At 46.5% G+C, this 271,976-nt stretch overlaps 2 protein-coding genes across 11 annotated transcripts in view; both read right to left on the reverse strand.

Moving 5' to 3' along the window:
- The window catches only part of LOC137435342 (serine/threonine-protein kinase PAK 1), a 107,076-nt gene extending 29,468 nt beyond the window's left edge, over positions 1-77,608 (reverse strand). For 2 of the 10 annotated variants that reach the window (XM_078784428.1, XM_078784430.1), the window contains exon 1: positions 77,331-77,605. Coding sequence is in view for 3 of the 10 variants with exons in the window: in XM_068129042.2 (XP_067985143.1) it covers positions 29,718-29,721 (4 nt within the window). In the remaining 7 variants the exon portion in view is untranslated. Of the gene's footprint in view, positions 1-13,041; positions 13,189-29,717; positions 30,080-45,279; positions 45,438-77,330 lie in introns of those variants that run through there. The other 8 variants (XM_078784429.1, XM_068129040.2, XM_068129042.2 and 5 more) reach the window with 6 other exon arrangements.
- A 13,818-nt stretch (positions 77,609-91,426) lies between these two features.
- Positions 91,427-243,182, reverse strand: MYO7A (myosin VIIA). The gene is made up of 50 exons (XM_078784432.1): positions 243,165-243,182; positions 238,427-238,540; positions 235,771-235,923; positions 235,131-235,148; positions 234,412-234,596; positions 232,292-232,413; positions 231,994-232,136; positions 231,640-231,753; positions 231,210-231,363; positions 231,028-231,104; positions 230,437-230,556; positions 229,526-229,668; positions 228,489-228,699; positions 227,937-228,072; positions 223,828-223,934; positions 223,453-223,512; positions 221,823-221,960; positions 221,541-221,699; positions 216,753-216,845; positions 216,485-216,579; positions 216,257-216,341; positions 215,798-216,016; positions 215,565-215,672; positions 203,885-204,094; positions 190,828-191,034; positions 190,037-190,210; positions 189,850-189,945; positions 188,690-188,817; positions 183,714-183,840; positions 183,296-183,415; positions 180,727-180,900; positions 180,192-180,419; positions 178,443-178,613; positions 178,092-178,209; positions 174,275-174,401; positions 171,937-172,106; positions 171,463-171,710; positions 170,515-170,600; positions 170,100-170,257; positions 169,285-169,438; positions 166,901-167,056; positions 162,144-162,249; positions 159,518-159,631; positions 117,581-117,668; positions 117,220-117,326; positions 116,950-117,135; positions 105,888-106,004; positions 105,421-105,504; positions 95,246-95,365; positions 91,427-91,622 (listed from the first exon to the last, which is right to left on the reverse strand). The coding sequence occupies exons 1-50, from the start codon at positions 243,180-243,182 to the stop codon at positions 91,515-91,517; spliced, it is 6,654 nt and encodes a 2,217-aa protein (XP_078640558.1). The 3' UTR covers positions 91,427-91,514.
- Between the last annotated feature and the right edge of the window lie 28,794 nt (positions 243,183-271,976).

Consider the following 271,976-nt stretch of genomic DNA (forward strand, 5'->3'; position numbering starts at 1 on the left):
TAGGCATCGCAAGAGCGTGACCAAGGGTTGGCGTCAGGAAGGGCATCCGGCCATAAAAACCATTGCCTCAAAAAGGGAACCATGATTGTCATGGGGCCCGCAAGGCTAACCCCCGCTCTAGCGGGGAAAATGGCCTTAAAACGATCATTCATTCATTTCATTCTGAGTAGACCAGAAAATCACAATACAGAATCACGTTTAATCAAAATCATCCGTCCACAACCTTTTGAGATATCCTGCTATGTATCGTTTTTGGCCCCATCTCCCATTGGTGAAGAATCACTTTAAAATTCTGGATCTTCACCAAAATCTAATCATTTCGTCCTTGTCACATACACTAGCTCACTGCCAAATTTCGTCCGAATCCATCCACAACCTTTGGAGATATCTTGTTCACAAACAAACGGACAAACAGACAGAGGGGTGAAAACATAACCTCCATCCACCTTTGGTGGCGGAGGTAATTAGTCGATCTTGCCATTTTAAACTTTTTGAAATAGTTTTTGTTAATCTTAAGAAGTTGTGAGGTCAAGTGGTGGGATGGCTTTTTCAGGAAGCTACCAGGCTCCAAAATATAGGTGTCGTTTTTAACTTCTCTGTCCCATTACTTTTCACCTGTCGAATAATTTTCCAATACACTGTAATTAAATTAATATTTATTTATTTTATTAATTTTTTTAACATTTCTTCTTAACTTTCTTTTCTTAACAAGATTTAAATTAATTTCTTTTTTAAGTTTATCAAAAAAAAAATTCTTAATTATCAGAGTAATTTTCCAATACAAGTTTTCCAAATACATTTTGGCAGTCATCCTTTTTCTATCAATCTTACTCTGCAACTTTGGTTATAAACACAAAGATAAAGGATTGTTGTCATTGTGCTCATTAAAGAGTATGAACATCGGTGTGCCCAAACCACCAGGATTATGGGACAGATTTTTAATGCTTCATAATGGCTCCTGAGCAACTATGAGGAGTAGGAATGCTGACATAGCCATGCAGTACAGTGTGAGATTGCTATTGGAGACACAGTCCAATGCTCATCCATCACATAAAGCTGCAGTGGAAATAAACATGCATAAATGTGTCTTCACATACTCCCACATCTTCCCTAACATAATGACAAAAAGTAGTTCTGCCAGCGAATTTTAAAAAAGCAGAAATAGTCAAATATGTCTGTGCAAATACACAAAAATAACAAGTGCAGATACATTCAAAGTACACCGCCCCCCATGCCAAATAAATAAATATCCTCCACTGCGGCATTGCCGGAGCACCTTTGGCACCGGCGATACCGCCGTGCAGCTCATAGAGACTGTATTGGGAGGGAGAGGTGTCCAATAATCGATTGATTAATTGCATAATTAAAATCAAGAAGTAATGATCGTAAAATATTTTCTTAATCAATTGGCTAATAGCATACCGAAACCACCAGTGCTTCATCCGAAGCTGTAACTTTTTGAAAATTAATTAATTAGGTCATTAATCAAAAAATTTTAATAATTAATTGATTAATCAATGAATAAATTAATGGTTTATTAATATATATAATTTTTTTTGATTGATTAATTAATCAAATATAAATCAATAATTAATAATTATTGATTAATTAATATATAAAAAATATCCTTTATAGCCACATCACTTTGTCACTGTCTTGTCCAAATATCAGCTTCCTAGCTCAAAAGGTGCCTGAGATATTGCCCGGATGAGAAATAAATAAATAAATGATTAATTAATTATGAAAGTAAATAAATACTAATCATAAAATAATTAAATAATTAATCAATTGGCTAATATAAAACCTAACCACCACCGTTTCATCTGCATCATTTCACGTGTGGCCCTGAATGGGTTTCTCTCATCTCCTCTTCCTGTTCAGGCTGGAGTTCCCCAAGGTAGTGTTCTGGGCCCTGTGCTTTTTCTGGTCTTCATCAATGATCTCTCTGACTCTCTTGAAAATCCTCTCTATCTCTTTGCTGACGACTCTACTCTCTGTCGCTCCATTCCTCATCCCTCAGATCGGCAGTCTGCAGCCTCCTCACTCTCTGCAGACCTGGACAAAATCACAGACTGGTCAAACAAGTGGAACATGTCTTTCAATCCTGACAAATCTCACACTCTTACAATGTCTCTCCGAAAGGACCGACTGGACAACCCTCCCATCTACTTTCTCAACAATCCTCTCCAAGAAGTTCTGTCGCTCAAGCTTTTGGGTCTCACTATCTGCCATGATCTTTCTTGGGAAAACCACATTTCCAAGCTGGCCTCCAAAGCCAGTCGCCGACTGGGCATCCTCCGTCGTGCGAAGTCCTTCCTTGGCACACCTGAGCTCCTCACCACATACAAGGCTTTCATCCGCAGCTCAATGGAATACTGTTCCCCCCTCTGGGCTGGTGCTCCTGCCTCACACCTTGCTCGGCTTCACGCTGTTGAGGCCAAAGCTTTCAGAATCATTGGAATCTCCTGCGATGTAGTCAACGCCGAGGGCCTTTCACTCACTCACCGCAGGCAGGTTGGCGGTCTTTCTGTCTTCTACCGACTCCTCTCCGGCCTTGCTCCCCCAGCTCTCTCTGTGCTCTGTCCCCCCAATATTCCTTCAGGTCGCACAAGATCTGCCTGCAACCCTCTTCTGGTTAAACTGCCAAAGTCTAGGCTCTCTGCTCACCTTCACTCTTTCATTCCCCTTTTCTCCCGCCTCTGGAACAAACTCCCCCACTCCCTTCAATCCCACTCCTCCCTCCAGGTCTTTAAAACAGCTGTTCACCACCATCTCTTATCTTCCCCCATCGAAAACCTTGATCTTTTCTACCCCCGGTAATTCACCCCAGAGTCCTTGCAGTGTTCATATGTTTTAATCCTCTCCCACCTCCCCCCAAGTCCTCCCGATGTCCCTGCTCTCAAATGTTGTGTTTGTGTCCTTCCCCCTCTCTTTTGTGTCCTTCCCCCTCTCTCCCCATCTTGTCTACCGCTCCCCTTGTTTTTTGTGTTTTGTGTGTCGGTTTGTCTTTTTGTGTGATTAATGTTAGCTCTTTCACGAGCCTCGATCTTGTATACAAAAAAAAAAAAAAAAAAAAAATCTGTAACTTTAAAATAATTAATTAATTAAGTCATTAATATAATTAAATAATTAATCGATTCATTGATTAATCAATAAATAAAAAATACCTTTTGCAGCCAAATCACTTGGTCATTGTCGTGCCCAAATATCAGCTTCCTAACTCAAAAGGTGCCTGAGGTAATGCCCAGATGAGAAAGGAAATAAATAAGTAATTAATTAATCGATAATAATTAAGTAACTTATCAATTAATTGATTAATCAAAAGACAAAAAATACAGTTTTTGCTAAAGCACTTGCTCACTATTGTGCCCAAATTTCAGCTTCCTAGCTCAAAGGATGGCTGAGATATCGCCCGGACAATCAAACAAACAAGCAAGAAAACAAATAAACAACCAGAGTTAAAACTGAGTGCTCCCTTTCAGAGCGCGTTATCACTGGGCCCCCATCGATGCCCGGCTATGACGTCATGCAGCACCTGGAAATGGCTTAGGAAAGGAGCGGTGTGCAATAATCAAAAAACAAAACTGCCTTTTCCAAAGAAATCATTTCAATTGTGTCAGCAGCGGAGAAAATCTTGATTATTCAGGATCGAGCAAATGTCCTTTGGAACCACTAGCTCAGGACGAGTAGTCTGATAATTTCACCAATTCTCTACTTTCTGTCGGATGATCTGAGGTTATATGCGTTGACCATGTGGTTCTGCCTTTGGGCTGAAGCACATGTGTGTACTAGTTGGACAAGCTTTGTTGGACTGTGTACTTTGGGCGCGAGGCCAAGGTGCACTTCCCTAGCTTTGTTATAATGTTTTTTTTTCAACCTTTTTAGGTCATCTCATCCCGATATTCAGAGATGAACTTGTAAAATGGGTTGCGATGTCCGGATGTCTGTCCGTCCATCCATCCTTTCGCTAACTTTTTGCTATTTTTGCTACTTCTCCCTTATCACCTGGCTGATTGCTCTAAAACTTGACAGATGAATACAAAACAGTAGCCTGCACCATCTCTCAGGCTTCGATTTTTCGATTTTGGATCTCCCAGGGAGAGAGGGAGTTACTCTCAAAACTTTCAATTCCTACTCATCTCTTATTTACCAATCAATTGCTCTGATACCCGATGCAGCCCTTCTACTCGATGGCCCACACAATTGCTCATGCTTTGCTTTTTTATTTCGGATCATGGGGGCTCTCAGAGAGAGTTAACCCCTGAAACTTCAGATACCAACTCGTCTCTTATTTACTAACCGATTGCTCTGAAATCCGATACAGTCCTTCTACCCACTCGTCTTCAGGAAAGCCTGGTCTTAGATTTTTCGATTTTGGATCAGGAGGCCTCCCAAGGGGGTTCCCCCAAATCAGTAGAGATCTGAAGTACAACCTTAAGAGATGACCGTCAGCACACTCAGGGCTATATTCTATTCAAAGAAAAGGTACTGTCTCAAGATGAGTGGTTCCCAGTAGTGCTGGGCGATAATCGCGATAATCGCGATAATCGCGATAATCGATATTTACTATCGCGATAACGATAATGGAAATTCATTATCACAATAGGTGCTGCGCATGCGCATCGGTAAAACGCACCTTGAACCCGGATATTGACAGCATATTGACTGCTTTGAGCGGTTTGTGTGTTTAGTTTCTCTCAAAAGATATTCCCGTATTAAATGTAGCTCTATAAAATAAAGCAGGTGATATAATATGGAATGTATATTCTCCAAGATGTAATTTAAATGGTGTATCATTAAACAATAAACATTAAAACAAGCAACCAATTAATCAATGCGCCAAAACTGCTGGCGGTGTCGAAATCGCCGATCCGTTTGTTGTATCGTAAAGTACTCCAAGAATGAGGAATTTAATAATCTCCAACGGTTTTATTCAACCCAACATCGGAAGGCACATGAATTTCGTAAAGTTCCGTAAAAACCTTTCCACCCTCCATCTTCCTACCCATAACTACTCCTCCTGGCCACGCCCCCCTCCAGCGTCCAGTCTTTGCACAACACCACATGTCCCCCTTTCATTAACAACATGCATACCATAACTCATTGAACAACAATATATAGCAGTTAACTAGAAGATGAAATTTAGTAATGCCACAGCATGGATTAACCATAAAACAAGAAATAATAGACATGGCAACAGTTTATCATAGCTTCCTTTTCTTACTCTCTAAGAACTTTAGATTACATCATCACATAATATTGTGTCCAGACTGGAGGTCTGCGAACTCTGGCATCCCGGCCGACCGGCACAGATTTTGATGTGCGGTGATGTCAGGAAGGAGTGGTTGCTCGGTATCGTCTCTTGCATTTCCTTGTCAGGCAGATGCTAAATGAGAAGCGTTCCAGATCCATCCATCGGACAGTTTGTACGTGTGAGATCCTCTTCGCTCCATAACTTGGAGAGGCGCTGAAAAATTGGATTGTCCCTTTCGGAGGATGCCAGGTTTCCTCACTCAGACGAAGAAGCTACATTCAAAACTCATCTCCTTTGCCCCCCGCCGTTTGTCGGTATACGCCTTTTGCTTGTTCTGTTTCTCTTGTACTGTGAGTGCTGTGTCTTTGCATGACTGTGTGTTGGGCTTTGGCATCTGCAAACCAGATACATGCAGCTTGGTGTGCATCTCTCTCCCATGAAGCATTCAGCAGGTGAACGCTGTGTTGTGGCATGTTGGGTTGCCTGGTATGTTTGAAGAAAGTCAGTTGTAAATGTTTTCCAGTCTTTCCCCTCGATGTTAGCAGTGAGCAAGCTTTCTTTTAAGTTTCGATTGAATCGTTCTATTTCTCCATTCGCTTGTCAGTAGTAGACTGCTGATTTTCTGTGTGTAATGTCTCTGTCTTTCAGAAAGGTTTCAAATTCTCGAGAGGTGAATTGTGAACCATTGTTGGATATCGACTCTTTTGGGATACCTTCTCTGCTGAAGACAGATGACAGGAACTTGATCACTGTAGTGGAAGTGACCTGGGAGGTGAAGGCCATTTCTGGCCATTTGCTAAAGTAATCGATGAGTGTGATAGTGAAACGACAGTCCAGTGGTGCAGAATCGAAGGGCCCCACTATGTCGATTGCCAGTTTCTCCCAGGTTGTGTCGGGATAAGGAACCGGTTACAGTGGTGATGCGTGTGTCACAACTGTCTTGTCGTGCTGTTGACAAGTAATGCAAGCCTTGATTGCAGACTAGACGTGCGCGTCCATTCCCGGCCACCAGTACAGATCCCTTAACCGCTGCTTTGTCCTCACTATACCCTGGTGAGTGCCATGTGCTAATTTGATGAAATGTGGTTGTAGTGCATCTGGGACAAGAAGGTGGTGAGTACTTCCCATCACGCAGTCCTCTTGTAATGACAGTTCACTTTGCAATCTAAATTAAGGAAGAAGATCAGGATCCAGGCCTTTTGAAGTTTTCGGCCAGCGCTTTGTAAGCATTTCATGCAACTTTGCTTGAACAGGGCAGGAAATACAGGCAGCTTTGAATTCTTCAGCTGTCACAGCAATGAGGGTCGATGTGAGCACGACAACCTCAACATCATCCTCCAGGCTTGGCTCTGAAGTAGGCAGTGGCAGATGAGACGAGCAATCAGCTGTTACGTTTTCAGAGCTAGGCTTGTACTGAATGTCACTTGCATCAAATGAACAATACATATGATGGTACCATCATTCCCCAATGCTCTCAAAGCAATAAACTCACGATACGCCAAACGTGAGTGGAATGTAACATTCCCCAAAGTCCATGCACAAATCCCCATGCGGGGTGAAGTCAAAGTCATGCAGAACGGCCAGAACAGGCAGGTATGGCGCGGCGGCGAACGTGGAGTTACGAGGTGAAAGGTCGGGCAGCTGGCGGCACGGGGTAACGATCCACCAAAACGTGAGCGCAATCCACGCCTCACGTCCACCAACAATGAAGCCGATATGGAAACCAACGGCGATCCACACAATGATGTCGATATGGGAATCCCAATGACAAAGCACGAAGCACCAGGCGGACAGCCTCCTCGAGGGAAAATGGCAGATCGGCCTGTAATGGAGGTGCTGGCCTTCCCTCCAACAATAGCTCACACTGGGTAATAAAACCTGAGAGGCAGGTTTAATTGCAATCGCAATATAGGACGATGTCGCGGGCAATCCCTTTTTTTCTTTTTTTATTTGTATACAGAATCGAGGCTCGTGAAAGAGCTAACATTTATCACACAAACAAATCAAACAGACAAACAAACAAAGTATATAAAAAGGGGAGCGGTAGACAAGATGGGGAGAGAAGGGGAAGCACATAAACTCAACATTTGAGAGCAGGGACATCGGGAATGTGTGAGAGGGAGAGAGCTTGGGGGGAGGCAGCATGGGAAGAGGTGGGGGGTGGGAGAAGTATAAACACAAGGATACCAAGGACTTCCAGGAAAGAAGTTGGTATTTCAAAAAAGTGGATTTGGGGTGAAATTAGCGGGGGTAGAAAAGATCAAGGTTTTGGATGGGGGAAGATAAGAGATGGTGGTGAACAGCTGTTTTAAAGACCTGGAGGGTGGAGTGGGATTGAAGAGAGTGAGGGAGTTTGTTCCAGAGGTGGGAGAAAAGAGGAATGAAGGAGTGAAGGTGAGCAGAGAGTCTTGATTTTGGCAGTTTAACCATCAGAGGGTTGCAGGCAGATCTTGTGCGACCTGTAGGAATATTTGGGGGACAGAGCCCAGAGAGAGCTGGAGGAGCAAGGCCGGAGAGGAGTCGGTAGAAGACAGAAAGACCACCAACCTGCCTGCCGTGAGTAAGTGAAAGGCCCTCGGAGGTAGCTTCATCGCGGGAGATTCCAATGATCTGAACGCTTTGGTTTCAACAGCGTGAAGACGAGCTAAGTGTGAGGCAGGAGCACCAGCCCAGAGGGCGGAACAGTATTCCATTGAGCTGCGGATGAAAACCTTATATGTGGTGAGGAGCTCAGGTGTGCCAAGGAAGGACTTCGCACGACGGAGGATGCCCAGTCGGCGACTGGCTTTGGAGACCAGATTTGAAATGTGGTTTTCCCAGGAAAGATCATTGCAGATAGTGAGACCCAAAAGCTTGAGTGACAGAACTTCTTGGAGAGGATTATTCAGAAAGTGGATGGGAGGGTTGGCCAGTCGGTCTTTTCGGAGAGACATCGTAAGAGCGTGAGATTTGTCAGGATTGAAAGACATGTTCCACTTGTTTGCCCAGTCTGTGATTTTGTCCAGGTCTGCAGAGAGTGAGGAGGCTGCAGACTGCCGATCTGAGGGATGAGGGATGAAGAATGGAGTGGCAGAGAGTGGAGTCATCAGCAAAGAGATAGAGAGGATTTTCAAGAGAGTCGGAGAGATCATTGATGAAGACCAGAAAAATCACAGGGCCCAGAACACTGTCTTGGGGAACTCCAGCCTGAACAGGAAGAGGAGATGAGAGAAACCCATTCAGAGCCACACGTTGACGACGACTAGAGAGGAAGTCCACCAGCCATGTGTGGAGATTTCCATGGATACCAAAGGAGGAGAGTTTGGTGAGCAGAGCGGTGTGCCAGACCGCATCGAAGGCACGTGATATAATAATAATAATAATACATTTATTTTATATAGCGCTTTTCAAGAAGCCCAAAGACGCTTTGACAGAGTACAAAAAAAACAAGTGCAAAAAGACAAAAATCAACAGGTAAATAATCAAAGCAAAAGGAAGGAGAAGGAGAAGAGAGTCAGGGGTTAAATGCTGTGGGTTAAATGTTGAATGCAGTGTTGAACAGGTGGGTCTTGAGTGATGTTTTGTATGTGGTGAGTGAGGAGGAGTCTCTGATGGTGTGAGGTGGTGAGTTACAGAGGGTGGGAGCAGCGATGGAGAAGGCCCTGTCCCCCTAGGATCTGAATTTGGTCCGCATGGGGGGGGTGGGGTCAGGAGGTTGGTATCAGCAGAGCGGAGGTTGCGGGTGGGAGTGTGTCTGGAGAGGAGGTCAGTCAGGTTGGATGGGGCCAGGTTATGGAGGGCTTTGTAGGTCAAGAGGAGGATTTTGTACTGGATTCTCTGGGGGATGGGGAGCCAGTGGAGCTTGTAAAGGACGGGGGTGATGTGGTCACGGGTCCGGGAATGGGTGAGTAGATGGGCAGCGGAGTTCTGAATGTATTGGAGTTTATTGATGATTATTGAGGGTGAACCAAAGAGGAGGCTGTTGCAGTAGTCTCGACGGGAGGTGATGAAGGCGTGGATGAGGGTTTCTGCAGCCGTGAAGGAGAGGGATGGACGGAGACGGGCGATGTTTTTCAGGTGAAAGAAGGCTGTCTTTGTGATCTGTTTAGTGTATTTGTCTAAGGAGAGGGTTTGGTCAAAGATGATGCCAAGATTCCGGATGTGAGGGGAGGTGGATACTGGGAAACCGTCGATGTTGAGGGCAAAGTTATGGGTGGATTTGGTGAGCGTTTTTGGGCCAATGATGATTATTTCAGATTTATCATAGTTAAGTTTGAGGAAGTTGATTTGAAGCCAGGATTTTATTTCAGTGATGCAGTTTGTCAGGATAGAGTGGGTGGCGGTGGAGATGGACTTGGTGGAGATGAAAAGCTGGACGTCATCGGCGAAGCAGTGGAATTGGAGACCATGACGGCGGATTAAGTGACCAAGGGGGTACAGGTACAGGATGAAGAGGAGGGGGCCAAGAACTGAACCTTGGGGGACACCTTGGGAGAGGGGAGCAGTGGGGGCTTTGCAGTTATTGATGGAGATGAACTGGCGTCTGTCGGAGAGGTATGATTTGATGCAAGAGAGGGCAGTGCCAGTAATGTTAAAGGTGGTTTCAAGTCGGGTGAGGAGGATGGTGTGATTGATGGTGTCAAAAGCGGCGCTGAGCTCGAGGAGGATGAGAATGTTGAGGTTGCCAGCGTCAAAGGAGAGGAGAAGGTCGTTGGTGATTTTGAGGAAAGCAGTTTCAGTACTGTGGTTGGAGCGGAATCCGGATTGGAATGTTTCATACAGGTTATTGGCAGAGAGGTGATGTTTAAGTTGAGTGGCTACAGTGCGTTCCAAAACTTTTGACAGAAAGGGTAGGTTGGAGATGGGTCTGGAGTTATTTAGGGTGTCAGGGTTGAGTCCAGGTTTTTTCAGAATGGGGGTAACAGCAGCAATTTTGAGGGATGTTGGGACGATGCCTCTAGACAGGGAGGAGTTTATTGTTGCAGTGATAAGTGGAGAGAGAGCCGGAAGGGAGGCCTTGACAAAGCTGGAGGGGATGGGGTCAAGAGTGCAGGTGGCAGTTTTCATTCCTATGAGGAGTTCAGAGAGGTCAGTAGGGGAGACTGGGGAGAATTGAGACAGGGGTTGGCAGGATAAGGGGGGGGCAGGTGGTTTGAGGGGGAGCAGGTGCGGTGGTGGTTAAGCTGCTGTAGATGTTGTCAATTTTGCTTTGGAAGAATGAAAGGAAGGAGATGCAGTTGTCTACTGTGAATGACTGGGTGGTGGTGCCCAGGGGGCTGAGGAGTTTGTTTATTGTAGAGAAGAGTGCTTTTGGGTTTCCAGAGCCAGAGTGGATAATTTGAGAGTAGTAGGCGGAGCGGGCGTGGGAGAGGGCATCTTTGTAGTGTTGTAGGTGGTCCTTGTAGGCTTGGGAGTGAATTGTGAGACCTGTTTTATTGTGGAGTCTTTCAAGTTGGCGAGCATGAGTTTTCATCATGCGGAGTTCAGGGGTAAACCAGGGAGCAGAATGGGTGAAAGAAACTGTTTTGGTTTTTATAGGTGCAAGCTGGTCGAGGCAGGAGGAGAGAGTGTGGTTGTAGTAGTCAGTGAGGTCAGAATGGGTGTGGAGGTCAACGAAGGGAGAAGTGGACATTTTTTCAGAGAGGGTGGATGAGAATGAGGTAGGTGAAAGAGCGTTTAGCTTACGGAAGTTGATAGTGCGATAATGCCTTGGTGCTGGGGTGGGGATGTTGATGGTCATAGTGATGGCTAAGTGGTCAGAGAGGGTGAGGTCGGAGCCAGAGAGATGGTGCAAAATTAATCCAGTAGAGCAGACAAGGTCCAGAATGTGCCCACGGTTGTGGGTAGGAAAGTTGACATGTTGAGTGAGGTTAAAGCAGGTGAGTAAATCAGTGAAGTCAGTGGTTATTGTGGAGTCAGTGGAGTCCATGTGGATATTGAAATCACCGAGGAGGAGGATTTAGGGAGAGAGGGAACAGAGCTGGGTCAGAAAGTAGGAGAAGTCAGATAGGAATGATGGGTGTGGTTTGGGAGGGCGGTAGACGATAGCCATGACTGACTGTGTGTGACCAGAGAGTTTAAAAGCCAGGCGTTGTTGGAAATGAGGCTGGTCTTGATGTCCTGTCGGTGAATTACGGCAATTCCACCACCTCGGCCCTCCGAGCGTGGTTTATTGATGTAAGAATATCCATTGGGTGTAGTGAGGATATGTCAAGGGAGACAGCTCTAATTTCCTGTTTGGCATTGAGGACCTCCATCCACTGTTCAGACAGCAGAAGCAGCATGTCCTGAGTAGAGTGACCTGGTCTGAAACCAAATTGATGATCAGAGATCAAGCCATTGGAGAAGAGGAAAGATTTCGTATCCGAAACAATGATGGATTCCATGACTTTGCTGATAATTGGGAGAAGGCTGATTGGTCTTTAGTTGTTAGGATCTGTTTTTGCACCTTTTTGTGTAAAGCGGTGATATTGGCTGATTTCCAAGCAGGTGCAGATGACCTTGAGCAAAAGAGAGGGTGAAGAGAACAGAGAGAGGGAGTGAAAGAGCAGAAGAACAGGATTTTAGGACCCGTGGGCTGATTCCGTCAGGTCCAGTTGCAGAATCAGAGTCGAGGGTTGACAGAAACTTTTCCACCTTGTCAGGAGGAAAGGACACAGAGTCCAGGAGCAGCTGGGTACGGCTGGGTGCGGTGGGTACAGAGAGGGATGGGTTGGGGACACAAGATTTAGAGGCAAACACAGAGTTGAGGCATTCAGCTTTTTCACGTGCTGAGTCAGCTGTGTAGCCGTTTGAGGTAAGGGAGGGGATGGAGGGGGAACAAACACCAGAAACAGATTTGACCAGACGCCACCAGGATTTGGAAGTGGGAGACAGATAAGAGAGTTCAGTCTTGAGAACGGAGAGATATTGTTTCCTGGCTCTCCTGAGGGTGGAGACACACTTGTTTCGGGCTTTGTGAAAGGAAATGAGATTTCCTTCCGTTGGATTTGCTTTCCAGGAGACGAAGGCAAGTTGTTTCTGGGCAACAGCCTCACCACAAGATTCCGTGTACCATGGATGGGAGGAAGGGTATGACAACTGAAGACGAGATGGGATAAATCTGTACATGAGAGAGAGAGAGCAATTTACTTTGGAAGAATTCCCAGGATGAGTTGATGTCAGAGGTGGTCGAGATGGGAGACCAGCCCAGATGATTGATGGCTGCTTGAAGACCGTGCCAGTTGGCCTGAGTGAAATGCCAGACTCGCCGATGCTGAGGAGGCTCCCTGAGAATGGTCAGAGAGATGTCCACTTTAACAAGCACATGATCAGAAGAGCCGATTGGAGCAGAAGAAGAGCAGCAGACATTTTCAGGGAAGTTAGTCATAACCAAGTCCAGAAGAGAAGATGCTCCGTTGACTGAGATCCGGGTCGGGAAATTGTCAGATTGTGTCAGTCCCAGTGAGTCGCAGAAGTCCTTTGCTGAGGAGCCATGGCTGTTGAAAGAGGTACCCACACCCAGCCAACTGGCATGGTGACAATTGAAATCACCACATATGAGGAAGAGAGAGTTGGGATGGGTAGATAGAAGTTGGTCCATATTATCAGACAGCGAGATGTCGATGGAGTCATCACTGTTTGGTGGACGGTACAACACACATATGAACAAGAGGTGGGAGCGAAGGGGAAGCCGTAGCCAGAGGTATTCCTGGGGGTGAGGTGGAGAGAGGGCAGTGCAGGGCGAGTGAGGAAGAGAGTTTTTGATAAAGATAGCAACCCCACCTCCAAGACGAGGCACAGGTCTATCATACCATTGTCTATCATACCTTCCTTTCCCAGGAAGCCTCAACTCATTCACGGCCAATATGAAAAAGGTCCGCTCGCAGCCTCGATGCGACTCACGGCTGTCTCCCTCCTCTCCCTGCAGCTCTCCTCTCTCCTCTTCTGGTTGCTTTCCCACGTTTTCCTTTTTCCTTCACAAACATTTATTTTTTATCTTTTACTGAAGTCATCTCCATTTCACACAAAAATCTTAACAACAATATTACCTGAAACTAAAAATCCTATAAGTACATAATAACAACAAAGGAGGAAGTGATGAATCCGTAACAATATATATATATGTAGAATTTTCACCTTTTGTTGCCTTGTAGTCTGGAATTAAACTGCATCAAATCAGACTTTCTCCACCTTTATTTGCACTTCGTAATCCACAACTTCCAAGTGATAAACAAATTCGACAAATTACAGAAAATTATTTAAAGATACAAAACTAGAATATCGTGGTTGGATAAGCGTCTTCAGCCCAAAGGCAAGTGCTGGTGTGGCACATTTCTTCTCTCCTCACAGCCATGAGGGGCTATTGGAGATGTAAGTATAATGAACTAATATTTGACCAAATTAGTTTTCCTTCATCGCGGTGATTTGGCGGTACCATGGATCAGAACCTGGAAACGGCGACTTTTTACGGATTAGTATTTAACAGGAAGTGTCAGTTGCATAACTTGTGACATGGAGAATGGGAACCATAGAGAGTGCAAATGAAAAACAGGGAAGACAGCTCATTGATTTAGCTTGAGTTGACTGATTATGTGGCGCACTGCTTGTCCAGATGGAAATGGGGGCGAAGGCCCAATCGCCTCTTACCCCACTGCTACCCTCACATTTCTTGCCATGCTAAACACACACACACACACACACACACACACACACACACACACACACACAGACACACACACACACACACACCTTGTACAACCACGAAACAAGGTTCTCAGTTTGGGTCATCAGTCTGAGTGGGCAAAAGGCCACATTCCATTGCCTCTACACTAAAACTGGGGTGATGCGAGCTGGCTTGGCCATCCCAGCTGACGAATGCTTGTATTTTCTGACTCCGCAAGGCAAATCCAAAACAAACACAAGTCTGCTAAGCAGAGTCAGCAAGTATGGCCATTTTAAAAACAGCCAAGTCAAGTTCAGCTCATTCACTTTACAATACTGTCGCGGTAGTGAAGGAGAAGCAGGTACGTGCAGGCCATGACATCCTGCATGAAACCTCAAAATCCTTACTGAAAAAAAGACAAAAAGGAGCAAAGGAAAAATCAAATTAGAGAGACAAATGAGGAGAGATAAAAACAAGTGAAGCCAAAGTAGGAAAGGGGTGAAGAAGAAAAACCAGCATGGATAAATGCATCTTGGACTTCCTGGATAAAATTTGCACAATCAGTGGGTTAGCCGATCCTATAAGGATACTTAATACCTCCACTAGATTTATTTTGTTTCTGCATAAACGATGGTAAAAGTTTTCAAGGACAGTCATATTTGGTCATGGTCTTGTTAATCCAATAAAAGTCAGGGACAGGTTGGGGAAATTAAAAGTGGGAGCTGGAAAAATCAGAGTGAGAGGGGAAGGGGGGGGGGGGGGGGAAAGCAAAAGCAAAGCAAAATAAATAATGTCTCTATTTTTATGTAATTGTTTTGTCAAGGAGCTCGTGTCTGGCTGAGTGATTAAAGACTTGTTTCTTTCTCAACTGGCTGGTGTGCATTTTATTCCCATGATTGCTCATTGTCACCAGCCCGCACTTGGCAAGCGTGGCGAGTGCACCAAAAACCTCTCAGCTTCAGTTGAGGGAGGCCTTTGTCCTGCAGTGGATGGACTGAAATCAGATGAAGTGCGGGTTAAGAGGAGGTGGAGGTATTTTGTCAAGGATTCAAAAACAAGGTGAGTCATCAGCAGAGAAGCTTTTTGTGATTGGATCCAAAATCCGAGCACCGAGGCATAAAACATGCATGGAGGACTTGGTATAGAGCAGAAGATATCAACAATAAAGGATTACTGCACGCGGCCATCTTACCCAGCGAAGCCGCAATTGCCAACCCCATGGGCGGAAATGCTGTGGCAACAAACGTGCTTTCCTAACCGACTGCTTATCTTCAGCGCGCATGGTGCTCTGCGAGTCCGAGATGAGCCTGTCTCACCCACTGCATCTGAGTTCTGCGCAAACTGTATCGCCAAAAGGACAGAATGCATTTTGGATCAACTGTTATTTCTTCACAGACTACTGTGCTTATTGCTTAAAATTTCCATGCAAGTTTTCAAAGCACCACCTTTGTTTTTATTCATCTTGTAGGAAAAATGAAGAAATAATTTGATGAAAAGAATAGTGTTTATGGACACTTTGTGGGCCTCGAATAGTCTGACTTTCAGCTCAATTTCCGCTTCAAGTTGTTACCTTGGACTTTTGAGTGATGAACACATCAAACACCGTTTACAAATGTCGTGCTGACGTTGGCCTGTTGGTATTCCTGTCTGAACCCACGGCTCATGATTCAGGAACCCAGGTTAAAATCCCATACACCAGGTGTGTGTGGCTCGCCATCAACCGTTATCCTTGAAATCCATGTAGGGGTACACCGATGTCTACCAATGTCTTTATCTTGCATGCGATTGGTGTACAAACTCCAACGTAAGCCTGTGATCACATTTAAAAATTATATATATATATATATATATATATATATATATATATTCTACTGCTACTGTTACTCCTTTGAAAGAAAAGGTTGTGTGTTCAGATAAGGTTTTTGACCCAAATTTTTCAGAAACTGGCTGGCTAGGCGTGACGTCAGACTGAAGGTGGCAGGAATTTGGAATTTGTTCACTGGGCAGGAAATAACTCACCTACTCCTAACTAAAGACATCATGGGATCCTTAACTGCCACCAATGCTGTCACACAAGACACCAGTCTTAACATCCATTTGAGGGATGGCACAGTTTGCGGTGCAATACCCTGCCTGTGACGCGTCAACCTGAAAGTTTATAGTCGGGTTGGGAATGGAACCCAGATGAGACAGCTTCAAGGTAAGTGCACTCAGTACCTCTGCACCATTCTTTCAGACAAAAAAAAGAATCGTAAAATATGTACAAATAAAAACGAAAATGCTGTGCAACTGCAAGACTATGAGCAAGGCCTTTTCAAACACAACCGACAACCGTTATATCATAGTAAAATACACAATTTGGTGTCTGTCTGTCTGTCTGTCTGACCGAGATACATTCAGTCGTTACTTATCCAATCTCAACCAAACTTGCCAGGGGGACTAAGCGACGATACGATGAAGGTTGTAGTGACTTCATTTTCCCCCTTCCGCATAGGGGTTTTCAGCCTTCGATGAACTCGGTGTTAAGGTGTATAAATAGTTTATCCTGACATTTCGTGGGGCACAGCTACAGGAAGTAAAAATAGGGGCAATACCCCTGAGTGCGCACCTGGTAGAATAAAGCAGTATACTGCACTGACTAAAGGTATTTTGATCAGTATCTCGGTATTTTAAACCAATATCAATGGTTGCTCGAATACAGGGCAGCATGTGGAATCATAATAACATAATCATAAGATTTTAAACAAACAAAAAAAATACCTATTTTAGGGGGCAACCCCATTCCCCCTCCATAAATTCCCTAGACCTCAATTTTTCTAATGCCTTGAACAACATTGGCTCATCATGGGTGATGAAAGTTGTGATCAAGTTTCATCAAAATTGTGTGCGCAGTTTTGGAGAAGACAGCAAATACCTGTTTCAGGGGGTCAAACCCACTACACATCCCCTTGAACCCTGATTCCCCGTAAAGCCTGATTTTTTTTATGCTATGAACAAATGTTGATACATCGGGGGTGATGAAGGTTGTGGTCAAGTTTCATCGAAGTCGTGTGTTTAGATTCAGAGAAAAGAACAAATACCTAATTTGGGGGGAGGGGCGAACCCCCTCCTCCCTTCCCCATAGACCTCCTCAAGGCCCAATATTTTTAAATACCGTGATCAAATATTGGTACATCACGGGCGATTAAGGTTGTGGGAAAGTTTCATCAGAATTGCGTGTGTAGTTTCTGAGAACAAAGCAAATACCTATTTTGGGGGACAACCCTCCAGTAGAGCCCTCAGGGCCAGATTTATTTTAATGCCGTAGAACAAACTTTAGTACATCACAGGTGGTGAAGATTGTAGTCAAGTCTCATCGAAGTCGTGTGTTTAGCTTCAGATGTGGGGGGGTGGGGGGGGGGGGGTGGGGGGTCAAAACTGGACCCACTTTGACCCCCAGTAGATCCCCTTAAACCCCATTCTTTTTTTAATGCCGTGAACAAACTTGAGTGGCAACATATCAAATATCATTTGTACCAAGTTTGGTCACAATCCCATCAGTGGTTTCGGAGAAGAAGTTGCAAGTGTTTACAGACTGATGGACTGACGACACGCCATCACATACAGTCGTGGCCAAAAATATTGGCACCCTTGCACTTTTTTCAAATAACTCACAATTTTCTCCAAAAATAAGTTGAAATTGACAAAAGTATTTGGTTTCCACAATTCTTTATTTCACTGTTAATATTACAGAACCTTTGTTTTTGATTCAGAACTTAATATATCCTTTTAAATCAGAAAATAAAAAGAAATGGCATTGACAAAATTATTGACACCCAAGACTTAATATTTGGCAGCATGGATTGTGGGAAAAATAACTGCAGCCAAGCGCTTCCTATAGCTATGAATGAGCTTCCTACACCTCTCAACTGGTAGTTTGGCCCACTCTTCTTGTGCAAACTGCTCCAGTTCTCCCAGATTTGAAGGGTGCCTTCTCCCAACTGCTGTTTTCAGATCTCCCCACAGGTGTTCAATGGAATTTAGATCTGAACTCATTGCTGGCCACTTCAGAACAGTCCAGCGTTTTGTCTTGAACCATTCCTGAGTGATTTTTGAAGTGTGTTTGGGGTCATTGTCCTGCTGCAAGACCCATGACCTTCGACGGAGACCCCACTTTCTGACACTGGGTTGAACATTGCGCTCCAAAATGCGTCGGTAATCTCATGATTTCTTGATGCCATGCACACGTTCAAGGCACCCAGTGCCAGAGGCAGCATAGCAACCACAAAACATCACTGAACCTCCTCAATGTTTGACTGTAGGAAAAGAAGGTGTTCTTTTCTTTTAAGATTTCATTTTGTCTTCTGTAAACATAGAGATGATGTGCTTTACCAAAAAGCTCTAATTTAGTCTCATCTGTCCACAGGACATTCTCCCAGAAGGATTTTGGCTTGTTCTGGTATGTTTTGGGAAACTCCAGTCGGGTCTCTCTCTCTGCAGTAGGGTCTTCCTGGGTCTCCTACGATAGAACCCCCCTTTTATTGAGTTGGTGACGGATGGTGTGAGTTGAAACTGTTGTACCTTGTGTCTGAAGGTCAGCTTGAATCTGTTTGGCAGTTGATCGAGGTGCTTACTCCACCATTCGAAAAATCCTTCGCTGCAATATTCGATCAAGTTTTCTCTTGTGGCCACGTCCAGGGAGGTTGGCTACAGTGCCATGGGCCTTAAACTTCCTGATACCATTGCGTATGGTGGACACAGGAACATCAAGGTCTCTGGAGATGGACTTGTAGCCTTGAGATTGTCCATGCTTGGCTACAATCCTGTGTCTGACCTCCTCAGACAATTCTCTGGTTTTCTTTCTTTTCTCCATGCTCATTGTGGTACACACAGTGACACAAAATAGCAGAATGACTCCTTTTCTCTATTCAAACTGGTTGAATGAGTGGTTTTTATGTTGCAGGCACCTGCAACTCACCAGAGATGAGTTCATTTCCATAGTAAAGGAGAATCACCTGCTTGAAATATAATTATTTCTCACAACTTCTAAAAGGTGCCAATAATATTGTCTGGGATATTTTAGGATTTCTGTGTTGAATAAGCTAAGATTTAGTAATTTTTTTTTCAGCTTTCTTTGTTTTGTTCCACTGCAAACCAAAGAAATACATCTGTTCATACCAAAAGATTTTTTAATTTCAACAATTTTCTGGAAGAAATGGTGCATTATTTGAAAAAAGTGCAAGGGTGCCAATATTTTTGGCCACGACTGTAAACTCCCTGGAACTACATTCCAGGTGAGGTAAAAATTATTATAAGCACAAACTATTCAGTCAATTCTGTTATACACATGATTACTTTTTTAAACATTCGCGACCGCTACTGTTGTTTGACACTATTGCAGGAAACCCGACATCCTTGTGTCTGACTTTCAATGCTTATTGAATACTTGCTTGGCCTCTATGTTGGCCACTAGTTCAGTCAAAATGATCTTGGGCGAATAACGGTGCTTAAATGATTCTTTATGCTTGAATGAGGTATCCGATTGTTTGGCCGATTCGAGTTTCTGGTCTCAATAAATTATTGCTTCCAAAATGGATCTGTAAAAATTCTGCCAACCAATTCCACTCTTCCATCAAATACTCCAATCCAAGGATGGCACCTTATGAATGAATGAATGAATGATCGTTTTAAGGCCATTTTCCCCGCTAGAGTGGGGGTTAGCCTTGCGGGCCCCATGACAATCATGGTTCCCTGTTTGAGGCAATGTTTTTATGGCCGAATGCCCTTCCTGACGCCAACCCTTGGTCGCCTTCTACGATGCCCAGGGATACGGTGTACCTATTCTAAATCGGGGTACACACCGTGATCATTCATCCCAGCAAGCTGGTACTCAATTTGCCGACCTCGGAAGGATGACAGGCTGAGTCAACCCCCCTGGCGTTAATTCAGCGATCGACCGGGATTCGAACCCAGGACCCTAGGATCCCAAGCCGGCACCCTAACTGCTAAGCCAACACCAGGGATTGGCACCTTAGAAGCCCTATAATCTCCTCCCAATCTCCATGCATATCTGCACACAATGCCCTTAGCAAGTCAATTTACCTGTGGCCTTGTCTATCTGCTCCATGCTCTTCCATTTGTGCAATGCGGCCACAGGTGGGTAAAAATTATTTTGAAATGCCTTTACTGGGATGGGTTAAATTACAATTGCTACTCAAAGTGAGACTTCCAGGGAAAACATCACCCGGCCAACTGTTATATGAAATGGTGACCCAGTCCGACATACCGCACTCTACGAGCCACTAAAACCAAAACTCATGGGACATAGGATTTCCTTTTGATAAATGATGATGGTGATGATTCTGTAGCTTAAGCATACTGCACAAGGCCAAATAAGGAACTTGGACACAGGAGGAGGCCATTTGAGCTATCATCTCGTACTCTATAAACACCAAATTAATTAAATTCATCAGTTTATCTACTTTATTCCACTGGGGGGAGGCGGCAGGGGGTGGGGGGAGGGACAATGGTGTAGGCATAGGGATATCACAAGGATATTGATTAGGGTACACTGCTCCTTTCCTATTCCATCTCCAGATGCTGCATGATGTCATCCTCGGGCACCAAAGGGGGCCCGACGATGACACGCGCTGAAAGGGAGTACTCAGTTTTCACTCTGTTTTCTTTCTTGTTTGTTTGTTTGCTTTTCCAGGCGATATCTCAGCCATCCTTTGAGCTAGGAAGCTGAAATTTTGGCACAATAGTGAACATGTGGTTTTGCAAAAATAGTATTTTTTATTTTTTGATTAATTATTTAATTCTTATCAATTTATTAAGTACTTATTTATTTTCTTTCTCAACTGGGCAATATCTCGGACACCATTTGAGCTTGGAAGCTGATATTTGGACACGACAATGACCAAGTGATTTGGCTGTAAATTGTATTTTTGATTTATCGATTTATTGATTGATCAATTAATTATTTAATTATTCGATTAATTATTTAATTATTTCTTTAAAGTTACAGATTTGGATGAACTGGTGGTGGTTTAGTTATTCTATTGGCCAATTGATTAATAGTTTAATTATTTTACAATTACTATTGATTTATTTTCGTTATTAATCACTTATTTATTTTCTTTCTGATCTGGGCAATATATTTTGGACACGATGATATTTAAACACGACAGTGACCAAGTAATTTGGCTATAAAGGATATTTTTGATTTATTAATTGATCAATTAATCGATGAATTATTTATTGATTAATCAAGTACTGAAATAATTATTAAATTTTACAATTAATCAATTCTTTCATTAATTTTCAAAAAGTTACAGCTTCGGATGAAACTGGTGGTTTAGGTATGCTATTAGCCAATTGATTGAGAAATTAATCATCCTAGGATTATTGTTTATTTCTTTTAATTATGCAATGAACCAATCAATTATTGTACACCTCTTCCTCCCAATACCATCTCAAAGTGCTGCACGGCAGCATTGCCGGGTGCCGAAAGATGCGTTATTTTCTGGAGGATGTTATTTCTTTATTTGGCATGGGGGCGGTGCACTTTGAATGTATCTGGACTTGTTTTAAATTGTATTTGCTTTGGCAGGGAAGGGTGTTGGGGGTGGAAGGAGTTGCAGGTGAGTGGATGCAGTTGTGGGTCACTTTATGATGAGAACCTCTCACAGACATCACAATCACCACACATGTATACAATCACCCAACCATATACCTGAGCTACCTAACAATCCTGCTAATTTCCATGTACCCACCCTTAATCCCCAATGCTTCCAAGTACCCATATGATTCCTTTTTTTGTATACAGAGTCAAGGCTCGTGCAGAACCCTGCCCCAGTTTAAACCTATCTGCTGTTCCGCTGCAACAAACATTTCAGGGTGACCAGCACTCTCTAAGTTAGCTCAAGTATCACAGAGTGCATTAACAACTTTCTGAGTGACCTAGAATATCTTTAACTACTCTCAAGTGTAATAAATATTACTGTGTGGTTCTGCATGACAGATGCGCCAACATCATTTCCAAAATGCGAGTACTGTACCATTCGTGCCAACTACGTGCTCCACAATGAATCGTGGCTGTCTGGGCTGGAACGAGATTTTAAAAAAACACCTTTAGAGGCCATTTTTCCCCGCAAGCGGGGGTTGGCCTTTTTCGGGAACCGTGGTTGTTGTTGTTTTTCGGTCCCCTTTTTGAAGCAATGTTTTACGGCCGGATGCCCTTCCTGACGCCAACCCTTTTTGCCGCCTTTAACGACAACCAGGGAATTACCAGTGAACTGGTCCTCAATGAACTGGGCTGGAACGAGATAATGGATGAATATACGTGCACCATGCAATGAGAAGAGAACTCCTGTGCCAGTCAATGGCATAATTGATGGGCATACAGTGAAACATGGCAGCCTGATTATTCTGCCATTTGAGGTGAATTTGCCAATTTCAGAAGACCAATGCCCCCACCCATTTGGTTCAAACATCATGCAAATGTTTTTGCACCAACATCTGTCATGATCATGCATTTTCCTGAAGTTTTGTCAGAATATGTGCATGTCATGCTTTGAAGATATTTTGTCAAATGTCCTCAAACTTGCAAATTGAAAAAAAAGTTGAAGTTGTTTCGGTGGATATCACACAGACATATTCCATGTGTGATATCCCATCATCAGGACTGCAAAGCGTGGTGTAAAACATATTGAAGGCGTTCTATGACTCTGTGGACATTAGGGACCACTTGTTAGCACCACATATACAGAAATATAACATAAAAAGACCTTTCTCAACTTCCTTCCCAATAATTTCCAATGTGTATACCCCCTTCTTCGAAGTCTTATTCTTTCATATGACAAATCACGGCTCACAGATCTAAGTCGAAGTTAGACAGCCAAGTCACAGCGCTGTCTGTTAGGTGGATTGCCCTAAATCCTTCATCAAATTGCCACAGGTGACACTCATTCACAATGTGACGAATAGTCTGAAATGGGTGACCAGTCACATGCTGCGCTGTCTTTTGAAATTCCATTTGTGGAGGTGGTGTGATGTCCTTGCATGTAGAGTGCGGACGCTGCTGAGTGCAAACCTCTGTTTCTAGGGGAGGTTGAAACCTAGAGTTCTTCACTCACCAGTTTTGTTCACAATGTTGTTTTCTGTCCAGAGATTGTTCCACTTTAGCTTTGAGTTAAACCTCGCATCACTCAGAATATTTGCAGAGGCTCCAGAAAGGTTTGTGTGACTCGAGTCACATATTTGGTAGATTCTGCATGTTTTCACGGATTGGAAGCTCAGGGTGGGTTTTGATGCAGTCAAACTTTCTCAGCATTCTTGCCTTCCGATGCACATCAGAGGGTGGGATGTTCGACAGTACCTGGGAGATGTTCGACAGGACCTACATGGGTGTTGATTTCAATGTACCGCTGATTACCCGCATCAGTGTTTTCAAGACAGTACCCAAGTGTTTTGTGTGGCTGCTCTCTGCCCAAACTGGAAAACAGTATTCCGCTGCAGAGTACACAAGAGCAAGGGTAGCAGTGTGTAGAGTGCGTGCATTTGATCCCCAGCTGGCGCCCGCTAGTTTCCGGAAGATGTTTACCTCAGTCTTAATATTTTCGTGGAATGTGAGGCTGCATTCAAGGGTGGCTCTAAGGTACTTAGGGAATGGTTGGTTCTTGACGGGTTTGACACAAAATAAAACCTGAAGTGGCTCCTTGAGAAGTTTGGGCTCTACCAGTGGAGAGGGCCTCGCCAGAAGGACACACTCAAACAACTTGAATTTTGTACATAGCAGAGATGTGGGCCAATAGCTAGATGAGTCCGCAGCAGGTTTCCCCTGGCTCAAGGATGGCAATGATTTTAGCCTCTCTCTGTCCAGTTGCTTGGATGTTAGTGAAAAGAGAAGCCAACCAATCACGTCCGTGAGGTCCCAAGTTCTTCAACAATTCAGGACAGATGCCATCAATTCCTGCCGCTTTCCTTGCTCTGGTGGAGGAAAGGCCAGTTTCAATGTCAGCCCTGGTGCAGGGGGAAGAAAGCAGGGATGTAGGAGGTGATGATGAAATGCTCTTGGAGAATTCCTTATGGACTTCAAGGTGAGCCTCCTTATTTGAGGCAAGTTTAGTGTTGAGGAGCAGCGTCGAAGCAATGGCATCAGCCGATACTCTGGGAGGTTGATGTTGAGCAGGTGACACGCATATAGCACTGATATGACGTCGCTTTAGACATGAACTGTTTCCATACAGATTGTTCCTGATTAGCAGTTGCTGCCCTCCCCCACATTCCCAAAACTCTCCACATTATTGTATTTATATGCACAGCACACGGTGAAATGTGTTCCATTCCAACAGGTCCGAGGTAAATCACGGAGGTGGTCTTGTTGGTTGGGTGTATCGTGCTGCAGCTGTAATTAAACATGGATGATGGCTTAGATGTCCAACGAAATCGAGCTGGGAATCATATATAATGGCAACAAGCTCAGATTATCCAGATATCTATTGAATACTCATTGGATACACAATGTTGCCAGCAAAGGGGAGTATTCGGCAGATGGCACAAGTGTAAAATCCAATTTTGATTGCATTAACAGTGGAAGTGAAGGTGAAGATCAGTGCCGTAGGTGAATACAGGTGTACCCATCAGAAGAGATTCTGGAGTCGATGTCGACTAAAATTCATCAACAGGCCCATATTCCACTGGGAATTATTATCTCCATTAACTATTGATTGGAGCCTATCATCTGAAAGTGACTGGATCTTGTTTTTTGACTAGGCAGAATGAAGGTCAGGTGTAGAAACATGGACATCAAAAACCCCTATGGCTCCAATGAGTGCATCTACCTTCTATGGTGTGTGCAAGTACAGCGATATCATCAGTATTGCCCACTTCTGCAAAAGTGCAAATTCGTCTAAGGTTTACTCCACAGATCTAAAGCATACAATTCATAATGTAGTTTGGGGCTTATGGACTGCAGCACTGGAGTGGCATTGAGGATAAGCTCTCACTCTATAAAATACCCCAATGGCATAGTGGCTTGAAAAGCATCCGACAGGCTACCTGCTCACTCACTGGCCTTCACATGGCGAGGCTTTTGTCACCAACAAGTGTAGAGGTGAAAGGTGGGTCATTGGCGCTTTAAAACCAGTTGTCTTCAGGCCAATGGGGCCCGACACCCTAGGTAGGCATCTGATATAGGAGAAGAAAACTCCAATTTCCCACCCTCCACTGCCTTATGGGTTAGTCTTTAGATGGATAAATGCTAGGGGGCCTAAACAAACCAGAAACAAATCATAGTTGCTGACATAGTAGGGCAGGTATCACTACTACTGGTGTGGTGGTTAGGTCAGATGCTACAGGAAGTCACTGCCACTGCCATTTTGGCTCCTTCCATGCCACATCATCAAGCAGAATGCTCGTCAAGCTGGAGTGTGGATTTCGTCCAACGACTCTCCTCATTGCACAAGCAGTTTTTGTCGATAGTCTGGGGGAGTGAAATTGTATTTTTAAGCCCATTTGTGAGGAAGCCTCAGTTTGTGGAGGCAGGCAGGGTTCATCACCTGGAACCTTCTAGCACTGATTTTGCATGTGTGACAACTATGGGCGGCGGAAGGTGGGGGAGATCTGCTATGTACAAGCCTGGCTGGGTCCACACAGGCCCGGATGCGTGATGTTCTTCAAATGCATCAACTAATTTATTATGTGTAAATCAATTTTAACCTTCCCCAAATAAATTGTTTTCTCTTAAATCAATACCGTGCTGGTGGGCAGTATTTAATAAAAGAGACTGATACATTCGTGGAGTAAGCACGTATTGCATGGTGGGCATGTGCTGAAAAAATATCACATGTGAATGAGAGCTGATACGGATAGACATTTCTAGTGAATTTTACGGAATTTTTCCCATAAGAATTCATGTAATTAGGGGAGGGGGGGGGGGGTGCGTCCTATATACAACATCACTAAACAAGCCTCGCAATCAAAACATATGTATGAAACACACAAAACATAGGAAACAAGAAAGAGCAATCAGAGATTGCAGACCCTGACTAGGACGTGTTTTTAGTGGTTTTTAAGGCTTTTGTGTTAAAGCAAATAGGGCGGCCGAACCACGTGACCGATGACGTCAGCATTTGTTTCCTCTCCACCAATTTATCCATAGATGACGCTCAATAAATTTCAGCTTGATCGGATAAAGATTTGTACTTGTCGAATTATGACGTCATAATGGAGGAAGCGATGGCATAATCATTAACATATTTTACTCCCCATGGAGAGTTCTTTACAATGAGCCATGTCTCAATTTTTTTTCTATTCAACGCTTTCGGAGATATAGAGGTGCAAAGTTTTTCCGTTTTTCCAAGATGGCGCCCATACCACGTGACCTAATACGTCATAATTATCATTAAAAAAAATTCGACAGGAGGTGCACCCATGGTGAAAATTGCCTGTCAATCGGACCATTGGTTGCAGAGAAAATAATATTTATTCTGTGCGGACAAACAAACAGAAACAAATGGACTCCAATACAATACCCTCTACTCTGGCAAGGGTAAAAACACAATAAATAAAACAAATTTTAAAACCCAAACACCTTTTTATACTTCTTACCATAACTTAACTACATTAGGCCATCTCATCTCTAGGAGATGACGTTATAAAATGGGTCGTGATGTCCAGATGTCTGTCGTCCATCTGTCCGGTCATCAGTTAATATTTTGATATTTTGCTACTCCTCCCTTATCACCCAGATGATTGTTCTGAAACTTGACACATGGATATAGAACACTAGCCCGCACAATCACTCTGGCTTCGATTTTTAGATTTTGGATCATAATGCGGCTCCCAGGGAAGGGGCTGGGGGTGTGGGGAGGGTGGGGGGTTACCCCAAAACATCATATCCCTACTCATCCCTTACCATCCAACTTCTGAAACTTGATCCAGCCCTTCTACTTGATGGTACGAGTCTATGGCATTTCCCAGATTTTGGATTCAGCAGAGGTCTGAACTACAACCTCAGGAAATGACAGTCAGCCCACTTGGTGCTATTTTATATAATGACAATTTAGTGGCCTTACACCTTGAAAAGTTGGCTGATTGGGCATGAGTTACTCAATACTGCATCTAGCTGTAGAATTATGCAATGTGCAAGTCATCATGGGCAACGAGAGTACCACATTAGGGTTCACATTGGCATATGAGGTGGATGAATTTCTGTTAGTCCTTGATGATTGGGGAGGGGCTTTGTGAGTCACCTCCTGAGTGGAGGTCAGAGCAAGAGTAGCCAGACAGAGAGTTAGAGGTTGAGATCCTACAGGAATCCCTAGAGGAGGTTACTGAAGGTAATGCGACCCTCATGGGAGAGGTGAGTGTATTGAAACAGAAGACACTGAATGATAAAGGCTGTTTCATGGATATATGGCACACTAATTGTGAATGCCTGGATGAGTATGGCAACATTATGGAGTAGAAAGATGCCCAAATCTAAGTGCTTCTGTGCCAGTTGCATACAGCCCCACCCATTCAGCTCTCCAGGTCAGCATGACCCTGAAGGGCATTACAGGATTCTTAGGCATCACAGTACTGCTGGACAGCAAGCTGCGTGAAAAGCACAGCACTGGAAGGCCCTACCTGTAGACCCATTTTTGGTGGAGATTCCGTTAGATAGCAAACTTCCCTCTCTGTTAAGTCTCCACAACATGGAACGAGTAGACTGGAGAAAAGCTTCCGTTTCAGCTTGCAGGTCACATTAGAGGATGGGCTCAACATGAATGTAGTCTGATTGACAGTGGGAGCAAGACACGTACCCTATTGCCACCGGTTCACTCCACATAAGGCTTGATTCAGGTAGTGAGACTTTATTATTACATTCAACGCTTTCGGAGATATAGAGGTGCAAAGTTTTTCCGTTTTTCCAAGATGGCGCCCGTACCACGTGACCTAATACGTCATAATTATCATTAAAAAAAATTACCTCTCCCATGAGAGTGTGTAGCACATTATATATTACGACTTAAGCATACGTTCAATATTGTTTATCGTAGAGATGAAATTTCAAGTGAAACACGCGATACTCTCTTCTATGGCCAACTTTAAGATGAGTTGAGACAACAGATCATGAGACGACTGGCAGTTTCGCAGTGCAGACATAACCTGAGTTGTGTATAGCTGTGCTTATTGAGCAGAAGCATCTAGTGGAGTTGTTCAAACATCAGAGGAAGAACATCTGACTCCAGAAAATGCTACAAATACAGTGGGCCTGGTCATTTGTCTGGTCAATTCAAGCAGACTTAAAGCTCCAGCACGCACTTGAAACATAAGGAAGGGGAATCAAGCAAGTGACTAGTGACTAGTGACTCTCAACACAAGACGTCAGGTCTTCATGATCTCCTGTACTCCTCCTCTGAGGATGAGCTAGGTGTGGGGGAAAACCTGGTACATATGAAAGATCAAGAGAGTCAACCCAAGTCAAAATGAAAGGGTGGGTTCAAGGGGTTCCCACCTGTGGCATTGAGACTTGCTAGTGGTGCAAATACAACTATTATACAGTAGTCCATGAGCCAGGGCTGAAAATTTTGGATTTGATTACCAAATTTCAGGACGAAAATCCACTATTGTTTGCAGTTAGCCAGATATCATGTGATGGACAAGCCAGATTTCCAGCAAAATGCCAGTTTGGGGTCCATCTTCAAAGTTTGATCAGTTTATCTTTTGAAACATTTTTGAGATTTATAAAGTGTCTTTGAGCAAATCGCAATAACTATAGTAACTAGAATGGTATTTGGTAAAGAGCGGGTACCTCCACCAGGATGAACAGTTTACGTTTTGTATCCACTGATAGGTCGGATTTGGATTCGGACCTGAACAATTTAATAGAGAGCATTTTAGAACAAAGGACTATACATATGTTAAGGTCCAGATGATGTGCTCTAAATAGTCCATTACTGTCATTTTTGACATTTTCTGGCAGATCATCATCAATTGGCAGCACAACCAGGAGAGAGAGAGAGAGAGAGTACAGATGGAATACATTTCTGTTTATATATTTGGTAGAATGATGGTTCGAGTCGTCGTTGATGAATCTCTTCCCTTCGTTGACGTGTTCACTAAGCATTGTGTGTTGTGTGATGGCTGCATATAGTCCAATGCTGGAGCCACAGCGTCTACCACAATCATCGCAGGTATAGACTGGTCCTTGCGGAGATGAACGTTGGCAGGTGGTTTTCCTTTCTTGCCTCTGCAGTCTCTCGATAGCAAGACTTCCAGATTCAAAATGGTCCAGGCCTTTGCCGCAAATGTTACGCCAAGCTGACCTGTTCGTAATGTGATGTTCCCAGGTGAAAACTGGGATGGCACAAGACTTGAGTGTAGACTTAAGGACGTCTTTATAGTGCTTTCTTACTCCACCACGTAAACATTTACCAAATTTAAGTTGTCCATAGAAAGGCGCTCTTGGGATTATATGGTCTTCCATGGATGTGAGGTGTTCCTGAACAGCAAACCTGGGCTTGCATCAGGAAATACTCAATTCCTTAGATGCAACAGCGGTCTAGGATTGAGATGTTTGGTATTCTGTCTCGCCAGGTGATGCCAAGAATCTTCCAAAGGCATCAAATAAGGAATCGATCAAGGCATTTGATATGGCGTTGAAATTTGATATGGTGCAGATCAGAATTTACTCATAAGAAGTCGCCGACCAGGCCGGAGAAACACGAACGTTCTGCAACTGAATAAACAATACAGATAAACATAATATATTGTATTATATTGATAAATACATAATACAGTATATATAATATATTGATAAATAAACATTGGAATCTCCCGCGATGAAGCTATCTCCGAGGGCCTTTCACTTACTCATCACAGGCAGGTTGGTGGTCTTTCTGTCTTCTACCGACTCCTCTCTTGTCTTGCTCCTCCAGCTCTCTCTGCGCTCTGTCCCCCAAATATTCCTATAAGTCGCACAAGATCTGCCTGCAACCCTCTTATGGTTAAACTGCCAAAATCAAGACTCTCTGCTCACCTTCACTCCTTCATTCCTCTTTTCTCCCACCTCTGGAACAAACTCCCCCACTCCCTTCAATCCCACTCCTCCCTCCAGGTCTTTAAAACAGCTGTTCACCACCATCTCTTATCTTCCCCAATCCAAAACCTTGATCTTTTCTACCCCCGCTAATTTCACCCCAAATCCACTTTTTTGAAATATCAACTTCTTTCCTGGAGGTCCTTGGTGTCCTTGCGTTTTATACTTCTCCCACCCCCCCCCCTCCCCTTCCCACGCCGCCTCCCCCCAAGCCCTCTCCCTCCCACACATTCCCGATGTCCCTGCTCTCAAATGTTGTGTTTGTGCTTCCCTTTCTCTCCCCCTCTTGGCTCCCGCTCCCTTTATTAGGTTTTATGTTTTTTGTGTTTAATGTGTTAGCTCTTACACGAACCTCGATCTTATATACAATATATATATATATATATATACAGTCACGTGAAAAAGTAAGTACACCCCATGTAAAGTTTTGACTTTTTCAAGTCAAACCCCATGTCCCTGCTCTCAAATGTTGTGTTTATGTGCTTCCCTTTCTCTCCCCATCTTGTCTACTGCTCCCCTTTTTATATACTTTGTTTGTTTGACTGTTTGATTTGTTTGTGTGATAAATGTTAGCTCTTTCACGAGCCTCGATTCTGTATTCCAAAAAAGAAAAAAAAGAAAAAAGAAGAGGACTCAAGGGTGCTCTTCAAGACAAGGGCCTACTCACACACAGTTTTGTCAGTGTATGTGAAACATGCATCTTTTGTCAGTGAAAGACAAAGTGTATCAAAGGAACAAACAGCCGTGAACCCTTGAAGGCAGCAGGAAAACTACTCAGAGTTGACATCGCAACTCAGCGCTTCGATGAAAGAATCATCTCTGTAAATTCAAGAGATGTCGTCACAGAAGAAGCACACTATCACAGAACGTGTTACTATGGCAAAGGAAGCAGGGGGAATGGGGGCAGGAGGGCCGGTTTCATTTCATTTCATTTCATACATTCAAAAGTGGGGAGACCAAAGACCATGTTGGCCCTCACTTATCAACTGTCCATGATCATGTAAACATCCAGTCTCTTAGAAAGACAAATAGACAATTATTGATAGTAAAGAAAGTATATTGTGAAAACAGTTTGCATTAAGAATACAGAGTGACGCCCCTTGTGTTGGAGACGTGACTATAGCTGGGTCAGGATTCGAACCCAGGCTAGACAATTCACAGATGCGTGTGCATACCCCGAGGATTGAACTAATCAACAATGTACCGTTTCGGGTGCTCCTGTCCATACTCAAGATTGGAGAAAGATTCTCGGCACTGCATGGAAAAGCTGGAAAATGTCAACACTGACAGCATCCCTCTTCCTTCAAGCATACATCCATCCCTACTGTGCTCGCTTTTGACAACAGTGAGAGACAAGTGGAGGTACTCAGTGAAGCTGGAACTTCACATCGTGTCAATGGCATCATTGTTCAACCAACATCAACGTCTAGCTTCTTTTGTTTTGGTTTTTGTTTGTTTTTTTGTATACAAGATTGAGGCTCATGTACAGTCACGTGAAAAAGTAAGTACACCCCATGTAAAGTTTTGACTTTTTCAACATATTTCAACATACAGCTATTTGATCTTCATTTCAACAATATTGATAGATAAAGGTGATATAATATAACAAATATCATGAAACATTTACATTTTGTAGTCCATTGTATAATTTAAATAAACATAAATGCAAATTTCGCATGTGGAAAAAGTAAGTACACCCCTACATTTATCACTTCTTCAAATACCTAAAATTAGAATCAGGTGCACCAGCTCAGGTGCAAATGATTAGAACATCGTTAGAGAGGATCTTGGAGGAACCTGTCTTATTTAAACCTCAGACATTCAGTTTGGTTTACTCTTTGTTGTTGAAGTGTGCGGCGTCACCATGCCTAGATCAAAAGAGCTCTCTGAGGCCTTCAGAAAGAAGGTTATGGATGCCAACGAGTCTGGGAAGGGATTTAAAAAGATCTCCAAACAATTTGAAATCAATCATTCGACTGTCCGGAAGATCATCTACAAGTGGAGAATATTCCAAACAACTGCCAACTTGTTCAGGCCAGGCCACCCCGGCAAGTTCAGCCCAAGAGCAGACCGCAAGATGCTAAAAGAAGTCTCTAAGAACCCCAGAATGTCATGACGGGACCTACAAGTAGCTGTTGCCACTGTTGATGTCAAAGTGCACGAGTCCACCATTAGAAAGAGGCTGCACAAATTTGATCTACATGGGAGGTGTGCCAGGAGGAAACCTTTGCTGTCCAGAAAGAACATCAGGGCAAGACTAAAGTTTGCCAATGAACACCGAGGCAAAGACCAGCACTTCTGGAACAATGTGCTCTGGACAGATGAGTCAAAGGTAGAGCTATTTGGCCACAGTACCAGAAGACGTGTTTGGCAAAAACCAAAGACAGCATTTTACCACAAGAACCTGATACCAACTGTAAAGCATGGTGGTGGAAATATTATGGTTTGGGGCAGCTTTGCTCCATCAGGGCCTGGGCAGCTCACCATCACAGAATCCACTATGAATTCTTCATTTTACCAGAGGGTGCTTGAGGATAATGTGAGGCCATCTGTCGGAAAGTTGAAGCTCAACCGAAGGTGGACCTTGCAACATGACAATGACCCGAAACATACCAGTAAATCCACCAAGGAATGGCTGAAAAGAAAGAGATGGAGGGTTCTGGAATGGCCAAGACAAAGCCCGGATCTAAATCCCATCGAGATGTTGTGGGGGGATTTGAAACGAGCTGTGCATGCAAGAAACCCCTCCTACATCGCACAGCTGAAATAATTCTGCATGGAGGAGTGGGCAAAAATTTATACCAGTCGATGTCAGAGACTGGTAGACAGTTATAAGAAACGCCTACTTGAGGTTGTTTCTGCCAAAGGGGGCAATACCACCTATTAGAGCCAAGGGTGTACTTACTTTTTCCACAGAAGGAAATGGCATCTCTGTTAATTTTTTGTTGAATAAATTATTGCAAAGTCAATTTCTCATTGTTTTTTGTTCAATTAGATCACCTTTATCTATAGATACTGTTTAAATTAAGATCAAATATTGATATGTCCACAAATGTTAAAAAGATTTTAAAAACATTTCATTGGGTGTACTTACTTTTTCCAAAGGGAAATTTGCATTTATGTTTATTTAAATTATACAATGGACTGCAAAATGTAAATACTTCATGATATTTGTTATATTGTGGCGGACACGAAAGCACTGACGTGGTGACATCACCCCGCACACCGAGTGGGGGTGGGCCACACCCGGGAGAGAGGCGTGGCCTCACGATAAACACGGGGCGCACAGCCCTGAGAGTTCAGTGTTACAGTGAGCTCTTGAATAAAGACTCTTACAAATTACCGCATTGTCCGCTTCCTCCTTGTTTACAAACAGCGCGCGTAACACCGCGCTTTACTGGTGACCCTCGACGTTGGATCTGCCGTAGCGATCCTTCCAAACACGACGCCATTGCCATGGCCAACAACGCGATGTCGATTAAACTTCCCGAATTTTGGGAGGCCCAGGCCGAAGTTTGGTTCGTCCAAGCCAAAGCCCAGTTTCAGCTTCGGCGCCTCACCCACGACGACACGCGCTACTGCCACGTCGTCGCCTCCCTCGGGCCCGGCACGGCCGCTCGAGTTGTGTCCGTCCTTCGCCACCCACCAGACGGCCACAAGTACGAGGCACTCAAGCGGCTACTCCTAGCCACGTTCGGCCTCACGAAGGACGCACGGGCCGACCGCCTCCTGGATCTCCCCGAGCTCGGCGACACGCGCCCGTCGGTCCGAATGGACCATATGCTGTCACTGTTGGGCGATGAAGCCCCTGGTTCTCTATTCCGGGCGCTTTTCCGTCGCCAACTTCCAGCACAGGTACGCCTCGCGTTGGCCGGGACCGTGCTAACGGAACCCCGAGCATTGGCCGACGCGGCGGACAGGTACTTCGCGGCTTCGGACACACGGGCGAGAGTCGGTGCGGCCGTCACGGACCTCGAGGCTGATGCTGCTGATGATGCTGATCCACAGCATCAGCTTACACAGCATAGGCAGCATGCTGATACGCACCTCGTGGCCGCCGCCATGCCCCACCCACCGCCGCGGTGAAAACCGCCACCGCGGGGAACACCGCCAACTCCACCGGCCTGGCGGAGCCAGCCGCACTCCTCCAGCTCCACCACCTGGTGCTGGTTCCACGCCAAGTTCGGCCACGAGGCTCGACAATGTCATCCGCCATGCTCCTTCAACAGGTCGGGAAACGCCCGGGCCGGCGCTCGATAGTGGCAATGAGCGCCGGCCGTTTGAACAGCCTGCTGTTCATCACGGACACCTTATCCGGGCGCCATTACCTGTGCGACACAGGAGCGCAGGTGAGTGTCGTTCCTGCTGGTACGTCGGACAAGCACGCCGCGGGCGGGGGCCCCGCGCTGCTTGCCGCAAACGGGACGCCCATCCGTACGTACAGAAAACGCTGCCTCTCTCTGCGGTTCGGAGGGCAGGTTTTCCGATGGTCGTTCGTCACCGCCGACGTGCCCATGGCATTGCTTGGCGCGGACTTCCTGTGCGCAAATGGGCTCCTGGTCGACGTAAAGCACAGACGTCTTGTCCAGGCCGAGACGTTCAGCTCGCTCGCTTGTGCGCTGCCCAGCTCGTCGAGCAGCCCACTGAGCGGCTCACCGAGCGGCTTGCCAAGCGGCTTGCTGAACGGTTCGGTTCCGGCCACGTTGATCTGTACGCTTCCGGCAGCGGACGAATTCACCCGCCTTCTCGCCGGCTTCCCGACCCTCACGCGGCCCACCTTCTCGGCGGGGGCCGTCAAGCATGGGGTGGCCCATCACATCCCCACCGTCGGGCCACCGGTCTACGCCCGGGCACGCCACCTCGAGCCGACGAAGCTGGCGGTAGCAAAAGCGGTTTTCGCTACCCTGGAGCAACTCGGCATCGTTTGGCGCTCGGAGAGTGCTTGGGCGTCGCCGCTGCACATCGTGCCGAAGCCCGGCGGGGGATGGCGACCGTGCGGGGACTATCGCAATCTCAATGACGCCACCACCCCCGACCGCTACCCCATCCCCCACATTCAGGACTTTTCCGCCCGTTTGGCGGGCATGTCCTTCTTCTCGAAGGTGGACATCATACGCGGTTACCATCAGGGCCCCGTCAGGCCGGGGGACGTCCCGAAGACGGCGGTCATCACGCCGTTCGGACTCTTCGAATTCCTGCGGATGCCCTTCGGTCTGAAGAATGCGGCTCAGGCATTCCAGCGGCTGATGGACAGCGTCCTGCGCGACTTGGATTTTGTATACGTCGACCTGGACGATATCCTCATCGCCAGCGCATCCCGCGAAGAGCACCTACACCACCTCCGCACGCTCTTCGAACGCCTGGGCCAGCATGGCCTGATTGTGAACCCCGCAAAGTGCCGGTTCGGCGTCGCTGAACTCGATTTTCTGGGGCACCGCGTCACCAGGCACGGAGCCGTCCCCCTGCCGGCCAAGGTGGAGGCGGTGAAGGGGTTTCCGCGCCCCCGCACGATCAGGGGGCTGCAGGAGTTCCTGGGCATGGTGAACTTTTACCATCGGTTCCTGCCCCATATCGCCCAGCTCCTGCGCCCCCTGCACGAAGCTCTCCGAGGTAAGCCGGGCAAAGGCGACGTCACCTGGACCAAGCAGATGGATGCGGCGTTCACGGGCGCGAAGCTCGCCTTGGCTAACGCCACCATGCTCGCGCACCCGGCGCCCGATGCGCCGATCGCCCTCACCACCGACGCCTCAGACTACGCGGTGGGCGCGGTGCACGAGCAATGGGTGCGTGGAGCTTGGCAACCGCTGGCGTTCTTTAGCCGGTAGCTTCGCCCGCCCGAACGCCGTTACAGTACCTTCGACCGCGAGTTGCTCGGGCTTCACTTGGCGGTCAGGCACTTCCGCCATCTGCTCGAGGGCCGTGCATTCACGGCCTTCGTCGACCACAAGCTGCTGGTCTTCGCGATGGGCAAGGTCACCGAGGCGTGGTCGGCCCGGCAGCAGCGTCACCTCTCGGCCATGTCCGAGTACACGACGGACATCCGGCACATCTCGGGGAAGGACAACCCGGTGGCGGATTGCCTTTCCCGGGCCGTCGCCCACGCAGTCCACCTCGGCATCGACTATGCCCGGATGGCAGCGGACCAGGCCGCTGACCCCGACGTCCAGGCCTTGCGGACCGCCATCACGGGCCTCCGCGTCACCGAGGTGCCGTTCGACGGCGCGGGCGCGGCCCTCTTGTGCGACGTCTCCCTCGGGCGGCCTCGCCCCATCGTGCCCACGGGCTGGCAGCGCCAGGTGTTTGACGCCATCCACGGCCTGTCCCACCCGGGCGCGAGGGCCTCCCAAAGGTTGATCGCCGACAAATTCGTCTGGCATGGCCTCCGGAAGGCCGTCCGCAGCTGGGCCAGGACGTGCCTCGCGTGCCAGCGCGCCAAGGTGCACCGGCACACCCAGGCCCCGTTGGCCCCGTTTACGGTGCCGGAACGCCGGTTTGACCATGTCCACGTGGACCTGGTGGGACCTCTGCCCCCCTCGCGGGTTTCACCCATGTCCTCACCATGGTGGACCGCACCACCCGGTGGCCGGAGGCCGTGCCCTTGGCATCGATGACGGCGGCGGACGTCGCGCAGGCTTTCATCGCCACCTGGGTCGCCCGGTTCGGCGCCCCCTCAGACATCTCGTCCGACCGCGGCCCCCAGTTCACCTCGGAGCTCTGGGGGGCAGTCGCGCAGGGGCTCGGGGTCCGGCTGCACCGAACCACGGCCTACCACCCCCAGGCTAACGGCCTGTGTGAGCGATTTCACCGCTCATTGAAGGCCGCGCTCCGGGCCACCCTCCACGACGGCGGCTGGGTCGACAGGCTCCCCTGGGTCCTGCTGGGCCTCCGGACAGCGCCCAAGGAGGACCTGCGCGCATCCGCGGCGGAGTTGGTCTTCGGGCAACCGCTGCAGGTGCCAGGCGAGTTCCTCCCCGACTCCACGGCACCATGGTCCGCGGCACAGCAGCGCTCCGCTCTGCAGGAGACCGCCCAGAGGTTCGCCCCGGTGCCAACGGCACGCCACGGGCACCCACCAACGCACGTCGCCCCGGAGCTTCGCACGGCGGAGTACGTCTTCGTCCGCCACGATGCCCACCGGACACCACTGCGGCCACCGTACGACGGGCCTTTCCGTGTGCTGGAGACCGGGGTGAAGCACTTCACCCTGGACATCGGCGGTACTCCTGACCGCGTTTCTGTGGACCGCCTCAAGCCGGCCCACCTCGACGTGGACCATCCACCGCCAGTGGCCTGACCCCCGCGTCGGGGCCGCCCCCCTGCGGGCGGACACCCGGCACCGCCCAGCCCCGCCGCCATGCCACCCCCCTGTCCTGCACCCATCCCAGGGGCAGCCGGAGGCATCCCAGATGGCATCCCTGCATCCCAGACGCCGCCAGTCGCCAGGGGGCTCTTCGGCCGGGTCATCCGTTTGCCCCGCAAACTGGCCCTTCAGGTGCGCGGGGATTCTGGGGGGGCGCGTGTGGCGGACACGAAAGCACTGACGTGGTGACATCACCCCGCACACCGAGTGGGGGTGGGCCACGCCCGGGAGAGAGGCGTGGCCTCACGATATACACGGGGCGCGCAGCCCTGAAAGTTCAGTGTTACAGTGAGCTCTTGAATAAAGACTCTTACAAATTAACGCGTTGTCCGCTTCCTCCTTGTTTACAAACAGCGCGCGTAACACCGCGCTTTAATATTATATTGAAGGAGCTGGGGCTCCCACGTCGATCGGAAGAATGGACGCGACAAAAAGCTGGAAATCATCCGAGTTGCTTTAATCAAACCAAACACTCAGGCACTCTGAAAAGCCCGTTTATCGGGCAGCAATATATATACATATTATCCCGGAGCGTTTGCCCAGGAAAGGTGAGAGGGGGCGTGGCCCAGCGTCCTGGCTGCGGCCTGGCAAGTTGAGGGCGAGCCTACCCGGGCATGCCCGGGCATGCCCGGGCGTCCCTACCGAGGCCTGGCAAGTTGAGCGCGGGCCTGCCCGGGCGTCCTGGACGAGCCCGGCATGGTGATCGCTCCGCGTCCTTGATAGGTGCAAGGCGATTGTGAAAACCCAGCGGTAGCCGCTACACACGTCCCCCCAGAATCGACTTGCACTGGCAGGGTCAATTTGAGGGGGGTCCTGATGACCCGGCCGAAGCGACCCCTGGCGGGTCGTGGGAGGGGGTCCGGTGTGGTGGTGGGCGGTCGAGTGGGGGGCACCGTGGACGGGGGGCGGCCTCGCCACGGCGGAAGGGCCACCCGTGGTGGGTGGTCGACGTCCACGTGCGCCGGCTTGAGGCGGTCCACCGCAATCCGGTCCGACCTGCCGCCGATGTCGATGACGAACGACTTGTCGTCCCGTCGCAGCACCCGGAAGGGCCCGTCGTACGGCGGCCGGAGTGGCCCCCGATGTGCGTCGTGACGCACAAAAACATACTCCGCTGTGCGAAGTGCTGGGGGGACGTAGGACTGGGGGTCACCGTGGTGGGATGTTGGCACGGGGGCAAACCGTCGGGTGGCCTCCTGGAGGTCCGAGCGCTGGTGAGCTGCGGACCAGGGACTGGTAGCGTCGGGCACGAATTCGCCCGGGACGCGTAGCGCCTGGCTATAGACCAGCTCGGCGGTGGATGCCTGGAGGTCCTCCTTGGGGGCCGTGCGGAGGCCCAAAAGGACCCACGGCAGCCGGTCGGCCCAACCGCCGTCTTGAAGGCTGGCCATGAGCGCGGCCTTCATGGAGCGGTGGAATCGCTCGCACAACCCGTTTGCTTGGGGGTGGTAGGCCGTAGTACGGTGGAGCTTGACCCCCAGGTTGCGGGCGACCGCGCCCCACAGCTCGGAGGTGAACTGTGGTCCGCGGTCTGACGAGATGTCCGCCGGTGCGCCGAAGCGGGCGACCCAGGTGGCGATGAAAGCCTGCGCCACGTCGGCGGTGGTGGTGGAGACGAGGGGAACGGCCTCCGGCCACCTGGTGGTCCTGTCTACCATGGTGAGCAGGTGTGTGAACCCCCGTGACGGGGGGAGGGGGCCCACCAGATCCACGTTGACGTGGTCGAAACGTCGTTCGGGCATGGTGAAAGGTGCCAGCGGGGCCTGGGTGTGTCGGTGGACCTTGGCCCGTTGGCAGGCCGTGCAGGTGCTGGTCCAATCGCGGACGTCCCGACGAAGGCCGTGCCAGACGAATCGCGCCGACACCAGCTTCTGGGAAGCTTTCCGGCCCGGGTGGGAAAGGCCGTGGAGGGAGGCGAAGATGTGGCGTTGCCAGGTGATGGGCACGATGGGGCGAGGCTGGCCTTGGGAGACGTCGCAGAGCAGGACAGTGTCCGCGAAGGGGATGTCGGCCAGGCGGAGGCCCGTGTCTGCCGCCCGGAGGGCTTGCACCGTGGTGTCGGTGGTTTGGTCCGCCGCCATAAGCGCAAAGTCCAAGCCCAGGTGGACCGCGTTCGCCCTGGCCCGGGAAAGACAGTCGGCCACGGCGTTGTTTTTGCCGGCGATGTGCCGGATGTCCGTGGTAAACTCCGACACGGCGGAGAGGTGGCGCTGTTGGCGGGCCGACCACGGCTCCATGACCTTGGCCATGGCGTAAACCAACGGCTTGTGGTCGACGAACGCCGTGAAAGGTCGGCCCTCCAGGAGGTGGCGGAAATGGCGGACGGCCAGGTGTAGACCGAGGAGCTCCCGGTCAAACGTGCTGTATTTGAGCTCGTTCGGCCGGAGCTGCCGGCTGAAAAAAGCGAGTGGCTGCCAAACCCCGTTCACCCATTGCTCATGTACGGCGCCCTCCGCATAGTCGGAGGCATCCGTGGTGAGGGCGATGGGAGCGTTGAGCACCGGGTGAGCGAGCAGTGTTGCGTCGGCGAGGGCCCGCTTTGAGCTTTGGAAGGCCGCATCCATTGCTGCGGCCCAGGCGATGTCGTGCTTGGCCGGCTTGCCCCGGAGGGCTTCGTAGAGGGGCCGCATGAGTTGAGCAGCGCGGGGCACGAAACGGTGATAAAAATTCACCATTCCCAGGAATTCCTGCAGGGCCTTTATGGTGCGGGGACGCGGGAACGTGGTGATGGCCTCGACCTTGGTTGGCAGCGGCACGGCCCCGTTCTTGGTGATGTGGTGGCCCAAAAAATCAACGGCCGTCGTGCCGAAGTGGCATTTGGCCGGGTTGACGATGAGGCCGTGCTCGCTGAGGCGCCCGAACAGTGTTCGGAGGTGGAGGAGGTGCTCGGCCCGGGACGTGCTGGCGACGAGGATGTCGTCCAGGTAAACGAAAAGGAACGGCAGGTCACGCAGCACGCCGTCCATCAAGCGCTGGAACGCCTGAGCCGCGTTCTTGAGACCAAACGGCATCCGCAAGAATTCGAATAAGCCGAACGGCGTGATGACTGCCGTTTTAGGGACGTCGGCCACCCTGACAGGTACCTGGTGATATCCCCGTATGAGATCAATTTTCGAAAAAATGACCCGTCCCGCCAGACGGGCGGAGAAGTCTTGGATATGCGGGATCGGGTACCTGTCGGGGGTGGTAGCGTCATTGAGACGGCGGTAGTCGCCACACGGGCGCCATCCACCCCCCGGCTTTGGCACGATGTGCAGTGGCGAGGCCCACGCGCTATCGGAGCGCCGCACGATGCCGTGGTGCTCCAACGCGTCGAAATCGGCCTTCGCCACGGCGAGCTTGGCTGGGTCGAGGCGGCGGGCCCTGGTGTAGACCGGCGGGCCCGTGGTTGGTATGTGGTGCTCGATCCCATGCCGTACTGCGACGGCCGAAAACGTCGGCCGCGTGAGGGCCGGGAACTCCATGAGCAGGCGAGCAAACTCGTTCGCCGCCGGGACGGCGCATGCCAGCTCGGTCGGCGCGGAGCTGCTCAATGTGCATACCAGGGAGCTGAAGGTTTCGGCGTTGATTAAACGACGCCGTTGGACGTCCACCAGCAGTCCGTGTGCGCAGAGGAAGTCGGCGCCTAGCAGAGCCATGGGCACGTTTGCGGTTACAAACGTCCAAGCAAAGCGTTGGCCGCCGAAGCAGAGGGTGACGTTGCGCGGGCCGAAGGTGCGGATGGTCGATCCGTTGGCCGCAACCAAGGAGGGGCCGCAAACCACGGACTGCCTGTCCTGGTCAGAGGCGGGTATGACGCTCAGTTGGGCGCCGGTGTGGCACAGGAAGCGCCGTCCGGACGCTTTATCCGTGATGAACAGTAAGTTGCCCGTGTGGCCGGCGCTCATGGCTGGTAATGAACGCTGGCCCGGCCGTTTCCCAGCCTGCCGAAGGTGCACGGGGGTCGGCATGTCCGGGCCTTCTGTCCGAACCTGGCATGATAGTAACACCACGCTTGGTCAGGTGGAGGCCCCGGTCGTCGTGCTGGAGGTGGTCGGCTCGGTGTAGCGGCCGCCAATTGCGTCGGCAGTTCGGTCGTCGACCGTGCCGGGTGCTCGGGTGCCATGGGTGTTGCGTCGGACGGCGGTGGGTCCCATGTCGCCGCTGCGATGCGCTGACCTGCGGCGGAGATCTTGTCGGCTTCTCTGGCAAGGGCCCGGGGATCTGTGATCGTCGTGCTTGCCAGGGCGAGGCGTACTGGGTTAGGCAGCTAACGGAGGAACAGCTCCCGGAACAGGAATGCCGGAGAGTGCTCGCCGAGCAGTGAAAGCATGTAGTCTATTCGCTCGAAAGGGCGCGTGTCGCCGAGCTCGGGCAGGTCGAGCAGGTGCCGTGCGCGTTCCGCCGATGGGAGGGCGAAAGCGTCGAGGAGAAGCTTCTTAATCGCGCCGTATTTGTCAGCGGCTGGCGGGCTCTCGAGGAGGCTCAGGGCGCGGGCCGCGGTGGCCAAACCGAGCGCTGCTACCACATGGTGGAAGCGGGTGTCGTCGGCCGTGATGCCTCGCAGGGCGAACAGGGAATCCGCCTGTGCGAACCAAACCGCCGCGTGAGCCTCCCAGAAGGTAGGCAGTTTAAGGGCGACTGCCGTGTCCATGTCGGTAGGTCACCAATGAAGGAGCTGGGGCTCCCACGTCGATCGGAAGAATGGACGTGACAAAAACTGGAATTCATCCGAGTTGCTTTAATCAAACCAAACACTCAGGCACTCTGAAAAGCCCGTTTATCGGGCAGCAATATATATACATATTATCCCGGAGCGTTTGCCCAGGAAAGGCGAGAGGGGGCGTGGCCCAGCGTCCTGGCTGCGGCCTGGCAAGTTGAGGGCAAGCCTGCCCGGGCATGCCCGGGCATGCCCGGGCGTCCCGACCGAGGCCTGGCAAGTTGAGCGCGGGCCTGCCCGGGCGTCCTGGACGAGCCCGGCATGGTGATCGCTCCGCGTCCTTGATAGGTGCAAGGCGATTGTGAAAACCCAGCGGTAGCCGCTACAATATCACCTTTATCTATCAATATTGTTGAAATGAAGATCAAATAGCTGTATGTTGAAATATGTTGAAAAGGTCAAAACTTTACTTGGGGTGTACTTACTTTTTCACGTGACTGTAAGAGCTAACATTGATCACAAAACGACAACTGACACATAAAACATAACACATATGATAAAGGGAGCAGGAGACAAGATGGAGAGGAGGGAAATCGAGAGATCTGTGGAAAGGAGAGGGCTTGGGAGGAGGAGGAATGGGACGTGGGGGGGGGGGGGGGGGGGAGAGGTTAAAAAAAAAACACATGGACACTGCTACGACTTCCAGGAAAGAAGTCGGTATTTCAAAAAAGTGGCTCTGGGGTGAATTAACGGGGGTAGAAAAGATCAAGGTTTTGGATGGGGGAAGAAAAGAGAGCTTGTGCACCGGCAAAACCAACAGCAACCATTAGCAATAACGACAAAAAGCGAACAATCCAGCCATCTGATCAAGTGTACAATTGGGAAAAGAAAAGGCCTGCAACCAATCACAGCAGGTGGCATGTCGACCACTCTGACAAACGCAGCTTTGAGTGCACATCAATGGTATCTACCCTGGGTAATGGTTCGTGACCATGATTCAGCTAACTCATCTTTACAAGAGATGACATTGAAGTATCAGAAGACACAGTTGGCTACCTGTCAGCAATCCATGCTTCAACAACACAAATGTCAACAGTGCAGGAAATTTTTATGTCAATCTATCATTTCATTTTATGGTTTATTTCAAACATTCAACACTTGAATGAAGTTAACATAAGAATAAGAACAAGATGTATCTGCCAATAAAGTATATAGTAGCATAACACAACATCCATTACATCCATAAATTGCATCCATTTTTACAAACATTGGCCCAAGATAAAAACCACCAAACATTTTACATCGACTCGGGCAGAACTCGATCGGTTCCATTAAAATCCCAACAAAATAAGGAATTGCGCTATTCTTATTCCACAGAAGATCTGGGAGATTTTGAGTGGATTTCTAAGAACATCATGCGTTTCATCATATCTACAATTGGGCAACAACTGTCTGAACTCGTTTTTTTACCATTTGTTCAGGAAACTTCTGGCACATTTCCAGTCTACGTTGCTTCAGAGTTTGTACCCTACAGACAGGCTGGGCCTGATCACAATGTGGATAAGATGGACCCAAGATTATTCTTTGGGCTCTTTTCTAAATTCTCTCCAACTCGTTTATCTGAGATTCAGTCAGGCTAACATTCCAGACTAGTTCAGCATACTCTAGCAGAGATCTCACATCACCTTTATACTTGATCACCAAATATTCACAAGACAGATTGAACTTTTTAAACGGTTTCATGACATGAACGGTTCATCATTTGCTCGAGACAATTATTACCTCCGCCACCGAAGGTGGAGGGAGGTTATGTTTTCACCCCTGTTTGTCCGTTTGTGAACGAAATATCTCAAAACGTTGTGGACGGATTAGGGCAAAATTTGGCAGAGATGTAGCGTATGTGACAAGGACGAAATGATTCGATGTTGGTGAAGATCCGGATTCGAATCCGGCTAGCATAATTTTTAAGTGATTCTTCACCATTGGGAGACAGGGCCAAAAACGATACATAGCAGGTTATCTCAATACGTTGTGGACGTATTTGGACGAAACTTGGTGGACCGGTTGGGTGTCTGACAAGGACAAATAGATTCGATTTTGGTGAAGATCTGAATATGGATTCCGATATGAGAATTATTTAATTTTTAAAGTGATTCTTCACCATTGGGAGATAGGGCCAAAAACAACATATAGCAGAATATCTCAAAAAGTTATTGATGGAATTGGACGAAACTTGGTGGACAGGTTGTGTGTGTGACAAGGAAAAATCCATTCAATTTCGGTGAAGATCCGGTCCGGATCCAGCTCGTATAATTTTTAAAGTGATTCTTCACCATTGCGTGATATGGCCAAAAACGAGGGATAGATCAGGGAATGAAAGACTGGACCTACTATGGTGATTCCTGTGATTGATTTGGATTAAATGTGATTCTGTATTGTGATTTTCTGGGCTACTCTGCGACACACAACGTAAACTGTTCACCTGGCAGAGGTATGCTCTCTACTGAGTGCCGTTCTAGTTCTGAATGTGTAAGTTCCACTTCAAATCCATTGAAAAAGTAACTCCTAGGATTTTAAGATGTTGAACTTCCGCAAGTGGTACTTCTTGTAAAGTCAACAGTGGCATTTTTTCCCCATAAAACAAACTTGCATATGGGAACATTTTTTCCTACATCCAATCTCATATGTTATTATTGTTTGACCAATTTTGAAACTTATCGAGGACATAATGTATATCCATTACTGATTGCCTGCCCCTTGTGTTTTCAACTATTGACAAATCATCGACCTACTTAAGAACCGAACATCAGCTCTCTTTCTTTCTTTCTTTCTCTTTTTTTTTCTCTCCTCTCTCCTCTCTCATCTCCCCTCTAAGTTCCCCGGACCATTTCCGTTGCGTTTTACTCTTTCGTTTTTATTTCTAACTTGCTGATCGTGTTTGTCATCAATTTTTCGGTCCCAAACCATATACTGCTGTGTTGAATCATTTCATTCATTTCCTGAGTTAAGTCGGACCTATTTGTGACAGTCGAGTGTGCTTCCCCCCCTCCAGTTTTTCTTTTTGCCTCATTTTCGCTCCTTTTATTCCAGTTATTGTTACTTCTGATCCCTCAGCTCAATCCATTTCCACCCTTCCCTGAAAATTATCAAACAAAATATCTCCCCTTCATTCAGAAAAAACACTTGGTAAAAACCCAACAACCAACAACAACATCAGAAATAAAAATTCAAACTCCAATCTCAGTGCCATTTTCCTATCCCTTTTTCACAATATCCCCAAACTGAATAAAACATTTCTGTTCCTTAAAACCTCTTCACAACAAAAAGAAAAACCCACCTTAAAATGCCTTACTTTTCTTTTTACTCCATCAGGAACAACACGTTCATTCTTCTTCTTCTTCATCAAAATCTTTTTCTCTTTGACAAGGCTTATTTCCAAAAACCTCCTCATACCTAAACGCTTACTTCATCCAGCCTTCTCTTTCACTTACAGCCGAATTTTCCTCCATGCCTTCAACCACAAATACTCCCCCATCACTCCACCCATGAAGTCTGTCACAGGTTATCCAGTTTGGCAATCCTGAGGCATCATCAATTTTGCAGAGGCACACGACATAAAATTCCCCTTCACGTCATGGTGTCAAACCCCTCAACGTCCATACCCTTCTCCCCATTTGCTCCCCACTCATCCTGACCCTCTCAACTTTCACCTGGTCCTGCGCCCCCTCCCAGCTTCAACACTACCCATCCCGGCTTCATCTTTCATCAGCACTTCTGCAAAGGACTTGTCTCCTGTATCTACCACCCATGATATTAACTCAGTCTGGGAATTCTTCCATGGAAATCTGCTTTCTCTTATGCACAGATTCATCCCATCTCTTCTTCAGTTATCTTACTGATCGCTCTTCGTACTCTGAATCCTGTGATGAGGCAGTTGCTTTAAAATAACGTGCATTCTCCTCCTGGAAGGCACATCCAACCGAAGATCATTCCACAAACCCTGCAACAAGTGTGTCTACTCTCAGGAGAGCCAGAAAACAGCATCTGTCAAATCTCAAGAATGAGCTTTCAAACTTGTCTCCCTCCTCGAAAACCTGGTGGCACTTCACCTTGTCAAGTCTATCTCTGGAGTAAGCTCCCGTTCCTTCCCTTCCCTCACTTCAAATGGCACCACAGCTGACTCCAATTGTGAGAACGCCGAATGCTTCAATTCTGTGTTGGCTTCAAAATATTGTGTTCTTAACCCCTCTCTCTGAACCCACCCTTCCCAGGTGTACCTAACTGCTCCTGTATTCTGTCTTTACACCTGTGAAAGTGGAGGTTATTTCAACCCTCGATTTTGGCTTTGCAACTGGACCGGACAGCACCAGCTCACGTGTCCTAAAAACCTGCTCTGCAGCTCTTGCCCTTCCTCACTCTGACCTATTCACCCTGTCATTTATCCGAGGACATCTTCCATCCACTGGAAAATCATCCAACATCAGTGCATTACATAAAAAGACATAGAAACTGATCCCCTTTTACTACAGCCCGATTAGCTAACTTTCAATCATCAGCATGGTTATGGAATCCATCAACACAGTTGACATAAATCATTCCTTTTTTCCAACAGCCTCATATCAGATCATCAATTTGGATTCAGACCAAGTCACTCTACCTTGGACATGCTGCTTCTACTTTCCCAACAATGGATGGAGGCCCTCAATGTCAGTCATGAGATCAGAGCTGTCTCTCTGGACATATCTTGAGCTTTTGATACAGTCTGGCATCCTGCCTTACTCTCCAAACTCTCTGCCTATGGCATCCAAGGTCAACTCCACTGTTGTATTACAGTGGAGTTGGATTACATCCATGGTCAACTTCCCCTTCTGGTTCTGCCGGTGAGGTAGTTTCTTCCAAGCTCTCCATGTCATCAAAGTTAAGTATTTTTCCCGTTTGTATTTTTGTCAAAACTGTGCTGTTTATTTTACTGTGTATGTGTCTACTGTGTGTTTATAGTAAGATCTCGGTTGTAAATCGTGTGAACCTGTGTGTAATTGTCGATTTGTTCGTGCCGCGTTTTCGGGCCTGGTCCCTTGAGGCTTCCCTGTCTCATCAGCGGTCGTTTGTTGTCTATTTACTTTCGTTCTCTCACTGCATTGCTTTTTTGTCTGTCTTTCTTTTCACCCCATACTTTCCTCGATCATCTTACCCTTTGTTTAAAGTCTTCAAAAAACAACTAAAAAACAAAAAAAATCTTAATAATAATTTCCTTCTCTACTCGTGGCTTCCCCTCCCCCGACCGCATGTTTCGCCCCACCAGTTTTCTCTCCTTCCTTCATATCTCAATCCTCTCCAGCCATCATATCCTTCATATCTCTCTGCCCTCTAGTTTTCAGGTTTTCTTTTTTAAACATTTAAACTTTCCCCTGCAGTGTTTTATTCTGTTGTATATTATAACACACTTTTCTTCTTCTTCTTTAAGAGGTTGGCTTCGATTTGCTCATCAAATCACTCCATTTCAAATCAAAATTCAATCTCTTATAGTTCTTCCTTTCTACATTCCCAAAATCACCTGCATTCCACCCCTCCTTCAACGTTTTCAAACTGATCTCTGACTTGAAAATCACAAGAAACCCATTTTGCAATAAATGTTCGTTTTCCATTAATCGTCCAACACTTTCTAAAATCCCAATTCACCCCTCCCCTCCTAAACTCCCCCTCACACCTCCCCTCCTAAACTCTCCCCTCACACCTCTCCTCCCAAAATACCCCCTTGCCCCGCCCCTGCTAAATTACCCCCTCACCCCTCCCCTTCAAAACTCCCCCCTTCCCTTCAAATCTCCCCCCTCCCCTTCAGATCTCCCTACCCTACATTTTTCTCCAATTCTCCCCTCTCACCCCTCCTCCTCAAAGCTGCCTCCTCCCTGCTTCCTCTCCCTTCCAACTCATACCTCCATCTCCTCCAACCGTCTTCCTCGCTCTGCTCCCCCCCCCCCCCCTCAAACAACACTTCATTGTCCCTCATCCAATCACCATAAAACCTTTTGTCCTCCTCATCCTTCACTGTCTCCTAGCTCTTCTGAAATATCCGAAACACTATCAACAGCTCTCCCTACCTCCTCCTCCTCTTCCTCATCTTACCCCCCCCCCCCCCTCTTCTGTCTGTATCCGATGCTCCCCCTTCCTCTTCCTTAATGGTATGGACCTCAAACATCCGGGGCCTTCGCTCAAACCTGACTGATCTCTCCATACAGGTTGCTTCTGACAAACCAGACTTAATCTGCTTAACAGAAACTTTCCTCCTTCAAGATGTCTCTGATTCCTTAGTTTCTCTCCCTGGTTACTCCCTCCTCCGGTATGATAGACCTGAGCCTCGTCCTGGAGGTGGGGTTGCTATCTTTATAAAAAAACTCTTTTCCTCACTCTCCCTGCACTGCCCTCTCTCCACCACACTCTCCCTGCACTGCCCTCCCTACCACACCTCCAGGAGTACCTCTGGCTATGGCTCCCGCTGCCCTCCCTACCACTCGGCTCCCACCTTTTGTTCATATGTGTTCTGTACCATCCTCCAAACAGTGATGACTCCATTTACATGTCGCTGTCTGACAACATGGACCAACTTCTATCAACTCATCCAAACTCTCTCTTCCTCACATGTGGCGACTTTAACTGTCATCATGCCAGCTGGCTGGGTGTGGGTTCCTCTCTCACCAGCCATGTTACCTCAGCAAAGGACTTCTGTGACTCATTGGGACTGACACCATCAGTCAATTTCCCGACCTGGATCTCAGTCAATGGAGTATCTTCTCTTCTGGATTTGGTTATGACAAACTTCCCTGAAAATGTCTGCCGCTCTTCTTCTGCTCCAATCGGTTCTTCTGGTCATTTGCTTGTGAAAGTGGACATCTCTCTGGTCATTCTCAGAGAGCCTCTTCAGCGTCGACGAGTCTGGCATTTCACTCAGGTCGACTGGCACTGTCTTCAAGCAGCCATCAATCATCTGGACTGGTCTCCCATCTCCACTGCCTCTGACACAAACCCTTCCTGGGAATTCTTCCAAAGTAAACTGCTCTCTTTCATGCACAGATTTATCCCATCTTGTCTTCAGTTGTCACACCATTCCTCCCGTCCATGGTACACTGAAGCTTGTGGTGAAACAGTTGCCCTGAAACAACTTGCCTTCACCTCATGGAAGGCAAATCCAAATGAAGGCAATCTCATTTCCTTTCACAAACTCGGAACAAGTGCTCTCCCTCAGGAGAGCCAGGAAACACTCTCTCTCTACTCTCAAGACTGAACTCTCAAACCTGTCTCCCTCCTCCAAATCCTGGTGGCGTCTGGTCAAATTTGTTTCTGGTGTTTATTCCTCCTCCATCCCCTCCCTTGACATATCATGTGCCTTCGATACGGTCTGGCACCCAGCTCTGCTCACCAAACTCTCCTCCTATGGTATCCATGGAAATCTCCACGCATGGCTTGCGGACTTCCTCTCTGGTCGTAGTCAACGTGTGGCCCTGAATGGATTTCTCTCATCTCCCCTTCCTGTTCAGGCTGGAGTTCCCCAAGGCAGTGTTCTGGGCCCTGTGCTTTTTCTGGTCTTCATCAATGATCTCTCCAACTCTCTGGAAAATCCTCTCTATCTCATTGCTGATGACTCCATCTCTGCCACTCCATACCTCAGCCGTCAGATCGGCAGGCAGCAGCCTCCTCACTCTCTGCAGAATGGACAAAATCACAGACTGTCAAACAAGTGGAACATGTCTTTCAATCTTCACAAATCTCACACTCACTTTGTTTCTCCGAAAAGACCATTTGGACAACCCTCGCATCTACTTTCTCAACAATCCTCTCCAAGAAGTCACTTAAGCTTTTGGGTCTCACTATCTACCATGATCTTTCCTGGGAAACCCACATTTCAAAGCTGGCCTTCATAGCCAGTCGCCGACTGGGCATCCTCCGTCGTGCGACGTCCTTCCTGAGCTCCTCACCGCATTCAAGGCTTTCATCCGCAGCTCGTTGGAATACTGCTCTCCTCTCTTGGCTGGTACTCCTGCCTCACACCTAGCTCGGCTTCACGCTGTTGAAACCAAAGCTTTCATAAAACATTGGAATCTCCCGCAATGAAGCTAACTCCGAGGGCCTTTCACTTGTCAACAGCAGGCAGGTTGGTGGGCTTTCTGTCTTCCACGAACTCCTCTCCGGCCTTGCTCCCCAAGCTCTGTCTGTGCTCTGTCCCCCAAAAATTCCTGCAGGTCGCACAAGATCTGCCAGCAGCCCTCTTATGGTTAAACTGCCAAAATCTAGGCTCTCTGCTCACCTTCATTCTTTCATGCCTCTTTTCTCCTGCCTCTGGAACAAACTCCCACACTGTCTTCAACCCCACTCCACCCTCCAGGTCCCACTCCATTCCCACTCCATTCCCACTCCAATCCCACTCCATCCAAAACCTTCATCTTTTCTACCCCCGTTAATTCATCCCAGATCCACTTTTTTGAAATACCGATTTCTTTACTGGAAGTCCTAGCAGTGTCCATGTGTTTTGTACCTCCCCTGCACCCGCCCCCCTCCCCTTCCTATGCCACACCCCTCAAGCTCTCCATCCCCTCTCCCCCCCTAGATCTCCCAATGTCCCTGTTCTCTACTGTTATACTTGTGTGCTTCCCTCTCTCTACCCATCTTGTCTCCCGCTTCCTTTATTATATGTTTTATATGCCTGTTTATGTTTTTTTTGTCCTCAATGTTCGCTGTTACACGAGCCTCGATCTTGTAAAAAAAAAAGAAAAAAAAAAAGACTTTCCTCCACCCTCGTAATGCTTCAGTCACATTTGGCTCGGCGACCGTAGTGTTACATATTTATGTGAATTACTATTCCGGGCTTTGCTTATCAATGTGTAGTCGATTAAAGGTTGTTGTGATTAAAGGGTCAGGAGCCCTTCTGAGAAAAAGGAGACCGGAAACGGAGGAAGAAAAGACACGAGGTCCTGGAGACGTGACGATTCTTCTTCTTCCTCGCCAAGCTCGGACGCGAGCGGGATCGATTGAGCAACGTAAGAGAATCGGCGTTTCAAAGCCCGTCTGGCGAGAGGAGTTACCGGGACGTGTAACTACCCTTTGACACGTCAAGTCACTGTGGGTTCGTGCACGGAACCAAGCAGCTGGCACAGTTCGCCTCGCCGTCTACAAGGCCGCGTACGGGTCGCACCTGGGGCCGCGCGCGCTGGGCAAGCCGCGTGTTGCTTTGCCTGCTTTACATTACCCGCTTTGCTTGGCCAGGAGGTGCGCGCTGCAGCCGTTGTTCCCGGTACGGGACGTGCCCGGTGAAAGCACGTCAGGAAGGGTCCGTTCAACCGCCCACGTGCGGAGATCGAACTACAGGAGTACGGAGACATTGGGAGAGACATTGACCACGGAGGGAGTCGGGAGTGGGGCTCACGTGAGGAATGTATAAGATGGCCATCTTAGAGTTAATGTAGATGAGTTTACATCTTTGCACTATTGATTGCTGATTGTTGATGGTTGATTGCTCGGGGAATATATCATTGATTATTCCGGATCCTTGGTGTGGGGTTTTTTCTTGGTTGGAATTCATATTGATTGCGTTACGAAAGCGCATACATAATAAATCTTTCTGGCGGAGTTCCTCTCACGGTCCGGGGGTCACCGAGACCAGGTAGTCACCGGGAGGACCACGTAACAGAATTGGGGGCTCGTCCAAATTACGATTTGCGGATTCGCAATTGGGTCTACGTCCGGGATGTAAAATTGTATAAAATAATAAAATAATATTTTTATTAATTAAAATTTATTAATTAAGTATTAATTGGTAAATTTTTGGGGAAATTGGGGTAAAGTCTTGGGTGAAGGTTAACAGGTGTTAACGATAGTCACCATGGCGTTTGTGGCACAGAACTTTGCGGTAACACCGAGTGAGGCACAGTTCCGAGCGTTACTAAAGTCGGACCTCTTGAAATTGGCCAAACATTTTAACTTGGAGGTCCAAACTAATGTGAGGAAGGCAGAGTTGCAGACCACGGTGATACAATCTATGGTGGGATTAGGAACATGGGACGAGTTAGCCTGGCAGTGGCTACCCGAAGAACCAGAAGACGTTGAGCTCCGGAAACTGGAGTTGCAATTACGGAGCCAGGAACGGATCAAAGAAGAAGAAAGGAAAGCAGAAAAGGAAAGAGCAGAAGAAGAAAGGAAAGCAGAAAAGGAAAGAGCAGAAGAAGAAAGGAAAGCAGAAAAGGAAAGAGCAGAAGAAGAAAGGAAAGCAGAAAAGGAAAGAGCAGAAGAAGAAAGGAAAGCAGAAGAGAGGAGAGAAGAGAAACAAGCAGAGGAAAGGAGAGTGGTACGAGAACTCCAGGAAGGGTTAGCAGAAGAAGAAAGGAAAGCAGAAAAGGAAAGAGCAGAAGAAGAAAGGAAAGCAGAAGAGAGGAGAGAAGAGAAACAAGCAGAGGAAAGGAGAGTGGAACGAGAACTCCAGGAAAGGTTAGAAGGGAGAAAAGCAGAGGAGAGGAGAGCTGCAAGGGACCTCGAAGCAGAGGAGAGAAAAGCGGAAAGGGAATTCAAGGAACGTGACATGGAGCTTCAGCAAGAAATTAAATTCAAGGAGCTGGAGTTAATGAGAGAACGGGGAGAGGTACCACCCTTGCTGACAGGGTCGACACCTCGCCAGAACACCTGGGATGTGGGCAGACATGTGAGGCTGGTTCCACCCTTCAGTGAAAAGGAAGTCGCTAAATTTTTTCCACACTTTGAGAAAGTGGCTCGACAGTTAAACTGGCCGGAGGAGGCCTGGACCATACTAGTGCAAAGTGTGCTTGTGGGAAAAGCTCAAGAGATTTATTCGGCGCTACCAATGGACCAATGTGCAGATTATGAGGTATTGAAGAAGCACATCCTCAAAGCCTATGAGTTGGTTCCGGAAGCTTACCGGCAAAAATTCAGGAATGCCAGGAAGAGGGAGAGTGAGACCCATGTGGAGTTTGCCAGAGTGAAAGAAAACATGTTTGATCGGTGGTGTGAGTCAAAAGGAGTTGGGAAAGACTTCGAAACATTGCGTGACTTGATCCTGGTGGAGGAATTTCAACAGTGTGTCCACGAGGACATCAAAGTGTACCTGCAGGAAAAGAAAGTACCGAAGTTGTGGGACGCAGCCACCATGGCAGATGATTATGCCTTAACACACCGGATAGGGGTCCACGAACCTAACTCCTCGCCTAGATCTCCGCAGGGTAGGTGGGGAACAGCAGGTGCGGAGAACGACAATACATGGCGGCGGCCTCGAGAGGATTATGGGGACAACGCGGATACCCCACCTGTTCGAATTCAGAGGGCGGCGGGCCCAAGACAAACGTATTTTTCAGGGGGCCCGAGGCAGACCACGAGTTTTTCCTCCGGGCCTACTTGCGCTTTTTGCAAGAAAGCTGGACACTTGATGTCCAGTTGTTACCTCATGAAAAGGGAAGACCCAGAGCGGAGTCTGACTAGTAATAATAATAATAATAATTCATTTATTTTGTATAGCGCTTTTCCAGAAGCCCAAAGGCGCTTTGACAGAGTGGAAAACATAATGCATAACAATACATGAAAACAACAATTGCAAAAAGACAAGAATCAAGAAAACAAACAGCAGCGATATACGGCATATATATAAGACAAGAATCAAAAAGACAAGACAAGAATCAATAGGGAAATATTTAAAGCAAAAGGAGGGAGAAGGAGAAGAGATAGTCAGGGGTTAAATGCTGTGGGTTGAATGTTGAATGCAGCGTTGAACAGGTGGGTCTTTAGTGATGTTTTGAATGTGGTGAGTGAGGAGGAGTCTCTGATGGTGTGAGGTAGTGAGTTCCAGAGGGTGGGAGCAGCGATGGAGAAGGCCCTGTCCCCCCAGGATCTGAATTTGGTCCGGATGGAGGGGGTCAGGAGGTTGGTACCAGCAGAGCGGAGGTTGCGGGTGGGAGTGTGTCTGGAGAGGAGGTCAGCCAGGTAGGATGGGGCCAGGTTATGGAGGGCTTTGTATGTCAAGAGGAGGATTTTGTACTGGATTCTCTGGGGGATGGGGAGCCAGTGAAGCTTGTAAAGGACGGGGGTGATGTGGTCACGGGTCCGGGAATGAGTGAGTAGACGGGATTTGACGGGACACTAGTACAACTCCGAATGCGATGGCAAACGTAAGAAATCGCCCACAGAAGAGTTACCAACCATTTATTTATGAGGGGTTGGTCTCACTCAAGGGAGACTTGACTAACCCAAGACCGGTTAGGGTTTTGAGGGACACAGGAGCCCATCAATCCTTAATGCTTGAAGGCATTTTGCCATTGTCAAAGAGTACCGCAACTGGTGATAGTGTTCGGTTACAAGGGATCGGTGGCTGTGTTAGTGCCCCACTTCATGTCATCCATTTGGAATCCGATTTGGTGTCAGGACCGGTCACCGTCGGTTTACAAGCCACGCTTCCTGTAGAGGGAGTATCTGTGATTATCGGGAATGATTTGGCCGGGGGGCAAATTTATGGTAACCCGAGGGTTGGTAAAGAGCACAGCAGGGAAAATAACACCCCACCAGCTCGGGATGGCGACAAAAGTTCCAAGTTATTTGTAGGGGGACTGAACTTCAACACAGAGGAAGAAGTTCTGACCTCTGTCTTCAACAGATATGGGCCGCTGGTGGAAGTGCGGGTGGTAAAAGACAGGGAAACGCAACGGTCAAGAGGGTTCGGCTTTGTCACGTTTGCAAGCACAAGAGACGCCAGGGAGGCAGAGAAGAATTGGAATGGTAAGGATTTGGAGGGTCGGACCATAACAGTAGGGAAGGCCTTTCGTAGGCGTCGAGAGGTCTACAGAAGAGGACAACTTGGCAGTAGTTTTGGGGTTGGCAGCAGCCGATATTACTATGGAGGCTCCCAGAGTTACGGCATCTCCCGAAAGAATGAATGTCAGAGCACTGGCCGAGAAAGAGACCGCCAGTCAGGTAACGGCTGGGACAAGGGGTCCCACCGTAACGGTTAGGAGTCTGGAGAAGTTGAAGCACTATATACGGGGGAGCCACCGAGCCGGGGCTCCTACACGGACTAACCGTGAACGCCACGTTCTTAAAGGCGTCCAGGTAGTGAACTTTCCTGCACGGACTAACCGTGAACTCCACGTTCTTAAAGCCGTCCATGTAATGAACCTTCCTCCCCGGACTAACCGTGAACTCCACATTCCTTAAGGCGTCCATGCAGGGATTATTCCGCTGGGCCTCCCGAAAAAGTGCTATAGAGAGGTTTAAATTTGGGGGCTTTGGTCACCACCTCTTAACCGTCATTCAAGAGAAACTAGAAGTGGTTGACGCTTGGTCCAGAGGGAATTAATCTCGGGGATCGTGTGAAATTTTGTTGCTTTATTTTTAAGTGATGACTGTGCCCGGGGGGAACTGATGAGTTGGGGGGGGGGGGGGTGAGTTATCTGGTTTGTTTATCCAAGTTGGCCGGCAAAGAAAGTTTTCGCTGGGTTCAAACTTTCTTTCTTGAAGGGGGGGAGTGTTACATATTTATGTGAATTACTATTCCGGGCTTTGCTTATCAATGTGTAGTCGATTAAAGGTTGTTGTGATTAAAGGGTCAGGAGCCCTTCTGAGAAAAAGGAGACCGGAAACGGAGGAAGAAAAGACACGAGGTCCTGGAGACGCGACGATTCTTCTTCTTCCTCGCCAAGCTCGGACGCGAGTGGGATCGATTGAGCAACGTAAGAGAATCGGCGTTTCAAAGCCCGTCTGGCGAGAGGAGTTACCGGGACGTGTAACTACCCTTTGACACGTCATGTCACTGTGGGTTCGTGCACGGAACCAAGCAGCTGGCACAGTTCGCCTCGCCGTCTACAAGGCCGCGTACGGGTCGCACCTGGGGCCGCGCACGCTGGGCAAGCCGCGTGTTGCTTTGCCTGCTTTACATTACCCGCTTTGCTTGGCCAGGAGGTGCGCGCTGCAGCCGTTGTTCCCGGTACGGGACGTGCCCGGTGAAAGCACGTCAGGAAGGGTCCGTTCAACCGCCCACGTGCGGAGATCGAACTACAGGAGTACCGAGACATTGGGAGAGACATTGACCACGGAGGGAGTCGGGAGTGGGGCTCACGTGAGGAATGTATAATATGGCCATCTTAGAGTTAATGTAGATGAGTTTACATCTTTGCACTATTGATTGCTGATTGTTGATGGTTGATTGCTCGGGGAATATATCATTGATTATTCCGGATCCTTGGTGTGGGGTTTTTTCTTGGTTGGAATTCATATTGATTGCGTTACGAAAGCGCATACATAATAAATCTTTCTGGCGGAGTTCCTCTCATGGTCCGGGGGTCACCGAGACCAGGTAGTCACCGGGAGGACCACGTAACAGTAGGGTCTAAAAAATCTACGGCCACTAGCAATTATAGGGCGGCCGCAGTATTTCCACGGTCACACAATGTAGCAGTCACATATGTTTTTATTTTTCGGGTAGCCGCACGGGGTATTTAGAAATTGTGGAGACCGAAAACGTGGGGGTGCCGTACGGTCTTTGATTTGATGTCGCACGGTGACCTTAGGGCGTCCCTGCGGCGGCCATAGAATTTTCAAGGCAGACGCAAGGTAGCCTCAAGGTGCCCGCAAGGCGACCGCAGGGGGGCCCTAAGGCGAACGTGCGGCCAGACGGACGGTAACGAGTGGGTATATATACCAGTTCTTTTTCATATGTATAACTGCACTTACAGTTGTCATGGCTATGGCTTGTCGAATTGCTACGGCCACCCTAGAAATGAAAAAAGTTATAACTCCGCGCTATAATTCCACGGCGACCCCTACGGCCTGTAAAAGATAGCCATACGCCCTAGGGCCACCCTGAGGCCACCTCAGAAACTCTGCGGCCGCCGCACGTTTCTGTCAATTTAGGGGGGGTACGGCCGCCGTATCTTAGCCGTAGAGCAAATGTGACTGAGGAGTAACCAATGTGTGGCTCTCAACAGAACCCTTTATTCTCCTCTCCCGCTTCACCATTGAGTGATAGAGCTCAAACCAATAGATAACACAATATCTCAAAAAGTTATGGACGGACTTGGACTAAACTTGGTGGATGAGGTGAGTGTGTGACAAGGAAGAATTGATTAGACTTTGGTGAAGGTCCGAATACGGATTCGGATACGAGATGAAAAAAATTTTTGAAGTGATTCTTCACCATTGGGAAATGAGGCCAAAGTGATATACTGTATAGTATGAAATCTCAAAAAGTTGTGGACGAGTTATGACAAAACTTGGTGGATGAGTTGGTTAGGTGACAAGAACAAGCTGATCAGATTTTGGTTCAGGTCCGAATCCAGACCTGGCCCATCAGTGGGATACAAAATGTAAACTAATCATAAGAATAATAAAATAAGAGCCATTACTTTCATTCTGACCCTCATACAAATGCGAGGCATGGCCAAGTTATTGGTATATATTTGGAGTTGGCTCAGAACGAAAACACAGCTCGATCTGGAAGTGACAGTTTTTTGTATACTGAATCGAGGCTCGTGAAAGAGCTAACATTTATTTCACAAACAAATCAACCAGACAAACAAAATATACAAAAAGAGGGAGCGGAAGACAAGATGGGGAGAGAAGGGGAAGCACACAACCACAACATTTGAGAGCAGGGAGAAGTGTGATAGTATGTGATGTTATTATATGAAAGAAGCACAAAAATAAATTTGATGTTGGCCTGTTAATTAAATCAATGAGCAGATCACAACTTCAGGAACTGCAACTGAAGCCACAGCTCAGGTAAAAGTTATAAAGTAAAAGGGCACACGGGTCTGTTTGCAAGGAATCAAAATGGCTACCACACCGCTGAAAGAGTGCTGCCATTCCTGTCATTAGCCACCTGTATGTAAGACACTAACATTTACATATATGACCATCTCGGTGGTTGCCATTACTGCAGGACTAGGCCAAAACCCAAAAGAAGCAACAATTAGATCCAAGTTGCTACTGAGACTATAGCTGATGTTTGTCCACCATTTGTTGTAATTTCATTCACCCATTGAGTTTCCAGGGTGAAACCAAACACTTCCTCCCAAAAACAATATCCTCACAGTTTGGTTTTATTTTAACCAATCATGGAAAGGTCTCAGCAGACATGTAGCATTCCATTTGTGGATTTCTAACAAAACCAATTTGGTTATCGTCATCCATTAGAGAAGATCACATCAGATTTTTGAGGTCATTCAGATCCATGATAGTGTGGTGTCACTTGTTGACAAGGGAGGTCAATTTTGGCCCAGGCCTGCCTCGGACCATTAAATAATATAGCAAGGTGCACACATTGGCCTATCCTTTATGAAGATAAGAAAGGGTATCAGACATATCTGTTGTGGGGGGGGGAAAAAGTCAACGAGCTGTGGCCTTAAAGGCCTCCGAATCTATCATGGTTTTGAATTAAATCTTACTTGAAACATCTTCAGAATATCATGATCGTGGGCTAACAGGCCAGCGCATCATAGCCTCGTGTCAGTAAGGACACCAAGGCTGGTGTTGGCTTACCAGTTAAGGTGGCTGGCTTAAGATCTTAGGATCTTGGGTTTGAGCCACTGTCGTGCCGTTAAATAACATCAGGTGGGTTGACTGAGCCTGTCATCCTTCTGAGGTTGGCAAAATGAGTACCAGATGAATGGTAAGAGGGGGCACTGCATCAGCGGCACAGCTGCGCTCCCAGCAATGATGTACCCAGCAGCCCCAGGCTGCATATGAAATAATAATAATGATAATGATACCTCCAATAGACCAAATTTATAATGAAATCACAGTAAAATATACATTTACTAGATGATTCTGCATTTGTTAACCATTCATTGATTTGTCTTTTTTCTCTCTTTACAAGATCGAGGCTCATGGCAGAGCGAGGTGACAGAGGGTATAAACTGACAGTGGACAATAGTTGGAGAGACAGACAGAGACAGAGACAGAGACAGAGACAGAGACGAGAGAGAGATAGAGATAGAGATAGAGATAGAGATAGAGATAGAGATAGAGATAGAGATAGAGATAGAGATAGAGATATATAGAGAGAGAGACTTTTGACTTTTGTGTCCTTTTATTATAAAAGTATAAAACCAAAGTATTCCAACTCCACTTCACATACAAATCACAACCTCATTTCCTCATTTGCACAAAACACCCCCCATGCCCCATAACTCTTCAAACACAAGAAGGTTCCCCATGTTTACATGATAAGCATGTTCGAGCTTTATACGTGCTGACACCATCCCGATGAAACAAAAAAGTGCATTTTCATTTTTTCCACTACCTAATCTGGCTTTTCTGGTTTTATAAATTGCAAGCTTAGCAATTCCAAGCAAAAAATTCAAAAGAAAAATCACAGAGTTTTTCCTAGTATTACATGCAAGTCCATAAACAAAGATTGTAACAGAAAAAACAATTTTGAATTTACAAAAGATTCGGCTCAGATACAGAAACAGAGATGACAATCTCTTGCACTCAATAAACGCATGATACAAATGTTCAACATTACCACAAAAAGGACATAAATTAGACACAGCAGGGTTAAACTTCTGAACTAACACCTGTGTGGCCAGGGCGTGATGGACCAGTCTCCAATTTAGGTCTCCTGTACGTCCAACAGTAGGACTCCTGTACATTTCATCCCAATTTGGAGTGAGAAATGCTCCTGCAGGTAAAGACTCTTTCCACTTGTTCCTTAAGGGTGCTGCACAGCCCGGTAAGCACACCTCTAGACAAATTCTATACATTGCCCTTTTTCCCATGATGTGGAACACACTGGATTCTTCGCTGTGAGAGGAAAACACACCATGTTGTTCCTGGGCAGTGACTGAGAGTTCAGGGAAGGTTAAACGAAAGTCTACTTCTTCATTTACCCCATTCCACCCAATGTTTAAATCTAAAAAAGTCTGGGATACAATCTTTATGACCCTGCTCACTATTCTAATTGAACGCAAGCCAATTTTTCCAGAAACAGTGCTGGCAGACAACCATCGCTTTAAGGATAGCTCCATAAGATCTCACACTTTATTAATCCCATTGTTCGTAAAATGTTCCATAAAAGCTCGGCTGGTAGATACTTCAGCGAATAGTGAGTTTTGGAACAATGGCTCATGCACAAACCTCCTGGGATCATAAGAGATCTCCAACCGCTGCACTCCTAGAGCTTGCCAGGCGTTCAGGAGAGACCAATGAAATGCAGGGAGCCGAGCTCTGTCGACCTGTTTCAAGTCCATAAGGAAAAGTTCCCGGTCATAGTCCATTCCACCTACTTGCCTGAGCAACGTATTCGTGAGAGGACGCCAGGGCACAACCTCGCTGTACAGCAGACGTTTAATTGTCATTAGCCGAAAAGCCATTATTCGACTAGGGATGTGCACCAGGTTTTGACCACCTGAATTACGTGGTCTACACAGCACATCTGGCTTAAGCCAGTGGTGGCCTCCCCAGAAGAAGTCAACTAGACCCCTCTGAATGTTGGTGATCAGAGCTTGAGGAGGCTGGAGTGCTATGATCTTATGCCATACGATTGGAAGCACCAGGTTGTTTATTATCGTTACCCGTGCCTTAAGTGACAAGATATGGAGCATCCCTTTCCACTTTGATAGTTTCTGCTTAATGTTATCTAAGAAACCATCCCAGTTTTTCTTCATATAGCTTGCAGTTCCCAAATGGATGCCTAAGTATTTAAACCCATCCGTTTTCCATAACATTCCTCCTGGAAGAGTTGGGGGAACCATATGTGAAGCCTGTGACCCCGATAGGGTATCTGGGTACAGAGAAAGAGCTACACTTTTGTTCCAATTTACTCTTGCTGATGAAGCAAGTTCAAATTTGGCAAAACACCGGGATAGCTCAAAAACATCTTCCTGGTTTATAACCACAACACACAGGTCATCTGCATATGCTGATGTAACAATTTTGGAATTGTTTGACAAGGACAAACCAGATAAAGTGGTACGAAGGAGAGCCAGTAAGGGTTCGATGGACAGTGTGTACAACATGCCTGACAGTGGACAGCCCTGACGGATGCCACGCTGAAAGGGGAAAGGACGACACAGACTATTATTTACTTTTAGCAGGCATGATACATTGTTGTATAAAAGTTTTATGCAAGAAATGAATTTTTCTCCAAATCCTGCTTTCGTAAGAACTGCAAACAGAAAAGAGTGATCCACACTGTCAAAAGCTTTCTCCTGGTCAAGGAGTAATAACCCAAAAGCATGCGACGCAGTTTGACCGATAGTAATCAAGTCTCGAACCAAGAAAATACTGTCATACATGGATCGTTCAGGTATGCAATACGTTTGGTCATTCCCAACTAAGAACGAGATGACCTTTTTAAGACGCATTGCAAGCATTTTTGACACAATCTTGTAATCAGTATTTAACAATGACACAGGCCGCCAGTTTGTAATCTGCTGCAAATCCCCTTTCTTGGGAAGAAGACATAAGACAGCTCTTCTGCAGCTCAAGGGCAATTCCCCCTGATTTAGGCTCTCGTGAAAAATCTCAATTAAAGCAGGACCCAGAACATTCCAAAAAACTTTGTAAAATTCAGCAGGAAGTCCGTCAATTCCGGGGGCCTTGCCGTCTTCGAGTTGTTTCACTGCTGTTGTGAGCTCCTCCAGAGAAATGTCACATTCCAGTTGGAGTTGCTGCTCTTCAGAAAGAGATGGGAGAAGTTCAATTATCTCATTTGCCATCGTTTTATCCACCGTTCTTGGAGTAAACAAGTTTGAGTAAAACTCTTGCAGTGAATGTTTAATGTCACTTTGGCGAGTCAGAACACCGTCGGGAGAGCGTAGACTCTGAATCTGCCGAGAAGTGTTGGCAGCCTTCTGCATTTTGAAGAAATCTTTGTTTGGAGTCTCGAGGTGTATTATGCTCATCCGCAGGTGAATCATTGCTCCCGCCGCACGCTCTTTGACCAGTTCGGCCAGCAGGGTCTTTTTTTCTATCAGCTGCTGATATTGGTCACTTCCCAAAGATGTTCCAGCTTCTTGTTCATATTGAAGTACATCTGCTTTTAGAGCACTTATCAACCCAGACGTATTACTAGTATAGTGGCATACGAGCAATATTGTTGGCAGAAAATCCGAATTTGTGACTTGGTACAGTCCCACCACTGTCGCATATTGACATAGGAACACTTTTTCTTTTCTAATCCTTCCCATACCAGTCTGAAGGCATTTTTAAAATGTTCATCTTGTAACAATTTCACATTGAAATTCCAGTGTGCACTCTTACAGCAATGACCAGGTAACATACAATCCATTGCAATCATATGGTGATCAGAAAAGCCAGATGGCGTTATACATGTTCTCTTAACCAGATTCACCATTCCTTGGTTCACGTACAATCTGTCCAGTCGACCCATGGTTAACTGGTTTTTTGCACAGCACACCCATGTATATTGACGGGTGTTTGGATTTTGTAATCGCCATACATCTCTAAGTTTGTATTTTTTCACAAGTTGTGCCAAGGACTTTGCACTGGGTGGATGTGGCTCAGGGGTGTTCCTGTCCAGTCGAGGGTTGAGTGTGCAATTATAGTCTCCCCCCATACAAATTAAACAAGTCAAATCAACAGTGCTTAAACAATCCGCTAATTTTGGAAGAAATAGAGCCCTTTCAGCGCTGTCACTGGGGCAATACACATTAATAATGCTAACCTTTTGATTGCTGCTAATAAAATCCACCACCATCAAGAAACCCTTACAAATCTCTCTATAGTGAATCTCGGATGGTTGAAGGCGAGGATGCAAGATTATTGCCACCCCCGCTTTAGCTTCTTCAACCGCACTGGAGAAAACATGGCACCCTTTAAACATTCTGCGCCACTCGACTTCACAAGATTCGTTAATGTGTGTCTCTTGTAACATGAAAATATCAATCTTTTCTTTCTCAAATAGTTGTAACACCTCCAGACGCCGCATACAGCTGCGGCCTCCGTTTATGTTGAGAGACGTTACCTTCATTTATTCTTTATTAATTTTCCTCCTCTTGGAGTTCTTTTCCTGCCTTAGTGGCACACTTTCTCAACCGCTGAAATTGAGGTTCTGATATCCCAACTTGCAGGGGTTCACGAATCATGTTTCTAGTAATTTTTAGAAAAGCATGTAGGTTTGGGAAATAATCCTGAATTCTGACATTCCTTTTCCTGAAGGATTCATCGAGGAATTTTTTAATTTCATCTTCTGTAACTACAGTGTCCCCATCCCCATCCTCTTGGGCACAAAACCCACTACCTGACGAGGTAGAGTAGGGTTCATCAAAATCAAACGCATCATCTTTGTCATTCTCTTCCTGATGCAAACTTATTTCTGAGGCACAAATCTCCCCAGGATCAGAAACATGGATATCGTTTTCATTCATGTTTAGCTGCTCATCGTCATATGCAGCTTCCTTCTTATCATCCCTTTTATTTTGTTCGAAACGTGTAGGCTTACAGGTTTCCTCTGAGGGGCTGTCCAACTTATCTGTTTTATCATTACACCTGGCCATCCCTGCGCCCACCTCTGTGACCATTACATTAATGTCATGTAAGACATCAGGGTTATCAATATCCCCACTTGTGTCCTCCTGAGATGCGCGAGGATTCTCGATGTCTATATCACACTCAGAACCCTCAAACAGTTCGGCAAGTGGTGCAAACGAATTGCTTAGATTTAAACCCGGTGCCGGTTCAGTTTGCAATCCCACACAGGTATTCTCTACACAAGCTCCATCCTGCAAGCTCGGCGACACGTTTGACACAACAAGTACCTTACTTTGCACTGTGCTTGCATCCTTCACGACGGGACATGAACGTTTATGTCCTTTTTTACGAACCACTGTTACGAACCCTTCCATATTGTCATCCGTACAGTCCTGTACAGTAGGAGAGGGATCAACCACGTTTGTCACACCAGCAGGTAGGGAGGAGTGGTCTACTGTTTCCTGTTCACCCATTGGTTGTGGGGAGGGGTCTACCATTCCACGTATCTCAGTAGGTGAGGGGGAGGAGTCAACTGTTTCCCGATCACCATTAGGTCGTGGGGAGGAGTCTACCATATCATCCGCCCCATTAGGTGGGGAGGGAGGAGAATCTGCAATCACCTGGTCTCGATTTTCTAATGGTCTCACCAAACCGGGACAGGAACTCTTTACGTGTCCGTAAGCTCCACACCCATAGCACGTCATGACGTCCGTGGAGGCATACATTCTATAAGTATGGCCATTAATCTTTGCATGCAAAACTACATTGAGCTTTTGCACATTTTCGGGCAATATCATGTAAACGACCCTTTTAAAAGTCATCACGTGTCGAAATTCACCCCTTGCCGAGTGTATCGGCACCATTGTCACTTTTGATACGATCGTACCGAACTTGCTCAATTGAGCACACAAGTCCTCACCTTTAACAAAGGGAGGGGCATTAGACACATTGACCCTCACCGCAGGTGTATCTAATGGGGAAACCACTAGAAACATGTCGGGTTCTATGAGAAGGCCTTGCTCCACAACGGAGTTCACCATGTGCACCTCCGATACAAACACAACAACTTTCTTGTTCATTCGAGAGGCTGCACGGATATTATGTGAGCCGACGCATTTTCCAATTGCTAGAAGCACTTGCTCCATCTTTACCTCACTCGGAGGGTCGCACACCAGCCCATGCTTGCGAGTGAGCGACTCGTACATGCTATTCCTCAAACAATCGTTTGCCATAGCGAACGTAAATTTAATAAATAAAGGGTGAGAAATCAAAAAAAAAGATACCAACCACAAGCAACACCGGCAAGTGGAGGTAAAACCAAAAACTAATGGACTAGGTCCAAGAACCGTTTAGAGCAGCGAAACACCGCTGCCTGGACTAGGAAAAACACGGCAAAATGGAGGCCAGGCCTCAAACCCGGAGGTTCGAAAAGAGGCAACCGAACACCACCTACCGTGTGCGCTCTCTCCCTCTCTCTTGTCTCAACAATGAAAGGACACACAGGGGAAACTTTACAAGTATAAACAAGGACACAAGGGAGCGAAATGGGGGATAGGAAAACCAACCAACACGACAGAGAACTCACAGCTCAACATGCACAGCCACCATGCTGCCACACCCACGCATGACTCACCGACGAGAGAGAGAGAGAGAGAGAGAGAGAGAGAGAGAGAGAGAGAGAGAGAGAGACAGAGACAGAGACAGAGACAGAGAGAGAGAGAGAGAGACAGAGACAGAGACAGAGAGAGAGAGAGAGAGAGAGAGAGAGAGAGAGAGAATCGAAAGATCAATCTGCAACTATGAGGGTTGCACTAGGCAAGGTCAATAGGGGCAAAGCAAGGCCATGGTTGATGGTGAGGCCTAGAAGTTCAAGAGACTTAACTAACCTCTTGTCTTGGCTGACCATGTAAATAATTGTTATGTGCAAGACAGACCATAAAGTTGTTTTGACACCATGAAAATTGTGGATATGATTAGGGAAGAAGAAAGCACACCAAGAAGTTACAAGGAATAACATTGAACTTTGAGGCAGGAGCCATTCGGCCGATCATGGTTGCGCTGCACCAACACCAGATTCAATAATTTCGTCAAGCCATCGACTTCCATTTCATTGGGGGATTGTGGGAGTGGGAGGGGGAGAGAGGGAAGAGGAGTGCGGATGAGAAAAGTGTGGCAGTCTCAGGATTGTCAGCAGGGTGCGTTTTTGTGGTTTTATTATTTATTTATTTTAGGTGAGCGAAGGTGGGGTTCGGGCGAAGAACATACAACACCGACCACACACTTGACGAGACCCTCTCACAGACATCACACTCAGCACAGATCCATATTCAAGCTACTTTCAAGTCGTACTTCAACAGCCGAGGCTACAGGTTGTTCAACAAGCACAAAAGCCAAGCATATGCACAGACTCGGGGGTGGAGGGGTCACACTCTGTCACAATAAGCAAGCCATCCTAATATGACTTTCAGGTGCTGCACTAGTATCCATGGACCGCCAGTAGGCGCCCGCGGAACTACGTAACTTCCGGTTAGGGCACCCTTCGCGACAACAGTCACGTGATTGGATACGTTGAAAACAAACCACAAAAGGGCACGTGTTACAGCTTACTTCCGGTAGTCTCGCCCTCACCTATTCTCTTAACAAGCTGCACCACATGTGTGAAACATCACCACAAGGAACTGCACCACGTGCGGAAATGATGCATTCCATTATTAATGCTTGAATAAATGCATTTCAAGCAATGATATATCCAGGTTGAACAAAGCTGCTACTCTGAGATATATATATATATATATATTATTCCTTCATTATCATAATTATGCATGGTTATAATATGACATTATAATGTAACGCAGGATTCAGACCTCAGCACAACATGACAGTGTGGTCCTGTCGTCCTTTATTCCGGATTGAAACACAAACAAACCCCAGCCGTCGAGTCTATGAGCAAGGCTCGTCAAGCTTCACGAACTGGGTGTGGTCAAGTACTTTGCAAAGCGCCGCCCTCGTAAAGGTCCACGAACTGGGTGTGGTTAAGTACTTTGCAAAGCCCCGCCCTCGTAAAGCTCCACGAACTGGGTGTGGTCAAGTACTTTGCAAAGCGCCGCCCTCGTAAAGCTTCACGAACTGGGTGTGGTCAAGTACTTTGCAAAGCGCCGCCCTCGTAAAGGTCCATGAACTGGGTATGGTCAAGTACTTTGCAAAGTGCCGCCCCCGTAAAGGTCCACGAACTGGGTGTGGTCAAGTACTTTGCAAAGCCCCGCCCTCGTAAAGCTCCACGAACTGGGTGTGGTCAAGTACTTTGCAAAGCGCCGCCCGCGTAAAGCTTCACGAACTGGGTGTGGTCAAGTACTTTGCAAAGCGCCGCCCTTGTAAAGGTCCACGAACTGGGTGTGGTCAAATACTTTGCAAAGCGCCGCCCGCGTAAAGCTTCACGAACTGGGTGTGGTCAAGTACTTTGCAAAGCCCCGCCCTCGTAAAGCTCCACGAACTGGGTGTGGTTAAGTACTTTGCAAAGCGCCGCCCGCGTAAAGCTTCACGAACTGTGGTTAAGTACTTTGCAAAGCGCCGCCCTCGTAAAGCTTCACGAACTGGGTGTGGTTAAGTACTTTGCAAAGCCCCGCCCTCGTAAAGCTCCACGAACTGGGTGTGGTGAAGTACTTTGCAAAGCGACGCCCTCGTAAAGCTCCACGAACTGGGTGTGGTTAAGTACTTTGCAAAGCCCCGCCCTCGTAAAGCTCCACGAACTGGGTGTGTGGGATCAAGTACTTTGCAAAGCGCCGCCCTCATAAAGCTTCACAAACTGGGTGTGGTTAAGTACTTTGCAAAGCCCCGCCCTCGTAATGCTCCACGAACTGGGTGTGGTTAAGTACTTTGCAAAGCCCCGCCCTCGTAAAGCTCCACGAACTGGGTGTGGTCAAGTACTTTGCAAAGCGCCGCCCTCGTAAAGCTTCATGAACTGGGTGTGGTTAAGTACTTTGCAAAGCCCCGCCCTCGTAAAGCTCCACGAACTGGGCGTGGTTAAGTACTTTGCAAAGACCCGCCCTCGTAAAGCTCCACGAACTGGGTGTGGTTAAGTACTTTGCAAAGCGCCGCCCTCGTAAAGCTTCACGAACTGGGTGTGGTTAAGTACTTAGCAAAGACCCGCCCTCGTAAAGCTCCACGAACTGGGTGTGGTTAAGTACTTTGCAAAGCGACGCCCTCGTAAAGCTCCACGAACTGGGTGTGGTTAAGTACTTTGCAAAGCCCCGCCCTCGTAAAGCTCCACGAACTGGGTGTGGTCAAGTACTTTGCAAAGCGCCGCCCTCGTAAAGCTTCACGAACTGAGTGTGGTTAAGTACTTTGCAAAGCCCCGCCCTCGTAATGCTCCACGAACTGGGTGTGGTTAAGTACTTTGCAAAGCCCCGCCCTCGTAAAGCTCCACGAAATGGGTGTGGTCAAGTACTTTGCAAAGCGCCGCCCTCGTAAAGCTTCACGAACTGGGTGTGGTTAAGTACTTTGCAAAGCCCCGCCCTCGTAAAGCTCCACGAACTGGGCGTGGTCAAGTACTTTGCAAAGCGCCGCCCTCGTAAAGCTCCACGAACTGGGCGTGGTCAAGTACTTTGCAAAGCGCCGCCCTCGTAAAGCTTCACGAACTGGGCGTGGTCAAGTACTTTTCAAAGCGCCGCCCTCGTAAAGCTTCACGAACTGGACGTGGTCAAGTACTTTGCAAAGCGCAGCCACATGTCCCAAAACTCGTGTTACAAGTTGTACACGTTCTGCTCTGCAAAACCTCGCCCCTGTGTTCTCTAAAGAGAATCGGTGCACAACCGGTTTTTGTAGCAGTAAGTATAATAATTATACTTTGGTATTGTAGTACAATAATATTATAATGTAGTAAGTATAATATTGTAGTACAATTTATTTGGGGGGTGGGTGCGGGGGAGGTATAAAACACATGGACACTGCGAGGACTTCCAGCAAAGAAATAGGTATTTCAAAAACGTGGATCTGGGGTGAATTAACGGGGGTAGAAAAGATGAAGGTTTTTGTAGTATAATTGACTAAATGTAGCAGTAAAAACTGCACTGCCACAATGATATAATATCAATTATGTATGAAAATATGGTGGGAATAACCCCTTCCACCCCCACCCACAACCCCTCAGCATATTACATAACCCTCCATACATGCCCTTTCCTTATTCGTTCTCCCAAACTTCTTTCCCTCCCCTCTAACTTCCATTTCTCTCATCTCTTATTAGTCCCTTACCGGTGTACACCGGAGGGGACTATAGATTTGCACTCCGTCCGTCAGTCCGTCAGTCCGTCAGTCCGTCCGTCCGTCCGTCAGTCCGTCACGCAAAGAACACCCAGTTCGTGAAGCTTTCCGGACTTTTTTTCCTAAACACTTAATGCTAATGATTTCAAACTTGGTACATGGTTTCGTCATGATAAGTTACAGATCAAGTTCGAACTTCACGACGTTTCGATCATTTTTGACAAAGTTATGGCACTTTGAACTTCGGTAATTTCCCCAACAGTTTTCCGGACGACAGACTGCCGGTAAGGGACAAGTATTGCAGCGCAATACTCAGAATGCTTGTTTTTTTTATGGCGTAGCCCATAGGGCAAAGCCGTCAAGAACAGTGTTTGTCCGTCCGTATGTCCCCTCAAACGTATACCAATGAGAGCTGAGGATCTGGTCACATGACAGGGTGATGTGATTACGTCTGATGTCATTACGGCGGTACGGCAGCTGACTCCGCACACCACCATTTTAATTCCAATTTCGTTCAGGCCGAACATATTGTCGAACCTGTCATATATCGCAATCGCCATGCTCTACCTTTACATTTTTCATTCAGTGTGAAACACAAACAAACCGATGGTTAAAAAGACAATGAACAAGCGTTACGCCTAGGTCCCACGTCGGTGAAGTGATGTGAGTTGACAAAGTGGAAGACGCAAGGCGGCCATCTTGGATTTTGACGTGGCGACCCAATTTTCAATAGCGTTCTCCCTTATGCGTAGATACACCCACACACCAGATTAGAAGTTAGTAGTTCGTTTATTAGTCCCCTATCGGTGTACACCGGAGGGGACTATAGGTTTGCACGTCGTCCCTCCGTCCGTCAGTCCGTCCGTCCGTCAGTCCGTCAGTCCGTCAGTCCGTCAGTCCGTCAGTCCGTCACACAAAGAACAGTTTTCCGGACTTTGTTTCTAAACGCTTAATGCTAATGATTTCAAACTTGGCACATGGTTTCCTCATGATAAGTTACAGATCAAGTTCGAAATTCACGACGTTTCGATCATTTTTGACAAAGTTTTGGCACTTTGAACTTTGGTAATTCTGATAATTCTGATGATCCTTAACTCAGTGCCATTTTAAGTTTTAATTTCCTTTAAAAACCAATTTCTCTGCAATAATAGGACCGATTGAGATCAAATTGTCACCCTAGGGGGGACTCGGTCTGTAGAATATTTTAATGGTAATTATGACGTCACAGGTCACGTGGTTCGGTCGCCATATTGTTTTTTTTGTGAAAACACGAAAACCCCGTTTTGTCTGCAACGGCTGAACAGATCGAGGCCAAACTTTGCAGGCAGAATCACATACCCATGATTAACAAAAAAGTCAACGAGCATGACGTCATGCGTCACATGGTTTCAGAGTTATGACGTTTTTAAGCATGGACCTTTAAAACCGAGCTCCTCCCTCATTTTTGATCCAATCGAGGGGAAACTTCACAGATCTGTTCAGCATGTCAATCTACTAAAATGTCTTTATGGAATTTGCGATAGGGCATGTAGTTTGGCAGATATCGTTAATTAAACGAAAGTATTTTTAAAAATGGATATCTCTTGTTATTCTAGATTTCTCCTCAAGCCGCACCGCGCGCCCTCAGCCTCGTCTCGCGAACGTCAAAAGCGCGACACAGCACGCGCTTTCGGGAGGGGCGGAGCCAAGCCGAGCAACATATACATACACATCGATAAATTGATCAAGAACCGGAAAATATAATATATTACTGATATTTAGCGACTCGAAAAGGTTCTTTATCAACAACTTATTTTCTCGTGCTTCTGCTGACCTGTCCGCAAGGTGTATAAATTGAAGTCCCGAGTGCGAATCACAGGTGAGCCCGTCCTGAGGTAATTAGCGATTCGGAACGATTCAAAACCTGTGGGTAAATAACCCTTGGTAATTTCCCTCACAGTTTTCCGGATGACAGACTGCCGGTAGGGGACATGTATTGCAGTGCAATACTCAGAATGCTTGTTTTTCAAGATATTCCGCTCACAAGGTTCAGACATACATGACTGCGGCCATCTTGGATTTTGACGTGGCGACCCAATTTTCAATAGCGTTCTTCCTTATGCGTAGATACACCCACACACCAGATTAGAAGTTAGTAGTTCCTTTATTTTTCAAGATATTTCACTCACAAGGTTCAGACATATTTATGGTGGCGGCCATCTTGGATTTTGACGTGGCGACCCAATTTTCAATAGCGTTCTTCCTTATGCCTAGATACACCCACATGCCAGATTATAAGTTGGTACTTACTTATTTTTCAAGATATTCCGCTCACAAGGTTCAGACATTCATGGCGGTGGCCATCTTGGATTTTGACGTGGGTTGCACCCACACACCAAATTAGAATTCGGTCCTTCGCTTACGCACGCACGCACACATGGGAAAACCATAGTCCACCTTTCGCTCCGCTGTGCAACGGGGGCAAATATCGAATGCATCGGGGTTACGGCTCTTCCAACAATACGGTATGTATAGGCCTTAGGCTTCATGCCTCACCTTTGGACAAATTAAGCCCAGGTTTCTTAATGCAGCAGTGTATCGTTTCAGGAGTATGGTTTTCGTAATAATAATAATAATAATATAGTAAATATAACCATAACACTTTAATCCCAACGTCGTGAATGGAAAGTTAATGGTTTGAAGCGGTGTATAGTTCATGTATCGATGATAAGAGGTGTAACCGCGGAAGTAAAGAATTAGCCTTGTTTTTTTTTATCGTTATATCATTATTGTAACAACTAGGGCATGCCCGTACTATATATATATCTAAAATTATATCCCCCCCCTCTATTTACATGAAATGGTTTGGTCCAAAGCGAACGGCTTGCGAGTACGGTGACAACCCCCCCCCCCCCCCTCTATTTACATGAAATGGTTTGGTCCAAAGCGAACGGCTTGCGAGTACGGTGACAATCCCCCCCCCCCCCCTCTATTTACATGAAATGGTTTGGTCCAAAGCGAACGGCTTGCGGAGTTTGGTAAAGAAATCGCCATAGCGTGCACAAACGCGCAGGAAAGCGAAAGAATCGCAAATTAGTTTTAATTAGTTTTAAAACATAGTTTAACGCCAACATAGTTTGCCAACGTGAAATAAATGAATACGCTCTCAAATGTGCCGTCCGAGGCAGAGTCTGTTCGGCACGTTCGGCACACGTGATAGCTCGCTGCTCTCTGATTGGTTGAATCGTTTTTTGGACATAGCTCGGTAACTACTTGTCCGATTAATATGAAACCTTGAAAAGGCACATCCTCGGGTCCCCAGCAATATACCTGGCAAGTTTAAAGTATATCGGACCCGTGGTTGTCGAGAAACAGCGGTCACAGACAAACACACAGACATACACACATACACACACACACACACACACACACACACACACACACACACACACACACACACACACACACACACACACACACACACACACACAGAGATTACTGGAATTATAGATAGACTAGGGCATGCCCGTACTATATATATATCTAAAATTATATCCCCCCCCTCTATTTACATGAAATGGTTTGGTCCAAAGCGAACGGCCTGCGAGTACGGTGACAATCCCCCCCCTCTATTTACATGAAATGGTTTGGTCCAAAGCGAACGGCTTGCGAGTACGGTGACAATCCCCCCCCCCCTCTATTTACATGAAATGGTTTGGTCCAAAGCGAACGGCTTGCGAGTACGGTGACAATCCCCCCCCTCTATTTACATGCAATGGTTTGGTCCAAAGCGAACGGCTTGCGGAGTTTGGTAAAGAAATCGCCATAGCTCGGTAACTACTTGTCCGATTAATATGAAACCTTGAAAAGGCACATCCTCGGGTCCCCAGCAATATACCTGGCAAGTTTCAAGTATATCGGACCCGTGGTTGTCGAGAAACAGCGGTCACAGACAAACACACAGACACACACACAGACACACAGAGATTACTGGAATTATAGATAGACTAGGACGTGCCCGTACGTGGCGTACCCGTAACCGTACCGTACCCGGTACCGTACCCGTACCGTACCCGTACCCGTGACGTGCCCGTAATGAATATGTACAAAATATAAATATGTATGTACTACAATCGATCGTACCTTACAACAATCAACACAGATTGCAACGTCAAATAAATGAATACGCTCTCAAATGTGCCGTCCAAGGCAGTGTCTGCTCGCCACGTTCAGCATCAGTTCAGCGTCACTATGACTATCCGTAAGTCCGGAAGTGACGTCCTCATTTGACTGTCCGGAAGGTCGCATATCGCAGGAAAGCGAAAGAATCGCAAATTAGTTTTAATTAGTTTTAAAACATCGTTTAACGCCAACATAGCGCCAACATAGTTTGCCGACGGGAAATAAATGAATACGCTCTCAAATGTGCCATCCGAGGCAGAGTCTGTTCGCCACGTTCGGCACACGTGATAGCTCGCTGCTCTCTGATTGGTTGAATCGTTTTTTGGACATAGCTCGGTAACTACTTCTGCGATTAATTTAAAACCTTGAAAAGGCACATCCTCGGGTCCCCAGCAATATACCTGGCAAGTTTAAAGTATATCGGACCCGTGGTTGTCGAGAAACAGCGGTCACAGACAAACAAACACACACACACACACACACACACACACACACACACACACACACACACACACACACACACACACACACACACACACACACACACACACACACACACACACACACACACACACACACACACACACACACAGAGATTGCTGGAATTATAGATAGATGATAACGTAACGTTAATATTATAATAAATGTAATCCCTTCGTAGTGACTGCAAAGTTACTAGAGGTTAAAATATATCATCTTCTATATACACACAAAGAATTAAGTTAAGCACCCCCCCCCCCCCCCCCCCGTTTTTTTACAACCTCGCACATTACAAGTTTGTTGTCGTCAAAACAGTGTAATATACCCATGATATTGCTATATTTTCTGGAGAAGTGATATTATGGTCACATAAAAACATAACAATCATGCCGTTTTCAATATTTTATTCTGAATAATTTAAGGTGAAATTTTTTGGGAATTTTAGGCATATTTTCACCTCAATTTAAGTATGGAGCTATAGGTCCATCACGGACAGTGTGGATGACGTTTATGTTTTCTAACGTACAGTCATTGTTCTGAGAAGACCTCTAGCGATCTTTGCGTCAATAACGTGTGTAGGACCCACGTGATCGGATCACTGACTCAACCCTACGTCTCATAGACCCTGTAAGCCGTCGTATGCGTTGCTGTGGCAGGTTGTTCCATTCCCGATGTAATGCACGTTCCAATTCATCCAGATTGGCTATTGGAGGGACCATCTTCGCAATTTGTCGTCCCAACATGTCCCAAACATGTCCCAAAAGAATATATATTAGGGGGTGCTTAACTTAATTCTTTGTGTAGGGGTGCTTAACTTAATTCTTTGTGTATATATTAAAGTAGTGGCAGTTTTGTGTCACGCTACATCATTACGTTTATCTTTAACTAAAGTATCACACAAGCCCAACTTAGCCGCTGTTAGACTTTCGGTCTTGTTCAACTTAAAACCCCACCCATAAAACGATAAAAACCCCACCCATAAAACGATATAAATGCAGCCAGAAACACAAAACTTAGTAGATATTTTGAAACTTACTCACATTTTCATTAGTTAACCCAAAATATATGGGGCCGACATACTCCAAAAGACGTTCAGCAAGCGTCTTGCTAACACTCGACTAACCCTTAAAACGCTGACAAAAACATCTTTGTATGCACACAGCTAATTACCCGTTTAAATAATAATTTACAAAGGGGGATTAAAATACTCTCGCACTCTTAAACATGGCCTCGCACTCTTAAGCATGGCCTCGCACTCTTAAGCATGGCCTCGCACTCTCAAGCATGGCCTCGCACTCTCAAGCATGGCCTCGCACTCTCAAGCATGGCCTCGCACTCTCAAGCATGGCCTCGCACTCTCAAGCATGGCCTCGCACTCTCAAGCATGGCCTCGCACTCTCAAGCATGGCCTCGCACTCTCAAGCATGGCCTCGCACTCTCAAGCATGGCCTCGCACTCTCAAGCATGGCCTCGCACTCTCAAGCATGGCCTCGCACTCTCAAGCATGGCCTCGCACTCTCAAGCATGGCCTCGCACTCTCAAGCATGGCCTCGCACTCTCAAACATGGCCTCGCACTCTCAAGCATGGCCTCGCACTCTCAAGCATGGCCTCGCACTCTCAAGCATGGCCTCGCACTCTCAAGCATGGCCTCGCACTCTCAAGCATGGCCTCGCACTCTCAAGCATTAAACATACCCTCGCACAGTCGAGCTCTTAAACATACCCTCGCACAGTCACACTCTAAAACATACCATTGCACAGTCACACTCTTAAACATACCCTCGCAGTCACACTCTAAAACATACCCTCGCACAGTCACACTCTTAAACATACCCTCGCACAGTCACACTCTTAAACATACCCTCGCAGTCACACTCTAAAACATACCCTCGCACAGTCACACTCTTAAACATACCCTCGCACAGTCACACTCTAAAACATACCCTCGCACAGTCACACTCTTAAACATACCCTCGCACAGTCACACTCTAAAACATACCATTGCACAGTCACACTCTTAAACATACCCTCGCACAGTCACACTCTAAAACATACCCTCGCACAGTCACACTCTTAAACATACCCTCGCTCAGTCACACTCTAAAACATACCCTCGCACAGTCACACTCTAAAACATACCCTCGCACAGTCACACTCTAAAACATACCCGCGCTCAGTCACACTCTTAAACATACCCTCGCTCAGTCACACTCTTAAACATACCCTCGCTCAGTCACACTCTAAAACATACCCTCGCACAGCCACACTCTTAAACATACCCTCGCTCAGTCACACTCTAAAACATACCCTCGCACAGTCACACTCTTAAACATACCCTCGCACAGTCACACTCTAAAACATACCCTCGCACAGTCACACTCTAAAACATACCCTCGCACAGTCACACTCTAAAACATACCCTCGCTCAGTCACACTCTAAAACATACCCTCGCACAGTCGCACTCTAAAACATACCCGCGCTCAGTCACACTCTTAAACATACCCTCGCTCAGTCACACTCCAAAACATACCCTCGCACAGTCACACTCTAAAACATACCCTCGCACAGTCACACTCTTAAACATACCCTCGCACAGTCACACTCTTAAACATACCCTCGCACAGTCACACTCTAAAACATACCCTCGCACAGTCACACTCTAAAACATACCCTCGCACAGTCACACTCTAAAACATACCCTCGCACAGTCACACTCTTAAACATACCCTCGCTCAGTCACACTCTAAAACATACCCTCGCTCAGTCACACTCTTAAACATACCCTCGCTCAGTCACACTCTAAAACATACCCTCGCTCAGTCACACTCTTAAACATACCCTCGCTCAGTCACACTCTTAAACATACCCTCGCTCAGTCACACTCTAAAACATACCCTCGCTCAGTCACACTCTTAAACATACCCTCGCTCAGTCACACTCTAAAACATACCCTCGCACAGTCACACTCTAAAACATACCCTCGCACAGTCACACTCTTAAACATACCCTCGCTCAGTCGCACTCTAAAACATACCCTCGCACAGTCACACTCTAAAACATACCCTCGCACAGTCACACTCTTAAACATACCCTCGCACAGTCACACTCTTAAACATACCCTCGCACAGTCACACTCTTAAACATACCCTCGCACTCTTAAACATACCTCGCTGACATGTAAAAGTTTCTTTGTTATTTAAACGTTTGTAATTCGGTTTTGATCGAGCATTAGATAAACACTCTTCGTCGATAGGCGATTGACTGTGACCGGTTGATCGTCACATGATTAGCGATTCTACACGCATCTAACCCCTAAACACCTTTCTTTAATTCGGACCGTATTGTTTGTTATATGGCACCTGGCTCAGATGTTCGTTCATTGTGGCATCTCCACCTGTCTCACCTGCCTCCGATTTCAGGAGAAATACGTACATGCCGCCCTAATGGATTTGTTCAGTACCATGGATGCTTACTTCCAGGTTTAGTCCCTTAAACCCCTTCAAGTTAACCCTGAATGCCCTTTATTTAATGAGAATTTCTCAGAAAACCCGATTCGATGACTACTATGGTAGTATTGATGCCATCACGTGACTCACGATCAAAGTGTAGTTCCTTTACCTCGTCGGCCATTCTATTCAGGTGCCAATAACATTGAATCAAAAGGACGTTCATGGCTCTAATGAAGACCGAATCAAACAGTCTCCACCTGGACGGCTCACGAGCACACCTTTGTGACGTGCACAGGTATAGATGAACCATAGGTCTCAGCCCAGCATTTAGGGACTAAATATACCTCTGACTGTCCACTCAATGAAGTATGATAATAATGACATTTTGAAAAGCCATCTTGTCTCATGTGCAACATGAACTGTTCGAATCACGTAATGATCCTAAAACGGTCACGAGGACCATAAAGCAGCTCGCCAATGTGAAGAGCGCACGTGCCGCCGATATTTGGCGGGAGCGGGGGTGGCGGGGGAGGGAGGGGCCGAGGGGGTACTGAAGATACTTACGGCAAGCCTGTCCAGGTTATATATCCGAGTCGTGCGCAGTTTCCCAAGCTGCAGCGTACGCTCAACCACCACTTCCCTCTTCGGAGCCTCGGTGCCGACTACCCCGCGAAGCTCCACAAATAGACCCGGACCATGCGCGCGCGGGGAAACGGGATTTAGAAACACACCGAGAGATTGGCGGGTCCAGGTGAGCAGGCTCAGGTGAGCCAGATGGACGGTGTACGTAGGGCCCGGACTGGACTCGCTCCCGGACTGGTCACTGCAAAGGAGCGCGTGGTGGAGTGGGCGGGGTCTATAGAGAGGAAACAGGTGCGGTCTCTGGGTCTCGAGATCAGTACTCCCTGCGTTTCCTGAAAAAATGTGGAAGTGTTTTATATACAAGTCAGAGCTTATGGAGCGCTGCATTGGAAGTATCCCGCAGTTATTCTGGGATTCAGATGACCTTGGACTGTGAACCTTCGGTGGTATCCATCCATGCACAGTGGGTATCCAACCATGCACAGTGGGTATCCAACCATGCACAGTGGGTATCCATCCATGCAGTCGGTATCTATCCATGCACAGTCGGTATATATCCATGCACAGTGGGTATCCATCCATGCACAGTGGGTATCCATCCATGCAGTCGGTATCTATCCATGCACAGTCAGTATATATCCATGCACAGTGGGTATCCATCCATGCACAGTGGGTATCCATCCATGCAGTCGGTATCTATCCATGCACAGTCGGTATCTATCCATGCACAGTGGGTATCCATCCATGCACAGTGGGTATCCAACCATGCACAGTGGGTATCCAACCATGCACAGTGGGTATCCATCCATGCAGTCGGTATCTATCCATGCACAGTCGGTATCTATCCATGCACAGTCGGTATCTATCCATGCACAGTGGGTATCCATCCATGCACAGTGGGTATCCATCCATGCAGTCGGTATCTATCCATGCACAGTCGGTATCTATCCATGCACAGTGGGTATCCATCCATGCACAGTGGGTATCCATCCATGCACAGTGGGTATCCAACCATGCACAGTGGGTATCCAACCATGCACAGTGGGTATCCATCCATGCAGTCGGTATCTATCCATGCACAGTGGGTATCCATCCATGCACAGTGGGTATCCATCCATGCACAGTGGGTATCCATCCATGCAGTCGGTATCTATCCATGCACAGTCGGTATCCATCCATGCACAGTGGGTATCCATCCATGCACAGTGGGTATCCATCCATGCACAGTGGGTATCCAACCATGCACAGTGGGTATCCATCCATGCACAGTGGGTATCCAACCATGCACAGTGGGTATCCAACCATGCACAGTGGGTATTCCTCCATGCAGTCGGTATCTATCCATGCACAGTCGGTATCTATCCATGCACAGTGGGTATCCATCCATGCACAGTGGGTATCCATCCATGCACAGTGGGTATCCATCCATGCACAGTGGGTATCCATCCATGCACAGTGGGTATCCATCCATGCACAGTGGGTATCCATCCATGCACAGTGGGTATCCGACCATACACAGTGGGTATCCATCCATGCACAGTGGGTATCCATCCATGCACAGTGGGTATCCGACCATGCACAGTGGGTATCCATCCATGCACAGTGGGTATCCATCCATGCACAGTGGGTATCCATCCATGCACAGTGGGTATCCGACCATGCACAGTGGGTATCCATCCATGCACAGTGGGTATCCATCCATGCACAGTGGATATCCATCCATGCACAGTGGGTATCCATCCATGCACAGTGGGTATCCATCCATGCACAGTGGGTATTCCTCCATGAACTGTGGATATCCATCCATGCACAGTGGGTATCCATCCATGCACAGTGGGTATCCGACCATGCACAGTGGGTATCCATCCATGCACAGTGGGTATCCATCCATGCACAGTGGGTATCCGACCATGCACAGTGGGTATCCGACCATGCACAGTGGGTATCCATCCATGCACAGTGGGTATCCATCCATGCACAGTGGGTATCCGACCATGCACAGTGGGTATCCATCCATGCACAGTGGGTATCCATCCATGCACAGTGGATATCCATCCATGCACAGTGGGTATCCATCCATGCACAGTGGGTATCCATCCATGCACAGTGGGTATTCCTCCATGAACTGTGGATATCCATCCATGCACAGTGGGTATCCATCCATGCACAGTGGGTATCCATCCATGCACAGTGGGTATCCATCCAGGCACAGTGGGTATTCCTCCATGCACAGTGGGTATCCATCCATGCACAGTGGGTATTCCTCCATGCACAGTGGGTATCCATCCATGCACAGTGGGTATCCATCCATGCACAGTGGGTATCCATCCATGCACAGTGGGTATCCATCCATGCACAGTGGGTATCCATCCATGCAGTGGGTATTCCTCCATGCACAGTGGGTATCCATCCATGCACAGTGGGTATCCATCCAAGCACAGTGGGTATTCCTCCATGCACAGTGGGTATCCATCCATGCACAGTGGGTATCCATCCATGCACAGTGGGTATCCATCCATGCACAGTGGGTATTCCTCCATGCACAGTGGGTAGCCATCCATGCACAGTGGGGATCCATCCATGCACAGTGGGTAGCCATCCATGCACAGTGGGGATCCATCCATGCACAGTGGGTATTCCTCCATGCACAGTGGGTATCCATCCATGCACAGTGGGGATCCATCCATGCACAGTGGGTATTCCTCCATGAGTGGGTAGCCATCCATGCACAGTGGGGATCCATCCATGCACAGTGGGGATCCATCCATGCACAGTGGGTATTCCTCCATGCACAGTGGGTAGCCATCCATGCACAGTGGGGATCCATCCATGCACAGTGGGTATTCCTCCATGCACAGTGGGTATCCATCCATGCACAGTGGGGATCCATCCATGCACAGTGGGTATCCATCCATGCACAGTGGGTATCCATCCATGCACAGTGGGTATCCATCCATGCACAGTGGGTATCCAACCATGCACAGTGGGTATTCCTCCATGCACAGTGGGTATCCATCCATGCACAGTGGGTATCCGACCATGCACAGTGGGTATCCATCCATGCACAGTGGGTACCCATCCATGCACAGTGGGTACCCATCCATGCACAGTGGGTATCCATCCATGCACAGTGGGTATCCATCCATGCACAGTGGGTACCCATCCATGCACAGTGGGTACCCATCCATGCACAGTGGGTATCCATCCATGCACAGTGGGTATCCATCCATGCACAGTGGGTATCCATCCATGCACAGTGGGTATCCATCCATGCACAGTGTTTAGTTGGAAGGGAACACAAGGGGTATATCTATCCAACGAAACGTTTTATTTATTTGAAATTGCATCACGTGTGCTAACTTTTTTGCTATTACATTTTAAGGCGTTTTGTACCTGCACGTGATGCCATGCTCGCTCCGGTGGTTATTTTACGGATAGTAAAAAATAAGAATTTATTTGATTATATATATATTTTTTTTTTTCTTACAGATAGTAAAAAATATCTATTTTAAAGATAGTAAAATTTTACAGATAGATTCCACCCTCCGGTGGATCTTTTACATCAGCCGTCTTTTCACACCATGGAGGTTTTCAAGTTTCGGTTGATATTAAATCATCGTTCAATGCCCATCATTCTTATACAAATGCAAAATCATTTTAGTGGGGTGGTTCACCTTCCAGGTATAATGCACACTCCAGGGTGTTTCAAAAAGATTGATACAACTTTGACTTCCTGCCATTTCTTTGTTTTTTGACCGATACCGTTTTCCTTTTCAGGGTTTGGTGGTGTTATCGTGGTGTTTGCTCACTGGGATTTATAGCTCCGAAGCTCAACGATGCCATTGACAGTGGAGCAGAAGACAAAGGTGGTGGCTCTGTGGTATGAGACTAAATCAACCACAACATTTTCTGGATGGCAGAACCACCCGAGGAGATCACTGAGAGGTACCTGAAAGGGCCTAAGGTCACATGCTTCTGCGCCTTCAATGCCAGATGGGGAATGCCAGGGCCTTACTGGTTTGAGAATGACAGCAGCAGGACGGTAACGATCAACGGTGAGCGCTACCGGGCCGTGCTCCAGAAGTTCCATAATGATCTCGACCAAAAGGTCACCCAAAACCAGCTCAGCATGACCTGGTTTATGCAGGATGGTGCACCCCCGCGTATAGCTGGTGACAACATCACTTTCCTTCAGCAGCTCTTCAGAAACCGCCTCATTGCCCTGGGTACCGCTCTGTCTACGTCAACCGCCCTGCCACACCCTGATCTGAAGCAGGAAGTGTCAGACTACCTCGAGGCAGTGCCACGTGAGACCTACAGGAAAGCTGGACAGAACTTTGGAGTCAGGATCAATGCCTGTCTGAACATTGTACCTAGAAGCATCTAGGAGCAACAACAGTGACAAAGGAGGGGCACACATTGAGAATGTCAATTACAAGGATTTTGCGTAAATGCCAATTTCAGACCTTGGCCTCTCACTACCTCCAGCAGTGATTTACTGCAATAGCGATCGGTGCTATAAAATACCACGTCATAAGCTTTCAAGAAATGTTTGGTTCACATTCCTGAGGTTTCTGTTTCTTTGTAAATAAACCTTTAAAGTTGTATCACTCTTTTTGAAACACCTTGTACACTGTAAGAGTTTCCAATAAAATCAATTATGTTACAAACTTACTGTAAAGTTTGGGAAGGTGTGTTGAGGGATGACATTATGACGTCCACCGACAAGACAAAAGGACGTCCACCTGTATTAATAACGACCCTCTTCATGTTTAAATCAGACTTATGGTGAACAAAATACAAATTGCACCATGGTAAAAACAACTCAAACTCATATTGAGCATTATATCAGCACCATGTCTAGATTTCCTGTCATCAAAGATAACAAGAACTAACAATTATAATATCAACTAATGGAGATGCCACTTTATAACTGCGGGCAGTTATGGCCGGTTCCCAAGTCCCGCAGATTTTATACAACCCCATACGTGACCCATTATGTCCTCTTTATAAAACCTAATTCAGAATTGGATTAAAATTTTCAATTAAAACAAACAATCGGATTCAAAATAATTTAGAAAATGGCTGCCAGACCATGTGACCTATGAGTTTTAAATTTACACCATATATTCATCAAGGCTAGGCTAGCAGACCATGTGTGTGGAGTTTCGCATCGATCCAATAAGCCATTCTGGAGAAGGAGGTTTTTCAAGGTTTTATTTTCAATCCGATATGGCTGCCAAACTACACGACGGTTGACGTCATAAATTTAATGTTTCAATACAATTTGGTCATAGATGGGATATATGAAGTTTCAGATTTTTAGGATAAGGATTTAGATTAACACAATTATGGCTGACATACCACTTCAACGATGACATCATCGTTATCAAGCCACATTCCCCATGACAGATGCCAAGTTTCAATTTTTTCCATGGAGCGGTTTCGGAGAAGATGAGGTCCAAAGTTTTCCTTTTTTTCAACATGGCACCTATGACGTCATCATTATTAAAATATTCTACACGAGTAGTCACTCCTATGGTAAAATTGTCATGTTAATTGGACAAGCAGTTGCAGAGAAAATAGATTTAAAAGAAAATAAACAGCCAAAACTTAGCAGAAGTATAATCTTATACATAAAGATAAATCCATGTCTGTGCCACAAGCTCCGCCCATTCTACAGGCCACGCCTTCCCCAGCACTGCCCATGTATATCTATATACAATCAGTATATACAAACAAAAAACACGGTCAGTCAGTGAAGCCAACCGAAAGTACGTAAAGCCATGTGACTATATGTCTATTAATTACGTACTGTTTAATTACCACAAAGTCCTCTAAAATACAAAAGATCCAGAGGACTACAAAGACCCAGAGGACCCAGAGGACCCAGAGAACCAAAAAAGCCCCAAGGACCCAGAATACACTAAGGACTCAAAAGACCCAGATTATCCAAAAGACCTCGAAGATAATTAAGGACCTTAAAGACCCCTTTCATCTTTAAGACCCTTGACACCCCTTTTACCTTTAATTCCCTTTCAACACTTTTAGATCCTTAACCCTTTAGACCTTTACACCCCTTAAGTCCCTTTAGACCCCTTAGACCTTAACATCGTTTAGACCCCTTACACCCTTACAGACCGATTAGACAGCTTGGACCCTTCCTTGGATCATTTAGAGCTTTAGACAACTTCAACCTTTTCAGAAACTTTTTACATGTTTGAGAGATTAGACCTTACCGACCCCTTAGACGACAACTACTATGGAAACGTACCCTTCAGACCTTTAAGAAGCTTTTAAGCACACACTGCACAAACATCTGTAGTCTTCTTGCAAAACACAGACTATACTTTTGCAACACTTGACCCACTCAGGGGGTGGGTACTCTGCTAGTATGGAGTAAACAGATGAAAATCAACAGGCTTGGTACCCTAATATATTAATTATAGTGATGATGATATCTCAGACAAAAGTGAATATTTACCTTGAATTTCTATTCAAGATTTTCTTTTGAACCACAGAAAGCCGAGCGTACAATATTTTTAAACCATTCCAACAATGTGTCGTTGAGTGCAAGTAAACATCAGGTGGTTGTACCTCTCTGGTAGAAACATCACGGATTTCAAGGTTAATTAAAACTTCGTCATTGGCAATGGCAGACCGGGTCCGATATGCAAAATTTGAACTGAATCGATCAAAATATGAAGATGATGCATTTTAGAAGTTTTTCATTAAATCCAATATGGCTGCCATGTCACGTGACTTATGACACCATCCTTAGGATAAACATCAATTCAAGTGGCATACAGGCCACCACATACTATAAGTGGTCCAAGTGTCAACTCAAAAAGAAAGACCTTGATCTTTTCTACCCCCGCTAATTTCACCCCAATTCCACTTTTTTGAAATACCAACTTCTTTCCTGGAAGTCCTTGGTGTCCTTGTGTTTATACTTCTCCCAATCCCCCCCCGCCCCCCTTCCCACGCCACCTCCCCCCAAGCCCTCTCCCTCCCCACACATTCCCGATGTCCCTGCTCTCAAATGTTGTGTTTATATGCTTCCCCTTCTCTCCCCATCTTGTCTACCACTCCCTTTTTTATATACTTTGTTTGTTTGTCTGTTTGATTTGTTTGTGTGATAAATGTTTGTTTTAATGCTTGTTTTGCTTGTTTTGCTTGTTTTAAAATCTCAAAAAAAAAAACCAAACAAAATATTTTCCTTCTCTGTTCTTATCCGTTTGTTCGTTCTTATTTGTTCGTTCGTTCTTCGACCACGTTGTTCGTGATCACGTGGTTAAAAAATGTTTCATCTGTCCCCTGAAGAACTTTATTTTGTCATATTCTATAACACCTTTTTCTTCTTCTTCTATAAAAGGATGCTTTCGACTTGCTCACCAAATCTATTCATTCCAAAAAAAAATTCCATCTCTTACAGTTCATCTTTCATTCATTCCCTAAACTCTCCAGAACTCCACCCATCCTTCAGCGTCCTCAAATGTATTTTTGACTCGAATGTCTCAAGAAACTCATTTTGCAATAAATGTTCGTTTCCCATTAATCGTACACTTTTCAAAATCCAATCTCACCCCTTCCCTCCAAATCTTCATCACCCATCTCTTTCAAATCTTCCCCCTTGCCCCTCCCCCCCAAATCTTCCCCATCACCCATCCCTTTCAAATCTCCCCCCCTGCCCCTTCCCTCCTAAACTCCCCCCACACCCCTCACCTCCGAGACTCTCCCTCACTCCTCCCCTCCTAGACTCCCCTCTCACCCCTCCTCCTCAAAGCGTCCTCCCCGCTTCTTCCCCCTTCCAACTTTCACCTTCTTCTCCCTCAACCTTCTGCCTCACTCTTCCCCCTCCTCAAATAACACCTCACTGCGCCTCACCCAATCACCATCAAACCTTTTGTCTGCCCCATTCTTCCCTTTCTCCAAGCTATTCTGTAATCTCTGACACACCTTCAACAGCTCTCCCTACCTCTTCCTCCTCTTCCACATCTTACCCTACCGCTCCCCCCCCCCCCCCTGTTCTGTATCCGATGCTCCCCCTTCCTCTTCCTTAACAGTATGGACCTCAAACATCCGGGGCCTTCGCTCAAACTTAACTGATCTCTCCATACAGGTTGCTTCTGACAAACCAGACGTGATCTGCTTAACAGAAACTTTCCTCCTTCATGATGTCTCTGATTCCTTGGTATCTTTCCCAGGTTACTCCCTCCTCAGGTATGATAGACCTGAGCCTCGTCCTGGAGGTGGGGTTGCTATCTTTATAAAAAACTCTCTTCCTCACTCGCCCTGCACTGCCCTCTCTCCACCTCACCCCCAGGAATACCTTTGGCTACGGCTTCCCCTTCGCTCCGACCTTTTGTTCATATGTGTGTTGTACCGTCCACCAAACAGTGATGACTCCATCTACATTTCGCTGTCTGATAATATGGACCAACTTCTATCGACCCATCCCAACTCTCTCTTCCTCATATGTGGTGATTTCAACTGTCACCATGCCAGTTGGCTGGGGGTGGGTACCTCTCTCACCAGCCATGGCTCTTCAGCAAAGGACTTCTGTGACTCACTGGGACTGACACAATCTGTCAATTTCCCAACCCGGATCTCAGTCAACGGAGCATCTTCTCTTCTGGACTTGGTTATGACTAACTTCCCTGAAAATGTCTGCTGCTCTTCTTCTGCTCCAATCGGCTCTTCTGATCTGGGGCTTGTTAAAGCTCTCTGACCATCTCTCTGACCATTCTCAGAGAGCCTCCTCAGCGTCGACGAGTCTGGCATTTCACTCAGGCCAACTGGCACGGTCTCCAAGCAGCCATCAATCATCTGGACTGGTCTCCCATCACTACTGCCTCTGACATCAACTCATCCTGGGAATTCTTCCAAAGTAAATTGCTCTCTCTCATGCACAGATTTATCCCATCTCGTCTTCAGTTGTCATACCCTTCCTCCCATCCATGATACACGGAATCTTGTGGTGAGGCTATTGCCCAGAAACAACTTGCTTTCGTCTCCTGGAAAGCAAATCCAACGGAAGGAAATCTCATTTCCTTTCACAAAGCCCGAAACAAGTGTGTGTCCACCCTCAGGAGAGCCAGGAAACAATATCTCTCCATCCTCAGGACCGAACTCTCATATCTGTCTCCCTCTTCCAAATCCTGGTGGCGTCTGGTCAAATCTGTTTTTGGTGTTTGTTCCCCCTCCATCCCCTCCCTCACCTCAAATGGCCACACTGCTGACTCCGCACGTGAAAAAGCTGAATGCCTCAACTCTGTTTGCCTCTAAATCTTGTGTCCCAAACCCATCCCTCTCTGTACCCACCGTACCCAGTCATACCCAGCTGCTCCTGGACTCTGTGTCCTTTCCTCCTGACAAGGTGGAAAAGTTTCTGTCAACCCTCGACTCTGATTCTGCAACTGGACCTGACGGCATCAGCCCACGGGTCCTAAAATCCTTTTCTTCCGCTCTTTCACTCCCTCTCTCTGTTCTCTTCACCCTCTCTTTTGCTCAAGGTCATCTTCCATCTGCTTGGAAATCTGCCAACATCACCGCTTTGCACAAAAAGGTGCAAAAACAGATCCCAGCAACTACAGACCAATCAGCCTTCTCCCAATTATCAGCAAAGTCATGGAATCCATCATTGCTTCTTTCCTCTTCTCCAATGGCTTGATCTCTGATCATCAATTTGGTTTCAGACCTGGACACTCTACTCTGGACATGCTGCTTCTGCTTTCTCAACAATGGATGGAGGTCCTCAATGCCAAACAGGAAATTAGAGCAGTCTCCCTTGACATATCACGTGCCTTCGATACGGTCTGGCACCCCGCTCTGCTCACCAAACTCTCCTCTTTTGGTATCAATGGAAATCTCCACGCATGGCTGGCAGACTTCCTCTCTCGTCGTAGTCAACGTGTGGCCCTGAATGGGTTTCTCTCATCTCCTCTTCCTGTTCAGGCTGGAGTTCCACAAGGCAGTGTTCTGGGCCCTGTGCTTTTTCTGGTCTTCATCAATGATCTCTCTGACTCTCTTGAAAATCCTCTCTATCGCTTTGCTGACGACTCTACTCTCTGTCGCTACATTCCTCATCCCTCAGATCGGCAGTCTGCAGCCTCCTCACTCTCTGCAGACCTTGACAAAATCACAGACTGGGCAAACAAGTGGAACATGTCTTTCAATCCTGACAAATCTCACACTCTTACGATGTCTCTCCAAAAAGACCGACTGGACAACCCTCCCATCCACTTTCTGAATAATCCTCTCCAAGAAGTTCTGTCACTCAAGCTTTTGGGTCTCACTATCTGCCATGATCTTTCCTGGGAAAACCACATTTCAAATCTGGCCTCCAAAGCCAGTCGCCGACTGGGCATCCTCCGTCGTGCAAAGTCCTTCCTTGGCACACCTGAGCTCCTCACCACATACAAGGCTTTCATCCGCAGCTCAATGGAATACTGTTCTCCCCTCTGGGCTGGTGCTCCTGCCTCACACCTAGCTCGTCTTCACGCCGTTGAAACCAAAGCATTCAGAATCATTGGAATCTCCCGCGATTAAGCTAACTCCAAGGGCCTCTCACTCACTCACCGCAGGCAGGTTGGTGGTCTTTCCGTCTTCTACCGACTCCTCTTTGGCCTTGCCCCCCCCCCCCCCCCCCAGCTCTCTCTGGGCTCTGTCCCGCAAATATTCCTGCAGGTCGCACAAGATCTGCCTGCAACCCTCTTATGGTTAAACTGCCAAAATCAAGACTCTCTGCTCACCTTCACTCCTTCATTCCTCTTTTCTCCTGCCTCTGGAACAAACTCCCTCACTCTCTTCAATCCCACTCCACCCTCCAAGTCTTTAAAACAGCTGTTCACCACCATCTCTTATCTTCCCCCATCCAAAACCTTGATCTTTTCTACCCCCGCTAATTTCACCCCAATTCCACTTTTTTGAAATACCAACTTCTGTCCAGGAAGTCCTTGGTGTCCTTGTGTTTTATACTTCTCCCTCCCCTCCCCCCCACCTTCCCATGCCTCCTCCCCCCAAGCCCTCTCCCTTCCACACATCTCCCTGCTCTCGGATGTTGTGTTTGTGTGCTTCCCCTTCTCTCCCCATCTTGTCTTCCGCTCCCTCTTTTTGGGTATTTTGTTTGTCTGGTTGATTTGTTTGTGAAGTAAATGTTAGCTCTTTCACGAGCCTCGATTATGTATACAAAGAAAAAAAAAATCGAAAAATGAAGATGAGATGTTTCAAGGGTTTTCATAAATCCAATATGGCTGTCTTGTCATGTGACCTATGACATCATCAAGTTTGTTTTATTTTTCATTGCCAGACCATGTGACCGATCAAAAAAAATCATATTCAAGTTCTTACTGATGCGTAGATGACACAACAATTGTTTCGTGTTAATCAGAGAAATTTTTTGTTTTACCACAATGTTGCTGCCAAACCGCTTCGGCGATGACGTCATATTGAACAACTTTTTGCACCATGGGTAGTCAATCATAACTTGACAAGAATCAAATCGATAGCATTTGCGGTTTTGGAGAAGAATATATATTAAAGTTTTTGCTTAAATCCAAGCTGGTTGCCATGGTGATTGCAAAATCAAAATTTGGAAAAAGATGGCATCAATTACCATTGGCCATAACATTCCTGGAAAGTTTCAACTTAATCGGAGCAACAGTGCCGACGCTACAGCTTCCACAAAATTCGGTGGAAAGAATAATAATAATAAGTAGATAGGAGACCCAGCCTCCTAATAGTCCAATAACAATATTTTGTTATTAGATGCAATCAAATAACAATAGGAGACCCAGTCTTTTATAGACTTGGTCCCCTAATTGAGGTTGACCTTAAAGTCCACTGGTCAGCCTCTCCGCGACGTTTGTTTGACATCGCATATACCACCAACATATATATATATATATTGCCAAACACATCTAAGTAAGACAGAAACAAACGATAACGGCAATCAGTAGAGAGCATACCTCCGCTTGGTTGGCCATATCACTCAATAGTGAAGAATCACTTTAAAATTATAATAGCTGGATCCGGATCCGGATCTTCACCAAAATTGAATCTATTCTTCCTTGTCAGACACCCAACCGGTCCACCAAGTTTCGTCCAAATCCGTCCACAACTTTTTGAGATATCCTGCTATGTATCGTTTTTGACCCTATCTCCCAATGGTGAAGAATCACTTAAAAATTAAAATAATTCTCATATCCGAATCCATATTCAGATCTCCACCAAAATCGAATCGAATCGTCCTTGTCAGACACACAACCTGTCCACCAAGTTTCGTCCAAATCCATCCATAACTTTGAGATATCCTGCTATGTATAGTTTTTGGCCCTATCTCCCAATGGTGAAGAATGACTTAAAGAATTAAATAATTCTCATATCCGAATCCATATTCAAATCTCCACCAAAATCGAATTGAATCGTCCTTGTCAGACACCCAACCTGTCCACCAAGTTTCGTCCAAATCCGTCCACAACCTTTTGAGATATCCTGCTATGTATCGTTTTTGGCCCAATCTCCCAATGGTGAAGAATCACTTTAAAATTTAAATAACCCCCATATCCGAATCCATATTCAGATCTTCACCAAAATCGAATCGAATCGTCCTCATCAGACACACAACCTGTCCACCAAGTTTCGTCCAAATCCATCTATAACTTTGAGATATCCTGCTATGTATAGTTTTTGGCCCCATCTCCCAATGGTGAAGAATGACTTAAAGAATTAAATAATTCTCATATCCGAATCCATATTCAAATCTCCACCAAAATCGAATCGAATCGTCCTTGTCAGACACCCAACCGGTCCACCAAGTTTCGTCCAAATCCGTCCACAACCTTTTGAGATATCCTGCTATGTATCGTTTTTGGCCCAATGAAGGGCCAATGGTGAAGAATCACTTAAAAAATTGTAGTAGCCGGATCCGAATCCGGATCTTCACCAAAATGTAATAATTTCCTCCTTGTCACATACGCTACATCTTTGCCAAATTTCGTACGAATCCGTCCACAACTTTTTGAGATATTTTGTTCACAAACGGACAGACAAACGGATAGACAGGGGTGAAAACATAACCTCTATCCACCTTTGGTGGCGGAGGTAATCAACTACAGAGCTGTTACCTTTTGCTTCTTAACAAGTTCACAGCCACCAAGAGCTTGGTTAGGTAGAATAGCAGAATTATCTTGGAAACCCAAGTCAGATATGGAGTTACCACTGAGCATCCGCAATGGAAAAGTCAAAAAGTTGCTCCTCCGATGGAATACATAGCTCTATTTTAACATTTGACCCTGTGAATGTGTTTCAAGCGTCCTCTCTCGTTGACTTATTCAGCTGAAGTCAAGGTCAATATCTCAAGAAATCTTGTTAAAGTCGCTCATCCAAGCTGGAGTTAAAGTATTTGGACATGTTTTGTGTGAGCGTTGTGTCTTGGTGCTGTCCCATGGCAGGGCGGTCTATCCACTGCTGGTGTTGCTGTGTTTGCCCCTTGATCCTGGCACTCTCTCCTGCTCGGTAACTGCTCTTTGAGGCTGTTGGTGTAGGAACCTCAAACATCAGCCCGGATGTTTTCTCAGTCTCAGTTGGCGTTAAATCCATGCCTGTTCTAATACCTCCCTCTTTATGTATGTCCCATGTTCCTGCAACACATTGCTGGCCCCCTTCTTTGACATCGTCCACCATATTTTTTGTCTCCTTCACCATCGATACACTTGGCAACCCTCGTGAAATTGCAAATCTATTTCTTCTGTTGACTCTTGACTTTACCGTGCCGGTCATTTTAGGCCTTGACGATTGTGTAATTCTTGATGATCTTTTCAGTGTTAAACTCCCTTTGACATGTGCTACTCTTTTGACGTCAATTTCGTTCAACCCTCTTACAACCTTGCCCTCAAACTCTGTGGTGTCTTTTGCTGTGGGAACCTCAAGTCCCTGTGCACCTTCCGCTATTTCTCTTACCTCCAATAGCTTTTTATCCTGTGGCTGTACCATAAGCCCGAAGGTTGATTCATCTAAATCTTCTTCGACCTTTGACTCTTCTTCACTGCCTCGAACAGTTATCTGATGCCCTTTCAACCAGGTATTCGGCCAATAGTGTCGCTGCCAGGAGCAGGGGTAGCCAATTCGGCACAGCAGGCGGAAGAGCCCCACCCACTCCATCAATCACTGAGTAGGTCCTTGGTCAGGCGCCACCCCTTCAGCACGCCTTCGGTCCATGGCAGCCATAAGCTGGTTTATGTAAGAGGTGAGAAGATCATCCATCTTGTATCCCTGTGAGCAGACAAGAGATAAATTGTGAAAAAAAACATTTAATCAGAAAATAAAGCACTAAAGCATTTATCTAACAGCAACGGTCAAAGATGAGCCATGTGCCTTGTTCTCTATATAGACCAATGATCTGCTGAGATATGGGGCTTCAATCGCCATAGCACTGGACCTGAGCAGCCTGAATTATGAACTTACTCGTCCTTGAGTTGTGTAGTCTGGATTCGATCCTTAGAAAATCCTAAAGAGAGCACACTGACATATGGATGGAACATAAAGCAGGTCGTCCCATCTGCATATTGTGGACATTAAATATCCCACAGGAATTTTTGACAAATAGTAGACAATGGTATTACAGTCATAATGAGCTAACTTTCCATTGGCAAATCTAAGTACTATCGTGTTCCTTGGGTTAAGACCCCTGGGTAACAGATGACCGAAACGAGGTTTAACTCTGAGGCGCATGCCCAAACTTGGCGGGATTATTTCTGTCGTGCGCGGGGCAGGGACGGAGGGCCTTGCCTGATCAGACAACCGACACTGGGTTAATCCGAACACACAAACAAAGAAACAAAACAAGACAATAAAAGTAAAATTCAACAAATAATGATTTAATGAAAATAATGCAAGCAATTAAAATGAATGTGAGGTTAAAAAAAACTATTTCCTAATTTGAGACGTCTCCCCTCAGACTCGTATACAAACAAGGGGGAAAATAAAGTAAAAATAAAAGATGTTTCGTTTCAAGCCAGTCGGCACTTAACTTTGCATCCCCAAATAGCTGGTAAGGCTTGCTGGTCATCGCCTCGTACAACCATGCGGGAAACGCACAAGATGGCACGGAATCCTGCCCATAGCCAGCTGCCTGCGTGAGACAAGCAGGCAGGATCCTTCTTTGCTAACACGGCTCCGATGATCTCTCTGGCGCACACATACGAGCGCCCGTCGTCCTCCCACGCAAAACAACCAAGCGACCACCGCGATCAAGACCAGGACCGGAAGGGAAGAATGCGACCGCCTCCAACGAATTCCAGGACCAGAAGAAGAGCGAATGCAACTGCCTCCAACAAACGCCAGGACCAAAAGACCAAGGTAGCGAAACGGCGAATTTTTCCCTTCAACTCTCGAATGTTCGTCCGCTGACGTCACACTCTGTCCAATCACCGAGCGCTACTCAATCATCCCATCATGCCTCCACCAATCACGAAGGCCATGGCGTGGCCTCTCGTTATGAGTCGTCAGGGGGCGGAGTCTAATCTCTGTTCGGGAATGTTCAGAAGACGTCGGGGTTTACCTGCCGATTGGCAAATGTGCTGGGTTTCTGTTGGGCTTTTATGGTTGTTGTAATGGCGGCCCTGGCAGCGTTGTGAGCGAATGAGTCCATTGTTTGGCTGTCTGAGTTTTATAAGAACATTAGGGAAAATCACAGGGAGGCAAGCACATACAGGGGAATTTAACCTTACAGACCCTACCTAGATAGCACAACTCCACTCCTCCATGTGGAGACACCTAACACTTAACCGGACATTCAACCCTAATTAGATACATCGAGATGGTTTCTTCTTCTTCGCGACACTCGGAGAATGCTAATTTATATGATTCTGACTTTCTGAAGGTATTGCATCTCCTGCCCCTCCCCCCCCCCCCCCCACCCCCACAAACATAATGGTACCTTTCTCTGAGGAGGAAAAGTGCTGTCACAGTGGCTTCCTTGGTAAGGAATATGCTTGATGACTTCCCAATCAATGTCTGGTGTAAAACATAGAATTTTGCCTTGAAAGTTCATGATGAAAATTTGAAATGATGAAAAAAAATTAGAAATTTGTACAAGTACGCAATGGCCTCCGCGTCTTGAAACACACCAATGGATTTTTAATACTCATGAGAGAATGCCTTCAATTGTAACTGCCAGGATTTTGAGTTATTTTGTTGAAGCGCCACGTAAAATGCCATTTCTTCCTTTAGTCCAGGTTTGTATTTATATGTCGAGTTTCAGAACAATCAGCAGGATAATAAGGGATGAGTAGCAAAAATAGCAAAAAGGTAATGGCCAGACGACTGGATGGATGGACTGGCAGACATCCGTTCATCACGACGCGTTTTAATAATTTAATCCCTTCGTGAATCGGGATGAAATGACCTAAAAAGATGCAAAATCCGAGCCCCTTTACTACAGACATATGAACATCAGCAAAGTCATAGAATCCATCATCACAGTTGATATGAGATCCTTTCTTTTCTCCAACAGCCTCACCTCAGATCACCAATTCAGATTCAGACCAGGCCACATGCTGCTTCTACTCACCCAACAAAGGATGGAGGCCCTCAATGTCAGACATCTGTTCAGGGCCATCTCTCTGGATACGTCTCAAGCTTTCAATACATTCTGGCTTCCCACTTTACTCTCCAAACTCTCTGCCTATAGCATCCAAGACCAACTCCACTATTGGGTTACTGACTTCCTCCACTCTCATAGCCAACATATGGCTCTCAATGGAATCTTTTCATTTCCTCTCCCTGTCAAGGCTGAAGTGCCCCGAGGCAGTGTTCTGGGTCCAGTCCTGGTCCTATTCTTCATCACCGATCTCTCTAGCTCTCTAGAAAATCCTCTTCATCTATTTGCTGAAGACTCCACTCTCTGATCTCATCCTACAGGCAGGAAACAGCCTCTTCCCTCTCGTAATACCTTGACAAAATCACAAGCTGGACAAACACTTGGAATATGTCTTTCAATCTAAAGAAAACTTAAACTCACTCTCACTCTCACTCTCACTCTCATTCTCACTCACTCTCTCTCTCTCTCTCTCTCTCTCTCTCTCTCTCTGAAAGGACCATCTGGCAAACCCTCCCATATATACTTTCTTAACTATTCTCTCTTGAGGAAGCTCAGTCACTCAATATCCTGGGCTTCACTGTCAGCTATAATCACTCTTGGACAAACCACATTTCAAAGGTGGCCACCAAAGCCAGCAGCCGACTGGGCATCCTCCGTCGTGCAAAGTCCTTCCTCGGCACACCTGAACTTCTATACACCTACAAAGCCTTCATTCGCAGCTTGAAATACTGCTCTCCCATCTAGGCTGGCTCTGGTGCCTCACATCTTGCTCATATTGATGCTGTGGAAACCAAGGCCTTCAGGATTATTGGAATCTCTTCAGATGGGTGAAAATTTGCTTTTGTATCCACCTTGTCCATCCTGTGGGTTCCACTCTACCCCTCATACTTCAACACATCCCTTATTTGTCTAACTCTCCCTCTATGTTGTCCCTTAATCCTGCTGTTGGTGTGTTTCCCCTCTTTCTTTCTGCTGTTTCTTTTGTTCTGTTGCATCTTGATCCGTTCTGCGTTCTTCCACAATTACACAAGTCATGGCCTTGTATACAAATAAAAGTTGAGGGCTGTGATGTGACACAGACACAATGGGCCAAAATGGCTTCCTATTTAGCCCCAATTACCTTGTGATTTGCATTTTGATGAAATACCACATCAAAGGTGACATGATGCTTGTGATGAACAACTTTCCATTAAATTCTAGTTGTGATACATCATTTGTTAAACTTGTTCGTTTTTTTGCACTGACTAGTACATCTCTCCTGTAATTTGTATGATATAGAAGTTTCCATTCTCACCAATGAAGTCTCACAGAGCAGCTTAGTACCTCGCACCAGGCTCCCAATGGTCATGTGGAAATACGTGTTGCCACTGCTCCAATTTGAGATTTTGGTGAACGGGTGAGTAGCAAGGATGTCCTGCAATGATGAGCAAAATATATGTGTGCCAGAGAATATTTAGAAAGCCAATGCAAATGAAGATTCAAATGTCAACTTACTATGATAATCATTACAGAGCAATAAAGTCCCAAAAACATTTTTTATATAATACTATTACGTTAGGGGGTAAACAATTGAATACCTTAGTCGAGATAGAATCGTGTAGATTAGAATGCTCCGAGTGTCGCGTAGAGGAATCTCGATGTATCTAAGTAGGCCGTCTGTCCGGGTAAGAGCATTTGCATGTCTCCATAAGGGGTGTGGCTTTGTGTTAAGTAATTATAAGGCTTAAATATTAATTCCCCAGTGTGTAATTTGCCCGTGATCTTCCCTCCGTCTTTATTATAATTAAAAAGCCCGCCAAACAACAACGATAACAAATGAACTCATGTGCTCCCAGCGCTGTAAGGGCCGACAGGGACATCATTTGCCCAAACGGCAAGGGAACGACGTCATCTGAACATTCCTGAACAACGACTAGACTCCACCCCCTGATGACTCGTAAAGGGGAGGCCATGCCCCGGCCTTCATGATTGAGTAGTGCTCGATGATTGGACAGAGTGTGACATCAGCGGTCGAACATTCGAGAGCTGGAGGAAAAAAAGACGTCTCTTGCCATTTTTGCTCTCTTGGTGCTGGCGGTTGTTGGAGGCAGTCGCATTTTGTTCTCTCGGTCCTGGCGTTCGTTGGAGGCAGTCGCTTGGTTGTTTTGCGTGGGAGGATGACGAGCGCTTGTCTCTGCGCGTCGGAGAGATCAGCGGAGCTGTGTTAGCAAAGAAGGATCCTGCCATCCAGCACCTGGGACAAAACAGCCCCCAACGCCGTGGCCAAAGCATCACAGGTGACCAATGTGGCACTGTTGATGTCAAAATGAGCTAGAAGAGGGGCTGTAGTGAGCTGAGTTTTCAACCTGTGTATGGCTGCTTGACAGGCTGGGGTCCAATTCCAGGAGGCTTCCTTTCTAAGAAGCTGACGTAATGGTGCAGTGATGGCTAAGTATTGTGGCAAGAACCAGATGTAGTAGGCCACCATGCCCAGGAAGGAGGCCAGCTGAGAAGCAGACTGAGGCTTGGGGATGCGGTGAATCGCTTCCACATTGGACTGGAGAGGGGAAGTCCCGTGAGGTGATGGCTTAAATCCCACAAACTCTATTTCGGGTACCGCAAAAACACATTTGTCACCATTCAGTGTTAAGTTGTGCTGAGCAAGTTTCTGGAGCACTTGGACCAAGTGTTCATCATGTACTGAGGTGTTGGGACCATGCACCACTATGTCATCTAAGTACAGGAGCATGCCCAGGATGCTGGTGAAGATGGATGACATAATCTTTTGAAAACAGCTGGGTGCGGAGCATAAGCCAAACGGCATACGGGTGTAACAGAAAACTCCGGTATGAGTCACGAAAGCCATAAGGTCCTGCTCTCAAAGCGAGGGGAACTTGGAGATAACCTTGGTGTAGGTCCAATTTACTATAGACCGTAGAGCCGTAGAAACAGGTAGTAAGCTCTTCAGCTGTTGCAAGCGGATATTTGTCGGGAATAATTGCTTTGTTCACCGCACACAAGTCTACACAAACTCTAAGTCCCCCGGACTTTTTCTTTGCTATAACAAGGTTGGAAATCCAGGGGGATGCATTGATATGCTCTATTATGCCAGTCTCCAAGAGTACATTCAATTCAGTCGCTACCTGGTCCCACAAGGCAAGGGGAATGCGGCGTAGTGGCTGAATAACCGGAGCCACAGCAGGATTTACTTTGGGTTGGTGAACAAATGCAGAGAAGACGCCCAAACCATCAAAACGTGCAGGCCATTGTTGCCGCCAGGGGGAGGACACTTGCAATATGGCCATGCCACTATAATCCGTCAAGGAAAACCCAAGGGAAGTAAACAGGTCGATGCCCATTAAATTAGCACCGTTTGTTGTAATGTAGAATGTAAACTTAGAAAGAGACTGCGCACCATAACGTACCGACAGCTGTAATGTGCCCATTACGTCAATTTTGGCATGTCTGTAACCAGGGAGGGAGGTAGAGGAGCGTTGCAGGGTCATGTCGGAAAAAATATCGTCTGTATGTTTCAAAATTCAGGTGTCTAGGAGCAGAGGTATGCACATGTCATTGAGACAGATAACACATGTTTTAAAATTTGATGAAGTTGATAGGACAGTATGGATTTTGGTCGGTGCTGTATAAGAGGCCTGTGGTTGAACGGTTGCTTGTGTTGAGGTGGAGCGACACCACCTGGCAAAGTGGTTAAATTTTCCACAATTTCTGCACCGTTGGCCTCGGGCAGGGCAATTAGCAAGCCTGGACTCATGTCTGGTGGACCCACAGTTTCAGCAATGCAGTGTAGAACGTGTGGGATGCTGCTGCGTATGTTGTACTGTGAGCTCCGTAGCATCTGGTGTGAGAGTTTGCCGAGTTCCCTGAACTGCGCAGTCTGTAGCTGTAGCAGGTGAGAGTGTTCCGGTAAGTTTTTGTGCACCGTGGTAAGCTGCTTCCACTTGACTGACTATCTTTATGGCTTGAGTCAAGGTTAGGTCGTCAGATTCGAGTAAAAGTCTCTCCCTCACTTGTACACTCGATGTTTTCTCGATCAGTTGATCTCTAATCATCTCGTCGTGAAGTGCACCAAATTTACAAGGAAGTGCTAATTCTCTCAATGTAGAAATGTATTGTAGAATTGACTCACCGGGCCTCTGGCCTTGTTGTCGGAATTAATTAGAACTGTCGAATAAGGGCGCTCTGAGTGGCTCTGAAATGCGTGGCAAGCATGGCAGTGGCGGCAGCAAAGGTGGGTGCAGGACCCAGCGTCAAAAAAATGCGTCGACCCTCCGTGCCCAGGCAGTGTATAAGCAAAGTACGTCTCCGTGAATCCTCTGCGTCGTGCAGATTCATTGCAAGCAGGTAGGTATGAAAGGAAGACAACCACCTAGGCCATGGAATGGGCGGTTTGCCCGGTAAAGCCAAAAATGGCGCCGGAGAGGTAATCGAAAATTCCGCCATCCTCGTCGCCAATGTTGTGTCGCTCAATAAATGCTAAACAATGGCACTGACCGTTATGTACAAGACCGTTTATTCGAAGCACGGATCCACCAACATATCTCCGACACCGTCAAGATGGCGTCCCTCCCATCTCTCCCACAATGCCCTTCCGCTTACATCATCATCCCTTCCCAGCAATCCCTAAGCATCCGTAAATTCACCACCACTAACAACAACAACAACAACAGCAAACTTGAAAATAATCAAGCATGTAAGAAAGAATACAACACATGCTGCTGAAATTTTGCATTTTCTTTTTGGTATCATGAAGGCCTCTGCTTGCCTAGTTAAGAACAACAGTCCTTACATTCTGCTTTGTGACAGGGCCGCTCCAGGTCCCGACAGACTGGCATCCACCTCCAACACAAATGACAAGCTTGACTTCATTTCAGCTCTTGTGATGACCTCTTACCATGGTTGGAGTTCTCCATCTTTACCATGGTTGGAGTTCTTCAACCACAGCATGGAGTGGTCCTGCTATTCTTGCATAATTTCGGACAAATTGGTGGAAATAACTGGTCAATCCAAGAAATCCCTGTAATTTTGCTTCACTCTAGGGAGTCTTCCACTCTTGAACAGCATGTGTCTTTATGGCGTCTGGCAAGATCCAGATAATTCCAGATAACGTTCCCCAAGTGGCGAAGTTTGTCCTTGAATATGTACTATTTTCTTGGATTTCGTTTCAGATTGTCAGACCCAAGGCATGTGAGGACCGTGCGTTGAAAATTAGAGAGCCTCTTTGAATATTCAGCCGAACACAAGGATATAATCTATGTTGGTCAAAATAGACTGGAAATTTTGATTGCCAAAAACATTATCGATGAGGCATCACTGGCACATTTCAGAGTCCAAAAGCATACGTAGTTAGTTATTCACAGTTCCCCAGTTCTGGCATGAAATTCTCTTTTCAACACTGCCATGGCACCTGGTTGAAGTTGTGAGCTAAGACTACAGAAATACCAAGCTTCATTTAAAGCTTGTATGGCTTCCTTGATTCTCAGTAGCGGATAGGCATCCTTATGGGTCTTCGTATACAAGGCCCTGTCATTGAGGCATAGCCTCAGGCTGCCATCGTGTTTATGGACGAGAACTATTGGGGAAACAAGGAGGCTGTCAGACTCTCTGATGATTCCGTGGCTGAGTGTTGCCTTCAAGTAATCCCTCACCTCACTTCATTGATGCAGAGGCACCAGCATATTATGAGGCACTTTAACCGGATGTTATCTTTTGTAATTATAAGATGTTCAACCTGGTCGCAGAATCCAATGTCGTTTTTCCATTTTGCAAAATCTCTACTGGTGTTTCAAAAGCATTTCATGGAATTTGTCTTGCTGTTTCGTCCATTTTTTTTATTTTTTATTTTTGTATACAACATCGAGGCTGGTGTAAGAGCTAACATTAATCACAAAAAGACAAACTGACACATAAAACATAAGATAAAGGGAGCGGGAGACAAGATGGGGAGAGAGAGGGAAGCACACAAGTACAACATTTGAGAGCAGGGACATCGGGAGATCTGTGGGATGGAGAGGGCTTGGGGTGAGGAGGCAAGGGAAGAGGGGGGGGGGGGGGGGGGGAGAGGTATAAAGCACATGGACACCGCTAGGACTTCGAGGAAAGAAGTTGGTATTTCAAAAAAGTGGATCTGGGGTGAATTATCAGGGGGTAAAAAAGATCAAGGTTTTGGATGGGGAAAGATAAGAGATGGTGGTGAACAGCTGTTTTAAAGACCTGGAGGGAGGAGTGGGATTGACGAGATTGTGCGAGTTTGTTCCAGAGGCAAGAGAAAAGAGGAATGAAAGAGTGAAGGTGAGCAGAGAGTCTTGATTTTGGCAGTTTAACCATAAGCGGGTTGCAGGCAGATCTTGTGTGACCTGTAGGAATATTTGGGGGACAGAGAACAGAGAGAGCTGGGGGAGCAAGGCCGGAGAGGAGTCGGTATGTATACTTCATGCTGTATGTCCATCTCGGATATAACATGGTCAGCAATAGGGCTGGCTGGGCTGTGTAGTTCTGCCATAACCTCACAACTACAAACATGTAGTTCCACACAACTACAAGTTCCATGTAGCATGACAGAGTTCCACAACAAAGTTGGGTGTGGTTAATCAATCACAGGACACCAATTCTTGGTTCCTGGTCATATGTAATCAAGCCAATCACTGTTCTCATTCATATGTGATCACACCAATGTTCTTAGTTATTTAGTTATTTAGTATAGTTATTTCGTTCTCACTGTTCTTAGTCATTGGTCGTTCTTGGTCAAATGTACCAAGGCTATGGGTTTGGCATATATACCATATGGAAAACAACAACAACAGCACAAAAATAGCAATACACTGGAGGACGGTTGAAAAACCTAGAGAGATATGTTAGTGTACGGTGGAAAAGGAGATGAGGGAGCTACAGCTACTCTTTTCTACCCCGTTAATTCACCCCAGATCCACTTTTATGAAATACCGACTTCGTTCCTGGAAGTTCTAGCAGTGTCCATGTGTTTTTTTTTTTTTACCTCTCGCCCCCCCCCCCCCCCCCTTCCCATGCTTCCTCCCCCCAAGCCCTCTCCCTCCCACAGATTTCTCGATGTTCCTGCTCTCCATCTTGTTCTCCCGCTCCCGTTATCATATGTTTTATGTGTCAGTTTGTCTTCTTGTGATCAATGTCAGCTCTTACACGAGCCTCGATGTTGTATACAAAAAAATAATAATATTTTAAAAAATACAAAAAAACAAACAAACAGTAGAAACCACCTGAACAGTGAGCGGTCAGTGGGCCCAAGAAAGACTAAAGTGGTGCAGGTTCCTCAAGAAGCTCTATATGCTGTCAGGCATGACAGGATCTCAGTAACTAAGTCTGATGTCTGACAATGCAATTTATTAAAGCAGCTGCACCAAGTGTACACTGCATTGCAGACATGCTTGCTCAACTTTTGCCAAACAAGGTTACACAATGCCTCCTTGTATCAAAGCGTGCCATCACCACACTGCACGATGTTGCATTTGCCAACATCATGCTTTTTAATACCCCTTAAACGGAGTGGTGGTGGAGGTCCCTGTATAACCTTGTGAAGGTGGTTGGGGCACCATAGTGGCGTTTCTATGGGCAAAAAGACCCGGGGATGCCCCCATCTCCTCTCTGGACTAGGTTTCTGAGCAGCCATGGGAATCAAACCCACACCAGTGAGGGCAATGCAACAAAGCTTCACCCACTTCACCACACAGACAGTAAAGCATATAGTACAGTCCACCAAACAATATGGTTCAGTATCACTTATGGCGCTATTCCATTGCACAGAACGGTACGGTACGGTAATCCCTGTGTCGTTTTTTCCATTGCACAACAGAACCGTGAAAATAGGCTGAGTTATCTGAAGTTACAGGGAAAAAACTCTACCGCTGTGGTGACATAATTACCTCCGTCACCAAAGGTGGATGGAGGTTATGTTTTCACCCCTGTCTGTTTGTCTGTCTGTGAACAAAATATCTCAAAAAGTTGTGGACGGATTCGGACGAAATTTGGCAGAGAGGTAGTGTATGTGACAAGGACGAAATGATTAGATTTTGGTGAAGATCCGGATTCTGATCCAGCTACTAGAATTTTTAAAGTGATTCTTCACCATTGGGAGATAGGGCCAAAAACGATACATAGCAGGATATTTCAAAATGTTATGGATATCAAAAAGTTATGGATATCTCAGGTTATGGATATCAAAAAGTTATGGATATCTCAGGTTATGGATATCAAGGTTATGGATAACAAAAAGTTATGGATATCTCAGGTTATGGATATCAAAGTTATGGATATCTCAGGTTATGGATATCAAAGTTATGGATATCAAAGTTATGGATATCAAAAAGTTATGGATATCTCAGGTTATGGATATCAAAAAGTTATGGATATCCAAAAGTTATGGATATCAAAGTTATAGATATCAAAAAGTTATGGATATCCAAAAGTTATGGATATCTCAGGTTATGGATATCTCAGGTTATGGATATCCAAAAGTTATGGATATCTCAGGTTATGGATATCTCAGGTTATGGATATCAAAAAGTTATGGATATCTCAGGTTATGGATATCAAAGTTATGAATATCAAAAAGTTATGGATATCTCAGGTTATGGATATCAAAGTTATGGACATCAAAAAGTTATGGATATCTCAGGTTATGGATATCTCAGGTTATGGATATCAAAAAGTTATGGATATCAAAAAGTTATGGATATCTCAGGTTATGGATATCAAAAAGTTATGGATATCTCAGGTTATGGATATCTCAGGTTATGGATAACAAAAAGTTATGGATATCTCAGGTTATGGATATCTCAGGTTATGGATATCAAAAAGTTATGGATATCTCAGGTTATGGATATCCAAAAGTTATGGATATCTCAGGTTATGGATATCTAAAAGTTATGGATATCTCAGGTTATGGATAACAAAAAGTTATGGATATCTCAGGTTATGGATATCAAAGTTATGAACATCAAAAAGTTATGGATATCTCAAGTTATGGATATCAAAGTTATGGACATCAAAAAGTTATGGATATCTCAGGTTATGGATATCTCAGGTTATGGATATCAAAAAGTTATGGATATCTCAGGTTATGGATATGAAAAAGTTATGGAAATCAAAGTTATGGATATCAAAAAGTTATGGATATCAAAGTTATAGATATCAAAAAGTTATGGATATCAAAGTTATAGATATCAAAAAGTTATGGATATCAAAAAGTTATGGATATCTCAGGTTATGGATATCTCAGGTTATGGATATCAAAAAGTTATGGATATCTCAGGTTATGGATATCAAAGTTATGGACAACAAAAAGTTATGGATATCTCAGGTTATGGATATCAAAGTTATGGACAACAAAAAGTTATGGATATCTCAGGTTATGGATATCAAAAAGTTATGGATATCTCAGGTTATGGATATCAAAGTTATGGATATCAAAAAGTTATGGATATCTCAGGTTATGGATATCAAAAAGTTATGGATATCTCAGGTTATGGATATCAAAGTTATGGATATCAAAGTTATGGATATCAAAAAGTTATGGATATCTCAGGTTATGGATATCTCAGGTTATGGATATCAAAAAGTTATGGATATCAAAAAGTTATGGATATCTCAGGTTATGGATATCAAAGTTATGGATATCTCAGGTTATGGATATCAAAGTTATGGATATCAAAAAGTTATGGATATCTCAGGTTATGGATATCAAAAAGTTATGGATATCTCAGGTTATGGATATCAAAGTTATGGATATCAAAAAGTTATGGATATCTCAGGTTATAGATATCTCAGGTTATGGATATCTCAGGTTATGGATATCTCAGGTTATGGATATCTCAGGTTATGGATATCTCAGGTTATGGATAACAAAAATTTATGGATATCTCAGGTTATGGATATCAAAGTTATGGATATCAAAGTTATGGATATCAAAAAGTTATGGATATCTCAGGTTATGGATATCTCAGGTTATGGATATCAAAAAGTTATGGATATCAAAAAGTTATGGATATCTCAGGTTATGGATATCAAAGTTATGGATATCAAAAAGTTATGGATATCTCAGGTTATGGATATCAAAGTTATGGATATCAAAAAGTTATGGATATCTCAGGTTATGGATATCAAAAAGTTATGGATATCTCAGGTTATGGATATCAAAGTTATGGATATCAAAAAGTTATGGATATCTCAGGTTATAGATATCTCAGGTTATGGATATCTCAGGTTATGGATATCTCAGGTTATGGATATCTCAGGTTATGGATATCAAAGTTATGGATATCAAAAAGTTATGGATATCAAAAAGTTATGGATATCAAAAAGTTATGGATATCAAAATGTTATGGATATCAAAAAGTTATGGATATCAAAATTTTATGGATATCAAAGTTATGGATATCAAAAAGTTATGGATATCAAAAAGTTATGGATATCAAAATGTTATGGATATCAAAAAGTTATGGATATCAAAATTTTATGGATATGAAAGTTATGGATATCAAAAAGTTATGGATATCAAAAAGTTATGGATATCAAAATGTTATGGATATCAAAAAGTTATGGATATCAAAATTTTATGGATATCAAAGTTATGGATATCAAAAAGTTATGGATATCAAAAAGTTATGGATATCTCAGGTTATAGATATCAAAAAGTTATGGATATCTCAGGTTATGGATATCAAAGTTATGGATATCAAAAAGTTATGGATATCAAAAAGTTATGAAAGCAGGATATTTCAAAAAGTTGTGGATGGATGATTTTGATTAAATGTGATTCTGTATTGTGATTTTCTGTTCTACTCTGGGATACAAAACGTAAACTCTTCACCTGGCGGAGGTATTCTCTCTATTGAGTGCCGTTCTAGTTTCTCATGCGACACTAAACTGTAAACAGCCCCGCAACTATGGAGGAACCTGAAGCTGTGTTTTACTTCTTCGTCGGGTTTTGGTTTTATCTGAACATGAGTTTTTTTTTTTAGCGAAATGCAAAAAGAGAGAGGACGTGTTTTAGAAGGAAATGTTTGAGAAGAAGCTGAAAGACACCAGAAAGAGGACAGATAAAAAGAGAAAGAAACCTTTGCAGACAATTATAAAGACCGACAACGAAGATTTGGGCCTTGTTCGTTGGCGCAAACAAAGAATACAGGTACAGTATGTTACGTTAGCCTTCATATATAGCTGGTAACATTACGACTACCTTTCACTTTCTTCCTGGATTGCCGATTGTGATTGACCAATCAACGGTCTGCAGTATTGCTAGCTCCACCCATAGGTCCGGGTTCGGCTCGCTTGGTACCTATCCATAGCAGGAACCAAATTTAGCACGAGTACTTAGGTACGGTACGGTTCGCTTTGCAATGGAAAAACGAAAAACCCGATTTTGGTTACAGTATGGTACGGTACGGTACGGTACCGCGGTGGAAAAGCGCCATTATTGTTGCACATTTTAACAAACCGTACCTTGCTTTTTGGGTCAATGAGGCTGACTCCATTGCGGTTGATAGCAATAGTGAGCATCTCGGGAAAGCTTGCCTCCGTGGTTTGCTGTAAAAAGGGTGAATATTTAAGATGGAGCCAAGGGGGAGTATTGAACATGACATACCTTACCACGTATTATGCAACGAATAAAAAAGAAGATTCAAAACATTAATTGCACAATAGTTACATAAAAAGTACTTGTATACCATTGGACCTCAACAAACAGTGGATGGTTATCCCGATAAGACTGATACAAATCGATAAAAAGGTATTTTCATAAACAAGACAAAGGTACTTTTCTGACTACCAGGGTGTTTTCAGTTGCTTCTTTTCAAATATGAGACCATTTTATTACTGGCTAAAATATTTTGTTGCCACTGAAAAATCACAAGATAACTCCCCTTAATATATTAATAATTAATCAGCAGGCCAGTAATGTAGGAGCAAACCTTGACTTCGAAAAACGCAGAGCCAAAGGTTGGCCATCGGTATATAAGCTTGAGGAAGGAAAGCTTGGCCTGATCCTGGTTCTTCCCAGCATGTCTATTGTAAGCAGCAATTATAGCCTGGTGTGGGAGGTAAACATCCAGTGACATAACATAGACTGACTTCCAAAGTAAATTTTCAATGCTAGACCACATTCGGTCTCTGTCATTGTTTCTGCGTCCATTTCAGTTCATTATCAACATACATTATTGTGCAGATTGGGCCAAAAGAGCAAGTAAAGCAATTTAAGTTGGTCAGAAGACCAAAGAGCAAATTAGTCTTTTTTTTTTCTTTTTTTTTTTTTGGTACACAAGATCGAGGCTCGTGGAAGAGCTAACATTAATTTCAAAAAAAAAAAAACTGTCACATAAAACACACAATAAAGGGAGCGGGAGACAAGATGGGGGGAGAGAGAGGGAAGCACACAAGTACAACAACAGGAGAGAACAGGGACATCGGCAGATCTGTGGGAGGGAGAGGGCTTGGGGGGGGGGGGTGTAGGCATGGGAAGAGGGGGGTGGTGGGAGAGGTATAAAACACATGAACACTGCTGGAACTTCAAGGAAAGAAGTTGGAATTTCAAAAAGGTGGATCTGGGGTGAATTAGCGGGGGTAGAAAAGATCAAGGTTTTGGATGGGGGAAGATAAGAGATGGTGGTGAACAGCTGTTTTGAAGACCTGGAGGGAGGAGTGGGATTGAAGAGAGTGAGGGAGTTTGTTCCAGAGGCGGGAGAAAAGAGGAATGAAAGAGTGAAGGTGAATGGAGAGTCTTGATTTTGGCAGTTTAAACATAAGAGGGTTGCAGGCAGATCTTGTGCGACCTGTAGGAGTATTTGGGGGTGCAGAGCACAGACAGAGCTGAGGGAGCAAGGCCGGAGAGGAGTCGGTAGAAGACAGAAAGACCACCAACCTGCCTGCGGTGAGTGCGTGAAAGGCCCTCGGAGTTAGCTTCATCGCGGGAGATTCCAATGATTCTGAAAGCTTTGGTTTCAACAGCGTGAAGCCGAGCTAGGTGTGAGGCAGGAGCACCGGCCCAGAGGGGGGAACAGTATTTACTTGAGCTGCGGATGAAAGCCTTGTATGTGGTGAGGAGCTCAGGTGTGCCAAGGAAGGACTTCGCACGATGGAGGATGCCCAGTCGGCGACTGGCTTTGGAGTTCAGCTTGGAAATGTGGTTTTCCCAAGAAAGATCATGGCAGATAGTGAGACCCAAAAGCTTGAGCGACAACTTCTTGGAGAGGATTGTTGAGAAAGTAGATGGGAGGGTTTTCCAGTCGGTCTTTTCGGAGAGACATAGTAAGAGTGTGAGATTTGTCAGGATTGAAAGACATGTTCCACTTGTTTGACCAGTCTGTGATTTTGTCCAGGTCTGCAGAGAGTGAGGACTGAGGAGGCTGCAGACTGCCGATCTGACGGATGAGGAATGGAGCGGCAGAGAGTGGAGTCATCAGCAGAGAGACAGAGAGGATTTTCCGGAGAGTCGAAGAGATCATCAATGAAGACCAGAAAAAGCACAGGGCAAGAATAACGTCCATATGTAAGCCAACATTCTTATCGGTATGCCAAGTGTTACGTGGTCCTCCCGGTAACTACCTGGTCTTGGTGACTCCCGGACCGTGGGAGGACCCCGCCAGAAAGATCTCTGATTTATACGCTTTCGTAGCGCAATCAATATGAAAGACACAATAATTCAAGTCAATAAGAAACCCCACACCAAGGATCCGGATTACTCAATAATATATTCCCCAATCAATCAACAACCATCAACAAATCAATCACCAATATTACCAAGATGGCCATCTCATATATTTCCCCCCTTTCCCCACTCACGACCCCTCAATGGTCACTGCCCCTCACAATGTCTCTGGGCCCCTCCAGACCAAGGTGAAGGTCGACTTCTCCGCACACGGGCGGTTGAACGAACCCCTGGCTGACGTGTTCCAAACGTGCACGTCGCGTACCGGGAACAGCTGCTGCAGCGCACACCTCCTTGCAAAGCAAAGCGGGCAAAGCAAAGCGCGGCTCGCAAAGCGCGCGAGGCCCAAGGTGCGACCCGTACGCGTCCTTGTAGACGTTGAGGCGAACAGTGCCGGATGCTTGGTTCCGTGCACGAACCCACGGCAACTTGACGTGTAATCGGTAATTACCCCGCGCAGGTAACTCCTTTCGCCAGACGGGCCTTCAAACGCAGCGTCCCCCACGCTGCTCAATATCGACACCGCTCGCGTCGGAGCTGGGCGATCACAAGAAGATGGCCGCTTCTCCCGGACCTTGTCTTTTTCTTTTTCTTCCGGTTCACCATCCCGTTTCCGGTCTCCTGTTACCCAGAGCGCCTCTAACCATTTAACCACAACAACCTTTAATAGAATAAACATGAATAAGCAATGACCTGAATAGTAATTCACATAAATCCGTAACACTCCCCCCCTTCAAGAAAGAAAGTTTGAACCCAGCGAAAACTTTCTTTGCCGGCCAACTTTGATAAACAAACCCGATAACTTACACCCCCAAATCCTCAGTTCCCCCCGGGCACAATTATCACTTTAAAATAAAGCAACAAAATTTCACCAAAACCCCCAGATTAATTCACTCTGGACAAAGCGTCAACAACTTATAGTTGCTCTTGGATGGAGGCCCAGCTGAGTACTCACTACATGGACGCCTTAAGGAATGTGGGGTTCACGGTTAGTCCGGGGAGGAAAGTTCATTACATGGACGCCTTTAAGAACGTGGAGTTCACGGTTAGTCCGTGTTGGAACGTTCCCTACCGGGACGCCTTTTAAGAATGTGGCGTTCACGGTTAGCCCGTGTAGGAGCCCCGGCTCGGCGGCTCCACCGTATATAGAGTGCTTCAACTTCTCCGGACTCCTAACAGTTACGGTGGGACCCCTTGTCCCAGCAGTCCCCTGACTGGCGGTCTCCTTCTCGGCCAGTCCTCTGCCAATCATTCTTTCGGGAGATGCCGTAACTCTGGGAGCCTCCATAGTAATATCGGCTGCTGCCCACACCAAAACTACCGCCAAGTGGTCCTCTTCTGTAGACCTCTCAACGCCTACGAAATGCCTTCCCTACTGTTATGGTCCGACCCTCCAAATCCTTACCATTCCAATTCTTCTCTGCCTCCCTGGCGTCTCTTGTGCTTGCAAAAGTGACAAAGCCGAACCCTCTTGACCGTTGCGTTTCCCTGTCTTTTACCACCCGCACTTCCACCAGCGGCCCATATCTGTTGAAGACAGAGGTCAGAACTTCTTCCTCTGTGTTGAAGTTCAGTCCCCCTACGAATAACTTCGAACTTTTGTCGCCATCCCGAGCTGGGGTGGTGTTATTTCCCCTGCGGGGCTCTTTACCCACCCTCGGGTTACCATAAATTTGCCCCCCGGCCAAATCATTCCCGATAATCACAGATACCCCCTCTACAGGAAGCGTGGCTTGTAAACCGACGGTGACCGGTCCTGACACCAAATCGGATTCCAAATGGATGACATGAAGTGGGGCACTAACACAGCCACCGATCCCTTGTAACCGAACACTATCACCAGTTGCGGTACTCTTTGACAATGGCAAAATGCCTTCAAGCATTAAGGATTGATGGGCTCCTGTGTCCCTCAATACCCTAACAGGTCTTGGGTTAGTCAAGTCTCCCTCGAGTGAGACAAACCCCTCATAAATAAATGGTTGGTAACTCTTCTGTGGGCGATTTCTTACGCTAGCCATCACATTCGGAGGGGTAATAGTCGGACTCCGCTCTGGGTTGTCCCTTTTCATGAGGTAACAACTGGACATCAAGTGTCCAGGTTTTTTGCAAAAGGCGCAAGTAGGCCCGGAGGAAAAACTCGTGGTCTGCCTCGGGCCCCCCGGGAAATAAGTTTGTCTTGGGCCTGTAGCCCTCTGATTTCGAACAGTTGGGGTATCCGCGTTGTCCCCATAATCCTCTCGAGGCCGCCGCCATGTATTGTCGTTCTCCGCACCGGGTGTTCCATAACTCCCCTGCTGAAGTCTAGGCGAGGAGCTAGGTGTGTGGACCCCTATCCGGTGTGTTAAGGCATAATCATCTGCCATGGTGGCTGCGTCCCACAACTTTGGTACTTTCTTTTCCTGCAGGTACACTTTGATGTCCTCATGGACACACTGTTGAAATTCCTCCACCAGCATCAGGTCACGCAATGCTTCGAAGTCGTTCCCGACTCCTTTTCGACTCACACCACCAATCAAACATGTTTTCTTTCACTCTGGCAAACTCCACATGGGTCTCACTCTCCCTCTTCCTGGCATTCCTGAATTTTTGCCGGTAAGCTTCAGGAACCAACTCATAGGCTTTGAGGATGTGCTTCTTCAATACCTCATAATCTGCACATTGGTCCATTGGTAGCGCCGAATAAATCTCTTGAGCTTTACCCACCAGCACACTTTGCACTAGTATGGTCCAGGCCTCCTCCGGCCAGTTTAACTGTCGAGCCACTTTCTCAAAGTGTGGAAAAAATTGAGTGACTTCCTTTTCACTGAAGGGTGGAACCAGCCTCACATGTCTGCCCACCTCCCAAGTGTTCTGGCTAGGTGTCGACCCCGTCAGCAAGGGTGGTACCTCTCCCCGTTCTCTCATTAAATCCAGCTCCTTGAATTTAATTTCTTGCTGAAGCGCCAGATCACGTTCCTTCAATTCCCTTTCGGCTTTTCTCTCCTCTGCTTCGAGTTCCCTTGCAGCTCTCCTCTCCTCTGCTTTTCTCCCTTCTAACCTTTCCTGGAGTTCTCGTTCCACTCTCCTTTCCTCTGCTTGTTTGTCTTCTCTCCTCTCTTCTGCTTTCCTTTCTTCTTCTGCTCTTTCCTTTTCTGCTTTCCTTTCTTCTTCTGCTAACCTTTCCTGGAGTTCTCGTTCCACTCTCCTTTCCTCTGCTTGTTTCTCTTCTCTCCTCTCTTCTGCTTTCCTTTCCTCTTCTGCTCTTTCCTTTTCTGCTTTCCTTTCTTCTTCTGCTCTTTCCTTTTCTGCTTTCCTTTCTTCTTCTTTTAACCTTTCCTGGAGTTCTCGTTCCACTCTCCTTTCCTCTGCTTGTTTCTCTTCTCTCCTCTCTTCTGCTTTCCTTTCCTCTTCTTTGATCCGTTCCTGGCTCCGTAATTGCAACTCCAGTTTCCGGAGCTCAACGTCTTCTGGTTCTTCGGGTAGCCACTGCCAGGCTAACTCGTCCCATGTTCCTAATCCCACCATAGATTGTATCACCGTGGTCTGCAACTCTGCCTTCCTCAAATTAGTTCGGACCTCCAAGTTAAAATGCTTGGCCAATTTCAAGAGGTCCGACTTTAGTAACGCTCGGAACTGTGCCTCACTTGGGGTTACCGCAAAGTTCTGTGCCACAAACGCCATGGTGCCTATCGTTAACCCGTTAACCTTCACCCAAAACTTTACCACAATTTCCCAAAAATTTACCAATTAATACTTAATTAATAAATTTTAATTAATAAAAATATTATTTTATTATTTTATACAATTTTATATCCCGGAATTCAATTGGACGAGCCCCCAATTTCTGTTACGTGGTCCTCCCAGTAACTACCTGGTCTTGGTGACCCCCGGACCGTGGGAGGACCCCGCCAGAAAGATCTCTGATTTATACGCTTTCGTAGCGCAATCAATATGAAAGACACAATAATTCAAGTCAATAAGAAACCCCACACCAAGGATCCGGATTACTCAATAATATATTCCCCAATCAATCAACAACCATCAACAATCAATCACCAATATTACTAAGATGGCCATCTCATATATTTCCCCCCTTTCCCCACTCACGACCCCTCAATGATCACTGTCCCTCACAATGTCTCTGGGCCCCTCCAGACCAAGGTGAAGGTCGACTTCTCCGCACACGGGCGGTTGAACGAACCCCTGGCTGACGTGTTCCAAATGTGCACGTCGGGTACCGAGAACAGCTGCTGCAGCGCACACCTCCTTGCAAAGCAAAGCGGGCAAAGCAAAGCGCGCGAGGCCCAAGGTGCGACCCGTACGCGTCCTTGTAGACGTTGAGGCGAACTGTGCCGGACGCTTGGTTCCGTGCACGAACCCACGGCAACTTGACGTGTAATCGGTAATTACCCCGCGCAGGTAACTCCTTTCGCCAGACGGGCTTTCAAACGCAGCGTCCCCCACGCTGCTCAATATCGACACCGCTCGCGTCGGAGCTGGGCGATCACAAGAAGATGGCCGCTTCTCCCGGACCTTGTCTTTTTCTTTTTCTTCCGGTTCACCATCCCGTTTCCGGTCTCCTGTTACCCAGAGCGCCTCTAACCATTTAACCACAACAACCTTTAATAGAATAAACATTAATAAGCAATGACCTGAATAGTAATTCACATAAATTCACATAAATCCTTAACACAAGTTTGAACAGATCGGAAAATGCACATCTGAGAAATGGTTGAGGACATTTCAACATCGAGTTTTTACAACTTAAATGGCCGCCAGTCGGCCATCTTGGATCTGATCTCGAAAGAAAATGATGTGCATATATGTACACCATCATGTATTGTATTTGTGCCAAGTATGAACAAAATCGGTCCGTACACGTCCAAGTCCGACATATAGCCGCAGACGGACACACGCACGGACGGACGAGACGCAATCCATAAACCCCCGTTTCGGACTAAGTCCAACGGGGGCTAATTATATATGTTTTAATAAAGCTCATTTTTGAAACCAATTAATAAAGATGTTTAATCAGTTGCCAGAATAATATTCTTGCCATTTGTTGCTTGACAGTATGATGTTCTTCTTCTTCTTCTTCTTCTTCTTCTTCACCGTGGCATCTTTAAAATCCACCAACTGATGCTGGCATATGGGACACCCAGTATAATTGCCCGTCTGAGGGACGGTGCCCACAATGATGCCTCGCCCTGCCTGTGAAACACCAGGATGACCGTTTATAGCTGGGTCGGGATTCAAACGATCACTAAAGATTCAGGATTCCATCTCGGCTGCTCAGAGGCGAGTGTGTGTACTTCTGGACTGTCCTGCCAATCCCAGTATGATCCTTGAATTGGTGTCACTTTGACATTTAAACATCATGGAGCTTCTGCTGGTGATGGCACCACCAATGCCCATCTCTTCTCGTGGGAGAGATTTGGAATTACATCAGGTACATAGATACCTTTGCCTGCCTGGTCTGACAGGTCGGTGCAGTGGTCGCGCATTTAATTTTAACCTGTCTAGTCCAGGTTCAATTCGCAAGCAGATTAGGAACTGTCGGATTGGTGTTTCGCAGGTCGGGGATCGCATCACAAAGTGTGCTGTCCCTCGGATGCTCCTTGAGCTGGGCGCCAAATCTGCAAGCATGAGCATGTGGATATCATAGATCCCATGATTTATTTTGTGAAGTGTAGTCTCCTCTGAAATGATTGTGTCCTCTGATGCAATGTTCTACCTGCAAAGGATTAATGGAATTGTTTTCCATCATCTTCAATCTATCATCCTTTTTTTTTCTCCTCACAGAGGGTCGGTCCTGCTGAAGGAGTCTCTTGGCAAGGGCTGTATTCCTGGACGGGTCATTACTATGACACAGGGACCATATATAGTCATTTATATTCAATCTGTTGGAATCAAACCGAGACGAGACAGCTGAAATAGCAAGGAGATAAACTTTTAGCTATTGGGTAAGTTCAAAATAAAGGAAGAAGGAAGTAAGGCACAAATGCACTCATTGCTGTTTTTAGGGATGTCATAAAGGACACAAACAACAGGTACGAATAACTAATTTAACTTATTAAATAAGGTGGTGTAAAAGAGGGTGCATCATTGGCGGTAAAGTTCAGATTAAAGTTGGTTTTTGTTTTTCTTCTACAGCCTTTAAAATCTTAATTTTATTTCAATTTAATTATATACTTAAACACTGTACAACACAAATCGCCTTTTTCGCACTTTCAAAAACCTTCAGTTTAACATTACCTGTTAAAATATTCATGCTGACGCATGCCCTGAGGGCAGATTAACTGTGACATCAAGCATTCAGATAATTATGGTGTTGCCGAGCACTGTTTGTTGAGTGCAAAACATACAGCAAGATTTTTTTTAAAGGCCCGTACGCAGGTTTTTTGATGAGTGGAGGGGCGGTGGTGTAATCGGGGAAGCGGCGCTTCAAAATATTGCCCCCTGAGAGCATGATGGCGCCACACCATCATGCCCATTGTGGGATAGGATGCACTCCGCACCATCATGCCCATTGTGGGATAGGATGCACGCCGCACCATCATGCCCATTGTGGGATAGGATGCACTCCGCACCATCATGCCCATTGTGGGATAGGATGCACGCCGCACCATCATGCCCATTGTGGGATAGGATGCACGCCGCACTATCATGCCCATTGTGGGATAGGATGCACGCCGCACTATCATGCCCATTGTGGGATAGGATGCACGCCGCACCATCATGCCCATTGTGGGATAGGATGCACGCCGCACTATCATGCCCATTGTGGGATAGGATGCACGCCGCACCATCATGCCCATTGTGGGATAGGATGCACGCCGCACCACCATGCCCATTGTGGGATAGGATGCACGCCGCACTATCATGCCCATTGTGGGATAGGATGCACGCCGCACCATCATGCCCATTGTGGGATAGGATGCACGCCGCACCATCATGCCCATTGTGGGATAGGATGCTCGCCGCACCACCATGCCCGTTGTGGGATGGGATGCACGCCGCACCATCATGATCATGCCCATTGTGGGATAGGAAGCAACGCCGCACCATCATGCCCATTGTGGGATAGGATGCACGCCGCACCATCATGCCCATTGTGGGATCGGATGCATGCCGCACCATCATGCCCATTGTGGGATAGGAAGCAACGCCGCACCATCATGCCCATTGTGCGATAGGATGCACGCCGTACCATCATGCACATTGTGGGATAGGATGCACGCTGCACCATCATGCCCATTGTGGGATAGGATGCACGCCGCACCATCATGATCATGCCCATTGTGGGATTGCTTGCACGCTGCACCATCATGCCCATTGTGGGATTGCTTGCACGCCGCACCATCATGCCCATTGTGCGATAGGATGCACGCCGCACCATCATGTCCATTGTGGGATAGGATGCACGCCGCACCATCATGCCCATTGTGGGATAGGATGCACGCCGCACCATCATGCCCATTGTGGGATAGGATGCACGCCGCACCATCATGCCCATTGTGGGATAGGATGCACGCCGCACCATCATGCCCATTGTGCGATAGGATGCACGCCGCACCATCATGCCCATTGTGGGATAGGATGCACGCCGCACCATCATGCCCATTGTGGGATTGCTTGCACGCCGCACCATCATGCCCATTGTGGGATTGCTTGCACGCCGCACCATCATGCCCATTGTGGGATTGCTTGCACGCCGCACCATCATGCCCATTGTGGGATTGCTTGCACGCCGCACCATCATGCCCATTGTGGGATTGCTTGCACGCCGCACCATCATGCCCATTGTGGGATTGCTTGCACGCCGCACCATCATGCCCATTGTGGGATTGCTTGCACGCCGCACCATCATGCCCATTGTGGGATTGCTTGCACGCCGCACCATCATGCCCATTGTGGGATTGCTTGCACGCCGCACCATCATGCCCATTGTGGGATTGCTTGCACGCCGCACCATCATGCCCATTGTGGGATGGGTGCACGCCCGACGGGTGTGGCCAGGGTTCCGCCAGGTATTTTGGGCCCCATGAAAATATATCACAATGGGCCCCTATGAAGCACGTGCGCACATTTTTACCTTATGTTCTCATAATTTTTAGGGCCCCCGTCAGTGCAGGGCCCTTGGAATCATCCGAACTTGTCCCCCCTTACGGCGTCCCTGGGTATGGCCATCAATTCAATCAGTATTATTTTGTCATCACCAAGATCATTATTGGCACTGTATGTCTAATATAGCTCCCATCTCGCCAGAGAGCTCTGGAGCACTGACCAAGCAGCTTAAGCATTCCAGCAAGCACTCCAATCAAAACTGTTGATACGGAACGGCTGGCTTTGCAAGCGCAAGCTAGCTGCTTGGTAACTGAAAACACCACAGTCGTGCAACTTTGCTCATTCCATTCTTACACATATGGACTAATTGAAAGATATATTGACCAATCAAAATTCAATGAAAATGCAGACTCGGGAATACCAGCAAAAATAACATCTGTCTCCGTGCCGCGGGCCTGTTCGTGCAAGACAGGTCTGGGACAAAAAACAAACAAACTTGAATGGGTTTGGCTTTTACATTAACACGAGCGTTCAATGAAACACAGTAATCAAGAAGGAGAAGGTGCGTACACACCAAACGCACCACCCACCTCACCCCCCCGTGCACGGGCCTGCATTACATGTTCAAACGTAGCTGCACAAGTTTTTTTGTTTTTTTAAGGACATGGGAAAGGTCCTTTAAAATGTTGCTTTGTGTTTTGCACTAACCAAACAATGCTGGGCATCACCATATTTAACTGAATGCTGAATCTCACAGTCACTCTGCCCTCAGGGCATGAGCCGGCATAAATATTTTACATCACCTTATTTAACATGTTAAATTAATTATTCGTGCCTGTTGTTTGTGCCCTTTATGACATGCCTGAAAACAGGAAGTTTCCTGTTTGGAATGATTTTCAATCTTGTTGGATTGCCAGACAAGCAGACAGACAAAAACGATTACCCTACCCCTCTCTGCGCATGCGCAATCGGGACGATATTTCGTACATTTTGTCAATTTCAGAGCAATAAGTACTGCTAAACTGCAGGTTCAATGTGTTCAAATGAATGGTCCGATTTGTGTTCTACAGTATTCAAAATGTATCATTCAATTGAAATTAAGTATAGTTCATCGACCATACACTGACGTCTGTAGACAGACAGACAGACAGACAGACAGAGTGAATCATTTGCTTAACCCCACTTTTTGCTTCGTGCGCGTGGGGGTAATAAATTATTTATAGCACAATGATGGTGGAAAAACAGTGTAATGGATAATAGAGCAAGTTATGGCAGAGAATTACCCTCTTCCAATCATCAGGAGGGAGTTGACAGATCAGGTCTTTGGGGAGCAAGTCACGCAGGGAGCGAACGATGGACAGGAAGTGGGACTTGTCTTCATGGTGGTGTACACGATAGATGAGTGCAGCTAACTGTGCTGCATCTTCTTTGGTACACTTGTGGTACCCACGCAAGTACTTGGGAAACTCCTTCAAGTGCATAAAGTCATTCTGAATTCACTCATCAAGTGGAGCGACTCCCGAGCAACTTTCATTTCAAAGAATCAAATATACCTGATGGTAGTGAAATATGGAATCTGCCACCAGGTCCTTTCCAGGTACCATATTTGTCCATAATTTTTTCATGAAGAAGATCTGGTAGGTGAGCGATGGCATTGGTGCTGTAATGCACACACAATTGCCATGTCCATTATTTAAATCTTTTAATGACATCACTGTTCACTTTTTTCACCATGGAAATGTTTCAGTGAAATTTGTGAATGGCTAAGTTTATGATTAAATCATTGATTACAAGAAGATTTACCCTGATATTTTACCGATGCTCTTTTAATGCCAGGTTGTTTGCAAGATTATTTCTAGATTTTCTGGATTCTCCACTACCTAGTTCCGGTGACGTTTGCAAAAGTTCACTTACCCTCCCTGGATGGACATATCTTGCGGATCCAGTCAGTAAGATGACGCACAAAGTCAAAAAAGAAATCTCCTTCCGGCACACTGATCACCTGTATAGGCAAATACAATTAGAATCAGTATAACATACAATATACACTGAGGGCCTTTCTCTTTCTCTTTCTCTTTCTCTTTCTCTTTCTCTTTCTCTTTCTCTTTCTCTTTCTCTTTCTCTTTCTCTTTCTCTTTCTCTTTCTCTCTCTCTCTCTCTCTCTCTCTCTCTCTCTCTCTCTCTCTCTCTCTCTCTCTCTCTCTCTTTCTCTCTCTCACCGCAGGCAGGTTGGTGGGCTTTCTGTCTTCTACCGACTCCTCTCTGGTCTAACTCCCCCTGCTCTGTCTGTGCTGTGTCCCCCAAATAGTTCTGTAGGAGGCACAAGATATTCCTGCAACCCTCTTCTGGTTAAACTGCCAAAATCAAGACTCTCTATTCACCTTCACTCTTTCATTCCTCTTTTCTCCCACCTCTGCAACAAACTCCCTCACTCTCTTCAATCCCACTCCTCCCTCCGGGCCTTTAAAACAGCTGTTCACCACCATCTCTCATCTTCCCCCATCCAAAACCTTGATCTTTTCTACCTCCATTAAAACACCCCAAATCCACCTCTTTCAATCTCCAACTTCTTTCCTGAAATTCCTAGTAGTGTTCATTTACTTCATACCGTGTACCCCTCCCCCCTGCCCCCTCCACCACTCCCCTGCCCCAGCCCTCTCCCTTTCACAGATCTCTCAAAGTCCTTGTTCTCTACTGTTGTTGTGCTTGTGTGCTTCCCTCTCTCTCCCCCTCTTGGCTCCCGCTCCCTTTATTAGGTTATATATATTTTGTGTTTAATGTGTTAGCTCTTACACGAACCTTGATCTTGTATACAATATATATAGTATATACAATCACATGAAAAAGTAAGTACACCCCATGTAAAGTTTTGACTTTTTCAACATATTTCAACATACAGCTATTTGATCTTCATTTCAACAATATTGATAGATAAAGGTGATATAATATAACAAATATTATGAAACATTTACATTTTGTAGTCCATTGTATAATTTAAATAAATATAAATGCAAATTTCGCATGTGGAAAAAGTAAGTACACCCTTGGCTCTAATAGGTGGTATTGCCCCCTTTGGCAGAAACAACCTCAAGTAGGCGTTTCTTATAACTGTCTACCAGTCTCTGACGTTGACTGGGAGAAATTTTTGCCCACTCCTCCATGCAGAATTCTTTCAGCTGTGCGATGTTTGAGGGGTTTCTTGCATGCACAGCTCGTTTCAAATCCCCCCACAACATCTCGATGGGATTTAGATCTGGGCTTTGACTTGGCCATTCCAGAACCCTCCATTTCTTTCTTTTCAGCCATTCCTTGGTGGATTTACTGGTATTTTTAGGGTCATTGTCATGTTGCAAGGTCCACCTTCGGTTGAGCTTCAACTTTCCGACAGATGGCCTCACATTATCCTCAAGCACCCTCTGGTACAATTAATAATTCATAGTGGATTCTATGATGGTGAGCTGCCTAGGCCCTGATGCAGCAAAGCTGCCCCCAAATCATAATACAGACTTGGCATTTAATATGGAATATATTTTTTTTTCTTGACTTGTGTTTACTTACTTCCTTAACTCAGTATATCAATCTGGTGAGTTTCCTTTACACTTTGGTGATTTATTTGTTAAAAGAACCATGTCACTGATTGTCTGTCGCAGCAAGAAGTCAACAACAGGATTATATTACAACAACAGACAACAACCCTCCGCTTCCGGTCCGGTCTGGAGAGGACGCTGGCGTTACTTGTTCGCCGCTTCTCCGACTGGGCCATTGTACATAGTTTGCTTTTCTGGTGGTCGTGGCGGATTTGTGACAGTTGGGTCTGCCCTCTGCTCGGTCCCGGCTCTGCTCCTGGCTTAGCCTGCCCGGCTCCTCCACTGTTTCCTCAGGCCCGCTCCCGTTGTTTGTGGCCGTTGTTTGCGGCGATGGCTGTTTGCCGCTGTGGTCTTGATTAGCGGCTGCGGTCGTTTGCCGCTGCGTTTGCCGCTTTGCCTCCTCGACCTTGGCCTCGTACTCGTCCCTTCGCTCCTGCCTGGCATGGCTCTGAGGTACTCCGCCGCAAGGCTTCTTCTGCTCAATACTCACTCCACCCCATCATGCATCTCTACAATCAAGTACCACGGACTCCTGCGACGACCCAGATACATTCATAGAGGCTCCGGTCGTAAGTTTGTTTACTTACAAACAGGTCACTCCATTCCCGTACTCTGGTCGGCTCAGCGCACTCCCACTCATCGTCCCAGCACACCTGGTCACAGCAACGCACACGATCGCACCTCCTGTCTGCAAACCCTGGCTAAATCACCTGAGTTCATCCCCACCGTACAAAACAACATCAAGCTCACCCTGTTCAATACCCGGTCCCTCAACAACAAAAGCCTCATCCTGAACGACTACATTCTGGAAAATAAACTGGACTTTCTCTGTCTCACTGAAACCTGGCAACAACCTCTGGACTACTTCTCACTCAACCTCACTACACCCAATGGATATTCTTACATCAATAAACCACGCTCGGAGGGCCAAGGTGGTGGAATTGCCGTAATTCACCGACAAGACATCAAGACCAGCCTCATCTCCATCTCATCTGCTCCATCATTTGAACGCCTGGCTTTTAAACTCTCTGGTCACACACAGTCAGTCATGGCTGTCGTCTACCGCCCTCCCAAACCACACCCATAATTCCTGTCTGACTTCTCCTACTTTCTGACCCAGCTCTGTTCCCTCTCCCCCTCAATCCTCCTCCTCGGTGATTTCAATTTCCACATGGACTCCACTGACTCCACAATAACCACTGACTTCACTGATTTACTCACCTGCTTTAACCTCACTCAACATGTCAACTTTCTTACCCATAACCGTGGTCACATTCTGGACCTTGTCTGCTCAACTGGATTAATTTTGCACCATCTCTCTGGCTCCGACCTCACCCTCTCTGACCACTTAGCCATCACTATGACCATCAACAGCACCAAGGCATTATCGCACTATCAACTTCCGTAAGCTAAACGCTCTTTCACCTACCTCATTCTCATCCACCCTCTCTGATAAAATGTCCACTTCTCCCTTCGTTGACCTCCACACCCCTTCTGACCTCACTGACTACTACAACCACCCTTTCTCCTCCTGCCTTGACCAGCTTGCGCCTATAAAAACCAAAACAGTTTCTTTCACCCATTCTGCTCCCTGGTTTACCCCTGAACTCCGCCTGATGAAAACTCGTGCTCGCCAACTTGAAAGACTCCACAATAAAACAGGTCTCACAATTCACTTCTACAACAGCTTAACCACCACCGCACGCGCTCCCCCTCAAACCACCTGCCCCCCCCCCCTTATCCTGCCAACCCCTGTCTCAATTCTCCCCAGTCTCCCCTACTGACCTCTCTGAACTCCTCATAGGAATGAAAACTGCCACCTGCACTCTTGACCCCATCCCCTCCAGCTTTGTCAAGGCCTCCCTTCCTGCTCTCTCTCCACTTATCACTGCAAAAATAAACTCCTCCCTGTCTACAGGCATCGTCCCACCATCCCTCAAAATTGCTGCTGTTACCCCCATTCTGAAAAAACCTGGACTCAACCCTGACACCCTAAATAACTTCAGACCCATCTCCAACCTACCCTTTCTGTCAAAAGTTTTGGAACGGTCTGTAGCCACTCAACTCAAACATCACCTCTCTGCCAATAACCTGTATGAAACATTCCAATCCGGATTCCGCTCCAACCACAGTACTGAAACTGCTCTCCTCAAAATCACCAACGACCTTCTCCTCTCCTCTGACGCTGGCAACCTCAACATTCTCATCCTCCTCGACCTCAGCGCCGCCTTTGACACCATCAATCACACCATCCTCCTCACCCGACTTGAAACCACCTTTAACATTACCGGCACTGCCCTCTCTTGGATCAAATCATACCTCTCTGACAGACGCCAGTTCATCTCCATCAATAGCTGAAAATCCCCCACTGCTCCCCTCCCCCAAGGTGTCCCCCAAGGTTCAGTTCTTGGCCCCTCCTCTTCATCCTGTACCTGTCCCCCCTTGGTCACTTAATCCACCGTCATGGTCTCCAATTCCACTGCTTCGCCGATGACATCCAGGTTTTCATCTCCACCAAATCCATCTCCACCGCCACCCACTCTATCCTGACAAACTGCATCACTGAAATAAAATCCTGGCTTCAAATCAACTTCCTCAAACTTAACTATGATAAATCTGAAATAATCATCATTGGCCTAAAAACGCTCACCAAATCCACCCATAACTTTGCCCTCAACATCGACGGTTTCCCAGTATCCACCTCCCCTCACATCCGGAATCTTGGCATCATCTTTGACCAAACCCTCTCCTTCGACAAATACACTAAACACATCACAAAGACAGCCTTCTTTCACCTGAAAAACATCGCCCGACTCCGTCCATCCCTCTCCTCCACGGCTGCAGAAACCCTCATCCACGCCTTCATCACCTCCCGTCTGGACTACTGCAACAGCCTCCTCTATGGTTCACCCTCAATAATCACCAATAAACTCCAATACATTCAGAACTCCGCTGCCCGTCTACTCACCCATTCCCGGACCCGTGACCACATCACCCCCATCCTTTACAAGCTTCACTGGCTCCCCATCCCCCAGAGAATCCAGTACAAAATCCTCCTCTTGACCTACAAAGCCCTCCATAACCTGGCCCCATCCTACCTGGCTGACCTCCTCTCCAGACACACTCCCACCCGCAACCTCCGCTCTGCTGGTACCAACCTCCTGACCCCCCCCCCCCCCCCCCATCTGGACCAAATTCAGATCCTGGAGGGACAGGGCCTTCTCCATCGCTGCTCCCACCCTCTGGAACTCACTACCTCACACCATCAAAGACTCCTCCTCACTCACCACATTCAAAACATCACTCAAGACCCACCTGTTCAACACTGCATTCAACATTTAACCCACAGCATTTAACCCCTGACTATCTCTTCTCCTGCTCCTTCCTTTTGCTTTGATTATTTACCTATTGATTTTTGTCTTTTTGTACTTGTTTTTTGTACTCTGTCAAAGCGTCTTTGGGCTTCTTGAAAAGCGCTATATAAAATAAATGTATTATTATTATTATTATTACTAGGGCATGCCCGTACTATATCTATATCTAAAATTATATCCCCCCCCTCTATTTACATGAAATGGTTTGGTCCAAAGCGAACGGCTTGCGAGTACGGTGACAATCCCCCCCCTCTATTTACATGAAATGGTTTGGTCCAAAGCGAACGGCTTGCGGAGTTTGGTAAAGAAATCGCCATAGCGTGCACGTAATTAGTTTTAAAACATAGTTTAACGGCAACATAGTTTGCCAACGTGAAATAAATGAATACGCTCTCAAATGTGCCGTCCGAGGCAGAGTCTGTTCGCCACGTTCGGCACACGTGATAGCTCGCTGCTCTCTGATTGGTTGAATCGTTTTTTGGACATAGCTCGGTAACTACTTGTCCGATTAATATGAAACCTTGAAAAGGCACATCCTCGGGTCCCCAGCAATATACCTGGCAAGTTTAAAGTATATCGGACCGGTAGTTGTCGAGAAACAGCGGTCACAGACAAACATACATACATACATACATACAAACATACAAACATACAAACATACAAACATACACACAGAGATTACTGGAATTATAGATAGATTATTATATCACAGGTGGCGTGGCAAAATGTACGGACAGGTGCATTTGATGATTGGCTTCACAGTCGGGTATACAAGGGTTGTTGCGTTCTGTATTAGTGGAAAACAACTGCTGCACATCTCCTAAAGTTATTGCCGCTTCCTCTGGAGATGGTCCATCAACTCGACAATGCTGTTTGTCATGGAGTGGTGGCTTTACGAAATTACGGCATGAAACAGCGTGCTATTGCTCGGCTGTATGGCATCACTCAAGGTCAGGTGTCAAAGATCCTGAAACGAAATGCTCAGAGGGGTGTCCCTACTCCAATACCGAGGCCAGGACGTCCCCGCAGAACCACAAGGAGGGATGATCGCCAGCTGCACCGGTTAGTCCGCAATGGCCGTACCAAGTCAGCGAATCGGCTTAGGGCTGAGTGGCAGCAACTGACAAATGTGCCTGTATCCAGAAGGCTAGTCAACCAACGACTGGTTCAAGCAGGCTATCGTGCCAGGCGTCCCCTGAGAAAGCCACGCCTGACCAGACAACACCGCCAGCGCCGATTGCAGTGGGCCAGAGAGCACCATCAATGGCAGCCAGGACACTGGAATCACGTGATCTTCAGTGACGAGTCTAGATTTCTGGTCTGTCGTCAAGATGGCTGCGTCCGAGTGCGCAGACAAGTGCATGAAGCCTACAACAAAGATTGTATAGTGCCAAGAGTCTAAGCTGGAGGTGGTGGGGTGACCGTTTGGGCTGCTTTTCATGCAGGGGGCAAAACTTACCTGGTTGTTCTGAATGGAAACCTGAACCAGTTCAAGTACAGGGCCATTCTGGAAGAAACATTGCTTCCATTTGCTCGTGCAGCCTTTCGAGGAAACTTTGTCTTCCAAGATGACAATGCACGGCCTCATCGTGCTCGCATGATCCAACACTTTCTTGCTGACCGTGGTGTAGAGCATATGGAGTGGCCTGCCATGTCCCCGGATATGAATCCGATAGAGAACTTGTGGGCAGAATTAACGCGTCAAATCGACCACTTGGACCAGCAGCCGACCTCTGTGCGTGAATTGCAGCAGGCTATTGTCACTGCATGGCAAGCGATTCCTGTCCAAACCTTGGCAAATCTCGTGAAAAGCATGCCTCAACGTGTACGTGCTCTCCTGAATGCTCGTGGGGGTTACACGAAGTACTGAACTGTAATTTTACTGTCCGTAATCACAGTCGTAATTTAACTTTTGTTTTTGTTAAAAAAAATTTGGGCTAATGTGCAAAATAAAGAGATACTTCTGGAAAACGTACAGAAGTTTAACACAGTACTGTCCATGAATTGAGCTCGATATCAGTTTACATCACTTTCAAGGATCAATTTATTTGTTTCGAAATGTCAAATGTGGTTTTTGTTTCTTTTAAAGGTCACATTAACAAAATCTAGAATAATTTCAACATAATTCCAATGAACTTTTGGTTCTAAGACATCTTGAAAAGTAAGTTCACCCCCACAAAAAAAATATTCCATATTAAATGCCAAGTCTGTATTTCCACCACCATGCTTTACAGTTGGTATCAGGTTATTGTGGTCAAATGCTGTCTTTGGTTTTCGCCAAACATGTCTTCTGGTACTGTGGCCAAATAGCTCGACCTTTGACTCATCTGTCCAGAGCACATTGTTCCAGAAGTGCTGGTCTTTGCCGAGGTGTTCATTGGCAAACTTTAATCTTGCCCTGATGTTCTTTCTCGACAGCAAAGGTTTCCTCCTGGCACACCTCACATGTAGATCAAATTTGTGCAGCCTCTTTCTAATGGTAGACTCGTGCACTTTGACATCAACAGTGGCAAGAGCTACCTGTAGGTCCCGTGATGACATTCTGGGGTTCTTAGAGACTTCTTTCAGCATCTTGCGGTCTTCTCTCGGGCTGAACTTGCTGGGGCGGCCTGGCCTGAACAATTTGGCAGTTGTTTGGAATCTTCTCCACTTGTAGATGATATTCTGGACAGTCGAATGATTGATTTCAAATTGTTTGGAGATCTTTTTAAATCCCTTCCCAGACTCATAGGCATCTATAACCTTCTTTCTGAAGTCCTCAGAGAGCTCTTTTGTTCTAGGGATGGTGACGCCACACACTTCAACAACAAAGAGCAAACCAAACTAAATGTCTGAGGTTTAAATAAGACAGGTTCCTCCAAGATCCTCTCTAATGATGTTCTAATCATTTGCACCTGAGCCACTGCACCTGATTCTAATTTTAGGTATTTGAAGTAGTGATAAATGTAGGGGTGTACTTACTTTTTCCACATGCGAAATTTGCATTTATGTTTATTTAAATTATACAATGGACTACAAAATGTAAATGTTTAATGATATTTGTTATATTACATCACCTTTATCTATCAATGTTGTTGAAATGAAGATCAAATAGCTGTATGTTGAAATATGTTGAAAAAGTCAAAACTTTACATGGGGTGTACTTACTTCTTCACGTGACTGTGTGTATATGTATATATACTAGGGCATGCCCGTACTATATATATATCTAAAATTATATCCCCCCCCCCCCCTCTATTTACATGAAATGGTTTGGTCCATTCGCAAAGCCAAAGCGAACGGCTTGCGAGTACGGTGACAATCCCCCCCCTCTATTTACATGAAATGGTTTGGTCCAAAGCGAACGGTTTGCGAGTACGGTGACAATCCCCCCCCTCTATTTACATGAAATGGTTTGGTCCAAAGCGAACGGCTTGCGAGTACGGTGACAATCCCCCCCCTCTATTTACATGAAATGGTTTGGTCCAAAGCGAACGGCTTGCGGAGTTTGGTAAAGAAATCGCCATAGCGTGCACAAACGCGCAGGAAAGCGAAAGAATCGCAAATTAGTTTTAATTAGTTTTAAAACATAGTTTAACGGCAACATAGTTTGCCAACGTGAAATAAATGAATACGCTCTCAAATGTGCCGTCCGAGGCAGAGTCTGTTCGCCACGTTCGGCACACGTGATAGCTCGCTGCTCTCTGATTGGTTGAATCGTTTTTTGGACATAGCTCGGTAACTACTTCTCCGATTAATATGAAACCTTGAAAAGGCACATCCTCGGGTCCCCAGCAATATACCTGGCAAGTTTAAAGTATATCGGACCCGTGGTTGTCGAGAAACAGCGGTCACAGACATACAGACATACAGAGATTACTGGAATTATAGATACTAGGGCATGCCCGTACGTGGGTGCCCGTTCCTTGCCAAAAAAAAAAAAAAACGCTACCCGTACGCTCTACCCCGCCCGTACGCCCGTACGCCCGTAAACAAAAAAAACAACGCTCTTCGCTTCCGCCCTTCGCTCTGGGAGAAATAATGCGCATAAGAAATCGAGAAATTATTATTTTCTCCGGAAGAAATCGAATTACGAACCGTAATGGCGCACGCGCTCGGCTCGGCTCGCAACAACGCGTTCTGTGATTGGCTGCCGGAAGTGAAGTCTTCACTGTCCGGAAGGTCGCAAATCGCAGTTACGATGAATCGCAAATTAGTTTTATTTAGTTTTAAAACATAGTTTAACGGCAACATAGTTTTCCAACGTGAAATAAATGAATACGCTCTCAAATGTGCCGTCCGAGGCAGAGTCTGTTCGCCACGTTCGGCACACGTGATAGCTCGCTGCTCTCTGATTGGTTGAATCGTTTTTTGGACATAGCTCGGTAACTACTTGTCCGATTAATATGAAACCTTGAAAAGGCACATCCTCGGGTCCCCAGCAATATACCTGGCAAGTTTAAAGTATATCGGACCCGTGGTTGTCGAGAAACAGCGGTCACAGACATACATACATACATACATACTGTTGCGAATATGGAATTTGACCTCCATATCCGCTTGTAAATATTCCCCTATCTTCTCCGATACTCCCCAACTCTCCCCTTACCCCATTCCCTAGTCCCATTGTCTGTAAACAACACCCATTAGAGCCGATCTTCCCCTTCATCCCCCCCATTAAATGTCGTGCCCAGGTCCCCCGCACCACACGTAGACAATTATAGGACATCTTGCTAGTTATTCTTAATCTATGTCAGTTAAGGACTTGTTTCCATTAATTATGACTCTTCGTTGCACCAGAATGTGATGATATGGCACCAGTAGGAGTTTAGGACCTTCCCATACCTCCCCGCATCTCTTCCCATCATCTCAAGCTCCAACAACAACCACAACAACAGCGGCTTTGCGTCCTCACTCCGGCTCGGTTGGCCGCCATTGAACATGTGCTCGACGGGGTTACCCAGAAGGGGGCTCCCTGTCGGCCCCTCGTCAAGGGCGGAGCCGGTAACCCCCGCACCCAATGAGAAGCCATGGGCCGATGCCATATGGGGCGGAGCTAACGAGCGAGGGCGTGACTCCCCGCCGGATATACGCGGCCCCGCGCCGGACGTGACGTGAGATGCGCCCCGAGCTTGGAAGGACAAGACGCCACCCTCCCGAGCGCTGAGCGACCTCCCCGGCATCTCCACCAAAGTCGCGACCCACGAGCGCTGAGCGACCTCCCCGCATCTGCTGGACACCACCGTACGTGATTCTGTCCCTGAGCCAGGTGCACCTGAGCCATCGACTGCCGCTTTCCTTGCCATCAAATCCCGTGTGAGTCAGCGTTGTCCCGTTTATCTGTGGTCTGTCTAGGGTTAATATAAGGTTGTGTCTAAGTGCCCACCTTCCTATGTTTCCCTCTTGTCCCTGTAATCTAACCTTTTTCCGTACGAATATACTTGAGAACTGAACCCCTGGTGTCGTATTGTGTCATTATAACCCAGCCGGGTGTCTTCTCTTTCTTATTGAGCCAGCATAGCGCGGCTTCGTCGACGTTCGAGTACAATCGGGTAACTTGTACGGATACGGCGGCCATCCCGCTCGGCCCACCATACCATCAAAGTCGTATCTGTAACAATTGGTGTCGGGAGTGAGATTCGAGGCCCGACCAAATTTTGAAGAAAAAAAAAAAAAAACGAATAGAGGAAAAAAAAAAATTTGGTCAAAATTTGGAGCGGCCGAAATTTGTTTTGTTTTACGAAACTCGAATTTTGCAAGTCGCGCTATGGCGGATCAAGACGACTGGGGTCCGGTAGGGGAGAGTGAGGTAGGGTCGATCCAGGACCAAAATGAGGGACGTGAGGAGAGCGAAGCAGCGAGGGTAGCAGACGCGCAAAATGGCGCCTCGCTGGTCACCGCGCCCGTGACCGTGGCAGCGCCCCTGGTGGATCCGAACCTTTTTATGTTGCAAATGAGGGCCCTTATGGAACGAATAGAGGGCCAAATGGGGGTAATGGGGAACCGGATGGATGCTCAGGGTGAGCGATTGGAGGGCCAAATGAGGGGTACCGGTGAGGGATTAGAAAAGAAATTTGAGGGGTTAGACAACGGGATAAAAGAAGTAAAGAATGGGTTAACGGGGGTAGAAAACAGAATGGCCGCTCAAGAGAATCAGATAGAGGGAGTGAAACATGGGTTAACGGGGGTAGAAAACAGAATGGCCGCTCAAGAGAATCAGATAGAGGGAGTGAAACATGGGTTAACGGGGGTAGAAAACAGAATGGCCGCTCAAGAGAATCAAATAGAGGGAGTGAAAAATGGGTTAGAGGGGTTAGAAAACAGTATGGAAGGCAAATTGAGGGACATGAGGGACCAAGCGGAAAGGGAAGTTAAACAAATGGAGCAGCAGATAGAGGGGGTCAGAATGGGGGTAGAAACCAAACTGGATGCTCACAGGGAGGAAATGGAGCAGATGAGGGTGGCATCTGGGCAGGAGATGCAAGTGATGGGAGAGGAGATCAGAAGAGGAGTGAGTGAGGAGGTCGGAGGAGTGCGCGAGGAGGTGAGGCACTGTAAGGAGCGCATGGAGAAAGAGGTGAGAAAGGGGACTGTAAAATTGCAAGGTGGTATAGAGGAGTTGACGCTGGGAGTAGAACAACTGACAGTGGGACAAAAGGAGTTGGGGGACCAGGTAAAGAAGAACACAGCGGTAATAGAGGGTTTAAAATCGACACAGAAAGAGATGAAAAAGGACGTAGGGGTAATTAAAAAAGAGTGCCAGACGGTACATGAGGACCTGACGAGGAAAATGGACAAGGTGGTAGAGGTAATGGAGGTTAAAGAGCGGGAGGTGCGGGAGCACATAGAAAAAAATAAAGTGGAGTTAGAGGAAGAACTTAAAGGGGCGCACGAAGAGATGAAGGAGATGAAGCAAAAATTAGAAGAAGTGGAAGAAGGGGTGAGCGAAATTAAGAAGCGACGGAGAGAGGATAAGAAAGAGATAAAGGAGGAAGTAAAAGAATTGGTCCAAAGTCTGTGTTCGGATCGTGATGATGTGCTCATTAACCGGATGAGGGATTCGCAGGTGATGGAGGAGAAGCGAAGAGAAAGAGGACCCGGTGTAAGTGGTGACCAATATGGTCGTGCGTATGATGCGCCAGGGGATTTAAGGAGCTTGGGGGTCGAGATGGACCCGGGTGTTCGTGAGAGGCCGTGGGTGAAGTGTGCGACAGGTCTGGTGTGCGAAAGAGGAGGTGTGCAAGAAAGTCCGACTCTGGGGTGTGTGAGGAAAAAGTGCGTGCCAAGGAGTGAGTGTGCTGGCGAGAATGAGTCGGTCGTAGCGCGTGTGCGAGGGAGCACATGGAAGCGCGGGGTGGTGAGTGTTACAGAGGGTGTGACGGGAGAGTGTGCGCAGGAGTGTGCGCGAGAAAGGTGTGTGACGGACAGGTGCATGAGGAAAGAGTGCGCTGTCAGAAGTAAGGAAGAGTGTCCACCTGTGGTGAGTGTTACAGAGGGTGTAACGGGAGAGTGTGCGCGAGAAAGGTGTGTGACCGACAGGTGCATGAGGAAAGAGTGCGCTGTCAGAAGTAAGGAAGAGTGTCCACCTGTGGTGAGTGTTACAGAGGGTGTAACGGGAGAGTGTGCGCGAGAAAGGTGTGTGACGGACAGGTGCATGGAGAAAGAGTGTGCTGTCAAGAGTAAGGGTGAGTGCGTTGTCACGAGTGGAGGTGAGAGTAGTGAGAGTAGTGAGAGTGACAAGGAGCGTGAGTTGGTTGTGACAGGTGAGCGAGGATGTACACCTGGGATGGAAGGATGCACACCTGGAATGGTAGAGCGTGAGTGGGAATGCACGCTGGAGTTGGTGGTGAGGCACGTGGATGGGTGTGCGAATGAGGGCACACCTGTGATTGTCACAGAGGAGGGGGCGCGAAGAGGTGTTTTGGTGAGGTGTGCGACCAACGAATGTGTGCCAAAGTGTTCGGTGGTCAGGTGTGTGACCAAGGCTGTGAGTGGAATGGGTGTACCTGGGTGTGTAAGGAAGGGTACGAGGAGCATGGGCACAGCTGGATGTGTGAGCAAGGAACGGGCTGCGGGGTGTAAGCGTCCAGGTGAAGCATCGACGTTACACGGGTTAGAGGTTAGAGCGACTTTTAGCCGAAGCAGGCCCTCGGTGCGTGCCGGGCCTCGCTTTGAACGGTCGCGTCCAGGCTCCACTAGGCGGAGCTGGCAGCCCGATAGAAAGGGTCGTTATGGCGACCACGTTTTGTTGAGACGTGCCGGCAGGTCGAGATCGGGACATTGGATGGCTCCACGCCGAGGTGATGCGTGGGATCTCGGCCCGGGTAAGCCCCCGTCCCTGCACCGAGTGCCGGACGCATCCAGCCGCTGGCACAAAACAACCAGCATCCATTGCTTGGCTTTACGAAGCCGGGTTTTGGACAGGGATTGGCGCACCGAGAGGTATTAGTGAGTCGACTGGGTGATGAGGTTAGTGTTTTGGACCCAAAATTAGAGAAAAACAAAATTTGATGATTGGCAAGGGATTGGCAGTAGTGATTGGCAGATGATGGGCAGTGATTGGCAAATTTTTAATTTGTTGAAATTTGATGTGCAAAATTGGTAGTGAGAGACCCCCGATGTGGTGGGATGGCAAATCCACCATCCTTCCCATATGTGGGGCAAAGGAGCAATAGCTTATGGGGTGTATGGCAGTGAAAACTAGCCCGGGTGGGTTAGGTTATATTGATAGGGCCCTAGAAGATGACATTAGGTAACGTTAAGTTTAGTTAGTGACTGATACCTGTAGTGGGGACGCAGGTAGATTAGTATGGATGATAATGACGTGGGAGCGCAATAGTTTAAAGGGACGACTGGGAAGCGCAAGTTTCAGAAGGGAGTAGTTAGCTGAGATGATGCCGTGTGTGTGAGGATTGAACAGGTGAAAATTGGACAGGTGTGTGGAGCAGTGTATGAGTAGTGAGTGTGTGGATCAGCGCGAATGCGCTTGGGGAGAGAAGGGTGCAGGTGGCACCAGGTGTGAGAGCACAGGTGTGCAGGTACAGGTGTGTGGAGAGAGTTGGAGTGAGTGGTACGGAGTGGTGTGCATGGTGCGAAGGTGTGGATGGGGGAAGAGTGGACCCCTTTCACGAGTACCCGGGGCGGGTAGTGTAAGTGTTAGGTAGAGGGTGCAGGTAAATTGTGGTTGGATATTGGCATTTGTGGTGCGGTTGCAGAATGGTGTTGTGAATGGGTGCATTAGTGTTGTGGAAATGGCTGGGCGTGTAGCCTGTTAGTGTGTGTAGTTGGTTGGGCACTCCACCACTGTGAGGATGTCGGCCAGGTGAGGCCGCAGGTGGGCTCTGGGAGCCGGTAGTTGTGAGTGGGTGCCTGAGGATCCCGGGTGTGGATCGGGCAGCCCAGTGCCAGAGAGGGCACGGAGTGGGGAGAGAGCCAGAGGGCCTTCCCCTGGTAGTTAGGTTAGGGTAAGGAGCAGGTAAGCTCGGAGGCAACTGCAGTGGTGGAGGTGTGCAGGTGGGTAGACCCACTGGGAGAGGTACACGTCGCAGCCCAGAAATTGTACGAGGGCACCGGGAGATGAATCGGGGGAGTGAGACCCCAAATTGAAGAGCACCACAGTTTGGCCAATGGGAATTGGTTTTTAGAACCCATAGCGTAAGAGGGCCAATGGTTTGGCCGGAGAAAGACCCCGGGTAGTGTAAAGTTGTTAAAGTCATTTAGGAAATAGTTAGGATTGATGAACCTGTCGCACCATACGCAGCCACTTACCTGTGGTGATGATGATGACTCCACACCTGTGTTTTCTTTGTTTTGTGCAGGAAATGAGAATTGCTGTTGGATTTGTGAGACGCATCACGACGTGGATGAGACATTGGGGTGATTCCATCTCTCCCTCCCTAGGAGGGACTGATGATGAATTGGTGATGGCAAATTTTGATGTTGAGTTGGAGATGGCAAATTTTGATGAGAGTTGAAAATGGCAAATTTGATTGGTTAGGAGGGAGAGAAGACGAATTTGGTATATGGGAGGAACGGGGAAGACAGTAGGGATGTTTGTTGATTTGTAAAGTAGATGTTTATGGGTAGTGTTGTGTTGTGTGGATACAGTAAGGGGTAAGGGAGGGGCCATGTAGGTTACCTGGTGGGGGGGGGGCGTACGATAGGAACGTACCTGTCTCACCTGGTTCCCATGTGCCCCCAGTGTGCATTACCTTACATTGCGTGCACTTTTGCGCCCTTACCACCTTACTCACTTGTTTCTTCTTTTGTCTCCCACCTCCGAGGATCTGGCTTTGGGGTAGAGAGAGAGGAGAGAGAGGTGCTGGCTACGCAGTTGTGGGCCTGCACTTTCGCTGCTTGTTGCCTGGATCGATACACCATATGGACCGCAATGTTGGTGGCCACCCACAATGGACCGTAGTTCTTTTGCGGCCAAGCACCACCCGGGGATGGACCTATGGGTCAACGGGGCACCTATGCCATACAGGTGAACCACTAATAATTAACACCAAGTGCACCACAAGAAGAGCAAGAGACACCTGCAGGGTTAGGGGTTGTCGAATTTATTTTTATTTCATTGAACAATGGTGACTGCACCGATTGGTGGTGGGGTGGTGCTTTTGATGCGCGGGAAGGGTGCTCTGCACGTTATTAAAGGCCGTCGGCCACAGAGCACTCGTGGGTTGGTGTATCGATGTTGGCAAGCGCGCTCTCTCTATGCATAACATCTGCATGTGTTCCTCCAAAAACAGGTCCTGGATCGTAGTGTAAATAGCAGCGTAGTCTTGTAAATAATGCTCCCTACCGGCTGTATGTTTAGTTTGAGAATTCTTTCCGGATTCGGTTATCCTGTGGGTGTGTTTCTGAGAGGAGAAGGGTGCAACGTCGCAGGGGGACATATTTACTCATTTGTGAATATCTATAAAACTGTCGCACTCAGGGTAGAGTTAATAGTAGAGGGAACTACATTGCGTGCCACACTAAAGTAGGTAAAAATTTATCGGGTCGGGACGCCCCGAGGGTAGAGAAGGGTGCAATGTTGCGAATATGGAATTTGACCTCCATATCCGCTTGTAAATATTCCCCTATCTTCTCCGATACTCCCCAACTCTCCCCTTACCCCATTCCCTAGTCCCATTGTCTGTAAACAACACCCATTAGAGCCGATCTTCCCCTTCATCCCCCCCATTAAATGTCGTGCCCAGGTCCCCCGCACCACACGTAGACAATTATAGGACATCTTGCTAGTTATTCTTAATCTATGTCAGTTAAGGACTTGTTTCCATTAATTATGACTCTTCGTTGCACCAGAATGTGATGATATGGCACCAGTAGGAGTTTAGGACCTTCCCATACCTCCCCGCATCTCTTCCCATCATCTCAAGCTCCAACAACAACCACAACAACAGCGGCTTTGCGTCCTCACTCCGGCTCGGTTGGCCGCCATTGAACATGTGCTCGACGGGGTTACCCAGAAGGGGGCTCCCTGTCGGCCCCTCGTCAAGGGCGGAGCCGGTAACCCCCGCACCCAATGAGAAGCCATGGGCCGATGCCATATGGGGCGGAGCTAACGAGCGAGGGCGTGACTCCCCGCCGGATATACGCGGCCCCGCGCCGGACGTGACGTGAGATGCGCCCCGAGCTTGGAAGGACAAGACGCCACCCTCCCGAGCGCTGAGCGACCTCCCCGGCATCTCCACCAAAGTCGCGACCCACGAGCGCTGAGCGACCTCCCCGCATCTGCTGGACACCACCGTACGTGATTCTGTCCCTGAGCCAGGTGCACCTGAGCCATCGACTGCCGCTTTCCTTGCCATCAAATCCCGTGTGAGTCAGCGTTGTCCCGTTTATCTGTGGTCTGTCTAGGGTTAATATAAGGTTGTGTCTAAGTGCCCACCTTCCTATGTTTCCCTCTTGTCCCTGTAATCTAACCTTTTTCCGTACGAATATACTTGAGAACTGAACCCCTGGTGTCGTATTGTGTCATTATAACCCAGCCGGGTGTCTTCTCTTTCTTATTGAGCCAGCATAGCGCGGCTTCGTCGACGTTCGAGTACAATCGGGTAACTTGTACGGATACGGCGGCCATCCCGCTCGGCCCACCATACCATCAAAGTCGTATCTGTAACATAGCTCGGTTGGTTGAATCGTTTTTTGGACATAGCTCGGTAACTACTTGTCCGATTAATATGAAACCTTGAAAAGGCACATCCTCGGGTCCCCAGCAATATACCTGGCAAGTTTAAAGTATATCGGACCCGTGGTTGTCGAGAAACAGCGGTCACAGACATACATACATACATACATACATACATACATACATACATACATACACACAGAGATTACTGGAATTATAGATAGATTATATCACAGGTGGCGTGGCAAAATGTACGGACAGGTGCATTTGATGATTGGCTTCACAGTCGGGTATACAAGGGTTGTTGCGTTCTGTATTAGTGGAAAACAACTGCTGCACATCTCCTAAAGTTATTGCCGCTTCCTCTGGAGATGGTCCATCAACTCGACAATGCTGTTTGTCATGGAGTGGTGGCTTTACGAAATTACGGCATGAAACAGCGTGCTATTGCTCGGCTGTATGGCATCACTCAAGGTCAGGTGTCAAAGATCCTGAAACGAAATGCTCAGAGGGGTGTCCCTACTCCAATACCGAGGCCAGGACGTCCCCGCAGAACCACAAGGAGGGATGATCGCCAGCTGCACCGGTTAGTCCGCAATGGCCGTACCAAGTCAGCGAATCGGCTTAGGGCTGAGTGGCAGCAACTGACAAATGTGCCTGTATCCAGAAGGCTAGTCAACCAACGACTGGTTCAAGCAGGCTATCGTGCCAGGCGTCCCCTGAGAAAGCCACGCCTGACCAGACAACACCGCCAGCGCCGATTGCAGTGGGCCAGAGAGCACCATCAATGGCAGCCAGGACACTGGAATCACGTGATCTTCAGTGACGAGTCTAGATTTCTGGTCTGTCGTCAAGATGGCTGCGTCCGAGTGCGCAGACAAGTGCATGAAGCCTACAACAAAGATTGTATAGTGCCAAGAGTCTAAGCTGGAGGTGGTGGGGTGACCGTTTGGGCTGCTTTTCATGCAGGGGGCAAAACTTACCTGGTTGTTCTGAATGGAAACCTGAACCAGTTCAAGTACAAGGCCATTCTGGAAGAAACATTGCTTCCATTTGCTCGTGCAGCCTTTCGAGGAAACTTTGTCTTCCAAGATGACAATGCACGGCCTCATCGTGCTCGCATGATCCAACACTTTCTTGCTGACCGTGGTGTAGAGCATATGGAGTGGCCTGCCATGTCCCCGGATATGAATCCGATAGAAAACTTGTGGGCAGAATTAACGCGTCAAATCGACCACTTGGACCAGCAGCCGACCTCTGTGCGTGAATTGCAGCAGGCTATTGTCACTGCATGGCAAGCGATTCCTGTCCAAACCTTGGCAAATCTCGTGAAAAGCATGCCTCAACGTGTACGTGCTCTCCTGAATGCTCGTGGGGGTTACACGAAGTACTGAACTGTAATTTTACTGTCCGTAATCACAGTCGTAATTACCTTCGCAAACGCGGCAGGTTATGTTTTGATCGCTGTGTATTTATTTGTATGTCTGTGTGTGTGTGTGTGTGTATGTTATTCGCATAACTCAAAAAGTATTCAACCGAATTGCATGAAATTTGGTGGGATGATTGGTTATTATACGGGACACATTTGATTAGATTTTGGGAGCAATCGGGTCAAAGGCCAGGTCAAGGTCACGAAAAGGTCAAAATCGTATTTTTACCATAGCGCGGTCAATTTTTATCCAATTGGCATGCAACTAATGCCAAAATGTTCAGAATTCAATGCCCGATCTTGTGATATACGACATGACCCAGTGAAGACATTACCCTTGTCAGCGGTTGGGGGTCAAAGGTCAGGGGGGTCACGACCTTGCAAAATGTGCGTTTTTTGTCATAACTCGGTCAATTCTTATCCGATTTGCATGAAATCAGCACCAAACTGTTCACTGTTCTGTTCCCTACACTCCCATGCCAAGTACAGAACAGTAGCTGCGGCGAAGGTATGCGCTCTACCGAGTGCCCGTTCTAGTTACCTTCGCAAAAGCGGCAGGTTATGTTTTGATCGCTGTGTATTTATTTGTATGTCTGTGTGTGTGTGTGTGTGTATGTTATTCGCATAACTCAAAAAGTATTCAACCGAATTGCATGAAATTTGGTGGGATGATTGGTTATTATACGGGACACATTTGATTAGATTTTGGAATCGATCGGGTCAAAGGTCAAGGTCAAGGTCACGAAAAGGTCAAAATCGTATTTTTACCATAGCGCGGTCAATTTTTATCCAATTGGCATGCAACTAATGCCAAAATGTTCAGAATTCAATGCCCGATCTTGTGATATACGACATGACCCAGTGAAGACATTACCCTTGTTAGCGGTTGGGGGTCAAAGGTCAGGGGGGTCACGACCTTGCAAAATGTGCGTTTTTTGTCATAACTCGGTCAATTCTTATCCGATTTGCATGAAATCAGCACCAAACTGTTCACTGTTCTGTTCCCTACACTCCCATGCCAAGTACAGAACAGTAGCTGCGGCGAAGGTATGCGCTCTACCGAGTGCCCGTTCTAGTTTAACTTTTGTTTTTGTTAAAAAAAATTTGGGCTAATGTGCAAAATAAAGAGATACTTCTGGAAAACGTACAGAAGTTTAACACAGTACTGTCCATGAATTGAGCTCGATATCAGTTTACATCACTTTCAAGGATCAATTTATTTGTTTCGAAATGTCAAATGTGGTTTTTGTTTCTTTTAAAGGTCACATTAACAAAATCTAGAATAATTTCAACATAATTCCAATGAACTTTTGGTTCTAAGACATCTTGAAAAGTAAGTTCACCCCCACAAAAAAAATATTCCATATTAAATGCCAAGTCTGTATTTCCACCACCATGCTTTACAGTTGGTATCAGGTTATTGTGGTCAAATGCTGTCTTTGGTTTTCGCCAAACATGTCTTCTGGTACTGTGGCCAAATAGCTCGACCTTTGACTCATCTGTCCAGAGCACATTGTTCCAGAAGTGCTGGTCTTTGCCGAGGTGTTCATTGGCAAACTTTAATCTTGCCCTGATGTTCTTTCTTGACAGCAAAGGTTTCCTCCTGGCACACCTCACATGTAGATCAAATTTGTGCAGCCTCTTTCTAATGGTAGACTCGTGCACTTTGACATCAACAGTGGCAAGAGCTACCTGTAGGTCCCGTGATGACATTCTGGGGTTCTTAGAGACTTCTTTCAGCATCTTGCGGTCTTCTCTCGGGCTGAACTTGCTGGGGCGGCCTGGCCTGAACAATTTGGCAGTTGTTTGGAATCTTCTCCACTTGTAGATGATATTCTGGACAGTCGAATGATTGATTTCAAATTGTTTGGAGATCTTTTTAAATCCCTTCCCAGACTCATAGGCATCCATAACCTTCTTTCTGAAGTCCTCAGAGAGCTCTTTTGTTCTAGGGATGGTGACGCCATACACTTCAACAACAAAGAGCAAACCAAACTAAATGTCTGAGGTTTAAATAAGACAGGTTCCTCCAAGATCCTCTCTAATGATGTTCTAATCATTTGCACCTGAGCCACTGCACCTGATTCTAATTTTAGGTATTTGAAGTAGTGATAAATGTAGGGGTGTACTTACTTTTTCCACATGCGAAATTTGCATTTATGTTTATTTAAATTATACAATGGACTACAAAATGTAAATGTTTAATGATATTTGTTATATTATATCACCTTTATCTATCAATGTTGTTGAAATGAAGATCAAATAGCTGTATGTTGAAATATGTTGAAAAAGTCAAAACTTTACATGGGGTGTACTTACTTCTTCACGTGACTGTGTGTATATGTATATATACTAGGGCATGCCCGTACTATATATATATCTAAAATTATATCCCCCCCCCCCCCTCTATTTACATGAAATGGTTTGGTCCATTCGCAAAGCCAAAGCGAACGGCTTGCGAGTACGGTGACAATCCCCCCCCCTCTATTTACATGAAATGGTTTGGTCCAAAGCGAACGGCTTGCGAGTACGGTGACAATCCCCCCCCCCTCTATTTACATGAAATGGTTTGGTCCAAAGCGAACGGCTTGCGAGTACGGTGACAATCCCCCCCCCCCCCCCCTCTATTTACATGAAATGGTTTGGTCCAAAGCGAACGGCTTGCGGAGTTTGGTAAAGAAATCGCCATAGCGTGCACAAACGCGCAGGAAAGCGAAAGAATCGCAAATTAGTTTTAATTAGTTTTAAAACATAGTTTAACGGCAACATAGTTTGCCAACGTGAAATAAATGAATACGCTCTCAAATGTGCCGTCCGAGGCAGAGTCTGTTCGCCACGTTCGGCACACGTGATAGCTCGCTGCTCTCTGATTGGTTGAATCGTTTTTTGGACATAGCTCGGTAACTACTTCTCCGATTAATATGAAACCTTGAAAAGGCACATCCTCGGGTCCCCAGCAATATACCTGGCAAGTTTAAAGTATATCGGACCCGTGGTTGTCGAGAAACAGCGGTCACAGACATACAGACATACAGAGATTACTGGAATTATAGATACTAGGGCATGCCCGTACGTGGGTGCCCGTTCCTTGCCAAAAAAAAAAAAAAACGCTACCCGTACGCTCTACCCCGCCCGTACGCCCGTAAACAAAAAAACAACGCTCTTCGCTTCCGCCCTTCGCTCTGGGAGAAATAATGCGCATAAGAAATCGAGAAATTATTATTTTCTCCGGAAGAAATCCAATTACGAACCGTAATGGCGCACGCGCTCGGCTCGGCTCGCAACAACGCGTTCTGTGATTGGCTGCCGGAAGTGAAGTCTTCACTGTCCGGAAGGTCGCAAATCGCAGTTACGATGAATCGCAAATTAGTTTTATTTAGTTTTAAAACATAGTTTAACGGCAACATAGTTTTCCAACGTGAAATAAATGAATACGCTCTCAAATGTGCCGTCCGAGGCAGAGTCTGTTCGCCACGTTCGGCACACGTGATAGCTCGCTGCTCTCTGATTGGTTGAATCGTTTTTTGGACATAGCTCGGTAACTACTTGTCCGATTAATATGAAACCTTGAAAAGGCACATCCTCGGGTCCCCAGCAATATACCTGGCAAGTTTAAAGTATATCGGACCCGTGGTTGTCGAGAAACAGCGGTCACAGACATACATACATACATACATACATACATACATACATACACACAGAGATTACTGGAATTATATATACTAGGGCATGCCCGTACTATATATATATCTAAAATTATATCCCCCCCCCTATTTACATGAAATGGTTTGGTCCAAAGCGAACGGCTTGCGAGTGGTGACAATCCCCCCCCTCTATTTACATGCAATGGTTCGGTCCAAAGCGAACGGCTTCCGGAGTTTGGTAAAGAAATCGCCATCGCGTACACAAACGCGCAGGAAAGCGAATGAATCGCAAATTCGTTTTTATTAGTTGTAAAACATAATGCCCAATTATTCAATTATCGCCAACGTATTTTGGCTTTTTGCAATTTAATCGCAAGGAAAAGTAGAAAGAGAAGAGGGAAAAAAAGAAAAGCCTTGCCTTGCTGCAAACAGCTGCTGCAAACAACAACAACATGGAAGGCTGCACTGTCCGGAAGTTGGCATATCGCAGTTACGATTATTTTAGTGTTAATGGCCAATTATTCAATTAGCGCCAACGTATTTTGGCTGTTTGCAATTTAATCGCAAGGAAAAGTAGAAAGAGAAGAGGGAAAAAAAGAAAAGCCTTGCATTAACGCATTAACGCTTGCATTGCATTAACGGTTCGGCACACGTGATAGCTCGCTGCTCTCTGATTGGTTGAAGCGTTTTTTGGACATAGCTCGGTAGGTACTTGTCCGATTAATTACAAACCTTGAAAAGGCACATCCTCGGGTCCCCAGCAATATACCTGGCAAGTTTCAAGTATATCGGACCCGTGGTTGTCGAGAAACAGCGGTCACAGACAAACACACAGACACACAGACACACAGACACACAGACACACAGACATACACACAGAGATTGCTGGAATTATAGATAGATATATATATATATATATATATATATATATATATATATATATATATATATATATATATATATATATATACATATATATATATACATATATATATATATATTGTTGTGGATATGAGGATTGTGTTTTTTATTGTGTTTTTTTTTATTATTGCTTTATTCTGGACCCTCCTGCCTCCAGTCTGTGTATAAAGGTCAAAGGGCGTTCCCGTAGTTAGTTCCATAAAACATACACGAAGGACACCATATATCCCTGTTCAGTAGTTATATCCTTATTATGTGTATTAATGTAAGGCTGTGTCTTCCATTAATTGACACTCCATTGCACTGCATTAAATAAAGTAGATCCCTCCGACATGGCATCTTCCAAGTGCCAGGTTTAGCCACTTTGCTTCATTTCATCTGCCGTCCACTTTGCTGCATTTCATCTGCCGTCCACTTTGCTGCAATTGCCAACTGCATTTGGGCAGTTTTCTTCATTCGCCATTGCTGCCCTTTGGCTGGGGCTAGCTCGAATCGCCCCAAAACCACCATTGGCCACGAGGCAAGGTCGGGGAAGAAAGGCGTGTCTCCACCTCGTCATGGAGGGGAGGAGTGAACCAGCCCTTGCCGACCAACCCAGAATGAGGGGTTGGCTTTAGAGGGCGGAGAAAGAACGTTTGGGGGAGGTTCGCAAAAGGGTCAAGGGTGGGGCTTATATAACCCGAGGAAGACACCCCCAGAGAGAGTGGAGGAGGGAGGAGATCAGAACACAGACAAGCCTGAAGAGAGTCCTGGAGTTTGTGACAGAGGGAGCGAGAACCCGTCACGCCAGACCCCCCACCAGCAGCGTTGGCTCCACCAGGCAGCTCCGACCCGTTACCCCGCGCACACCACAGGATCGGTGGCATCGGCGGCCGTTGAGGTCCAGCCCGACGTCCCGTGCGGGATCAAGCTCCAGCCAGCTCCGTGCCTTCCTCCCCCTCCAGCCACCCACCTCCTGTCATTCCTGCCTGCAATTTCCCCATTCGTGTACGTGAGTTTGTTCTGTTTGTCTTGTCCCTGGGTTAAGTTAAGCCTGTTTAGATAAGCTAGCGATTTTCACTGTGTCTCTCATTTCTTCTGTAAATTATTTTATTATCCTTCCTTCTCCTTGGTTTCTTTGATTGTGTAAATAGTAGGAATAAATTTAGTAGCATTTCAAACCTTTTTGTCTCCTTCTTCTTCTTCTTCTTCACATCCGTGTCGCCTTTGTGTTTTCCCTATTGAATATCTGTGGCGCGATTTTGGCCAACGTTCAGGAATCGGGTTAGTCGGGGTAACTGTTCGGGCGCGGCGGCCATCCGCTCGGCAAATCCAGTAACATCTTATCCGCGTCCGTAACAATATATATATATATTGTTACAGACGCGGTGGTGGATGTTAGTTTACCGAGCGGTTTGGTATGACCACGTCTGCACAGTTTACCCGATTATGCTCGAACGTTGACTAGTCGCGCTACGCTAGATCAATGAAGGAAAAGACACACGGCTGGGATTAAAATGACACGACACCAGGGATACGGTTCTCAAGACCTCCGGAGGAGATTATATTAAGGCGGAAGGTTAGATTACAACTACAAGAGGGACATCATAGAAAGACAGGCACTTAGACACACTTATATTAACCCCAACAGACAACAGATAAACGGGACAAGGCTGACTCACACGGGGATTGATGGCAAGGAAAGCGGGTATCGATGGCTCAAGGTGCACTCTTGGCTCAAGGACAGGGTACTGTACGGTCCAGTAGATGCAGGGAGGTCACAGCGCTCGGAGGTCACGACTGGTTCTTCCTCTTCAAGCTCGGGGCGCATCTCACGTCACGTCCGGTAAGTGGCCGCGTATATCCGGCGGGGAGTGACACGCCCTCGGCTCGTTAGCTCCGCCCCAGATGGAATCGGCTCGTTGCTTCTCATTGGGTGCGTGCGGGGGGGTTACCGGCTCCACCCTTGACGAGGGGCTGACAGGGAGCCCCTTCGTGGTAACCCCGTGGAGCGCATGGTCATGGCGGCTAACCGAGCCGGTGTGAGGACGCACACTCCCCCTGCGCGCCGTTGTTGTAGTTGTTGTTGTAGCTGTAGTTGTTGTTGTTGCTGTAGTTGTTGTTGTTGTTGTTGTTTGGGGAAGAAGATGGGAGGAGGTAAGGGAAGGTCCTAAACTCACTACTGGTGCCATATAATCACATTCTGGTGCAACGAAGAGTCAGAATTAATGGAAACGAGTCCTTAACTGACATAGACTAAGAATAACTAGCAAGATGTCCGAAAGTTGTCTACGTGAGATGCGGTGGACCTGGGCACGACATTTAATGGGGGAAAAAGGGGAAGGTCGGTTCTACAGAGTGTTGTTTACAGACAATGGGACTAGGGAATGGGGGATTGGGGATAGTTGGGGAGTATTGGGGAAATAGGGGAATATTTACAAGCGGATATGGAGGCCAAATTCCATATTCGCAACAATATATATATATATATATATATATATATATATATATATATACACACACACATATACATATTGTTGCGGATATGAGGACTGTATTTTTTTTTGATTGTGTGCTTTATTATTATTATTATTGTTATTCTGTGCCTCCTGCCTCCGGAGCTGTGTAAAGGTCAAAAGGGCGTCCCATAATTAGTCCACAAGCATACACGTCAGCCAATCATAGAATACCCCTGTTCGATAGTTATATCTTATTCTGTGTTTTAGGGTAAGGCTGTGTCTCCCATTAATAGAAATACTCCATTGCACCAGTGAAAGAGATAGATTCCCTTCATTCCCACTCCCAAAACTTCCATTTCCCCTTTCGTCTTTGCCAAGCCTCGAGTGCCATTGCCAATTACCTCCCTTCCAATTGCCAACTGCATTTTGGGCGGTTTTCCCTTCATCCGCCATTGACCACGAGGCAGGGTTGGGGAAGAAAGGCGGGTCCCCACCTCGTCATAGAGGGGAGGAGTGAACCAGCCCTTGCCGACCAACCCAGAACGAGGGGTTGGCTTTAGAGGGCGGAGAGAGAACGTTTTGGGGAGGTTCGCATAGGGTCAAGGGTGGGGCTTATATAACCCGAGGCAGAGGCCCCCGGAAAGAGTCGAGGAGGGAGGAGATCAGAAGACAGGAAGGCCTTGAGTTGGACGAAGCAAGAGAGGAAGTTGTTGGACTGGGTGGGACTAAGAAAGAAAGAGAAAGAGTCCTGAAGCTTATGAGGGAAGGAGAGAGAACCCGTCACACCAACCCCCCACCAGCCGCGTTGGCTCCACCAAGCGTTCACCTCCACCAAGGCTCCACCAAGCTCCGCATTGGCTCCACCAAGCATTCACCTCCACCAAGGCTCCACCAAGCTCCGCGTTGGCTCCACCAAGCGTTCACCTCCACCAAGGCTCCACCAAGCTCTGCGTTGGCTCCACCAAGCGTTCACCTCCACCAAGCGTTCACCTCCACCAAAGCTCCACCAAGAGACGCGTTGGCTCCACCAAGCGTTCACCTCCACCAAGGCTCCACCAAGCTCCGCGTTGGCTCCACCAAGCGTTCACCTCCACCAAGGCTCCACCAAGCTCCACGTTGGCTCCACCAAGCGTTCACCTCCACCAAGCGTTCACCTCCACCAAGCTCCGCGTTGGCTCCACCAAGCGTTCACCTCCAGCCATCCACCTCCTGCGATTCCTGTCAGCATTCCCCGCGTGAGTCTGTCTTTTGTTTGTTCTGTCCCTGGGTTAATTAAGACTGTAGGTAAGCTAGCGTTGCACTGTGTATCTAATCTCGTCTGTAAATAAACGTGACTGCTTTCTTCTTGATTATATGTGTAAATAATAAATCCAATTACTCTTCTGTACGTTTTCTCGTCTTATTCCTTTTTTCCTCTTTGTATTCGGTCGCTTTAGAGTTTTCCCGATTGAATAGCGGTGGCGCGATCCAGCCAAAGTTTGGGGTAAATCGGGTGTTAGAGTCGGGGAATAACTGTTCGGTCGCGGTAATATACCACCACTCGGTCAAAATAACATCTTAACCGCGTCCGTAACAATTGGTGTCAGGAGTGGGATACGGACCCGAAGCGTGCTTAACGCGCTCAAAATTACAAGCTGCTGGAAATTTGTGTTGTTTTACAAAAAAACCCGAATTTTGAAATCGCGCCATGGCTGGTCAAGGCGATCGAATGCCGGTGGGTGAGCTAGAGGAGGAGTTGGGAGTGGCCCAGGATCAGAGGGACGAAGTAGAGGAGAACATGGGCAATGTGGTTGAGGGAGTATCAGACGCACAAAATGGCGTCCTCGCGCACGTGGGTGTAGCGGCACCAAATTTTGCCGCGCCCGCGACCGTAGCAGCGCCACCGGTGGATTTGAATCTTTTTATGATACAAATGAAGGCCCTTATGGACAAGAATAGTGAGCGATTGGAAGGCCAAATGGGACAAATGGGGAACCGGATGGACGCTCAAAATGAGCAAATGAAGGCAATGAGGGACGAAGCAAGGGCTGATAGTGAGCGATTGGGGGGCGAAATGGGGGGCAAAATGGGAGAAATGGGGGGCAAAATGGGAGAAATGGGGGAACAGCTTGAAGCTAAATTTGAGGGGTTAGACAACGGGATAAAAGAGGTAAAGAATGGGTTAACGGGGGTGGAAAATAGAATGGCTGCCCAGGAGAATCAGTTAGAGGGGGTGAAAAATGGGTTAATGGGGTTAGAAAATAGGTATTAAGACAAATTGCGGGAAATAGGGGAGCAATCCGCCCGGGAAATCGAACAGATGGGAAACCAGATGGAGGAGATGAAGGAGGAGATACGACGAGGTGTAAGTGAGGAGGTCTCGGGGGTACGCGAGGAGGTAAAGCGAGGCGAAAAGCGTATAGAGAAAGAGGTGAGGAATAATACGGCTAGGTTACAGGGGGGAATAGAGGGTCTGACGAAGGGAGTAGAACAGCTGACAGTGGGACAAAAGGAACTAGTGGACCAAGTGGAAAAGAACACGGCAATAATCGGGGGGTTAAAAGCGACACAAAAAGACATTAAGAACGAATTAATAGCGACACAAAAGGAATGTCAGATGGTACATGAGGGGTTGACGAAGAAGTTGGAAGAGGTGACAGAAGTAATGGAGACGAAGGACCGAGAGGTGAGGACGCACATAGAAACGGTTAAAGTGGCGTTAGAGGAAGAGATAGAGGGGGCGCACCGGGAGATGAAGGAAGTAAAGGAAAAATTAGAGGAGGTGGAAGAAGGGGTGAGTGAAATTAAGAAGAGACGAAGGGAAACTAAAAAGGAAATAAAGGAGGAGGTGATGGAATTGGTACAAGGTCTGTGCTCGAATCGTGGCGAGGTGCTCACTAACTAAATAAAGAGTTTGCAGGTGGCGAAGGAGGTGCGGAGACGAGGTGTCAAGGTGAGTGGCGATATATTCGGAAATGTATATGATGTGAGGGGAGCTTCAGTCGGCTTGGGGGTTGATTTAGACCCGGGTGTTCGTGAGGGACCAATGGTGAGGTGTATGACTGGTCCGGAGTGTGTGGAAAGAGGAGGTGTACAAGGAGGTCTGGCTATGGGGAGTGAGGGGGGTGCTGGTGAGCAAGAATGTGCGGGTATGGAGTGGGTAGCGGGTTGCGGCAGGGCGACCCAGGCATCGACACCACGGGGGGTAGTGTTTGGAGGGACGGGGGACGCGCGGGAGCCCCCCGGGAATAGCGTACTGTGGGAGCCCGAGCGGTTTGGTCCCGCGTTGATCCCGCAGGGAGTGACGTGCGGGGTCCGACCTTCGGGCGCCCACAAGGTCCCACTCGCGCCGTATGACGGCAAGAGTGATTTGAGGGCGTACCTGGCACAGTTTGAGTACGTGTGTAAAGGCAACGGTTGGAATCCGGACGAAGGTGGAGTACACCTGGTAGGGGCACTGCGCGGTGCGGCGGCGGAGGTGCTGACAGCTTTACCACCGGGTGCTCTCACCCTGCCAGCTCTCCGTGCGGCTTTAATTAACCGTTTCGGTATTGAGCAGCAAAACGAGCTTGTTAAAGCTCAACTTGCGCAGCGAAAACGCAAGCCCCAGGAGACCATCGGGGAACTTGCTCACGATATTCGCCGCGCAGTAGGGATTGCACACGCGGACATGGCAGCGAGTTCCCAGGAAAGCCTGGCGCTGGATCACTTTATTCAGGCCCTTCCGGATCTGGAGCTCCGACAACAGCTCGCCATGTGGCGCCCGCAGACCATGAGTCAGGCGGCCGACGCTGCAGCCCGTTGGGAAGCAGCGAGGCCCCTGGCCCGGGGAGGCGAGCGCCATGCAGTGGCGGTGCGTCAGGTGGGGCCCGAGATGGGGGGCGGCCCCCTAAGGGGGCCCGCCCCCGACGGGGGCCCTGACCTGGAGAGCATGGTTCGGAGGCTGGTGGATCGGCGTCTAGCGGGACCTGGACCATGGCAGGCGGCCCCAGTGCTGGCCCCCGGTAGTCCCCGACAGAGTACCCCAATTCGGACATACAGGGGGGGGGAATTTGGAATACCGGAGGCAAGCACCTTACCAGGTGAGGTGCTATAATTGTGCTCGGATGGGTCACCGTGCGTGGGAGTGTCGAGCTCCGCGCCGGGACGTTCCCCGCCAACCGATGCCCTCAACTCCGCCCCGTATCGATCGGCCTAGCCGACCTCAGACACCCCCCCCCCCCCCCCCCCACCAGGGCCCGGGAAACTAGGACGTGCCGGGCATGCAGGGCGGTGTTCGGCAGTAGGGGATGGGGAGAAGCCCTCGTTGACGCGACAGGTCATTCATTGTGGCCAAATTGGAACGGGTAGTTTGACAATTCGGTGCAAAATTGCCGGCGTGGGGGTAGACGCTGTGGTGGACACGGGAGCCAGCGCCACGATCATCAGCCCCGTGGTCCTTAATTCGAGTGCAGACGGCTGGGGTAAAATCCAGCGTCTGGAAAATCATAGCTTGCAGCTGGCTACCGGGGCAAAGGCTCCGATCATAGGGCGTGGTTTTGTGACCCTCAAGTTGGGATCGGTAAAGCAAGAGATAGAGGTTTGGGTGGCGGAGGTGTGCGACCCGTGCTTAATAGGGTTGTATTTGTTGACTGCCGGCGGTTGTAAAATCGACTTGGGCCGGGGGATCCTGCAATGGGGGGTGGAAGAGCTACCATTGGAGGGGGTGAGCACGGCCGAGAGGGTGGAGCTGGAGGCTCCTGAGGCCGTGACCATCCCGATGGTCAGCCCGCCCGACATGGCAGGAATCCTGCGGCCTGGTCGAACCGGTGGCAGCGCGATCCATACCTGGTTTAATCGTGGGCCGCACCCTTGTAAAAACGGACGGGCCGGTAGTGGCCGTCCGAGTAATTAATATTAGCACAGAACCACGCACTATAGCGAGGGGCACGAAGGTAGCTGGCTGCACCCCAGTTAGAGAAGTCGCGTCAGTGAGGGGCGAGAACATCCAGCCGAGCCGGCCCCAGGGGGAGCCTTCAATAAGTTCTAGGAATTGGCCCGATCCCATTTGCGAGATGGTAAATCGGAGTAGCATAGAGTTGGGAGGTACCCAGAGGGAGGCCTTACACAAACTGGTTGGGTCCCATTTGGACCTCTTCTCCTTGTCCACCGAGGATATTGGACGTACGGGCCTGGTGAAACATCAGATCCACACCGGTGAGGCCCGGCCTATTCGTCAGGCCGCCCGACGACTCCCTTGGAGCAAGAGGGCGGAAGCTGACGAGCAGGTTGAAAAAATGCTCGACGCAGGTGTGATCGAGCCCTCGGGAAGTCCTTGGATGTCACCTGTTGTGCTGGTCAAAAAGAAGGATGGGACCACGCGGTTCTGCGTGGACTATCGCCAGCTAAACAACGTGACACTCAAGGACTCATATCCCCTGCCAAGGATTGATGACACCCTCGATGCCGTTGCGGGCTCAAATTGGTTCTCAACTTTGGACCTCAAGAGTGGGTATTGGCAGGTGGAGATGGATAGGGCAGGGAAGGAGAAAACGGCATTTTCCACAGGTAAGGGACTGTATCAGTTTACTGTGATGCCGTTTGGTTTGTGTAACGCCCCCGCCACCTTTGAAAGATTGATGGAACATGTACTAGGCGGCATGCCATGGCAATCATGCCTGGTGTACCTGGATGACGTCCTAGTACATGCCAAAACGTTCCCCCAGGCAGTAGCTAATTTGGACCAGGTGTTCGGGTGCCTCAGACAGGCAGGGTTAAAGCTGAACCCGAGTAAGTGCACTTTGTTTGCAAGAGAGGTGGCCTATCTAGGTCACGTGATCGGCCGCGAGGGGGTAAAAACGGACCCAGACAAAATTAAAGCGGTAGAGGAGTGGCCCGCACCACGTACCATCAAAGAGGTGCGGGGATTTTTAGGACTCTGCTCCTACTACCGGCGCTTTGTGGCAAAATTTGCGGAGTTGGCCCATCCCCTCCACCGGCTTACGGAGAAGGGGACGCGATTTAATTGGACACGGGAGTGCCACGAGGCCTTCCAAAAATTGAAGGGGTGTCTAACATCCGCACCCCTTCTAGCTTACCCCACTAGCAACGGGGCATTTACCCTGGACACGGATGCGAGCCAGGAAGGATTGGGCGCAGTTTTGTCTCAGACACAGGAGGGCGTGGAGAGAGTGATTGGTTACTATAGTCGGGCCTTAAGTAGGCCCGAGCGAAATTATTGTGTCACTCGCAAAGAGTTATTGGCTATGCTGGCTGCCATGAACCATTTCCACCCGTACCTGTACGGGCGGAAATTTTTGGTTAGAACTGACCATTCCTCCTTGCAATGGCTCCTTCGGTTCAAGGAACCGGAGGGCCAAATTGCAAGGTGGTTGGAAAAGTTGCAGCAGTACGATTTTGATGTGGCCCATAGGGCCGGGAAGGCCCATGGTAATGCGGACGCACTCTCTCGGCGTCCTTGTCTGGGGGAAAACTGCAAATTTTGTGCGAGACACGAGGAGAGGGAGCAATTGGGCGATTCTGCCCCGATTCTCGTCGTCCGGGCAACCCGGGTGAGAGGGCCAATTTTGCCACTAACCACGGACGAGGAATTTGGAGATTTGGCATGGAGCATGGCCCAGCAGGAGGATCCTGTCCTGGGGCCGGTGTTCAATTGGGTCAAATTGGGGCAAAGACCAAAGGGGGAAGAGGTCACCCCCCTCGGGGCGCAAACAAAGGCGTATTGAGCTCAGTGGCAGACCCTGGAGTTGAAAGGCAACATCTTATATCGCAAGTGGGTGGAGGTTCCCTCTGATAGAACTTCCTGGCTGGTGATAGTCCCAGACAAATTCAAGAACGTCATCTTACAACAGGTGCATGGTACCCGCTCCGGCAGCCATTTGGGCAGGACAAAGACAATATCTCGGGTCCGCCGGAGGTTCTATTGGGTGAATATGGGGCGCGACATACAGGACTGGTGTCGGAGATGCGACGCCTGTTCTGCCAAAAAGGGACCAGCACGGAGGATGAGGGCCCCCCTCCAATTACATCAGGTGGGGGCCCCCCTTGAGCGGGTGGCTATGGATATTCTAGGACCGCTGCCCCGCACCCGCCAAGGTAATAAGTATATCCTCGTTGTAATGGACTATTTCACCAAGTGGCCGGAGGCCTATGCCCTCCCCAACCAAGAAGCAGGGGTGGTAGCACAGGCCTTCGTAGAAGGATTTGTATGTCGGCACGGGATTCCACAGGAGCTGCACACCGATCAGGGTCGAAATTTTGAAAGTCAATTGTTAAAAGATGTGTGCAGACTCCTGTCAATTCGGAAAACCAGGACCACGTCCTTGCGGCCACAATCTGACGGGATGGTGGAAAGGTTCAATCGAACATTGATCCAACAACTGGCATTGTTCACCACCACCCATCAGGATGACTGGGACGAACATCTCCCGTACCTGTTGATGGCCTACCGAACTAGCCAGCACGGGGCCACCGCATGCAGTCCAGCGTTGCTTATGTATGGGCGGGAGTTACGGGCTCCCGCCGACTTGCTATGCGGTCCCGTGCCAGACACCACGGATACACCGCCGAGGGAGGGTTAAGCACGTCACCTGGAGGAAGGCATGGAGCGGGTCCATGCCTTCGCCCGCCGCCAGCTCCATCTGGCGGGGGCCAAGATGAAGCATAGGTACGACGACCGGAGCCAGGGGAGTCAATACGCTCCGGGGATGAAGATTTGGTTCTTTAATCCCCGGAGGCGGAAGGGCAGGTGCCCAAAACTCACCTCCCCCTGGCAAGGCCCGGGAGTCGTCCTGTCGCAAATCTGTGACGTGGTCATTAAAATCAAAATGGGGCCACGGGCCCCCCCTCGGATCGTCCATGCCGACCGGATAAGACCTTAATGCCGGCGAGCAGGCGCCCTCATGGATCGCCTCGGCTCTAGATGCCGAGGCAGGACCCAGTACCTCTTGCGACGGGGGCTCGTAGCGTCAGAGGACTGGGGGGGATGATAGTGGGAACGTCCCCCATGTGGTGGGATGGCAACTCTGTCATCCCTCACAGAGGGGGGCAAAGGAGCACTAGGTTTATGGGGTGTATGGCAGTGAAAACTAGCCCGGGTGGGTTAGGATATCGTGTGTAGGGACCTAGAAGATGACATTAGGTAACGTTAAGTTTAGTTAGTGACAAGGATACCTGTAGTGGGGACGCAGGTAGATTAGTGTGGATGATAATGACGTGGGAGCGCAATAGTTTAAAGGGACGACTGGGAAGCGCAAGTTTCAGAGGGGAGTAGTTAGATGAAATGATGCCGTGTGTTTGAGGATTGAACAGGGGAGGTTGAACAGGTGTGATTGCACAGGTGTGCAACTGAACAGGTGTGTGGAGCAGTGTTTGAGTGATGGTGATGGTGATGTGTATTGACTATGGTGATGACCAAATGTTCCAGGAAGAGGAGGAGGGTGCAGGTGGCACCAGGTGTGATTGCACAGGTGTGCAACAACAGGTGAATGGAGAATGGTTGTGTGGAATACATGGAGTGTGGAATAAATGGTAGTGTGGAATATCTGGAGTATTGGAATGGATGGTCGTGGAGTGAGTATGGTGGAAACAATGGAGTGGAGTGGATGGTGCGAAGGTGTGAATGGGGGAAGAGTGGACCCCCATCACGGATACCCGGGGCGGGTAGTGTAAGTGTTAGGTAGAGGGTATAGGTAAATTGTGGTTGGATATTGGCATCTGTGGTGCGAGTGGAAGAATGATGTTTGGATGGGTGCATTAGTGTTGTGGAAATGGCTGGGCGTGTAGCCTGTTAGTGTGTGTAGTTGGTTTGGGCACTCCACCACTGTGAGGATGTCGGCCAGGTGAGGCCGCAGGTGGGCTCTGGGAGCCGGTAGTTGTGGATGGGGCCCGAGGATCCGGAGGACGGACCCGGGTAGCCCAGTGCCAGAGGGCACCAAGGGGTGACAGAGCCAGGAGGGGCCTTCCCCAGTTAGATAGGTTAGGGTGAGGAGCAGGTAAGCTCGGGAGGCAACTGCAGTGGTGGAGGTGTGCAGGTGGGTAGACCTGCTGGGAGAGCTACACGTCACAGCCCAGAAATTGTGCGAGGGCACCGGGAGATGAATCGGGGGAGTGAGACCCCAAATTGAGAAGCACCACAGTTTGGTCAATGGGAATTGGTTTTTAGAACCCATAGTGTAAGTGGACAATGGATTGGAAGGGAAAGACCCCGGGTAGTGTAAAGTGTGTTAAAGTCATTTAGAGGATAGTTAGGAAGAAGGATCTCCTCGCACCATCTGCATCCACTCACCTGAGGTGACAGGTACTCCACACCATGCCATGTTTTGATTATTACCTTCGCAAAAGCGGCAGGTTATGTTTTGATCGCTGTGTATTTATTTGTATGTCTGTGTGTGTGTGTGTGTATGTTATTCGCATAACTCAAAAAGTATTCAACCGATTCGCATGAAATTTGGTGGGATGATAGGTTATTATCCGGGAACCATTTGATTAGATTTTGGAATCGATCGGGTCAAAGGTCAAGGTCAAGGTCATGAAAAGGTCAAAATCGTCTTTTTACCATAGCGCGGTCAATTTGTGTCCAATTTGTATGAAACTAATGCCAAAATGTTCAGAATTCAATGCCCAATCTTGTGATATGCGACATGACACTCTGACGTCATAACCCTTGTTAGCGGTTGGGGGCCAAAGGTCAGGGGGGTCACGCCCTTGCAAAATGTGCGGTTTTTTAAAAATCATAACGCGGTCAATTCGGATCCAAATTGGATGAAAGTAGATGTGTCATTCTTATGTGTCATGATGTTTTCGACTGTTGGTGCAATTTGAAGAGATGAAAAACAGAACATATATATATATATGCATATTTTACAGTTGTAAGGATGCATGTAATAAACTTGGATTAGCAGCCGTAAACATGGTTCTTTCCGTGCAAATCAACGGGACTATGGCACAGTGACAACGAATCAGCGCCGAGATCTTGTAGTCATCGAGTGTCATTCCCTCGAATCTTGCGACACAGATCTTGTAGTCTTTTATTTTGGCAACAAAAGTAGCTGCGGCGAAGGTATGCGCTCTACCGAGTGCCCGTTCTAGTTTTGTACTGTGCAAATGTTTGGAATGTGAGACGCATCATGACGTGGGTGTGACATTGTGCTTGATGTTCCATCTCTTCCTCCTTATGAGGATTGATGATGAATTGGGTGATGGCAAATTTTGGTTAGAGGGATTGTGGTGACGAATTTGGTATAGAGGAAATATGGGGAGACGTGACAGTAGCGACGGATTGGTAATGTGTAGATTTTGTACATATGGGGTAAGGGCAAGGGTAGTGTAGGTGACAGGGGGGTGACGTACGGTAGGGACGAGCTTTCTCACTTCGCTCTCCGTACGCATTTCGCCTTGCATTGCCTTATTGATGTGTACCCTTGTGACCTTACCCCTCGCTCATTTGTCTCTTTTGTCTCCCACATGACCTGTGCGCCATTGGGCGCCGAGGGGAGCGTGCGTGAGTCGGCCATTGTGCGCCCGGCACTCTCAGAACCAGCTGTCTGCATCGATGCACCACATTATGGACCACATGCCTGTGGCCGAGCACCACTGATGGACCCCATGGGTTGGGGCATGGCCCCTCTGCTGGAACCGGCCATGAGGGCCCGAAATCTTGCTGGCGGACCTGGGCCACAAGGCACCGATGCCCCACAGGTGAACCACACGTAGTCGGCCCTGTGGGCCATAAATAAAGAAAATAAAATGGACACGTTGGGCACACTTTATTGCAAATAGGCCGCCAGTAAGAAAATGAGAGAAAATGACAACAACTGGAAGACATAATAATAGCCAGCAGAGGGAGCCGAAGAGCAAGAGATCACCTGCAGGGTTAGGGGTTGTTGGTTTTATTTTCTTGAACAATGGTGACTGCACCGATTGGTGCTTGGGTGTGTATTGGTGCGTTTTTGGGTGCTTTCATGGTGCGTCGATGCAGAGCAGACTGTCTCCCCCCCAGAAAGAACAATTACAGGTCCTGGGTTAGTCTTGTAAATAAAAGCAGAGTCATTGTAAATAATGCTCCCCACCGTCAGTGTGTAGTTTGAAGACCATTCCGCAATTCGGTTAACTGTGGGCGTAAGTCTGTTAGGCAGGGTGCAATGGAGCAGCGGGACACATTTATTTATGTTTTAAAAACTGTCGCACTCAGGGTCAGGTTAAAAGTAGAGGGAACTACACATACGTGTCACACTAAATAAAAGTTGTAGGCCCGGGCCGTGCCTAAGAGGAGGAGGGTGCAGTGTTGCGGATATGAGGACTGTATTTTTTTTTGATTGTGTGCTTTATTATTATTATTATTGTTATTTCTGCGCCTCCTGCCTCCGGAGCTGTGTAAAGGTCAAAAGGGCGTCCCATAATTAGTCCACAAGCATACACGTCAGCCAATCATAGAATACCCCTGTTCGATAGTTATATCTTATTCTGTGTTTTAGGGTAAGGCTGTGTCTCCCATTAATATAAATACTCCATTGCACCAGTGAAAGAGATAGATTCCCTTCATTCCCACTCCCAAAACTTCCATTTACCCTTTCGTCTTTGCCAGGCCTCGAGTGCCATTGCCAATTACCTCCCTTCCAATTGCCAACTGCATTTTGGGCGGTTTTCCCTTCATCCGCCATTGACCACGCGGCAGGGTTGGGGAAGAAAGGCGGGTCCCCACCTCGTCATAGAGGGGAGGAGTGAACCAGCCCTTGCCGACCAACCCAGAACGAGGGGTTGGCTTTAGAGGGCGGAGAGAGAACGTTTTGGGGAGGTTCGCAAAGGGTCAAGGGTGGGGCTTATATAACCCGAGGCAGAGGCCCCCGGAGAGAGTCGAGGAGGGAGGAGATCAGAAGACAGGAAGGCCTTGAGTTGGACTAAGCAAGAGAGGAAGTTGTTGGACTGGGTGGGACTAAGAAAGAAAGAGAAAGAGTCCTGAAGCTTGTGAGGGAAGGAGAGAGAACCCGTCACACCAACCCCCCACCAGCCGCGTTGGCTCCACCAAGCGTTCACCTCCACCAAGGCTCCACCAAGCTCCGCGTTGGCTCCACCAAGCGGTCACCTCCACCAAGCGTTCACCTCCACCAAAGCTCCACCAAGCTCCGCATTGGCTACACCACGCGTTCACCTCCACCAAGGCTCCACCAAGCTCTGCGTTGGCTCCACCAAGCGTTCACCTCCACCAAGGCTCCACCAAGCTCCGCGTTGGCTCCACCAAGCATTCACCTCCACCAAAGCTCCACCAAGCTCCACCAAGCGTTCACCTCCAGCCATCCACCTCCTGCGATTCCTGTCAGCATTCCCCGCGTGAGTCTGTCTTTTGTTTGTTCTGTCCCTGGGTTAATTAAGACTGTAGGTAAGCTAGCGTTGCACTGTGTATCTAATCTCGTCTGTAAATAAACGTGACTGCTTTCTTCTTGATTATATGTGTAAATAATAAATCCAATTACTCTTCTGTACGTTTTCTCATCTTATTCCTTTTTTCCTCTTTGTATTCGGTCGCTTTAGAGTTTTCCCGATTGAATAGCGGTGGCGCGATCCAGCCAAAGTTTGGGGTAAATCGGGTGTTAGAGTCGGGGAATAACTGTTCGGTCGCGGTAATATACCACCGCTCGGTCAAAATAACATCTTAACCGCGTCCGTAACAATATACATATACATATCCATATACATATACATATGCATATACATATATATATATACATATACATATACATATACATATATATATTTATATATATATATATATATATATATTGTTACGGTTTTGCCATAAAGGCAAACCCCCCATAGTTAATTGCACGACAACATGTAGCGTGCAGTCGTTAGTTATTTCATATTGAATGTAAAGGTTAGCCCCTTTCCATTGTGTAATAATCGAGACCAATATGCGTCGATTTCGGCAGGATTTCAAACCTCCATCTGGTGGAGGGAAGACATTTTGATGTAAAGGAAGGCGTGGCCAAAAGTGAAGCCCACGTGACCAATGAGGGGTCGTGGACACGTCACCAGCAAGCGACTAATGGGTTGTGAAACCTCCCCGAATGAGAGAGGGAAGGAGGACTGAAACCTTCCTTGGGGGAGGAAGGCTTGAATGCCCGCACGTGACGAACCTCATCCAATAGGAGGCTGTGGAACATTCTGGAGGCTTTTCGGGTCTGATAAAAACCCCCACCCATCGCATTTTCATCCTCTTGCTCCTGATTTTTGCTTCGCCGACGCTCTTGCTTTTTGCTTCACTGACGCTCCTCATCAGCTTTGACTTCGCAGATGCCCTTTGTCTATCTGATCCGACCTGCAAGCGTTGGCCCCTCCCGCGACTCATCTTGAAGCTGGTCATCCAACCTGCATTGAAGCTCGTCTGACCTGCGTTGAAGTTCGTCGTTCGTGCTGACTTTGAGGCGGCGGTTCGTCCTTCGGACTTTACCTCATCCAGGCTGCACGTCCGGATCGAGGATCTAACTGCGCACTGCGCACATCAAGCGGCCACCCTCGAGTCAGTCCCTGCAAACCACCAACCAAACCACCGTACGAGAATAACCGGTGTGTCATTCCCTATGTGCGAGTTTGTGAAGGCGCCTGTGGGGTTTATTATAGGTAAGGAATTAATAAGGCGGCATCTTAGTCTCTTTCTATTGCCTTGAAAATAAACGGCTGTACATTTTGTTGTTACTTTCAAACCTGTTCGTGTACGTCTTTTCGCTATTGGCCTAGCATCACCCGAGACCGAATTTGGCTTGAATCAGGTCCGTAAATCACGTCAGGTAACGCCGCTTTCCACACCGTGCAAATCCGCTTGGCATGCAATAAAGTGTGGGAAGCGAGGGTTCGATCCCCGGTTTCTTCAGTCGCGTGTCTTGAAGGTATTTGGGTTTATTTGACCAGCAAACTCTTCGGCGCGTGGTTGGGAGGTTGCCGATCGGAATTGCTTAGCAATCCGTCGATCACGAGCTTAGTCGCCGTCGGCGGCCTCAGTGGACCCGGAGTTTGAGGGGGAGCAGGGTAATAAACTCCCCTTATTACGTCGACGAACCCGGGATCCGCAACAATATATATAATATTATTGATTAATTATTATTATTATTATTATTAATATATATAATATTATAATATTCTATTATTGCCTCAAACAGGGAACCATGATTGTCATGGGGCCCGCAAGGCTAACCCCCGCTCGAGTGGGGAAAAATGGCCTTAAAACGATCATTCATTCAGTCATTCATGTATATATATATATATATATATGTCATGGATTCTGGTATTAAGAAGGTGATTTATGTTCTATAGTGTTCAAGTACATAATTCAACTTAATGAGGGTTTAAAGGCGTATAAAAAAATTAATTCCGGGTTTTGCCCCTGTTTTGCATAGTGTATCTGCGGAGGGTAACAAGCATGCGGAGGGTAACAAGCATGTGGAGGGTAACAAGCATGTGAAGGGTAACAAGCATGTGGATGGTAACAAGCATGCGGAGGGTAACAAGCATGTGGAGGGTAACTAGCACGTGGAGGGTAACAAGCATGCAGAGGGTAACAAGCATGCGGAGGGTAACAAGCATGCAGAGAGTAACAAGCATGTGGAGGATAACAAGCATGTGGAGGGTAACAAGCATGCAGAGGGTAACAAGCATGCGGAGGGTAACAAGCATGTGGAGGGTAACAAGCATGCGGAGGGTAACAAGCATGCAGAGGGTAACAAGCATGTGTGTGAGAGTGTGTGTGCAAGCGTAAACAAAAGTACCGTGCCTTCAGAAAGTATTGACTTTTTCCACATTTTATTGTGTTACAACCCGAAAATAAAATGGATTAAAATGAGATTCTTTGGGACTGATCTACACATAGTCAATTTGTGTTACTGGTACACCCACTCCCTATTTCACCATTGTGGGATGGGATACACGCCGCACCATCATGCCCGTTGTGGGATGGGATACACGCCACACCATCATGCCCGTTGTGGGATGGGATACACGCCGCACCATCATGCCCGTTGTGGGATGGGATACACGCCGCACCATCATGCCCATTGTGGGATGGTATGCATGCTGCACCATCATGCCCATTGTGGGATGGTATGCATGCCGCACCACCATGCCCATTGTGGGATGGGATACATGCCGCACCATCATGCCCATTGTGGGATGGCATGCACGCTGCACCATCATGCCCGTTGTGGGATGGCATGCATGCCGCACCATCATGCCCATTGTGGGATGGCATGCATGCCGCACCATCATGCCCATTGTGGGATGGCCTGCATGCCGCACCATCATGCCCATTGTGGGATGGCATGCACGCCGCACCAATGCTCACAAATGCATCAACTAGGCGATGATGTTGAAGGGACTAAAAGTCGAGAATCAAACACAGACTAGACAGATCAAAAGTGAACACATAATCTTTGAACTATCCTTCCACCGTAGCATTTTTCTGCCCACCTCCACTTGTTTGTCCCTCCTTTTGTCTAATCTGCGTAATCACCTACCTGAGTTCACCCAATTCTGTACTCTTCACTCGAGTCCATTGAAACGGAACCTCACTGCCACCTCATGGTTTCTACCATCAATACCCATGCTTATTTGTTTGAATGTAACTCAATAACCCTGTACATTTGTCTATCAGCAGATTTCTTTCCTCGTGTTAACTCTCATCTCTTTGATATCGGAAGCTCTTCAGGAGACCCCAGAAAGAGACACGATTCAGAATTAGTTTCAGACAAATATTATCGGGAACAAGCCCCGCTGGTGCAATTGTCTCCTTGACGTACTAAAATACGTCATTTCCTGCCTGTCTGTCTGACTTAACCAATCCCAACCAAACTTGCCAGTGGGACTAAGGGTCACACAGCAGAGGTTATAGCGACTTAATTTGTCCCTCTCCCCAAGGGGGTTTTCTGCCTTGGACAAATGCCGTGTTAAGGTGTATAGACATGTAGCTTAACGTGGCATATTTCAAGGCAGCTTCTAATTACAAAAGTCATAACAACAATAATGATAAATGCATAATATTAATGTTATTACAAAACAATATTAACACGAATAAAATTCCTCCTCCCCAAGGGTTTTAACTCCTTGGACAATCGCTGTGTTAAGGTGCTCGGCCTCTGGTTTAAGAATTACCTCTCGCTGAATGTTTAAGATCCAACAACTTATTTCAAAAGAGTAGATAGGCCATTGTGGGAATATAGCTTGGAGAAAATCTAACTCCGTGGCCTTAACTACAGGGGTAAATGCCATGAATGTGGCACATGAGAATGGAGATAGAGTCATGTCGTAAATAAAGGTCATCCAAGCAGTACACCAGTCAGCATGCTACTACCATCTTGCCATCCTAGTAAGCCGAGTACCTTGTCAGTAATTTTCACGAAGAGGCTGAAACCTTCAGAGTTGAGGAGGTGTAGCCTGGAAACGATGTTTTTGCATAAATCTCTGGCACGTGTGCTGGATTCGACCTCGAATGCCTAGATGACCATGGGTGGAGGGTGTGAGAAAAAGGCAGAAATGTTCGTGATGTGGAACTAATTAACAGTTTTAGAACTAATTAAGGCCAATATTTTTATATATATGGCCAGTCTTTTGGATAACAGCTACAAGTTTCTGGCCATTCACATGTAATAAATAGCAATCTATCATATAATGTGAAGTGTGGTGTCTGTCTCCCGCTTCAGGCGCTGCTTTTGAAAAGCTTCACATGCAGGCAAAGCTCAACATTCGACCACAAGAAATGCATGAAGCTGGACATTCCTCCTCGAGCCTTGATTATGTAAAGAGAAAAAAGGGGGGGGAAAGGACGAGAAGGCAAATTGGTTGAAGGCAAATGCCCTACTATGGGATTTGGCTTCTCGGGGGTGAGAGAATGGAGTATGACAACTGCAGAGAAGATAGGATCAATTCAGCCCGATACGTCAGAAATTGAACTGCAAAAACACAGCTCTGTCGCAAACCCACTGCCAACTGAGATATCCTGTCGCCAATAAATTAACTTTTTAATCTTTCTTTGCGGTTTCTTTCTCATTTTCCTTTCCTTTGTACTTTTTTACATTATCAATGTTAGGAGAAAAGCTTTTATAAAAACCACTTGTAGGACAAGGACATTTGGAAAATAAAATGGACAAATCCACTGAACATGATTCTGTGAAATTTTACCGGCGACATGTCACAGGTCTACAAGAGCTTCGCGTTTCTGTTGTTGTTCTTGTTGGGGGTCAATTTTTGAAATAAGCACCGATTGGTCAGAAAGTTGCTGGACCACACCCACATCTGTCACTTGACTCCACCCACCATAGCACAGAAACAAAATGATGGTAATCAAGTGTTACGTTATGCAAATTACCAAAAAAAATAATCTATTGCTAACTATACTGTCATGGCTATAACATGTCGTTTAATAAAAATAGCATTGCGTAATTTTTGAACGCCCCATATTGGGGTTAAGCAATCCTTGACTGTGTGACGGGTCAGCTCGTTCCGTTATAACTGTGGGGAAGGGTAACATGGATAAGACTTGTTGAAGTAATTTTTAATAGCGCATTAAATGTGGTTCCCAATCACTCTGTTCATATCTTAAGAGTACAGTACTTTAATTATTTAATTAATTAATTTTAAGAGTACTGAAGATTGAGAATTGAAGATTGAAGATGGAGAAGATTGTCATGGGGACCGCAAGGCTAACCCCCGCTCCAGCAGGGAAAATTGCCTTAAAATGCCTGTTGTTGTTGTTGTCGTACTGAGCTCACCTACAAATTGCCGAAGGAGACATCTAACTTCCTCTGAAAAATGGCTGTTTCTATCTTCAACAATGTCGACTATAGTCAATTCCACAATCTGCAGGCAGAAGAATAGACCATTGATAGGATGCAGTTCAAAAAGTTTCCATTTCAATTGTCATCCCATGCTCGATAGGATTCGGCATACCAGAGGTGAGAGTGGTCTTGTACTTGTTCTTATGAATGACCATTAAGTATTACTGTAGAAGTACTGTATTACCAGAGTACTGTATTACTGTAGAAAATTCTGCAAAATAGGGTGCCAATTCCAACTAGGCGATGATGGTGAAGGGACTACAAGTTGTAATTTGAAATACTAATTATGCACCAAAAGCTTTGCATTGAACTAAGTGCAGCAATATCGATGATGTCAAAGTGGCATTGATCCAAGCAGAGGATGCAAATTCCATTCTGGACCAGACCGTAACTCGTTATACAGTTGATCATTGATGAGAATATATGGTGCTGCCCTCTGGAGCACATTGAGGCAATGACCAGAAATTATGACATATGGGGTTCAGGATAACTTTGTGCTGAGATTCAGTCCTAGAATCGCATCTTCCTCTACTTCATCGAGTTGGGTGTTGAAAAAAAAAATCGAGATGTATAGTGTTCCATCTACTGTCTAGACTCTAGATTATCAAGGTGATACATTTTCTCATTTCAGGTCAGAATTTAGTGAATCGGCCACTTGGCACAGATGTAGCTTGTTTATTACACCTGCCACTCAGCAGGTACGGATCACATGCATACAGAAATGCAGTATTCTCTTGCTTGGCTTAGTAATATCATCAATAAAGATGAGAAATTATAACGTTCCAAGAATGGACCCTTGTGGCACACCTGTATTGGCAGGCTTAATGCTAGAGGATGTTACACTCGATGCACCTTCCAGTTGACTGCCACAAAGATAGTCTGACAAGAAGGTGAGTAAACTTCCCTCCGAAACACAAGTTGACAAAGTTTGGCAAGTAGTCCCAGTAATGAAATTGTCAAAATCAAGCCAGAAGAAGTGATTCTACATTTCCCAATTAAAATGATAACCAAAGGATCCCAGAGGTAGGTGTCAAAACAGGTAAATTATTCACTGTATTATTTACTCTTCTCATTTGAAAGTTATTCTTCAACACATTATTTTGCACTTTTTCCATAAAACCTTCAATTCCCTCTTTTTGTCGAGCACAAATTCTGCCGAAACTTCACTCACCTCATCAGTCCCATCGGGGAAGTAAACTTTGTGAAAGATCTGCGTCGTCTTGTGTTGAATGGCTTCTACTTCCACCAAGTGAGGTGAAAACTTCCGGCAGCCATTTCTGGATGAAAGGAAATTGGGGAAATGCAGAATCACTCCCCACTTGTAATTGTAACCCCTTCATCCTTGGTGGTTTGGCTCTGGCATGAGCCTCAACTGGATTATATACTCCAACATGGTTCAAATTTCACCAGTACTTTTGCTTATAACCAAGCTTGTACCCAGGGTGTCTCAGAATTCACTACAGAACGTTAAAAAAAAAAATATCAAGATTACATTCAATGTTAATAACAGGTAGTATGATTGGTTAAGTAACTAAATAATTAATGAAATATTTCAACAGTCGTGCAATTGGTTGAGCATACTTTTCAACACAAAATCTTATTAGTAAGGGAAACATATGAAAATCTGTTAACTAAATTGTTACCAAAAAATTTCTTCACCAATATGTTTGTAAAGGTGTGTAATAACATGTGTTAAAATGTTGAAGGTCAACTCCCGTGGGAAACCCAGAAAAAAAGCTGTTGAATTCGGGTACCGAAAAATTATTTTCGAAAAATTTTATTTTTTTTAATCGGCCCTTAAGTAACTTATGAGGGGTCAAATAAGGGTTTTTCATGATTCTGAGTTGATTGTTAACATTTATATTTCACCACAGACACTCCTTTGTGGAAAAATAATTTCTAAATATATCTCATTTTCTACTTTGCAGGACATGGAGTCTAGCAATATGGATGAAGACGTTACTCCACCTGTGCTCAATTGCTTCATCTGTGCACGCTCGGATACACCAGCTGAAAGGCTCATACAGGCAACTCCAAAGGGATACTCAACTTTATTGAAACAAGCAGAAACTGTCGAAAATGTTACTGTTGTGGAACGTATGAAGGAGGCTCAAAAGGAAGGAAAACTGAGGTACCACCAGAAGTGTAAAAATGATCTGTACAACAACTTTGTTGCAACCACCAAGAAGTCAGCTCAAGCATCAAAGGCAGAGAAAGAGTCATCAAAGTTGAAGAGACGACACACTACTTGTGAGTTCAGTTCATCAACTGGCTGCAGTTCTAGAAGATCACAGTCAGTTGACCTCCTGTATAAGGATGTATGCATTCTTTGCAACCAACCAGCCCAGCTCTACAAAAATAATCCAGCACAAGCTAGAAAGAAATACAGAGTGCCAGATAATTTGATGGCAGATACACTGAAGGCAAGCTTGCTGAAGACATCACGGAGTCGCGGGGATGACTGGGGCACTGAAGTCACTGGACGCCTGGAAGGGATCAACGACTTGGTAGCAGAAGAAACACTGTACCATTTGCGATGCAAACTTATGTTTGCGAGAGGTGACAGTTTGTCCAAGACTGATGAGGAAGGAAAAAGGAAGAGAGGACAGAGGTGTATTGATGAGGAGCGAGAGGCAGTTTTTATTGAATTCTGCGAATGGTTAGACTCAGAATTAGAGCATGGGGTAATGAACATGGACCAAGTCCATGAAAAGCTGCAGGAGTTTGATCAGTCACCAGAGAAGAGCCTTTCTTATTCAAAGCATTGGCTAAAGATAAAACTTCTAGAGAAATACGAAGACACCTTGTATTTCACAACACAGGAAAGAAGGGCAGATGTACTCTGTCTCAAAGATGGCACCGACAATATTCTGCGAGCGCATCATGCTAATCTTGACCATGGAGATGAGAAGACTCAGATCATAAAGACGGCACTCAAGTTCATATCCAATGATATTGCCTTGATTGATTTAGGTCCAAAGTCATACCCCACCACACACAGTATGACTGACATCGATAGTCAGCTGACACTTGTTCCTGCAAGCCTTCAGATGTTCTTGAGACCGATTGTCAAGACAGACGAAAGAGTTGCCGTTTGGGGGCAGAATTTTATTAAGGCCTGTCGACCTCGGTCTGGAGTATTGCCACACCAAATGGGGCTTGCCATACAACTTGATCATAGATTTGGGTCAAAATGGATGCTCAACAAGTTCCACCGGCTGGGATACACTGAGTCTTACACGGAGACACAAAACTACAAATACTGCTTCCTTAATAGTAGGAGTGGAGATGATGATGTTCCAGATACTTCTGGCACTCTTGACACCATTGTGGAGGAAACCGATGAACAGATCAATGATGAGGTTGCGGTTGATGCTGCGCTTGAGGATCAATGCTGCGCTTGAGGATCCCGGGACTGGATCCTTCTACAGAGCATGTCTCTGAACCCCAGTGACTATGGATGGACAATAGGTGTGCATGGGTATGAGCCAGTTCCAACACTGGACCCCATGGCTCCTGAGGAGCTATTGCAGTTCACGAGCTGTAATTGTCATGGAGATTGCAGCAACCGGCGATGCAGCTGCAAGAAGAATGGGGTCACGTGCATCTCGGCCTGTGGAGTCTGTAATGGCATTACATGCAGAAACTGCAGTCATGATGTTGTTGAGTCTGAAGAAGACATAGACAATGACTGTTGAAACTTCTGACATTGTGAATGAGAAATAACTCTTGAGTATTATATATGTATGTGAAATAAAAGCTACTTTGTGTGTAAATGTAAAAGTGAAAATATAAATGTTAACAATCAACTCAGAATCATGAAAAACCCTTATTTGACCCCTCATAAGTTACTTAAGGGCCGATTAAAAAAAATAAAAATTCTCGAAAATAATTTTTCAGTACCCGAATTCAACAGCTTTTTTTCTGCGTTTCCCACGGGAGTTGAACTTCAACATTTTAACACATGTTATTACACACCTTTACAAACATATTGGTGAAGAAATTTTTTGGTAACAATTTAGTTAACAGATTTGTGAAATATCTCATAAAATGCCCTTACTATATATCTAATACGCTAAGTCTCCAGGAGGTCGATTGTTTCGGAGCTAAGGGCTTTTTCCCCTGACAGGCCCCAACCTCCACCAACCCCCCAGTCCAACGGGGGACATCGTCCCATGGCGGAAACCACACTCCTCGATTTTTCCTTTGCTCCGTGTTCCAGGGGGAGGAGTGGGGAGGCCGATTCAAATTGTCTATGTAAATGTGTATCGTGTAGCTCCACCTTCAGGTGGCCCTTTACAGGACAGTATACATTCCTGTCCCCATATTTTGCAGTGCAGTGAGGTGCTTCTATCTATCTATAAGGGTCGAGGAGGGGGGATCCATCCTTCCAGAGCTAAAGCGTTTTTTCACATTGCGAAGAACGGCAACTCTTCTCCGCGTCTTCACGCCATTAGCAACAGCGTAGCAAACTTTGCTCCTCCAGGCTCAGGGTGTCCCATCTTCTCTTCTGTACATCTTCTTATTTTCTTTTTCTATACAATAACCTTTCTTATCTCGATGTAGCCGATATACGTTGCACACCAACCCGAGGTCTTCTTTCAATCGTTTAATGAATGTTTTGGTTTGAAGGGAACACAACATAAGAAAAAGGGGCAGCAACATGCGCTCACACGAGTCCTTGTCCTTGGGTCATTCGAGTGCAAACTTTGGGTTGTGCAAACAAACAAAGTGCAAACAAACAACCGAACCCAAAGACTACAGCTTTTTTTTTTTTTTTTGTATACTGAATCGAGGCTCGTGAATTAAAGGGTGAAGAGGCGAATCCACACAACACCGGCGACCACACTCCACGTTAATGGCTGGGCCTGAGAACGCACCAAAATCCTCCCCTCTCCACGAGAGTCAGGGCAGAAGCGTGCTTTCGATTTCCGGTGGCCAACAACTAAACTTATTTTTACATTTTACACCCTCATGGTACAAATCACCATAAACCACACATCAATCTATCGCTAGACATTAAACTACAGTGGCAAGGAAAATTTAATAAAATAAATATACCAGCCAATGCGAACAACTCCGTGTGACCACACCTTTCGCCAACATTTCCACCCACTTGAACTGACAATGTCCCCATATCAGCGAACAATCAAAATGAAGAAATCCAAGAGGTAAGAAAATCAAAGAATCCAGCCTGAGTCCTATCACTGGGTACTTCAGCTCCTACACTGTGAAGGAACCTCTGTGGTGGAATTCCTCTTGTCGAGTCAGAAGACTTCTTCAGGGTCTCAGTTGTTCTGTCAACTGGTAATGTAGCAGGCGGCTCTGGACTGTCTTCCCTACCCATGACTTGCTCCTCCACTGTGGTACATTGTTACTGATGGTTAAGTCCACCTGAGGAGGGCTTTCATCATCCTTAACGGTTAAATCCACTTGAGGAGGGTTTTCAAATTCGACTTGTGCAGGATAAGACGGAACATAAACCCTAACAGCATCTTCCTGCTGACCCAGCGTGTCATCTGTGTTGTCACCATTCCTAGTCGTATTCCCTTTGGAGACATTCATTGGAAATGTAAACAAACTTGGGGGATTTAAAGGGTCTTCAAAGGTCAAACGGGACTCAGCAGGCTAAACGCTAAAGGGTCGAAAGATATATCCCAACCGTACGTAATTAATAGATGTATGTAATTAATAGACAGGACGCAACCAACATTCAAACAGTACGTAATTAATAGAAATACAGTCACACAGCTGCACCGCCTCATCGCCTTTTGGCTTCACGGATTGTTTTTCAGTTTTATATATCTGAAGGAGGAAGAAGAAGAAGACGTTATTGTCACAAATATACATACATACATATCCATACACGTTTGTACGAGTACATTATAATAAAACCATATACATTATAATAAACATATCTCGACGTACCGTAAATTCTTGAAGAGCCTCTGGAGGCAGTCGGCACTGAGGGGCTCACGTCTGCGTGACTGGATAAAGCGCTGCACATGCGGCAAGAGTAGACAGCTTGGTGGGAAGAGTCCAGTACACAGCCAAAGCAGCTCCCATCCACGTTCTTCACTATACCTGCACCATCATTGATCAACACAGTCTTCATTGTGCTTATATGCAATTGCGGATTGATTTTTTTTCACGTACATTCCCACCATGGCAAGCCCACCATTTTGTGACCTCGCTGATGAGGTTTTGTTCACGCCCTATTCCAACTTTACCATTTATGGGTTACATCAATTAAGGGCCATTTATTGGATAAAGACTATAAATAGGGGGATTTATACAGTATATACAGTCACGTGAAGAAGTAAGTACACCCCATGTAAAGTTTTGACTTTTTCAACATATTTCAACATACAGCTATTTGATCTTCATTTCAACAATATTGATAGATAAAGGTGATATAATATAACAAATATCATGAAACATTTACATTTTGTAGTCCATTGTATAATTTAAATAAACATAAATGCAAATTTCGCATGTGGAAAAAGTAAGTACACCCCTACATTTATCACTACTTCAAATACCTAAAATTAGAATCAGGTGCACCAGCTCAGGTGCAAATGATTAGAACATCGTTAGAGAGGATCTTGGAGGAAACTGTCTTATTTAAACCTCAGACATTTAATTTGGTTTGCTCTTTGTTGTTGAAGTGTGCGGCGTCACAATGCCTAGATCAAAAGAGCTCTCTGAGGCCTTCAGAAAGAAGGTTATAGATGCCTACGAGTCTGGGAAGGGATTTAAAAAGATCTCCAAACAATTTGAAATCAATCATTCGATTGTCCGGAGGATCATCTACAAGTGGAGAAGATTCCAAACAACTGCCAACTTGTTCAGGTCAGGCCGCCCCAGCAAGTTCAGCCCGAGAGCAGACCGCAAGATGCTGAAAGAAGTCTCTAAAAACCCCAGTGTCATCACGGGACCTACAGGTAGCTGTTGCCACTGTTGATGTCAAAGTGCATGAGTCTAACATTAGAAAGAGGCTGCACAAATTTGATGCCAGGAGGAAACCTTTGCTGTCCAGAAAGAACATCAGGGCAAAACTAAAGTTTGCCAAGGAACAACGAGGCAAAGACCAGCACTTCTGGAACAATGTGCTCTGCACAGATGAGTCAAAGGTAGAGCTATTTGGCCACAGTACCAGAAGACATGTTTGGCGAAAACCAAAGACAGCGTTTGACCACAAGAACCTGATACCAACTGTAAAGCATGGTGGAGGAAATATTATGGTTTGGGACAGCTTTGCTGCAACAGGGCCTGGGCAGCTCACCATCATAGCATCCACTATGAATTCTTCATTGTACCAGAGGGTGCTTGAGGATAATGTGAGGCCATCTGTCGGAAAGTTGAAGCTTAACCGAAGGTGGACCTGGCAACAAGACAATGACCCGAAACATACCAGTAAATCCACCAAGGAATGGCTGAAAAGAAAGAAATGAAGGGTTCTGGAATGGCCAAGTCAAAGCCCGGATATAAATCCCATCGAGATGTTGTGGGTGGATTTGAAACGAGCTTTGCATGCAAGAAACCCCTCAAACATCGCACAGCTGAAAGAATTCTGCATGGAGGAGTGGGCAAAAATTTCTCCCTGTCGATGTCAGAGACTGGCAGACAGTTATAAGAAACGCATACTTGAGGTTGTTTCTGCCAAAGGGGGCAATACCACCTATTAGAGCCAAGGGTGTACTTACTTTTTCCACATGCAAAATTTGCATTTATATTTATTTAAATTATACAATGGACTACAAAATGTAAATGGTTCATGATATTTGTTATATTATATCACCTTTATCTATCAGTATTGTTCAAATGAAGATCAAATAGCTGTATGTTGAAATATGTTGAAAAAGTCAAAACTTTACATGGGGTGTACTTACTTTTTCATGTGACTGTGTGTGTGTGTATATATATATATATATGTGTGTGTGTGTGCGTGCATGTGTGTTTCTGCCCAATCACTGGTCAAATCACCAACTATATAGAACTTAGAAACCAGGCTGACCAAAAATGTCGATATGCTCTACAGTCTACATGATTGCTTACATTTTTAGCATTTTCACTTTCTGAACAATGATTAACTTGAGACTGCACATTAAACCTCGTTATACTATCTGTTCAAGCATGTCTTCCATCCACAATGGCAGACATAATAAATAACTCTCCCTCACTGTCTGCAACTGTTTGTAAATGGATTAAATTTGCATTTCTTCTGGAGTAAAAGCAACGAGTACAAATAAAGCCTGTTCTAATACTTGCTGCTGAAAGGTTGGTGTCCCAACATAGTCTTGTGGTCTTACCGCACGTGGTTTTCGGTGAGTTGTCGCAGAATCTGGCAATAGATCTCGTCCTTCATGGGCTCTGCTTTCAATGCCACCTCGAATATTTGGTTTGTGAGCTCTATGCCGCTGTGCAGTCTTCGGGATGGGTAATCTCCCATGTACTTCAGGATGGGTGCATTGTCAGTCAAGGGGTTTGCGTAAGGTTAATGGAAGGGTCTTTAAGCCCGTCAAGGTTAAGTACCTGGACCTGTCAATTTAGTGACATGACCTCCAATCCACGAAGCTAATGGCTGAGTATCTGCATCAATCAGAATGGGCTAGTTACATTGCCAATTTCTATGATTGATCATTTACCTTACAGCATGGGAAATACAATATGTGGCAGAGATGGGAAATTAAAGACGAGGCTGAACTCAAACGTCAAAACTTCTACCCCTGTTAATTCATTCTAGATCCACTTTTCTGAAATACCGACTTCTTTCCTGGAAGTCCTAGCACTGTCCATGTGTTGTTGTTTTTTACCTTCCCAACCGCCCCCCCCCCCCCCCAACCTCCTTCCCACGCCTCCTCCGCCCAAGCCCTCTACCTCCCACAGATCTCCCGATGTCCCTGCTCTCAAATGTTATACTTGTGTGCTTCCCCCTCTCTCCCCATCTTGTCTCCCGCCCCCTTTATTATGTCTTATGTGTCCGGTTATTTTTTTTGTTTGTTTTTTGTCATTAATGTTAGCTCTTACACGAGCCTCGATCTTGTATCCAAACAAAAAAAAAAAAACCAAGAGTCTGTCATGCGTACACAAGAGCAACCAACATAAGAACTAGGAAGGAGGATATCCAAGAAGGCTGAGCAGGCATCCTGGCTAAGCTCCTCACTTGCAGCCAACTTTCGGAGGAGAGGTTGCTTTAATGGCTCCCTTGCGCAAACCCATGCTCTCTGCCGTGCTCTCGGCCGGCTCACCATTACTCGGCTCAGCGTGTGCTTCGGTGGTGGCCTGAAATGGGAGGTGATTAGAGGAGAGTATAGTATATCCCACGTGTGTGTTAAAAATGATGTCACCAACAACTAATATAGTTGCCCAGCAGGCAAGACGCAAGGCTCATACCTTTGTCGATGATCTAACTCTAATCCAAGCATTGTAAGATTCTCTTAAAAGTGTGAAAAATTCCCATTATTCAGCTACAGAAATTAAATTATATTATTTCTATAATTGACAATAACTACAACAGAATTGCTGTCACACAAACCCACCTGAAGTGATCCATTGCAAACTCCTCCAAAGTGTAGCATTTGAGACTTTTTCCATTGTCTTGATACCCATCACCACCTGGCGAAACCTACAGGTTATATGACGAGAGCACATGTATTTATTATGCACGCAAATATGATTTTGACTGCCCCCTTCCCAACTCTCCAAGATCCATACACACCGCCTGACAGAGGAGGTGAGTGGAGGAGAACAGGTGAGTATATACTGTGTTCAAAAATGAAGGTATACACACACATGCATACTATATATGTGTGTGTGTAATGTGTATATATGTATATAGCTTACAATTTGTATCCCACTGATAGATTGGATCTGCATGCAGACATTAACCAAAATCTAATGAGCTTGTCCTTGTCAACGACAAAAATCATCCACCATGTTTTGTCATAATCCATACAAACTTATGGAGATATCGTGCTACATATTGTTTTTGGCCACATCTCCTACGGGTGAAGAATTACTGAAGAAATTAAAAAATATATTGGATGCGGATCCACGTCTTCACCAAAATCTCAAAAATTCATCCTTATCACACCCAAAATGCGACCAAATTTCATCCAAATCTGTCCATAACTTTTGAGATATCCTGCTCACAGACAGAGTGGCAAATAGACAAACAGGGGTGAAAACATAACCTCCATCTACCTTCGGTGTCGGAGGTAATAAAAAGATGATAAACCTGTATGACTGAGGCAATTGAAATGTGCTGTGGCTTTTAAGTACAATGCAATTGAAGTGTATTAAATAAAATGGATAATAAGAAAATGTGGATGTGATGCAGGCATGATGGGCCAAATGGTTGTTTTTCTATGTCAAGGTTTTCTTCGGTATTCTTCACAAATTGAATTCACTATGAGACGGAAGTAATAGCTTGAAATTACATAAGAAAACCAAAAGTGGCCGGAAGACCTAACAACACATTAAAGTACCTGCATGGAGACCTGTAACAACTCCTGTCTCTGTCCAGGACTCATGGCCACAAGAGCTTGCAGCTCAGGGAGTGGGTGTGTTGCTGTCGGTAGAACGTACACACATGACGTGGGAAAGTCCCCACAGGCACCAGTCCTTTCGTTGAGTCCATGAGCCCAGCCGGAAGAGAGTACATCGGAGCCCCTCTCCTGGTCGAGCACAATGAGGTCCCCTTTGCGGAAACTCAAGAACGTTCCCTCATCGCCAACTGTCCAAAAAGGGTGTTATTTGTTGGTAGATGCACAATTTGTGAGTCACACTTTAGTATCTAAACCTTCATGGCTATTATTTTGTAACACCCTGTTTAGAGTTAGATATTAGGATAACATTCCACTGTATATGCAAATTAAGTTTCACAAGTCATTGAATGTTATATTTATTAGAAAATAGTTGCTGAGAAATTTGTGCCTCAAGCAGGTATTGCTCAAACTGACCAGGTGGAGGATTGTCCTGCAGAGAAACCACGTATATTGAGCGACTGCGGAGACCTTCCAGGAAGCAGACCACCAGGTCGCGTATATCTTGAGCGTTTATGGAGCTGAACGTGTACTCATCTCCCCTGATGGTTGCTAGTGAAAAGTTTTGCCCCTGGTTCTTGCCTTCTCTGGTGACACATGATATCACTTACAGTTTAGGACAAAAAATTGCTTCTTCAGATAGGGTCTTGTAAAAATAGTCTTATAGCATGGAACATCAATAATGTCAAACAGGAACATCAATATTGCGGTCTACAAAGAAAGCAGATCTGAGCATGAATTGCACTTACTTGCATACAAGGCACAGATTGCTGGTTGCGTCATTCTGTAAGTTTGGCTGCGCCACTAGAGCAATTCCCTCATCTATATCAATGTAGGAATTTCGAATTTTCCTCAGGTACGGCTACACAGTGTCCTACTTCATTTCAAATACAGTAGTACTATTGGATCTTTATTGTCCACAACTAAATACTGGCAGACGATACAGCTGTGCCCTCTTTAACATATGTGATAAATGTGTGGCTTTGATTAAAATGTCAGTACTTCAGCTGCAGCATTGACTACTTAACTAAACTTAACTAAACTTAACTAAACTTAACTAAAGTTCATCTCCATCAATAACTGCAAATCCCCCACTGCTCCCCTCCCCCAAGGTGTCCCCCAAGGTTCAGTTCTTGGCCCCCTCCTCTTCATCCTTTACCTGTCCCCCCTCGGTCACTTAATCCGCCGTCATGGTCTCCAATTCCACTGCTTCGCCGATGACATCCAGCTTTTCATCTCCACCAAGTCCATCTCCACCGCCACCCACTCTATCCTGACAAACTGCATCACTGAAATAAAATCCTGGCTTCAAATCAACTTCCTCAAACTTAACTGTGATAAATCTGAAATAATCATCATTGGCCCAAAAACGCTCACCAAGTCCACCCATAACTTTGCCCTCAACATCGACGGTTTCCCAGTATCCACCTCTCCTCACATCCGGAATCTTGGCATCATCTTTGACCAAACCCTCTCCTTCGACAAATACACTAAACAGATCACAAAGACAGCCTTCTTTCACCTGAAAAACATCACCCGTCTCCGTCCATCCCTCTCCTCCGTGGCTGCAGAAACCCTCATCCACACCTTCATCACTTCCCGTCTGGACTACTGCAATAGCCTCCTTTATGGTTCACCCTCAACAATCACCAATAAACTCCAATACATTCAGAACTCCGCTGCCCGTCTACTCACCCATTCCCGGACCCGTGACCACATCACCCCCGTCCTTTACAAGCTTCACTGGCTCCCCATCTCCCAGAGAATCCAGTACAAAATCCTCCTCTTGACCTACAACGCCCTCCATAACCTGGCCCCATCCTACCTGGCTGACCTCCTCTCCAGACACACTCCCACCCGCAACCTCCGCTCTGCTGGTACCAACCTCCTGACCCCCCCCATCCGGACCAAATTTAGATCCTGGGGGGACAGGGCCTTCTCCATCGCTGCTCCCACCCTCTGGAACTCGCTACCTCACACCATCAGAGACTCCTCCTCACTCACCACATTCAAAACATCACTCAAGACCCACCTGTTCAACACTGCATTCAACATTTAACCCACAACATCTAACCCCTGACTATCTCCTCTCTTTCTCCCTCCTTTGTGCTTTGAATATTTCCCTATTGATTCTTCTTTTTTGCAATTGTCTTTATGTTTTGCTATGCATTATGTTTTGCACTCTGTCAAAGCGTCTTTGGGCTTCCTGAAAAGCGCTATATAAAATAAATGCATTATTATTATTATTATTATAATCTTTTCTCCCCTACCACATTACAGGACACCGAGGGTGCCCTCAACTTGGTCTGAAAATGTACCCTAGTCAGGTTGTAATGCCATCGCAGGGTGCTGTCAAAGCAGCCCTCAAACAGGGTTGGAAAAATGGAATTTGGTTAAGGTATGACCTTGTAGTTTTGAAATGTACAGTGGGGTGTTTCCTATTCACTAGTGATGGTAAAAGTTGGGAGAGCCATTTTTACTATTGGGTATGTGAAATATGTCCAAAGATGGAGTATGCGTTATGAAACAGCATTACCTTCAATATCCTTAAATATGTGTTTCCAGGACAAATCAGGGAAGTTTAATGATGAGTGTTGTGGGTAGCAGATGCTATGCATTGCCTGCAAGCAATTACACTTAAGGAGAGGATCAAAAGTAAACCCTTCATTTATTTACTTTTTGTATTAGCTTATGAAAAGCCTAAGTATTGCAGATGAATAAGTATGCCAATAATAAGCCACCAGCATCCAAGTACCTGCTGCATGAGACAGCTGTGATCTCGGGAAATGAGAGCTCCAGAAGAACCTGCTCTTGGTCGTCAACAAAGTAAACTCCAGTCCAATTAACAGCCACCACAACGTCCCGCTGTGAAAAACTGGGGCCTGGTGTGAAAATTAATAAATCAAAAAATAAAATCGATAAATCAATATATTAATACCCTTCCCAGGGTATCAGGCACTTCCAAATCACCTTCCTGATCAAGGTCTGGTGGTTTGCCACTCCCTTCCCAATGATCGTTTTCCAAAGGTTACATTTTAATATGAAATAGGCAAAGCCTAGAAACGAACTAAACCCTTTACAATTACCCTTTAGAACCCCCTAGAATTACCCTTCACAACAATTTACAATTACCCTTTAGAACCCTCTACAATTACCCTTTGGAACCCTCTGGAATTACCCTTTAGACCTCTTTAGAACCCTTTAAAATTACCTTTTAGAATCATTTAGAATTACCCGTTGGAACCGTTTAGAACCCTCGAGAAGTACCCTTTAGATCCCTTTAGAACTCCCCTTAGAACTCTTGAGAATTACCCTTTAGAATTACCTTTTAGAACCCTTGAGAATTACCCTTTAGAATTACCTTTTAGAACCCTTGAGAATTACCCTTTAGAATTCCCCTTTAGAACCCTTGAGAATTACCCTTTAGAATTACCTTTTAGAACCCTTTGGAATTCCCCCTTAGGCCCCTGAGAATTACCCTTTAGAATTACCCTTTAGAATTACCCTTGAGAATTACCCTTTGGAATTCCCCTTTAGAACCCTTGAGAATTACCCTTTAGAATTACCGTTTATAACCCCCGAGAATTACCCTTTACAATTACCTTTTAGAACCCTTTAGAATTCCCCCTTAGACCCCAGAGAATTACCCTTTAGAATTACCCTTTAGAACCCTCAAGAATTACACCCTTTAGAATTACCTTTTAGAACCCTTTAGAATTCCCCCTTAGACCCCCGAGAATTACCCTTTAGAATTACCCTTTAGAATTACACCCTTTAGAATTCCCCTGTAGAACCCTTGAGAATTACCCTTTAGAATGACCTTTTAGAATCCTTTAGAATTCCCCTTCAGAACGCTTTAGAATTCCCCTTTAGAACCCTCAAGAATTACCCTTTAGAATTACCTCTTAGAATCCTTTAGAATTCCCCTTTAGAACCCCTTATAATTCCCCTTTAGTAACCTCGATAATTACCCTTTAGAACCCTTTAGAATTCCCCTTTAGAACCCGTAATAATTACCCTTTAGAATAATCTTTTAGAACCCTTATAATTCCCCTTTAGAACCCTTGACAATTACCCTTTAGAATTGCACTTTTTAACCCTTTGTAATTAAACACGGTGGGATAGAAAGGTTCTTCTTTATTTTTGATGATGGAAGGAAGGACAGATGTAAGGAATAAGGGCATTGCGACATATTGAAGCGGCTTCACCGCTTTAAAAAAAAAACACCAAAAAATCCTTAAAGTAGAAGTAAAGTATAAAGATAATGCTTATAATGTAAATGTTAAAGTCGTGATTTTTATTCCCAAAAATCCACAATCCAAATTCCACATGCTATTATAAAAGGCTAACCCATACATAGAAAAATAAATAAAAAAGAACCTAAACCTTTTAGAAAATATTACACCTCATTCGGATTTGCGGCATCAATAGTAAAAACAGTAGATGAACAGGAAGAAATTAAGGATATTGAAAGGCGTACTCAACTGTATAACTTATCAACATTTTCTGATTTTTTTTTTATATTTATGAAAAACTATTAAAGTGTGAGAGAGAAATTAGATGACCAAACAGAAGGCTCAGGGTTTGTAATTAAACAAAGTGTTTAAATTTGCACATCTTGAAATAACACTCATTATCAGCATCACCTTACATTGACCTTCCAGAAACCATAAAATATAACAAGGCAGTAATGAACATGTAAAATAAGGATAACAAATGCTTGAAAAAGAAAGTACAAAACAAATTTGACTGCTGAATTGTTTATAATTAGTGATATTTTAAACACTGTACCTTGGACTTGTAAATTATTTGATTTGAATGGAGAAGACGTTTTAGGTTCATTTTATGAACGAGAATTGCAGAAAACGAAATTAATTTCAATCTAGCAAGAAATATGAGGCAAACTGGTATTTTAAATTGAATTCATAAAGACTATCAATAAAAAGTGTACTAATTTAATTTTCATGTACTTCATGTAGTTTTAGTGTACGAAAAAAAGTGTAATGGTTTGTAATTTGTTCCATGGTTTGTAATTTGTTCCATGGTTTGTAATTTGTTCCATGGTTTGTAATTTGTTCCATGGTTTGTAATTTGTTCCATGGTTTGTAATTTGTTCCATGGTTTGTAATTTGTTCCATGGTTTGTAATTTGCTCCATGGTTTGTAATTTGTTCCATGGTTTTGTAATTTGTTCCATGGTTTGTAATTTGTTCCATGGTTTGTAATTTGTTCCATGGTTTGTAATTTGTTCCATGGTTTGTAATTTGTTCCATGGTTTGTAATGTGTTCCATGGTTTGTAATTTGTTCCATGGTTTGTAATTTGTTCCATGGTTTGTAATTTGTTCCATGGTTTGTAATTTGTTCCATGGTTTGTAATTTGTTCCATGGTTTGTAATTTGTTCCATGGTTTGTAATTTGTTCCATGGTTTGTAATTTGTTCCTTGGTTTGTAATGTGTTCCATGGTTTGTAATTTGTTCCATGGTTTGTAATTTGTTCCATGGTTTGTAATTTGTTCCATGGTTTGTAATTTGTTCCATGGTTTGTAATTTGTTCCATGGTTTGTAATTTGTTCCATGGTTTGTAATTTGTTCCATGGTTTGTAATTTGTTCCATGGTTTGTAATTTGTTCCATGGTTTGTAATTTGTTCCATGGTTTGTAATTTGTTCCATGGTTTGTAATTTGTTCCTTGGTTTGTAATTTGTTCCATGGTTTGTAATTTGTTCCATGGTTTGTAATTTGTTCCATGGTTTGTAATTTGTTCCATGGTTTGTAATTTGTTCCATGGTTTGTAATTTGTTCCATGGTTTGTAATTTGTTCCATGGTTTGTAATTTGTTCCTTGGTTTGTAATGTGTTCCATGGTTTGTAATTTGTTCCATGGTTTGTAATTTGTTCCATGGTTTGTAATTTGTTCCATGGTTTGTAATTTGTTCCATGGTTTGTAATTTGTTCCATGGTTTGTAATTTGTTCCATGGTTTGTAATTTGTTCCATGGTTTGTAATTTGTTCCATGGTTTGTAATTTGTTCCATGGTTTGTAATTTGTTCCATGGTTTGTAATTTGTTCTGTGGTTTTGTAATTTGTTCCATGGTTTGTAATTTGTTCCATGGTTTGTAATTTGCTCCATGGTTTGTAATTTGTTCCATGGTTTGTAATTTGTTCCATGGTTTGTAATTTTGTTCCATGGTTTGTAATTTGTTCCATGGTTTGTAATTTGTTCCATGGTTTGTAATTTGTTCCATGGTTTGTAATTTGTGGGAGAAATAAACAAATTGTGAAAATGGACAAAGTGCCATAAAGGAGAGTGATACTTTTTGATATTTTAAAATTAATTATCATTTTTGAGATTTTGATTTTTTTATTAATTCTTGAGAAGAGTGTGTCTCAAGGTCATGTTTTAGAAGATGGTAATTAAAGGGGAGTAGTGATTAATCATTTAATTAATTTTGATAGAGGGGTCAGAACCAGCATTGTCATGCTATTCCTTTAAAAAAGATTGTTCCAGTGCATCCTTGATAATGTCATCATGAATATCAGTAAGCTGATACTACACTGCAATGTGAAAACACACCAGAGAACCTGAAGGCCTCATAAAAACGGGAAAAAAGCAGGGGCCACTTGAGGCGAGCAAAATTGACCAGGTCTTCCTTCACCTGCTGGAGGTTCACTCGCTGTTTTGTGTAAACGGCCTGTGGGGGATGACAGCAGTTGCACAAGAAGATCGAATATTTTGAAAGGTTTGATGAACGATATCTTTATGGATCTAAAATTAAAGCCATTTGTGGTGCACAAGAGATATTAAAAAGTATGAGGCAATGAAAACGTCACGCTTCTACGATGCAACTTTTCACTCTCAAAAAGACAAGTACCCCCATCCCATTGGATACTTGTTCTGATCACACAGATCCTGATACTCTCCGACCTTCTTGTGAGCAGCAGTAACGAGCTGAGCCCACTTTTCGGCAGGCCACGCAGCCGTGATGTCCCTGTCGGGAATGTACGAAGGAACTAGAGAGATGAGGCGTTGATGTAAAATCTCCGGCCCATACTCAACATAGTACTGTTGGGCTGCAATCTCAGCTAATTCTTCTTCCTAAAGGTTGATATAAGAAAGCAAGGGAGAGAAGTGAAATGAAAGTTTCGCAACAAAATTATTAGTTTTCCACCATAGTTTTATCAAAATGGCTGCCAATAAATCAAATGTTCGGCCTAATATTTCCTCCTGTGACATTCTCTCTTGAAGATAGCAATGGCTGCGTTAGTCATTTGGGGGCCCAATGCAAAAAAACATTGTGGTATTGTAGGGACCGCTGTCGTCGTCATATAAAAATAAGCAATTTGGTGTCTGTCTGTCTGTCTCTACATGTCTGTGGCCGATGCATTCAGTCGTTAATTGTCTAATCTCAACCAAACTTGCCAGGGAGACTAATTGTGTAATAAGATAAAGTTTGTAGCTACTTCATTTCACTCCCCGCCGCCTGGTTTGGAAGTTGGCGCTGATGCAAATTCTCAACCGCTTGTTAATAAAAGTTGATTTTGGTGATTTTCAATCATTTCCACCTTCTGTTGAGCTATATTTCGCTTTTCAGTGCCATTGAGATCGTTTTGTTTCATCTTTAGCTGCCTTTGCAAAGAGAAGGTGACCTATCCCCAGCACCATGAACAAATTCCAAATTCCTGCCTTAACCAGCAGATGGCATTGCATTGGCAGCAAATCCGCGCCCTCGGCCAATGATGCTACCCCGCAGTCTTGTGCTGCAAATGAACAAAGGCGAATCTTCAACTGCTTCAATACACTTCTGCTTAAAAAACTTCAACACACTTTTGCTTCTCCAACACCCACACACTTCGCACATGGATTAGTCCATTTACTATATTTTACAAAGGGTTGTTTCGTTGATCACACAATGAATTGTAATGTCATTCTTGTTGCATTTGTGTATATTAAACAGTTATTATTCCACTTAACCTGCTTTCTCCACTAACTTCACCCCCTAATTTTGTAATAGTCCTGTCTTGTTAAACAACAGTGGGAATTCTCCCTTCCCACGCCTCCCCCAATTCATCACATCACATGTTTTTCCTTGAGTTGGAGTGTTCCTTTAACCACTCACAAGTGTTTTATGTGTTTTGTGCGACCCTCCCCACTAAAGTGAGACCCCCCCATCCCCCACCACCACCACCTCATCTCAAAATATTTCGTACCACGATGGATCGCACGTGGGCCCTTATTGCATCAGTGTCCCTATGCAATTGCATGGATTGCATGGCCCTAATGCCGCTTCTGAAGATGGGAAGCACAACAGAAAGTTTGCATTATCTTACTATATATAATGCAGCTATCGTGTATGGTTGTATGTATGTATGTATGTATGTATGTATGTATGTATGTATGTATGTATGTAGCTGAAATATCGCCCCCTGGTGGTGTGTGTGCCTGTCCAAAAGTGGATGGGAAACTGAAGCTTGAAATCAATTGTAAAGATATATGTGTGCACAAAATAATTTTTTAAATAATGCAACTATCACAGAATATTGTTATATGAGCTGTTTGAGAAGAACTTAAGTGGCCATCATAGATTGGCCCTTCAGTTATAGTTTTCATTAATAATCTTAATAACGATTCTCAAATTGCATTGTCATCGCACTACATCATCGGGATTAAGAAGACCTTTTCACAGCGATATTCTCCATATTTGATGCCGCGCACAATCTGCTGGTAGATGAGGTTTGTGGCAACAGAATCTTCACTGGGGTCGTGCCACGGGGTGAAGACTTCCTTTCGAAAAAAGAGGCGCCAAGGCGCATGCCTCTCCTGGCCACCTCGCTCCTTTGCATACTGCTCACACTGCGAGATGGCATCCATGACATGCTCACCACAACTGCCAAGAGAGGACACCTGTTGAACACAGACCTATTGCATCAATATATGATTGCTGGACATAACACGAGATATCGCTGGGCTACACATTGCATCAACAGCAGAGGTGCACCTCCAGAAAATGATGCTACGCACATTAATATGTTGCATATAAAAGAAGAAGAAAAAGAATAAGAGCTGGGTCACAAAGCTTGCATTCTGGGATCACCAGAAGTGAGCTATTGTTGCTAAGCTAGTCTCGTCTCTTGAATAATGTGATGAAATGTCTGCGTCAATAATTTTAATTAGGGAAGGCATGAAGGAAAGCAGTTTGCTTGTAGGTCACCTTATCAAAGAGGGCAATGTAAAGTGAGAATCCAAAACGATCTTGAAGACCAATGCGGTTCCCCAGTGCAGAACAGAGCTCAGCTGCAGTTGTGGCAGAATCTGCACGAAGTGTGGTGGTTGTCCCATCCATTGATGTCACGGGCAGTGTGATAGGACGTTTAGATTTGGTAGCCTGTGGGTGCAGAAGTAAGAAGATGCGGATCTTGAGTAATGGTTCTATGAATACAATCTACTGCAGGTGTCCACAAAGTTGCGCATGAAAGGCAAAACATTTATTTGTAAGGTTGGCTACATCAGTTGTTCAAAATGTGTCCCACCAATCTCAAAACATGTTTGTAAACGCAAAAGCAGGTTTCTCTGAATGTTTGCATAAACTACATTCCAAAAAAAAACCAAAAAAAACATTCAATAATAAATACATGAGATAAATTCAATAATTTCCCATGATGCGCGACTATGTGAACACCCTGTATATAATAAAAAGCTTTCAGCCTGGTCCTCAGTCAGATAATTGTTAGATAATAGACCTGGATAATTGTTCTCGGGAGACATTTCTCACTGTTACTGGGATTGTGAATGCAGTGAAAGGAGAAGTTGGGAAGGTGGAATAGTAGGTTACGAGGAGGTAAGAGTAGGTGAAGTTGGGAATGGTATAATATTAAGGTGTATAGAGGAGGGGAAAGAGAGTTAACTATCCCACCATTTTAATGAGGTAATGATGAAATCACATTGCTCTGTATAATCAACCACGCCATCTCGACCACAGTCCCTCCACCACTCGACCACCGCAATGCTTCAAACATCTGCCTGAACTTCACTGCTGCAACCAACCTCTCGCGCGACGAGTGGATGCCATGGCGCTCGCGCTCACTGCACAAGGACCACCACCCTCACTGCCTGCGGGAGCAAACTTGCGCTGAACTTCCCATGGTTTACAATCATCAGTGAAGACCCTTCGGTTGTCTACCATGCTATCCGGCTCCTGATCAGACATTCGCGCCGCAAACACGGAGCAGTACAAAGTCCGCCCAATGTTAAGTGAAGAGCTCAGTACCAGCCTCACCCTGCTCTGTCTTTCTGTACTTTTCTACCTTTTCTTCAGGTGTGAATCTGATTTGGTGTCAAAGTCATGTTAATGTAGGTAAGATTGTTTAAAGGATCTGTGGGGTCTAAAGTTTCCAGGTGTGTAAAGGGTATAAAAGGTCTAAAAGGTTTTCACTCCTTCATTCCTCTTTTCTTCCGCCTCTGGAACAAACTCCCTCACTCTCTTCAATCCCACTCCTCCCTCCAGGTCTTTAAAACAGCTGTTCAGCACCATTTCTTATCTCCCCCCATCCAAAACCTTGATCTTTTCTACCCCCATCAATTCACCCCAGAACCACTTTTTTGAAATTCCGACTTCTTTCCTGGAAGTCCTCGCAGTGTCCATGTGTTTTATACCTCTCCCACCCTCCCCTCCACCTTCCTGCGCCTCCTCCCCCCAAGCTCTCCCCCTCTCACACAGATCTCCCCTTGTCTCCCGCTAACTTGATTTTTTTTTTTGTGATTAATGTTAGCGCTTACACAAGCCTCGATCTTGTATACAAAAAAAAACAAAAAAACAAGAGTCTGTCATACATACACAAGAGCAACCAACATAAGAACTAGGAAGGAGGATATCCAAGAAGGCTGAGCAGGCATCCTGGCATATTGGAGGTCTTAAGGATCTTCAGGGTATCAGGGCTCTAAAGGGTCTTGGGAGTCTTGGGGGTCATGGGGGATCTAAAAGGTCTTGGGATCTTGGGGGACTTAGGGGTCTTGGGTGTCTTATGGGTGTTACAGAGTCTTGGGGGTCTTAAGGGCCTTGGGGGTCATAGGGGTATTAAAGGATATTGGTGGGTCTTAAGGTTCTTTCTTAAGGGTGTTAGGGGTCTTGGTGTGCTAAAGGGTATTGGTGTTCCGAAGGGTATTGGGGGTCTTTACGAGTCTTAAGGTTCTAAATGGTCTTAGGGTCTTAAAGGGAAACCCAATGCTCAGATAACCTTAACGCTAATCTATCACTTGATATCCTAAAAAATAGATATGAGGTCTTTTTCCGATTTCCGATTTATAAATTAGGTAATTTTGCGATTAAATGGCGAAATCTTCTTCTTCTTCACGAATATCCGTGACGTCACACCAGGAAGGCAACCACCACTTCCGTAGTCTACATTTAGACCTTTACACCCCTAAAGTCCCCTGACTCCCTTTAGACCCCTTTGACATTAACACCATTTAGACCCCTTACATCTTTCAGATACGTTAGACAGCTTGGACCCTTGACCATATAGAGCTTTTTACCACTTAGACCTTTTTAGACACTTTTTACGTGCTTGAGAGAATAGACCCTTTCAACCCCTTAGACATTAACGAATATTGGAACGTACCCTTTAGACCTTTGAACCTCAGACCATCTAGTCTTCTTGCAAAACACAGACGATACTTTTTTTTAGCAAGTAATATAAATACTACCCTAAAAGTCTTAGACACAAAACAGAAAAAAAATAACCTGAGGTTCCACACCTTATTCATACCTGTAGGAAACTCACCTGTAGTTCCAACCAACTCGGGGGCTGTGTGCGGGTCCCATTGATTGCAGTTCGACAGAGCCGCTCCTCACAGTATGGTGCATACCCAGGTGGACCCTCGCTGATAAAGTTCCGTAGGTACTATTGGGACACAAGAATATGTCCTCAGATTGGAATTGGTCACCATCACCCGTATATAATAATTTGTGAATTGTCAAGAATCAAGGAAAAACAATTTAAATCACAAATCAAAGTGCATGATAAATAAAGGTTCCACCACAGATGCTCTCATAACTCGTACTTGTAAACACCGAAGAAGTCTTATTCAAGCCCGAGAGAATACATCAGTACAGTAGTTATTCATAGGTCAAACTCAAAGAGAAACTGACCATGAACCACCGTTTCATCCTTCAGAGCCATTGGCAAGATCCTAACGAACCTTGATGAAAGTCTGGCTTGGTGAGAAGCAGCCGACACAGAGTGACAGGAGGATCCAGCCACGAGCATGGCTGCTCTTTGATGGATTTTGAGACAGTTGCTTGCAGATCTGGCAGTAAATTTCATTCCTACAACAACAGTAATGTACATTATTTATATAAAAAAATATACAATACAAACTACAACGGCACTCGGTAGAGAGCATACCTCCGCTAGGTGAACAGTTTACGTTTTGTATCCCAGAGTAGAGCAGAAAATCACAATACAGAATCACATTTTATCAAAATCATCCATCAAATCCAAATAACAATAAGTATCCGTATTTGAATCTTCTCCAAAATCGAATCGATTAGTCCTTGTCACACACCCAATCTGTTCACCAAGTTTCGTTCACATTCGTCCACAACTTTTTGAGATATCCTGCTATGTATCATTTTTGGCCAAATCACTCAATGGTGAAGAATCACTTGAAAAATTAAATAATTCTCATATCCGAATCCATATTCAGATCTTCACCAAAATCGAATCGAACCGTCCTTGTCACACACACAACCTGTCTACCAAGTTTCGTCTAAATATGTCCACAACCTTTTGAGATATCCTGCAATATATCATTTTTGGCCAAATCACTCAATGGTGAAGAATCACTTTAAAAATTAAATAATTCTTATATCCGAATCCATATTCAGATCTTCACCAAAATCGAATCGAATCGTCCTTGTCACACACACAACCTGTCTACCAAGTTTCGTCTAAATATGTCCACAACCTTTTGAGATATCCTGCAATATATCATTTTTGGCCAAATCACTCAATGGTGAAGAATCACTTAAAAAATTAAATAATTCTTATATCCGAATCCATATTCAGATCTTCACCAAAATCGAATCGAATCGTCCTTGTCACACACACAACCTGTCCACCAAGTTTCGTCTAAATATGTCCACAACCTTTTGAGATATTCTGCAATATATCATTTTTGGCCAAATCACTCAATGGTGAAGAATCACTTTAAAAATTAAATAATTCTCATATCCGAATCCATATTCAGATCTTCACCAAAATCGAATCGAATCGTCCTTGTCACACACACAACCTGTCTACCAAGTTTCGTCTAAATATGTCCACAACCTTTTGAGATATCCTGCAATATATCATTTTTGGCCAAATCACTCAATGGTGAAGAATCACTTAAAAAATTAAATAATTCTTATATCCGAATCCATATTCAGATCTTCACCAAAATCGAATCGAATCGTCCTTGTCACACACACAACCTGTCCACCAAGTTTCGTCTAAATATGTCCACAACTTTTTGAGATATCCTGCAATATATCATTTTTGGCCAAATCACTCAATGGTGAAGAATCACTTAAAAAATTAAATAATTCTCATATCCGAATCCATATTCAGATCTTCACCAAAATCGAATCGAATCGTCCTTGTCACACACACAACCTGTCTACCAAGTTTCGTCTAAATATGTCCACAACCTTTTGAGATATCCTGCAATATATCATTTTTGGCCAAATCACTCAATGGTGAAGAATCACTTAAAAAATTAAATAATTCTTATATCCGAATCCATATTCAGATCTTCACCAAAATCGAATCGAATCGTCCTTGTCACACACACAACCGGTCCACCAAGTTTCGTCTAAATATGTCCACAACTTTTTGAGATATCCTGCTGTGTGTCGTTTTTGGCCCTAATCTCCCAATGGTGAAGAATCGTTTTAAAAATGATACGAGCCGGATCCGAATCGGGATCTTCAAATGTCAGGTCATGTCAGGTAAAAATGTGATAACTTGAGAACAGCTGAATGGATTTAAAGCAAACTTGGTACAAGTATTATAATGATGTAATAATGTGGGCGGAGGCATATCAGTCGACGTCGAAGAGTGTCGTTCTCGTCGAATACTATTTTCTGGCACAAGTCAAAAAAATGTTTAGACATGGAAGCTTTTCACATGCTTTTATGAAATCCTACAATGCTGTATTTGTGGAATAAAAACGTTCTAGCCTTTTGTTTCTCCTCCCAGCTTGATTACAGGTGGAACTGGACATTTGGTGCCTTTTCAGCAGCGCCTAGGCCTTCGTGGATGTAAAACTGATTGGAGAACCCATGTGCATCTCAACATGAACATGGATGTTAAAGATACCATGGTATCTTTCACAAGAATATAATTGAAAGTCATCACTATGCCTACGACGTCTTCGGTGGAGTGCCGACCTGTGTTGAAAAGACGTCAAGGTTGTGGATACAACCATTTTCAGGGCCAAACATACCAAATGATAGGTACTTCACTGCTTATTATGCATTAAACGTGGAAGGCTTCTTCAAGCTGGCAGGAAGTCATGCTATCAATGCCCTTACTGTCGTCCTTATGAGGTACCAGCTGACTGGCAATGAGGGGCATTGCATCAGCGGCATAGCCTTGCCCCCAGAAAATGATGCAGCCAAGCAGCCCCAGGCTGCATACGAAGCACCAACGACTCCGCACCATCTTTTGCGCTTCCCGCGCGGCGGCTTCAAGGATCACCGTCCACCCAGCTCCCCATTGAAGCCAAAGCTGAGTGCCGGCACATTAAAAAGGGATTTTCATATATTTTATCGTTTCCCCTGTCGTGTCGTTGTGAGTCTGCGAGATGTTGGCTTAGCAGTTAGGGTGCCGGCCTGGGATCCTGGAATTTCATTTGTGGTGTTCGTTTATTTGTTGTGGTTTTCGGATTAACCCTGTGTGCCGTCATACAGGTAAGTCCTCAGTTCCTTCCCGTCCCACACACGCCAAAAAGTACCACTAAGTTTCGAACTGCTGCCTTTCAAACTTTCGAAAGTTAACCATTCGGCTATCCGTCTGAGGCCGGTGTTAATCGTCCGCGGACGTGACAATATTATGCCAAACTGGCTGGTACATTTCTAAGCGGTGAAGCTTCTTCAATATCTGGCTTTGTCCGTCCATCCATTAAAATGAAGAAGAAGAACCTTTCTAACCCACTAAGTTGAATTATTAGGGGTTCTAAAGGGTAATTCTAATGGGTAATTCTAATGGGTTATAAAGGGTAATTCTGAAGGGTTTTGTTAGTTTCTAGGCTTTGCCTATTTCATATTTAAAATGCCTGGAAAGCATGCTGGAAAAAGGCCCAGACCTGTGCTTCATGTCAAAATACGCAAATATTCTCCTATCCCCAATAGCCAACACCAGCCAATAGTTATCCATATAGGTCTCCAAGTTTCAGCTTTGAGATCAACCCCCAAACCTAGGTGTAATTTCTGATCAGCCGACTGGACAGGTTTCAAGGTATATATTGAAAAAAAACTCTTTGCGGCATTCCACCAAATCCAGTCAATTACAGCCACTTTGTGGGGCTGCTCAAGGAAGCTGTATCTATCTATCAGGTGTATCAACAACAGTATCTATCAGGACTTGAGGAACGCCTATACCCTGTTCTGGTAAACACAGAGCAAAGACCATTATTAAGCAGTATAAATTGGATAAAAACTCTGATACTTGTGCGGCTCTGCTGAAATCTCTTGACATGGCAAGAAGGTAAAGATGGCGTGAAACAATAGGATTAGGCTTCACAAAATCAAGCTGAAAAGCATGGAGGATATTACTAAACCTTGGAGCAGTTTCCCTATCAGTTTATCTCACACCTAAGGTTAGTCCAAATACCAATGTCACTAGGTTAATTGCCAATTCCAAAGTTCCAGTGGATGAAACCACCAGATATCTCATGCATATATAACTCCACACTGCAATGTCTGCCTGTAAACCCCAAATCACACTCTGTAGTGTACATTATTTTCTGTCTGGGAGGTAAGCGGAGGGCTATCATATACCAAGTCAGGAAAAGCAGCAGGAACTGATCGCAACTTACCCAAATTCCTTAAACATCTTGGGGAAAGGGAATTCACATGGATGGCAAACTTTTTCTCCCACATATTCGCAACTGGCATTATACCCAATGAATAGAAGAGTGCCAAAGTCATTGCCATTTTTAAACCGAGAAAGAAATTCTTATGACTGCGGAAACTACCGACCTCGATCCCTGTTTAGTTCTTGCTATTAACTCTTGGAAAAACTTATCCTGGAAAGGCTAACACCCATCCTCGAGCAAGTTATCCCACATGAGCAGGCAAGTTTTAGGCCAAGCCATAACTGCTGTTACCATGTCTTGGCACTAACTAGCCACATAGAAGCTGGATTTTAGCCGAAGCTGAAAACAGCAGCGGCCTTCATTGACCCATCTTCCATGTACGATCCCATTTGGAGGAAAGGTCTGCTGCTCAAACAGACCAAGACCCTCAAGTGCAGAACTATTATTTGGCTTTTTGGTAACATGCTGAACGACAGGAAGTTTTGTATACATCTTGGTGACAATATAAGCTGTATGAAAACGATGAAGAATGGCCTCCCACAAGGATCTGTCCTAGCACCTCTGCTTTTCAACCTTTACACTGGCGATACATCACCAACAACAAATTGTAAATATATTTATGCAGATTAAATCTCCATAGTAATTGAGGCACCAAGGTTGGAAGATGCAGGAATGATCGTTGAAGAATATCTCAAGAACATGGAGAAGTACTTCAAGTCATGGCGACTAAAACCAAATGTCACCAAAACAGTGATCATTGCCGACCATCTAAAATCGAGGAAGCCTTTCTTGATATACGGAGAAAGGCTTCTGCGCTCTGAAAAGGGCATATAACCACTGAGTGGTGTGATGCGTGGCTATATTGTGATGTTCCCAATAAGGAACTTGTTGGCGACCCCATGACCAAAATACCTGGCTCCTAGCTACCAAGAAGACTTCTTTGCACTGCATTGATCTGAATAAGAACAACACATGGAAGATGCAACTACTTCCTTCATAATTGAGGGATGAAAGACACTCCATTCTGCAAATGTGGTGCAATTCAAAAGGTCCTGCATATTGCCCAAGAAAGTCTTACTACACATCTTAAGTACCGGATTCCGGGCCTGAGGATGCTGTTGCCGATGATAAAGTGCAGCTTTTCGAGGTTCGATGTGGGCCGCTCCTCAAACGGGATGCTACCTAGCGCATGGTTCTCCACCCTGCCCAGCTGCTTTGCCACCTGTACAGGTAATCCAGCCAATAAAAGCAGAGGTCAAGGTCAATAAAAACCCATGAAAAAAGCCAAGCAGACCAAGGTTTTGTAGGATGTGGATGGAAAACTACCTCATCAGAAAATAAGAAAGAGTTGTCTCAAATGCAAATGATGGTTATAGTGAATCTTTCTTATCACAACTACCAGATGTTTAGTCCCAGACCTTTGATGGAACACCTTGAAAGCCTAATGGTTAGCCTGGAAATTCCCACAATGTAATCATCTTCATTCTTCCTAAGACCCACTGTAGGACTGTAATGTAGCAGTGATTTGGTGACAAGTACCGAGTTTACAGATTTTTGCCGAGGCACCTGATTTAGGATTTTGTTGCCTCAATTACAAGTGCCCAATCCCTCTTCTTTAAATGTTACAAGTACGTTATTAAGGGCGATGTTATTAAATATATGGCAGGCATATCTCGATCTATTATTTACTCAGAACATCACTTAAGTCAGAACAGATGAAAATTCAATCACTGACACTTGAGACTCATTCATTTAAATTAATATTAAACTCAAAACTCTCCCTTAAAAACTATAGGGTTCATGAAAGGGTTTACTGGGAAATCTGAAGGCCTTGATGTATTCACTCTATGTTAGTTCTGCCAAACAGCCATTGCAGCTTGCGAGTGATGAAGTTGCAAGACTCGTGTCCTGTCGAGGCGATAAAGGAAGAGTTCCATTTAGATTGAGTACGGTTTTAAGGAATTCGAGTGGTAATTGTGGTGGTGGTGGTGGGAGTTAGTCTGCTTGTTGTTCTTGCTAAACACATACTTGTGGGTAATTTTGCTGGCATCCAATTTTCAAATCCCATATACTTTACTCTTTATTTGTCAGAATTTCATATTGTCCTAACAAACCAAGTAAGTACACATTGATTTTTTCCTAATGATATTGTCCAGAATTTTATATTTATGCACGAGCTAATCCCTGAGTCTGAGATCACTGTAAAATAATTAAAAGTGTGCTAACATGTACATAGATGATGCCTCATACATACCTCTTCCGTCATCTTGGACTTCCTTCTCAAAGTCATGGACATCAGCTTGATCCTCAATGCTTCCATCTGGCTTCCATGGCGGTTTCTGGAGTCCACCTGGCAGAGTACAAATAATTCGGATATTTCAGTAACGTGCACGCCATTTGTTTTTCGTTTAAATATCCAGTTAATTGAAAAAGTTACCAACCTTGTTCTGAAGAAGTGCAGTCTCATCATGGCAATACACCCGCCTTCCAATAGTCTCATGGATCTGTTCCATCACAGGCACAGCCTGCATACCCTGGAAATTCCCTGAAGGGTATCCAGGCTCTGGCAAGTCTCCCATGAACCGCAAGATGGTCAACCAGACCACCAGTGCAGCCTACAAGTGAAAAGCAGTGCCCAAGAGGCTGGAGATATTGTACTAAAACCCTCCATCCAATTCCTTTGATATATAAATTGACCAAAGAATACCCAGTGCATCATTGCAGTGTCACTTTCATCATATAGGCTGATCATAAATCAAAAGACATCTGTGTAGCAGTACTCATACTCCCATCACCTTGGCTATTCCAATTAGCAATGTCCCAGAAATGAATGTGGCCTGTAAGGTAAGGATTTCCAGCATCGTATTTGTTCCACACACATAATTTTTTCAAATAAATTCCTCAGAAAAAAGAAAAACAGTGGCTACATCATTCTATGATAAACCACCATATCACTGTGCCTCAACATGCAGAGGTAAGTGAAGTTTCTTTGCTGTAGATTAATTTATCTTCTGATGCTGGAGAAATGGTCGTTCTGTTGATTTTTTTTTAACTTCATTTTTTGTCTTTCTATTGTGCGTGTGAATGTGCACTCTATCGTGAATAATTCCTACTGAAAGTAAAAATCCTTATGTTTGGATGTCTTAAAATTTTTTTAAACATTATGACAAAAAGATAGATGGTGATACTATTACAAAAAAACTGTTTTTGCAGTGACCAGCCAAAACCGTACCTGCTGGTCTGCTTCATCCTCAAGGTAGAGGAGGGAAGTCTTGAGCCTGCGGCGAATATGTGAAGCCGACGCCGATGCTTGGAAGTAGGTGGCAGCAAGCTTGGAGAATTGGTAGTCTGCAAGGTCCTCATCTTCCTCATCAATGGGCAGCAGTGGTGCCTCATCAATCTCATCAACTTCCATTCCCTGCCTGTCTATTGCCAGGTCCTGAGGAGCAGGAAGAGGCAATGAACTCATTGCTCCATGTAAAAATACAAATTCATGTTCTGTTACCAAAGCAATGCTCTATAAAGCTTATTAATACGTGTAAATATTTTGCAACTGCAAGGAAAATGCAGGGCTATTAATTCACAACTAACTATTCATTCCATTTTTGACAGGGTGATTTGAATATATATTACACCATATATTCAAAGCTCCTTAATATATATATATATATATATATAGTCATGGCCAAAAATATTGGCACCCTTGCATTTTTTTAAAATAACTCACAATTTTCCCGAAAAATACATTCAAATTGACAAAAGTATTTGGTCTTCACATTTCTTTATTTCACTGTGAATATTACAGAACCTTTGTTTTTGATTCAGAACCTAATATATCCTTTTAAATCAGAAAATAAAAAGAAATGGCATTGACAAAATTATTGACACCCTAGACTTAATATTTGGTAGCACAGACTTTGGACAAAATAACTGCAGTCAAGCATTTCCTGTCGCCATGAATGAGTTTCCTACACCTCTCTACTGGCAGTTTGGCCCACTCCTCTTGTGCAAACTGCTCCAGTTCTCGCAGATTTGAAATGTGCCTCCTCCCAACTGCTGTTTTCAAATCTCCCCACAGGTGTTCAATGGGATTTAGATCTAGACTCATTGCTGGCCATTTCAGAACAGTCAAGCGTTTTGTCTTGAACCATTCCTGGGTGCTTTTTGAAGTGTGTTTGGAGTCATTGTCCTGCTGCAAGACCAATGGTCTATGACGGAGATCCAGCTTTCTGACACTGTTGAACATTGCGCTCCAAAATGCCTTGGTAATCTCCTGATTTCATGATGCCATGCACACATTCAAGGCACCCAGTGCTAGAGGCAGCACAGCAACCCCAAAACATCACTGAACCTCCTCAATGTTTGACTGTAGGGAAAGTGCTCTTTTCTTTGAAGGCTTCATCTTGTTTTCTGTAAACATAGAGATGATGTGCTTTACAAAAAAGCTCGAATTTGCTCACATATGTCTACAGGACATTCTCCCAGAAGGATTTTGGCTTGTTCAGGTGTGTTTTGGAAAACTCCAGTCGGGCTTTATTTTGTCTCTCTCTCAGCAGCAGTGGGGTCCTCATGGGTCTCCTTTCATCGAGTTGGTGACGGATATGCAAGTTGAAACTGTTGTACCTTGTGTCTATATACATACAAATATATATATATATACACATATATATATACATATATATATGTATATATATATATATATGCATATATATGTATATATTTGTGGTGGGGGTTGTGAGGGGGAGTGGTGGGGGGGAGGGGGGGGGTAGGGGAAGGGGAGGAGGAGGATGCTGAAAAGCCCATATATATATATATATATATATATATATATATATATATATATATATGTATATATATGCAAGTTTTCGCTTCCTTATGCATCTGCTGTGTATATATATACACACACACACACACACTGCTGTTGTGGGAATATATAATATACACTATTGTGCAAAAGTCTTGGATATTTTGCATTTTTCTACTCTGATGCATAAGGAAGCGAAAACTTTGTGTTCAATGCAAATAAACCTCTATGAAAAAGAAAATATTATTAAAATAATTAAATTGATACACAAAATACCTTGATATTGTTATGAATTTGGTAATGCAACATCTAGAGCTAGGTAGATCTGAATAGGTAGGTATTCGGCTGTCGTGACAGGGACTCTACATGTAATAAGTTATTGATGTTTAGGCGGTTGTCGGGGTAAGATGTATGAGTGTGGATCTACCTGGAGATTCGAGTGTTAAATAGTGAGGGGTTAAAGGTAACGCCCCTGTGAGTATCACCTAGTAATCAAACCTTTGTCCTTTATGGCACTGCAAACCACATAAACATTAGTTAGGTCCTTAGCGCAACATTAAATAATCCCCTTTCCCTGACAAGGACTTCGTATTAAATTGACAGGAAACCAGGCCAAAAACACCACCACAATTGGCCGCCACCGTGTACACCTCCCAAGGCCTACAAACCGGGCCGGCACGTGTTATGCCAGGACCGCAGGGTCGCGTAACGGGGGAGATGTTAGGAGTCGCATGCCGTAGAGGGCGTGACCGGCGAGCTGGGACCATATGATTGGCTGAGGAGTGCGCGAATGTGACGTCATCGGGGAGAGATATATGCGACGGTCGGACGCCATTTTCGCCAGTTGCGATCTGATCTCGAGTCGTCCCAGTTCGTTGAACAGTTGAGTAGAGCGTCCCAGTTCGGTACCGGAGTGGCAGTTGAGAGAAGTGAGAGCTCGTGGCAGTTGACGGTTCGTGCCATTTTCTACAGTTCGTGACCACAGCTCGTTGCAGTTGGCAGTTGGCACTCGGCACTCAGCAGTTGGCAGTTGGCACTTGGTTTTTGGTTGCTTCGTGCAGCCCTGCGTTGGACCGACGAGGCCTGGTGGCGCTTGGAGGCGGAGGCAGAGGGCCGTGGAACTTGGAGCGAGGTGTGCGATCGGGCCGAAAGGAGCGGTGTTGGACGGCAGCCACAAAGACGACAAAGACAGATAAGCCCGGATCCGCGTACACTGCACACGACGTGACTTGTTATTTTCGTATTAATCTCCCTCGTTTTGTGTCTGATATCAGTCGTGTGGGGACGTCCCGATTTAGTTATTAGTATTACCGGCGCGTGCTTTTTCACTGGCTTTACTTTTAATAATAAATCCTTATATTATTTTCTGTACATATTTGAACGCAGTTTCCTGGGTGTTTCATTTTAATAGATAAGGCTGCGGAGCCTTCGCTGCGTCCCGCCATTTCGCGCGTTGGTGTTGAACGTGAGTCCGCCATTGAGTGTTCGCCTCGGGAGTTAAAGTCTCGCAAATCGGTCATCCGTACTCTGTGGTGTTAATCACGGTTACGCGACAAGTGGTGTCAGGAGTGTAGGATTCGAATCCGTCGGACAAATTTTTTTTGTCCGCGGCGAGACATCGACACGGTCGGGCGTACATTGCGTCCGACGTTCGAACGCAAAATTTGGATAGGCGAGGCGGAGAAATTTAATAATCAATTGGGCATACGGAGCGCGATATCGCGTCTTCGTCAAATTTAAATTGTGTTTTTGGAATTAAAATAAATACGCGCGCGGGAAACAATCTTCCGGAAAGCGGATGTCGGAAATTGATGAGATGGAAGTACGCAGCGAGGCCTCCGTCAGCGTCGGGAGTGAGCCGGAAATAGGGGAATTAGATGCAGAGGTGAGCCTTGGAACCTCCCTCGTCCCGAGCACCAACTTATCCCCCTCCCCCACCGGGGAGTCGGGAGCAGTAGGAACGGCCCCGACAACCGACCAGATGTTGGGTCAATTGCTTCGAAAAATTGATGGGTTGGGAAATAAAATTGATGGGGTAAAAGGGGAACTGAATGCCCAGAGTGATAAAATTGAAGGATTAAAGGAGGGATTGAAAGAACAAATCAAAGGGATGGTCAGCAAAATCGATGGATTGGAGGGAAAAATGGAGGTGATGAATGAACAAATGAATGAACAAGGGAATGAAATAAAGGAAAGGAATGAACAATTGGAAGGAAAAATTGGGGAAATGGCACAGCAGCTGGGGGAACGAATTGATGGCATAGAAGGGAGAGTGCAAAACCAAATTACGGACAGACTGGGGAAATTTGAGGGTAAAGTAGAAACTCAAACGGGGGCACAGGAGAAGCCAAAGGTGGCAAAAATTGAATCGGAACGGGGTGAAGCTAAATTGGGAATGGGAGAGAGTACGGCCCATGCAGATGTGCACGGGGCTCAGGAGCCGGGAATGGCAAAATTGGGAATTGCACAGGGAATGGCAATTGAAGTAAATGGGGAGACTGCAGGTGCAGAGGTGGATGGGGAATGTCCACAGGTGGATGGGGAATGTGTACAGGTAGAGGGGGAATGCCTGCAGGTAAACGTGGAGAGTCCACAGGTGAGCGGGGAAGGAAATTTGGAATGTGAGAGTTGTAATGGGGAATGTTTCCCACATTCTGGCCTGGTTGTTTATCGGGACCGTGTGGATGTCACAACACCCCAACCGGGGGATGAATTTGGAATTGTGCAGCACCAGGGCGGTGGTGCGGAGCAAGAGGGGGTAGAGTTTTTGGGGGTCCGTGCAATGGAGCCGGACCAGGTATTTATTGGGGATATTGATCAAAGCCTGGCGGGGCCAGGAATGATTTGTAATGATGAGGATGATTTGATCCAGCGGCTGGAGACCTGTGACAGTCCCATGGAGGTAGAGCTTGTTCAGGCCCAAAGGAGTCTGGGGGAAGAGGTGAGTTGGTCCGAGGAGGTGGTTGGAATGACCGAGGGGACGCTCACTGTACACTGCTATTTGGAAACAGAGGCTCCAAAATTGGACAACCAGTTGGGGGAGTGTGTTGGCTCCGGGCTGGATTTGGATCTTGGAGGATCGGGAGATAGAGCTTCTGGAGATTTGGTCCCTGTAGGGAATTTGGATCAACTGCAGGGAGGGGCAGAACAACCGGTGGTAGAGGTTGTTCCCTGCAGCTGCGGAATGGCAGTGGGAATGAAAATTTGTAAAATAAAATTACAATGGGAAATTGATTTGGAGCAGCCATGGTTTGGATTGGTCCCCAGGCTGCGGGATCTGGATATGGAGAGGTCATGGGTGATGGCCTCGGGCAAAAGTTGCCCCTTTCAAAATTTGGGTATGCCAGCCAGCTGGGGGGCTGTGATGGCGAGATTTGGACGTGGGGTCCAGCCTTGGGTGTCGAGGTACGACCTGGGTCCCACGGGGGGTCTGGTGGAGTGTGGCGTCCCTTGTCCGTCGGGGCGCCGTCCGAGCTGGTGGCTCGGGCCGGCAGGGTCACCGGACCCTGGTGGGGGTTAAGACCTCCAGGGAGGTCCGAGGTGGTTTCTCAAGCCTGGGATGGCAAATATTGAGGACCACTAGGGGGAGGTGTTGTGGGTCGCGCTTTGGTGGTGGCACTGTGGACGGCCAACTTGGGACTGATGTGGTGACCACCCGGGCATGCGGCCTGGCACTCTCCTCCAGGGACTCTGGGACAACCAGCATGTGGTGACCTGGCATGGTGGTTGGTCTATGGACGCGGGTCAAACCGAATGGACAGGGATGGAGATAGCCTGCCGGACAACCATTGGGGCATCTGTGGAACGTGATGGTGTGAGTGACCTTCCACAGATGCTCCGTTATGATTTATGGACTCTCGGGTTGGGAAGAGAGCCATGGGGATGTGAATCGGGAGATGTGTAACGAGCCGAGCATATGGGCCATGCTCGGCTGGCATGTGTATGGCAAAGCATCCTTCTTTGGTGAGGTTAGTGAAATGTGACAAATGGTTGGCATGGGTAATCTGTGGGTTAGATGGAAATTTAAGGGTGGATTGTGAAATGCCATGGTGGACACTGTACAGTGACGCCATTATTGATCCAGGTGTGTAGACCAAAGTGTTGGAGGCTGTGATGAAATTAATAGGGTAGCAAGACACAGCTTTCAACTGGTTGCGGGGGCAACTGTGCTGATATTTGGGACGCGGGATGATGGGGATGTAGTTGTGTAGCCTGAGGGTCAACGTGGTGCTGTGCGTGTCCGAGGTGTGTGGACCATGTCTTCTGGGTGGGTCTCCTGGTGGAGCATGGCTGTTGACTGGACCTTGGTGTGGTCAAGTGTGGGTGAGCACTGGGGGGCTGCAGTTCTGTAGTCGGACTGGGGGATGATGGGGAGGTGCAGGGGACGTGGCTGTAGGGATGCCACGCACTGCGACCGTGCCCCCCAGGGCCGAGGTTGTGTGTGCGGTAGTGTGTGTTGTGGCAGCAAGTGCTCACCACATTGGCCAGCTGGGGCTGCTGCAGCTGTGTTCCTCGCAGGGGGGCCGAAGGATGGATGGTGGGTCGCGCCCTTATGGACACTCATGGGCCATGTTGGCGTTTTGACTGCTCACCTTGTCCCGGTGACCCTTGCACGGTAGAGGTGCAGAGCTGTCGTGGCCACAGGTAGTTGTGTAGTGATGATCACCGTTGGATGCGGATCCACATACCTGCCAGTGTAGTGGGGACAAAAGAGAAATTTGGAAGTATTTGGTAGGCCCAATGTGAAATTTTGGGATTGTGAAGGGTGGATGACACTCTTGGACCTGACCAACCTGCAACTACCTGCACTTGAGGTGAGTGTTTTGAGGAGTACTGTCCCAGGCTTCAGGACTTGCTTTGGAAATTGGGGACATGTAAATTGGAGTTGGGAGGCGGGTGAGAGTGATGACATGGCCGGTGAGGGGATGGAATGGGAGCCACAGTGTCCTGTGGGTGGCGTATGTTTTTGTGTTGTGGTTCTGTGTTTTGATGTGGTTGTGAGAATGGAACCTGGAGAGTGAGTGATGATTATTGGAGATAATGAAGGGTGATAATTGTGCTTTTTTGGAAATGTGCTAATGGAAATGTGTAAGGATTCAATGATTCGAACTGTGAATGGGATTTCACATTGGCAGGCCATGGCAAGCCTTGTAACACCTTTTACAACATCTATGAATTGTACTGAATTGTGCTGAGTTGTGTGGAGAATTGAATGGCAGCGGGGGAGGAAGTGTGTTTTGGAGTCTTGTGGGTGGGGAAGGTGTGTGTGTCCGCAGGTACAGAGCAAGCTCTGAGGAGCGATGCCTGCGGGCCCCCCTCTGCGGCAATTACCCCTGGCAGCCGGTGGTAACTGGAAATTGGAGCTCGTCGGTGGAGGGTCTGGTTGGGCGCCGCGGGGTGAGGAAGTCCCCCGGTGACCCGTGTTGCTGCGCGAAAGCAGGAGGCAAAGGAGCCTGGGGTGTGTGGAGACCCTCACCGGCGAGGTAACGGCGGAAAGGGGCTGTTGGGCTGTCATGGGGCCAAGAGGTAAAGGGGGGGGGGGGGCAATGAATTTGTAAGTCGGTTGACTTGTTTTTGGGACTGCGGGCACCACAGCCTGATGCGCCCCCACCATCTTTTGTGCGGTACCTCCCCGCTGCCTAGTTGAGGAATGCACACACACGTGAATGACATCAATGCCATGGTCCTGCAGGGGGTGTATTGGAAATAAGTGCTTTGTTGATTTTTGAAATGCCTTGATGACCTATGGAATGAGAATGAGTGGTTAAGGGGTCTGTGTTGCATGAATGTGGGCGAAATCCACCGAGCCGTGTCACTCACCTGTAACATCTGGACAGGGCCCGTGAAAATTTAGTGGGATGCATTGGGGATGGCCCCGCAGGTAAGGTTGAGTCTTGTGGCATCCACCGGGGGACGCGGTCTGTAGACCGGGGTATGTACAAAGGTTAGAGTTTTGAGTTTTGGAAAGATGGTTAAGTTTTGTGGTTAAGTTAGTGTTGTGTGTTGTTGTTTCCTCCCCTCCACAGGAACAAGGAAGAAGATGTACATACTTGCATGATGGTTAAGGGGTTCAGCATGTTAAGGAAGTGTAGGTAGGTAGTCCGACTCACTTCCCACAGCCCTTCCTGATTTATTTCGTAGGTTAATTAAGCGTGTGACAGTAAGTGTTAAGGCTGGAATGGTAGCCCTGCGGTGAACCTTGCAGGAGCTACGGTTCCAGGGGGGGGGCTGTGTTATGAATTTGGTAATGCAACATCTAGAGCTAGGTAGATCTGAATAGGTAGGTATTCGGCTGTCGTGACAGGGACTCTACATGTAATAAGTTATTGATGTTTAGGCGGTTGTCGGGGTAAGATGTATGAGTGTGGATCTACCTGGAGATTCGAGTGTTAAATAGTGAGGGGTTAAAGGTAACGCCCCTGTGAGTATCACCTAGTAATCAAACCTTTGTCCTTTATGGCACTGCAAACCACATAAACATTAGTTAGGTCCTTAGCGCAACATTAAATAATCCCCTTTCCCTGACAAGGACTTCGTATTAAATTGACAGGAAACCAGGCCAAAAACACCACCACAATTGGCCGCCACCGTGTACACCTCCCAAGGCCTACAAACCGGGCCGGCACGTGTTATGCCAGGACCGCAGGGTCGCGTAACGGGGGAGATGTTAGGAGTCGCATGCCGTAGAGGGCGTGACCGGCGAGCTGGGACCATATGATTGGCTGAGGAGTGCGCGAATGTGACGTCATCGGGGAGAGATATATGCGACGGTCGGACGCCATTTTCGCCAGTTGCGATCTGATCTCGAGTCGTCCCAGTTCGTTGAACAGTTGAGTAGAGCGTCCCAGTTCGGTACCGGAGTGGCAGTTGAGAGAAGTGAGAGCTCGTGGCAGTTGACGGTTCGTGCCATTTTCTACAGTTCGTGACCACAGCTCGTTGCAGTTGGCAGTTGGCACTCGGCACTCAGCAGTTGGCAGTTGGCACTTGGTTTTTGGTTGCTTCGTGCAGCCCTGCGTTGGACCGACGAGGCCTGGTGGCGCTTGGAGGCGGAGGCAGAGGGCCGTGGAACTTGGAGCGAGGTGTGCGATCGGGCCGAAAGGAGCGGTGTTGGACGGCAGCCACAAAGACGACAAAGACAGATAAGCCCGGATCCGCGTACACTGCACACGACGTGACTTGTTATTTTCGTATTAATCTCCCTCGTTTTGTGTCTGATATCAGTCGTGTGGGGACGTCCCGATTTAGTTATTAGTATTACCGGCGCGTGCTTTTTCACTGGCTTTACTTTTAATAATAAATCCTTATATTATTTTCTGTACATATTTGAACGCAGTTTCCTGGGTGTTTCATTTTAATAGATAAGGCTGCGGAGCCTTCGCTGCGTCCCGCCATTTCGCGCGTTGGTGTTGAACGTGAGTCCGCCATTGAGTGTTCGCCTCGGGAGTTAAAGTCTCGCAAATCGGTCATCCGTACTCTGTGGTGTTAATCACGGTTACGCGACAATATATACGAATAGCATCTATGTCCATCCTCTTCCTTAAAAACCATTGCAATTCTTCTCGGGACACTTTCAAATAATTTTGTCATAAACTCTCATGGAATGGTCTCCCACACTTATTCCAAGACCTTCCAAAGAGCATCTAAGTTGTTGGAATTATTTTTGTCTTTTCTTTGCCTAAATAGTCCCACATAGCTTCAATAATACCGAGATCTGGGCTTGTAGGGGACCATTTCATGCATTGAAGGACTCCAGGTTGGGAAAACAAACAGGATGGAAAAGTTCATTTCAGATTTGGATGTACTGTCTGAGTACCTTTCATAATATAGTGCTTATATACTGTATGCACTAAAAGAGCCACGCTCTTCCATAACTCTGGCTATCGTAGAGGAAATAATCCACAACTTTGTTTCATTGTCATAATTATCATCCTCAATACAATCATCATTCCGTCTACAATGATATGCAGTCTCCACTTGCATGTTTTTAAAATTAATTTACAAAATCCTGAATGAATTACAACAAACAACAACAACAGGCATTTTAAGGCCATTTTCCCTGCAAGAGCGGGGGTTAGCCTTGCGGTCCCCATGACTGTTCTCCATTTTGCCCTATTTTCTGCATCTCCCCTTGGTAACCCCCTTGCCCGCCTTTCTTCTTCGACCATCTTTAGCCAAGTCTTTCTCGGTCTTCCCCGTCCTCTACTTCCTTCTACATTCATTTCCATCACTCTTCTCAACCAGTCAGTTTCATCCTTCCTCAACACATGACCAAACCATCTCAACCTGTTTCTCTTTACAGCATCCATCACAGGCTCTATTCCCATAATCTTTCGCAATTCATCATTTGTCTTCCTCTCTCTCAACGATACTCCACACATCCACCGAACCATTCGCATTTCCACCCGTTCCAGCCTTCGTTGCTGCTCTACGTTCATTACCCATGTCTCACTCCCATAAATCACAACACTTCTCACACATGCAGCATACACCTTTCCCTTCAGCTTCAACGACACTCCCCTCCTCATCAGCACGCGACTCAGTTCCCGAAACTTCTTCCATGCACATCTCACTCGAGCAACTGTTGCCGAGTCTGATCCACCTTCTCCATTGAGCATGTCTCCTAGGTAACAAAATCTTTTCACACCTTCCAGCATCACACCATCTCCAAGATCCAACTCAACATTTCCTCCATCTGCAGCTCCCTCTGTGCACACCTTACACTTGAATGTAGCTGCCACACTGGCTAATGACCCTCTCAAAGCACTACATTTTTGATGAACCCACTCAGCGCACATTGTACATTGAATGGAATTCACTCCGACACCCTTCCTGCACACAGCACACGGCCACTTCCCAATTCTTTCCACCTCACCACATGCTTTACCACTTGCCATCACCTTCGTTTTTCCGATATTCACCTTCAGACCTTTTGTCTCCATACATTCCTTCCACTTGTTCATCTTCTCCTTCAGTCCATCCATACTTTCTGCAATCAACACCAGATCATCTGCATACAACAACTCCCACGGTAAACCCTCCTTTACGTTCTGAGCCAGCACCTCCATCACAGCTACAAATAGTGGTGGACTTAGTACCGACCCCTGATGCACTCCCACCTTCACCTCAAACTCACCACTGTTCCCGTCCTTCGTCCTTACAGCTGTGCGTGCTCTTTTGTACATTGCCATCACTACTCTGATCAAGCATTCCTCCACTCCTAACTTCCTCAATGCCCATGTCACTACTTCAAGTGGAACCCGATCAAATGCTTTCTCCAGATCAACAAACCCAAGAAACAACTTCTCCCTCTTCTCCAGATACTTCTCCTGCAACTGCCTCACAATAAAAAGCACGTCTGTCGTTCCTCTTCCTGGCATAAATCCAAACTGCATTTCGTCAATCTTCACTTTCTTTGATATCATCCTCTCAAACCCTCTTTCCAATACCTTCATTCCATGCTCCAATAACTTTATCGCTCGATACGAGCCACAGTCCAGAGGGTCACCTTTTCCCTTGTATAGAGGGACGAGGGTACTCAGCTCCAAATCCACTGGAATGCGGCCTTCTTTCACCACCAGATTGCAGATCTATGTCATTCTCTTCACACCCCAATTTCCCACTGCCTTCAACATATCTCCCACAACTACTGTCGGCCCTCCCGCTTTTCTACTTTTCATTGCTTTTATCGCTTCCTCAACTTCCTTCTCAGTTATCTTCTCTGCCGGTCCTAAAACTGGGTTACTCTCTATGTTGCCATCCCATTCATTCTCTGCATTAAACAGTATTTCCATATATCTGTTCCATCTTCCTTTAATTCCATCTGGGTCGACAACGATTTGTCCCACTTCATCCTTCAAGCAACTCACCCCCATCACATCACGCCTCTCTTTCGCTATCTGCTTTGCAATCCTGAATACCGCTCTCTGACCCTCTTCCAAATCCAAGCGTTCTCCGAACATTTTCCTACATGCCTCCTGCGCCTTTGCTACCTCTTTCTTTGCAGCCTTCTTGGCTGCCTTATAACTTTCATGCTCTGCCTTTTCTGCCCCCATACCCTTCGCCTTCTGCCACTCCTTGAACTTCTTCCTCTTCTCGTCAATCTTCTTTCCAACTTCATCATCCCACCACCATGTTTCCGAGTGCCTCGGTGGTCCTTTTGTCCATCCACATACCTCACCAACGGCTCCCAACAGACTATCTTTCATGGACATCCAACCACTTTCAAGCTCAACCACATCATCCTCTACCATACTCAGCCTCTCTTTTAATGCCTCCCTCACTGTCACCTCTTTCAACCTCCACACCTTCATTCTCGGTTGGTACTTCACCCGCCGAGCTCTCCTCGCACCTTTCACCCTTATGTCGCAGACAACCAAGTGGTGCTGTGAAACAGCCTCCTCCCCCGGGTTCACCTTTGTGTCCCGGAGGTGCCCCCTATCTCGCCTACGCACCAGCAGGTAGTCAACGGTTGGCGTCGACCCACCTGACGTGTATGTAACAAGGTTATTATCCTCTTTCTGGAACTGAGTATTACAAATCAACAAATCAGCTCCATCAGCAAACTCCAAAATCCTTTCACCTTCTCCATTTCTCACACCATATCCGTAACCCCCATGAACTCCCTCAAAACCGTCCATACAGGTCTCCTCCTACCACAACAACTTCCTCATCTTTCACGTTTTCCATCAGCTTCTCTATTGCACACCAGAACTTGTCCTTCTCTTCATCGCTCCGACCAACCTGCGGAGCATATCCCAAGATGATGTTCACCAAGAGCTTTCCAATCATAATTTTCACCATCATCAACCTTTCACTCACTCTAGTCACATTCACCACACTGTCTACAAACTCCTCAGAAAACAGGACACCAACACCATTCACGCCCTCCGGGCACCCTTGCCACACGCACTTGTATTTCTGTCCCTGCCTACCCTTCACCATTCTCACACCACTTCCCTTCCATCTCGTCTCCTGCACACAACATATGTCCACTCTTCTTCTGACCAATACTTCCACCACTTCTCCTGATCTCCCTGTCATTGTCCCTACATTCCATGTCCCAAACCTCAGAAACCGATCTCCACGTCGGGCATCAGACTTTTCGTCGTCATAAATGGAGTGATTTCCACCCTTGCTTCGATCGGGTTCCCCACCTTGAGTTTTGACGAGAGGGAGCGGGGTCCCCCACAGGGTACTTCGGGCTGTACCCTGCCCATATGTAGTCTTAATTGTCATGGTTCTCTTTTTGAGGCAATGTTTTTATGGCCGGATGCCCTTCCTGACGCCAACCCCTTTAGTCGCCTCTTACGACACGCAGGGATACGGTGTACCTATTCTAAACCGGGGTACACACCGGTACCTGAATGAATTACAGTAGTTACAAATTTTCTTTACTTCTTTATTCTTCCAATTTTATATTTTTAATCTGCCAATCCCCTTTGTATTTCCCCCACTTCCCCACTCCTTTATTTTCCAATTTCCACACCTCAAAACCTGCAGGTGCCTCCCCCTCATTGACTAGTTGAGGGTCTGTTCCACCAAGGAATCCAAAGACCTGATCCACAAGGTCAGCGTCGTTGAGTGGAGTGAGTCTCTCGAACTCCCTCCTTGCAATCCACTCTTTTTTAAGCCGCAACTCTTCACGCTCCCGCATCGCACGTGCTGCTTCGTCCCTCACCAACTGCTCCAGTCTCTCCTGAAAGAAAATGTTTCTTGGTTACATCTAATCCTGCTGTGCTTTTAAAGCCTGCTAAGCTCAATAATCCTCCCAAGTAACTAAAAGACAGACAAACAAGGCAAAATTACAAAGAAATAAATATAGATAGACAAGCATGGTGTTGCAAACCGACCATTCCAGTGGCATTTGCTTTCTTTGCAAATACAGGTGCAGATGTGAGCTCCGATGTCTGCTGCTGAATGGAAAATTGACAGGAATATTCAATGCATGCTCCTTGCAACAGTGCTATTGCTACTTTTGGAGAATGTCTCCTTCAGCTTGATTTGGATTTACGTCACTCATTTCTTTGGGTGTTTACTATTTCCGACACAAGATACTCCATCCTAGGTGCAGATTTTTTGTGTCATTTCAATCTACAGATAGACATCAAGCATCGCCGACTATTTGATGCCTCAACACAGTTTAGTGTTCTCGGTCACATGTCTTCCATCCACACTCACGTACCCTTTGCAGAAAACACATTATGACTTCCTGTCCATAATGTGCCCATCAGCGACAATCCAGGTAAGCAACTAATTTTAGATACATTTTTGCCTTTTTTTCATCTTTTTTTTTTTTTTAGTTTTCTTTAAATCATGGGGGTGGTACAAATAAATGAGTGTGATCTATTAAAATGGGTGTGGTCCTTTGGATGGATGAATGTGGTGAAATCACGGTTGTGGTCCGTCAGATGGGTGTGGTCGATCAGATGGGTGTGGTCGATTGAATGGGTGTGGCGCCGTCATGGGTGTGGCCGATCGGATGAATGGGTGTGGCTCCATCACAGTTGTGGTCCATCGGATGGGTGTGGCTCTGTCATGGGTGTGGTCGATCAGATGGGTGTGGTCGATCGGATGGGTGTGGTCGATCGGATGGGTGTGGCTCCGTCATGGGTGTGGTCGATTGGATGGGTGTGGTCGACCGGATGGGTGTGGGTCGATCGGATGGGTGTGGCTCAAACACGGTTGTGGTCCATCAGATGGGTGTCTCATGGGTGTGGTCGATCAGATGGATGGATGTGGCTCCATCATGGTTGTGGTCCATCGGATGGGTGTGGCTCCATCATGGGTGTGGTCGATCGGATGGGTGTGGTCGATCGGATGGGTGTGGTCGATCGGATGGGTGTGGTCGATCGGATGGGTGTGGTCGATCGGATGGGTGTGGTCGATCGGATGGGTGTGGCTCCGTCATGGGTGTGGTCGATCGGATGGGTGTGGCTCCATCACGGTTGTGGTCCATCGGAGGGGTGTGGCTCTGTCATGGGTGTGGTCGATCGGATGGGTGTGGTCGATTGGATAGGTGTGGTCGATCGATGGGTGTGGTCGATCGGATGGGTGTGGCCCCATCATGGGTGTGGTCGATCGGATGGGTGTGGCTCCATCACGGTTGTGGTCCATCGGATGGTTGTGTCATGGGTGTGGTTGATCGGATGGATGGATGTGGCTCCATCACGGTTGTGGTCTATCGGATGGGTGTGGCTCCATCATGGGTGTGGTCGATCGGATGGGTGTCCAGCCCATCAAACACCAAACCACGCACCACATCAAGACCACGGGGTCCCGTTTTCACGCGTGCTTGCCAAAAAGCACCCAAAATTATGTATCGCCCACCAGGAGTTTGAGTACATGTTACAACAGAGGACATCAAACCATATTCCAGCAGTTGGTCTTCACCACTATACATGGTACCTAAAAAGACACTTGGGGATTGGCGTACTTGCCAGGATTACCAGTCCTTAAAAATGCAACTGTTCCAGACCGTTAACCCATTCAACACATTCAGGATTTTACCGTTACACTCCATGGTGCTAAAATACTCTGCAGGGTCGACCTCGTTTATGCGTACCATCAGATTCCCATGGATCCTGATGTCACCCCGAAGACAAAGTCATCACGACTCTCGGCCTGTTCAAATTTCTTAGGATGCCGTTCGGCCTACGCAATGCCACACAAACCTTTCACCGTTCTATCAATCAGGTGTCCCCCTCTCTCACTTCTTCTCTCGGGCATTACACTTCTGCTACATGTATCTAAATGATATTCTAATCACCAGCGCGACCACAGAAGAACAACAGGAACATCTACGTCTCCTCTTCACCCGTTTGCAGGACTTCGGCATCGTCATCAATCCCACAAAGTGCATATTTGGCATTCCGAAGTTGAATTTCCTCGGCCACTGTGTTAACCACTCAGGCATCCATCCGCTCGAGGAGAAGGAGCAGATTATTCGGGATTTCCCGTTCTCTTCATCTCAACACAAACTGCGACTGCTTTTGGGGTTCATTAACTTTTACCATCAATTGATTCCAAACGTAGCCTCAATACTGCAGCCGCTGATCGAGATACTCACAACTGGTAAACAACCTGAAGTGTTCCGATGGGCCGAGCCAACCTTGACAGCCTTCCACGCCATCAAAGACTCACTGGCTAACGCCTCACTCCTGATCCATCCAAAGCCAGAGGCACCACCATGCCAGATGGTAGACGCGTCTGAGGTCGTGGTGAGTGCGGCCCTTGACCAGTTCATCGATGCCATCTTCTCTAAGATGCTGAAACCACCAGAGCGCAAGTACATCACTTTCAATCAGGAATTACTCACTGTATACCTCACCATCAAACACTTCCCCCACTTCTTGAAGGCCAGACAATTCTCTGTCCTGACTGACCACAAACCTTTAACCTTCGCTCTGTCCACCCGTTGGGACTCTCCCTCTCTTCGCACACCGCCAACTCAGTTATATCTTGCAATTCACCACCTGCATCCGGCACATCGAAGGAATCGCAAATTCTGGTAGCTAGATTGAATCGTCTATATCTCGCAAGCTGATTCGACTCATAGGTACCGAACCACCACTTCCCATCCAGCAGCGAATGGTATGGTGGAGCATTTCCACCACCAACTCAAATCTTTTCTGAAAGCGCATGGCAACTTTACGCACTGGACGGGCGTCATACCTCTAATCCTGCTTGGTCCATCGTCCAGCAGTTGCTGTTCTAAAAGACAACCTTGGACGCTCCACTAGGAGGGGAAGTACTGTTGTGGCATAATTTTGACTTTCATATTATAATATGTAAATTTGCTTGAGCTCTGTTTGATCGAGGGTTTTCTGGTACCGGGTGAAAGCGGAAGTTAGACAAGCAGGTTTGGTCTGGGTTGTAAAAAAGGATTCACTCGGATTCTGAACACCTAAGACATCTTTTGCCTCCATGCTAAAAATGTAGTTTTACATGAATTACAACTAGAACGCCACTCAGTAGAGTGCATACTCCCGCCGTGGGTCAAGTTGGAATAATAGCTTTTGTTTAACATCCCCTCTCCCCAAAACAACAAGAGAGGTTCCAGGGAACCTGAACTCAACTGGTCTATATCAATATGGTTAGAATATGCATAATAGAACCACAAACTATATAGTTTATATGTGCTAAAAATATATGACAAAAATTGATTTTCAATATGGCCGCCCTGCCGCGCCAATTTTTGGGCGTGCAACGCCCAAATGCAATCCCAAACTAGTTTATGACTTAAAGATGCTGCATAACAAGTTTCATCAAATTTCATCAATATTTGTGACTTTTAGAGCGTAGACGTCGAATTGTTTACAGCCGACAGACAGACAGACAGACGACAGACGGACGACGGACACTGGGTGTCGACAAAAACTCAGCTGGACATACTCCAGTTGAGTTAATAAATGAAAAAGAAAGTAGGCCCTAACTGTCAGAGAATTTATTTTGATATATCTCGGAATTAGGGGAGAAAAACATAATTTAAGAATAAGAATAAAAGCTTCAATGCAGTAAAACAGAAAAAGAAATTCCCCAAAAAATTCCCCCAAAAAATTCGTGGATCCGGAATAATATCCTGAGCTTCACCAAAAACTAATCAATTCTTCCTTATCCCAAGGGCAATCATCCCACCAACTTCCATCCAAATCCGTTTCGAACTTTTCCAGATATCTTGTTCACAAACACACAAACACACACACGGACGGACACGATCGAATGCATTACTCCCTGGCGGGAGTAATGACATGAATATGCAATGGACAAATCAACACTGTATAGGACTCCACCTTTGGGATCCCAGGCTCATAAGCAATGGGCTCCGACAGGAACACAAGCCAGCTGTGTTTGTCGAAATTTAAGAATATTTTTGTCGCATTTAATTTGCATTCGCTGTGTATCGCAAGAAAAGAAAACAATATTAATTTTGCATTAAAATAACAACTACAGACGTTGATTGTTATGTTTTCTATTCAAAACAAACAAAAGGCAGGGAGTGTGTGTGTGTGTGTGTGTGTGTGTGTGTGTGTGTGTGTGTGTGTGTGTGTGTGTGTGTGTGTGTGTGTGTGTGTGTGTGTGTGTGTGCCGTTGGTTGTTATCCCCATATGCATTTTTCAGAAGGAGGAACGGAGCCCTCCCAGGTCTCAACGTATCCACATCCGTTAGCATGTACGTGTGCATAATATGTGTGTATATAATATGTATAATATGTCACGTATAATATTTTCATGATCACATATCAATATGCATGTATATAATATGTCACATACTATATGTGTATTGTATATGATCACATATCAACATGTGTGAATATAATATTGTCACGTTCCTGGCGAGAAAAATCTTTCCAAGGAACGGATAGCCGAACAAGCTGTTACTCCAAGGCATTCATCAAATGTGGCGAGGGTTGTGGGTGGGAGTGGTGGGAGTGGGGGGGGGGGAGGGGGAAGGGGAGGAGGAGGATGCTGAAGAGCGCTTACCTGAACGGATCCCACCGGGAGTCCTCAAACCTGCAATAAATAAACTCAAACGAAACCGGATTTAAAATGTACAAAAAGAAACAGGTTTTATTAAAATAAATGCCGGGAACAAAGAAACGCATGATAAACTAAATTCCTAAACAGGACGTCCCGAACAAACAGACTTGAAAACAGACAAACGGGAAACATAAATGAAAATAACTGTGTGTGTGGGTGCACTTAACTCGACTCGACCGGTGCGTCTCGGCTGAACTCTTCCAGGCCCCGGGCGCGCAGTCTCAATGCGGCTTTGGTGTTGGCGGGAACTCCACTCACTCGTTGGTGGGAACCGCCCGTTCACAAGTAGCAGGCCTCATCGTGCGTCCCAAATCACAGGCGTGCAAGCTTGCTCGTCCAGCCACGCCGGTAAAACCGCAACTCTCCGTCCCCGCTCTGCCTTTTGCCTCTGCACATCCACCAGCCCGCTGCCGGAACACGGCTGCTCGTGATGAATCCTCCCCGGGCACTATCGCTTTTGCAACGAGAGGCGCAAGAGGGAATGTTCGCCCTCAATGCCCAGACGCCAGACAAACAGCGTAATGAGGAGAAGATGCCGGCACACAACCGTTAATGCCAGACCCAAAACCGGGAAGGGGGGGGGGGGGGGGGGGAGGAGAGGAGCACTCACGACCCAATCGCTATGGCATCCAAAAAACGAGAAGGGAGATGTCCGCCGCTCCAACTATTTTTACACCCCGCTCTCTGACGTTATCGGTCGTGCTTCGCAAATCAGCGAGTTGCTTCTTACTTGTCCTTTCCTTCACCAATCAGCGAGTCCCTTCTTACTCGTCCTTCCCTGTCAATCAAGAGCCCTGGCCAATCACGGCTACATGGGGCGTGTCTTCACGGATTTTTCGTCCTATGCATCCTTTCCAGTCGGGGTAATCAGCCCAAGTGCATCATCTGGGTTTCCGGTTAGTTTTATTATTAATTAGTGCCATTAAATGTGCGATTCTAACCAGTGTCTAATGTGGTGCCATAAGAGACAAAGGGATAATCACAGAGGGAACGACGTACAAGGGATAATTTACCCTTATTCCCAAAGCTAGTTAACATGCCCCGCCCCCTCGCGATGGGGACAAATAAACAAGCTTAATCCGAACGCATGGTCCACACAAGTACTTATTACATCAAGGTTTCTACACGACATTAGGAGCACCGACCTATACAAATCTACCTGGACTAAAGTATCCCTACCCCCACAAACATAACAATATGTGTAATATGTCACTTATTATATTTGGATGATCTCATATCAACATGTGTTTATGTAATATGTTTAATATGTCACTTATTATATTTGGATGATCACATATCAACGTGTGTATATAATATGAATAATATGTCACGTACAATACGTGTATTGTGTATGATCTCATATCAACATGTGTGTATGTAATATGTTTAACATGTCACTCATTATATTTGGATGGTAACATATCAACATGTGTGTATATAATATGCATAATATGTCACGTATAATATTTGCATGATCACATATCAATATGCATGTGTATAATATGTCACGTACAATATGTGTATTGTGTACTAGCAGAAGTACCCGGCGAGGCCGAGGCAGGGGGGAGGAGGGGAAGAGGGGGCAGGGGGGAGGAGGGGAAGGGAGGGAGGGGGGGTAAGGGGGGGAAGGGGAGTGGAGGGTGGGGGGAGAGGGGGAGAGGGGGAAGAGGGATAGGGGGAAGGGGGAAGGTGGGGTGTTAACTGGAAAGGACGGATGATGAAGATCCATTCAGCCATCTCTGAGAAAAATGGCGACACACAGACAGACAGACCTCTCTTATATAGTAGATGATCACATATCAATATGTGTGTATATAATATGTACAATATGTGTATAAATCACAAGCATGCATGCGTATGTGTAAATCACGATTCACGTATTATATACAGTATTGTAGCGTGGTGCTACGCGCGCGACTTGCTACCAAGGAGGAAGCGGACAACGCGGTTAAACAAAAGTGTCTTTATTGACAAGAGGTCACTGTAGCACTGGCGCGCTCCGGGCTGCGCGCCCAGTGTATATCCTGAGGCCACGCCTACCCCTCGGGCCCACTTGGTGCGCGGAATGATGTCACCACGCCAGTGGGCTTTCGTGTCCGCCACACGCGCCCCCCCCCCCAGAATTACCGCGCACCTGGAGGGCCAGTTTGCGGGGCAAACGGATGACCCGGCCGAAGCGCCCTCTGGCGACCGGCGGCGTCCGGGGTGCAGGGATGCCAGCTGGGATGCCCCCGGCTGTACCCTGGATGGGTGCCGGACCGGGGGGGCGGCGTGCCGGCGGTGCTGGGCGGTGCCGGGGGTCCGCCCGCCGGGGGGCGGCCCCGACGCGGGGGCCGAGCCACCGGCGGTGGGTGGTCCACGTCGAGGTGGGCCGGCTTGAGTCGATCCACCGAGACGCGGTCGGGAGTACCGCCGATGTCCAAGGTGAAGTATTTCACCCCGGTCTCCAGCACGCGGAAAGGCCCGTCGTACGGGGGCCGCAGTGGTGTCCGGTGGGCGTCGTGCCGGACGAAGACATACTCCGCGGTGCGAAGCTCCGGGGCGACGTGTGTGGGTGGGTGCCCGTGGTGCGCCGTCGGCACCGGGGCGAACCTCCGGGCGGTCTCCTGCAGCGCGGAGCGCTCCTGCGCCGCGGACCAAGGTGCCGTGGGGTCGGGGAGGAACTCGCCCGGCACCCGCAGCGGTTGTCCAAAGACGAACTCCGCCGCGGATGCGCACAGGTCCTCCTTGGGCGCCGTCCAGAGGCCCAGCAGGACCCAGGGGAGCCTGTCGACCCAGCCGCCGTCGCGGAGGGTGGCCCGGAGCGCGGCCTTCAACGAGCGGTGGAACAGCTCGCACAGGCCGTTAGCCTGGGGGTGGTAGGCCGTGGTGCGGTGCAGCTGGACCCCGAGCCCCCGCGCGACTGCCCCGCAGAGCTCCGGGGTGAACTGGGGGCCGCGGTCGGACGAAATGTCCGAGGGCGCGCCGAACCGGGCGACCCAGGTGGCGATGAACGCCTGCGCAACGTCCGCCGCCGTCGTTGATGCCAAAGGCATGGCCTCCGGCCACCGGGTGGTGCGGTCCATCATGGTCAGGACGTGGGTGAAACCCCGCGAGGGGGGCAGAGGTCCCACCAGGTCCACGTGAACATGGTCAAACCGACGTTCCGGCACCACAAACGGGGCCAATGGGGCCTGGGTGTGTCAGTGCACCTTCGCGCGCTGGCACGCGAGGCACGTCCTGGCCCAGCCGCGGACGGCCTTCCGGAGGCCATGCCAGACAAACATGTCGGCGATTAACCTCTGGGAGGCCCTCGTACCCGGGTGGGACAGGCCGTGGATGGAGTCGAAAATCCGGCGCTGCCAGCCCGCGGGCACGATGGGGCGAGGCCGGCCGAGGGAGACGTCGCACCAGAGGGCCGTGCCTGCGCCGTTGAACGGCACCTTGGTGACGCGGAGGCCCGTAACGGCGGTCCGCAAGGCCTGGACGTCGGGGTCGGCGGCCTGCTCCGCCGCCATCCGGGCATAGTCGATGCCGAGGTGGACCGCGTGGGCAACGTACCAGGAAAGGCAATCCGCCACCGGGTTGTCCTTCCCCGCGACATGCCGGATGTCCGTCGTGTATTCGGACACGGCCGAGAGGTGACGCTGCTGCCGGGCCGACCACGGCTCGGCGACCTTGCCCATCGCGAACACCAGTGGCTTGTGGTCGACGAAGGCCGTGAACGCACGGCCCTCGAGCAGATGGCGGAAGTGCCTGACCGCCAGGTGGAGTCCGAGCAACTCGCGGTCGAAGGTACTGTACCGGCGTTTGGGCGGGCGAAGCTGCCGGCTGAAGAACGCCAGCGGTTGCCAAGTTCCACGCACCCATTGCTCATGCACCGCGCCCACCGCGTAGTCCGAGGCGTCGGTGGTGAGGGCGATCGGTGCATCGGGCGCCGGGTGCGCGAGCATGGTGGCGTTAGCCAAGGCGAGCTTCGCGCCCACGGACACCGCGTCCATCTGCTCGGTCCAGGTGACGTCACCTTTGCCCGGCTTCCCCCAGAGGGCCTTGTGCAAGGGGCGCAGGAGCTGGGCGATGCGGGGCAGGAAACGGTGGTAAAAGTTTACCATGCCCAGGAACTCCTGGAGCCCCCTGATCGTGCGGGGGCGCGGAAACCCTTTCACCGCCTCCACCTTGGCCGGTAGGGGGACGGCCCCGTGCCTGGTGACGCGGTGCCCCAAAAAGTCGATTTCGGCGACACCGAACCGGCACTTGGCGGGGTTCACGATCAGGCCGTGCTGGCCCAGACGTTCGAAGAGCGTGCGGAGATGGTGTAGGTGCTCTTCGCGGGACGCGCTTGCGACGAGGATGTCATCCAGATAGACGTAGATGAAATCCAAGTCGCGCAAGACGCTGTCCATGAGGCGCTGGAATGCCTGAGCCGCATTCTTCAAACCGAAGGGCATCCGTAGAAATTCGAAAAGACCGAACGGCGTGATGACAGCCGTCTTCGGGATGTCCTCCGGCCTGACGGGGACCTGGTGGTAACCGCGTATGAGGTCCACCTTCGAGAAGAAGGACATATTCGCCAAGCGGGCGGAAAAGTCCTGAATATGGGGGACGGGGTAGCGGTCGGGGGTGGTGGCGTCGTTGAGACGGCGGTAGTCCCCGCACGGTCGCCATCCCCCGCCGGGCTTGGGCACGATGTGGAGCGGTGACGCCCAAGCGCTCTCGGAGCGCCCCACGATGCTGAGCCGCTCCAGCGTAGCAAACTCCGCTTTAGCTACCGCGAGCTTCGTCGGCTCGAGGCGGCGTGCCCGGGTGTAGACCGGTGCCCCGGCGGTGGGGATGTGATGTTCCACCCCGTGCTTGACGGTCCCCGCCGAGAAGGTGGGCCTCGTGAGGGCCGGGAAACAGGCGAGGAGGCGGGTGAATTTGTCCGCTGCCGGAAGCGTGCAGATGAACCTGGCCGGAACCGAACCGCTCAGCAAGCAGCTCGGCGAGCCGCTCGATGAGCCGCTCCGTGAGCTGCTCAACGAGGCGGGCAACGCGCAAGCGAGCGAGCTGAACGTCTCAGCCTGGACAAGCCTTCTGTGCTTGACGTCGACCAACAGGCCATTGGCACAGAGGAAGTCCGCGCCGAGCAGTGCCATAGGCACGTCGGCAGTGACGAATGACCATCGGAAAACCTGCCCTCCGAACCGCAGAGAAAGGCAGCGTTTTCCATACGTGCGAATGGGCGTACCGTTGGCAGCATGCAGCGCGGGGCCCCGGCCCGCGGACTGCTTGTCGGACGTACCGGCGGGAACGACACTCACCTGCGCTCCCGTGTCGCACAGGTAACGGCGCCCGGATAAGGTGTCCATTATGTATAGGAGGCTGTTTAATCGGCCGGCGCTCAGTGCCACTACCGAGGGCCGGCCGGGCGTTTCCCGACCTGCCGAATGAGCACGGCGGGCGACATTGCCGAGCCTCGTGGCCGAACCTAGCGTGGAAATGGCACCAGGTTTGCGGCGAAGCCTGAGGCCGCGGTTTCCGCGGTGGTGGTGGGCGGGGCGTGGCGGCCGCCACGAGGCGCCCCTCGGAGCAGGGGTGGGCACCTGCAGGAGGTTCGGGCTCGGGAGCCGCTATGGCCGCACCGAAACTCACCTGCATGTCCAAAGCCGCGTAGAACTTGTCGGCCTCGGCCGCGAACGCACGGGGTTCCGTCGTCGCGGAACCAGCCAACGCGAGGCGGACTCGTGCCGGCAGCTGGCGTCGAAATAACGCCCGGAATAGAGCGTTCGGGGTTTCGTCGCCCATGAGCGACAGCATATGGTCCATTCGGACCGACGGTCGCGTGTCACCGAGCTCGGGGAGGTCCAAGAGGCGATCGGCCCGTGCGTCCACCATGAGGCCGAACGTGGCGAGGAGGAGACGCTTGATTGCCTCGTACCTGTCGTGGGCCGGTGGGTTCCTCAGGACCGACACGACGTGGGCGACCGCGCCGGCCCCGAGGGAGGCGACCACGTGGCAGTCGCGTGTCTCGTCCGCCGTGATGCGTCGAAGCCTGAACTGGGCTTCAGCCTGCAGGAACCAGATCTCCGCCTGAGCTTCCCAGAACTCGGGGAGCTTTATCGCTACCGCGTTGGTTGCCATGGCTGTGGCGGTTTCGAGTGGTCAGTGACAGCTGACCGAAACGTCGGAGTCACCAATGTAGCGCGGTGCTACGCGCGCGACTTGCTACCAAGGAGGAAGCGGACAACGCGGTTAAACAAAAGTGTCTTTATTGACAAGAGGTCACTGTAGCACTGGCGCGCTCCGGGCTGTGGGCCCAGTGTATATCCTGAGGCCATGCCTACCCCTCGGGCGTGGCCGCCGCCCACTTGGTGCGCGGAATGATGTCACCACGCCAGTGGGCTTTCGTCTCCGCCACAGTATGTGTGTACGTCTGTACACGCCGCCGCCACCAGTCATCATCTCCACTCGTGAGTCGCTAAGACTGACGGGAGCCTTCTCCGGTCCAGAAGCATCCATCTTCACCCCGGCAAGAAAGCACGACTCGTGGACCAAGATGTCTCCTTATCCGTGCTCCGTTTAGCACGTGCATATATTTAGCTGAGGGTGAGTAGTATGATGGATGCTTCAACTGACAGATCCCAATGATTGCGGTAGATGGAAAACGCCTACCTGGTGTCGCCGCTCTGCCTCTTCCTTGGCCTTCTTTACACTCATGATCCTGCGCAAACGCTCTTCCTCCACAAGACGCAGTTTCTCTGCTTCCAGACGCAGCTTGTACTAAAGAAACCATGATAAAGTTATTCGTTTTGGAGCCCTATTAGTTATGTAGACACGTTAGTGGTAAACTATTTCATGGTAATTTCAAGTACATCATGGTTTTATTATAAGGTGCAGGCACAAACCTCAGTCCTGAGTCGCCGGTACAGGCGACGTGCTAGCATTCCTCGTACATACACCTGTATGGTGAGCGTCGCCCAAAGGCGGTGGCGGAAGGCTCGCCGAATCAGGTACCCACGACAGCGGGCTTGGAAAGAGGCCAGACGTGTGCACACCAAGTAGAAGTCGTGAGAGAGACGGCGTGTGCGGTACAAAGCCTGCAGACGTCCAAAGCCTTGACGGAGCTTTTAAGGAAGAGGGTAAGAACACAGGAATTCAAGATTGTTGGATAGGACAGGATGGGAAGGAAGGAGACTGGAACAGAGACAAAATACACTGAAGATATGCAACGTGAAATGGAAAGGAGGTGCCAGTTTTAATGCATGAGAGTAAAACGAGCGGCAAAAATAAAACTGAAAAGGTTTTAAAGACCAAACTTAGTTATTAAAAATAAGCAAAACTATGATGGAAGTGCATGAATGCACCGAAGCGTAGGCCTTCCGGCAATGGTATCCACGCCAGAATGTCTGGACCACCAGAGAGGCATTACGCAGATTCAGGTAGTGGGACCTGGATGTGAGACAGACGATCATAAGTGTACTTCTACTCATGACTGATGACAATTTGTATGCAAATCTTTTCGGTGATCTCATCAATCTTTAATTGATAAATTAACCAATATTGATAGAATGTTTTGTGTCCATAAAACGAACCGCTGTCTGAATCCACGCACAATCTTCTGGATGAGGATAACCTTGTCTGAGATGGCTTTGTCCCTCTCAACCTCCAGGAGAATGTCATGGTGGTCCTACAAACACGGGATCACAATATGTCATTAAAGGGAGAGCAATATACGAGTATTATGTTAGTATCATCTTCATTGCAAATGGTATACCACAGTGATTGGAGTAACAAGGCATTGGGAGATGGTGTAATGTCACTTGGTATCGGACGGTGAAGTGATTTGGATCATGGAGATACCTTCAGAAAGACCTTAGTGTTCCCAATTTGCCAGTAGTTCTCCTGTGCCAGCACAGACTGTACAATACGGAGGCAAGCTCCTCGGAGGTCTTCCTGCAGACATGATGTTTGCAGAGCCCTCAAAAACCAACATTGACATCCACATAACAATTTATTTATTTATTTAATCTACATCGATACAAGATTACTCCTGATCCCTTCGACCCCAAATGACCCCATTCCCAAGCTCTCCACTTTTCCAGGTTATTATGATTTCTTTCCCTCTCTCTCTCTCACCTCTTTTAGCTTGTTACTTGTAGGTTGGTTTGTTCCTTTCCTGTTTCATCCCTGCTTTCCCCTTCCTCTTCTTGCTGTGTTTCGGTTTGTGTGTCGCTTGTTCACCCCATGTGTCCTTCTCTATCTCTCCTTGATCTCACTTGTACTCTGCTTTTGGTGTTTCCCCCTTTCCTTGTTGTTCCATTCCATTCTGCTCTAGCCCTTCCATGAGCCTCGACCATGTAGATGGTTTTCCTTTTTTACTAAAGACTGGTTAGAGGAGTGCACATTGCCTGGAATCCCACAAGTCTGTGTTGAGGTCTTCACTTGGTGAACATGTCACGTTATCAGAGTGCCTTTGAGAAAACATCCACTGCATTTGACAACTACTGTATTAAACAGTTGCTTATACCATCTTATAATGATAATTATAATCTTAAGATGGTTTGTGCACATACATTATCCTGCCAGAAATCACGAGACACTTCCTTCCAGTCGTTCCAATTGCCCACGTGTGTCTGCTTTGATTAACCATGAATGTCATCAACTGACTATTCAGCGGGAACACTGATTGATGAGTTTGAGATCCGTTTTGTGTTCCAGAGGAAGGAATGTTTTGTGTTCATATTCCATTGAGCTTCCATTGAGCAATGATAACCCAATCAGAGAGTGGACACCTCCATCAGGACTATTTTCCTGCAGAATCCACTTCAAAATTGCTTTGCATGGAATAATATACAGACTTGGCATTTAATATGGAATATTTTTTTTGTGGGGGTGAACTTACTTTTCAAGATGTCTTAGAACCAAAAGTTCATTGGAATTATGTTGAAATTATTCTAGATTTTGTTAATGTGACCTTTAAAAGAAACAAAAACCACATTTGACATTTCGATGCAAATAAATTGATCCTTGAAAGTGATGTAAACTGATATCGAACTCAATTCACAGACAGTAATGCGTTAAACTTCTGTACGTTTTCCAGAAGTATCTCTATTTTGCACATTAGCCAAATTCTTTTTTAACAAAAACAAAAGTTAAATTACGACTGGGATTACGGACAGTAAAATTACAGTTCAGTACTTCGTGTAACCCCCACGAGCATTCAGGAGAGCACGTACACGTTGAGGCATGCTGTTCACGAGATTTGCCAAGGTTTGGACAGGAATCGCTTGCCATGCAGTGACAATAGCCTGCTGCAATTCACGCACAGAGGTCGGCTGCTGGTCCAAGTGGTCGATTTGACGCGTTAATTCTCCCCACAAGTTCTCTATCGGATTCATATCCAGGGACATGGCAGGCCACTCCATATGCTCTACACCACGGTCAGCAAGAAAGTGTTGGATCATGCGAGCACGATGAGGCCGTGCATTGTCATCTTGGAAGACAAAGTTTCCTCGAAAGGCTGCACGAGCAAATGGAAGCAATGTTTCTTCCAGAATGGCCTTGTACTTGAACTGGTTCAGGTTTCCATTCAGAACAACCAGGTCAGTTTTGCCCCCTGCATGAAAAGCAGCCCAAACGGTCACCCCACCACCTCCAGCTTGGACTCTTAGCACTATACAATCTTTGTTGTAGGCTTCATGCACTTGTCTGCGCACTCGGACGCGGCCATCTTGACGATAGACCAGAAATCTAGACTCGTCACTGAAGATCACGTGATTCCAGAGTACTGGCTGCCATTGACGGTGCTCTCTGGCCCACTGCAATCAGCGCTGGCGGTGTTGTCTGGTCAGGCGTGGCTTTCTCAGGGGATGCCTGGCACGATAGCCTGCTTGAACCAGTCGTTGGTTGAATAGCCTTCTGGATACAGGCACATTTGTCAGTTGCTGCCACTCATCCCTAAGCCGATTAGCTGACTTGGCTCGGCCATTGCAGACTAACCGGTTCAGCTGGCGATCATCCCTCCTTGTGGTTCTGTGGGGACGTCCTGGCGTCGGTATTGGAGTAGGGACACCCTTCTGAGCATTTCGTTTCAGGATCTTTGACACCTGACCTTGAGTGATGCCATAGTTGCCATACTGCCGAGTAATAGCACGCTGTTTCATGCCGTAATTTCCTAAAGCCACCACTCCATGACAAACAGCATTGTCGAGTTGACGGAACATCTCCAGAGGAAGCGGCAATAACTTTTGGAGACGTGCAGCAGTTGTTTTCCACTAATACAGAACGCAACAACCCTTGTATACCTGACTGTGAAGCCAATCATCAAATGCACCTGTCTGTACATTTTGCCACGCCACCTGTGATATAATCCTGTTGTTGACTTCTTGCTGCGACAGACAATCAGTGACATGGTTCTTTTAACAAATAAATCACCAAAGTGTAAAAGAAACTCACCAGATTGATATACTGAGTTACGAAAGTAAACCCAAGTCAAGAAAAAAAAAATTCCATATTAAATGCCAAGTCTGTAGAAGAGAACATGCATGCAAGTCACACTCTCATCGTGTCTCTCCGAAAAGACCGACTGGACAATCCTCCCATCTACTTTCTGAACAATCCTCTCCAAGAAGTTCTGTCACTCAAGCTTTTGAGTCTCACTATCTGCCATGATCTTTCCTGGGAAAAACACATTTCCAAGCTGGCCTCCAAAGCCAGTCACCGACTGGGCATCCTCCGTCGTGGGAAGTCCTTCCTTGGCACACCTGAGCTCCTCACCACATACAAGGCTTTCATCCACAGCTCAATGGAATACTGCTCTCCCCTCTGGGCTGGTGGCCTGGTGTTGGCTTAGCAGTTAAGATGCCAGCTTGGAATCCGAGGATCCTGGGTTTGAATCCTGGTCGATCGCTGAATTAACGCCAAGGGGGTTGACTCAGCCTGTCATCCTTCTGAGGTCGGCAAATTGAGTACCAGTTCACTGGTTATCCCCTGTGTGTTGCAAGAAGCGACTAACAGGGTTGGCGGCAGGAAGGGCATCCGGCCGTAAAATATTGCTTCAAAAAGGGGACCAAGGTGTCCAAAAAAAGGCCAACCTGTGTGGAAAAATGGCCTCTAAAGGCAGTTCCTCTGGGCTGGTGCTCCTTCCTCACACCCAGCTCGGCTTCACGCTGTTGAAACCAGAGCTTACCAGAATCATTGGAATCTCCTGCGATGAAGCTAACTCCGAGGACCTTTCACTCACTCACCGCAGACAGGTTGGTGGTCTTTCTGTCTTCTACCAACTCCTCTCAAGCATTGCTTCCCCTGCTCTCTCTGTGCTCTGTTCCCCAAATATTCCTACAAGTCGCACAAGATCTGCCAGCAACCCTCTTATGGTTAAACTGCCAAAATCAAGACTCTGCTCACCTTCACTCTTTTATTCCTCTTTTCTCCCGCCTCTGGAACAACCTCCCTCACTCTCTTCAATCCCACTCCTCCCTCCATGTCTTTAAAACAGCTGTTCACCACCATCTCTAATCTTCCCCCATCCAAAACCTTGATCTTTTCTACCCCCGTTAATTCACCCCAGATCCACTTTTTTCAAATTCCGACTTCTTTCCTGGAAGTTCTGGCAGTGTCCATGTGTTGTTTTTTTTTTACCTCTCCCACCCCTCTCCCCTTCCCATGCCTCACCCCCCCCCCCCCTTCCCATGCCTCCTCCTCCCAAGCCCTCTCCCTCCCACAGATCTCCCGGTGTCCCTGCTCTCCACCTTGTTCTCCCGCTTCCTTTATCATATGTTTTATGTTTTATGTGTCAGTTTGTCTTTTTATGATCAATGTTAGCTCTTGCATGAGCCTCGATCTTGTATACCAAAAATAAGTCTTTCATCAGTGTCGTCAAATAATGAGTCGCATGGAGTGTTGGCTTAGCGGTTAGGGTGCCGGCTTGGGATCCCAGGATCCTGGGTTCGAATCCCGGTCGATCGCTAAATTAACGCCAGGGGGGGGTTGACTCAGCCTGTCATTCTTCCGAGGTCGGCAAATTGAGTACCAGCTTGCTGGGATGAATGATCACGGTGTGTACCCCGATTTAGAATAGGTACACCGTATCCCTGCGCATCGTAAGAGCGTGACCAAGGGTTGGCGTCAGGAAGGGCATCCGGCCATAAAAACATTGCCTCAAACAGGGAACCATGATTGTCATGGGACCCGCAGGGCTAACCCCCGCTCTAGCGGGGAAAATGGCCTTAAAACGATCATTCATTCATTCATATGGAGTGATGCAATGAACAACAATCCTGGGACTTTAGAAATTGAAAACAGTGTTTGCGCAGCAACAAGTCAAGGTAGGTATTCCCATATTGGATCCTACTCTGTGGGGGATATGTTTGCTCACCAACTACAGCATCACCAACAATTAACATACTCGTAAAATGTGTAATGAAATAGGGGACACACTATGCGAGGAATAGCAGAGAATCTTTCCTGGATGATTGCAGATGTCATTGTTCGGGTCCAGAGTAGCGATTCTTACATTAGGAGACCCTACAAGCTATAAAATGGCCAAATTACATGGTCTGTTATGCATTGTCATTAGGATTGTGTCCCATAATGTTTAGTAGGATAGTGTGTACAAGTACAACCTTTCATAGTACTAAAAAAAAATACCTGCTTGTAGGCTGGCTTGATACCTGGAAGGAGAACACGGTAGCGGTCAACAAACTCCACGAAAGAGTGCCGGATTGGGTATCCAGCGCGGCGGATACGGATAGTCTCCATCATCCCAGAATACCTCAGCTGCCTCACGCAGAGCTCTCGATCAAAGAGCTATGAATGAGTTCATGGATGGAAGAAGAGTATGATCGTGTTTTATTCATTGGTTAACATCCTCAGTACCAGCACTCACACTTGCTTCACCCCTTTTGCCAACATGCAGGCACCATTCCTCACCATGGGCTTCTTGAGCTCGTTTGGCTTGATACAACGCACAAAGAAGGGCTGGCATGCACCAAGGGTCTTCATGAGCTGCTCCAAAGATCGCTTGAATTGGGTGCTGAGGGTCGGAGAGCGTTTCCGAGTCTCTGCCCCCTGTACCACACACCGCCATGCTACATCAAATTGAAGTTGAACGGGTACTTCGGTGCTGCCTACATATAAGGTACTCCTGTCCTATCATTACAGGTGTTTTACTTTTCATGGACTATGTTTGTGGATTGGTTTTGTTGATATTTTCTGCACCAATCAGTACTATCTATTTATAAAAAATCTCAGCTTTCAAGGAAATGTATTTCTTACCTACGTGTGACGTGTGATTGTGGATGCGATTGCTTCGTTGAGTAAATAAAAATTGAGAAAAAGGAAAGGAAAGGGAGAAATATAGGACATTCCTCTAACCTGCCCTTCCATTCCAAACCCAAGCACCCTCTTCCTCACATACTACTCGACATTCCTTTCGCTTTCCTATCTTTCCCCCTTCCCTTTCTTTCTCAATATTTATTTATCGCAATTTAGAAAACCTCCCATCTTGCTGGGCAGCTAATACCAAAAGCCGTTCACATTGTGATACAAGCATGAAACTTACCAGTGATGTCATGCAGATACTCTTTAAATCCCGTCGATTCGCAAACTCTAAATTCAACATGGTGGCCCCTTTTTTTCCAAATGGCCGGCAAAATTATAAAATGTGCCATAAACTTTTAAATATTCAATTTAGGATGTATGAGTGCTATAGATGAGTATCTATACAAAATCACAGAACAACATATAATCTATAATTATTATAGGTCGATAAAATTTTCAAGTTATCTTTGAAAAATTATAAATTTCAACTGCCTCTCATATATATGTAGTGCTGTGATTTTGTATTGATACCCGTACATCCTAAATTAAATATTTAAAAGTTTATGGCACATTTTAGCAATTTTGTTGGCCATTTTGAAAAAAAGTGGCCGCCATGTTGAATTTTTGTTGGCCATTTTGAAAAAACGTGGCCGCCATGTTGAATTTTTGCTGGCCATTTTGAAAAAAAGTGGCCGCCATGTTGAATTTTTGCTGGCCATTTTGAAAAAACGTGGCCACCATGTTGAATTTTTGCTGGCCATTTTGTAAAAAGTGGCCGCCATGTTGAATTTTTGCTGGCCATTTTGAAAAAACGTGGCCGCCATGTTGAATTTTTGCTGGCCATTTTTTTTTTAAGTGGCCGCCATGTTGAATTTCGAGTTGGCTAATTGACTGCTTTTAAAGAGTATCTATACAACAAAATCACTGCCAAGTTTCATGCTTGTATGACAATGTGAACGATTCACCCTAATAATGGGTGTTAGCCGCCTCGGTAATCATGGGTATGGAATAAATATATTTTCCTGAATGCTCAGATTTTAATGAATAAAAAATATGACTCCATGCAGAAAGCATCAACTATGCCATAATGTTTTGCCTAACAAAATTCATCAAACATTCTAATTAAGAACAAAGTGCTTAAACTATGAACAAGCAGATGGAAACTATGTGATCATTGAGAAAACCATGACATTGCTACAAAAGTACACGATATGGATAACAATATGAAATATTCTTTCACCTTATGGGTCCTGGTAATGTGGTGTGGACCAGAGATGGTGGCGGTGTAACCACAGAGAAACTGCATCCACATAACGAACACAAAATGGATGAGGAGAGATGAATGAAAAATTTGTAAACGAAGTACGATTGGTTGATTATTCGCTTTTTCTGCCATCCATTCCCCCAGATCTAGAGGACCAGTTGTGCTGCCATCAAGGTAAAGTTAACACCCTGGAAGGATTCATATTGGAAAGAAGATCATCTCAGATGCTTTAAACATATTGGACAATCGGTGACGAGAGCTTGAAGATGGAGTAAAAAAAAAAGATGGGTGGATGTAAACAAAATAAATGAATAAATGGAAAGAGTAGATTTAGAGAGTGAAAAAACACACCATGGCAACATCGGCCTGAAAGATTTGCTTCATAAACTTGTTCCGGGATGAATGAACGAGCTGGATGATGTCTCCATGCAATGTGTCTCGGTTCTTCTCCAAGAAACCTGCCATAGTCAGGCACATACACCAAAAGAGACGTTTTCATCTCACATTACTTCATGTAGCTAATGAGTGTTGGTTGGAGATATGTCAATGTCCAATTTTGAAGATCCAGTGCAATGAAAAACGTTGATGAATATTGATGGTGTACGTTAGGTTGAGAACTCAAGGTAATGTTTTTTTTTTTTTGTGGAGCAGTTAGAGTTATGACAAAGATGAGTTGTTGACTTATTAGGATGAGTTGTTGACTTATTAGGATGAGCTGTTGAATGATTAGGATGAGCTGCTGTTGACAGAGCGACAAAGCCGAGAAGTCGAGATGAACTGTTAAAGCCATAACAATTTCCTTCAGTCGGTCCGTCCATCCTTCCTTCCTTCCTTCCTTCCATCCATCAGTCAATCAGTCAGGCAATGGGTTAATTAACAAAAAAAAAAAAATTCTCTACTCCACCGATGCGGCTCATCAGCTCATTTTGAAACTCGGCATGATGATTCATGACGTCAAAAACTAATGGAGCCGTTTTTAATTACCATCGAGATGGTGAGATAATTAGCTAATTAACTCAAAATGTAATCAATGTTTGTATGTCCATCACATATCGTGAGATTCCGTCATCTTACAAGATTGTGAATTCAATAAAAACAATGTTTCTTCGTTGTTTAATTTAAACCTCTTCATTTCATTTGATCTTGATCATAATTTAATTCGACCTCTTGATTAAAACTTAACCTCTTAATGTCATTAATGCCCTTTTGCTTTTAAGAACGGGAAAGAAAGGGGGAGGGGAGGACATCGAGTTGGAATAGGAGTGAGGAGGTGGAGGGGGAGATTATAATCAGTTATAAAGGTTCACAGCCTGTCTTTCTGATATTGTTTTTGAGAAATGCTAACCCTCTTAAATGAAAAGTATTCTTTTTCTCCGAAGAAGGGTTAATGCCCGAAACATCAGCTTCTCTTTCCTTCCAATGGTAGTTAGCATACCATATTTTCCAGTGTATTAACCGCACCCATGTTTTTCACCCTCAAAAAAATAAATAAAATAATACATGCTCCCAGCGAAGCTTGATGATGGAGGACTGGAAGTGCGTAGTCTTATCAGCCGTGTCACCGGGTACATGTTGGGAGATGTATGTGCGACGTTGAGCCGACAGATCATGGCGTTCCATGAACCTGTAGGCCCACAACGGGCTGGTCGTTAAGTCCCCAATGTCATCCTCCTTAGCGAAGCTCCACACCTTCAGCCTGAGAGCAAGTGTGGTGAAATATGTTGTAATGTCTCGATCTGAGTGAAGCGACGATTCAAGCGAAGGGACGACCTTGAGGGAGCTTATATAAAGTGTTTCCATTTGGTGCGCAATCGGGTGACATACTGTATCCTAGCGCCGTAGACTACTGAGATTAACAGGTGCGTAATTGCTTGCTTGCAAGGAACTAGAAAGAGATGTATGCCTTGATTGCCTTTATATGGAACTAATAATCTGTATTCTTGTGTTGTAGGAATGGTATGAGAAATAGTTCAATAAAGCCTCATTTCTTGCTGAGTCTAAAGTTCAACTAGAGGATCCAGGGAACCTGAACTCAACTGGTCTATATCAATATGGTTAGAATATGCATAATAAAACCACAAACTATATAGTTTATATGTGCTAAAGAGGTACAGTAACGTTGAAGGTATCTCATGTTTAAACAGGAAACTAGAAAAAATTGAGTTTTAAGTGAGGCATGAAAAGTAAAACTACAATTACTTTTCTCAGATTTCAGACTTGAATTTATTATATGTGTTGAGGTTTGTTACATATTGTCTACACACCAAGTTTCAGCCTTCTAGCTACATTAGGAAGTACCACATTGACAAAAATCGATTTTTCAATATGGCCGCCCTGCCGCGCCCATTTTTGGGCGTGCAACGCCCAAATGCAATCCCAAACTAGTTTATGTCTTAAAGATGCTGCATAACAAGTTTCATCAAATTTCATCAATATTTGTGACTTTTAGAGCATAGACGTCGAATTGTTTACAGACGACAGACAGACAGACGACGGACGACGGACACTGGGTGTCGACAAAAACTCAGCTGGACATAGTCCAGTTGAGTTAATAAAGGTCTGAGTTTGATTCCACAACAGCAAGGGTTGTGCAAGGTGTTCTCAATGAAAAACGTGTGAATTCAAACTAATTTCTCATTGTAAGAGGCAGAGGTTAGGGTGAGTGCTGCTTCAACCCTCATCTTAATGTCCTATTTTTACTATTACAGTGGTTTATTTTATTATTTCAATTATAACGTTTAAGATCCTCCTGGCGTTGCTTCTCCAGCAGTAGAAGGTCCTCATTTGAAAGCTCCTCCCGGTACGAGTCCAGCAATTCCTCGACATCACCCTCCTCCACCTCATCAAAGCCGACATCTTGGCCATTTTGACGATGTTAAGTCGTGTTTTCAACACATCATTATTCACACTGAAACCCTTAAAGCCGTGAACAAATTGAGGGAAAAATTTCCCCTATACACCATTCATTCATACAGGAACGGATGACTTCCCTCCAACACTCCTCAACATTACATGGAGCATCCCTTCTTGTAAAGGCATTCCAGAATTCCTTTAGTCATCTGATCATTATCAGTTGATTTCACCTGCAAATCATGAAATCATTATCAGGCTTGCAAATGTTCTTCGGAGATAATACACCTTGAATGTAGCAATCACTCCCTGGTCTTCATATCACCTGTACGATCACCTCTTTCATACCGTCCTAAAACATCCATTTTTACTTCCATAGTGATGGCCTTCCACTGTATTTTGCTCACACTACCAACCTTGCTACTCCACGAACGCTTTCCAGTCATTATTGCAAGGGCTACGCTTATTACAGCGGCACAATTCACGCACAGAATGGGAACACATCACTACACGCACGATGCCGACATGGAGGGTTTCCGGAAACCGAGGGAGGGGAAGGTGACAGAGAGGGAAGGCAATCTAGCCAGAATCCAGATGTTATTGTGAACACGTTTTCATGTTGTTCAGTGTGAAAATTTAATCGCAGCGTTACTCCAAAACCTTGATCTTTTCCACCCCCATTAATCCACCCAAAATCCACCTCCTTCAAATTCCCTTTTCTTTCCTGAAATCCCATGTAGTGTCCATCTTGCTTATCCTGTGTGCCCTGCCCCAGCCCTCTCCCTTCCAAACATGTCACCATTTCCCTGTTCCCTACTGTTGTGCTTCCCTCTCTCTCCCCCTCTTGTCTCCCACTCCCATTATTATATATTTCGATGTATTAGCTTTTACACAAACCTTGTAGTGTACAAAAAAATAAAATTCCCCTAGATCTGAATATTAATCGCACCCCGAACTTTTTTTTACCTTTTGCCGATAAAAAAGTGCGGTTAATACACCGGAAAATACGGTACTTCAATCGATAACCTATCGATTTCATCCATTGTTCTACCTGTCTGCCGACGCAGATCGACACGAGCCTCCGCCAGCAACACTAGTTCTTCATTCTTACTAAAAGTACCCTTCATGCCATGGAGAGTGAAACAGTATACAAGTACAGCCAAAAGCATTCGATTTTTAATTAAATGTTTGTCATTCCAATGAAGTTATTAAAGCCAATGGTATGACCATGCATTGTGGCCCTTGGGGTCAGGATGCATGTGTTTGAATGACCATGTGCTTTAGCCTTGGGGTTGAGGTGCATGTGTAATGTTATCGGGACAGCCTTGATAGACGCTGTGCCTTGGCCATGGGGTCAAGGTGCACGTCCAAGGCTGTTCAAATGTTTGATTTTTTACCTTTTTTCATTGCAAAAAAGGCAGGCCTTGATGCTGGCCTAAAAGCATTAAAGCAGAATCTAGGACTAAACCTTTAGGTGGCTGCCTTTCTCACTGCCCTTTTATGGTGGTTGTTGATACATATTTTGAGAGATTCAGTTTAACATCCTTGTCTCCCCTTCCCAAATCCAATGTCCAAATCCCAAATCCAATAGAGATAGATTCCTTCCAAACCTGTTGATTCATAGTAAACGACTCCAGCAAAGTGGTTGATTCCAAACTGTGTGTCATGGGTATTCCGAGGTGGGATGTAATTGGTATTCAGTTTGTGCTGAGAGTTGAGCTTGTGCAACATCGTTGAATCTGTGCCCTGCAAAACAATAACAAAAGCCACATATTACTTGTAATTGTGGGGGATGACGTAACAGTATCTGATTACCTAAGTGACAATGTGATCTTCTGCGACTGCATGGCCTGGCATTAAATATTCAAACTTTAGGTACGTTGCTAAGAACAGAAAGAAAAACAAAAAAAATTCGACAGGACCCATTGTATTAATCCTACTAATAGCGAGGGACAAAAAAAAAATTCTGCCACAATAAAAATGATCATATGATATATTGGAAATCATACAAGGAAGATAAATGTTAATTCCACAAGCAGCAATAACCAAACATATGTCAATGATGGTACTCCTTCACAATCATAACAGCGTGAGTACCTTTTCAGGAGGACACTCAACCTTCAACAAGGACTTAACATGATATCTTTGAATCCTTCACTTGCCTTTGGAAACTTGCTTTCCTCGTCGATCAGTGAGATAATGTTCATAGGCTTGAGGGCAATCATGTCCAAGGCATCCTGGTTGTCTGTGAACTCAATGTGCCTCCAACTGATGTTCTCAAGGTTGTACTCCTCTTGTTCTAGCTTGAATACATGCCGCACGAAGAACTGTTGCAAGTTCTCGTTGGCAAAGTTGATGCAAAGTTGCTCAAAGCTGAAGGCATGAAAGTAAGAAAAGTCAGAACAAGGAAGGAACAATAAAAATAATAATAATTAAAATAAATAATAATAAATTAAATTTTATTATTATTTATTAAAATAATAATAAATTAAAATAATAATTGCTGAAAACAATTAAAAATGGACATTGAAAAAAATATATAAAATAATTTCACACAAATGCATCGAAGGATATGCCTCCGCCCATGCTACATCAATTAAAAGGTCACATGAAGAATTGCAGAGAGAGAGAGAGAGAGAGAGAGGGAGAGAGAGGGAGAGAGAGGGAGAGAGAGGGAGAGAGAGGGAGAGAGAGGGAGGGAGAGGGAGAGAGAGGGAGAGAGAGAGAGAGGGAGAGCGAGAGGGAGAGGGAGAGGGAGAGGGAGAGAGAGAGAGAGAGCACACATGAGAGTGAAAAGAGAAACAAGTAGAAGAGAGAACATCAGATGCTTCTAGCTCAAGTTATGATCTGTAAAATGATTTTCAAAGGGCACACGACCTTTGACCTCTGGAACGCAAAAATGAATCCAAAAAATAGTTATTTTTTGTATTCCAGTCCATACAGTCCATAAGTGTGCCACGTTTGGTTGAAATCCCTTGAGATGTTCACAAGTTATCGTGGTAAACAACAAAATGATAACAGACGCACAGACGCACAGATAACAGACGCACAGCCGAATGGACATACCGAAAACATAGTGCCTCCGGCCTTCGGTTAGAGGCCTAACAATCCTGGGGATATTTCTAAAATTGCAGAGATAGACAAGTGGTAAGCTACAAGATTATGAATGAAAAGCAAAGAAAACCAGAAGTAAACGCACCTGTTGACTTGGAAATTCTCAAAACCAAAGATGTCCAGAAGACCAATGGAGCGACGGACAAACTTTGGGTCATTGGGCAAAGGGCGGTAGATGGCAGCATTGATCTTCTCCACGATCCACACAAACATCCGACCATAGATACCCTGAAAATTGGAAGTCACAGATTTCATCTCTGGATGTGGAGATTAACAATACTAGGGCATGCCCGTACTATATATAAGCTAGGACGTGCCCGTACGTGGGTGCCCGTTCCTTGCCAAAAAAAAAAAAAAAAAAAAAAATTTGTGTAGGGGTGTGTGTGTGTAAACATCCTAGGGCGTGCCCGTACGTGGGTGCAAAAAAACATGCGTGCAAACAACAACAACAAAAAAAAAACTTTGAAACCACGTGGCAGTAACGACCACAGAACCCCCCTCCCTCTATTTACATGAATGGTTTCGTCCATTCGCAACGACCACAGAACCCCCCCCCCCCCCTCTATTTACATGCAATGGTTTGGTCCAGACGCAACGCCAAAGCGAACGGCGAACGGCTAAATCGCCATAGCTCGGTAAGTACTTGTCCGATTAATTACAAACCTTGAAAAGGCACATCCTCGGGTCCCCAGCAATATACCTGGCAAGTTTAAAGTATATCGGACCGGTAGTTGTCGAGAAACAGCGGTCACAGACAAACGTACAAACGTACAAACGTACAAACGTACAAACGTACAGACAGAGATTACTGGAATTATAGATAGATAAGAAAAAGCAGAAATATTACAGAATGTATACAAATTCATAAACTCAATAATTAAAACAACAACAAAAAAAACAAGTGAAGTGAGGAGAGGGTGATGACAAATGTAGAGAAGAAGAAGAAGCTATGATTGATTGGGTGGAAAATCAGGAGATAAGGCCTCGTAGTGACACCTTCACAAAGGCGTCACGGACATCTAAGGCCTGCTCGCGATTCAGCGGTGTGGTGACTGTTTCACCTCGAGCGATCAACGTCCGACTGCTCAGACAGTTCCGCAGGTCAGACACATCCACCTAGCCACGTACAGGTAGGGACAAAGGAAAGTGATAATGGTGCACATGTTCCGTACAGGCCTCGAGTCCCACACGTGTCTGAAGCAGCAGCGTGAATATAATTGTGGTGATGACAATCATAAACTGACATTTATTTATTACATACACAAATTTGGTGGAATTTTTGACATATTCCTCCCTCATACATGCTCCACCTCCCACCATTGACATCTACTTCCTCCCAACTTCATTTCCCTGCTTTACACCTCCTCCCACCACTCCCCTGTCTTCCTTTATATCTCTGCCCTGTCATCCTTCCTTCTCTTCCTTTTCTCACTTTAACTGCCACCCTCTGCCAGCCCACACGTGTAAATACAGTAAATGCCCCGGCATGATCAGAAGGTAAAATGGTTACGGAAATTCCAGTCTGGTGATGAAAAATTCTGATGATTCATTTGGTGTTATTTTTTCGATCATGATCAGCAGCCTGACCTCAAGCAGCTGAGCAGCCATCTTGAGGTGCATGGAGTATTGGACCTCACATGAGTCTAGGTTGTCGTAGGTTCGAGCTGCAGGAAGAAGGAAGAGAGGGGGGTTGAAGATAACCAGTCATTGGATTAAATACACCTCTAGCCTTGCAAATAGACAGATTTGCAAAGGACGAAGCATATTACCCTCAAAGAGCAGGTTGCCCATGTGGAGGATGGCAGCAAGAAGCTTCAGCACCTCGAGGCTTTCCTTTTCGGTGAACATAAGCACACGCATGGCCGAGCGGATTCCCACGAACTCGCGGGCGTCGTCTCGGCCTTCACACATCGTGCAGCCACCCTGAACAGCATGCGGATCGTGCAACCGCATCTCTTTGGGTCCATCGCAACAACACAGTTGCGCGATCAAATCTACCCATTGCATTCATGGGGCACCAGGACCTTTTTCTGGTAATGATTATACCCTGATGACGTCATCAGCCTCCAAAATTTCCAATATTTGGAGTGGCATAATTCCCATTATCACAGGATAAGATTTAATCGAGATAAGTTTAGAATTATTTTATTTACAAAACTCCAAAACAGCAATGCATTTGCATCAATATAACAAACCCACCATTGTGAGGTAGGTGTAGTCCTCGGCCCGAACAAGGCCCAACTGCTGTTTCTCCGGTTCACTCATTCCACGCAACAAGCAGTAGAAGATATGATAATTCCTCTCATCTGGGGCCTGACAGCCATGTTATTACATATTAGTACTTGAAGGAACAAGGAGGAAAGACTTACAGAAACAAGGACCATTCGGTCCCTTGAGCGAAGACCATTTTGTCCAATACCACATTTGCATCAATTCTTTTATTTTTCTAAATATTAATTTTTGGAAATTAAAAGTTAATTCACAAAGTGTCAAAATGTTTCAAAATTCAATATGGCATAAAACGAATTTTACCAAGCAAGGTGAGTTGCACACCTGATGGCAGACACGCGATTTCTCCAAGAGATACTGTTCGATACGGGAACCTTCGATCACACCACGTCTGTTGAAGTGGATGTCGATGTATTTGCCGAAACGGCTCGAGTTATCATTGCGAATCGTCTTGGCATTTCCAAATGCTGTTAGGGCATGACGGGAAGAAATTGGTCATCTTCGTGGTCATTTCCTTCAACTTTATCAGCATTTTATTTTAAATTTGGTCGAGAGATGAAATGCCTGAAAATGCAAAACTTCGACGTCTGATCCAAAAGGCAGAGAAAAGCATGGGGCTCACCCTCGAGAATGGGGTTTGCTTCCAGCACTTGCTGTTCAATCCAGGAATGCTGGCCACTGATGGATGCCAGGAATTGGAGGATGAGCTTGGTGCTCTCGGTTTTACCTGCCCCCGACTCTCCACTAACTCACATCACAAAAGATAAGCACCAATAATTAATTCAACCATATTCGATAGTCACCAGAAACCTACATGTCCATCATTATGGGGACGATTATAATTGCCTACTGGATAATATTATTTCAACGTGAGGATGATTGTGATTATGTGTGAACTACAAATAACGGGTCCATGTCTGCTGTTGTACCTGTGTGCTTCCCTCTCTCTTCCCATCTTGTCCCCCGCTTCCTTTTTTGTATGTTTTGTGTGTCCATTTGTTGTTTTTTTGGGCATTAATGTTAGCTCTTACACGAGCCTCGATCCTGTATACTAAAAAATAATAATAATAAAAAAATAACTGGATTCAATTGACAAATCATCAGTCAATGGGATTTGACTTGAGATTTGAGCAATTGTGTATTCAAGATTTAAACATGGATTTTAACACAGTCTGACACTCAGCCCTATTTCCAGAAAAACATGATTTTAGGGATCATCTCCCCTTGAAAAATCATGAGTTGCTATTTTCAAGCACAACTAGCTCCCCCCCCCCCCCCCCCCCCAGCTCAGTCTGTTCTCTGTCCCCCAAATATTTCTACAGGTCATACAAGATCTGCCTGCAACCCTCTTCTGGTTAAACTGCCAAAATCAAGACTTTCCGCTCACCTTCACTCCTTCATTCCTCTTTTTATCCCGCCTCTGGAACAAACTCGCTCACTCTATTCAATCCCTCTCCTCCCTCCAGGTCTTTAAAACAGCTGTTTCACCACCATCTCTTATCTTCTCCCATCCAAAACCTTGATCTTTTCTACCCCCGTTAATTCACCCCAGATCCACTTTTCTGAAATACAACTTCTTTCCTGGAAGTCCTAGCAGTGTCCATGTGGTTTTTTTTACCTCTCCCACCCGCCCCCCACCCCACCCCCTTCCCACGCCTCCTCTCCCAAGCCCTCTCCCTCCCACAGATCTCCCGATGTCCCTGCTCTCAAATGTTGTACTTGTGTGCTTCCCCCTCTCTCCCCATCTTGTCACCCGCTCCCTTTATTTCCTCCTATGTGCCCGTTTTTTTTTGGGGGGGGGGGGGGTTTTGTCATTAATGTTAGCTCTTATACGAGCCTCGATCCTGTATACTAAAAAAATAATAATAATAAAAAAATAACTGGATTCAATTGACAAATCATCAGTCAATGGGATTTGACTTGAGATTTGAGCAATTGTGTATTCAAGATTTAAACATGGATTTTAACACAGTCTGACACTCAGCCCTATTTCCAGAAAAACATGATTTGAGGATCATCTCCCCTTGAAAAAATCATGAGTTGCTATTTTCAAGCACAACTAGCTCCCCCCCCCCCCCCCCCCCCAGCTCAGTCTGTTCTCTGTCCCCCAAATATTTCTACAGGTCACACAAGATCTGCCTGCAACCCTCTTCTGGTTAAACTGCCAAAATCAAGACTCTCCGCTCACCTTCACCCCTTCATTCCTCTTTTATCCCGCCTCTGGAAACAAACTCCCTCACTCTCTTCAATCCCACTCCACCCTCCAGGTCTTTAAAACAGCTGTTCACCACCATCTCTTATCTTCCCCCATCCAAAACCTTGATCTTTTCTACCCCCATTAATTCACCCCAGATACACTTTTCTGAAATACCGACTTCTTTCCTGGAAGTCCTAGCAGTGTCCATGTGGTTTTTTTTACCTCTCCAACCCGCCCCCCACCCCACCCCCTTCCCACACCTCCTCTCCCCAAGCCCTCTCCCTCCCACAGATCTCTCAATGTCCCTGCTCTCAAATGTTGTACTTGTGTGCTTCCCCCTCTCTCCCCATCTTGTCACCCGCTGCCTTTATTTCCTCCTATGTGCCCGTTTTTTTTGGGGGGGGGGGGGGGGGGGGGTTTGTCATTAATGTTAGCTCTTACACGAGCCTCGATCTTGTACCCAGAAAAATAAAAACTAACTATAATTCCTTTTACCTTGATCTTCCCATCCCACCCTCAACTCTTCCCCATACTTTGCCACTTGCCTGATGATGCAGCACTGATCATGGTTGTGCCTGCGCATGTTGCCGTAGCAGTTGTCCGCGATCGCGAAGATGTGCGGAGGAACCTCTCCGATCTTCTTGTTGATGTAACGTCGGATATCCTCCGCCGTGTATATGGGCAGCAGCTGGTATGGGTTCACGGCCACTAGGATCGAGCCGGTGTATGTCTGGAATGCACGCGGGTAAGTAACATTCACAAGCGTCACTTAGAGACGTCAGTCCCATAAAGGTGGCTTGTATGAATGCACAAACTATTGGCCTATTTCCACTGCATAAATGTACTGATTTAAATGGGCACACAGAGCCTCTTTGTACGTTTATCTCCCTGTTTCTGTGGCAGTTTAAGCTTCGATCGGCCATTGAAACCTCGTGAGCCAGATCACAGTCCAGATGAAAGAAATAGGCCGAGTAGTAAAATACAAATATCAAAAGTTGTATTAAATGGAACTTCAATTATTTGCAAACATTTTTTCTGCTTCTTGCACAGGATGTCAGAAACCCCCTTAACACAGCTTTCTATCTTACAGGTGTGTGGTCACCCTGACCAATGAGGATGTGGGGTGGGAGAGAAAATGTAAGGAAAGGATGATGACGTCATGCGGAATTGAGTCAGCAATGCAGCGATATAGGAGAGGAATATTGAACAGTGGGAAGGGTCAGGTAGGTATGATTCTTGTGAAAAAGCCTGTGAAGACACTCACCCTGCCACCGCAGTTTGTCTTAGAGTGGTGGAAAGAGAAAGGACAGTGAGCTGAGACACAAGGTCAGAACAGTCAGAAACAAAAGTAAAGAAATAAAGACACAAAGCATCCAAAAAATGAATGCAGACACATCAGTAATGCACATCTTCTGTGGAACAATGATGCACAATGCATTCTCGTTTCTTCAAAGGTAACTTCAAACATCAATTGTATCATCATCCAGGCTTTGATTGTTATGATACAAGACATACATCTTTCCGAATAAATTGAGTCTACAGTAGCATCATGTACCTAGTTTTGAGCACACAGCATATGGATCCGAGACCTCAAATGCGCCCCCATCTGCCCAGCAACCTACACCGAGCACCGATATTATATCATCCCATGTCAAATAAAGATGCTCTGTCGTCACATTAATAGCAAATATTTAGAGAGCAATGAAATGTCAAACACAATTTTCTCAAAGCCTCTCTCTCTCTGTATCCATCACTCCCTGATTTTACCTCCCTCTCGCTTACAGACGACGGTGGCATTGCCGCTTTCATCGGTCAGGCATTAAGTTGTGCTTTGATCTAGTTCCCATGAGATGCTCCTGTTATTCAACATCTTTATCCCACCTGCCACAAATCCACATACGTACATAGATGAGTTGCTGTCGATATCGGATGAGCAAGTTCCTCAAGATCCCAGCCTCATGAAGGTCTCCTAAACGAATCATGTCCTCCACTCCATTCACTGATGTTGGATGCATGGGTTTCACTCCTGAAATGTTCTGTGGAGAGATCCAGTGCTCCTGGATAGTGTATTATGGAAGGAAGAGAAGAGAAAGTGTATTTTGAGTGTTTAGGTTTGAACCTTGTATCTCATTACTTTATTAAGTGACTTCAATCTAATGCCTGTCAGGTTTACACGAACAACTTATGTAAGCCTTAAATCTTAAAGGCACACACTAACTGGCTTAAGGTGATGAAGATACCTCGGGCCAGAAACGTGTTGGTATACTTTAGCTCATCATAAGGTCAGCTTAATTCCTGACAATATCAGAAAAAAAGATGATGTTTGATGTCGGCGACAAAACTATGTGTGTGGCCTCTGCAAAATCCTGTCAGAGTAGGAGACATGCTTTGTCATGCGACAGGTTCACTGTGGTAAAAGGTGTAGTAAGCTGTATTATTTTTACAGCACTTCATATGCCCAAATATCCAAGCCTGGTGTTGGCTTAGCAGTTAGGGTGCCGGCTTGGGATCCTATGATTAAAAATAATAATAATAAACACCTTTAGAGGCCATTTTTCCCCACAAGCGGGGGTTGGCCTTTTTCGGGAACTGTGGTTGTTGTTGTCTTTTGGTCCCCTTTTTGAAGCAATGTTTTACGGCCGGATGCCCTTCCTGACGCCAACCCTTTTTGCCGCCTTTAACGACAAGCAGGGAATTACCAGTGAACTGGTACTCAATTTTCCGACCTCGGAAGGATGACAGGCTGAGTCAACCCCCCTGGCGTTAATTCAGCGATCGACCGGGATTCGAACCAAGGATCCTAGGATCCTAAGCTGGCACCCTAGCCGCTAGCCCAACACCAGGGTTTGGGGGTTTGGGATCCTATGATCCTGGGTTCAAATCCCGGTCGATCGCTGAATTAATGCCAGGGGGTTCCGAGGTCAGCCTGTCATCCTTCCGAGGTCGGCAAATTGAGTCCCAGTTCACTGGTAATTCCCTGTTTGTCGCAAGAGGCGACTAACAGGGTTGGCGGCAGGAAGGGCATCCGGCCATAAAACATGGCTTCAAAAAAGGGGACCAAGGTGCCCAAAAAAGTCCAACCCCTGCTCTGCGGGGAAAAATGGCTTCTAATGGCTTCAAGCGTCTTTGGAAATGGCTTCAAGCGTCTTTGGGCTTCCTGAAAAGCGCTATATAAAATAAATGCATTATTATTATTATTATTAATAGCGGTTCCATATGCCTTCCCTTTTGTCTTGATGTAGTAAGTTGCACAACATTATTTGATTTCATAATGCCATGCTTCATCATGTAATGCTTACTTCACCTTCACCCTCAAAGTATTGACATGGGCAATGAGGAAGTTAGGAGTGGAGGAATGGTTGATCAGAGTAGTGATGGCAATGTACAAAAGAGCGCGCACAGCTGTAAGGACGAAGGACGGGAACAGTGGTGAGTTTGAGGTGAAGGTGGGAGTGCATCAGGGGTCGGTACTAAGTCCACTACTATTTGTAGCTGTGATGAAGGTGCTGGCTCAGAACGTAAAGGAGGGTTTACCGTGGGAGTTGTTGTATGCAGATGATCTGGTGTTGATTGCAGAAAGTATGGATGGACTGAAAGAGAAGATGAACAAGTGGAAGGAATGTATGGAGACAAAAGGTCTGAAGGTGAATATCGGAAAGACGAAGGTGATGGCAAGTGGTAAAGCATGTGGTGAGGTGGAAAGAACTGGGAAGTGGCCCTGTGCTGTGTCTGTGTGCAGGAAGGGTGTCGGAGTGAACTCCATTCAATGTACAATGTGCGCTGAGTGGGTTCATCAAAAATGTAGTGGTCTGAGAGGGTCATTAACCAGTGTGGCAGCTACATTCAAATGTAAGGTGTGCACAGAGGGAGCTGCAGATGGAGGAAATGTTGAGTTGGATCTTGGAGACGGTGTGAAGCTGGAAGGTGTGAAAACATTTTGCTACCTCGTAGACATGCTGAATGGAGAAGGTGGATCAGACTCGGCAACGGTTGCTAGAGTGAGATGTGCATGGAAGAAGTTTCGGGAACTGAGTGGCGTGCTGATGAGGAGGGGAGTGTCGTTGAAGCTGAAGGGAAAGGTGTATGCTGCATGTGTGAGAAGTGTTATGATTTATGGGAGCGAGACATGGGTAATGAACGTAGAGCAGCAACGAAGGTTGGAAAGGGTGGAAATGCGAATGGTTCGATGGATGTGTGGAGTATCGTTGAGAGAGGAAGACAAATGATGAATAGCGAAAAATCATGGGAATAGAGCCTGTGATTGATGTTGTGAAGAGGAACAGGTTGAGATGGTTTGGTCATGTGTTGAGGAAGGATGAAAGTGACTTGTTGAGAAGAGTGATGGAAATGAATGTAGAAGGAAGTAGAGGACAGGGAAGACCGAGAAAGACTTGGCTAAAGATGGTGGAAGAAGAAATGCGGGCAAGGGGGTTAATAAGGAGAGATGCAGAAAATAGGGCAAAATGGAGAAGATTGTCATGGGGACCGCAAGGCTAACCCCCGCTCTAGCAGGGAAAATGGCCTTAAAATGCATGTCGTTGTTGTTGTTTGGTTGCTTACTTCACCCTCATCGTCGATAACTTGCACCTGCCCTGAGTCAGAAAGCTTGACGGAGGCTCCGATTGGAACATCAAACTCATGACCCAGGCACCGGTCCAACCAAACGCAGTCGCCCTAAGGGGGCAGAACCACAGGCATCAAGAAAGAGGTCATCCTGCTGAACTAACAAAACATCACATTTCATCAGCCTTTCTTCACTTTGTACTTTCCCTATAACAGGTCAAGTCTTACAAACTGTAACTGAAAATAAACTTGATTGAAAAATATTTTCCTAACCAGCTTCTTCGTGTCTCATGAAGCACGATGTGAAAGCGCCAGTGAGAAAATTTCACTGTACTTTATGATTCTGATCACAGACACGACATTCGCTTTGTGAAAAATACATCATGGCCTGAATAACTGTCAAAAATGTTCCATGTAAAAGTGCCAGCAGACAGAATTAAGAATCTGCTATTCTATTATTTTTTGTCTGCAAAGTCGAGGATCATGGAAGAGCTCAAATGCAGTGGAAAGTGGAGACACACCGATAGCAGGCTAAGAGGACACAATAGACGACCACTTAAAGGAGGAATCCGAAAGAAGATTGGGAGAGTGAACAAGCTGGCCAGAAGCCTAAACACGTACAGCAAGAAGGCAGGACTGAAAGAAGAGGAAGGGAAGGACGGCGATGAAGCAGCAAAGGAGCAAAAAGTGGAAAAGTGGATGTAGGGAGAGGGGAAAATACAATTAGCAGAAAAGGAATGGGTGGGTTAGTTAGGTTAATGAGGGTAGCAAAGATCATGCGTATAAGTGGGGGATGGCCGGAGGAGAAGCTGAACAGCCATTTTCAAGCCCGAGCCTAGAGGGATGAGGGAGATTGAACAGACTAAGGAAGCTGGTTTCACATGTGAGAGGAAAAGGGACAAATGAGTTGAGGTGAGCAGTGAGCCTTGCTTTTCCTGGGGATGGGGGTGATGATGGGGAGTGGGAGTGGGGGGGGGAGTGGGGGAGAACAGAGCATGGAGAGTGCAGTTGATGGAAGGCTGGGGAGGTGATAGAAAGCAGAGAAGCCACCAACCCCACTGTGATGCAGGTGTAGAAAGCCTGGCTATTTAGCTTCGTCATGGGAGATGCAAATTATTTTTAGGGCCTTTATCTCCATGCAATTGCATGTGAATGGTGAGGCATGGACAACAGCCCAAAACTGAGAGCAATAATTAATCAATCAAGCTAGAAATGAAGACCTTGTATCATGTTAGACGTTCACGTTTATCAAGAAAAGATTTTGCACTATGGAGGATGTCCAGTCAGTGGCTAGCTTTGGAGGCCAATAGGGATATGTGGTTTGCTGAAGAGGAATGGTGGTGGATGGTGAGACCAAAAGGTATTGAGGATTGAACTTCTTCAAACAGTTTGTCAAGGATGTAGCTAGGATGGTCCACGAGATGGTCCTCTCGGAGAGAGATTTTTTCTGGATGTAGCTAGGAGGGTCCACCAGATGGTTCTCTCAGAGAGCGATATTTTTCTGGATGTAGCTAGGAGGGTTCACCAGATGGTCCTCTCAGAGAGCGAGATTTTTCTGGATGTAGCTAGGAGGGTCCACCAGATGGTTCTCTCAGAGAGTGAGATTTTTCTGGATGTAGCTAGGAGGGTCCACCAGATGGTCCTCTCAGAGAGCGAGATTTTTCTGGATGTAGCTAGGAGGGTTCACCAGATGGTACTCTCGGAGAGTGAGATTTTTCTGGATGTAGCTAGGAGGGTTCACCAGATGGTCCTCTCAGAGAGCAAGATTTTTCTGGATGTAGCTAGGAGGGTTCACCAGATGGTCCTCTCAGAGAGCGAGATTTTTCTGGATGTAGCTAGGAGGGTTCACCAGATGGTCCTCTCAGAGAGCGAGATTTTTCTGGATGTAGCTAGGAGGGTTCACCAGATGGTCCTCTCAGAGCGAGATTTTTCTGGATGTAGCTAGGAGGGTCCACCAGATGGTTCTCTCAGAGAGTGAGATTTTTCTGGATGTAGCTAGGAGGGTCCACCAGATGGTCCTCTCAGAGAGTGAGATTTTTCTGGATGTAGCTAGGAGGGTCCACCAGATGGTTCTCCCTCTCTCTGATCACCTTCTCTCTGCTATTTACCTAAACTCCAAGCTCCGTGTCATCTGTAAATTTGGAATGCCAACTATTAACCCCACTGTCCAACTCATTGATGTGAAATAATATCAGTCCAAGAACTGATCCTCGGGTACCCCCACTACTTACATCCTTCCAGTGGATATAGTCAAAGAAGTAACAAATTAACCCAGGAAAACAATACAGAAAGCTTTTTGAACTATTATTGAAAATGGGTTTCAATTTACAGCATATACTGCAAACCTGAGGGATTCTCATGAACATCGATTAAACATCATGTTTTCTGACAATATGAATCATATCTTGTAAATGTATTTTCATTTAAAGTATCGAAATAATCATATGAAAAATACTAAAGGAAAACGTAAATATGTGCAAAAGATAAAGTGTCCACTCTTAGAGGAACAGGATTATTCCTTGAAGTCAAAGGAAAGAAGCATTCCTGCTGCCGAGCCAAGGGTTTCCTTGATTCTTACCGGCAACAGTGCCCGTGCCAGAGTGGCCCCTCGACTGGTACACCGGTACGAGGTGCCACTCGAAGTAACGGTGCACGTGCGAACATCCATGACGCCCCTCGATTCTTGGTTACACGGAAAATGGCCACCTATCCTCTCCGCTCGTCTGAACGTGAACCTCCCTTTCTCACGCTATCTGCTTTTTCAGATCTGAAGTACGTACAGCCACAGCCCATAACTAATGCCTTGCACGGGAACAGGCCACTCGTATCGTCTGCGATACATTGCTGAGCAACTTGACACCAGGTGTCAAACAGCACCCCGCACTGCCCTGTTTCCCTTCTCAAGCCGTTCTTGGTCAAACACATTAATTTTTTAAGTCTGTCATATGCGTAGCGTGGCAAAGCCATCCTATTAGTATTAAGTTTCTTTCTACCACTCGTGCCTTTTTATCCTCATTTAATGCAACCGATCGCACTGCGTAAAATCTGTTTGATCCCGGTTTGCATGTACGTATACAATTTTCAAATACAGTATATGATTCAATTGAAATGAAATAAAACATTTTAAAGTTTGGAAGGAAAAAAAATCAAACAAAAAAAAACATTGAATCGGACGTATACCACCGTTGACACACCGTCTTTTACACCACCTAATTTAACACGTAAAATTAGTTATTCATGCCTGTTATTTGTGTCCTTTATGACATCCCTAATAACAGTACATTTCCTATTTTGAATGATTTTCAATTGCTCCGATAGACAGAGTGAACGCATTGCTTGACCCCACTTTGTGCTACGTGTATGTGGTACTTAAACCTTATTGTTTGGTTGGCTGAGAAGAAGTTGGCCCCAAGTCTTTCACGAACCGAACCGGCAGACTAGACCTGACATTTCACTGGAGCTCATTTGGGCAGGAACATTTTCCCACCTAATCTCACCAGGATAACTTATCTATTCTTCACAAAGACACCATGGGATCTTAAACGTCCACCAACGAATGTAACCAGACTGGTATCAGGCTTAAAATCTTTCCCATTGACGGCGCATACATTATTGCCTTGTGCGAGTTGTACTACATGTGAAACACCAGGATGACAGTTTATATCTGGGTTAAGATTTGAACCCAGCTACAGGCTAGAGTGTACATACCTCGAGGCTATCGTGTCAACCCCCACCACCACCACCACTCCCTCCCCTCCCACCACCAACCCTCCACGTTCCCCCACCACCACTCCCTCCCCTCCCACCACCAACCCTCCACGTTCCCCCCACCACCACTCCCTCCCCTCCCACCACCAACCCTCCACGTTCCCCCCACCACCACTCCCTCCCCTCCCACCACCAACCCTCCACGTTCCCCCACCACCACTCCCTCCCCTCCCACCACCAACCCTCCACGTTACCCCACCGCCACTCCCTTCCCTCCCACCACCACTCCCTCCCCTCCCACCACCAACCCTCCACGTTACCCCACCGCCACTCCCTTCCCTCCCACCACCTCTCCCTCCCCCACCACCACCACTACCCCTCCATCTTCCACCACCACTACCCCTCCATCTTCCCCCACCACCATTCCATCTCCCTCTCCCTTTCCTCTCCTCCTCACAACCACTTCCTCTCCCTCCCTCCCCACCCCCCACCGCTCCTCCATCTTCCCCTACAACCACTCCCTCTCCCTCCCTCCCCTCACCACCATCCTCACCCCTCCATCTCCCCCCACCACCACTCCTCTCCCCCCCCCCCCCAACCACCCCTTCATCTTCCCCCACCACCACTCCCTCCTGCCTCCCCCAACACCACTCCTCCCCACCCCAACGCAGAAGTTTAATTAGCGATTTTTGTCAGAATAATGTCACGTTTTGCGTATGTAACATGTAGATACCCGACCCTGAACCACCTGAACCACCTGAACCACATAACATGAGTGAAAAATTCTGTTGACTTATGTTGTTGACATTTCCGTGACATTAGGCTGAGAATGCGCCCAATGGGGCAGACGTGGATCACGAACGACCATTAATCAGCAGCCTAGCCTGCACCCCCGCCTTGGACCATGGACCATCACCCCCAACAGACGTGACAGTGAATCCAAAACGGAACCATGACTCCGATACCACACCAATAACCACAAACCACTTTAACTCATATTCGCACAACCATCCTGTCCTGTTGTTACCTGTCTTAGAATGACCATGGTGACTCGGTGGGGGTGAAAGGTCACACGTCACCGTCTGTAGGGAACAAGACTGATAATAAAAATCCACGTCATGAGAATCCGGAATTATAATACATTAAACAAGACTTAAGGAAGGTATATTTAATCTGAATTTGGAAAGCTTCAGGCAGTTGTTGAGGGAGTGAAAAACTGCAAAATGGCGCGTAGCGGCCATCTTGTTATTTAAGGTGTGAAGACTCGTCCTGTTATAAACCTTTTGAATTCTCTGCAAGTGGAGATGAATATTCGGTTGGGTATTTGAAGAGACACTTAATACCTGGAGGGATATCACATTAAAGAGATATTTATTTATTCTGTACAAAATACCGTGGGATTAAAAAATACCTCATCCTCCTCTTGGAGGTACACTCATATATTTGGTCCTTCACTCCCCTTACTCACTCAACTCATTCAAACCTTCTTTCTTTGCTCTCCTAACTTCTCTGCCACTCCACTTCCCTCCATCATATCCTCCCTTATACTCCTCCCTGCCGGGAGGGGACGATATAAGTTTGCTGTCCGTCTGTCTGCCCTTCCGTCTGTCCGTCCATACTTCCGTCCTTCCGTCTGGCCTTCTGTCCGTCCGGCATTCCGTCCGTCTGTTCGGCCTTCCATCCGTCAGACCTTCCATCCGTCGGACCTTCCATCCGTCGGGCCTTCCATCTGTCGTGCCTTCCGTCCGTTTGTCTGGCCCACCTGTGTTTACTGAACTTTTTTCCATACCCCTCCACACATTCAACTGAAACTTGGTACATGGCTTTATTAACCCATGCGCGCGACGCAAAAAGCTTGGTTGAGCAACCTGGCTCTTATGAACGTGTCTGTATTTTGTTAAGAGCGTACATCAAAAACCGTTCAACAGAGGAAATTGAAACGCCACGTATCACATGACCATTTGATATAGCGTATAACGAGGGTACATCAAAAACCATTCAACAGAGGAAATTGAAACGCCACAAATCACATGGCCATTTGATATAGCGTATAATGAGGGTACATCAAAAACCGTTCAACAGAGGAAATTGAAACGCCACATATCACATGACCATTTGATATAGCGTATAACGAGGGTACATAAAAAACCGTTCAACAGAGGAAATTGAAACACCACATATCACATGACCATTTGATATAGCGTATAACGAGGGTACATAAAAAACCGTTCAACAGAGGAAATTGAAACACCACATATCACATGACCATTTGATATAGCGTATAACGAGGGTACATCAAAAATCGTTCAACAGAGGAAATTGAAACGCCACATATCACATGACCATTCGATATAGCGTATAATGAGGGTACATCAAAAACCGTTCAACAGAGGAAATTGAAACACCACATATCACATGACCATTTGATATAGCGTATAATGAGGGTACATCAAAAATCGTTCAACAGAGGAAATTGAAACACCACATATCACATGACCATATGATATAGCGTATAATGAGGGTACTACATCAAAAATCGTTCAACAGAGGAAATTGAAACGCCACATATCACATGACCATTCGATATAGCGTATAATGAGGGTACATCAAAAACCGTTCAACAGAGGAAATTGAAACGCCACATATCACATGACCATTTGATATAGCGTATAATGAGGGTACATCAAAAATCGTTCAACAGAGGAAATTGAAACGCCACATATCACATGACCATTTGATATGGCGTATAACGAGGGTACATAAAAAACCGTTCAACAGAGGAAATTGAAACGCCACATATCACATGACCATTTGATATAGCGTATAATGAGGGTACATCAAAAATCGTTCAACAGAGGAAATTGAAACGCCACATATCACATGACCATTTGATATAGCGTATAACGAGGGTACATAAAAAACCGTTCAACAGAGGAAATTGAAACGCCACATATCACATGACCATTTGATATAGCGTATAACGAGGGTACATAAAAAATCGTTCAACAGAGGAAATTGAAACGCCACATATCACATGACCATTTGATATAGCGTATAACGAGGGTACATAAAAAACCGTTCAACAGAGAAAATTGAAACACCACATATCACATGACCATTTGATATGGCGTATAACGAGGGTACATAAAAAACCGTTCAACAGAGGAAATTGAAACGCCACATATCACATGACCATTCGATATAGCGTATAATGAGGGAACTACATCAAAAACCGTTCCACGGAGGAAATTGAAACTTTACCAGATGTTACATGACCATTTGATATACGGTAGTGCATATTGAAACTAGAAATTGGAAATCATAAAAAAATAGAATCATTGTAATCGCTTCAGCCTTTATTGTCCTCGGCTGGTGAAAAAGGCGAAGAAGAAGAAGTACATTTTGCCGTTTTAACGATCTCCCGATTTATACTTTAGTGATCTATTCTGGCGTCTTTATCAATATCATCCTTAGTAATTATGAAAACACTCGATAATGAGAATAAAAACTACTTTGTAAAAGGTTTATGAATGTACTCGATAACACTAACAGACTTTTCAAAGTATAATTATTATTTGTACACATTTACCTCAGAAGTGTAGAATACATGCAATTAAAATTTGCCGCCTCAAAAAGGTACCGCTCGCTCCAGTTTGATAAAATGACGTCATCGGTCACGTGGACTGGCAGCCATTTTGGAGCAAAAAAAACCAAGTACAGATACATTCAAAGTATATGCACCGCCCCCATGCCAAATAAATAAATATCCTCCAGCGTGGAATTGCCGGGGCGCCTTAGGCTCATAATACAGTCTATATGAGCTGCCTTAGGCTTAGGCAGCTCATAGAGACTGTATTTGGAGGGAGAGGTGCACAATAATTGATTGATTAATTGAATAATTAAATTCAAAAAAAGATTGTCATAAAATATTTTCTTAATCAATTGGCTAATAGCATAACTAAACTACTAGTGCTTCATCCGAAGATGTAACTTTTAGAAATTTAATTAAAGAAGTCATTAATAAAAACATTAAATAATTAATTTATTAATCAATAAACAATTAATCGATTAATTGATTAATGAATAAATCAAAAATACCATTTACAGCCAAATCACTTGGTGATTGTCATTTCCAAATATCAGCTTCCTAGCTCAAAAGGTGCCTGAGATATTGCCCAGATGAGAAAGAAAATAAATAAATGACTAATAATGAAAATAAATAAATAATAATCAGAAAAAAATTACATAATTAATCAATTGGCTAATAGAATACACAAACCACCACCATTTCATCCGAATCTGTAACTTAAAAAAAATAATTAATTTAGTCATTAATTGAATAATTAAATAATTAATCGATTAATTGATTAAGCAATAAATCAACAATAGCCCTTTACAGCCAAATCACTTGGTCATTGGCATGTCCAAATATCAGCTTCCGAACTCAAAAGGTGCCTGAGATAATGCCCAGAAGAGAAAGGGAATATATAAGTACTTAATTATTCAATAATAATTTAGTAACTAATCAATTGATTGATTAATCAAAAAACAAAAAATACCGTTTTTGACAAAGTACTTTCTCACTATTGTGCCGAAATTTCAGCTTCCTAGCTCAAAGGATGGCTGAGATATCGCCCGGACAATCAAACAAACAAGCAAGAAAACAAACAAGTACACATACATTCAAAGTACACCGCCCCATGCCAAATAATTAAATATGCTGCAGCGCGGCATTGCCGGGGCGCCTCCGGCGCCCGGCAATACCGCAGTGCAGCTCATTGAGGCTGCATTGGGAGGGAGAGGTGTACACTAATTGATTGATTAATTGTATAATTAAAATCAATAAAAGATTATCACAAAATATTTTCATAATCAATTGGCTAATCGCATAACTAAACCAGTAGTGCTTCATCCGAAGATGTATCTTTTAGAAATTTAATTAAATAAGTCATTTATAAAAAATTAAATAATTAATTGATTACTCAATAAATAATTAATCGATTAATCAATAAATACTTAATAGATGAAATGATTAATCAATAAATCAAAAATATCCTTGATAGCCACATCACTTGGTCACTCATGTCCAAATATTAGCTTCCCAGCTCAAAAGGTGCCTGAGATATTGGCCAAATGAGAAAGAAAATAAATAAATGATTAATAATGAAAATAAATAAATAATAATCATAAAAAAATTAAATTATTAATCAATTTGGTCAGAGAACACATAAACTACCACTATTTCATCAGAATCTGTAACTTAAAAAAAAAATTTTTTTTTGTCATTAATCGAATAATTAAATAATTAATCGATTAATTGATTAATTAATAAATCAAAAATATCCTTTGCAGCCAAATCACCTGGTCATTGGCATGTCCAAATATCAGCTTCCTAACTCAAAAGGTGCCTGAGTTAATAATGGTCAGAAGATAAATGAAATTTAATTAATTAAATAAGTACTTAATTAAACGCTAATAATTAAATAACTCCTCAATTAATTGATTATTCAAAAAACAAAAAATACCGTATTTGACAAAGGACTTGCTCACTACTGTGCCGAAATTTCAGCTTCCTAGCTCAAAGGATGGCTGAGATATCGTCCGGACAACCAAGAAAACAAACAAACAAGAAACCAGAGTGAAAACTGAGTACTCTCTTTCAGCGTGCGTCACTGCCGAGCCCCCTTTGGTGCCCGGCAATGACGATTTGCAATGCCTGGAGATGGCATAGGAAAGGAGCGGTGTACAATAAACAACCAGAGTCATTCAGCCTTTCCTTTCAGCGTGCGTCATTGCCGAACCCCCTTCGGTGCCCGGAGATGACGTCATGCAGCGCCTGGAGATGGCATAGGAAAGGACCAGTGTACGACAAGAAAGAAAACAAGATAACAACCAGAGTGAAAACTGAGTACTCCCTTTCAGCATGCGTCATTGCCGAGCCCCCTTCGGTGCCCGAAGATGACGTCATGCAGCACCTGGAGATGGCATAGGAAAGGAGCGGTGTACAAAAACTAGAAGAGTTGGCTCGCACCAAGTCCTTATCAAGACTGCACGGGTTAAGTATTCCAGTCATGATAAGTTTCAGAACAAGTTTGAGTTTCGGGACGTTTCGCTAACTCTTGTTTCTTTTATAATACTCTTAATATCCCCCATCATGTGGTGGGGTCGACAAGGGAACATTTTACTTTTAGGCCTAAGTCTTTCACGAATCGGCTGGCCAGGTCTAGCGTTCGACTGAAAGCGGCTAAAAAATAAATTTGTTCATGATGTCGGCGTAGGCGTCAACACGCCTCCGCCTCGTCTTCGCGAAAGATGCCGTGGGATGCTTAACATCCACCAACAACTAACATCCTTCAGACGGACGGTGAACACGTTGCTGCCTCTGCCCTGCTAGAAAACAGCTTGCTATATCGCTTTCCAAGCCAGTCGTTCCGTGGCAAGCGCTTTGCAAGCCAGTCGGCAAGCGATAGCAAGCCGCTTGCTAACGGAACACACCCCAGGAGAACATTCCTCCCTTATACCGATGATCTTCAGTATTATAATTATCTCAATCGAGCATCCCTCCTCCAGAACGTACGTAATAAATATACTCAACATCAAAATAAACATCAAATCTTTAGAAGGACACTCATTGAAATCCTCCACGCCAAAATGAAAAATATTTGACCACAGAGGTAAAGTTCAGCTATCTTTACTAAACACATGTCAATAAACAAGAGGGTGCCTCAATCACAAAAAACAAAAAGCATGAACATCACAAGGGGTGGTGCAACAAAAGTCACAGCACTGCAACACAAAGGCAGGCACCTGAATACAGTCAAAACAAAATGACACAGGAATGGACACAACACTCCTAACAGTCAAGGACAGAATGACAGCAGTCTTCAATATCGTGTGTGTCCTCCCTGAGCTGTGATGTAGCCTGTACACCTCCGAAGCATGCTCTGTACCAGGCGTCTGATGCGGTCCTGGGGAAGTCTGTCCCACTCCTCCTGCAAGCCTTGAATGAACATTTGCCGATTGACAGCCGTTGATCTCCTCGATGCAAGACGTCGACCAAGCTCATCCCATAAATGCTCTATGGGATTGAGGTCAGGGGAATAAGGCATCCAAGGCATCACTTCAACACTCTGTTCCTGGAGGAAGTTGGTGGTCAGGCGAGCAGTATGGGGTCGAGCGTTGTCCTGCTGGAAAACTGTGATGTCAGGATGAGCCTGGAGAAAATGACAGCAGATGAGGTCTCAAAACCTCATTGACATAACGCTGACTAGTGAGATTACCTTCGATGACGACCAGAGGTGTCCTGAAACGGGTGGAAATGCCGGCCCATACCATCGCATTGGGTCCTCCCCAACGATTGATCTGGCGAATACAGCATGATGCATATCTTTCCCCACATCTGCGCCATACCCGTTGATGCCCATAAGCAGCATGGAGACAAAATCTGGACTCATCGCTGAACAAGACTGCACTCCACTGTTGCTGTGTCCAGCGGCGATGCTGCAGACACCACCTTAGTCTGTTCTGCTGATGCACTGCGTTCAACACTGGACCTCTGCAAGAACGTATTGCCACCAGGCCCCGACTTCTCAAGCACCTCCGCACAGTAGAGAGACTGATGCGGTTGTTGTGGCGACTTTTGTCACTGCAGCTGTTTGCGTCGCAGGGTGGAAACGTTCACGAAGATGCTGCAGCACAATGCAGCGGTCTTGGTTTGGGGTGGTTACCCATGGTCGTCCTCTTCGTGGACCATCATTCACAGTTCCAGTTTCACCGTAACGCCTGGCCACTTCACCAGGTTGGAAATTGTAGGCTGTGGGCAACCAAGACGTTGGGCAATTGTTCGCTGGCTCACACCAGCCTCGAGCATCCCAATTGCCTTTAAACGTTGTTCAGATGTCAGGCGTGGCATCTGAATTTCCTTGTTGATTTCCCTGTCAGAAGCCTCTAGTCTAGAGTGACTATAGACAGCAGTAAATGAATGTCTAACCATGAGAACTGAAGGATTTCATTATGAGGGTCATTATTTAATGGGAAAGATCCCGATACAGAACTACTCAAGCATGCCATTGTGGATCAACCAGGTGATTGAAGTGAAGTTCCCGTTACATAATCAGCCATTACAATTGAAGAAACGTGTTTGTAAAGCTGCACATTTCAAAAAATGAAAGTGATAAGTTTATTTTGATGTTCAGTTTAGATAGCCCCCTGTGTATTTATTTACGTTTGAATAATAGCTTTTTGAAAATTAATTTCAGGAATGCGCAATATGTTGAAAAATATATCGTTGAGAATTAAAAAAAACATTTTATAAGTTGAAAAGTTTTCATAATCAAATAATTCATATAAAATAGACCATCCAATTAATTTCAGCGCAAGTTATTCTGAGAAATCCCTGTCGATGCGATTCAGAAATAATTTCATTCCCATCATTTCATACCTATAGATCGACATGAGTCAGATTTCATTTCATCTTCGCTCCTCCATGTGCCTCGACTGTACATTTCATTATTTTTTTTATTATCCACGTGGAACATGCTGATTTTCCATCCACCGGCAGTTCAATTCAAAAAGGGAGCATCAATCAAAAAAATCGTTTATTTGTATCACAATAACTACTGCAAAGGCAGGTATCCCTGTTGTTTGTGTTACCTGCAATTCTGCATTATTTATGACAGCACCATGAGCCAAAGAACATACATCTTTAATGTTTACCTTGATAGAAAACAAGAACGAGATGGAACCTTTGCATCGAGGATCTCGCAGTACACAATCGCTTCATTCATTAAATTGTCCGAGGATGAAGTTAAAGTAAATGAGAACGTCGAGAGGAGATATCTCACTCACACACACACACACACACACACACACACACACACACACACACACACACACACACACACACACACACACACACACACACAGACTAGGTGAGATACAGCCAGACAGGTACTCACGAGGACAGTTCATAAGTATTTTCAGGACTTGGACTCGTACCCTCTGTTGTGGAATCAAACTCAGAGCCCTCACAAGAAATGAGGCTTCATTGAAGTATTTCTCTACCCATTCCGACAACACAAGAATGCAGATTATTAATTCAATAAAGAAGGCAATCAAGGCATACATCTCTTTCTAGTTTCTGGCAGCAAGCAATTACGCACCTGTTAATCTCAGCAGTCTCCAGCGCTGGGGATTCAGTATGCCACACGATTGCGCACAGAATGGACACAGTTTATATAAGCTCCCTCAAGGTCGTCCCTTCACGCGGATTGTCTCTTCACTCAGCTCGAGACATTACAACATATTTCACCACACCCTCTGACGGTGTAACTAGTAATAATTGCAATATATTTTATCAGTATAAAGCTCTACTCTTCCTCTGTTTCTTTATGCGAATGTTGGTGGTTTGGAGGAAGCAAAGGGTGAGGATGGTGGGGCAGGGGAGTGGGGCAGGAGGGTAATTATATCCATGGAGGTTGATGTATTCATCGGTCATGGTTTCATGGACATAGATATAATTTACTGCATCAGTTTCCTCCGTTACATTTCCCCGGTCTTTTTAGGTTCTTCATTCTCATAACTCTTTCCTGATGGTATGCTGTACGGGACGTCATGACACACAAGTCATTGATCGCACACAGAGCATCCCCACGACCATGACATGAACACTTTTTTTTTACCTGCCAAGGTGCACTTATTCTGCGAGGATTCGAAGACTTTTCTCCCAACAAAGAGCACTTATCAAAAAAAAACAACCTAAAACACTTAACACACCTTCAAACACCATTTGACCATATCAGTGTCTCACCACTACCTGTTACAACACAAAATCGTGGGTAACAGTTTTTGGGTGCGGAAGCTTTTGAGTAAGTCAGCACATGTCATTGACCTTTAATATTAACAATAAAGTGCAGCTTGATGACTGCAATGTTGTTGTAAATCAGCAAAATTGGGATTTTCATTTCAACGGGTCTGACATCATCCAGTGGCATAAAACAAATTGACTCAGAAAAGTCTTTTGTACATTATATATATAATTTTTTATCCACCTCCCCTCTGACATTGTCGGAGACATGGGACATTAAAAAATGTCCATGTACTTTTGTGTACGCGATAAAACGTTGAACGTTGATAAAAACGTTTTTTTTTTAAACGTTGAACATTTACTCTTCACAGAGCAGATATTTATTCCTCATGACATTATCTCAACTTGTTTAGATAATAGTGGTCATTCGCTCTATTGTGTTGCCATGTCAACTATTTCGGTAAATTGGCTTGTGTACGGGATATTTCAATACTGTTGAACATTTAGCTTTCATATTGCAGATATATATATATATATATATTGTTACGGAACCCAACGTCGGCCTCTGTTCCCCTTATCGAGGGGGGATTAATCCCCTCGTCTATGACTGGCCGACGTGGTCCCTGACGCTGCACAGCTCCCTCCGGAAAGGCAGGTGCGCAACCCCGTTCGCGTCCGAGGACAGATGTTAATTGCCGAGCGGTTTAGCAACCGCGGCACGAACCATTTAACAGAAACTAAACCCGATCCTTAAACGTTGGCCAAAATCGCGCCACAGGTATTCAATGAGGGAAAAGACAAGGACGAAACGGATGTGAAGAAGAAGAAGAAGAAGACAAAAGTAAGAAGAACAAATATGATTTATTACTATTATTTACAAGTCAAAAAGAAACCAAGGAAGGAGGAAGAATAATAAAATAAAGACAGAAGGAGTAAGAAGACACAGTGCAAATATTAGCTTACCTATAAACAGTCTTACTTAACCCAGGACAAGACACACAAAACAGACGACAATCAAACTCACACGAATGGGGAATGGAGGCAGGGACGAGTGGCTGGAAGGAGAGGAAGGTTCAGCTGGACGCTGGCTGGAGCTTGATCCCGCACGGGACGTCGGGCTGGACCTCGACGGCCAACCGATGCCACCGCAATCTGGTTCCCGCGTAGCAGCGGGACGAAGCTGCATGGTCTCAAAGCTGCGTGGTGGATTCAAAGCTGCGTGGTGGACTCAAAGCTGCGTGGTGGACTCAAAGCTCATCTCCCATCTGCCGCATCTCTCTCGTGGGGGGCGTTGCGTGACGGGTTCTCTCTCTGCAGAACTGCTCGTGGGGCTCCTTTACTCATCTCTCGTATCTCATCTTAGGTGGGGGCGTCCCGCCACGGGTTATATTGACCACACCCCCGAACCTTCGCGAACCTCCCCGAGCGTTCTCTCCCCGCCCTCTCAAGCCAAACCCCTTGTACTTGGTTGGTTGTTCGGGGCTGGCTCACTCCTCCCCTCTATGACGAGGTGGAGACACGCCTTTCTTCTCCGAGATTACCTCGTGGCTAATGGAGTCTTGCGGCGGAGAACACAACCCCAAAGCAGCAGCGGCGAACGCCGCCTTGCTGGCAGGTTTTCGGAGGCCATGGGGATATTTCAGGGGATTCTACCTTATTTCAATTTGATGCAATGCAGTGTCAACTAGTGGGAACAGAGCCTTCAACTACATAGAATAAGGAGATAACTATTTAAGAGGGTATATGATTGGCTACGTGTATGTATATGGAGTAGCTAAGGAGGACGACCTTTGACCTTTACACACCAACACGGAGGGTGATATTTACAACAATTCTCATGACACAACAAAAAAAAAAAACCACAGGATTCTCAAATCCACAACAATATATATATACATATATATATATATATATATATATATATATATATATATATATATATATATATATATATATATATATATATATATATACAGTGGAACCTTGACTTACGAGTGCCCCAACTTACGAGTTTTTCGAGATACGAGCCGTCGCTCGGGCGGTTTATTGCTTTGAGATGCGAGCCGAGATCTGAGTTACGAGCTTTCGCCACCCGGTCACGTGGTTATCTTGCCGTGCAAGTACAGTATCTCTGCCGTATATCGCTGCATTTTTGTTTTCGCATGTTGGTTATTTTGAGTTTACGACAGCCGCCACCAGGTGGGTTCTGGTCACGTGGTTATCTTGCCGTGCAAGTACAGTATCTCTGCCGTATATCGCTGCATTTTTGTTTTCGCATGTTGGTTATTTTGAGTTTACGCCAGCCGCCACCAGGTGGGTTCTGGTCACGTGGTTATCTTGCCGTGCAAGTACAGTATCTCTGCCGTATATCGCTGCATTTTTGTTTTCGCATGTTGGTTATTTTGAGTTTACGCCAGCCGCCACCAGGTGGGTTCTGGTCACGTGGTTATCTTGCCGTGCAAGTACAGTATCTCTGCCGTATATCGCTGCATTTTTGTTTTCGCATGTTGGTTATTTTGAGTTTACGCCAGCCGCCACCAGGTGGGTTCCGGTCACGTGGTTATCTTGCCGTGCAAGTACAGTATCTCTGCCGTATATCGCTGCATTTTTGTTTTCGCATTTTGGTTATTTTGGAAAATTTCTTAGTTTTAACCATGGGGCCTAAGAAAGTGAGTGCCAAGTGCAGTGCTGAGAAGAAGAAGAGGATGATGAGCTTGGCTATAAAACACGCAATCGTCGAAAAACATGAGCGAGGTGTGCGTGTTGTCGACTTGGTGAGGCGGATGTGAAGGCAGCTGAAGATTTTATTATAACTTTTGCCGAACTGATAGAAGCCGAACGATACATCCCCCAGCAAATCTTCAACTGTGACGAGACAGGGCTCTTCTGGAAAAAGATGCCGAGGAGGACGTATATAACGGCAGAGGAGAAGAGCATGCGAGGCCACAACTTGTTCAGAGTGCCGGCGATAGCTCGCCTTCTCTTTGTGGAAAACACGGTGAGATCCTTAACATCCAACAACTAATGGGACGCAAACGGGGCGCCCAGTTTAGCGGTACACACATTGATGAATCACCCTGCCTGTGATTCACCCATGACAGGTTATAGCTGGGTCGGGATTCAAACCCAGGCTGGACAGTTTAGAGTCAAGTGTGCGTACCTCCAGTCCAGGCCATCCTGCCAACTTGTATGCTGCATACAGGTGAAATATAAAGCGCGAGATATTTTTATATATACTGTATATTTAAATTTGAGTTACGAGCTCGGTCACAGAACGAATTAAACTCGTAAGTCAAGGTTCCACTGTATATATATATATATATATATACTAGCTTACTATGCTCGCCTCACCACCACGAAATTCAAAACACCTCACCACTACGAAATTCAAAACACCTCACCACCACAAAATTCAAAACACCTCACCACCACAAAATTCAAAACACCTCACCACCACGAAATTCAAAACACCTCACCACCACGAAATTCAAAACAACTCACCACCACGAAATTCAAAACACCTCACCACCACGAAATTCAAAACACCTCACCACCACAAAATTCAAAACACCTCACCACCACAAAATTCAAAACACCTCACCACCACGAAATTCAAAACACCTCACCACCACAAAATTCAAAACACCTCACCACCACGAAATTCAAAACACCTCACCACCACGAAATTCAAAACAACTCACCACCACGAAATTCAAAACACCTCACCACCACGAAATTCAAAACAACTCACCACCACGAAATTCAAAACACCTCACCACTACGAAATTCAAAACACCTCACCACCACAAAATTCAAAACACCTCACCACCACAAAATTCAAAACACCTCACCACCACGAAATTCAAAACACCTCACCACCACGAAATTCAAAACAACTCACCACCATGAAATTCAAAACACCTCACCACCACGAAATTCAAAACACCTCACCACCACGAAATTCAAAACACCTCACCACCACGAAATTCAAAACACCTCACCACCACGAAATTCAAAACACCTCACCACCACGAAATTCAAAACACCTCACCACCACGAAATTCAAAACACCTCACCACCACGAAATTCAAAACACCTCACCACCACATAATTCAAAACACCTCACCACCACATAATTCAAAACACCTCACCACCACGTAATTCAAAACACCTCACCACCACGTAATTCAAAACACCTCACCACCACGTAATTCAAAACACCTCACCACCACGTAATTCAAAACACCTCACCACCACGTAATTCAAAACACCGCACGAGCACGTTATTAAAAACACCGCACGAGCACGTTATTAAAAACACCTCACCACCACGAAATTCAAAACACCTCACCACCACGTAATTCTAAACAAATCACCACCACGTAATTCAAAACATCTCACCACCACGTAATTCAAAACACCTCACCAGCACATTATTAAAAACACCTCAGCACCACGTAATTCAAAACACCTCACCACCATGTAATTCAAAACACGTCACCACCACGTGATTCAAGGCATCTCACTCACCATCACGTAATTCAAAACACCTAACCACCACATGATTCAAAACACTTCACCAACAACGTTATTAAAAACACCTCACAACCACAGAAACAAACGTTTGAGGGAGTAGTTCAGTGACAACACAGACACTGCCCACACATGGTCGACTTGCCAGCAATGTGAACCCGGAAATGTTGAGTACCCCAAAGTTTTAAGTTAGAAATGTACAGTATGGGTCCCCAGCACTTAGAAACTGCCGGATGCTAACTTGGATATGTTGGGCAATTAGCAAAATTAGCATTAATAGCATTAACCCTATCAAACATAGGCCTGGGACACTGAAATTTCTGTTTCGCTCTATTGCACCACTTTTATTCACAGGTATTAGAGGTAACAAAGGCAAGTACCATACCAAACTAGAATAATATGACTATGGGTAAATAATATCCTCAAAATTAAAACACAAATATACCCAAAATTATCAGAGCTGAAAGATATGTGCACTAGTTACACAACATAAAACTTCCATCAAGAAAGAGCGTCTTGCACTTCTACTACTCTGCACTGTTATAAAGCATATCCTCATCATAAAACTCATCCTCATCGTCTTCATCCTCTTCTCCTGACTCTACATTCTTGTCATATTGCTCTTCTTGCTGTGAGTGTGTGAGTGTGTTGCAACATGTACTATCAGAGCCTTTGCAGAAGCAGTAGCTGGTACAGGCCAGGCCTGCAGCTACGCAGCTGCACTTTGCTGTTAAACAGGGCTTTAACCCAGCTTTGCAGCTACAGCTGATCATTTCCAACACGGCAGGAGGAGCAACGGGGCTTGCATACAGGATGGGCATGATGACTTCCTCTCCCTTCTCGCCTTCCTTCTTATTCCATCCAAACTCTGTTATGTCCACAGCTGGTGGGTCAGGGCAGTCTGCTGCTTTCCAAAGCAGCACCTGTAGATGGGCACGCCGTCCATGGAGGAGAGCGTTGCGCTCTGTAGGAGGCAGTGTCTTCAATGCTGGGGGGGTTTTGCGCTTTCGGTAGATGTCATATCTGGCGACGTTCAGAGATGCCGACTCCCTCTCGTTGTACAGAGCCAGGAAGAAACCACTCACTGCCTCTGTAATCTGTAAATGAGTAGCTCCCTCCTCTCTGATGAAGTGAAGCAGGTCACCAGGTACTACTCTCATGGCCTTGAGTGCAGACACCTTCCCTTTCCCCGCGGGATAGGAGGTGGTGTCACATCCGGAGAGAGCATGCATAGCCAGGATGGAGCGACACTGCTCACCGAGATTCTCTACTGTCGAATTGATGTTGAGAATAGTGCCATCCCATCTCTCCATCTGCAGGTTACATGTGATACCCACCTTCCAGCACCAATAGACCATGAGTACGAAAACATCGGTGTCTTCGCTGAGAATGCGGACAGTTTCAGCTCCGCGACTGGCTGCATCCAACATGTATGAGATGAGGGAGACGTCAGCCTCGTCATGAGTGACAATACTGTCTGCTTTGCTGACCATCTTGATGTGATCTCCTATGCTGTGTGTGCACAGGAGCTCACCCAGTCTCCGTTTGTTTGTCTTGTTCTTCATCACTTTGTCGCGGCTAGGTAGAGGGGTTGTCAGTGAGAGTCGGTACTCTGTTGAGCTCTCCCCAGCTCTTCTCTGCCTCTCGTGGTCTTTGGCAGAGACTTGCTCATACCGGTCAAAGATGACAAATGTTTCGGTGATGTATCGATTAAGCCGGTGCCCCATGCTGGCTGCGAGGTCAGCCACAGTGCCTGACGATGGCCACACCACGTGGTAGATGAGCTGCGATGCATCAACGAGTACAACATGTGGTGGGTGAGGATTGGGGGCAAGGATTCCAAGACGCTGGACGATCACAGACTTGTTACCCTTCCTGAGGCATCCATACTCATCGATGATGGATGCAGGGACCGGGCCGAGCTCGTAGTCAAAGAGGGCAGAGAGCTCCATTCTTCTCTTGCTCCCCACCACCAGCAGCCGAGCAAACAACGCCTCAAGGTCACATATGATCTTCGCATTGACCTTCACTCTTTTTTTGGTGAATGTCATTGTCACCACCTTATTTGAGATGGGCGCATGAAATCTCTCAGGAAGTGATGAAGAGAACAGTGTGCTCATGTCCTGTCCGATCTTCAATGCATCTTGCACATTCACCTTTTCATCTGCCACCTGGCCATTTATGATATGGTGGAGGGTCGCGGTCTCTATGGTGAGTGGATGGGAGTTTTCCTGTAGCACTCTCAGGATTTTAGCCCGGTCCTCCGCGTCCAATTCCCGCCGTCCTTTACCCTCTTCTTTGTGTCTGTTGGGCTTCATTGTCTTATCCGGTGCTTCAGCATCGTCGTAAATCTCATCCAATGACTTGGAGAGATAGGAGCAGATGCCGAAAGATTGGATCCACACGGCGACCTGCTCAGGGTTGGTGGAGATGCCCTTCATGCCTCCTACTCCCTTCCCTTGCTTGATGCATGTCTGCTCCCCAAACATGTCTCCACTCACTGCAGCTGCACCATCAGAGTGGCGGCACACATGGCTTCCAGCGTAAAGGTCATCCTTGGCAGTAGCAGGAAGGTAATGCATGTCGCGCAGATGCCATGTGATCCATCTTGCGTAGTGGTGATGACCGGCAGCAAAGAAACATGGCAGCATCTCTTCAAGGCAGTGTTGTTGGAGCATCCAATCACCCTCTCTTTCTGCTCGCCAGAACCTGTGAGCTATTAGGGTAGGGGTGATGAAACAATCCACCCATAGCCGGCCTGTGGGGTGCTCTCTGGCTTTCTCCAGGAATGCCGTTATCTGCTCGTGAGTCTTCTCTCCCTCCTCTAAGAAGTCATGAAGAAGAGCAGACACAACCATACGGAAGGCTCGCATAGCCTTGGGCCAGGCCTTCCCGTTGAAGATGGATTTCAGGCCTCCAAATGATGCACCGACTAGCTCCTCCACACCTGTTGAATTCATCAGTTGTCCGATTGAGCCGATGAATGACATGAGAGTGTGCATCATCCCAGGTCTGAGAACCACTGATGACCATCGCTGCAGATCACTCCACTTGATCAGGCAAGCGATCACGTACAGCTGCATGTCAAACGTGATATGACTGTGGCTCATGCCAAGCTGCCTCAGTGATGTGTCTAAGTAGGCAATGGTACTGAGCACTGTATCAGGGTGGGCAGGGGGCGAGTCAAGCAGTGGTCCAAAGACACTTATCCAGGTTACGATCTGTTCAAATAAACACTAACATTGAAACTGTAGCTCAACATGAGAGTAGGGGCACTAACCGCGCAAAAAAATGTTGGGTGAAAAAAAATCCAAGTCTTTTACATCCCTTTTTTCACATGAAATTTTGATCGCAGGAAATTTTTATAAGAACACTCACGGAAAGCATATCTGTCTAAGTGTATTATGTCCAAATTTCATACAGATCCTTCAAATAGTTTGCTCACACGAAGCATTCAAACGGAGCAATAGAGCGAAACAGAAATTTCAGTGTCCCAGGCCTATGTTTGATAGGGTTAATGCTATTAATGCTAATTTTGCTAATTGCCCAACATATGCAAGTTAGCATCCGGCAGTTTCTAAGTGCTGGGGACCCATACTGTACATTTCTAACTTAAAACGTTGGGGTACTCAACATTTCCGGGTTCACAAGAGGGCTCTATCGGCTTGGCAAGTAGACTAACATGTAGACATATAGATAGACGACGGTACCTGAGTTGCTGTTTTGTCATGCTTTACACCAATCATAATACAAACAATTATTTTGCACAAATGTATTTGTAATATACGTGCTATTACATTTTATAAACACTTTAAGTTGAAGATTTAAGTTGAAAAAAAACTATTTTTTTCCAAAATAAAGTTCAAAAAAGAAATATATATATTTTTCAAAAAATTAAAAAAACAAAATACCCTTAGGACAAACACACGTGAGAGATAGGTGCATACCAGAAGTTTGGTACGATTTCACAAATGTTTGAGGGAGTAGTTCATTGACAAGACTGCACCGTTATATCTACCATATAAAACACAATGTGTGTGTGTGTGTGTGTGTGTGTGTGTGTGTGTGTGTGTGTGTGTGTGTGTGTGTGTGTGTTTGTTTGTTTGTTTGTCTGTCACCCTTCATAAGGATAGGTTTTAAAGGCTTTGAGTCGTGCTTTAGGAGGGATTTGAATGGGGTGGGGGGGGGGGGGGGGAGGGACGGTTTAAGGGGCAATCTTTGAACATGAATGTGTGTTAACCGGTTAAAATACCTAAACGACTCTGAGGACCCAAAAGACCCAGAAGACCCAAAATACCCCGAAGACCCAAAATACCCCAAAAACCCAAAAGACCCCGAGGATCCAAAAGACCCAAACAACCCAAAGGACCCAAATGGCAGAGGACCCAAAAGACCCCAAGGACTCAGAAGACCCCCAAGGACTCTGAAGATCCAAAATACCCCGAAGACACAAAAGACCGAAAATACCCCGAAGACCCAAAACACCCGGACGACTGTTAAAGACCCAAAAGACCATGAAGACCCAAAATACCCTGAGGACCCCCAAAGACCCAAAAGACTGAAAACACCCTGAAGACCCAATGGACCCCAAAGACCCAAAATATCCCAAAGACAAAAAGACCCTGAAGACCCAATGGACCCCAAACACCCAAAATACCCGGAAGACCCAAAAGACCCTGAAGACCCAATAGACCCTGAAGACCCAAAAGACCTCGAGGATCCAAAAGGCTCAAACAATCCCGAGGACCCAAATGACCCAGAGGACCCAAAATACCCCAGGACCCAGAAGACCCCAAGGACTCTGAAGACCCAAAATACCCCAAAGACACAAACGACCCTGAAGACCCAAGGGGCCCCAAATACCCTGAAGACCCCAAGACAATGAAGACTGTTAAAGACCCAAAATACTTCAAACACCCAAAAACTCCAAAAGGCCCCAGATCCTGAAAGACCCAAAAGATCATGAAGACTCTAAAGACCCCGAAGACCCTTAAAGACCCTGAAAACCCAAAAACACCCTGAAGGCCTAAAATACCACAAAGACCCTTAAATACCCTGAAGACCCCAAAAGACCCTGAAGACTGTTAAACACCCAAAATACCCTGAAGACCCAAAATACCCCAAAGACCCAAAATACCCCAAAGACCCTTAAATACCCTGAAGATCCCAAGGACCCAAATGACCGAGAGGGCTTAAAAGACCGACAGGTCCCTGAAAATCCAAAATACCCCAAAGACACCAAGACCCTTAAAGATCCAAAAGACCACAAAACCCAAAAAGACCCTGAAGACCCAAAATTCCCCAAAGACCCATAAAGACCCCAAATACCCAAAAGACCACAAAGACCCTGATGACCCAAAAGACTCTGAAGACTGTTACAGACCCAAAATACCACGAAGACTCAAAATACTCCAAAGACCCAAAATACTCCAAAGACCCAAAATACCCCCCAAAGACCTTTAAATACCCCAAAGACCAAAAATATCGAAAAGACCCTGAAGACCGAAAAGACCCCAAAGACCCAAAGGACCTAAATAACCTTAAAGACTGAAAAGAGCCCGAAGACCCAACAGATCCTGGTTACTGAAAGGATCGAAAAGACCCCAAAGACCCCAAGGCCCAAAATATTCAAAATACCCTTAAAGACCAAGAAGACCCCAAAAACCCCAAAGACCAAAAAGTTCGAAAAGACCCAGAAGACCGAAAATACCCTAATGACCCAAAATACCCCGGAGACCCTTAAATATCTGAAAGACCCCAAAGACCCAAACAATCCAAAAGACCGAAAAGACCCCAGAGCCCCTTAAAGACCCTGATGACCCAGTGGACCCCAAATTACCCCTAAGACACAAAATATCCTGAAGACCCTTAAATACTCCAAAGATCCAGATCGAGGACCTAAAATACTCGAATGACTCAAAAAACCTAGAGGACCCAAAATAAGCTGAAGACACTGAAGACCCAAAAGACCCCAAGGACCCAAATTACCCAGAGGACAGAAAGACCCCACGGACTCCGAAGACCCAAAAGAAGAGTAATTATGCCTCTTACATTGGAATTGTGGTGATGTGCAATGCGCGCAGAGTAAAACGAGTGTTCATTTACGTCTGCAGGATGTCTAACAAATAAAAATGATATAAGCACATCTGACACGAGGCCCAAACTTCATACTTTGGCATGCTCACGTGGCTGTACCTTCAAAAACTCTTCCAACCCGTCATTTTTGACGGGCTTTATACTAGTATATATACTGTATATATATATATTCCTTATACCACAAAAAGGCAGGGGACCTAGAACATCACTCTGAAGGAGCTGGGGCTCCCACGTCGATCGGAAGAATGGACGCGACTAAAAGCTGGAATTCATCCGAGTTGCTTTAATCAAACCAAACACTCAGGCACTCTGAAAAGCCCGTTTATCGGGCAGCAATATATATACATATTATCCCGGAGCGTTTGCCCAGGAAAGGCGAGAGGGGGCGTGGCCCAGCGTCCTGGCTGCGGCCTGGCAAGTTGAGGGCGAGCCTGCCCGGGCATGCCCGGGCGTCCCGACCGAGGCCTGGCAAGTTGAGCGCGGGCCTGCCCGGGCGTCCTGGACGAGCCCGGCATGGTGATCGCTCCGCGTCCTTGATAGGTGCAAGGCGATTGTGAAAACCCAGCGGTAGCCGCTACACACGTCCCCCCAGAATCGACTTGCACCGGCAGGGTCAATTTGAGGGGGGTCCTGATGACCCGGCCGAAGCGACCCCTGGCGGGTCGTGGGAGGGGGTCCGGTGTGGTGGTGGGCGGTCGAGTGGGGGGCACCGTGGACGGGGGGCGGCCTCGCCGCGGCGGAAGGGCCACCCGTGGTGGGTGGTCGACGTCCACGTGCGCCGGCTTGAGGCGGTCCACCGCAATCCGGTCCGACCTGCCGCCGATGTCGATGACGAACGACTTGTCGTCCCGTCGCAGCACCCGGAAGGGCCCGTCGTACGGCGGCCGGAGTGGCCCCCGATGTGCGTCGTGACGCACAAAAACATACTCCGCTGTGCGAAGTTCTGGGGGGACGTAGGACTGGGGGTCACCGTGGTGGGATGTTGGCACGGGGGCAAACCGTCGGGCGGCCTCCTGGAGGTCCGAGCGCTGGTGAGCTGCGGACCAGGGACTGGTAGCGTCGGGCACGAATTCGCCCGGGACGCGTAGCGCCTGGCCATAGACAAGCTCGGCGGTGGATGCCTGGAGGTCCTCCTTGGGGGCCGTGCGGAGGCCCAAAAGGACCCACGGCAGCCGGTCGGCCCAACCGCCGTCTTGAAGGCCGGCCATGAGTGCGGCCTTCATGGAGCGGTGGAATCGCTCGCACAACCCGTTTGCTTGGGGGTGGTAGGCCGTAGTACGGTGAAGCTTGACCCCCAGGTTGCGGGCGACCGCGCCCCACAGCTCGGAGGTGAACTGTGGTCCGCGGTCTGACGAGATGTCCGCCGGTGCGCCGAAGCGGGCGACCCAGGTGGCGATGAAAGCCTGCGCCACGTCGGCGGTGGTGGTGGAGACGAGGGGAACGGCCTCCGGCCACCTGGTGGTCCTGTCCACCATGGTGAGCAGGTGTGTGAACCCCCGTGACGGGGGGAGGGGGCCCGCCAGATCCACGTTGACGTGGTCGAAACGTCGTTCGGGCACGGTGAAAGGTGCCAGCGGGGCCTGGGTGTGTCGGTGGACCTTGGCCCGTTGGCAGGCCGTGCAGGTGCTGGTCCAATCGCGGACGTCCCGACGAAGGCCGTGCCAGACGAATCGCGCCGACACCAGCTTCTGGGAAGCTTTCCGGCCCGGGTGGGAAAGGCCGTGGAGGGAGGCGAAGATGCGGCGTTGCCAGGTGACGGGCACGATGGGGCGAGGCTGGCCTTGGGAGACGTCGCAGAGCAGGACAGTGTCCGCGAAGGGGATGTCGGCCAGGCAGAGGCCCGTGTCCGCCGCCCGGAGGGCTTGCACCGTGGTGTCGGTGGTTTGGTCTGCCGCCATAAGCGCAAAGTCCACGCCCAGGTGGACCGCGTTCGCGCTGGCCCGGGAAAGACAGTCGGCCACGGCGTTGTTTTTGCCGGCGACGTGCCGGATGTCCGTGGTAAACTCCGACACGGCGGAGAGGTGGCGCTGTTGGCGGGCCGACCACGGCTCCGTGACCTTGGCCATGGCGTAAACCAACGGCTTGTGGTCGACGAACGCCGTGAAAGGTCGGCCCTCCAGGAGGTGGCGGAAATGGCGGACGGCCAGGTGTAGACCGAGGAGCTCCTGGTCAAACGTGCTGTATTTGAGCTCGTTCGGCCGGAGCTGCCGGCTGAAAAAAGCGAGTGGCTGCCAAACCCCGTTCACCCATTGCTCATGTACGGCACCCACCACGTAGTCGGAGGCATCCGTGGTGAGGGCGATGGGAGCGTTGAGCACCGGGTGAGCGAGCAGTGTTGCGTCAGCGAGGGCCCGCTTTGAGCTTTGGAAGGCCGCATCCATTGCTGCGGACCAGGCGATGTCGTGCTTGGCCGGCTTGCCCCGGAGGGCTTCGTAGAGGGGCCGCATGAGTTGAGCAGCGCGGGGCACGAAGCGGTGATAAAAATTCACCATTCCCAGGAATTCCTGCAGGGACTTTATGGTGCGGGGACGCGGGAACGTGGTGATGGCCTCGACCTTGGTTGGCAGCGGCACGGCCCCGTTCTTGGTGATGTGGTGGCTCAAAAAATCAACGGCCGTCGTGCCGAAGTGGCATTTGGCCGGGTTGACGATGAGGCCGTGCTCGCTGAGGCACCCGAACAGTGTTCGGAGGTGGAGGAGGTGCTCGGCCCGGGACGTGCTGGCGACGAGGATGTCGTCCAGGTAAACGAAAAGGAACGGCAGGTCACGCAGCACGCCGTCCATCAAGCGCTGGAACGCCTGAGCCGCGTTCTTGAGACCAAACGGCATCCGCAAGAATTCGAATAAGCCGAACGGCGTGATGACTGCCGTTTTAGGGACGTCGGCCGCCCTGACAGGTACCTGGTGATATCCCCGTATGAGATCAATTTTCGAAAAAATGACCCGTCCTGCCAGACGGGCGGAGAAGTCTTGGATATGCGGGATCGGGTACCTGTCGGGGGTGGTAGCGTCATTGAGACGGCGGTAGTCGCCACACGGGCGCCATCCACCCCCCGGCTTTGGCACGATGTGCAGTGGAGAGGCCCACGCGCTATCGGAGCGCCGCATGATGCCGAGGTGCTCCAACGCGTTGAATTCGGCCTTCGCCACGGCGAGCTTGGCTGGGTCGAGGCGGCGGGCCCTGGCGTAGACCGGCGGGCCCGTGGTTGGTATGTGGTGCTCGATCCCATGCCGTACTGCGACGGCCGAAAACGTCAGCCGCGTGAGGGCCGGGAACTCCGTGAGCAGGCGAGCAAACTCGTTCGCCGCCGGGACGGCGCATGCCAGCTCGGTCGGCGCGGAGCTGCTCAATGTGCATACCAGGGAGCTGAAGGTTTCGGCGTTGATTAAACGACGCCGTTGGACGTCCACCAGCAGTCCGTGTGCGCAGAGGAGTGTCGGCGCCTAGCAGAGCCATGGGCACGTTTGCGGTTACAAACGTCCAAGCAAAGCGTTGGCCGCCGAAGCAGAGGGTGACGTTGCGTGGGCCGAAGATGCAGATGGTCGATCCGTTGGCCGCAACCAAGGAGGGGCCGCAAACCGCGGATTGCCTGTCCTGGTCAGAGGCGGGTATGACGCTCAGTTGGGCGCCGGTGTCGCACAGGAAGCGCCGTCCGGACGCTTTATCCGTGATGAACAGTAAGTTGCCCGTGTGGCCAGCGCTCATGGCTGGTAATGAACGCCGGCCCGGCCGTTTCCCGGCCTGCCGAAGGTGCACGGGGGTCGGCATGTCCGGGCCTTCTGTCCGAACCTGGCATGATAGTAACACCACGCTTGGTCAGGTGGAGGCCCCGGTCGTCGTGCTGGAGGTGGTCGGCTCGGTGTAGCGGCCGCCAATTGCGTCGGCAGTTCGGTCGTCGACCGTGCCGGGTGCTCGGGCGCCATGGGTGTTGCGTCGGACGGCGGTGGGTCCCATGTCGCCGCTGCGATGCGCTGTCCTGCGGCGGAGATCTTGTCGGCTTCTCTGGCAAGGGCCCGGGGATCTGTGATCGTCGTGCTTGCCAGGGCGAGGCGTACCGGGTTAGGCAGCTGACGGAGGAACAGCTCCCGGAACAGAGGAACAGCTCCCGGAACAGGAATGCCGGAGAGTGCTCGCCGAGCAGTGAAAGCATGTAGTCCATTCGCTCGGAAGGGCGCGTGTCGCCGAGCTCGGGCAGGTCGAGCAGGCGCCGTGCGCGTTCCGCCGATGGGAGGGCGAAAGCGTCGAGGAGAAGCTTCTTAATCGCGCCGTATTTGTCAGCGGCTGGCGGGCTCTCGAGGAGGCTCAGGGCGCGGGCCGCGGTGGCCGAACCGAGCGCTGCTACCACATGGTGGAAGCGGGTGTCGTCGGCCGTGATGCCTCGCAGGGCGAACAGGGAATCCGCCTGTGCGAACCAAACCGCCGCGTGAGCCTCCCAGAAGGTAGGCAGTTTAAGGGCGACTGCCGTGTCCATGTCGGTAGGTCACCAATGAAGGAGCTGGGGCTCCCACGTCGATCGGAAGAATGGACGCGACAAAAAGCTGGAATTCATCCGAGTTGCTTTAATCAAACCAAACACTCAGGCACTCTGAAAAGCCCGTTTATCGGGCAGCAATATATATACATATTATCCCGGAGCGTTTGCCCAGGAAAGGCGAGAGGGGGCGTGGCCCAGCGTCCTGGCTGCGGCCTGGCAAGTTGAGGGCGAGCCTGCCCGGGCGTCCCGACCGAGGCCTGGCAAGTTGAGCGCGGGCCTGCCCGGGCGTCCTGGACGAGCCCGGCATGGTGATTGCTCCGCGTCCTTGATAGGTGCAAGGCGATTGTGAAAACCCAGCGGTAGCCGCTACAACTCCTTGTTTTTCAGGCATAAAGGTTTATGCCTGTATATTAGCTTGAAGAGGGTGACCTGAAAGTCGTTTTTCACCAAGTTCCCTCCCTTCCCCTCCACCAGATCCCATCATGGTATTCAGCAACACTGACCCAGGAGAATGACGGAGTGCATACAGATACAATGACTGAACAAGAAAGCATCTGAAAATGCAAATCCCGTCAGCATCCGTTTGTATTCAGACGTCGTATTCTTTTTCCATATGCTCAAAATAACGAAAACAGTTTTTAAAAAAATATACAAAATGAAAATTTATCATTTTATGCAAACCTGACCTTTGACCTTTTGATCTTAAAAAAAACCAAAACAATCGACTCCTACCTTTTGATAATTATTTCGATTTTTGTGATTTTTAAAATGTCGATTGTTTTGTTTTTTTGAACCAATTGAACCAATTCAGTGACCTGATATCCAAATTTATTAAATTTCAGGTCAATTGGGTGAAAATTGGTGATTATACACAACCTTGACCTTTGACCTTTTGAACTAAAAGAATAATCGACTTGTTACTTTTGATTGGTGAACCAATTCAGTGACCCAATATGCAAATTCTTAAAATGTCAGATCAATTGGATTAAAATTGATGATTTTATGTGATGCTGACCTTTGACAAATTATTAATTTGCCTTCTCCATATCTTATTATCTCTTACTAGCAGAAGTACCCGGCATTGCCGGGCGGGGGGGGGGGGGAGGGGCGGGGAACGGGGGGGAGGGGAGGAGAGGGGGAGGGGAGGAGGGGGGAGGGGAGAAGAGGGGGGGAGGAGAGAAGAGGGGGGAGGGGAGGAGAAGGGGGAGGGGAGGAGAGGGGGAAGAGGAGGGGAGGGGAACGGGGGGGAGGGGAGGAGAGGGGGGGGGGAGAAGAGGGGGGGGAAGTACCCGGCATTCCGTGTATAAACGTGAGGGAGAAGAGGGGGGAGGGGGAGGGGGAAGGGGAGGAGAGGGGGGGAGGGGGAGGGGGAGGGGGAAGGGGAGGGGAGGAGAGGGGGAGGGGGAGGGGGGAGGGGAGGCGAGGGGGGAGGGGGAGGGATGGGAGAGGAGAGGGGTGGGAGGGGGAGGGGAGGTGGAGGGGTAGGGGGGGGAGGGGGGATGGGAAGGGGGAGGGGGAGGGGGGAGGGGAGGCGAGGGGGGAGGGGGAGGGATGGGAGAGGAGAGGGGTGGGAGGTGGAGGGGAGGTGGAGGGGTAGGGGGGGAGGGGGGATGGGAAGGGGAAGGGGGAGGGGAAGGGGAGGGGGGAGGGGAGGGGAAGGGGGGAGGGCGCGCGAATCGTGGAATCAGCGCGCTGCTCTGCCACCGATTCAGATTCCGTGTATAATATTCCTCGCTGAAAAAAAATATGGATCTAAAGATTAAAGAAAAAAAAACCTATGTGGTGTGAATGGCAATGTTCCTCGCTGAAATGTGAAAAAACGCAATCGCGCGGCAAGGAACATCACGTGATCGATCTGAGCGATCGATTGCAACTCTGCGTCGTGTCGTGGGCGTGGCCAACGTGTCCTCATGCGCCCAGGTGATTGGCTAACTCGAGCTCGAGAGAGCCATAATGCGCTACGTTATGGCAAAAAATATGGATCTAAAGATGAAAGAAAAAAAAACCTATCTGGTGTGAATGGCAATGTTCCTCGCTGAAATGTGAAAAAACGCAATCGCTTTTCGATATGAAATACGTGCGAACGCGTAACTAGTTAATGGCGGCAAGGAACATCACGAGATCGCTCTAAGCGAATCAGCGCGCTGCTCTGCCATTCTGGTCATAATATTCCTCGCTGAAATGCGCTGAGGTAAAAATATGGTAAAAAAATATTATGAAATAAATTTTTAGGTCGGCCATGTTTGTGCCAAATATCAAGTACGTGAGCGTCTCCGTTTAGGAGTCTATCGGTAACATTATACACACACACACACACACACACACACACACACACACACACACACACACACACACACACACACACACACACACACACACGTTTTATATACGTATATAGATTATAATAGAGCAAACGTATATGATTATGTCGCTATGTATGTTTATATGCGACTAAAACGTCTGCTTCTTCTTCAACTAAATTACCACCCTCTTATTTAACCCTCTTAATTGCGGTAAGACTGCTGAGACCCCTCAGACCTTTGACGACCCTTTAATTCCCCCAATACCCTTCAGACCACCAACACCCCTCAAGACCCAAAATATCCTGAAGGCCCCAAAGACCCAGAAGACCCCAAAGACCCAAAACACCCTGAAGACCCAAAACACCCCGAAAACCCAGAACACTCCGAAGACCCGATACACCCCGAGGACCCAAAACACCCCGAAGACCCAAAACACCCCGAAGACCCAAAACATCCCAAAGACCCAAAACACACAAGAAGACCCAAAACACACAGAAGACCCAAAACATCCTGAAGACCTAAAACACCCCGAAGACCCAAAACACACAGAAGACCCAAAACACCCCGAAGACCCAAAACACCCGGAGACCAAAAACACCCTGAAGACCCAAAACACCCCGAAGACCCAAAACACCCTGAAGACCCAAAACACCCTGAAGACCCAAAACACCCCGAAGACCCAAAACACCCTGAAGACCCAAAACACCCTGTAGACCCAAAACACCCTGAAGATCCAAAACACCCCGAAGACCCAAAGGACCAAAAATACCCCAAAGACCCTTAAAGACCAAGAAGAACCAAAAGACCCTTAGGACCCAAAAGCCTCTGAAGACCCCGAAGACCCAAAATACCCTGAAGACACAAAACACCCCGAAGACCCGAAACACCCCGAGGACCCAAAACACCCCGAAGACCCAAAACACCCCGAAGACCCAAAACACCCCGAAGACCCAAAACACCCCGAAGACCCAAAACACCCCGAAGACCCAAAACATCCCAAAGACCCAAAACACACAAGAAGACCCAAAACACACAGAAGACCCAAAACACCCCGGAGACCAAAAACACCCTGAAGACCCAAAACACCCCGAAGACCTAAAACACCCTGAAGACCCAAAACACCCTGAAGACCCAAAACACCCCAAAGACCCAAAAGACCAAAAATACCCCAAAGACCCTTAAAGACCAAGAAGAACCAAAAGACCCTTAGGACCCAAAAGCCTCTGAAGACCCCAAAGACCCAAAATACCCTGAAGACACAAAACACCCCAAAGACCCAAAACACCACGAAGACCCAAAACACCCCGAAGACCCAAAACACCCCAAAGACCCAAAACACCCCAAAGACCCAAAACACCCCGAAGACCCAAAACACCCCGAAGACCCAAAACACCCCGAAGACCCAAAACACCCCGAAGACCCAAAACACCCCGAAGACCCAAAACACCCCGAAGACCCAAAACACCCCGAAGACCCAAAACATCCCGAAGACCCAAAACACCCTGGAGACCCAAAAGACCCTGAAGACCAAAAATACCCTGAAGACCCAAAAGACCCCGAAGACCCCAAAAAACCCAAAGACCCTCAAAGACCAAGAAGAACCAAACGACCCTTAAGACCCAAAAGCCCCTGAAGACCCAAAATACACCAAAGACCCTTAAGACCCAAAAGCCTCTGAAGACACCAAAGACCCAAAACACCTCAAAGACCCAAAATACCATTAAAGGCCCAGAGGATCCAAAAGACCCTGAAGACCCAAATGGCCCTGAAGACCCAAAACACTATTAAGACCCAAAATACACCAAAATGGTCAAAGATGCCTACCCCTCTGAAACGACGTGTGGTGAGGCACGGAGAGCGTGCCGAGTCACGCTAGCTATCATAATGAAGCTTTGCTGAAAATTTGATAATAGCTCAAATGGTAAAAAAGCAGTTACGACCCAGACCCAGACCAACAAACAAACAAACAAACAAACAAAACAAAACAAAACAACCAAAACAAACCAACCAAAACAAAACAACCAAAACAAAACAAAACAACCAAAACAAAACAAACAAACCAAAACAAAACAAACCAAAACAAAAAAACAAACAAAAACAAACAAAACAAAACAAACAAACAAAACACACACACACACACACCACACACACACACACACACACACACACACACACACACACACACACACACACACACACACACACACACACACACACACACACACACACACACACACACACACACACACACAATTACTGTACCGCTGCTGTGCAGGGCACTGGTTAATAATTCTTGAAATTACTGCACAATAAAACCTGTATCTTAAAAGAGTTTAAGGACGAATGCTTTACTGGGGAGGGGTAAAGTGACTTTCAGGCCACCCTGTACACATACAGTACTGTATTACATGTAGGACATAGACATTGCTAGAAAATGGTCAAATGCATGTGGTGCTATGTGGGAATGAACCTTGGTTCCCTGCATCACAAGCCAGGAGCTCAGATGGGAAGAAACAGCCAAATACTGATCAATATAAGTCAGCTTTTACCTTTGTGCACTCCAATATTGAATGTAGATCTCCTCTTTATGGCAGGGGCTCCTGCATCCTATTTCACCGTTGTGGAAGC

Source organism: Myxine glutinosa, chromosome 9, assembly GCF_964187855.1.
Source record: "Myxine glutinosa chromosome 9, kmMyxGlut1.1, whole genome shotgun sequence".
NCBI classification, from domain to species: domain Eukaryota; kingdom Metazoa; phylum Chordata; class Myxini; order Myxiniformes; family Myxinidae; genus Myxine; species Myxine glutinosa.

Bases quoted from the DNA above. Each gene is read 5' to 3' on its own strand.
- MYO7A (XM_078784432.1), bottom strand. The intron at 235,924-238,426 runs GTAAGCAACCAA...TACACTATCCAG, and splicing joins TTATCGACGATGAGGGTGAA to GAGCACTGGATCTCTCCACA. The intron at 216,342-216,484 runs GTTCGTTTTATG...TCTCACATCCAG, and splicing joins GTGCGTGGATTCAGACAGCG to GTCCCACTACCTGAATCTGC.